Source organism: Paroedura picta, chromosome 1, assembly GCF_049243985.1.
Source record: "Paroedura picta isolate Pp20150507F chromosome 1, Ppicta_v3.0, whole genome shotgun sequence".
Taxonomy (NCBI): Eukaryota; Metazoa; Chordata; class Lepidosauria; order Squamata; family Gekkonidae; genus Paroedura; species Paroedura picta.
The window spans coordinates 100361148-100595153 of NC_135369.1; the positions used below are offsets into that span (position 1 = coordinate 100361148).

Below are 234006 nucleotides of genomic sequence, written 5' to 3' on the forward strand. Positions count from 1 at the left end.
CATGGCACGGCCATGAAGGGGACGGAGGAAATTTTCAAGTTCCACCTTTAGCCGCCAAGTCTAGGGAGGCTACGGGAGGCAACAGTAGCCTTAAGTAGCTGCGGGTCCCACTCGGGCAGTGGTGGAGGCAGCGGTGTGAGCGACTTGGGGAAGGGAGGGAGGAGCTCGCACTGCCCGAAACAGCCCGCGCGCTGCTGCTTCCAGCAGCAGCAGCACCTGCCAGCCGGAGGTTGCAGTTGGAGCTGTGCAAGTGAGCATGGGTCGAGGCCAAGGCGGCGTGGCGTATGGGGGCAGCGAAGCCCTGGGGGAGGTGGCAGTACAATAGCCGAGCCCCCGCCGCTGCCCTCCAGAGCCAGAGTGCACCTGCGCCAGGCTGGAAAAGCTCATCCAGCAGTGCGCCATGCTCTGCGTCAGCTAAAAGGGGAGCATCTTGTACCAGCCCACCCCTGCCCAGCACTCCTGCTGCCACCACTGCCATCACGACACCCCAGTCATCTCAGCGTGCAGTGCCTTGCGCAGAGCCAGCTGTGCCACTGCTGCCCCCCCTGCCTCGTGGGACCGGACAGGAGTGACCGCCGCCTCCTCAAGCCCAGGAGGAGCCCTTCCTCATTAGCCTGAGAGAAATTGTGTGCCTGGTTACTCCAGGCCGAGCATAGGGGCTGCTCCAAGAGGAGAGGCTGGAGAGGACCCGCTTGGGTGGCAGTGGCAGCAATGGCAACAACAACGTTGCCTTGCACAGGGCGGAGAGAGCTCATGGCTCAGAAGGTGTATTTCAAGAAACACCCATTGTGGGGTGATGATGACTATAACCACATGAATCCAAAGTGGAACAGATGGCCATGGTTCTGTGGCCTCAACTGCAACCTTCGATTGTAGTGGTCTTCACACCCATATTTGGTGTCTCCAGATTATCTAGAAGAATGGTGTGTATTCTCGGCACAAGGATATGATGGCATACCACTACCCTCATCAGGTTTCGTATGCCTTCTGTTTTATTTTAGACTAGGGGCAGAGCCAGACATCCTGGAATGTGAAGTCAAATGGGCCTTAGGAAGTCTGAGCAATAATAAAGCTAGTGGTAGTGACAGCATTCCAGTTGAACTATTCAAAATGTTAAAAGACGCAGTAAAAGTGCTACACTCAATATGCCAGCAAATTTGGAAAACGCAACAATGGCCACAGGATTGGAAAAGGTCAGTTTACATTCCAATCCCAAGAAGGGCAATGCCAAAGAATGTTCAAACTACCGCACCATTGCACTCATTTCTCATGCTAGCAAAGTTATGCTCAAAATTCTACAAGCTAGGCTCCAGCAATATGTGGACCAAGAACTCCCAGAAGTACAGGCAGGATTTCAAAGAGGCAGAGGAACTAGAGATCAAATTGCCAACATACGCTGGATCATGGAGAAAGCTAGGGAGTTCCAGAAGAACATCTACTTCTGCTTCATTGACTATGCTAAAGCCTTTGACTGTGTGGAGCACAACAAATTGTGGCAAGTTCTTAAAGAGATGGGAATACCAGAGCATCTTATTTGTCTCTTGAGAAATGTATATGCACGTCAAGAAGCAACAGTGAGAACTGAACATGGAATCACTGATTGATTCAAAATTGAGAAAGGTGTTCAGCAAGGCTGTATACTGTCGCCTTGCCTATTTAACTTGTATGCGGAGCACATCATGAGACAGGCGGGATTAGAGGAGTCACAAATTGGGATCAAGATTGCAGGGGAAAATATCAACAACCTCAGATATGCAGATGATACCACTGTAATGGTAGAAAGTGAAGAGGAACTAAAGAATCATAGAGTTGGAAGGGGCCATACAGGCCATCTAGTCCAACCCCCTGCTCAACGCAGGATCAGCCCTAAGCATCCTAAAGCATCCAAGAAAAGTGTGCATCCAACCTTTGCTTGAAGACTGCCAGTGAGGGGGAGTTCACCACCTCCTTAGGCAGCCTATTCCACTGCTGAACTACTCTGACTGTGAAAAATTTTTTCCTGATATCTAGCCTATATCGTTGTACTTGAAGTTTAAACCCATTACTGTGCGTCCTCTCCTCTGCAGCCAACAGAAACTGCATCCTGCCCTCCTCCAAGTGACAACCTTTCAAATACTTAGAGGGCTATCATGTCCCCTCTCAACCTCCTTTTCTCCAGGCTGAACATTCCCAAGTCCCTCAACCTATCTTCACAGGGCTTGGTCCCTTGGCCCCAGATCATCCTCGTCGCTCTCCTCTGTACCCTTTCAATTTTATCTACGTCCTTCTTGAAGTGAGGCCTCCAGAACTGCACACAGTACTCCAGGTGTGGTCTGACCAGTGCCGTATACAATGGGACTAAGACATCTTGTGATTTTGATGTGATGCCCCAAAATACAGCCCAAAATGGAATTCGCCTTTTTTACCGCTGCATCACACTGCCTGCTCATGTTTAGTTTACAATCCACAAGTACCCCAAGGTCTCGTTCACACACAGTGTTACCTAGAAGCGTATCCCCCATCCAGTAGGCATGCTTTTCATTTTTCTGACCCAGATGCAGAACTTTACACTTATCTTTATTAAATTGCATCTTGTTCTCATTTGCCCATTTTTCCATTGTGTTCAGATCTCGTTGAACTCTGTCTCTATCTTCCGGAGTATTTGCCAGTCCTCCCAATTTGGTGTCATCTGCAAACTTGATGAGTAGTCTCTCCACCCCCTCATTTAGATCATTAATAAATATGTTAAAAAGTACCGGGCCGAGCACCGAGCCCTGAGGTACCCCACTACTCACCTCTCTCCAGTCTGATGAAACACCCTTGACAACAACTCTGAGTGCGGTTCTCTAACCAATTCCATATCCACCTAACTATCTGAAAATCCAGATTGCAGTCCTTCAACTTATCCATCAGAACATCATGGGAACCTTGTCAAAAGCTTTACTAAAATCCAAGTCAATGACATCAACCGAATTACCACGATCCAGCAACCCTGCTACTTGGTCAAAAAAGGAAACCAGGTTGGTCTGGCAGGACCTGTTTGAGACAAATCCATGCTGACTTCCTTGGATCACCAAATTGTCCTCCAGATGTTTGCAGATCGCTCCCTTTAATATCTGCTCCATTATCTTCCCCACAACAGAGGTCAGACTCACTTTTCTGTAGTTTCCCGGGTCATCCTTCCTCCCTTTTTTGAAGATCGGAATAACATTAGCTCTCTTCCAGTCCTCCGGGACATCTCCAGTCCTTAAAGAGGTCCCGAAGATGATGGACAAGGGCTGTGCAAGTTCTCTGGAAAGTTCTTTGAGCACTCTCGGGTGCATTTCATCTGGCCCAGGGGATTTGAACTCATCCAGTGCAGCTAAATGCCTCTCGACAACCTCACTATCCATGTTAACCTGCCACCCAGACACTATCCTTTGGCTACTGCCGTCTCTAGATGTGCCTAAACCCTTTGACCTGTGGGAAAAAACAGACGTAAAATAGGCACTAAGCCTTTCTGCTTTCTCTGCATCTTCCGTTAGAGATTGTCCATCCGCACCCAACAGTGGGCCTATTGCCTCCTTTACTTTACGTTTGCTCCTCACATAACTGAAAAATCTTTTCTTGTTACAATGGGCTTCCCTGGCCAATCTTAGCTCACTCTCAGCTTTGGCCTTTCTGATGATTGATCTACAGTGCCTAGTAACCTGTAGGTACTCTTCTTTAGAGCTCTGTCCTTCCCTACATTTCCTGAACATTTCCCTTTTCTTTCTTAGTTCCTCTTGAAGTTCTCTGTTCATCCAATTAGGCTTCTTAGAGCTCCTGCAGTGTTTTCGTCTTTCTGGGATAGTCATTGATTGAGCATGCAATAGCTCTTGTTTGAGTAGCGCCCACCCTTCACATGCTCCCTTCCCTTCCAGCATTCTCGTCCATGGTATGACACTCATCATGTCTCTGAGTTTATTAAAATTTACGAATATCCAACATCCACGTCTGGCTACAAGCTTCCTTGGCTCCCCCATCTCAAAAGGAATTCTATGAGGACATGGTCACTTCCCCCTAGGTCCCCACCTCCTTCACCTCATCCACCAACTCTTGCCTGTTGGTCAGTATTAAGTCCAGTATGGCTGAACCTCTTGTGGGTTCATCTACTAACTGTAACTTCCTTCACTTTGCCTCAGAACCCTGACAGAGTTGGCAGGAGGCTGGTGAGTGCTCTCCCTCCCCCCTCCCTTCTGGCCTGCTGCAAAGGAGCCTTTAACAGCTCCTGACTGAGGGGAGGGAGGCGTTTCCGAGAGCAACACAGGGAAGTCTGAGGGCATGGGTGTGGGTATTCCTTCGGGGGGGGGGGAGCTTTCCCCTTCTGCCTAACCATTGGCTGACAGGGAGGCCTCAGAAAAGTCCATTCTCACTTATAATACTGCTCACTTAAAATACTGCTCTAGACACAGCCAAGCCATATGTATTTCTTCTTCGTAACTCTCTGCAGATTTGAGGACTACTGCACAGCATTATTCTGCAGACGAAATTGGATTCTGTTGCAGAGTTTCTTTTGTCTCCTGTTTCATCAGCACAACAACTCTGTGCAGTAGGCCTCAAGTCTTTCAATTCAACAACAGCCTGTGTGGGAGGCCTTAAATGTTTCTTCTCCACCACAACCCTGTCCAAAGTAGCCCTTTCTGCCTGGGGAGCAGATCTTTATACCCTGAAGATGAGCTGTAATTCCAGGAGCTCTCCAGGCCCCACCTGGACGTTGGCTACCCCTGGGTTGGAAATATTCCTGGAGGTTTGGAGGTGGGACTTCAAAATCATACAATGCCTCAGAGTCTGGCCTTCAAGGGAACCATTTTTGCCTGCAGAGCTGATCATTATAATCTAGAGATGAGCAGCCATCTAGATACTATGGTAGAGGCTTGTAGACTGCAGTTTGGGGGAGGGGGATGTTGTGTAGGTGTGTCCCTTACCAGCAACTGTTTATATTCTGGGTGGCAGACAGACAGGCCAGCATCAGTCCTGTGAGTATGGAAAATGCAGGCAGATCTAATTAAATATTTACAGCCTGAAACTGTGAATAGTGAACAAGTAAATGGCTGGAGAGTCATGAGAACTGAAGTGACTTTTTTCAAGCTTGGCCTGGCAAATATAAAACAGTATAAAAATCTGCTTTGCAATACTGCTTTGCACACAGAGACCTCTTCTTAGGGTTGCCAGCTTCCATGTGAGGCTCTCTACCCCACCTCCGTCACGGGGAGTCTCTGCGGCCCATTCCCAGTTCTCTCAGACCTCTCACAGCCCCACATCCCTCATTGGTTGCCTGTTGTAAGGAGACGAGGGGGAAAGGTGTTTTTAAACCACTCTGAGACTCCTTTGGGTAGTAAACAACAGAGTACACACACAAAAAAAACAATTCTTCTTCTAAGGAGCAACCATGAAAGAAGCATGTGGGCACATAACATTTTATCAACAGTGAAAAAATGAAGACAGAAGGAGAAGGGTGGACATCTGTGTACTGTGTACTGTGTACATGTGTATTAGGGCAGGAGGACATTTCAGTGTCTGTGGCTTAATTCACACAAGAAGGGAAATTATGCAGAACTGGGAGGAATTGCTTGCCATGTAATCCCCCCCTAAGAAGAGTGTCCAGTCTGATTTTCTCTTCACATATCTGAAGACATGGCTCTGGAAAGCTAATCTGTAACCACTATGCCATAATTCCCAAAGGTCAGTCCTCTCCCACACTCAATGAACATTCCAAACCACAAGTTCTTGACACCCATCTCTCCACACCCCTACAACCTCCCACACAACACACACATTCAACCCCATGTCTTTACAGTCTGGACAACTCCTCCCCTTCCTCTTCCCACCGCCAAGCTCCAGCACCCCCTGTATTCCTGGATGCAATTGGCTTTGCCGCTAGTCTTTAAACGCCCACGGCGCTGCGAGTGCCGCGGACTAAATAAAATCGTAAGGGATGGTGGGGAGGAGTTAGGGCGAAACCTATCCGTGATAAAAACTCGGAGGGGTCCAATCAGGAGCCGCAGAGCAGCTCCTGATTGGGCCCCTCCAAGTGCCACTCAAGGTGCCGGCCACGCCGCCGCCAGAGGCGCGAAGCACCTCTTGACGCGTCAGCCCGCTGACAACACAGCAACTGCGAGCCGCGCTCTGCACGGCTCGCAGTTGCTCCCTTCGCCAGGCCGCAAATCACCGCCAGAAGCCGCCGCCGCCCGAGGCCTGGGAGCCACCCGGCAGCCTCGCTCACTTAGCCAGCCCGGGAATCGCCAACACAAGCCGCCGCCGCTGCCCAAGGCCCAGGAGCCACCCACCAGCCGTGGGGAGAAGCCCAACCAGCGCGCCGCCCAGCAGGAGCTCAAGCTGCGGCAGCACTCCCAGATCTACGCCCTCAGACTACTCATCTCCGAGCTCGAGCAGCAGCAGTTCAACACCAGGCTGACGGTTAGTGAGCTGGGGCCAGCAGCGCTCCGCGCTTCTGCCAGGGGCTCCCTGCGGGGAAAGGCCAGCGTCCATTGTATTTAGACATACAATGGGCTTTGCCTCTAGTCATAGAATAATACAGTTGGAAGGGACTTCCTGGATCATCTAGTCCAGTGGTCCCCAACCTTTTTATCACCCGGGACCATTCAACGCTGGGGACCACTCACCACCTTTTACTGAGGCCCGGTGTGTGGGGGGGTAGTTTACTCCTCTCTCAACCACTGCCCTAGCGCTCTCTGATCGCTATGGTAATGTTTAAACATCCCTTCAAAATAAGATACAGACACGCCACAACAATGAAGTGTGTTGTAAAGGGCTGGGGGGGGGATGAAGTAAAGGGCCAGGGGGGGGGGAAGGCATCCTTCGGGGCCCACCTCCAATTAGTTGAAAGACCACATGTGGTCTGCGGCCCACAGGTTGGGGATCTCTAATCTAGTCCAACCATCTGGGCTATGCTTTCAACTTCATTTCCATTCTTGTGTGAAACAGGCCACAGAAACGTCCCCCTGCCCTAATCAAGATGGGGTAGTCACAGTACAGATGTGTCTGCCCTGCTCCTGTCTCCATTTTTTACTGTTGATAAAATGTTATGTGCCCACATGCTTCTTTCACTGTTGCCCGTTAGAAAAAGAGCTGGATTTTTGTACCCTGCTTTTTATTACCCAAAGGAGTCTCAAGGTGGTTTATAAACCCCTTTTCCCTTTCTCTCCCCACAATAGACATCCTGTGAGGGAAGGGGGGCAGAGAGCTCTGAGAGAACTGGAACTGGGCTACAATCACCCAGAAGGCCTCAGGTGTCTCAAAGCAGTTTACAATCACCTTCCGTTCCTCTCTTCATAACAGACACCCTGTGAGGTAGGTGAGGCTGAGAGAGCTCTGAGAGAAATGGGACTATTTGAAGGTCACCCGGCCAGCTGCCTGTGGGGAATCAAATCTGGCTCTCCAGTTTAGAGGCCACTGTTCTTTAACTGTTGCCCCACAACGGCTCTCAGGGACCAATGCTAGAGTTGCTCTTCTCCCTCCCCCAGCTGTTTCATCCTGCCAAAATAGGTCCAACATTAAAATATTTGGCAAGGAATCTTCAAATCATCCCCAACCGGAGGGATTTATCCTCAGAATTCCCACAGCACACAGAGGGCGGGCCTTAGAGGGCTCTCTCCCCGATTGGCTGACTCTCCTTTCCCCACATTCTCATTGGCTCTGGTCGCCATCTGTTGTAGGGACCCTCACTAGCATCCAGGGTTTTAAAGGGCCCTTCAAGCTTCTTAGGCGCACGTTGAGAATGGACCATTTTTATTCTATTGAGGCCACTTCTTTGGATGGCTCCTTACTGGGCAGTCCTTCTGTGTAGGAGGCATGAAAAAATTAGACCCCAGAAAGTTCAAGGGGACGAGAAGGGCCAGAAGTACAGACGGTGGGGATTATGAAAAGTCCATATTTTATCAGGAAAAGTGCAGAGAATATTTGCTAACGTCTTCACAAAACTTGCTGACATCTTTGTTAGAACACCTTTGGATCCCTAATGACCCCTCAGACCTGGTTTGTGTTTGCAGAACTGAGGCAGGAGAGCCCTGGGTGAGAATAGATTAGACCAGCCCAACTCAAAGGGCCCATATGCAACCCTGGCAGCTCATTCACCAGCACCCGCCAGTTCAGTCAGCAGTCTGAGGCAAGATGAGTGAAGTTGTCAGACGCAATGGTTAGTGGCAGTTAGCGGCGAGCTGGTAGCCAGTTTGCCCCTGGCTGCTTACAGGGACACAGTAATTGGCCTGGGTGTGTGTGGCCTCCTTTCCCCCTTAGACCAGGAAGCCCTCACGCTGCCTGCAGAGCTGGCAGGTGGTTGGTGTGTTCCTCCCCCTCCCTTCAGGCCGGCTGTGAAGGAGCCTCTAACAGCACCTGACTGAGGCAAGGGAGGAGTTTCTGAGAGCAAAACACGGGAGTCTGAGGGCATAGCCGTGCATTCCTTTTGAGGGGGGAAAGCTCACAGGGAGGTCACAGAAAAGCCCTTTCTCACTTAAAATACTGCTCTAGCTGGCCTCACTGCTAAAGGGAAGAGGCAGGGGCTGTTAGGGGCTCCTTCACAGCAGGCCTGAAGGGGGGGGGGGAGAGCACTCAGCAGCCTCCTGCCAGCTCCATCAGCAGTCTGAGGCAAAGTGAGGGAAGTTGCTAGATGTGACAGTTAGGCCTGTGCAGTAGGCCTCAAGTGTTTCAACTCCACAACAAACTGCATGGGAGGCCTTAAATGTTTATTCTTCACAACCCTGTCCAAACTCCAAAGTAGCCCTTTCTGCCTGGGGAGCTGATCTTCATACGCTGCAAATGAACTGTAATTCCAGGAGCTCTCTAGCCCCCACCTAGAGGTTGGCTACCCCTGGGTTGGAAATATTCCTGGAGGTTTGGAGGTGGGACTTCAAAATCGTACAATGCCTCAGAGTCCGGCCTTCAAAGAAGTCATTTTTGTCTGCAGAGTTGATAATTATAATCTAGAGATGAGCAGCGATCTAGAGACAATGATAGAGGGTTGCAGACTGAGGTTGGGGTGGAGTGGTGCAGGTGTGTCCCTCCTGGGCTGTGGGCTATGGCCAGCCCTTACCAGCAACTGTTTGTATTCTGGGGCACAGACAGACAGAAAGACTAGCATCAGTCCTGCGAGTCTGGAAAGTGCAAGATCTGAATAAAGAATATTTTCAGGCTGAAATTGTAAATAGTGAACAAATAAATAGCTGGAGAGACCTGTGGAATTCATATGTATCCAAGATCTGGTAGATAAAGGCAAATGAAAAGCTGGCAAAAATTGCAACAAGGAGGAAAATCAGTGGATTGGCTTGCATATATGCAATGGGCGGCAGTTGTGAAAATTAAGATTTTCATGAAAAGCTAAGAGAACCAACTGAATATGAAAATCTGATTATGCAAGATAAGCCACATCTTTTGAGTAGAATTCATAAACTCCTTATGAAACAGAGACAGAAGAAGTTATAAAATGTCTGGTGAAGTGGATGCAGAATTTTGACAAATCAATTATGATGAATAGGAATATTTATGGTGTAAACATGTGAACAGTGTCAAGCTTTGCATGAAAATTGGTATGTTTTTAGATGGTATCTGACACCTAATGCTAGAAGTAAAATATCTAATCAAACTGATGGTAAATGATGAAAGTGTCATGAGGCATTTGGATCCTTTTTCATATGTGATGGAATTGTAAATTAGTAAAAAAAAATGTATAAAATTTCATGATAAAATACAAACCTTGTTTCAATGTAAATTTGCATTTGAGTAAAAAAATATGTTGTTGACCCAGCAGGTCTCCCTTTTTTAGGAGCAGAGTTCTTCTATGGCATAGAATCTACGCAACAACAGCGGCAAAACTCATCATTGTTTACGGATGGAAACAACCGCAAGAGCCAGATGGACTAATGATATGACAAACTGATGGCTAAGCTAAAAAACATCCTCAGGCCCCTGCACCCAGGGGACACTAAGGTGGGACCTCCAGTGGCAGCTCAGGAAGCTCTTCTTGTGCAAGAAGAGGAAATGGGAGCCCACCCACCCAGTGGGCTGTCCTCCAGCCCTGCAACCATTGCCGCTCAAGGTAATGAAACCCTTGGAGGGTCCCAGCCCTATCAGCAGCTGTGCCAGACAACAAAGGCTGAGTTTGGCAGGAATGGTCTGCAAAGGACAATTGATCAGTGGCCCGCTGGCTCAACCTGTATTCTCACAGGGGAGCTCTAAAGTCCAAGAAACCCTGGAAGGGGTGAGAGCACAGGGAAATTCCCTTGCGGCAAGCAGTCATTGCAATGAGTCTTCCATTTATGCTTTTGAATTCCAACAATATAACAAATAGTGAAATCTTATAATTAGGTTATAAAAGATGTATGTCATGTTGTTGAGAAAAGAGCTGTTTTTTATACCGTGCTTTTCACTACCAAACATAATCAAAGATCATTTGAAGAATTTCAGAGACATTGGGACTAAGTTTTGAAATGTTTGTAAAACTCAATAATTGTTTCTTGTTTCTTTTCTGTAACTTTCTGTTCATTAGGACAATTTTTTAAAAAAAATTGGTAAAAAGAAAAAGCCATAATATTGGGTATGTCATTGCAGGGACAGGAGAGTGAGGCTGCATGAGACTGTGGCTGATGGTGGCTATGATGAAACCTGATGAGGGTAGTGATATATAATCATAGCCCTGTGCTGAGGACAAATGTCAAGGCATTCTGCCAGATAACGGAGACATCAAATATGGGTGTCTCAGAGTGCAGAGTACTTTCAAACCCTTTTTAAAAATAATCTTGAGGATAAGAGCAAAAAGGAAATATTTAAAAACCTTTATTTCCACTGACATATTGTGATAGGCAAATATTGCTTTCCAAACTCAATGCCAAAATCAGCCTCAGTTATGCATTATTGCATAGCACCATAAATCCAGCTACACTTTATAATCTGTCAGAGAAAATTAAAGGAAATTAAGTGTGCATGAGAGCCACCTTGTTGTAGTGGTTAAGAGCAGCAGCTTCTAATCTGGCAAGCCAGGTTTGATTCCCTGCTCCTTCAGCAGCCAGCTATGTGATCTTGGACTAGCCACAGCCCTGATAGTGCTGTTCTCACAGAAAAATCCTGTCAAAGCTCTCTCAGCCTCACCTAACACACAAGGGGGTCTGTTGTGGGGAGAGGAAGGGAAGGTGATTGTAAGCTGCCTTGAGACTCCTCAGGGTAGTGAAAAATTGTTACAAAAATCAACACTTCTTCATCAGCATCATTCTTTCTGGGCAGAAGAAAAAGAGACCCAATTCCAGAGTCACAAACCCCACATTCTCTGAATTTACTCTCTCTGGTCTCATCTGTAGTTGGACTTTAAACACTGTTAGTAACAAGGAAATGTGTCTGGCAACTTAGTAAGCACAAACTATATATGGCATTTGGTCACAGCAAAAAATGTGAGTGTAAAATTCTAAAAAACATTAACATACATATTCTATGTACAGACACAGATGATACTTCTGCTTCACATACAACAAACACACACACTCTCCTATTCTAAATACTTTACAAAAAGCCTTTTCATAATTTATTTTCCTAACATCATTGTTTTTTATAGTTATCATTAAGAACGCTGGAATAAATTAATGCTCGAAAAAGAGATTTAACTGCTCATAAAGGAGAGAAAAGGTGCAGGTAAACCAATGATAGTCCTTTCTCTTCTCCCCGTCCCATGCCCGTAAAAACCAGCCCGCTGATAACACCTCTTGCCGCGTAGTTCTGTGAAATCCCAAACAGGGGTTCAGCTGTGTTTACTTTTTCTCCTAAATATAAACTAGATCACGGTTTTGGGTCTCTTTGCTGGTCCTCTCATCATCTTCATCTGACTGAAATTCCACTTTGTTAGGATTACCATAGTCATATTCAATAGGCTTCGGATAGCTGTAAGGGTAGCCGTTGTCATCAAAAAACCTTCGAAATGTAAACTCATAAAAAGCATGTTCGGGATGTTTACCATTTTTATACCACCCATTAAGTGTGTCATTGACATTCCCTTCCTTGTCCTCACACCACAATTTATCGGGGTCAACCGGATCAAAATTGGACGTGTCTGTGGGATGAGTAATTTTAGGAATGTAACAAGCTGGCTGCTGCCGCAGATCACTTGAAAAATCAATGGACTTAAAAAAAGGATGTGCTTTTATTTCATCCGCCCCATTCTTGCCTAAGCGATCTTCTGGCCCTCGGCAAAGCTTAATGATCAGGTCAGATGCTTCTGGAGTTAGTTTTGCTTGTGGCGGGATGTGCAGCGAAGTTTTCCAATTGATGACCTTTATGCAAAAAAGAGGCACACAACACACACACACATTAGAAGACACGTTTAAGCCATAAGAAGACAACCAACACCGGCTCAATGTCTTTGTTAAATGAGTTCCTCAAGACATATTGGTACCACGCAGCCAAAAGTAAATGCATCCTCTTTGCTCATATTGCTTGACATCGTGTGTGCCTAGAGGTTCTGTGTCTATATTCTGCAGCATTCTTCCTAGCCAACATTCTAGGAAATGTCCAAGACAAATGAATCCATCTGGTCTCCCTTCCCACCCTGGCCAACACATCCGTTCCGTACTGCCAGAAAGTGACTCTCAGCCTGTAGCCAAGGTGAAAGATCACAGCACTATAACTTGTGATTGTATTAATGTTCTTCTCTATCAAGGGGCTTGCGCGGCACATCACCCCCTTGTGAAGAGCGAATCAACTGGGATGAGCCCCAGTCATCTAAAACAATGAGGGGCGGGGTGGGGAAGCCCAGCAACTAGACGAGGCAATTCCAACCTAGTAGCTCATTACGGATCATAACCGGAATGCAAGTAAGCTCTGTTGCAGACAGCATCCTGGAGGGTTTTATCCTATTAAGTGCAACGTAATGCCTGCCGGGTTGGTGCAATTTCATCTGTTTATAGCAGTTATCTTTCAGACTTTTAGTGGAACGTGTCTGAGAGAGGTATGACACCAGGTTACCTTCATCTGTGTTTCCAGCGGCGTGTGAGCCAGGAAGGGAGGCTGTCCCACTAACATTTCAAAGAGAATCACCCCGACACTCCACCAGTCGCACAGCTGCGTGTATCCTAAAGCAAAGCACACTCAAGTAGTCAGCATGCAGCATCATCACTTGTCGCTTTATTCTGTGAAGGCACCAGCTGTTGTGCTCCTCTACATGTAGCATGGCGTATCCTTTCAGCTCTCACCCATCCACCGCTCAAGGCCTCTTCTTCAAATACTAGCCCAAATAACAGGCAACTGCCACTATTCATGAACCCCAATACAAGAGCAGTGCTGCACACTGCACCAATTTCCACGTATCCGTAACACAACACATGGCAAATGATTCAGTTGTGATAAGCCCTTCAGAGATACAAAAACATTAACAGACTAGCTTCAAAGCCTGTTCTTAAGAACGGGCCTTGAAAGGGTACCCTACCCTGGCCCCCAGCCAGGCAGCTTAAGGTGGCTTTGGGCGGGCGGGGGCTGGCCAGCTCGGAACAGAGCTCCTTAGCAGGCAGTCAGCAGGCCAAGATGCCCTCGTTAGCAGGCCCAGCCTAGAAGGCTAAGAGGCCCTCGTTAGCAGGCCCAGCTTAGCAGGCCAAGAGGCCTCGTTAGCAGGCCGTCCATCAAGACCCTTTGCCCAGGGCCCTCTACCCTTACCTGCTGCTGGCTCCAGGCACTGAGGCTCGTCTGAGAGCTAAGTGGCTAGAGTCCAGGGACGGAGGGCGGGAGCTGCAGGGGCAGGGCCAGATGGCTGCACCCGGATTGGCCCTATTCCAACTTGGGCAGCCAGACACATTCCACCCCCCCCCCCAGGATGTTTCACAAATATATAGAGGAACCATGGATAAGGATGTTCAACATGCCCATGTGGCTGAACAGGCTGGTGTGATGGTCCCCCGGCTGAAGTTTATGGATGTTCTTGGATGAGCAAGAGCCAGGATTTTCGTTCCAGGTGGCAGCCCTCTTCTGTTAGAATTCTAGAATAACCCGAATTCTACCCCCCACCCCCCAAGATCGCTTTATTAATACGCATTATTTGGCATGACTGTGCCACATACAGAGATGGCCGTTTCAACACTCCTGCACCTGGTTCATGGACATTAGCAGCGCCTCTGTAGTATTACACATTTGAGAACCTGTGCCCTTCCCTTTTCCTTTGGCCTGTTATTTTCAGAAACTAGCAGCCCAGAACCAGAACAAGTGAAAGTGTTACCTGTTCGTAATAATACTTCGGGTGCAATGTAATTGGGTGTCCCAACAAGCGAGTGTGCCAGACAGCGCTGGTGCTGGCGTGCTGCTCTGCGTTCAAGTGGCTTAAGCCTGTCTCCGCACCTACAGTTTGCTGGATCTCCCCATTCGTTACTGAAATCCATGCTGTCCTGACGCGGGTGGTCACCTATAATGCAGAAGCGCTCATTTGAAGCTGCATTTCTTCCTCCAGTCGATCTGCCCTAACAAGCCCCCTCCCCCACTAAAACTGTCTTCGGATATTCACAACCTCTATCTTACGTTTTAGGGAGAAAGCTCTTGGAAATCAATCCACAGACGTGACAACATCAGCTGCCGTATCTGTAACTGGTCATTTCTCGCAAACTGATTCCCTGTCAGCCTTGCAAAAATGAGTTTCTTAGGACTATGCCTTTGAAAACCAGTTATCTGAACACAACATTTCTTATCTGATCTGATTTCTGAATGAACACACACACACACACAGAGGTACTTGGAAACAAAAAGGGGAGGGGGATTTCTGTAATCACTTTAACTTGCTACAACTTCAAAAGAACATACAGCTGCCTAGGAGCTTTTCATTATTTAAGCTTCTTGACAGATTCTTAACTGGCCAAAGGCAAAATAAAATTTTCCTGACCAAGCTGGCACCTGCTCATAGACAAACCTGTGCATGGTTTTGTAGACGACCTTACACATCTCCCCCTCCCACACCTGAGCCTGAACTCCCTTGAAGACAGGCTGAAACTTGGTTTTTATGCTTAACGTCCTAGCGCAAGAACCGGCATTACAGCAACCCTGCAATAGCCATCCAACTTCATATAAAAGCACTTTCCTCTAAAGGCAGCTGCAGGTTCGCACTGCAGATTCGACCAATTCAAAAATGCTTATTACAGTTTGGCCTAAACTTCTCCTGGCATTTAGCCGCAGGGCACGAAAAAGGTAAGAAAAAAGAAAACAAAAGGAGGCAACTGACAAAGCCAGGGCAAGTTCCAGAGGAAGGCTAAAATGCTCAAAACAGTCTCCTGGGACTACACACCATCAAATAAAATGGCACTTGCTTCTGAGTATGCCTACCTCAGTGGCTCCACGCATCTTTATGTTAATTTATTAGGTCTTGACTGAAAAGGATACAGATTTCTGAGGCGTCTCTACAAAGGGGGTTGCGGGAGACTTCTGGTGCTGGAAGTGCCGGTTTGGCAACTGCCAAGAGAGCAATCGATAGTGAAGGGACCCTGATCAAGGCTGCCTTTGGTAAAACTTTTCTAAAAAGCCAGTCCTGTGCTGTTGTGCACAGCGGGGCACCCTAGGAGGCAAGTTCTAGCCAGCACCGGTGAGCATGTTCCTAAGAATGACAAGACTGCCCTCTGCTTCTCCAGCACGTGTTCTTATTTCAGAATTATGTGATGATGCCCCACAGGCACAGATCCTGGCAATCCCTCTACTCCCCTTCTTTCCAGATGTCCTCCCGTTTGACATAATATTCCTTTGCTCAACTCCACCTCCTTTCCTGGATGTCCCCCATGCCACCCGGAGGGATTACCTGTTCTTCTTTCTGTCACAAGGACTACCCTTGCCCATCCCAGCACTCCGCCTTCATCATGTTGTCAAAATCTCAAATGATAAGCACATCCAACAACCCATTATGCAAACCAGATAACCAAGTGCCATCAATAGTTTTGGAAAGTGTCAGCCCTTCTTTGGTGTTTCTATGCAAGGAACACTGGTTCCTTAAGCCATCTCTAGGGATCTGCCAGGGAAACTTTCATGAATCGGAAGAGACTTCCTTTCCCCTCTTTCAGCCCGTCAGTGTGCCACAATCGTAGGTCTGTGCACAGTTGACTACAAGACTATGCTCCAGTAATGTTTAAGTAACTGCAGTCAACAGGTTTAGAAAGTGAAAAGGTGTCAGCCCTTCGTCTGTGACTGTATGTAAGGAATCAAGCCACACTTTTTTGTGCTGGAGGTGCAGATCAGTCCTAAAAGAGCTGACATTGAAAGTGGGCATACACATGGAAGAGGTTTCTGGATGAATTTGGTTTTTCTTTAAATAAATGCATTTCTTTTGCGAGCTGCGCTACACCAGCTGGGTCTGCTGTTTTTCTTCCAGGAAGATGAAGGCCATCTCCAACGTATCAGTCGCACAAAAATTGACTGCACTGGCTGGAGAAAATCATCCACAAAAAGCAATCTTTACAAGCTTTTGCACTAAATGCCACAATCTTTCTACCTGTTATTTCCAAACAAATCTTGCCGAGCCAAATGTGCAGGAAACATCCTCTTGTTGAAGGTAATGTCAGCAGTCTACTGTAGTTTGGAAACAACAGAACCGCTTTCAGGGGAAAGCACTGTCTTACGGCAAGAGATGGGAGTTCCAAGAAGTCTTGTGGTTTGGACCCATGCATTAAAAAGGGGACCTAATTGCAAAGCCTGTGTTAGGCACCGGCACCGCGGCAACTATGCCACAGAATGTGCCAAGAAAATGCAGCTTTTGGCCAGTACACCCTAAAAGACAAATCATGACACAATTAAAGGATTTAAACAAAAAAACCTAAAGCTGTTTTTGGACAAAAGTCTTCTCTTACCGCTCTGGTAGTATTTGGAGTCATGCGTCCATCGAAAGCCAGTACAAAGGCCAAAGTCAGTTAACTTGATGTGGCCGTCACGGTCAATCAGAATGTTATCAGGTTTTATGTCTCTGTGAATGAAGCCCATCTTGTGCACACTTTCAACAGCACAGGTCAGTTCTGCTATGTAGAACCGGGCCATGTTCTCTGGGAAAACACCCATCCGAATTAACAGGCTCATCATATCTCCCCCCGGAATGTAGTCCATCACGAAGTACAAATTGTCCTTATCTTGGAATGAATAGTATAAACGAACTACCCACTCATTGTCGGCCTCTGCAAGGATATCCCGTTCAGCTTTAACGTGAGCAACCTGGTTCCGAAGAAGCACGTCCTTTTTGCGCAGTGTTTTTGTTGCATATAAGGCATTTGTGTCCACCTTCCTTGCTAAGCAGACTTCTCCAAATGCCCCGATTCCAAGGGTCTTAATCTTAACAAACATTGATTTGTCCATTTTAGCTCTTTTGAGACGGATGTAGTTGGACTCCTTCTGGCACAGCATCTTCCTCATTTGATCCTGGGCTTCTGGGGACAGGCCAACCTGTGTCACAAAGGTGAAATTCAACAAGTGAACAAATTATCTTCTGTTTGAAGCAACATCTAGAGACAGGTTTCAGATCAGTTGGGGCCTTAGGTATTAAATAAGCAACAATGCTGCCAAACCGTTAAAAACAAAACAGCAATGTGTTAGGAGTCAAGGTTAAAAACAAACCTTCAGAACGACAAAACGACAATGACAAGACACAAAGCGTGACGTCCTTAGGCATAGTTAAAGGAGGATTCTTCCAAAAGCATACATTAAGAGCCATGCACCGAGAGACCCAGGACTGATGAAAAACTGTGTCGACAGGGTGGGTGACAGCAGACAATCTGGAGGCAAGGCCTTCCTGCCCCTCCCTTAAGGCCACCCGCATCTGGGGGAAAGGAAGAGCGTAATTGCTCTCCGTTACGGAAACTCTCCCGTAAGGCCAGCAAAACTAGATCTTCTCATCACTCCTAAGGCAATCTGATTTAATGTGCATGTGATAAACTGAACTGAAACTTCCAACAACGCAAGACTTGACATGAAAAGGAATCTGGCCAGAGAAAGGACATGAGCTTTAAATAACTGGACCGCTTTCAGTATGCAGGATTAAGGGGGGCGGCGGGGAGAAAACAGCACAGTGTAAATGTATCAATGAACCCTTATGCATAGCACAAGCCACGAAGTGCTACAAAATAGGGAAAGGAACATGACATTAGTGAATTAGTAATCTGATAACAAAACAATGTCCAAGTACGGTAAAAGAAACCATGCTGAACTTGAAATGCAGAGTAAGCATGCAGAGTCTGTAAGAAGGGGTCCATGCTATTTTTTAAATACAATTACTAGGTCTCCAAAATATTACTTGCCTACTCAGTAACGAAGGCTACAGATGTCAGGAAAGCTTCCAACACCTTAATAGTTTAAATCAGCTGTTAGTGAAAGTGAAAAGGAAAGAGACTAAGCGTGAACATTTCAAAAGAGCAAGAATTCTAACCTGCCAGACAGCACGCTTACAGGTTCATGTAAAGACACAGTTTCACGGGAAGAACTTTTGAGAAGGACAACTAGCGGGGAATACAAAACCACTGAAAAGGGTACACTCAAGGGTTCAGCGAGGGTACACTGCAAGCCAGAAATCCGTGAAGAAGAGCAGTTGGTTTGTATACCCCGCTTTTCACGACCCGTTGAAACCCAGAGCGGCCTACCATCGCCTTCCCTTCCTCTCCCCACAACTGACAACCTGTGAGGTAGGTGGGGCTGCCTTGACAGGACTGCTCTGTGAGAACAGCTCTTTGACTAGCCCAAGGACACCCAGCACGTGAGGAGCGGGGAATCAAACCCGGCTCGCCAGATTAGAGGCTGCCGTCCTTAACCACTACACCACGTGGAGCTGAAATACTTCTGTTGGTGCTGGCACTGGAGAAATTAATCAGTCAATTTCACTACTCTGAAAACTCGTGTCTGGATTTGGACGATGCCTAACTGCTCGTGTCGGAGCATCCAAGTTTTACTCTGACAGCGCCCTACCACAGGACAGCAGAACAAAAAATAAGCCAAACAGCACAGCAAACCCAATTGCCTTTCCACCTCTGATGTACCAGATGGCAGCAGGTTTCTTCCCTGAGCTTTGTCCATTAGAAGCAAGTTCAGACTTGGAGAGACCAGTTCGGGGGAAATTGAGGCTTAACGACCCTGGCAGAGTACTGCGCACTTTGTCTTCACCTCCTTGTGCTTCTGGACACTTGAGTGCTCTTCCATTCAATGGCCCCCTTCCCACCCCCCTGGCCCGCTTTCCTTTTCTGCATCTTTTTAGCCACAGACTCTTTTTCCAAAGTGCAAGAGACACCTCTAGGAAGAATGGCATGAGAACTCCACCCAGGCGCCATCATTAGGGCACTGTTAACCTTGACTGGAAGGTCTGGAGAACAGCTTTACAATTCTCTTACTACTGACAGGGTAGGATTCCTTTCCCTGGCCCCAGTCCCTCCCTTGGATTCCAACTGCATGTCCGCAGGAGCTGTCAAGAATAAAAACAGCCCACAGAGCAGGTCTCATTATGCCTGCCTGTACTTGGAGAGGATCACAGAGTTTATTTCTTAATAATTTGGGGAGACTGAAAACTCCTCCACCTCAACAGAAAAGCTAATATCAGAATGCATGTTCTCCATCAGAAATTTTCTGATGGCATTTTAAAGAAACACACCTCTGTGGCTTGAGGCCCAGGACGTACCAAACACACTGGAAGGAGTGGGAGAAAGAGGAAAAGAAATAAAGCGCACAACAAAAATCTATATGAAGATTTGTGGTTCTGTCTGTCACCTAACAGACATCAACCATCTACAAACGGAAGCAGAGACTGCACGAGCATTGCCTGGATTAACACTGTAAGACAGTAGCTGATCATAGGAAGCAACTACCATGAAGCCTGGACAAATACATGAAACCGTTCTTTCCTACTGAACCAGACCACCGTTCACACAAGTAAGCCACGCACATGGCAGACACACGTTAGCATCCTACCGTAACTAAGGCAAGGTAGATTAAACAAATTTAGTTTAATTTGCCACATACGGATGGAGCCCTCTCGATTTTCCTTCAGATGGGCCGATACAAGCCATGGCACCTTCCATACCAAAGGAACGGAAAGCTTGTACATTCGTTTATTTAAGGCCCGAGGGCTGCAGTGACCTGGACACAGACAGGCCCGACTACCCATGCTCAGACACACAGCTACACCTGGCTAAATCACTGCCTGTCAGTTCAACGCGCCTCGCAGAATTGTTGCAAAAACACACTATGCACACTGTGAAGCACAACAGGAAAAATCACTAAAAGGCGTTACCCGCATCATTTCATTTTCCAGCTGTTTCTTACGATGCAGTCGCTGCTGATGAGACTTCAGTATGTTTTCCACATGCTGCTCCATAAAGAATTTAAAAGCCTGAGGAGAGTAACTTTGAATGCGGGACTCCCTCCTTTCTTCGTCTCTCTTGTGTTTCCTGACAGGGACAGGCGAGGTGGTGATTAGCTTCTTCTCTCTGTCTGTTCCTTCGCTGCTCTCATTCCTTTCGCTCTCTTCATCCTTCGGTAAACTAAGCTGATCCTCTTTGCTAGGTTTTCCCACAGATTCGTGGGGAGCGGCGGACGGACTGGGGTGTAGTAGATGTTTTGGGTACGGTGGGGGTGGCCCCTGATAATTTGGAGCCTCTGCTGCAGGTGACATGACAGTCATACTGGTACACGGCCCCTCAGGAAGGGGGACGGGCTGGGCCGCTTGCATGGGTTGTGCCATCCAAGACGGGTGAGTAGGAGCCAGGGCAGTCTGCAGTTCCGGCTTCAACACACGCATGCTTTTTACCGGCTGTTGGATAGGAGCAGGAGTGACAGCAGTTACTGTGGTGGCTGAGGGCTGCGAGCTGGTAGCATGACTCTGTCTGTTTCCAAGGGGATTATTGAAGGAATTCGATCTCACTGGAATATTGGGTTGCCATGCTGGGATGTCATGTCCGTTGCCAGAGGAGGACTGGGGCCAAGGCGTTGGAATGCCGGGCATATTGATGTTGTACAGCTCCATATTGTGGCTGTTTCTATTTGGTACTATGACAGACTGTGGAATGTTCCCATTAGGATAAACTGAAGGGACCACAGACCCTCCTGCTTGCATTTGCAAGGCTGTAGGGCTCTGCCGGTTAGTCGAGGAAACTGGGTAAGGAGGCGGTGCTTGACGATTTGCACTGCTCCCAGGCACAATGTTCGGATGAACAATATAATCGGCCTGACAGTTGCCGTTTTGTAGTCCAGCCCTGCCAGAGGAAAAACTAAGTTTGCTGCTCACTGAATTCTGCATGATTATTGGCTGCCTGCCAACAGGAACAGAACTTATGCCTCTTTGTCCCTGTGCAGAAGGATTCACAGGTGAAGGGTTCACGGGTGGGGGAGGATAGCCATCTTGCCACGCTCCCGGCGGAACTGGAGAAATGCGAGAGATCATATATTCCATGCTACCAGAATAACGTTTGGTTTGAGAATTTGTTTCCCAGGAAGCAGGGGGAGGAGTTGTTCCTCTGGGGGGAGGTGTCTGCCCCCTAGGGGGGGGAGGAGGAGGGGTAACGCTCCTTACTTGAGGTGGAGGCGGCGGATTCACTCTTTGCCCATTGCCAGGATGAGCCTGGCCAAACGCTGCTATTCCAGAACCCGACACGGGTCTTCCTGCGTCAGCCTGAGGCACCGGATTTTCTGAGTGGAAAGTCAGGCCATCTCCCAGTGCAGGACCGTGCCTCTGGGGCACCAAGGATTCCTTGGAACCTTTCCAGCTCTGTCTGCGGCTAACTGATTGCTGAACACCCCCTGCTTTTTTGAAAGAAAGGAGGAAACAGTCACATTACTATGTCATGTGGTATCGGTCCAGCCATTTAAAATAATTAATGGCCCTCACAGGTGGGACAGAAAAAGAGGCGAACTTCAAAACATGTCAGAATACCTGATGCCAAGGATTAACTCCCAAGTTACAAAACTGTAGTCTGAAAGAACTGTATTTCTCGGGAGGCCACCCATCTACCTATGCCCAGAAGATGACAGCATGCTGGGCTCCCAGGAGTTGGCTCTCTTATGAAAGCAAGCCGCCTTTTTGCCTGCGCTTCGGGACATTCGGTAAGACAAACGTGGTTTGGAAACCCATCGGGATTCCATCAAAGAAATGGCGGGTGGGGAAAGGAGTACGTTTTATGTCCTCTTGCCCTGCTCTAGGCACCCCCCCCAGCTCCCGTCCACTTTTCACTAAATAAAAGATGATGCGTTCTGCTCTCCAGAACTCTGCGTAACATGTATGCTCGACAGAAACAAACAGGACTGAGTTCTGACTATGAATTGGGCTGGAAAAGAGTTCTTTGAACACGTTGAAAAGATCAAATCTTGAGTCCAATGGCACATTTATGGCCAACCAAGCCTTATTCGAGTTGTAAGCTGATGTGCACATAGCACACTTCCTCAGACAATGAAATGCAACACGGCTTCCTGCTTGTATCTAGCTAGAATAGGTGGGCAGCACATACCACTAGACGTCTCCAGTTTCCTCAACATCTCCTTGCCCCTACAAGCTTTTGACTCATACATGTGCAAGCAATACCAAAATTTCTTTTTTCTCTGCTGAGACCAGTCATAGAACAGGCATACCTGGTTGTTTTGAGCCTGCATTAATTGGTCTAGCTGCGGCAGCTGCCATTTGTTCCCGCCGAGGGTCTTGGTAGCTTAGTTTACTGATGAATTCGATTGCTGCTTCTATGCTACGGCTTTTGGTGTGCATTAGAGCTTGTACAACCATATCCTATTTGGGGGGGGAAGCAGAAGACAGGTTTCAGAAGTCAGACAATTCACAACAAAAGAAGAGCCATCAAATCATATTGGGACTGTAAAACCAACAGAAGGAGATCCACAAGCTAACTTTTCTTCAACGTTCAAGCCATACCAGTCACTAAGCTCTTTATGATGATTTTTAAAATATAACTCTGCGAGTACCGTGAAAGGCAGTGCTGATGCGGAGGCTGGAATCTAACATTATTCCTCAAATAGCAGTCAGGTTTTTCTAAATTAGCTTCAGAGGGGCCTGTGGGGGAGGCATTTAAAGACCCCCGCCGGACGGATCAGCTGCTTCCTGGGGTCTTTCTCAGTAAGCCGAATCACAAATCAGCTGAATCAAGCCGGCTGGTTTAAACTGATGGGATATGTGATTCGGCTCGGGTAAGTACTCCGAAAAGTACTCATCAGCCTTGATTTGAGTATTTTCGGGCGTATCCGAGCCGAATCACCCATCCCTAGTCACCGCGTCCACTCCAAACAAAGGGACGTTCCTCGATTACTAAGAGCGGGCCTCTTCCCCACATCACACAGTGAAGAACGGCATCAGGTTCTCACCTCATCGAAGCCAGCAGCCTGTAGATCCTGCAGCATCTGCCGATTAACTTCCGACACTCCTCTTACCGAAGAACTCGTTTCGTTTGCAAAGGGAAGGAGAGAATTTCGGATTTCCTGCAAGGCTTTATGGTAGGTGACAAATTTAGGGGGAGTTCGACCTTGCCGGGCATCTTCACTTGATGTTTTACCCACTCTTTGCTCGGCTTTTGCAGCCTCTGATGGCTTAGGCAAATTCCTAAGGCTCTCTCTTATTTCTTGCAACATTTGCCGGCTGCTGCCAGTATAATTACTGGCAGGAAAAGTTTTCGGCCTCATTTGTCGATATCCTTCTGGCTTCTCACTTCTCTTCATGAAAACACGTAACTGTAGAACCTCTAAGAAACAACCGCCTTCAACACGCCTGTCGGGCGGTTAACCCCACAAATTCACCGTGGATCTCGCTTCTAGCCGTGCAACGCTGATTCCAACCTAAATACAGATTGGGGTGGGAGGGGAGAAACTTTGTTAGGTGATTGGAGCCGGCATGTTCCCTTTTACATTGATCTTTGCTTCCAATATAACCTGAACGGTTTTCTTCGGTACAACCTCACCCTAGGATGAGGGACTGAGGCACAGAGATAAATTCCAAAGCAGTGCTTGCTGACTGATGAAACATATCTGTGCTTCTTTCCCCTGACGTGGAAGGCGCATTCTCGCTGGAAAAAAACCAAGATGATTGTTGCAGATTCCGCAAACAAGCTAGCCCACCAGGCTCTTTTAAGCAAGGGTTCTCGGCCTGTGGATTGAGACCCCCAAATGGGTTGTGGCACTCCCGAAGACCGGCTGTGAGGCCAGAAATGAGACAGGAAGTTTTGGGAAGCTCAGCCGTAAGTTTAGGTCTACCACCGAGTAAGGTTTAAAGTGGTCCTGACACACACGAGAAACCTACTATGTTCAGTGCTGCCTCACTTCCAAACATTTTTACTTTCAAGCATAGTTATTAGTCAACTGCTGTAAGGACTCTCTTGCGGAGACTCAAGCCCGCTGGGGGGCAGTTTTTCATCTCTAGTCCTTTAGGGACGTAGTGAAATGAGAGTGCCAGCAGGCGGCTTGGCGCATGGTTGCACAGACGTAAACCTCAGAGAGCGAAACTGTTCCTGTTTGTTTCCCTGGAAAGTGACACCCTGCGCCCCTCACAGGCAGGGCTTCTGCTAGTGACACCAAGCAGAAAGCGGGAGAATCCCCTTGTGCCCTTCCCAGGCTTAAAGTAACTATTCCCAGGAGCGCTGCCTCCTGTGAAGGGTGGACAGCGCCCCCTCCCCTCCCCTGCCCCGCCTCGGGCTGCTCAGGCGCGGCCTCTGCAAGATGCCCGGACCCCACGGGGGCGGGGGGCGAGGCGGGGGCCCCCGGGAGCGGGGCCGGGGGGACGGAGGCTGCTTTGCCAGCAGCAGCAGCAGCAGCAGCAGCAGCAGCAGCAGGGCGGCCCGTTATCCCGGCCGGAGCCAGGCGTGCCCGGAGCAGGGCCTTGGCCGGGGCGAGCCCCGCGCTTCCTTCCCTCCCTCCCTCCCTCCCTGAGGCGGGGCGGGGGCCCAGCTGTCCGACCCACCTGCCGGAGGGAGGGCGCGGGGAGGGGCGGCAGCGGCGCGGGCACTGCGGCTGGCCCCGGAGAGAACGGCGCAAACGGGCCGGGCGGCGGCGCTCGTTCCTCTCCCCCGCAGACTCTTCCTCCCCCCGTTTAGTTCCGGGCCGCCATTTTGTCCGTGGGCTTGTCGCCCATGATTCCCGGATGTGATCCTGTTTCCCGGCCTCCTGTGCGCTGCCCGCCCGTGGGCTCTCTCCGCGGGCCTCTCTATGGTTCGCTCGCCGGGCGGGGAAGGAGCCCCGGGCGGCCCTTTCCTCTCGGGGCGGGGGCGGGGAAGGAGGGGCGCTTCTGAACGCCTCTGGGGGTCCCGGCCCTGCCAGCCTGAAGCGGCGGCGGCACCCAGTGCGAGCCCAGCGGTTCGTTTCGGACCGACAGAGGGCTGTTCCTCAGGTGCAATGCCAGGGGAGTTAGGCCAATTCACGCGCTAAGCTGGTGGTCTCCGCCTGGTTCTGGAACCGGCGGGACATTTCCATTCGGCTGTGCACACCAGCCCTTGCACCTGGCTGGAACTTACCCGTCTCAAACTTTGCTCTGCTGCTTGCGACCAACACGCCTCCCCTCAGGAGTCGACCTGCGGAATGAAGTGTGAGGCACTTGCCCCGGGCGTGGAAGGATTGTCCCCAGAGCGCAGTGGAGGCTACTGGGACTGGTTTTACTGGAGCGTTAGCTCCCACAAGGGAATGATGGCTCCCGACGTAGACTGGGTGTGCTGGGTCCGGGATGGGGCATTTGAGTGTGAAACGAGTGGCCCAGATCTGGACCGGTGCACCTTGGAGCAAAAGTAGCGTTCTGCATCTGGATTGACCGTTCTTGGGAGTGGAAGAACAGCTCCTTGAGGCAGATGGAGTGCCGTGACTATTCTGGGAGCAGAATTATTTTGTGTATACTTCATTTATATCCTGCTTTTCTCCCCAACGGGGACCCAAATTGAATCACATCATTGTCCCGTCCTCAATGTTATCCTTGCAACAACTCTCTAGGCTAGCGTAGGGTGAGTGTGCGACTGGCCTAAGGTCATCAAGCAAGCTTTCATGGCGGGCTGAGGATTTGAACCTGGGTCTCCCAGGGCCAAGTCTGAACCACTCTATTACCATAAGTGGTCTTGGTCCTTGAGAACAGAACAGTCTGCTGCACTGCCAAGCACCACAGCTTGAGATACAGACCCACAGACAGACTAAAATCTGTTTCCTTCCATTCCAGACCTAGATCCATCAGTGTTGTCCCAGAGGGCTGTTGTTCTAGAACCAGAGTACCGCAGTTAGGATGCCTGACTGTGTCCATGATCTCTTTCCTTGTTTTAGTAGCACTTTGGCAGCATTTCAGTGTGTCTCGTTAGAGCCCAGCCGAGGCACTTGGAATCCCTCCCTCCCAGGGCATCAGAAGGCATATCAGATCCCCATATGCCTTTGGTTTAGTACGTTCCCAAGCTGCAACAAGAGCCTGCACAGCACGAGGCATACCATAAGAGGCAAGTGTCAGGTTTGGCCTTTTCTTCCTTAAAGTTGGGGCCTTTGTGGAGAGCACACCAGGATTCAAGTATTGCAGAAACAGCTATGAGCCACACAGTTCAGTTGACAAATATGAAAAAGCAACACAGTGTGCCTTCACTAGGAAAGCAAAAACACAGAAATTACTGCAAGGAAGATCAGTTGTGTTGGCAGTCTGGTATGCTCCCTCTCACAAATTCTGAAGTAGCTAACATGGGATACCCCTGAAGTACACAGGAAGGAACTAAGGGAATACAGACTTTGTATTTTCTACCTTTCAATTTCTAGGCAAAGCAATTGACAATACTGGGTTAGAATCCTTTGTAGAGGAAGAAATGTTTACTGAAGAAATAGAAACAGGCATCCTAATTGCTTTAGCAGTACACTACAGGGAGTGCAGACTGAGAGGGCAGTCTTATGGCTCTTGGGGTGCGCCCAGTGAGCCCATACAGTATTGTGTTACACAGGCACTGAATCCAAGCTGAACTACTGTTCCAGAAATAGCACTGCTCCACTAGACTAGCAATTGCAGGGACAGCGAGTGGGTAGCATGTAGACCCTTGTGTTTCTGGACACAAGTCTTCAATCACTTGGGCTAATATAATGTATTAAAATAAAATAAACCACTTTAGTTTATTATCAGAATTATATTCTGTCCTTTGAAGGTTCTGGGCTGATCATATCATTTAAAACATACAATTTAATTTGTAAGCATTAGAAATTTTAAAATTTCTAGTTTTCTAAAGAATTAAAATACAGAACTCCATTTTGCAAGGCCTGTGAAACTGCTGAAGGTCCCACAGAGCCCTGATCTCTTTGGGCACTGTGTTCTACCTGACTGGGGCCAAAGCTACAAAAGCCTGCCCTCATTGCGGTCAGTGAAATTTCTACCCACTTGCTGTCCCTGTTTGTGGACCCTTATGTGTCTGCACAAAATTCTTCAAGCACTTGGGCTAATATAATTTAACAAGATAAAACAACTAATTTTTAATGATACTTTAATAAAAACAATTTGTAAAAATCCTGAAACTCACTTTACAAAATATTTTACCTTCGGCAAACTTAAGCATAAAGAAGGTCAAGGAAATGGTGTCTAATGGTGCCAGTGCAAATGGGATCCATCGTACATTAGCAGTCTTATGAAGCTGCTCTTAAATAAATTTCACAATTTGTTCTTAACAAATAATAACTTTAGACAGTAGATTATTGCTCTTCTTCCTAATAATACTTATAATTTTTTTGAATAATATAGGGTATGGTGAAAACAGGCTATATTACTGTATACCAAAAAAATTTTCAGGAAATTTCCAGGCACAGAAATGTGAAAGGTATAAGTTTTCCCACGCTTTCATTTCGTTCTCCAGTGACTGAAGGATTGTTAATGTGGTTGATCGGTTTTGTATTTGTGACCATTATATAAGTTGCTGGAAACACAGCAACCTCTTTTGCACAATAATGAAATTTCTTTATGACAGTTGACATGTGTGCACACTTCAAGATTGAATTGTATTTCATCTCATTCCAAGTCACGTTTCTACAATTAATAATGGCTGTGGCTAAAGTACTGTAGAGCTCAGATCTAAATCACTAACCAAATTCTGTTTAGTGAAATAAAAATCATGCAAAGAGGTTTTTTTTCACATAAATAGATTCTGCATCAGTTCCATATACAAGACATGATCTTAAAACATCTAAACTATTAATAGATAGTGTTGGACTTGAAATTAAGTTGGTAGTTTCTATGCGGTCTTTAGCAGGATCATTGCTTAGCCATGGGGTCATTATTGACTGGTTCACTGGATTGTGAGACAGAAATGTACTGCTTCTCCCTCCTGTAATCAAAGCAAATCAAGGAAAGTCAAGTTTGATCTTTAGAATCAAGAAATTGCATATTGTTCTGCATATTAAATCAGTAAGGTTGCAAAACGTTTGACATCATCATCCCCCACATTATATGCTATACATACAGAAGGTTTTACTTTCTTACCTCGTGGTTCAAAACTAAATGGGCACAGCAGCACTGTGGAGAAAGTTGTCGTGCTTGGGGCACTAAATGTTCTACGTTTAATTCTGGAGAAATGGTCATAAGAACTTGAAGATGGAATTCCCTTTTATTACTGAATTGCTGAATATGATCTGGTCTGTTGCTTTACTGATATAATGAATATATCACAAATTTTGGAGGAGCAGTGGCTGATACATATTATTTATCATATTTTGGCATGAAAAACTCTGACAAGATTTATCCATTGCTTTCTATTAAACTCTGGTGTTTTTCTATGTTATTTTAAAAAACAGAATGAGGATTTTCTTAGATGATGTCTAGAAAGGTGTACAGAAAAAGATGACCGTTTGAAGTGTAATGCCAATGTATCACGTTCTATAATTATTCTTGTTGTTACTATCTAGTATTTCAGAGTTGTTTCTGTGGTGATTTGCCAGAAGGAAGAAAAATATAATTGATAGATAATTAACAATGCAGTGTACATGATTAGAATATTTAAACAACAATTGCTTAATATGAAAAATAAGCTGCTTGGCATTAAGGAGCTGAAATACAGCATGTCTAGTCCTTCAGGATAGTACAAAACTTGAATTTTACCTGTATGCAGCAGAGATTTTTTCCCAGAAACAGTGATTGATGCATCCCAATGCCACAAAGAGCCATCTTCTGAACAAGTGAACAGATGGTCAGGACTGGAAGGATGGAAGTGTACTTCCCACACTGAATGAGCAAACATGAATATTTATTGCACAGAAAATAAGTCTACATATAAGCACATTGTACAGAATGCAAACACAGAACACTATTATAATTGGCTGTTATTAATACAACATGAGGTGGCCAAATATCTTGGCCAAATACTTTGGCCACCTCATGAGAAGGAAGGACTCCCTGGAGAAGAGCCTAATGCTGGGAGCGATTGAGGGCAAAAGAAGAAGGGGACGACAGAGAATGAGGTGGCTGGATGGAGTCACTGAAGCAGTCGGTGCAAACTTAAATGGACTTAGAGGAATGGTAGAGGACAGAAAGGCCTGGAGGATCATTGTCCATGGGGTCGCGATGGGTCGGACACGACTTCACAACTAACAACAATACAACATGCCAGGAGCTGAAGGTAAACCCAAAGAAAGAATAAAAGTTTGATTCTTTAAAAAATGTGATTATAGTTCTACATTATAAAAGGTTTTGTAACTCATGGAATACAGTGGATTTGAAAAAAGTTATTACTCATGGAATACAATGCATGGCAAAAAGTTACTTTATTATTTTGGTAACCATTGACTAATAAAAGATGTCTAATGGATAACCTTGAGAGAGCTTAAGAAGTTTTTTTAAGTGTAATTTCTTCTTCACAGTTGAAATTTTATTTGTTTTTATTCTCCCATTTGCCCAGTAATGTAGCCTGATGTTGGGGGGGGTGGGGGAGTATGGTTGTTGTTTTCTCTCTGCTTGATGAAATCTAGCAAAAAAAGTACCAGGGGGGCGTGGGGAATTCATTCCACTTTTGAACTGCTCTTACCATTCCAAAATGTCTCTTAACAATTGAACTCTACCATCCAACTTGTCTCTAACTTTAATTCATTACAGTCACTCTTGTGCTCTAGAACAGCAGAAAATAATCCTTCAATCTTGTACCACAAAAATGCAAAACACTTCAACAGATATTCAAACCCAATCCAGTTTTCAATGCATAAATGTAATTATTGCACAACAACAAGAAATGAAGAGTACACGGCAAACAAAACTCTTGTAATACAAGTATCACTTGTGGTACTTTGACAAGGGCAAGATTATGCCACATCCCCTTTGTGCTGGAGAGTTAAGGACATATGGCAGCTTGCAGCAAAGGGTGAACACAGCTAATCTGATGGAAAGACACAAGCCTACAGCCTCCTAATTTTTCCATCTATGAACTCTTAAACAAGACTAGCCAGCAGCCTGTACCTTTTTCATACTTGTTGCTTATTCCAATTTGGACTAGGGGAACAGCCAAACTACAAAAGTGGCAACAACACCAACAACTATAATTCTTGAAAACATCAAATATCATTGGCCATCTATTTATGGTGTAGAAGAGCACCAAATAGTATGTACTCCACCACAGAAATGCAGTGAAATTTTATCTTAGCAGTTAACAAAGAATCCACTTTGTAAGGTTTGAAGGTGGCACCTATTCGTGGCAGCAAATTCTACCAATCAGATCTACTTTCTCTCTTTACACAGCTCACTTTAGGCCATCCATCCTTCAACATTGTTTTTGGAAGAAGGCAAGTTAGGAACCATTTAGAAGCTATTTATAGCAGAAAGAAATAAAATATGACAGTGAACAAATATAACTGGGGTGAAGAAATGTTAGCAGACTTAATTAAATTTAGCTGGAGTAACTTCATGTTCCAACACTCAGCATTGGTAACTGGAGAGAAAACAAAAGAAGAGGTGATATGCCAGCCATTAAGTACTTAAATGGATATCATATAGACCAGTGCTCCCCAACCACGGGGCCGTGGAGGTCGTGGTACCGGGCCGCAGCAGGGAGGGAGAGGCCAGTGCGCCAGCAGGCACACCTCCCTACCCCCAGTGGCGCGCGTGGCACTGGGAGCGATTGGCTGCCTCCTGGCGCGAGCGCCGTGCTGTGTGGGGGGAGGAGCGGGTGTCGGCGGACCACAAACGTGCAGGTGCAGCAGGTCCATGCCTGCGCGTTTGCGCCCACCAGCATGCCGGCGCCCGCAAATACACAGGCGCGGATTTGCCGCGGCTGCACATTTGCGCCTCCCCCCTTTGCAACACGCTCCCAGTGCAGTGAGCATTTGGGAGAGGTACTCCTGCCTCAGGGGCCTCACGGGGAGGGACCCAATCTTCCTCAACCCAGGGCCCTCAGCTCTTCTGAGTACTCATTGTACCAGGTTGTAGCCAGGACCATGAAAGCCCTAGCCCTGGTTGAGGCCAGGTGCACCTCCCAGGGACCACCAACAGATTCAAACCTGCAGAATGAAGAGCCCTGTGAGAGGCATAAGTAGACAAGCGGTCCCTCACATATGTGGGGCCCAGGCCACAGATGGCCTTAAAGTACCAAAACCTTGATCCTGTAGACAATTGGTAGCCAATGTGGCTGCCTCAGCACCGGGAACCCAACTGGAACCCAAGCAGCTAATAATATCCTTTCCCCCACCTCCACTTTGTTTTCAACAATGTTGTGAGATTATTAGGCTCAGAGAAAATGCCTTGCAAAGGTCACCCAGTGAGGTCCTATGCCTGATTGGAGATTTGAAACTGAGTCTCCCAGGTACTAGTCCAACATGTTAACCACAACACTAGGTTAGTTCTCATATTTAGTTGTAATCCTAAACCTGATCAAGTTTTCCACTCCTCAATGGGACTGAGTAGACTACAAAGTCTCAATGAATGTACAAAGACACAACCTGACCTCTTATTCCCAAGTGGCCCACCCCCGACAGGTGGATGAGAATGAAGCAGGACTCTGCACATGGGAGAAGACGATGTCCTTAATTAAAAGCATGACAACATTAAAAAAGACTCATGAACTACATTAAAAAAGACTCATGAGCTAGTTTCTGTACTTACATTCTGCTGCATGAGCTTTTAGTAATGAAGTTGGCATGTTTCCTTGCCTTACATCCCAAATACTTAACACTCCATCTTGGCCACCTGTAGCTACAATGTGTTGTTGATTTGGATGCCTGTCAACACAGTGCAGTGGAACTCTTTCTCCGGTCCTGTAAAGGGGGAGAAAAACTTGTTTGAAAAAAACACTCTGTTTCTCTGAATAAGTAAGCATTAACACTAATGGGCACCAAGAACACACAACCTGGAGATTTAACATCAATGCAGTTTAGGCCTACTAAGTTGGAAATCAGTTGATTTTAAGAGTATCTTCCAAAATAAGACTGGGCTGACAATACTTTAAAAACAAACAAAAAAAACAGCATCTTCTAGGCATCAATCACTGCCATCACTTCATAGGTTATGGCTATGGAGTACTTAAGTTTACAGTTTGCAAGAACACTTGAGTTATCTGATACTAGATTTAAAGCCCATTGTATATAGGAATACAATGGGCAAGCATGGGTGCAGCTGGCCCCACCGGCCTTGCAGGCTTCCTGGCAGCCCCCTCCACCGCGCCGGCCCTGCCGCCTCCCACCCAAGGGCACAGTTTCGGCGCGGTGAAAGGAGCAGGCTCTGCTCCTTTCGCTGCGCCAAAGCCTCCCCCCCCCAAGTTCCGGGCTTCGGCGCGGCGAAAGGAGCAGGCCCACTGCTTCAAAGTGGCGCTGGCCCTGCTCCTTTCCCGGTGGCGAAGCCTCTTCCCCCGGCCCCCTCACCTCCCAGTCCGGGACGGGCCAAGGGGCCAATCGGGAGCCGCGCACTACTCCGATTGGCCCCTTGGCCCTGGACTGACACTCGGAGGGGCCAATCAGGAGCTGTGAAGCGGCTCCCGATTGGCCCCTTCGAGTTTTTATCCTGGACTCTCCCTGTCCCTTTCTCCTCCCACAATGCCCTTACTGCATTATTCTTACCACTCCGGCGAAGCAGTTTACAAATGGTGGGGAAGTTCTTTAAAACAGCCAGTAAGTTCACAACAATTACCAATCTATTTCAGCCCTCAATCCTTGCCCAACCAGCCATAAATAAATAAATAAATAAATAAATAAATTGATTATTTTTATTTATTTAGATATCTATACCGCCTATTTCTTTACAGCTCTGGGCAGTTTACATTGAACATTATGCAGCTTACATGAAACATGTAACATCAACAGCTTTCCAATAAGGTATCAAAAATTACTAAACCACATTTATAATATATATATAAATAACAATTAACAGTAACATTCAGTCATGGAGGGGCGTCTGGGGACCCAGTAGGTGTTCTAAGTTGGTCTGCCTCAACCGAATGCCTGGTGGAAGAGCTCCCTCTTGCAGGCCCTGCAGAACTGTGAAAGTTCAGGCAGGGCTCTGATCTCCTCAGAGAGCTCATTTCATCAGGTGGGGGTTAGGACTGAGAAGGCTCTGGCCCTTGTTGAGGTCCAATGTCCTTCTCTGGGGCCAGGGATCCGCAGCCAGTTGGAGGTGGCGGAGTGTAAGATTCTTTTGGGGGTATAGGCAGGGAGGCGGACTCTCAGATACACTGGGCCCAAACCGCATATGGCCTTAAAGGTGATTACCAGAACCTTAAACTTGATCTGGAATTCAACTGGGAGCCAGACAAGTTGTTGGATTACTGGCTGGATGTGGGATCTCCATGATGTCTGGTGCATTCTGCACCAGTTGTGTTTTCTGGATCAAGGATAAGGGTAGGCCTGCATAGAGCGAGTTGCAGAAGTCCAGCTTAGAGGTGACCGTCGTGTGGATCACTGTGGCTAGGTGCTCTGGGTCCAGGTAGGGCGCTAGTAGCTTGGCGGAGGTGTTAGAATGCCAGCGGCGCTACCTTCGTGACCTGGGCCTCCATTGTAAGGGAAGCATCCAGGATCATGCCCAGGTTCCTGGCGGAGTGCGTTGGTGAGAGATGCACACCGTCCAGGTTGGGCAGACGCGCTTCCTCCATGGTCCCTTCCTACTCAACCACCTCCGTCTTTGCAGGGTTGAGCTTCAGGCGACTCTCCTTGATCCATTTTGTCACTGGTCCAGACATCTGGCTAAGGGTTCTGGGGGAGAGTCAGGGCGGTCATCCATCAGGAGGAAGAGCTGGGTGTCATCTGCAAATCTGGAATCCTATGCACTGTTACCACAGATTAAGCCCCAATAAATACAACTGAGCTTACTTCTGAGCAGACATGAACAGAATTGCACTGTGATTCACCCCAAAAAGCATCCAGAATAAAACGTTGAGTGTTTCACACAAAACTACCAGAATTTTGTTATCTATAAAATGAACAGTTGAATGTAAATTTCATCCTAACTGTCTCATTTCAAATGCACCAATGTATAATAAATATTCAAAGAGAAAGCTTCTGGAGGATTGAGAACAAGAAAAGAGGAAATCTGTTACAGCTACAGAATTAAGTTGAGCTAAAGTATTAATTAAATGTCATGCTCCAAAAGTCAATTGCTTACAATGAAAATATTTGTGATGGCTCATTTCCTTGCTGTCTGAAATCCCATATTTTGAGTTGACCAATTGAATTAACTGTCAGGATCTCAGTTGTACGAAGACATGTAACAGCATGGAGAGTACTACTGTCAGCATTGTCTGTAAAAAAATCAAATATATACTGAAATTTATTTTATTTTTCGAAGTTCTGAACAATTCATGCTTGAGAAAATATTAGAATAAAAAGCAGATAAATTTCAAACACAATTTTCTGCAAGTGCCGGCTGTGGGTTGCCACAAACTGATTTACTATTTTTTAAATATATATTCTTGATGTAAACCATAGCTGGTGTCAAGTAGCCACCAGTTCCTGCCATGGTTTGCTTGACCAAAGTCCCAGAACACCCTGCATGGACTTGTCCTGAGGTTGTCTTACTCCTCCCCCTGCCTTTCTGGTCCCATACTCCCGGCCATCTGGCTCCCTATTGTGTACTCAGTTGTTTTGGCTGTTTATTCCCACCTGGAGGTGTCAACTGTAAATGGTACTGCCCTTTAATTATAAGACTGTTCTGTGTGAAACTGAATTGTGTGCAAAGGGGGGGGGGCAGAATTTTGCCTCCACAATTGCTTTAAATTTTTCTTTGGCAACACAGAAGGCTTGTGATGCCATTGGTACTCTCCTGAATAAACGACTACGTTTCTGGCCTGAACTTTGAGTTTGTCTTCTTGTGGGAGATTTGCCATGGAACATGACAGCTGGAAGCCTAAGTACAGATGGTTAAAATGCCCAAATTGATGACAATGAATCTTAGTGCGACTTTAATGAGACTACAAGATCAAAGACTAACAGTTATAACGTTTTAAAGTGGTAGCCCAAAGCATGAGATGATAGCGATGCATGTTGTCTCCACTAAGTGTCAACAATATGACATTAATTAAATTTAAATTTAACACATGACTGTGAAATGGTTGTGCCTATTTAGAGAAAAATAAAAAGGCAAAAAGTTAATGATTTCTTTCCTTATTAGCAGTAAGATTCATATTTCAATACTGAAATGTTCTTCAGATTAACAACACATTTTATAATATCAGAACAAGCATTTTGTATGAGTGCAGAAGTCATCTGCCTACCTAATGTGCGAACAGGATTTACATGTTCAGCTGTGAACAAATTTATTTTGCCATCTTCTCCAACAGTAAAAATTTCTGGGCTGTTACAGACGATCCCAGTGCATGATGCACTACTATACGATGGATTATAGTGATGTGCTTTCTCCCATTTCCGGCTTACAGACAGAGTCTATGAAACAAGTAAAAAAGAATCAAAACAAGGATTTATTTAGAAACATCTAGTTGAGTAATTCTAGGATTTTTAAAGTACAAAGTATTAATTTCTGCAAAACAAACAAACAAAACAACAACAAAATCTTGAACCATTCAGAAATCAGATGAACTGTTACACTCAATCTACACCATCTTAAATACAAGTATTTCTAAGCAAACAGTTTACAGATTTGTCTGTTTGGGTTCTCAAAATGTAGCAACGTTTTAGTACTTTGATTCTGCAGTTTAATCCTATACATTTTTGTTCAGAAGTAGCTCTTGGTCTCGGTCATTCATTTAAGTATAAGTGCATAATTACAAGTTTATCTCAATGTTTCCACACACAGTAGACATGTGTTCTGTAAATCTACTCTCAACTTCAGGGTTTCATTATTTACATAGTCAACTAACAGTATCTAACAGTATCTATCTAAGAGAGCCAGTATGCTGTAGTGGTTAGGAGTGTGGACAACTAATCCGGCATGCCGGGTTCGATTCTGCACTCCCCCACATGCAGCCAGCTGGGTGACCTTGGGCTTGCCATGGCACTGATAAAGCTGTTCTGACCGGGCAGTGATATCAGGGCTCTCTCAGCCTCACTCACCTCCCAGGGTGTCTGTTGTGGGGAGAGGAAAGGGAAGGTGACTGTAAGCCGTTTTGAGCCTCCTTCGGGTAGAGAAAAGCGGCATATAAGAACCAACTCTTCTTCTTCTTCTACCTGTTTTTGCAACTCCTTGAGAAATCAGAAAGCTGTTGGGAAGTAATTTCTAGAGAATATGTATAAAGAAGCCTACAGCACTATCCAAGTAAACAGATGGAAAAGAACTGTTCATTCAAAAATACTTTCTTAGCATTCAAGAGTTTTAAGTTTAACCATTCTAGGAACTACAAAAGCCATACAATTATTGACACAATAGTAATAACACCTGAAAATAAATACTGTTACCTCATTATTTTGATGATGCTTGAATATAGTCACAGTTCCAGTGGATGATGCAGCGACAATTCTCTCTTGATCCAGAAACTAAGGAAACACAGATTTCAGGTTTGTTAAAAAATCTCATCTTATTTTCTTAGTTAACTACTAAGTCAGTGGCCACTGTCCCATGTATTTGGGGGGGGGGGTCCCAAACAACAGAACTAAGGAGCTCTTTTTCAACATGAATAACTGAATTTACTTTGCATCATAGTTCATACTTTTCAGACTTAAAAACCATTGTACAGCATTTTTTACCTGCAAATCCATAACATCACCACTATGTTGGATATCACATAGCAGATGTGGTTCTCCATGATATTCTCCACTCAGGCCCAAGCCTTCAAAGTCACCGACTGACCATATAGAAATATTATTTTCCTATAAGAGGACCAAAAAAGAAAAACCCAAACTTTAGTTGAAGATCACCATCTTCTACAGAAAGCTGTTTATAACTTACCAACAGATACTAACCACATTTTCATTTTAAGAAGTCTTTAAAGGTTTCAATATTGTTTTACAGAGCTTACTTACCATCATATTCACAGGGTTCAAAGAATGAAATATTGTCTAAACATCATATAGCTATCAAAAACAATACAAACACAGAACTTCTACTGGCTTGAGTGAGACCCTAAGAAAAACGACAGAGAGAAATCAGCTGAGAATCCCCTCCCCCAGTGAACAGTTTAAGAAGAAGAGTTGGTTCTCAGATGTTGCTTTTCTCTCCCAGAAGGAGTCTCAAAGCGACTTACATTCACCTTCCCTCTCCCCATAACAGACACACTGTGAGGGAGATGAGGCTGAGAGAGCCCTGATATTACTGCTCAGTCAGAACAGCTTTATCAGTGCTATGGCGAGCCCAAGGTCACCCAGCTGGTTGTATGGGGAGGAGGAACAGGGAATCAAACCTGGCTCACCAGATTAAAAGTCAGCTCTTTAAATTTAATTTAACCCTAGAAAAACTGAGACTGATCATTTAACCCACTGGAATGGGGCATAAAAAAAGAGACAGAAATCTGTGATTCCCATTGTAAAAAAGGAGTAGAAGTTAATTTTTTTTAGCCTGTCCAAAAGAATCACAACACACAAGTCTTCTCTAAAATTGTCTAGCCCCTAAATTTAAGACCTTCCTCAAAAGCTCTTTGCCCCCCTCTGCTGAGAAATTGACACTGACCGGAAGCAATGGCCACCCCTCACCCAGGAAAACTCTTCTACACACTTTCAAGCACCAACCTTCTAATTAAGGGATTAATATTTTACTACTGTTCCTACAGTTTGCCTTAGAACAGGTAGATGAGATTCGTTTTACACTATCGAAGTGGGCGATTTTTAAAAAATCGTTAACTCTTTAACAACTGTATGCCGTTTTACGTTACCTACTTTGTGAGCCGAGATATATCTTTTTAAAACATCTACTTGGCAATTTCGCTATCTCGTCCATTTCCAACATGTTAACAGTAGGACAAATGCACAGAACAAAAATATCTGGCTAAAATTTTAAAATACGCTATTTCATGGTAACCCGAACTGCTAAAGAGCAGCCTAAGGAGGAAACGCGGAGGCCGACTGAAGGACCTCCACGAGAAGTGGACGCCGGCGCTGTGCAACAGCCAACGCAAAGATAGCAGCACCGACTGTGCACAGCACGGAACTGGTGGCAGCCAAGGAAGCGCTCGAGGGAGAGAGGAGCGCAACCAGGCTGCCCGATATACCTCGTTGTCCCACGAGCCGGTGGCGAAGACCTCGGGCGGCTGAAGGGCTGTCGCTGGGACCGGCCGCCAGCGGGTCTTGCTGACTTTCTGGGACACGTACTTAGCAACCACGTCCTCCATGCGCAGGCAGGGCGGCAGGCACAGCGACGCTCCCGCCTTCCCGGCGTTCCCTTTGATTGGCTGGACAGAACCACTGGAGACGGCACTCGAGCGGGGTCAAACATCTAAGAACTACCGCTTTGCTCGAAGGGTGGCGCAGAGGTTTCCTAGATGGGTTACGCCGCGCGGAGTGTTTGCGTCAACGGAAGGCGCCTTGCCCAGGAGGAAGGCACGCGTGCCGGCGAGAGGAAATGGTAGGCGGTATCTCTAAATTTATATTACATTTCCTGAACCACATAATAATAGTTGTGCGCTGTCAACTCGTAGCGGACCAGTGGTAGCCCAAGTGACACGGGGTGTCCAAGGCAAAAGGTGAGCAGAGGTAGCGTCCAGTTGGTTTCCTCTGCATAGGAGACCCAGATTCAAGTGGGTAGTCGCGTTGGTCTGAAGAAACACAACAAAAATTGCACCTTTAAGACCAACAAAGATTTATTCAAGACGTGAGCTTTCGTCTGCAGGCACTCTTCCTTAGACAAAATGGAACAAGGATCATGAGAACACAGATATTTAGAAAAGGTAAACCAGTGGCAAATTAGTAAACTCTTTCATAGTATCCAAATGATGCCGTGTGATAATTCTTTGCTAAAACAGTTAATCAGTCATTTTGAGTTCAGTTGTAGTTCACAAAAACATTGGAGACATAAAACTGTCCACGTTAGTTATTTCACAGTGTCTTTTTCATTTGTTTTAATGGTAACTGAATATTATATATTATATTGAGATGAGATAATCTTTAGCAATGTGTAACACACTGACTGAATTCTCAGCTTTCATTTTTTACAAAGTAAATTTTTTTAAAGGCTGAAATAAAGACAATCTGTTTCACATATGGTTAGAACATTATACTGATACAAGAATACTCTTAATTGAAAATGTAAATTGTCCTGTTGGTGCAGGATGGCTGCTACCAAGGAGTTGGGGAGGGAAACCTGCCATTTGGAAGCTCTGTTGCTTTTATTTTAAAATGGCAGTTGGAAAACAGAAATGCCACATGCCTGTCCATGTGCAGAAACAGCTGTGAGTCTTGTTTTCTATGTACTGATTCATGCAGGCAGTTTGTTATGACTTTTCTAGATGATGTATATAGGGCTGAGTCCTTAAACTACAAACTGGGTGTGTAATTAGACGTCATGATAGATCATGGAGGTGCAGTGAGAGATTTTCCCATGAGCATGCCTCAGTGCATGCTGCCTGATTACCTCTCTGTTCTATACAAAAGCTGCATGGTGTAGCTACACCTATCTATAATCAGTCTGCAATTACTGCTATTCTATAGTCAACTTTCCTCCCACTTCCTGTGGGAATAGCACAGCAAGGAAACCAGTGTACCACACTGGTGTTTGGGCAATGGAAGACCTGGGATGCCAATCCCATCTTAAGAAGAGTTAAACACATCTAAACACATTGAAATCAGTAGTTTTAGGTGTATAGTCAGGTGCATCTAAGTGGGGTAAAATCTATGGTCTTACATGTGTCCGAATCCTGCCTGTTCTATAATTTATGTAACATTTTTACTAAAAAGATTAAAAAGAATCTTGTCATATGTTAAATGGAATAGGGAATATCTTACCAGTAAAAGAGAACTTCCTAATGTATCACATGCTAAAACTACAAATACTCATTTTTAACATAGCAAGTGAACCCACTTGCTTTTCTGTGTCATCAAGTGATTAATTTTAATTCCCAGATCATAGGTTGGTACAATGATAGAATATTATGTTGATGTTTTGCTTCAATATATTGGCACCTTGATTCTTATGGCTTTGGCTTCAACAATAAATTCAATTCATTTGTATATTTTGGCAAGTAGACTTATGTAAAAGTTCAGAATAATTCTTGGGGGGCCCAGTTAAAAAGCCAGGTTCAAGGAACTTTCAATGTGATTTTTAAAACCCTTTTGTGTTTAGAGTCAGTGCAATAATCTGCATTGGAAGCATGGGAACAATTGTACTTTTTTCTACAAAAGAAAACCTTGGCACCTTGAATATTGACAAGACTGGACTTGTATTTTGTTACCCAAATTGCGTGGACAGGCATTCTAGAGTTTGTGGGGAAAATAGTTCAATTATAAGGAGAGGCTGGTAACTAGCGTGAACTCAAGGCAGATGGGAGGTCTCCAAAGGTCCCAGGTTGGAAGGTCCCAGGTTGCTTTAGGATGCTTTGGGCTGATCCTGCATTGAGCAGGGGGTTGGACTATTTGGCCTGTATGGCCCCTTCCAACTCTATGATTCTATGAAGACACTCAGAGTGGCTGTGTGAAGCCACAGTTTTTATGGGTTTTGGGAAGGGGGCTACATGACAAGAACTCAGGTGAGCATGTACTGGAAACGTCCAGGGTACCCGGAGGCTATGACAATGCCTGGCCAGGTGTGGAGATGGCCATAGATGGGTTTGGACAAAGGTTTTAATGGCTCTGAGGAAAAGAGCCATCGGGTCTAGCTAGGAGGATGCTGGGAGGAAAGTGGGGCCAAGTGTGAAAACTGCTGGGGCAGTGGGGCCAAGTGTGAAAACTTTACAAGACAAAAGGGTTTGCCTAGGAGCTCCTGGGCAAACAGAAGGCAGCCGGTCCACTGGATCAAAAATACAATGCGGTGATGGAGGGGGGGGGGGGTTAGGATGTGAGCTTGAGCCCAGAGGCACCTGGGTCATGCAGAGGCTGTCATCTCTAAACCTAAGGCAGAGAGCAGGATTTCTGAGATTGAGTCTGGCCTGGCTTGGCAGACCTTAGCAGTGTCCTGGCTCTGACTTAAGCCTAGACTATTGTGGGGTGCCATTGGTTATAGAAGACAGCGTGCCTGTCTGGGAGGCAGGGGGTCCTGCCACACGTAACAATTTTGCTTAGACAGCCTAATACAGCTAGTCCCTTGCTGTGCAGTGTTGCTGTAGTGGAGACACAGGGGAAGGCTTTTGCTACTAGTTCTAAACATGTATATTTTACAGAACATGTGACTCTGGTGTAGGCTGGCCCAAGTGTTGAAAAAAAAAACCCACAGCATTTATGCGTGAAGATTTTGCCAGCAAGAAAAATTTCAGATGGTTGTATTTGGAGATGTTTGGAGCAAACCAAACTCGAGTGGTGCTAGCTTCTCAGGGATTTACCTTGTCCAGGACTGAGAGACCACGAGGGACATAAGCTATGCCTATTGACTTCTTCCCAGCAGAGTTGACAGAGTCTGGGTTGTTTTGGCAGAAATCTGATCCTGAGAACCAAAGGAAATAGTCCTGTGTGCTGTTGCTGAAACTTGTAGCAGAAATTGTGGACCCCGGTATAAATGCAAACTCCCACATGGGGAAATGTCGCAAATAAATGGGTGTGACTTTAAAAGGGGGTACAACTATGGGGAGACGAGTGTAGTCATTCTGAGGCCAGCCCAGGACAACAGCACCCTTGCTGGGGGGCAGGAGAGAGAGCAAGGGTTTGCGGGGGGGGGGGGAACCAGGAATGCTTCTGTGGTTTTGAGAAGGGACCGCAGCCAAGAATAAAGCCATAATGTCTATCTTTAAGAGTGACAAAATAGCATATTCTGAGGCCAGCCGATGCTTACAGGACAACAGCACCCTTGCTGGGGGACACGAGAGAGAGCAAGGGTTCGCGGGGGGGGGGGGAACCGGGAATGCTTCCTGGGGGATGGGTTGGGAGAAAGTGCTTGGTCTGTTGTCAGTGCTTGGCACCCACTTTTCAGCGTGCAAAAGAGCGAGGGACTCTCCCGCGCGCAGAGCTCCGTCCCGCTTTTCCCTCGGCCAGCCTCTCCTCCTCCGAGTATGACCCCCCCCCCTCGGCCTGTCCCCTTTGTTCGGTGGAGCGCGCCTGCGCACAGCGGCCACGGTTGCCCGGCGGCGGCGGCGGCGGTTGAGAATGTCGAGGGCGCAGGGGGGTGGCCGAGCAGTCCCTCCCTCCGGCGGACGCGCGTCGGCAGCGGCAGCTGCTGCGGGAGGGGGGGAGGAGGAGGCGGCGCCTGTGTCGGCGCTGGAGGTTGTGTCCTTCCTGGGGAAGCTCCTGTGCGCAGTCGCGGCGCTGAAGGCGGCTCTTTACCTGCTCCGCAGAGTCTGTCTAGCGATGGCCTGGAAGTCAGGAGGCGCCAGCCACTCCGAGCTCATCCACAACCTCCGCAGTGAGTGAGGGGAGGGCGGGAGGAAGGGACCAGGCGCGCGCAGCCCATTCACATGCTCCACTCTCCCTCTTTGGCGCGCGAGGCCCCCTGCCTGGGAGGGACCGTTGCCCGTCGCGCGCTGGGCAGCCGCCAACTGTCCCCGGCGGGCGGGCGGGCGGGCGGGCGGGCGGGGTGGGGATTTCTTCCCCGGGGAGGGGGGTGTGCCTCCCCATGCGCGAGCCGGGAACAGGGCGGGCCCCTCCGCCGTCGCTGCTGGAGGAGGCGCGGCCGCGGCACGGCAGGAGTTCCAGCGAGGGGCCCACCTGCCCTCCGGGGCCCCCTCCCTGCCTCCCCTCCCGCCCTCCCTCGGGCGAAGGCGCTGCCCGGCAGACGGGCCGGCGTCCTCCGGGGGCGGAGGCGGGGAGAGCCCTCTCTCGGCCTGGCTGTCCGCGCAGAGGCCCTTCGTCGGGCGGGCCCCGTTCCCGGTGGGCTGGAAAGAGCCGGGGGGGCGGCGGCGGCGGCGGTGCTGAGCATCCTGGAGCTGGTCGCGGCGGGAGGGAAACGCGCAGGGAGCGGGAAGGCCATGGTCGCCCCGGCTCTGCTCCGGATCGCCGCCTCAAAGGGGTGGCCCAGTCAGGCCGGCACCGGGGTGGGAGAGTTCAGTGTGCTGCGGTGCGGCCGATCCCGTGGGAGATGGTGTTGGGAAGACCGCTGTGTTTGCACAGCCTTCTGGAGGCATTTTAAGCACTTTTGTCGCTGAAATTTAGGCACACAGGATAGGAGGAGTGCAATGACATCATCCTTTGAAGTATCTCGAAGGCAGGGACACATATGTATATGGGCGCGCGCGCGCGCGTGTTTGTGAGTATAGATGGATAGATAGCATGTCATTTTACTTGACTTTTTTGATACAGACTTCTATGTCTTAGATTCGGGGATGCTTTAGGCTGATCCTGCATTGAGCAGGGAGTTCATGCCCCCTTCCAACTCTATGATTTTGTTTTGTTTGCTAAGCCTTTAAGAGTTTGATGCTTCCTTTGAAGTATCTTGAAGGCAGGGAGTTCAGGTTCTTAAGTAAAGCAGTCCCACAAAGTGTTTCCAAGCTATCAAGTGACATGTGTTGAATTTTGGTTCTTCTCACTATTAAATCTTTGTACCTGAAAAAAATTTGGATGGTCTTACAAAAATCTTAATGCTGCTTTGATGATTATGAGTGATAGGGTCAGCATGTGAGGAGTAATGCTCACAGCATGTGAGATAAAATGAAATGATGTATACCCAGAAATATGTTGTGGATGTTCATCTCAAGAAACATGATTAGGATAATTAGATTTCTGTTCGTTAAATAGGGCAATGAGAACAAATATCCAAAAAACTAACGAAGGGAGCAGATGGTAATAGCAACATCATAGGTTCCACTATGTTGGGGGTCTGTATATGTGCTTGAAAGAAACACCACAGAAACCTAGCTATGATCAGGTTTTAAGATCCAGTTTCTCTGTGATAAGATTTATTTAATTTATTTATTTATTATATTTATATAGAGCCTCTTGTGGCGCAGAGTGGTAAGGCAGCCGTCTGAAAGCTTTGCCTATGAGGCTGGGAGTTCAATCCCAGCAGCCGGCTCAAGGTTGACTCAGCCTTCCATCCTTCCGAGGTCGGTAAAATGAGTACCCAGCTTGCTGGGGGGTAAACGGTAATGACTGGGGAAGGCACTGGCAAACCACCCCGTATTGAGTCTGCCATGAAAACGCTAGAGGGCGTCACCCCAAGGGTCAGACATGACTCGGTGCTTGCACAGGGGATACCTTTACCTTTTATATTTATATACCACCCTCCCCGGGGGCTCAGGGCGGTTTACATAATAACACAAGAACAATACATGGAACAGTCTTATAAAACATTTGGGTAACGGTGCAATAATAACATAATTGTAAACATATAACATTATAATTGTGTAACCAATAAACAATACAACGTTGCAACATACAAACAGGTCCAGAGTGTATAGGTGGTGTTCTGAGGGGGGCGGGGAGCAGGGGCCCTTTGGTCGCTGTTGGTTATATATATCTAGTCTCAACCGAATGCCTGGCGGAAGAGCTCCTCCTTGCAGGCCCCGCGGAACTGTTTAAGCTCCGTCAGGGCCCTGATCTTCTCCAGGAGCTCGTTCCACCAGGTGGGGGCCAGAACAGAGAATGCTCTGGCCCTGGTTGAGACCAGGCGGACTTCTTTAGGGCCAGGGACCTTTAGCTGGTTGGTAGCAGTGGAGCGCAGGGCTCTTTTGGGGGCGTAGGTAGGGAGGCGGTCCCTCAGGTACATTGGGCCCTGACCGCGTATGGCCTTGAAGGTAATGACCAGAACCTTTAGTCTGATCCGGAATTCAACTGGCAACCACTGCAGTTGATGGAGAATGGACTGGATGTGGGATCTCCATGGTGTTGCAGTGAGGATCCTGGCCGCTGCATTTGAAGAATGCAGATGAGGAAAAGGTTGAGTAAATTGTTGTGTTCACTACTGCTATCACACAGCTTGCACAATTTTTTAATTTTTATTTATTTACAATATTTATAGTCTGCCTTTCTAGCTGGGCTCAAAGCGCATTATATAGAAATTAAGTAGTTCTTGATCCCCCCCCCCCCGAAGATTTAATTTTTTGTTTTGTTTTCAGAAAGCAATTTTACTTTTAGTGTTTCTTTGGAACAGTTGTCTGTGATCAATATTAAGTTTGATAAAATGGAAAAGGTTTATAATGTTAAAAAATGTTATCTCAGTCCTGTTAATTTGAGAAATCCACAGTAAAGTGCTTCACAACTGTGTTAGCCATAGAATAGGTTGTGTAACTGCAGGCTCTCCATGACCTATATCATTACAGTTTGTTATCATGTTAAGGTAAATGTTTTAAAAGGTAGACAATGGAATTAAATTTTTACAGCTAGAAATTCCATTATTTGAAGTAAAACTAGTATTTTAAGTATTATTACAGAATATGGAGAAGAAATTATTATTTCTTGACACAAAGTCATTGCTTCCTAAAGGACTGTGAGTACTTAGAAACAAATGAAATCTTCTTTAAAAATCTTTTTTTTAATTTCACGGCTTACCTTTTTTTCATTGCTTACCTTAACTTTGACACAGTTATGCCCACAGTGTGCTTGCTATCATGTAAAAGAGTATGCCAAGGATACGGCTAGAAATATTGAGGAACAGTTGTTAGACTTAACAAAAAAGATCATAGAAGATGCTGTGGTGCACATAGAACAAACCTGGCCTCCCAGTGGCCAAGAAAGGAGTCTAGAGACACCAAACCACTATAACCTTGAAGGGCAGTAAGAAGATAAGAGTGGCAAGCATGGCAAACAAAGGTTTGCTCTTTTCCCTCTAAGGTGGTGAAGACTATGACTGCCTGGACACAAATGTTTACTTTGGTAGTCTTGTTTCTATTGAACAGTCTGCCAGTTGGAGTAAAGTATGCGTCTGTGCTCACCTAGTTTGGAAATCAGTGTAAGACTGTGTTGCTTAGGTGGGTTTTTCAAATTTGATTTTAATTTCTCAGGTTTCTTGGCAACTTTTGTCTATTTGTTTTATTGTAAAGCATTTTGAACAATGAAGAAAAGCAGTAGCAATACAATAAATAAATAGATTGACTTGGATCAACTGGAGCTTTTTCAAGAGTGGAAGGATTGTCACCTGTGAAGCATAGCTTACTTGACTCCCTTTTCTCTCTGCAGTCTCAATCCCTTCCCCCTGAAATGTTCCTGAATTACCTTTCATTCCCAAGAACAGCATTTTGTGGAAATGTAGTGCTCTACCAGGTGGGAGAAAGTCAGTAATTTTCATCTATTCTTCTGCTACTAAATATCAGGAGGATCAAATCATTGTTCAGGTGGAAGTTATTAGCAAAGCTGTGTGGAACACTTCTTCATAGAGTTTTGTACAGTTGCTTTTAGAGCCTCTTGTGGCGCAGAGTGGTAAGGCAGCAGACATGCAGTCTGAAAGCTCTGCCCATGAGGCTGGGAGTTCAATCCCAGCAGCCGGCTCAAGGTTGACTCAGCCTTCCATCCTTCCGAGGTTGGTAAAATGAGTACCCAGCTTGCTGGGGGGTAAACGGTAATGACTGGGGAAGGCACTGGCAAACCACCCCGTATTGAGTCTGGCAAGAAAACGTTAGAGGGCGTCACCCCAAGGGTCAGACATGACCCGGTGCTTGCACAGGGGATACCTTTACAGTTGCTTTTAATAAAAACCACAATGGTATGGTAAAGTTAGTTAATCACTGGAAATGTATTTTATAGGCCTCAGAAGCTTCCATAAGAATAATAGGATTAGTATAATGTACACAGTAGATAAAATATAGTTCTTAGATTAACAGGCTTTCATATGAAAGTTTAGGGTTGGTAAGTGCAGTTCTCATACTTGATACACCCATTGCTAATTTGATGACTTAGCCAGTTTGAAATTACAAGTTTAGCAAGATGAGAATAATTAAGCAAGTATTGGCAGGTCACAAAGTAGATGTATGTTTTCAGATACCTGTGTTCAAAGCCACTATATCACAATTCTGTGCACTGAGTAAATCTTGATAGAGAGAGGGAACAGCTTGTTATATTGTCACTGTTACTACGGTGTCTGAAAAGATAAGTAAATAATATACCATGCCAACCTAAGCCCACTAAACTGATTTAGAAGGGTCTGATGATTCTGCTTAGGATGGTCCTGCTAAGCTCTGTTAGGGTGCCAAACAAGGAACTGGTGAAGGAGAAAGAACAAAACAAAACATTCCAGCTCAATCACAGATCAGATACTAATCAAACAAATATTCTCGAGCAAATGAGAAATCGCAGTTCACTGATTTTTGTTGACTTCTCTGGTAGTAATTACTTGGAAGTCAATTGCAATTGACTGTGTTCACTAATATTTACTGAACTGAAATAAATTGTGGTGGGTAACCAAAGTTACCTCTTGCAAGTCTTAGAATTGGGCGTGCTCATAAGGGAAGTCAGTACTATGTACAGTGGATTTTATTTGGTATCTGTGAAAGAAGTTAACCTGGATATGGCAGCCAGAAGAGTATAATAGGTTTTCCTGGCTGAGCCTGTGTTGTGTGCTGTTTTCTTCCATCTTTCTTGTCTCTGTCAGCTCTTCTTGTATATATGTTCACATGTTGTAGTGTGTCTTCTCCCTATTCTGTTGATGGATCAACTGTTTTGTCAGAGTATCAAGAAAAACCAAGGGTCCGTTAACCTTTAAATTATGGCTCCTAGCCAGACATTGTAGGAGGCAGCTAGAGCCTGGCTGCCTGCTCCCCCTTTCCCCATGCACTAGTCCCACTGCATCCTATCTATCCTCCCATTAACTTTAGCATGCCTTGGAGCCAAGTGTCAGAGTGGTTTATTGTAAGAATATGAATAGAGGTTGGTAGAGAAAGAGGGATAAAGAAAAGGGAGGGAAATGAAAAGTTGATAAAGCATAGAAAAGAAAAGGAGGGAGTGCCAATAGAATGGAGAACAGGGAGAAGGGATTTTGAAAAAAGGAAAAGGAAGTAATGTAATTATTAAAAATTAGGGCAGCAAGGAGATAAGTTGACATCAGGAAACACTTTGAAAGTCACTGACAGTTATTTTTAGTGTGCTACATGTCTGTATAACTTGCTAGTATATAGTAATCATTACTTGTTGAAACAAATTATGTAGTTTAGGATAGGACTGAAATATCTGAACAAAAAGAAAAGCTTTTTACTAGAACAAAATTCAAGTCCAGTAGCACCTTAAAGATAAACACATTTTTTCCAGGATATAAGCCTTCATGAGTAAAATTTACTTTATCATTTACTTCCACAAATTCCTGAGCATGTTCTTCTGCTACAGACCGACACAACTACCCAGGTGTAAGTTTTCAAAAGAAAAAATAATGAAGAAATAGATGACACAATTTTTAAAATCCTCTCTTTGAAGGGAAAGACAGTAAAATAGGAGTGGGAAAGGAGGAGGTATGTAAATATGTCTCCCATACAATTTGATTCTGTAAAGTCTGTAATTGTATGATTCATTTATTCATTCAGCTTCTAAGCTGCCATACCTGGTCTACCAGTTAATGGCAGCTTACAACATAGAAGTATAATACAGTAATAAAAGTACATAAAAGAACCCCACCAACGTCCCTGCGCCAGTCATCCACCCCCACCTTCCCAACTGCTATATATCCTAGGGGTATTATCATTGAACATATCGGAGGAGGGCCTAAGATCTTTCTGCCACCTAGCTTCAACCAAATGCCTGGAGGAAGAGCTCTATCTTGCAGACCCTTCAAGGTGGAAGTCAGGACCAGGTGCACATCATGCGGGCCAAGGATCTCCAGCCTATTAGCATTTGCAGAACTGAGGACTTTGTGTGGGGCTTAGGGAGTTAGATGGTCCCTCAGGTGCACCGGACCCAGGCCGCAAATGGCCTTAAAAGTTAATACCAGCACCTTGAATTCCACCCAGTATTCCACTGGCAACCAATGCTGATGCCACAGCACCGACTGAATGTGGGCTCTCCGAGGTGTTCTAGTGAGAACTCTAGCAGCTGCATTTTGTGCCAGCTATAATTTCTGGCCACCTCATGTGAAGGAAAGACTCCCTGGAGAAAGAGCCTAATGCTGGGAGCGATTGAGGGCAAAAGAAGAAGGGGACGACAGAGAATGAGGTGGCTGGATGGAGTCACTGAAGCAGTCGGTGCGAGCTTAAATGGACTCTAGGGAATGGTAGAGGACAGGAAGGCCTGGAGAATCATTGTCCATGGGGTCGCGATGGGTCGCACATGACTTTGCCACTAACAACAGTAATTTCTGGATCAATGACAAAGGAAGACCTGCATAGAGCAAGTTACAGAAATCCAGCCTGGAGATGATTGTCGCATGGATCACCATAGCTAGGTGTTCCTGGGCCAAATTGGGTGATAGTAGCCTTGTCTGGCAATGGTGGTAAGATGCCAGCTGGGCTACCTTAGTGATTTGGGTCTCCATAGAGAGGGAGGCATCTAGATTCACACCCAAGTTACTGGCTGTGTTATGATGGCATGTACAGAATACATGTCTTATCTCTTTATTTAGTGTACAGTTTTAACATTTAGCATATAGTTTTCTAGAGGTCAGTTCATTTGAACAGTGTGCTGAAACTATATTGTGTACATGTTTTAATGTTACACTGTCCATAACTGATTCAAGTCCATTACTATAGAGATGAGATTGCAGAATGTTCTTGTTGTGTAGTAATAAATTGTTATATTTTAAATCCTCAGTAATATGAGAGTAGGAACAGTTTAGAAATTAAAACTCTTATCTGTTTTATTTTCCCATTTTATCACTTGTATGTTTATGTTTTGCTTAATTTTTATATCTTGCAATTGCAGCATAGTGTCTTCTTTCCCCCCCCAGCTTATGTTGAGCATGAGTCTTGTCATGATAAGCGAGAATGTCAAGCTAGCCCGTGAATATGCCTTGCTAGGAAACTATGATTCTGCAATGGTCTACTACCAGGGAGTACTTGACCAAATAAACAAATATCTCTCCTCTGTCAAAGATGCATTTCTCCAGCAGAAATGGCAACAGGTGAGCTATGTTATTCCCAATGAATTCATTTAATCTATAGCTCTGCGGTAAACGCTATTCTGATGGTTTTGAGATGTTCATTCTTGCTGTGAGCACTAGATTTCAGAGGCCTGACCTGAAGTGACTGCTTAAAAAGATATATAGGACATGAATAATCATGAAGAATAGTTGCTACAAAGATTTGCTGTTTTGTGATATGGCAAGTTATGCAAACAGACCTTCAAGCTATTACAAAAATCTGAATTTTACAAATATTTGCAGATTTAATTTTATGAGATGAGGTTCAGTTGTAAAATCGTTGCTTGTCCTTAAAGTCTTCAAGACAGTTTACAGCATATAGGGTAGTAGATGAAATACATAAAATAAGATACATTAAAAAAAAACAACCCAAAATTTCAAGTCAGAAGTCAAGACTGCTAATAAACCAAACATGGTCCTAAATAAAACAGTTTCCATCTGACTCCTAAAATTGAAAGTGTGGGGTATATATTTAGATAGTATACTTGGATTAAGAGGTTTGCCTTTTAAGTTAACAAGTTTCTACATGTTGACAGTGTTTATTTATATTTCATGTTTTCAATCAGGTTAGGCAGGAGATAAATGTAGAAGCTAAGCACGTGAAGGATATCATGAAAACACTAGAAAGCTTTAAATTAGACAGTACCCCTTTGAAAGCTGCACAGCAAGAATTACCAGCTCATGATGGAGAAGTCTGGTCATTGCCTGTACCTGCTGAACGTAGGTAAGAAATACTGAGATGAAGTAGATCAGGGGTATACAAATGTTCTGTTAGAAGGATTTGCTAGTTAGATACTATTGGTTTCACAGCTATAAAAGAATCTGCCCTGTCATTCACGAACATTGCTTGGCAACTCCTATGTGAGAGTATTGCAACCTGGTAGTGTGTCTTTGCATCACAAATTAAGTATCTGTGCTGTAAATAATTGGCAGGTTCTTCAACTATATGGAATCACATCACCTCTGTAGAGAGGGAAAAAAATAGAGGAAAATTTTTTGAGGGGCCTGGAATGCACGGGAATGCTTCCTATAAACAAGCAGATATTTAAGGACTTGAAGAAAATGGTTGTGTATTTGATATGCAAGCAACCTGCTTTTAGGTTTGATGGTAAATGTATTCACTTCAGATATTTTCATTTTCATGTTTTCTAACTAATCAGGTCCTCACCAGGACCACGGAAACGCCAATCTGCTCAGTGCAGTGACTGTAGGGGTCATAATAATCGGGCTGGTGCAGCAGCTAGAGTCCCTCATCGTCCCTCCTCCCGCAACACTAATGATAAAGGCAAAATAGTTCGTGGCCGAGAAAAGAAAGATCTTCAAAATAAAGGAAAAGAGGAAAAAGTGAGTGCTGTAAAAACCATAATTTATTTATAAAAGTTAAATTAAGAACAAATGTCAGTTGTTTTCCAGAGAGCCTGGAGGTTCTGGGATTTGTTAGTATCAACTATTTATATTTAAGACTTTAATGGAACTTTTATATTGCACGATTCTGTGTAAAGTTACCTGAATGAGTTTATGGTTCTAAGTGAGTTTATGGTTCTAACATGTGTGATCTTATGGTTCTAATATGAGTTTATGGTTCTGCTGGAATCAACTTCAGTCTTCCAAATCCAAGCTACATGACCTATTCAGGAAGATTTGTAAGCTGCATTTGGATTTTAAATTGAAGTGCTCCATGGAAGCTATTTTAGAAAATGTTCCTAAAGTATAAACCAGAGTGAGAGCTGCAAAGTATTCAGTCAGTTATGTATGTCTATAGGATAGTTATATTTTATTTAACCTTTGAGTGTGCTCTGCTACACATTTTCAGGGACAGACATATAGATAACTTCCATTTATGGAGAAAATTTACAATTCCATTTGTGAGAAAAAGGAAATTCCCCGGGGTTCTCTCTTGCCCCCGCTTTCCCTTTTTATCTTACATAGGCCTCACATAGAGAATCCACTTCTGTCCTGGAAAGGGGGAGTAAGAAGGGTATTGAAAAAAATCAGTATTAAATTGGTTTCCAATTTCATGTAAAATGGAGGAAATGTAATGGCTAATGTTCTGAGGTGTAATAACTAGTTGTTTTAGAGGTACAGAACTAGTGAAGGTAGAGAGGAGAATCTGTGTACTACAAGACACACACATGGATTCCAGTTCCTTAAATGCAGTCATACACTTGCAGGATGAGAAAGGCGTTACATGCTGGGATTTCGCTGGAATGACAGATAAATTTGTTCTCTACTGCAGAAATGCAGCTGGAGAGGGACTCTCTGTTTTGTGAGGGGGAGAAGCAAAACTTGTTGATTGGTCTTGGGATCTGGGTGACTCCAATTTGGATGCTTCTGTATATGCTCCAGAAGTTGAACAGTAATAATAATTAAAGCTCTTCAAGGCTAAATGCCATACAGCAATTTTATTAAAGAACAAACTCTAATGGTTCCAAGCTAAAAATTGTGTGGTATGTAGAGCTTAAATTAAAGAACTGGTGTTGGGATAGCTTGGTGTGCTGTCATTGGAAGTATATTGTGGAGAGAAGGTAGACTGCAAAACTCTCATATAATTTGTGGTATAACCCAGATAAGCTTTATCATAAGATATCACATTTGTATCCCAGCTTTGAAGATGCTTAGAGTGGCATATGTGTTCCTCCCTTACTCATTTTATCCCTTGCTCTCATTTTATGTGAGATTGGTGAGATTGTTCAAGACAGTGACTGATTTTAAGCTTCATGGGGATTTGAACCCATGTCTTCCCTGTCCCAGTCTGGCATTCCTGCAGCTACTGCTGTGATACCTGAGGGATGATTTTATAACAGTACTTTCCAATTAAAAACTTTTAATAGGCCTATTTTATTCCCTTCATTTTGATTTGCTATCCTACAATGTAAGAGTATCTATTTGATAGCAAAGGTGTCAGTTACCTGTTGCTCACCTAATGGTGTATCTTTAGCATGGGTGGCTGCAGACAATTTATTGCATGTCTCTGATTATTACAGACCTGTTTGCAAATATTTGGGCTTCTTTACTGTTTATTACCATGAGGAATGTTTAGGATGCTTCTAATCCAGTGAACCGGGTTTGATTTCCTACTCTTCTCCATGCAGCTAGTTGGGTGACCTTGAGCTAGTTACAGCTAGTTCTCACAAAGCTGTGCTGTCAGAGCTCTCTGGGAGGGGAAGGGGAAGGCAATTGTAAGCCGCTTTGAGACTCCTGGTAGTGAAAAGTGGAGTATAATAACCAACTCTTCTATATAGGAAGCATGTGTTACGCACAAACTTTTTGGAAATTTTATTCTTTTTACATTGCTTGTAATCTGTGTAAAGAGCGTCCAAGTTTACGTAGCTTTACTATAATGCAGTGGTCCCCAACCTTTTTTTCACCGAGGACCACTCAACGCCGGGGACCACTCACCGGGGACCACTCAACGCCTTTTACTGAGGCCCGGGGGGGGGGGTAGTTTACTCCTCTACTCTCAACCACTGCCCTAACGCTCTCTGATCGCTATGGTAATGTTTAAACATCCCTTCAAAATAAGATACAGACACGCCACAACAATGAACATAAGGAACATCTTATTTTCATGGAAATTTTAACTCATGACAATGACAAATCAATGGGAACCTGAGCTTGTTTCTCTGCAACGAGATAGTCCCATCTGGGAGTGATGGGAGACAATGACACCCAAAGTGTGTTGTAAAGGGCCGGGGAGATGAAGTAAAGGGCCGGGGGGGGGGGGAGAAGGCGTCCTTCAGGGCCCACCTCCAATTAGCCGAAGGACCACATGTGGTCCGCGGCCCACAGGTTGGGGATTGCTACTATAATGTACATAGGTTAAACCAGGGAGTGTCATCATTAAATGCGGGCAGTATTAAAATAGTTATGCGTGTCTGATTTGCATTTTGTTTGTAACGCAGAGTAAGTCTTCATCTGACATTTCAGAACCCGAGCCAAAGAAATTTGATAGTACTGGGTATGATAAAGACTTAGTAGAGGCCTTGGAAAGAGATATTATTTCACAGAATCCCAACGTTCGATGGTAAGTATGAGCAAGTTCTTTTTTAGGCTGTGGATATTTAAGCTTAAGAGCACTTTAAGGGGGAAATCCCTCACACTTATGTTTTCATACATTAATTCTGGTAATGAATCGTGAATCTTTTATGGAGTTCTTTTCCTCCAGTCACTTTAGGAGAAGATAATAAGTCAACACAGCTCACACGATCTAGTGCAGTATAAGAGGATACTGGTCCATTGGAACCAGACAACCCTTGCATAGTTTTTGTTAGTTTAATTCATTTATGCTCCACAGAGTCTTACATCATTCTCCTTTTCTCTATTTTATCCTCACAACAATACAGTAAGTTAGGTTAGGCTGAGTGTATGTGACTGGTCCAGGGTCACCCGGCAAACATCCATGGCATTAGTGGGGATTCAAACTTGGGTCTACCAGATACTAATCCAACACTCTCAACCCCTACACCACCCTGGTTTTCAGTGGCCTGAAGTGGGCAGTAGTATGAACAGGTCAAACATCACTACATCACATGAACTGTTTATTAACTCTGCAACAACTAACAGCAATGCAGTGGTACACCACTGTTTAAAAGAGCATAGAACAGGTTTGTGAAGAAGTGCATGATAGTATCAGGCAAAAATCTTCTTAGCTAGCTTGCCTGCCCACATACACATTTGTACACACCCTGGCAAAGTTTGATCACTTTGGTAGTGAGCGTACAGTGTAAGCACATTTGCTGCATTTTGACAACTCATAGCTTTTCCCTTTGGTTAAGCTTTGTAAAACTTGTCCTTCTGGTTTGCAGCAGAAACTGGATTTATGCAATGCTCATTAGCTTGCCCTTGTTTCAATCACAAAGCCATCTGGCTTACCTATATAAAGGATTAAAGCTGACAGTACCAAACAAATGCTTGAGGAACTAGAGCAACAACAAAAGTGCAGACAGCTTGCCTGAAGAATTGGGGGAGGGGGGAATAGAGAAATGATGAATAGAAAAATGGAGATTAGGATTTGAACCAGCAGCAGGTAGAGTTTGAGGAATAAACAGTACAGCAGAAAATAATAAACCCTGATTTAAGGTAGATCTATATGTACATCTTGCTATATTTGGCAAATCAGTGGCCTGAAATTAAACCTTTAAAATGTGATTCCAGTTTACAACATCTTTCCTGTCTGCTTACCTGAAAGTGGTTCTTATTTGCCATATACAACTGTTAACTTTATATGAACCTGGCATATAATAAGCAAGGCTGCCTTAGTCTCCACAAAGAGGATGCTTGTTTCTAGAAGTTAAATTAACCTATGGGCTATCTAATGTATTAATAAGACCTGCCAGTTATTATGTTGAGGCAGTGACCACCAATATGGCAAAACATCTCTTCCTCAATGCAAGGTTAGTCCTGCATTTTATACACCTCAGTGAATCAAGAGATACTCTCCTGGGCTCTTGTTAAGAATCACCTTTGTGTCTTCAGGGAATACCCATTCATAGGCAGCTACCTCTGTCACAGGAGGAAGCTTGGCTTGTGTGTGCCATCACATTGCTTCTGACTTATGGTGATCTGTGAATTACCCTGACCTGCATAGGCCAGGCTAGCCTGATCTAGTCCAATCTCATGAAGCTAGGCAGGGTTGGTCCTGGTTAGATTTTCATTGCAGTTTACTAATGCGGTACTAGACCAGAATTGAAATTACAGTATAAATGCACTTGATGTACAAAGACTAAAATAGTGTTTGATGGGAGATCACGAAGGAAGACCTTCTCTGCTTGATGCAGAGACGGGCAATGACGTCTGAATGTCTCTTGTTTGAAAACTCAATGGGGTCACCATAAGTTGACCTTAGTTCTTTGAGCGCTTGCTGTCCCAAATTTTGTGATTTGTTCCAGCGCCCCATTCAATGATTATGGTAATGCCTACCCTATGATCTCAAAATTTCAGCAGTGCCTATAGGTTTAAAAGATAGGGGACATCATTGTCTGAGGTTTTGCTGTTTGGCTATCCTAAACAAAGAATGTAGCCATCTCCTAACATTTTCTTGGGAATCACTGTTATTAGATCTCAAACTTTTTGAAGTGAGACTCACTCATAAACATTCTATGTTTATGGGACTTGCTTGCATGGTAAGTTCATGCAACTTTGCCCTCCCCTTTCATATCATGTAAGAATCTCACATCAGTTTGCACTGAACAGGTTTCATTTTTAGTATTCATAAGATTATGCAGAGGCAAATTCAGATTCATCAGTGAGGACATGCTTAGCTGGAGATGCAGTCAGTCACATTATGATGAGCATGTAGTCTAATGTTTAACTTACAAATGTGTGATATCAAACCACATTTTTAGTTACTTGCTTTAAAATGTATTGTGTGGAATGGATCCTTCTTGTTTAGCTGAAGAAACAGGATTTTGCAGGAAAGTTGCCCAACTGGAGGAAATGTATATGTCCACCCAGCGGAAAGCCGGAAAGTCATTTAATCTATTTATGCCTTGGCAGTACTGAAGAGAATGCAAGATAGTTGGCCTAGCTTGCTTAGGAACACATGGGCATGACTGATCTTTTATCATATTCATCAGAACAGTATATGTGATTCTTTCATCTTCATTGTATATACCAACTTAGTGAGGTCAGTTGACTGAAAGAGTGCTCTGTACCACCACTGGGACTCAGCATAGAGTCACCCAGTAGCAGTACATACCTGGTGATAACAGACAGGCTATACCGGTTGTCTTCTGCACTTCTGGAAGCCAGAGCAAGTCATTCCTAGGACTTGGCTTGAGATCAGTTGCAGTATGTGTGGGTCTAAGAAATAGGCACAGGCTGTTATGCCTACTCCTCTCCCCCCTACATTACCATCAGGGATTGTCTTATCTAGCAAGCCTGTGCACGGAATATTCAGCAGCTGACAGGTGGGTTCAGTCTTCCTCTGCTGGAGAAAATGAGCCTGGCCATGAGACAGAGAATGGGAGATGGTGCAAGAGAGATGACTTTCCCTAGTTCATCCATGTTTTCCTCATCCTCACCTGCAAAAGAGCCGCAGTTCACTTTTAGGTTCCAACTATAACCATTTCAGAACCTCTGTATAAGAATATGTCAGTAATTTTTGGGAAATACGTTGTTATTAGTTGCGAAGTTGTGTCCGGCCCATCGCAACCACATGGATCTTCCAGGCCTTGGAAAATATACATATATTTAAAAACTGAGAGTCCCACAGTGGTTTTCTGGCTTTATTAGTGCCTATATCCTACAAAACAGTTGTAGAACACCATACAAATGTATCCATTACCGTGTGATAATTTGTATTTAGATGTGAATCTGATAGTGTCCTCTAAATGATCGATGTGGGCCTTCCCTTATCCCTGTACTCAGAAACTGCAGCTGGTTCCGAATGCAGCTGCTCAGGTCCTTGCAAGGACCCTGTGGAGAGCTCATATGTGACCTGCTCATATGTTATCCAGCAGCTGCACTGGTTGCCTATTGAATTCCAGATCAGGTTTAAGGTGCTTGTTTTAAATTTTAAGGCCTTATGCCAACCTTTAACTTTTTTACCATTGAGAAACCCCTGAAACATTCTTCAGGCTTTGGGAAACCCCAGAAATGGTGCAATCGTGCAGAATATGGCTGGGAAGCATAGCTGTATACACACTCATCCGGGGCTCCTCCCGTTCCCACCTCCTCCAGGCCCATCAGCCATTTGGGAGGGCAGGTTGACATGACCATATATGATCATATCACCTGATAAATATTAAACAAAAATTTAAAATTATTAAAATTACTTAACTCTCACCCATTTGTGAAACCTTTCCAGGGCCATCAAAAAAAGTGGGGTTTCCCAAAACGCTGGTTGAGAGAGCCTGCCTTATGTGGCCTGTGACCTGTGTATCCAAGGGACTGCCTCTCCCTATATACCCCCAAGGAGCTCTTCACTCTGCAAATATCAATGTTGGTTGTCCCCAGCCCCAGAGAAGTGTGCCTGGCCTTGACCAGAACTAGGGCGTTTCCAGTCCTGGCTCCATGCTGGGGGAATGAGCTGCTGTCAGAGATCTGTGCCTTTATGAAGCTCCCAAAGGGCCTGCAAGATGGTGCTTTTCCACCAGGCATTTGGTTGAAGCCAAGGCTGTACTCTTATCACTTGAAAGCCCCCCCCCCCCGCCCGCCCCGCTCAGGCTTCTGCCTGAACCATTTCCATGCCCTCAAGGCCAGGCCAATTATTTTAACTTTTACTGATCTCAGCATCTGGCCTGGGAGATTGATGACTCAGTGGGCGATTGTAGTATTTTAATAGAATCTTAAGATTTTAAATTTTTGTTGTAAAATTGTTTTATTATGTTGTAAGCCATCCCAAGGCCTTATTGGAGAGGGGTGGTCTAGAAATATAAACAAATAAATATTTCAGTCATGGAAAATTAACCTGTGTAATTATGAACAAAACCAAAATACCGTACAATCTGTGAAATGGGGTTTTGAACTGAGCAGCAATAATTGTATTTGGTATCATTTCATACTTTTTAACCCTTCTTTTTAAAAAATTATTATTAGGGATGATATAGCTGACCTAGTGGAGGCTAAAAAATTGCTTAAAGAAGCTGTAGTCTTACCCATGTGGATGCCAGAATTCTTTAAGGGGATTAGAAGACCTTGGAAGGTAAAATGTCTTAATAGTTTGGAAGCATTACTGAAATCTTAAAATGTGTCTTAACTGGGTTATGTAAAAAAGATTATTTCATGTTTACATGAAACTTAACAATGGTTAGAACTGTCATATTTTAAAGTATTTTTTTTAATTACCAGAATAAATTATCCCTACTACTTTCTGTAATGGTTAATAAAAACTGGGGCAGTTTTGTAAAAGTAAATGTGAAATGTTAACATTGTTGGATTCAGTAGAAAGCCTTACAGAATTGACAGTGCAGATCGTTACTTTTCTTCTTTCTGCCCAAGAATCCTGTTTCTTGTTTTGAAAACCTTCTAAGAGTTCAGGGGACCCTCATGAGCAGGATTCACTAAAAATTTTGGGGAGGAGTTGGCTGGCTCCAGCAAGAGGGAGGAGCAGATAAAATCACTGCCTCCTCCCAAACTGAGAGCCAGCTAAGTGTAATGGTTAAGAGCAGCAGCCTTATCTGGAGAGCCACATTTGCTTCCCCACTACTCCACATGCAGCCTGCTGGGTGACCTTAGACAGTCCTCATAGAACTGTTCTCACAGATCAGTTCTGTTAGAGTTCTTTCAGCACGACCTACCTCACAAGCAACTTAGTTGTGGAGAGAGGAAGGGAAGGCAGTTGTAAGCTGCTTTGAGAGCCCTCTGGGTAGTGAAAAGTGGGGTATAAAAACCAACTTTTCTTCTATTCTGCTGGTGGGTTGTGCTGATAAAGCAGACTACTTCACTTAATTTTCCTTCCCAACTGCAGTCCCTCTCCGTATTTGGGCTGTATTTTTATGACTTGTCTACCACCCCAAGGATTTTCAGGACAAGCAGCAGGTTGCTGGGAGAATGGAAAAGTGGAACAAGACCTGTGCTTCACATCAGAATATGAGAGTTTCTTGCTGGATCCAACTAGTGTTTTTCTGTAATGAGCTATCTTGGTTTTATTTGTGTGTAACTTTGTTTTAGCCATAGGCCATAATAAAATCAATATATTTGAAGTTTGGGTAAGAAAATAGAAATCATGTAAGAGGTATTGTGTGCATGCTGTATCACTTTTAAGAATCTAACAAATGTTCTCTTCTATGAACTGCTAAAACTGATGAAGCAGAATACTACAATGTGCTGTCTGATATATACTAGATGTTTTAAAAACTAGCTTTCACATTGTTTTTATTCTGAACTCTTTTCTTAATAGGGTGTATTGATGGTTGGTCCTCCTGGTACTGGAAAAACCCTTCTTGCAAAAGCTGTAGCTACTGAATGCAAGACAACTTTTTTCAATATATCCTCTTCAACCCTTACTTCAAAATATAGAGGAGAATCTGAAAAACTTGTTCGCCTACTATTTGAAATGGTGATTTTAGAACTCAGCGATTCATTGAGATCATTTTAGAGGAATAGAAGGTTGTAAGTGGCAAATAGTGAAATACCAGGATGTTCTAGAATTCTTGGTTTTGCATAAGATTTTGATAGTGTACACCCTAAAGAATGGTGTACAGACAAATTATTTATCTTAGTTTGTGGCTGCTTCCAGTCCTGCGCTACATAGTAACCTATGTGATAAAACTTGCTTCTGGTATTCCACAAATCTGCCCCTTTTGTGCCTGCTTTTTAGCCCGTTATCATGATGTGTGGGAATACCTGTTCTGGTTGAAAATAGTCATCATTTTGGTTTCTTGAAAAGTTAGTGGAGTGTGTCTAGCAGTTGCCCACTCCACCAGAAACCTGGGTGTGAGCCTCAATGCCTCCCTCTACATAGAGGCACAGGTCACAAGAGTAGCGCGTCAGGCCTTCTACCATCTACGCCAAGCCAAGCTGTTAGCACCCTACTTGGCACCAGAACACCTAGCCACAGCGATCCATGTAAACAGTCACCTCTAGACTGGACTTTTGCAACTTGCTCTATGCAGACCTACCCTGATCCTTGATCAAGAAACTACAACTGTTTCAGAATGCCACAGCCAGGATCCTTACCAATACATCATGGAGATCACACATCTGGCCTATACTTCAACAATTCAGCTGGCTCCCAGTTGAATTCCAGATGAAGCTTAAGATTTTGGTTCTTACCTTCGAGGCCATATGCGGTCTGTGCCCAGTGTATTTGAGAGACCGTCTCTCTGCATATACCCCCCAAAGAGCATTATGTCAGCTAGCTGCTGATCCCTGCCCCCAAAGAAGCACATCTCAACAAGGGCTAGAGCTTTTTCTGTCCTGGCTCCCACCTGGTAGAATGAGCTCCCTGAAGAGATCAGGGCCCTGCCTGAACTCCCACAATTTCACAGGGCCTGCAAAAGGGAACTCCTCTAGCAGGCATTTGCCCGAGATCGGCCAAATTAATAACATCCACAGGATCCCTCAGACATCCCCTCCATGGCCTGAACCCGTCTGACCTCTGGGGGTTTATCTAAGTTGCTTTTCTTGTTATGTTCTTGTTCATCAAGACCATTGAAATTGTGTTGATTTAAAACCACAGTTGGATTATTGCTGTTGTTACTTTTGACTATGTTGTATGTTTAGGTCGTTCCATGTATCACCCTGTGATGTTATATATAAGCTGCCCTGAGCATCAAGGGTGGGTGGTATAAAAATCTAATAATGAATAAATAAATACAAATATTTGGATGAGAGTACAGGCCAAAAAGTGTTAAGCATGGTCATTGTTGACTGCTGAAGACTGCCAATTTCTTCAGGTCAAAGATCAATTGTTCTTTGTAAAGTATATTCTGCAGTACAGAACAGTGTATATTTCATAAATTAGGTTTAGGATAAACGGATATTCCTTTCTTTTCTCATACCTCCAGGCTCGATTCTATGCACCAACAACAATATTTATTGATGAGATAGACTCTATCTGTAGCCGCAGAGGAACTTCTGAGGAACATGAAGCCAGCCGAAGGGTGAAGGCAGAATTACTTGTCCAAATGGATGGTAAAAGTTTTTGTACACTGCCTTTAAATATTAATGTTCAAAGCTGTTTACTGTTTCAGCCATGTACATTAGATTGTATTGTATTATTGAAACTTTAACCAAATAGCACTTATAAAAGCAGTAGTCCAAAAGTTTAGTGGATATAGACTTTTGTCCGATCATAAAAATAGGTTAGGGACATGGCTAGGCAAAGGCATTCCACAATATAAGGCAACTACTGAAATTGCTCTATTCCTAAAGGTTGCTAACTTAGTATTTGCCAAAGATGATACAGAGAAAAGAGCTTTACTGACAGCTGATAAAGCACAAAGGGCTTCAACATCCCTTTAGGGTTGTAGAGGACAAAACCAGTACACTGTCTTGAATTGGGCCCAGAAACAGATTTGCAACAAAATGGAGAACTTGTCCAGCCAGAAAGAGCCTAGAGCATTTTGACCAAATTGAAGCTTATGGATTATCTTTAAACTCCGTTTCACTGGAGGAAGGCTACCTTGAGGTGGTTGGATCCTGCCAGTTAAAGCTGCGGAGACATCCATGAAAGTTCCACAGTTACATTCCTTGTCTCTCTTCTAGTAAAAATCATCAGTGTGGGAGGACAGTTTTCTATCGCAAAATGGACTTTGAAGCCAGATTTTTATACAAATTAATTGTAAGTGGCAAGCTTTAATTCTCAGGTTTCTCTGAGATACTGGAATTCAAGCTCTGTAGTGAGGCTTATGTGTATTTCCAGATCACTCATCTAAGAGTCATTTATGCCATATTCTTGAATTTTGAAAGCAAATCTCACATCATTTAGGGGGGTGTAACTGTTTTCATTCACATCTTGTGAGAGATTTATTCACCATCCAGAAGTCCCCATGGGTAACTTTGTAAGTTTTTAATTTAAGAGATTTCTGTGCTGCCTGATCAGAGTCCTACTGGACTTATGTATTTACCAACTGCTTATCACTTAAGGTGTGGTTTTGGGAGGAGGAGTTTGCTTTTTTGGGCTATATGTACACATTTCCTAAATAAGCAAACATTCAGTCTCTGAATAATGTTCTGTTCTTGGAATCAGTGAGCAGTCTGAGTTTGCAAACCAGGGATCATATAAGAGTTGCCCTCTTTACAGAACTGTTAGTTCTATCCCTGCTTTTTAAAAGTAACGAAAATGCATTGAGTCCAGGGTGCCTCAGTCACCAAAGGATACTTCATGTAAATACTTCTGTTAGACTGGTGACCAGGTGTGTTACCACTGTGTTTAGAAACCCAATGGCATTTAAGACAGTGCTGAAATAAAGGGTGATGCAGTTCTGTTGCTGGTAGAAATCAGCTTACATTGACATTGTTCTGAATGACTTCCTGTATTATGAAATTAAACCTGTAATCCTCTATGCTGCTTTCAATTTCCATCAATTTAGGTGTTGGAGGGGCTTCTGAAAATGATGACCCTTCAAAAATGGTCATGGTACTGGCTGCAACTAACTTTCCATGGGATATTGATGAGGCTTTAAGACGACGGCTGGAGAAAAGAATTTACATTCCTTTACCATCAGGTATAAAGATTTTATATCAGGAAAACCCAGCATTTTAGCATTCTAATTTATAAGTTGTAGAGCTTAAATTGTAGAGCTCTATCTGGTATGCATGAAGAACACTGTTTGAAAATTAGTATGCTTCATCCAAAACACTTTACTTATTACAGTGTAATTATTAGTGTGTTCCATAGAGCTCATATTCAAAGCCTCAAAACGCAGGTCAGTTTGGATTCATATATCTATCTTAGGATGGCAAAGAGTAATGTTTAGGGAAATATTTTGTAAAAAACTCAGCATTTTAAGTAAAATGAGTAACAGTATATCATCTGACCCTGGAGATCCCTACCAACTCTATGATTCTATCTAGACAGTTCTAGCTGTCTACATATTATATGGGGACCTGACTGACTTAGTATTTTGTTGACATTTTTGTTGTTTTGTTCCATCTAGCTAAAGGAAGAGAAGAACTTTTAAGAATAAACCTACGAGAGTTGGAGCTTGCTGGTGATGTTGACCTTGCAACTATAGCACAGAATATGGAAGGCTATTCTGGTGCTGATATTACCAATGTTTGCAGGTATGTTTAAACTTATGTAAGTCGAAGTCCTGATTAGGGGTGTGCAAAAAAAAGTTTATCCGGTTTGGGTCTATTGGACCTGAAAAAATGGCACTATTTCTGAAAAATCCTGGATTTGAATGCTGGTATGGTATTTGGATCCAGGATTTTTCAGGAATCCCAAAATTGGGGGGGGGGGGTTCCCAAGAGATCTGCGAAGGAAAGATTTTTTTAAGCAAGCTCGCCCAACTCCGGATCTGGCTTAGCTTCTCCTGCACAGCAGGATAAACTGTCCCCAGATTCTGCACGTAGTGGCAGGTCTCTCTCCACTGCAAATAGTCCTGGTTGGAAACTTTGAGCTCCTGCCACCCTGGTCGATCCTGGGATGGCTTCTCTTGCAGGAACCAGGCCCAGCTGAGGCAATGTGGAGCCCTCAGCTCTTGCCACCCCAGCTGATCCTGCCAAGAATCAGGGAAAACTCTCCACAGACTTGAATGGGTAGCCTGGCTTAAACTAGACTGACCAACAGAGCCCGACAAGTGAACTTTGAAGGTATTAAAAGGGCTTGCTGTCTCTTTAAATGCCATTTTAATTTGACTATCTAGCTGTCCTGGATATTTTCAGGATTATCTTGGGACAGCTGTTTAGATAACTGAAATTCAGAACCAATTTATATTTGGCTGAAAGAATAGCCAGAAAATACCATCCTCAATACAATATTTGATAATTTCATTTAAATTTCAGAGTTCCAATACCTTCACTTATAGAAATGTTACACTTGCTATACTAAAGAGTTTACCTGGTGGCTTGAACATATGTGTTTCCATTCTCTGATGCTTTCTGCTCCATCTATATCCTATCTTTCTATTTCTTCTCAGATGATTATTTCTGTTCATTTTCCTTCTACTTCTTTTCCTTGTCTCAATTGTTGTTTCTGTTACCATTCACCCCCTTTCCTAACCACATAATTTCTATCTGGAGGTTAGTTTAGCCTTAGATTTCAGAAGTCTGTTGACTACTGAAAAATATCTGTTTTGTCTGCTGAAATAAATTCACTGTTATTTTAGCCTCAATCACTTTAAACTCACCTGCAGCAAAGAGCAGCACACCTGCTTGATGTACGAATGTCTTGTGCTTAGTACAGAGCTAAGGAGATGGTTCCTTTCAGATTACGTCTGCTTAAAGCTGATCCTGAGGAAGGTTAAACAAATCTAAGGGATATAAATATAACCTACAAGGGTCAAGAATGCTGTTCTGATGGGTCAATAAAATTTGAGTCCAGTAGCACCTTTAAGACCAGCAAAGGTTTATTCTAGGTGTGAGCTTTTGCGTGCATGCACACTTCCTCAGACCCGATGGATAATCATCAGCCATTCTGTTTAGCTAGATCCAGCAAGCTGTAACAGAATGTAATTGTAAATTGCTTCATTAATTTTTTGGTTCCCCCCCCCCCCCCCAACTATCCTTTACCCTAAAGATTCTGATGCACTTACATAATCAGTGTAAGTATTTACAAACTTCCACTGAAAGCTTCCTAAATTGATTCATCTGATCTTGGCTCTATATATTCTCAGTAAAGTTTTACCCTTGTATCTGATCAGGGATGCTTCACTGATGGCTATGAGAAGACGTATTGAAGGCTTGACACCTGAAGAAATCAGAAACCTTTCGAGAGATGAAATGCACATGCCAACAACAATGGAAGATTTTGAAATGGCATTAAAGAAAGTTTCCAAGTCAGTCTCTGCTGCGGACATTGAAAAATATGAGAAATGGATTCTTGAATTTGGATCATGCTAAACCTTCCTATCTTAAGAAATCTGCCTTAAGTCTTCAAACAATTCCAGAAGTAATTAAAAAGTAGTGCTCCAAGGCACTGAGTACTATTTTTTTAAACTTTTTTATAATTACACAAACAACAATACTTAATAAAGTTGGTTTCTTAAACTGGAGCAGTTCTTTCCCCATACCACACCAGTTCCCCTTCCTGTTAATAATGTTTACTGAGTGTGTTCTGCATATACATTTAAACACTGCATAAATTGAGCAGGTTCCACCATTACATAAATGTTTAACTGACAATATGGTATAAGAATGAATAGTTGCCTTGGCTTGACCAAAACAGTATTATGAGTAGAATGTTGTTTTCGATAACTGATTGCAGTTGAACTAGAAAAAATGAATAGAGAGTTGAAGAATATGTGTAAAATCTTGGAGAATGTTTCCTTCCACAGCAAAGCTATATACCCAGCCTCTCAAATGTCTTTTAAGATATCATAAACAATCCAAATGGTCAGACAACTCTAAAGAAAGATTAATTTCTTAACTTCCCTCAACATGTAAAGATTTATTGAAAAGTTGTGATCATACAAATTTGTCTGGAAAACTGCTTTGTAAATCACCATTTTAAAGGCATTTGTGCTCTTTGGAAATTTACGTTGTACTGCAGCTTCAAAAAATGCAGTTTTAAAAGTGCCTATACCTTTTCGGAGGCCTTATTTTTATGGACCAAATAAAGTGCTTGTAATGTCAGGTTGCCTTTTGTACAGTAAAAGCATTACACCAAAGGCCAATTAATAAGAGTGAAACAAAAGCTCCTTCCCAACATTTGTCCCCCAAGGCACGCTTAAAAGCTATCCAGCCTACACTAGCTTTCTGTTACAGTTGTGTACAGTCCTCAAACAATTCCATTGTGCTAATAGGGACTAATAACTTAAACTCATTCCCATTACGATGTAGAGTTTAAAGCTATAATGTTAATATTTATTTGGAAGCAGGTCTTTCTGTAAAAAAAATATTTGCAGATTGAGGTTTTTTTGGATTAGTATGGCAGGTTTACACAGCCACTGTGCTTGGGCTGCTTAAACTGTACATTGAAAATTACTTCATAGAAGTTAGAATTTACTGCAACCATTCAATAAGAAACCCGTTGGGCTTGGTGTTTGCATGTGAGAGAGAAGACAGGGTGGTTGAAGTGAAACAAGATGAACTCCTTCAGGCCTCAGTGTTTGGTGTCCTTAAAAATGCTGATATTCCATAGCCTTTTCTTAGTAGCAATATATTAAGTATCATGCCAAATATTGGGTAAAACTCATACAAATACTTGAAGACAAACATTTTTAAATACATTTTTCCTCTATATTGTCTTTTTTTTCTGGCATGGCTGGAAGCAAGCTGATTGCAACCACAGGTATAACACTGAAATCAAGGTGGAGAATTCCCCTGGAAGAAAGAACAAGTTATCATTAAAACATGGATGTACGTAATTTAAGATTTTTGCAGTTTTTCTACTAAAAGCAACTCGAAAGTGGTGCGTGCGTGTGTTAAATAGACCTAGATGTCAGCTATTTTGGGCTAGGGTTTTTAAATATCAGCCCCAGTTCTCTTTGAAATTGAGTTGAGGAATTTGACACAGGGATACTAGAACAAAAGACTGACTGACATTTTGGACAGATATATTATTCTCAATATAAGATCGTACAAGATCAAGACACTAGAATTGAGGAAATTTGTATTGGTTTCTGTGGTCATTAGTCATACTATTGCCCAGAGAAACCTATAACGTTAGGATACTGATCATTACTAGGTTGGTACAATACATAAAGTTATGCCAGCCAGATGTGAAATAAAAGTACTTTGAAAGTTCAGCACTGTACTATGTGTGTGAAATTCAACCAAATATTATGCAATCATAAGGGAAGGGAGGGAAAAATAATTTAAAAACTTGCTTGCTTTTATAGGCTAAAGTAAAGTGGAACTTACTTGGGCTCACATGGGAAAAGCACTTTTAGAACTTTAATGATTAAAGCTGCTCCTATAACTCCAACCACAATAACCTCCATCAAATTAAAGAATACAGGAAATGACCGAAGCCAGAACTTGCAAAGCTCTTTCCGTAAGTCTTCCACCCACTGGCACATCACCTGCAAATGTAGCAAGGTTGCACATGAACCTTTGACAAGCAATCCAGCGATTTAGATCTTAGAGTTGTGACTGGACTGCATTAATGGAAGAATTTTTACCACACATAACTTGAACACATCCACCTCCCTCAAGACATCTGTAAGGGACAGGGAGCCCTTGGAAGTAGAATGAGAAGGCGGCGGGTATGCGTAGCGGGGCGCGGGGAAGCCATCGGCCCCCCTGGCAAGTGCACGGCTTCCCCGCACCCTGCCAAACACACCAGGGGCCTTGTCAGGGCGGCGGGTGTGCATAGCGGGGCGCGGGGAAACCCTCGCCCAAGTACACCCACCGCCTTGTCAAGTTACAGTTCTCAGAGCTTTCTCAGCCCCACTTACCTCACAGGGACTGTTGTGGGGAGAGGAACGGTAGGCAAATATAAACTACTTTGAGACTCCTTTAGATAGTGAAAAGTGTATAAAAACCAACGCTTCTACTAAATATGGAAAACTGCTTCCTGGTCTTTAGTAGTTAGTTCATAAAAAGATCTGTCTTCCCATCTTACGACTTTGTTGAGGTATCTTGTGAAAAGGAGTCACTAATTAGTAATCTGTTGGTTTCAGAACTTCATACTTCGAATCATAGAATCACAGAATAATAGAGTTGGAAGGGAACTCGTGGGCCATCTAGTCCAACCCCCTGCACTATGCAGGACACACATAACGCTGTTGCTCATCCACTGTACTGCCACCCCCTTAAGCCTTCACAGAATCAGCCTCTCTGTCAGATGACTATCCAGGCTCCGTTTAAAAATTTCCAGAGATGGAGAACCCACTACCTCCCGAAGAAGCCTGTTCTACTGAGAAACTGTTCTGTCAGGAACTTCTTTCAGATGTTGAATCGGAATTTCTTTTGAATTAATTTCCTCCCATTGGTTCTGGTCTGTCCCTCTGGGGCAAGAGAGAACAATTCTGCTCCATCCTCCATATGGCACCCTTTTAAATACTTGGTTATCAAATCCTCTCTCAGCTGTCTCCTCTCCAGGCTAAACAGACCAAGCTCCCCCAACCTTTCTTCATATGTCTTGGTCTCCAAACCCCTCACCATCTTTGTTGCCCTCCTCTGGATATGCTCCAGTTTGTCTACATCCCTCTTCAACTGGGGTGCCCAAAACTGAACACAGTATTCCAAGAGAGGCCGAACCAGAGCAGAGTAAAGCAGTACCATCACCTCCCGTAATCTGGACACGATACTCCGTTTGATACAGCCAAAAATCCCATTTGCCTTTTTAGCCACTAAGTCACACTCTTGACTGATGTTCAATGTATGGTCTACTAAGACTCCTAGATCCTTTTCACACTTGCTACTGCCAAGACAAGTCGCCCCCATCCTATATTGGTGTATTTGGATTTTCCTACCTAAATGCAGAACTTTACATTTGTCCCTATTGAACTTCATTTTATTGAGTTTAGCCCACTTCTCGAGCCTTTCAAGATCATCCTGTATTCTGTTGCTGTCTTCAGTTGTGTTTGCTATCCCTCCCAGTTTAGTATCATCAGCGAATTTAATAAGTATCCCTCCTAACCCTTATCCAAATTATTTATAAATATATATGTTGAACAACACTTGATCATCCGTATTGAACGGAGCTTGTCAGATGTCCTCACCCCAAACAATGACTCCTAATGTCTCTCCCACCTATCTTCCACAATGACAAGTGATATAAAGCAGTGGTCCCCAACCTTTTTCCGGCTAGGGACCGGCGGGGCAACTGCCCCGCCTGCGTAGTGCGCATGCGCGGACACACAGCGCGCATGCGCGGTGCGCGGTTGAAATCGCACATGCGCGGCACTTTCACGCATGCATGAAAGTGCCGCGCATGCGCGATTTCGGCCGCCCATCGCGCATGTGCACAGCGGCCCTGATTCCCTCTCCCCCCCCCCCTCCCGCAGTAAGAAGCTTCCCAGGCCGCAAGCTTGTGGCCCGGGGAAGTTTTTTACTGCGGGGGGGGGGCGGGGAGAGGGAACCACGGCCCGGTGCCCTGGCCTTCGCGGCCCGACACCGGGCCGCAGACCGCAGGTTGGGGACCACTGATATAAAGAATTAAGTTATTTTCTTTGTAGTCAGAGAAAACACACCTTGTAAGAAGATGTAGGATCTGTTCTGAGAGGAGTCTCTGGTAATTTGCCAGGCAGTGTCTCTTCATCTACTGTGGTTTCTGCTTGCCTGAGAAGATAGTGACTAGTTGTTTGCAGTGGACTTTCAACATCTACTTGCACAAAAATATAAGGAACAAATCAGTTTAACAGACTGCTTCTGGTGTTTTGATTACATCACTGCTCCTAGAGAGAAAGAAGGAGACGTGGGACAATATAATACAGAAGTGCTGCATTTGAAAATTACTTCAGTATGACCGATTATGCACGGTCCATAATGCCCAACATGGTGGCGACAAGGCTTCGGGAAAAATCCCATAGTATGACCGATGTCGCCGCCATCCGAGGCGTGGCGCAACCCAGACTGTTAGAAGACCTGCGTTAAAGGAACGCAGGTTCTTCCGTGGGCCGGGAAGCACAGCGGGCGCAGGCAAGGGCTGAGTCAGGCCAGCCCTGTGCATAATTGGAGGAGCTGGGCCTTGATGCCCGGCTTCTCCCCTAACCTATGGCGTCCCTGCAGGGACGCCTCTCACTCCTGCCAGCTCCGTGGCTCTGCAGAGCTGACCGGGGTATCATCCCACCCCCACCATGGTGGGAGAGCAGCATGCTGCTCCCCACCATCATGCAGCAGGGGGATTATGTCCCCGATCCTCCCTCCGCTGCTGGAGCTTCTGTGTGCGCCTGGCGCTTCCGGCTCCGCATTGCCTGCGCGGGGCCATTGCGCTGGGGCAGCCAGCACGCACCCAGGAAGCTCAGCCCGTGTAGAATCAGGTGACGGTAGGGCTTTCGGCCCCGGCGCAATGGCACAGTGGCAGCTCAGTGTACCTGCTGTCATGCATAATCAGTCTATATGTGTTTTATAAGAAAAGTGCTCAATGAAAGCTGAGTAGGATTCTAGCAATATGCCAGTGGACACTTTAACTACACTCGTGCCAATGTTGGAGTGGGGAGAGACCGAGAAGCGGTGGCTCTCCAATAGATACTTGCATACCCCTCTGGTTCTGGAATCATATTATAAATAATTTTTAACAACTTGGGATCCTGGAGATTCATTTCTTTGCTCCACCCAGCTCAGATGAACAGATCGCTACAGTCAAGGCACCTAGCCCAGCAGAGGAGAATATATTAGTTTGGGATCTGAGTGGGACTGTTCTTACAACTTGGAAGCTTCAGCTGGTACAAAATATTGTTCCCCTCCTTTAACAGACACAGAAAGCTGGAAGCAGGCCTAACCAGTGCTACACTGACAGCAATGGCTATCAGCAAGTTTTAAACTGTTATCTCTTTACTATCTTTAAACCGCTCCTGCGGAGCAGAAGGAATAAAGGAGTAAGGGCAAGTGGGGAGGAGTTAGGGTGGGCCCTGTCCGGGATAAAAACTCGGAGGGGTCAAGCAGGAGCCGCTTTGCGGCTCCTGATTCGCCCCTCCGAGTGGCACTCGAAGGCCAAGTGGCCAATAGGGAGCCGTGCAAAGCACGGCTCCCCATTGGCTACTTGGCCCGTCCTCCGAGGAGCACTCCGGGGAGTCCATTGGGAGCCCTCACGGAGGTCCTGCCGCAAGTCTCAGCCGGCCAGGTGGGTGGGGCAGGGCTGTGGGATCTGTGATGCGGCGAGGCTCTTCCTGGGGCCGGGAGAAGCCCGCAAGTCTCGGCCGGGTGGGTGGGTGGGGGGCGGGGCCGTAGGAGTCGCGGGCGCCCTTCTGCCTGGCCCGGGAGCAGCCTCACTGCGCCGAGGCTGCTCCCAAGGCCGGCACAAGCCTCCTGGTAGCTGCTGGGGGGAGGGGGTGCGCTCCAGCCTTCTGCCGGTCCCAGCAGCCACCTCGCCGGGCCGAGGCCGGGGCAGAGGATGGTAGAAGGCTCCAGGACGCTGCCGGGGGGGGGCAGGGGGGTGGGCTCAAGCCTTCTGCCGGCCTCGGGAGCAGCCTCGCTACAACGAGGCCACTCCCGGGGCCGGAAGAAGCCTCTGCGTCACTGCTGGGGGGTGGGGGTGGGCACAAGCCTTCTGCCAGCCCCGGGAGCAGCCTCGCCGGGTCGAGGCCGCTCCTGGGGTCAGCAGGAGCCTCCAGGATGCTGCCAAGGGGGGGGCACCGCAAGCTCCATGCTCACCCCGGGAGCGTACTCGCCGTAACCAGCCTGCTCCCAGGGACAGCAGAAGCCTCTGGATCGCTGCCGGGGTGTGGGGGTGGCTCCCGCCCTTCTGCCGGGGCCAGCAGAAGGCTCTGATATGCTACTGGAGGGTGGGGGCCATCGCCAGTCTTCTGCCGTCCCCAGGAGCAGCCTCGCCACCTCACAGATGTGTCGGCCGCCAAAACGCCCCCTGTCACGGCCTGCGAAGGCTTCCCCGGGGACAGGGGTCTTAGAGCCCATTTTATTCCTTATTAAAATGGACTTTAATTCTAGTTCCTATAATATTGTTTGGAATCCACATAACAGTAATGTTTATTTCAAACATTTACATGCCGGTTATCACCATCAAAGCAGCAGAAACTGCATAGTGAAAGCTCAATGAAAGATAAAATTATAAAACTAAACAGCAAATAGTAATACTTTAAAAGCTAAGGAAACATTATTATTATTCATTTGATTTATTCCCCGCCACTCCCTTGCGGCTCGTGGCGGGTTACAACATCTTAAAACCCCATTAAAATCCATTAAAACAACAACTACAATTCGACATTATTAGTTATCTAACTAGCATGGCAAGATTGGCTAATCAACTTCCCCTCCCACTACTGGCAGGTGGAGAGGGGATAGCAGTCCCAATCCCAATCCCAGATCCCGGGGGGGGGGGCATAGGTGTTAGCCTTGGCCTCAACCGTAGACCCGGCGGAAGAGCTCCGTCTTGCAGGCCCTGCGGAACGATGGAAGATCCCGCAGGACATAAAGTAACACTGGAACATAAAGTAACACTGGAATTACAGAAACATATCCCCCAAAAGGGAAAACCTAAGTGAATATAGAAGAGCTAAACATACCTTTTCCTGCAATATTAGGAAGTGTGAATAAGACATCATTGTCCCTAGGGATGGAATACAGCATGCTTTCCTTCAAAGGAATGGTGTAATTGGAGTGCCTAAGCACTCTTAAATCTCTCACTAGTAGGTCAATTTCAGTCACTTCATCTTGCTGAACCTGCAAAAGGTGAGAGCTAAAGATTATTTAAAGGATTTTCACACCACTTTGTCTTTTAAGTCAGTGGTCCCCAACCTTTTTGGGGCCGGGGACCAGGGTGGGGGGAGAGGGAGGCTTGGGAACCAGGGGGGGGGAAGGAAGGCGCGCCCACTGGTGTGCTGGCGCCTCCCCTCCCTGCAGCATGGCACTCACTGCGCTGGAAGCGATTGGCCGTCAAAGTGGCTGATTGCTCCCGGCGTAGCGAGCGCTGCGCCGTGGAGGGGAGGGAGGCATGCCCGTTGGTGCGGCAGCAGCACCTCCCTCCCCCCTGCTGCGGCCTGGTACCGAGGGCTCCATGGCCCGGTAACGGTCTGCAGCCCAGGGGTTGGGGAACACTGTTTTAAGTGATTCCCATCTGCCACTTAGTTCTGGAGTCTATCTAAGATAAGTAGCTTGCAAACTCATGATGCAATTTACAAAAGCCCAAAGGGCTATAGTAACATAAGTAATCTCTGAGTTGTGCAACCTGGAATGAAGATGATTCAAACCACAAAGTAACACAAAACTTTATCAGGCTAGGTCATGCAAAATAATGTGTCAGGCCATGCTTTTAAGGCTTTTTTTCTCATTGACATCCCTCTGCTGGACTAGAATGAACTAGTAAGAGGCTGTGTACATGTGAATTTATTCACAACATGAGTACATTCTCAACTTTACACTTCATGCACTACCTTAAAATTATCTCCAAAACAGTTAATACAATAACTACCAAGTAATTTGCGGGATCTGTGAAGCTCACATGATATCAGATACACGAAGGAAACTGCTATCCTTTGTAATTTCAATTGCCAGGCACCAACCATCCATTTTTTCTTGCGCACATGGAACAAGATGCACCTCATATATCTGCTTCATAAATTAAATTAGGGACAGGGATGCTACCAAGAGCCTTAAAATCATACCCTGGAATTCCTATTTTTATCTCTACCATACTGCTCTTAAATGTTGCAGCATCCAGCCTAAGCTTGCAAGCTGTGTTGTATCTTGTTGCTTGGTGCTAATAAAAGGTATTACATGGATTGTAGTTTGTTTTTGGACTAGCATACCCACAAACAACTTCCCTATAATTTATACGCACTTTTCTGAATTAAAACGGCATTGTTCACAGGACATTGAACAAATACACTATGATAACAATGGCTTTTAGTATATGCCCCTTCCCATAGTCTGTGTTGCGAAATCCACCTCTGTACTATAGAGGAAATGACAAATGAATCAAGAAAATGAAAAAATAGCAAATACTATCTGATTTCCTAGGTTCAAGTGGGTAGTTGTGTTGGTGTGAAGCAACAAGGTCTGAGTCTAGTGGCACCTTTAGGACAAACAGAGTTCAATTCTGGGTATAAGCTTTTGTGTGCCTACACACTTCTTCAGATACACAAAAGCTTATACCCAGAAGTAAACTTTGTCAGTCTCAAAGGTACCACTGGACTCAGACTTGGTTCCATTTCCTAGATGGAATGGATCTCCTCCCCATCCCCAAGCGCTTCCATTAAATAACTAATTCTACAATCTGCCAAACAATGTTGATATCTCGTGACATGTTCAGAATGCACTGTAGCTTTCCTAAGTATCAGCATGAGAACATCTGCCACACACAGTTGTGCATTTTTCTCACAGCTAAATGTTGTATGGTAATTCTACATGGTGCTATATTTAGTGCCCCCATTATTTCATACAACTGGTTTAGAAATGCAGGGCAGAGAAAGTGCAAGTGGACTCTTAGGAGGCTAGTATTTGTGATGAGCATGAACAGTTTACCTGTTATGGTTTTTTGCTCCCTCATTCCATTCTCCTTCTGGTAAAAACAAATTTGAAGTTTCTTAGTTTGGGGAGACTGGAATCAAGGTTCAGTGTGCCATGGTGACCAAATGAAGGTAGCCCAGGCTGACTGAGTATCTTCCCTATAAAGTGGGATTCTAAACTGGGATCTTGAACCAAAAATCTGCATTCAGACAATATAAGCAGACTTGAATTTGACTTAATGTTTATGTAAACTAAAAAGCTGTCAGTAACATATGGAGAGAACGGGGGAGATGAAAGATGGAGATGGTACATGAGCATGACCATCAAACCATATTCATGCCTGCCATGAACAAGCAGGGTGGTGGTGAGGGGTGGGTGGGTTTGCAACATCTGAATGCAGCCCATGTGTATATAACACTTTACAGCAATTCTGCAGCCTTAGTAAAGGAGGTTCTGGTGTTGAAATATGTGGTGTTATTACAATGTTTTAGTTGACACATTTTTCTTTGTTGAGTTTAGACAATTCCAAAGTATGCAAAACTACAACAACAAAAAACCCCCAGTGTGCTATCTTTTAAGTTCTCCAGAATTTTACATGAACTGGATGTTATTATTTAAAAACAAATAAAGGGGGGGGGGAAATAGAGATGTTTCCAGCCATGATTTTAAAGCCTTTTCTTGCCAGCATCTCTGTATTAAATGCCAGCTCAATGTTGGAAGAGAGTGAATCGGCAATTGCGAATTTACCTATAACAGGTAAAACGACCTTGTTTGAGTAACATATAGATCTGCTGGACTATTATCAAGTATATATTTTTCCCTACTGATGTTGATCCTTCATGGATTATTAAGAATAATTTTGCCAACCAGGCCCTAAATCAAAAATAAGAATATACATTATCCCATCCTGGATCCAAGTCATAGCTAAAAACAGATTTAGCAAATGAATTATTTATAAAAATAGGCAACTCTAAGAACAAAAGGAATATTTTAAAATCTCTCCCCATGAAAATGATGCCATACACAGGAACCATATGCTTCTGAACACATATTTATACTTTCCTTATTGGCATACAGGAAAGTTTGCGATAATTATTGTCAAGTAATGCAACTCTCCAAAAGCAGAACAAATATCAATACAGAACCCACATCTGCTAAACAAAGAGGACAGGTAGGTAGTCTGAGTTGCAGACAGCAGCATGACTGTCGGGGGTATTTTAGTTGAAGTGTGAGCCCAGAGAGACCACCCTCTCCATAAAACTCATCTTGGGCTACGCAATTCTCTCTTACCTCCTTGTCATGAATAAGGGGTGAACCACACATTCCTCCTTTGGGTGCAGAAAAATAGGCACGCAGAATGTTTTGGAGGTACAGGCTGTGCTACAGAGCATAATGAGCATAAATACGCTCACTGAGATTTACAAACATGCCAGCTAATGAAGTCATTCAAAGAAATATTCACCTGCTTTCCATCAATTTCTGTCACTTCTTCCTGAACGACAATCAACTGCAAGTTGGAGCTGGATGCCAATGGCCACTCATGGATCATGATGCGAACACTAACAATTCCTAAGTGCTTCTGATTCAGTAGGCTGTTGGCATTCTCACTCTCCACTATCAACAATAAAATTGCATATCACAAAGCAGAAAAATATAATCTCCAAATACGTTACATATAAAACTGTAACTTATGCCTTGCAGGTAGGATCCTGACCCACTCTACAGAATAGTTTGAGCGCAGCATTATTCATTACCGGGTTCAAGAGACACAAGAAGGGTGCAAATGCAAAAATTTGACATTTCCAAAACTCCAAATGGAAACTCCAGCAGCCTTTCTTATCCCAATGGGGATACAACAATTGGGTTTATCATTGTATACTCATTTCCACCACTGAACACACTGTGGCTTTATGAAGTCATGAAGTGAGCTAATGGATGTCAATGGAGCTCATGGAATGGAACGCATGGGAGTCAACAAAAAGGTAAGGCTGAACCACAAACAAGCAAAAACAAAAAGCTAAACTGCAGAAGGCAACAGCTTGTGCACACAGCTCTCTGGGGGAAATGTTTCTGGGTGGGAGAAAATGTGCCAAAGTACTGGCCATTTTTTTAAAAAACTGGCCATTTTGAAACATCTTTGGCTTTACAGATTCAATGGACATTTTCAACTAGTGGCTCCCAATGGCTGTTACGAGATGGTACAATATGGAAAGGGAGCAATAGCAGCAAGCAATATCCTATTTCTGCCTTTCTCCCCCTCCTATAAGCACTCAGATTTCAGTAGCAGAACTGTCCTTGCCACTACTCTTTCTGCATGCAGATTCAGAATTAATGTCTCAATAGTGCCATCATAAGCACAGTAACAACCTTCTAAGTCCATTGTCTTCTATGGACTTAGAATGTTGTAACCTTGTTACAGTACTGTGAGACTCACAGCTTTCCCTTAGAAAGCAGCTGGCCCTGAAAGCCTGTGAGCAATGCCTTGGAAGCTAAAAGAGGAGATCAACAGGGCTTCCAGGGGACAAAGGGACAGGCGTCAGTGCCCTCAATGGCTTACTGCCCTTCCTCATAATCAGACTAAATTTGTTATTGTTGCTAGGTGTGAAGTCGTGTCTGACCCATCGCGAACCCATAGACAATGATCCTCCAGGCCTTCCTGTCCTCTATCATTCCTCACAAGTCCATTTAAGCTTGCACAGACAAAATCAGGCAAGATAAAAGATATGCACACACATGTCCTTTAATTTGCAAACATTATGTGGGAGGCATTCTATTTCTAGGCATAGAATCTGGGTGACCTTGATGTAGAATTTTTTCACCCCAGGTATGAACAAAAAGGGACACACAATTCTACTCGCAGGTCTGCAGCAACGTGGGCAACATAACAAGAATCCTCCACATTGTTCAGTGAGCTTTCATTCCAGTCGTATGGACATTGTTAGAAACCATCTGTACTCTCATCGCACAGATGACAAAACAAGTCAGGTGGTATTAACTAACATACTGTTAACCACATGCAAGGCAATCACTAATAAAGTCTCTGTTTTCCTAGCTCATGGCCTGTATGACTAGTTTGCAAAATCATCATTAAATATAATAGGGGGGCACACTGGTATCAGCACATCTTCCAAGCCCAGATCTCAAGAATCCTTAGGCAGAAAGGAGCAATAACCTTCTTACCAGAAGGATGAAGGCAGGGGTTAGGATGGAAAGTAGATTCAAATGTATGCAAAGTTTGAGTAATTTCCCTGTCCTTGGTGCAGTGGTTCTAATCTGGCAAGTCGGGTTTGATTCTGCACTCTCCCACATGCAGCCAGATGGGTGACCTTGGGCTCACCACAGCACTGATAAAGCTGCTCTGACCGAGCAGTGTTATCAGGGCTCTCTCAGCCTCACCCACCTCACAGGGTGTCTGTTGTGGGGAGAGGAAAGGGAAGGCAAACGTAACCCGCTTTGAGAATCCTTCGGGTAGAGAAAAGTAGCATATAAGAACAAACTCTTCCTCTTCTTCTTCTTCATGAAGCAAAATCTTCCTGAGATTTCTAGTGTACAGGATTTCACTTGAAGCCAATGTCTCTCCCCTCCTTCCTTAAGCCCAATCCTGGTTGGAAGCAAGACCCAGGCCAACAGCTTCATTCAGGGCAGCCATCCACCCTAGCTGGCTGAGGGATAGCACCTGTGTGCTGTTAGAGACATTCCTTGCTAGCATAAGGGCAGACACACACGTGCAACTCTCAGCTCCTCTCAGTTTTGGGGATGGGAGAAGGGAGGTCATTCCTTTTTTTGTTATTGTTGCTACTGTCGTTGGAAAGGAAGGAAATCTCTACAGATTGCCTTTCCCTCCCAGACTTTCCTCCATTTAGACATGTGGATATCTGCTTGACACATAAAAGGTTTATTTAAGGAATTACATCATGCACACAATCACAAGGCCTCAGAATCTTGTGAAGGAAACTGGAAGCAAAGCCAACAAAATTGAAGAATCAAGCCCTACAATGCTTTACATTTTCTTGTCTCGCCTTTTCTCCAGGCCTACAAATCATAATTTAAAATATACCAAATAAATAAAATCCTAAAATAACCCCTCCAGTAATGCTCCTCCCCCAACATTACATCAATACCATGATCGTATTGATAGTATTCATTGCTCCTGAAGGAAATGCACTTAGATCCTAACCCCCAACATGGATATGCATCCCACAGCGTTCAAAAGAACTTCCTCGAAAATATGGTTAAATCTGTAGCCTTTACAATCTACACTCACACTGAAGTATATTTAATCAAGCCATGTTGATCAACTGCTGGGGTCCCTAAAGGGAATGGTGCTTAAGGTATTAATATATCATGTTTTAGGCTTTCAGAAGCCAATTTTAAAAACACATTAGTATGTCCTTAGCACAAAAGCTGATCATAAAGGATAGATGATCTCAGAAGAGAATCTTGAGACTGGCCATAACCAGTGCATCAAGAGACAGCTCAGTGCAAGAAAAAGAAAAGTTCAATTGCAAGTAATTGCTCTGGCCTTATTAATTATGTAAGACACTGTGTGTATCCTCAAATCACAATGTTTCTCTACACCAGAAAATAGAATGGCTTCTCCCTTATCATAGATGCAATATTTATTTTTCCATTGGTGGACCATAATACCCTTTAAGAAAGACATTCAATCCCAATATAGATAGAATTTAAACAAAGAACATTTCAGGAAAGTAATGTTAAAAAAAGATTATCCAAAAGGGTCTTGCAATTTTATATATGTTCTTTTGCTTCCACGCCCATCCACTTGGATATGTGCCAGGTTAAGAGAAGAGGCGGACAAGCCTTATCAGGGTGGAGTCACATCCTTGAATTTAGACTGCCTGGTCTGTTGCAAAATTCCTTGCATTTAAAAAAACAAACCGAGCGGCTTTCGTGAAGTCAGAATTTAATCTGAGTTTGTTTGTGTGCGCCCCCCTCCCCCTCGGGTTAGATGGTAACTAGCAAGGGCATCTAATTTTGTCTTTTGTTGTGGGATCTTACAGACTAATGAACTTATTGTGGCATCAGCTTTTATGAGATACAGCCTACTCCATCAGAAATATCTAGCACAGTGGACTTTCTTACTAACACTTATGCCACAATGAATCAATTTGTATGTAAAGTTGCATGAGGCTCCTATGCAGAGTTATTTCAGTCGAAACCCACTGAAAACAACAGGCTTAGGCTGAAGTAATTCTGCACAAGAGTATTATTTTGACTGCAGTGCACTGATGTGGATGGCCCTCTGGCATTTAGATGTTCAAGGAGTATAATGCCCCTTATTCATTGCAGCATTTTCATTATTGGTGGATCTCCTGGAAACAAACAGCTCTCATAAAAAATAAGTGATACTCACGTATCCAGGTCTGGCATTTTATCCTGGTAACCCCACTCTTCAGTGGAAAGTCATTTACATACACTTGGCCATCAACATAGGTGATATTAAGTACAACCTAAACAAACAAACCAAGAAAAAAACCAGGAGACATATATACATTAAATACACACATCTGCCAACGCAAGGTGTGGTGGGTGGGCGACTTCCAGGTATAAATTAAAGAAATTAAATTTTTAACCAATTTTTAAAATCTATTTACCACAACAATTAATTCATTTAAAAGGTAAAAATTCATGCCACACTAAATTCAGTGTCTCAACTCCCAGCAGTGTCAATGGTTGTTAATATATCTAAGAATATAACCCATTAAACTTCAAGAGTCTTCTATGAAAATAATCCAGAGAGGTCAAGCAGACAAAGCTCCGAAGGAGCTACACCTCAGTTCAGATTCCAGGCCCAGCATGAACGCTGCAGGTAGCCACGATTTCTCAGCCTCAGTTATTGTCTTTAAGTTGGGAACTGTCAGCTTTCAGGGATATGAAGATAAATACCCTTGAACCTTTGCTGATAGGTTTTCAGCTTGGGGGCAAGTTATTTGTTGGGAGGAAGTGCTTCTGGGATTATTCATGCAATCTTGTAAAATGTTTGATAAATTTACGGTACTCTTAAAATCATGCACACGTACCATTTCTACTGATGGATCACAATTAACAAAGGGGGAAAAAACTTTTCTCTAAATTTTTATCTGACTCTTCTTACAAAGAGCAGGGGGTGGGGAAAGAGAACTATTCCCTCCTCTCTATTTTATCTTCAGGACAATCCTGTGAGAAAGATGAGGCTGGGAAAGTGCAACTGGCCAGAGATCATCCAGTGAGCTTTAAGACTGGGTGGGAATTTGCAATGCTCTGACCATTCTATGGCAAGTATAGCAAGACTAACATACCTGTCCTTCCTGAAGGTCCCCATTGTTCTGCAATATGGTAATATTAATCTTGATTATTTCCTGCAAGATGTTAAAGAAAGGAAAGAACTGTGAGGGAAAGAAAAGTGCCTCAGAATAGAAGTCACTTGGCACATAAGCTAAATTTCTGCTTATTAAGCCTGAAACCAATGAGAGTAGAACAAAAATCCCAAGTCAATCTCTTAACACAGAAGGAGTATAATTCAATGTATAACCATTTTATCATAACAATGATTATAAATCTGTATGTTTTTGTCAGTATTTATGAGTCACCATTTTTTCTTTATACTGGGAAGCAGCACATAACAAAATCAAGGTAAAAGGTAAAGGTAAAGGTATCCCCTGTGCAAGCACCAGGTCATGTCTGACCCTTGGGATGACGCCCTCTAGCATTTTCATGGCAGACTCAATACAGGGTGGCTTTGCCAGTGCCTTCCCCAGTCATTACCGTTTACCACCCAGCTAGCTGGGTACTCATTTTACCAACCTCGGAAGGATGGAAGGCTGAGTCAACCTTGAGCCGGCTGCTGGGATTGAACTCCCAGCCTCATGGGCAGACAGCTTCAGACAGCATTTCTGCTGCCTTACCACTCTGTGCCACAAGAGGCTCATAACAAAATCAAAGTACACTGTTAAAAAAATTTTTTTTAATTAAAAAAAAATTTTTACAGTGTATTTTAACAAAATCAAAGTACACTGTAAAAAAAAAAAAAAACAGCCACTCAGCAGTATCCTTGTATAAGATGACCATGAACACAAATACACAACTTCACAACACTCACGGATAAAAGTGGGAAGGCAGGTTGGTTTTAAAAGATTAAAAGGGGCATGCATAGACGTGCTTCACCCAGTTCCACAGCTTATCCTCGCCAAAGACTTCTGTTAAGGCTGGGATAAAAATCAAGTGTTGTAGGGAGGGAAGCCACAAATGAGAGCAATATTTAGCATTTCCACTAATATGTTCCTTTTCCTCTCAAAATTAGGTTTGACTTTTTAACCCAGCCTTTCTCAACTCTTTCACTGAAACATTCTGCCTTGGCTGCCGGCCTGACGCGTTGGAGGCGCTTTGCGCCTCCTGACGCGTCAGGGTGCCGGCAAGGAAGCAACTGCAGTTGCTTCCTTGTTGGAAGGGCGGGAATCGGCCGATGGTCTGTCCGGAGGAAGGGGCCAATCAGGCCCCTTCCTCATCACGGACAAAGCCCGCCCTAACTCCTCCCCCAAAGCGCTTAGCGCTTTATTTAGTCCGCGGCGCCCGCGCTGCGGGCATGTTAAGGATAGTCCACAGTGCCTGCGCCGCGGGCGTGTTAAGGATTAGTAATTACAGATAGTCCCCAACCAAGGAAGTAGATCATACGATACCAGGACATATGTGAGCATACACACTCTTAGAAAATTTTAGAAAAACTGGCAAAATTTAGACATATGGCTAAAATGAGAGAAGTTGCAAGAATGGCAGGAGAAAACATGCTGGGATCTGGATCAAAGCTCAAAATCTCTTGCCTTAGGCAGCAAGTAGTGTGCTGGATTTCTGTAACACACAGCATTTGGACTGCAGTGACCTTCGTTAACGTTCCCTAGCTTAGCATTTCTTGCTTTAACAAGCATGTCTACTCAATGACTGGAAGGAAGTTTTTCCTGGTAGTTCTGAATCAACCTTCATCTGAAAACTTCTGTGCCTTCTCATCATAATTGCAGCAGATCCCACAGTGTTTCCTTTGTGATGAATTTAAAGAACAACTGACTCAAGTAAACAGGCAAAAAGAGAATGGGGGCGGCTGTGGAGTATTTGAAAGTTCAGGGACATTGCGAAAGGAGGGAAACTCTGCCTTGTGTAACAATTTGGAAAAGACACAGGAACTGAGCAGCAGTGATCATGTACGAGGAATGCATCAGAAGCAAATGACAGCAAACACAACTCCTAGTACCTTTCAAGGGTCTTTGCAGCCCTCGCAGCTTACATTTTATAACAAGATAAACTTCTAAAATAGTTGTGGACAGGAAAATAAAAATAGAGACCTTACAAAGTGGTCTCAAGTCCACAAAAGTTTATGCCAAAACAAAAAGATGGTAGTTTTTCAAGACTGTTTGACACTAATCAGTTAACAGACTTCACTCACTCTTGCTTAAGCAACCCTTTACGGTGCCATAGGGCTCAAAAGTTGGAGACCCTGGCTCTTCTATTGCTTGTCTAGAAGAAAGATAGACATGGAAAACAAGGCACCTGCCACTAAATTGCCAGCAGTCCATCTCAGGAAGTCTAGGTGGAGACTCACCTGCTACACCTTCCAAACAGATTCTTTATGTATGCTAATTGTGAACCTTTCCAGGCCCATAATTGGCCATTTTGGGAGGGGGGGGAGTGCAAGTAAACATGATAATATATTATCATATCACCCAATATTTTAACAAATATAGAAAAATATATTAAAAATTAATTAGCTCCCACCCATTTGACAAACCCTTGTCAAGAAACCCTGGTTGAGAAAGCTTATTCTAAGGATTGTATTCTGTAAAGTCAGGGGAAATATTTCAGCATTTCCCTCTGTTTTTCTTGAAAGCAATTATTTTTTTCTGCAATAAAAATGGGACCAGGTATAGCTGCTTTTTGGCTCCAAGAAGGAAAATTGTTGCTATGTCTTATACAAACAACTTGTGAAACTAAACTCTCAAAAAACAGTATGAAAAACAAAGAATGGAAGAGGCTAATACATGTCCGTTTGAGGAAAACTATATACTGTAAATTTTCCTAAATATACGGCATTCAAAACCAAGGGTCAAATTAATCAAACGTAAAAGCATCCTTTTCAGCTGTTCATGGCAGAGGCTCTGTTTGAGGACTCCCCTAAGCATTAGCTGGGAGACTGGGAGCAGTCCTAAGGGCTTGTAAATTATGGCTCTCCAAACCCGTCACTGCACTTTTAAACTTAAAATTAATACAGATGTGACGTAAAACACTTCAGCATAACATCCACAAATGACATAATGCATCGACAAGCTCTCTATCTGCCGTTCTCTGTTTCCCCTTCGAAGGCTTGTTGGCTGTTATTTGTTACTTTATCAGTAAATTTTTGAATACAGAAATAGGTTTGCGTGTTACTCAACACAGTGGAGATTTGTTATATGAAACAGTCCAACGCTACTGATCAAAATCATTTTATAAATAAATGACAGGAGCGACTATACCCATAGGAAAAGGCAGGCTGTTTTGAAAATATATGTGTACCATCTCCGTTCAGACTCCTGCACAAATCTGTGCATGCAACAACACATTCCTCTTCACTTAGCAGCCACATACCCAAACGGCGCAAGGCCTGACCCTATCCCTCAAGCAATTCGGCTTATAGATCAGTACACGAATCGGATGATGATGAGGCTCAACCCCCCATCGAGACTAGTAGATTCCTTGGCATTTCATACAGAGACGCCATAATGTACCCCGCACACACCACTTGCAGCAAGCACCCCCTTGACACGAAGCACCCTCTGCACGCACCCACACACGGCCGTTGCCAACCATCAGGCTGGCCGCGATGCCCTCTCCCCGGACAAGCCGTCAGTCCCTCCGCCCCCCCCCCCCCGCTCGGGGCTCCTTCCCCTCCCGCCCCCGGCCTCACAGGGGGCCTTGCCTTGCCTTGCCTTGCCTTGCCTACCTGGCTGGCCACCTGGGGCCAGAGGGCTGGAGGCTCCCGAGCGGACAGGCAGGGGGGCGGCAGGAGCAGCAGCAGCAGCAGCCAGCCCGGGAGCGGCCAGAGGGCTTCGCGTGGCCCCAGCGCCGCCTCCATCTTGGGAGCCAGGCATTAAAACAAAGTGAAACATCAACAAAGCCAGGGGCGGCGGTGGGCGGAGCAAGAGCGGCGAGGAGCAGGAGGAGGAAAAAGCCGCCCCCGGGAAAGGCGCGGAAGAAGTTGCGGGCGGGGAAGGCCGGGCAAAAGGGAAGCACGGAGGGGCCGTGGCTCAGGCGCCTTTCCCACGAAGAAACCACGACCTCGGCAAATCAGGCCTTCCCTCGACCCGCAGAAGTGAGACTAAAGCCAGGCGTTGTGCCCCCGAGCATGTTTACGAGGTATAATTGCCTATTCTCCCTACAAGCAGGGGGCATAAGACAGCTGTCGTGGGGGTCGACCCTAGTCATAGCGCTGGTGTTGTGGGAGAGAGGCGGTATAAAATAAGGTGACCAGATTTTAACATTGGTAAAGCGGGACACCATTGACAGAGCGGCGGGGGGGGGGGGTGGTTCTTAATATAAAATTTGGTCTATATGGAGCAACAAAAAGTTTCATAGAACGCAAAAATAGTATTGTAATATATATATATATTTAATTTAAGTACAATTTGCCAGGTGCCCCCAGATGTCCCTCCAAAAGTGGGACAATCTGGTCACAGTATAAAAGGATGATGATAATAATCATCATACCCTGAGATGCAGCAGTTGCCCAGCCTTCTCCCCTGCCACCTGTCAGCATCCTCTCTCTCCTGTCCTCTCTTTATTTACTTCTTAAAATTAAAATATTTTACTGCACATTTCCCATTGGCTCAGGGTGTTTTGCAGTTTGCTTCCCCTGCTCTGCTGCCCTCTCCCAGCTGCCACTAGAGAAACACCTGAGTGGGGCATAGTTCTGGCAGCGGTACTACCTGCTGAATGCCCCGACTGATGTTGCCAGGAAAAGGATGTCCAGGTGGTGCAGGCAACTGAGCTTGGGGAGTGGAGGGAGAGCAGAAGGATATACAGGCAGGTGGAATGTGGAAAGGAAGCCTTGAGGGGGTGGGCAGGCAGAGGCCTTCCAAAACCAGCCCTGCCTATGCCTACTGATAGCAGAGACAGAGCAGGATGCATAACTCTAAAATAAAAAGTTGCTTCATCAGAACTAAAACCACTTTAGTGAACAGGTGAAAAAGGGCCCAATCTATATGCAGCACAGCCCTGTCATAGAGTGAAGACCGAGGCAGATCAATTTGTAGCCCCAGGCTTAGATCATGCAGCTGCCAGAAAAAATTGGTCACCAAAATCCTAGAACTGGAAAGAACAGGACATTAATTTGATTTTTACTGCCTTAAAATAAAATGTTCTTACTCGTTTGGTTTATCAGTCTGTTGAGTCAAAGCTTATTTTGAAAAGCTGTGGAGTTAATGAATCTTTGATGTGACTAATGCTAATGATACCTCTTAAATAATTTTATTCTTTCAGATGACTGCTCAGGAAGCCACTCTGTGACTTCTCCAGCTTCTCCCATTTTCTATAACATAGGCTGTACTTTGCCTACCATTAGAAGCAAAATTCCTTTAAAAGAGAGGGACAGGATCCCCTATGAAACACCCCTGTTTCTTCTGGATCAATTTCTAATATATGGCAGAAGGACTCGTTGAACTACTGGCTACCTACTTTTTGTGCGACTCTTTTACTCAGGCATAGACAAAGTAATAAGTGCATTCTGAGTAATAAGTGCATCAGAAACAGAAGGTGTAGTTTTTCTCCATAAGATACATGAATGGGGAAGTAATCCTATTCTGGTCACTGGCCATGTCCACTTTTAAGTAGAAAGCCATTATTAATAATGCACATGCTCTGCATAACAAAAACACTACTCATTTATATTCCTCCTGGAACATCAGTAGACAAGTACAAAGCATCTTGTAGGAAGCAACTCTGAGCCATAGCAGTTTTGTAATTCCAGCTGTCATATGGAGACACTTTCTACTTTAAGGTAGAAATGTTGTTGTCTTCTTAAGTTCTGCAGTTCTACTCAGTTGTATTTCTAAGCATATGTGCAGGTGGTTACTTCATAAGTCTGCATTATTAACCCTCTACCCTTTTCTTAGCAATTGTATGTTTCTCATTACATTACCAATCAGGACATTATCATCCAGATTTATTGCCAATAAATGCCTATTTCCAAGTAAATAGTCTTAAAATGATAAGAGTCAAGATCCTAAATTCATTTCTCTTATGCTTAAGCAGGTCAATCACGTTACTTAAAAAATCCCATTGCACACAATGAAGCTTACCCCCTGCTAAGTGTAATTGCCTTTAACAAGGAATGTGATACCCAAACTGGACCCAAAGAAAAGGAAACCAACTTTAAAAGTGTTCTAGAAAGATGTATACCAGGGCACATCTTTGTGTATATATATACACATATACAATAAAAGTAAAAATGTAAAAATAAAAATGTAAAGAAGCACCAGAAAACTAATTCCCTAAGTAATCACATACACACACCCACACCCCAACAAAAGGGCACACTTATAAAAGGTAGAAGGGAAGAAACTGGGAAGATTTAGGGAAGAGACATATGATCAAGAATCCTTGGCATGAAGACTGGAAATGTCCAAGGAACAAAGCAGGGTGGGGCGAGGGGGAGCGTGTAACACAGCTGCAGAAATGTTCAGGTAGTAAGCAAATCTGGCACAATTTCCACTTAGTTGAGATGGTCTTTTTAAGGGGAAGGGTTCCATAGCTAGACATTGGAATCCCCTGTCACAGGAACCTGATTGTTCCAAAATGTAAAGTTTGAATATTTTCTTCATAACTTTTATTAATTTTATTTATTTTATAAAAGAAGATATGAATAGATGGAGAAAACTAAATTTATCATCATTAGGAAGAATTTATGCAATTAAATCAAATATTTTAGAATTATATTTATTTTCCAAAATATACCTGTTATAGATTCAGACAAACCACTGAACTGTTGGCAAAAGGATTTAGCGAAATTCATTTTGCAGGGTTGTGCCAGCATCCTACTGAGGCGGCAACAGGGTTTTGCTGGCCTGGGGAGGGAGCTGGTGGGGGGGGGGGTTCCCCTAACCCGTTGGGCTTCCCCTTCCCCGTTAGACCCTTTTCAAAGCCCATTTTTAAAATGGGATTTGATACTAGTATCAAATAAATGATTAAAAGTCATTAAAAGCACACAAGGATCCAATGATCCTAAGTATATACCAGCAATTAGAAGCACATGAGGATCCAATGCTCCTAACTATATACACAAGCAATTTGTTTCTAATGTTCTTAATGTATGACTCCAATCAGCAAAGAGTCCATAACAGTACAGCTCGAGTGAGTATATGGCCTGAGCATGGGTGTGGGAAACCCAAACATAGTACATAATTCACCTGCAGAGCTCAGCAGCTTGCTGATGTGGGCATGGTGTTCTATGGAACGATGTCAGCTTGAAATTAATAGATTGTTGCGCAGGCTGTGTCTGGATGTCGGCCACCCTTTGATGAGCTGGATTGATGGCCTCAATGGAGCTCTCTAGCATGACGTGATTCAAACATCTGGATTGCCTCCATCTTTGCATTCTGGCTTCAGTGGTGATCCAGAAAGCAGCAACAGTCATGGGGGGGGAGACGACGAGAGAGAGGTGCTCGTCATGCATGCATTTTTGTTGTTTGGTTCTAAACAGGGGCAATAGGATACTTATTACTCCATTCACGGTCATGGGGGGTAGGAATGGCATGTTCACGGGGATTGTGTTGGGAGGGATTTTCTGAGAGCTGTAGGAACATCTCAGGGTGCACAGATGCAATGAAGGCCCAGTGCAGCCCAAGATGCGACTTTTATCCAGTCCCTATAACAGGGGTAGTCAAACTGCGGCCCTCCAGATGTCCATGGACTACAATTCCCAGGAGCCCCCTGCCAGCGAATGCTGGCAGGGGGCTCCTGGGAATTGTAGTCCATGGACATCTGGAGGGCCGCAGTTTGACTACCCCTGCCCTATAAAGTGGCCCTGTAGAAAGAGGCCGCCCTTCTGGGGATGAAGACTGAACCAGAACGGAGCCCTTTCTGCCGCCTTGCAACACCCCCCCCCCCCCGGCCCCCAACCAAAGCAGACCCGAAAGGTCTCCGCTTCGGCCTGAAGTCAGACTCCGCATTTTGCAGGCGCTCAGCCAAGCAGCGCCTCCCCGGCCGACGAGCCCGGCGCAGCAGCCCGGCCTGAGACGCGGGAAAGGAAGCGGAAGCAGGGCAGGAGCCGAGCCCGGCGCGGCAGGTCCTTCCGGCGCGAGAGAGGCGCGATGGCCGTCCTGCTGGAGACCACGCTGGGGGACCTGGTGGTGGACCTCTACACCGAGGAGAGGCCGCGAGGTGAGCAGAGGCCCCGGCCGCCCACCGCGGAGGCGGAGGGGAGTAGGGCATGTCCGGCGCGACCTGAGAGCCGCGACGCAAGCGGGGATTGAACAGCAGCTGCGTTTCCATGCTGGGGGAAAGCTGCATCAGTTGGATTTCTTTCTGCCTGCCGCGCAGCAGCTACAAAACGCAGGGCAAGATAGGCCGCAGCCGTCGCCTTTGCACAGCCTGGGAAGTGCTGGTTTTCCCTCCTCGTTCCCTTGCTGTGTGGCAGGCAGGCAGGGCTGATAGGAGTTGCTCGAGTCAGGCCTGACGTAGCGAAGCTCACCGCTTGGGTGTTGGTCTGTTTCATTGGTGCTCTTATATACTGATGCTCCGAGTAAGGTGAGACATTGGCTTCAGGTGACCTTCCAGGGTGTGAATGGAAAACAGGCGTCCACTTATTTACAGGCCCCAACACTAACATGACAGCCAAAGATTAAGCAAGTGGAACTTTCCCCGTCACTTAGTTCCGTGCTAGGAAAAACTTTAAACGCTAAACGTTTTATTTATTGGCCATCTAAAAGCATAGAACAAGAAAAAAATGATAAAGGGATAACTCTGGAGGAATACTTACTGTCATTTTCTAAAATGAAATGCTGAAGTCCAAACCTGCCTAAAATTCCCCTCATTTGACTTTAAAACCCTCCTTCCCTCTGCTTCTAATATAGGGGGACAGAGTGTAGTTATTCATTATTGAAAGAAGAGCACTTTGTATATGCTTAACTGTATAGTTCTGTATTATCATCATGCCATATATCTTAGGACTACCAGCTCATATATTATAAGGAAATAGAACACAATAGTGATGTACCCTGGTGAGTTCTGATTAAATAATTCCTGATTGTTCAGAAAGTAGATAGTAGCATTTCTTCCCATAGGTTCTTCTCCCCTTATTCTACTTTTATTTCATTTGGAGCAATTTCTTTATACAGAAATTTGGTCCAGGCTTGTCACTGTAGCCTGGATGCTGAATCTCCTTGTCTTGTGGTAACTTCTTGTTTCTGATATCCTCTTTCTACAGCGCTTCATATGCTGTAAGATTTGCAGTAAAATATTAAAGAGACATAGTATATGTTTCATTGATTAGACAAAATCTACATTCCATTACAGTTGTCATAAATTTCTTGCAGCCTGTCTGAATTTTCTGAAGCTCTGCAAAATCAAGTACTACAATTACTGTCTTATACACAATGTACAGGTAAGCATGTGTGATTATGTTTATTTTCTTCCCCTGAATTCTTAAATCAGTGAACAGTTTGCAAGCACATGTGGCACTGCAAATAGATAAGTGAGATTGGATCAGCAGGGCCTACATTCAGATTCTTTCATCTTGTTATGCATACATTATATGAACCTCTCAGCCTTAAGCATCATCTATCTATTAAACAGAATAATAACCTGCTTCAAAAATTATTGTGAGTGCAGGTACATTGAACATCTTATGCTAATTTATAGAAGTGTGATAATAGCTGTAGTTAAAGTGTATCTTTTAATTTTAAATATGTCTTGCATTGCTACAGAGAGATTTCATCATACAGACTGGTGATCCACAGGGGACTGGTCGTGGAGGCGAATCCATGTTTTGGTGAGCTTCTTATTGGGTAGCCACAGTCTACTCAAGACAGTAATCTGAAGAACTGGGTTGATTCCTGACTCCTCCACATTCAGCCAGCTGGATGACCCTGAGCCAGTCACAGGTCTCTCAGAGATTTCTCATCCCCACGAACCTCACAGGGTAACTGCTGTGGGGAGAGGAAGGGAAGGTGATTGTTAGCCACTTTGAGACTCCTTCAGGTAGTAAAAAGCAGAGTACAAAAAACAGCTCTTCTTCTTTTGGAATGTCATGCCTTACAACATTGAGGCCAAAGTTTATATTTTGAGTAATCAGATCCTGGGGGGCTGATATGGGGAAAAGAAATTCATTGGGTAGCCTTGGACCAGTCACTTTCTCTCAGCCTAACCCATTTCCTGGGGTTTTTGAGAGGACAAAACAGAAGAAGGGAGAATGATGTAGCAACTTTGGGCTGATCCTGCGTTGAGCAGGAGGTTGGACTAGATGGCCTGTGTGGCCCCTTCCAACTCTATGATTCTATGATTCTATAACTTGGAGAAAGAGCAAGATAAAAATGTATTAAATAAGTTATATATTTGCATATATGTCTGTTTCAGCAAATTATATGGGGATCAAGCTAGATACTTTGAATCAGAAAAAGTGCCAAGAATTAAACACAAGAAAAAGGGAACTGTATCAATGGTGAACAATGGCAGTGATCAGCATGGATCTCAGGTGAGCACATAACTTTGGGAGGGTTTGCTAGAACTGTGGGACTGATAAAATGGAAGTTATTTTGCAAAGGATCCACAGAGAATGATGATAGTGACTTGATGTGCGTACAGCTAATATATGTTTGTAGATTACAGTTAATAAAATGACTTATTTATATCCTGCACCTTCACGCAAGGCAAGTCACAACAATACAGAATAAAATAATATAACATTAAAAACATTTTAAACCTAACCACCCACCCTCCCTCTGAGCCTCACGCCCTAGCAGGAGGGCACCCAGAGGAAACTAGACATCAAAGGCCTGGGTGAAGAGGTATATTTTCATGTGAAAGCACCTGAGGAATCACCAGAGGGAGGCTGTCTCAAAGTCCCAGGGGGGCCACTGCAGGTCTGTAAGGGAGAAGGTGCTCCTTCAAGTAACCAGGACCCAAACCACTTAGGACTTTATAGGTTAACATCTTGACTTGGGCTCAGCAGTGAATAGGGAGCCAATACAGCTCTTTAAATGCTCGTATGATATGTGTCTGGCCAGAGACTCCTGTCAGTAGTCAAGCTGCTGCATTCTACACCAGTTCCTGCTTCTAAACAGTCTCCAAGGGTAGCATTACAGTAGTCCAATGTGGAGGTTACCAGAGCATGGCCCACCATGGCCAAGTTATCCTTATCCAGGAAACACCAAAGCTGGCGAAGCAGTTAGAGATGGAGGAAGGCACTCCTGGCTATCACTGCCACATGAAACTCAAATGACGGCAATGAATCCAGGAGAACTCCCAGATCTCACACACATTCTTTCTGCTGCGAAATGACCCCATCCATAACAAGGTACCCCTTAACTTTCTGGTCTCGGGATCCCTTGACACACAGAATCTCTGTCGTCTGGATTCAGCCTCAATTTATTAATTCTTATCCAGCCCCTTACTGCCTCCAGGTAGTGATCATTTATCTCAGCCATTCACCTGACTCAGAAGGAATGGAGAGAGAGAGATTAAAATTACTGAAATTTGTCAAGACTTGCCTCAAGGTTTAAAAATCACAACTAATCCCTGCATTATTTGACACAGTACATAGATAAAAGGGCATTAAATAAAAGCTCATTATGCCATAAAAGGCTACTTTATTCTGAATGAGAACATAAGCCCATTGTGCTGTATATTGGCTACTCTGATTGGTAGCCACTTTCCAGGGTCTGACACAGAACAAGGTCTTTCCCAACAACTTCTCGCTGATGTTATCCCCGACTCTAGGTATCCGTCTGTTCATCTGTTGTGGGGTAGGATCCATGCCAGGCCAGATAATTCTTTAAAGACATCATGTTAATGGTTGCAACCAATATAAGCCAATTAACAGAAGATGACACCAGGGATACCCAGATTTAGCGTAAAGAACTACTTCTGACATGGGGTTTTATGCAGTTAGAATGACACAGCCCAGATAGGTCATTATCTACTCAGCCACTCCTGTGCATTCACTGATAAGCATTGTTCAGTCACATCAAGGCAGATTATGTTTCAGAACATTCTCATATTTTGTCCTGGCCCCCTCAGGGGAAGGAAATCAGCAATGGCCGTGATATTTAGCTTTTAAATTAGATGGGGTGGGGTGGGGTTGATGCCCTTCTCTTGTCTCATGTCCCCCCTCTTATGCACATGCTGCTGTCTCTGTCTGTATAAAGCTATGGAAGGCTGCCAAGACTTAAAGCAGACACCAGCGGGCGTCTTACTCTGTCCAAAGGTCAGCCTGAAAAAAACTCCATTTCTCTAATGGCAGGACACTTGACAGAGGGAGACCAAAATGGTCACTCCATCACTGAGAGCTAATCCTAGAGTTGGATGGGGCCTACAACTTTGCCCATGTAGTTGAACCCCCTGCTCAGTGCAGGATCAGCCTAAAGGATCCCAAATGTTTGTCCACCGCTGCTTGAAGACTCTCTGTGAAGGGGAGCTCAGCACCATACTTTTTCTTTAACTGATGATGTACCTGAAACCTGCACATCCTTTACTACTGAGATGTGACCCATCTCATGCCCCAGGGTTAGTTGTGATTTTGAATCATGCTGCACTTTTGTGACTTTTTAATATGTTTAGGTACTGATGCATTATATTTTCTTTGGTTCACCATGTGAGCAGGATGTATTTTGTTGTTTTTGGGAGCAAATGCCACCCACAGAGTTGTCATCAATATTGAAGTTGACATTTGAATTTCTTTTTCTTAGAGCTATCCTCCTAAATATTACGTTGCTCTAAAGCTGTTTTTAGTTCAAGCAAATAAACTGATAGGCACTTCTTTCTAACATTAGTCGTAGAAAATTGCTGGCATTTCCTCTGAAAGTGGTAATGGGATGAGGGGAGAATAGGCAGTTTCCAGTTAGAGCTTGCAGCATGGCTTCAGTGGTGTACTCTGTCTGTACAGTGTTAAGAAGGCATTGTTTAAAATTATTTAAATGGGTCATGATAAAAAAAGACTACCAGCTTTGATGTAACTAGGTGTGCATGTGATGCCTTGAAAGCTCTCCTTTTAAAAAGGAGATGCATTTTTAAGGGCCTTCTGAATGTTGAAAAATTAATCTAAGTCACATCTAGGCAGCTGTTCCTTACGGCAAGTGGAAATATTCTAAAATAACCAGAAAAGGCATTTTGTAAGTAAGTAATTTTTCTGCCTTATTTTTCTGTAGTTTCTTATTACTACAGGTGAAAACTTGGATTACCTGGATGGTGTGCATACCGTGTTTGGCGAAGTTACAGAAGGCATGGATGTACTGATGAAAATTAATGAGACCTTTGTTGACAAAGATTTTGTTCCGTATCAAGATATCAGGTTTAACTATCTCATTTCCATATTTTTCCAAAGTTATTTCTGGATAGGCCTTATAGTGTGACAGTTGTACAAAGTGAGCAAAAGGGATCTGGTGCCCAGGACCCTTCCTTCCTCCAGCAGAAACCAGTTTGTGTGCTTCCAGAGAGCAGGGAAACAGCCTGTGTAATATTTATTTATTTATTTACATTTATATACCGCCCTCCCTGAAGGCTCAGGGCAGTTTACATGGAACTGAGAACTATACAAAGAACCATACATATAAATAACTGCAACATTAATAATACTAACTGACAATAACAGGCTAACAGCAACATTATTAAACAATAATAATTCAAACAGGTCCAGGGGCAGAATGCCTTGATAGATTTTTTGGGGTGGGGAGAGGGAGGGGGCAGGGGCCCTGTAGATGTTGTTGGTTGTGCCTGGTCTCAACCAAATGCCTGGTGGAGGAGCTCCCTTTTGCAGGCCCTGCAGAACTGTTTTAGCTCCCTCAGGGCCCTGATCTCCTCCGGGAGCTCATTCCACCAGGTGGGGGCCAGGACAGAGAAGGCTTTGGCCCTGGTTGTGGCCAGGCAGGCATCTTTAGGGCCAGGGATCATTAGCTGGTTGGTGGTGGCGGAGCGTAGTGCTCTTTGAGGGGCATAGGCAGGGAGGCAGTCCCTGAGCTTCTTAGTCTTTGCCTCCCCTGCTGGCTTATGGTTGGGAAGATATACTTGCTTGTCTTGACCTGAAGATATTGAGTATGCTGCAGTGAAATGTATTTATTGTGACAGCATGCTGTTGTGGCAGAAAAGAAATTATTGTTATAAAACAATAAATTAACTTTTCCTGTCTTTCTTATTAGGGTAAACCATACAGTGATCTTAGATGATCCATTTGATGACCCACCTGGTTTGGCAATACCAGATCGTTCGCCAGAGCCTACAAAGGAACAGCTGGATGTGAGTATTGCTATTAACTTATAGTACTTTTGGGAGGAAGCAGGAGTGGACGGGAAAGAGTTACAGGTTAATATGGGTACTTCCAAAAATGGAGTCATTCTCTGGTTTCAGCAAGTTTGGATTCTATAGAGGAGGCTGTCTAAGATAGAATTTGAGATTCTTTCTTTTCCTTTCCACCTTAATGAGTAATGAGACAAAACATACTCCTGATACTTGACATCAATTAAGGATTATTTGCTGTCTATCATATGTTGGGATGTGGAACAAGTAATATTCTTAAGAATATAATCAGGCAAATACAAAAAAGTATGTTAGCATTTTTTCAGGTCCTACATCAATGTATGCAGACACCATATAGGAAGTACTGTGCAAATGAGTAGTCAGGACTGGAGAGACAGAGCCAGCAGCAATGGGCCCTGCTGGATGCCCTAGGCCCCCAGCAATAAACTGCCACATAATTAGGGCATGCTGGCACAGGACTTAAATGCATCCCCAAAGTAGCATGGTAAGCACCCTTAGATTTCTTTATCTTGGAACAGGAGGGATATGAATCTATGCCTTGGGCTTTCAGTATGAGGAAAATAGGAAAACAATTGTCATATTATTTATGTAGACCAGGCTTTCTCAACCAGGGTTTTTTGAAACCCTAGATTTTCTGGACGATCCTGGAAGACTATCCTGAATTAATTTTTTTAAATTGTTAAACATGTATTGTGATATATGGTCATGTTGACCTGCCCTCCCCTCCCAAAATGGTCAGTGATGGGCCTGGAGGGGGTGGGAAGGGGAGGGGTCCTGGGTGGGCACGTACTCAGCTATGCTTCTCAACCATATTCTGCACAAGCACGCCACTTCTGGGATTTCTTGAAGCATGATGTAGACCATGTGAAAGAAATAGAATTTATTTTACATCCCTGTCCATTTCTAGTTGTTTCCAATGTACATTATTTCTGGGGAAATCCAAGTTGGTGATCATCACTGATGATCTCTTGATAATAGAATGTTCAGAGGGAGTGCAACTTATTTAAATAAAATACAGCTTCCTGATTCCTGTAGATTGTTATATACTTACAGTATTTATAGTTCTCCTTTTCCCACTGAGACTTAAAGCAGATTACACAATGATGATTCCCAAGGGCATCTGTGTGTAGTAACTAGAATGGATAATCGAATGTAACTAACTTTATCCAGAGCCCTTTTCTCATGTCACAGGTGAATTGAAGATATGAGATCATCATCAGTACATTCACTGACTTAATAGCATTAACTGTCATTTTTTTTAAATGTAAGACAGAGTGGGAGGATAGGAGCTGATGAGGAAATTGATGACTTCAAGGGAAGGTCTGTTGATGAGGTGGAGGAAATTCTGGCAGAGAAAGAGGCGAAAACTAAGGCTATCCTTCTGGAAATGGTAAATATATTTGATTTGTTTGAATATCTTTGTTTTGTATTGTACATGTTGTGTTAGTATGAATAAAGTGAGTGTTGTGTTATCTGGATGTGGATTCAATTCCTAGCTCACAAGGTAACCTTTGGCAGATCTTTCTCTTTACGTTATCTGGTAGTGGTATATAAAGATTAGGGTGATAAGGATTGTCATATGCATGCATTCCATTGCTCAAATTCAGTGCATAACACAGACATTCAAGGGATCAAAATCCTAACATTTCCGTGAGAGAACTGAGAAGATATTAAATTAATTGAAATATTTTACATTCAGATACTTATGGTTTTCTTTCCTATCTTACTATCTCCAGCCTAATTTTAGTAGTAGCTCAGCTGCTGTTTTGGGATCCTACTGGAAAAGTAGCAAAAATACAGACTCCAGGTGGCACAGCTAAAGCTTGGTCACCTTTATTGCTGCTTAAGAAAAATCACAAGAAGTACTGCCAACTAATGACTGGATACTGAGCATTTGGAAAGCGACATAGATACCTAAAATATAAACGTGTTGGTAATGTACAGCTGGATAAATTTATTGAGAAACGGTTAGTGTTTCTAATAGTATGCACTGATAAAAGTAAAGAGGATTAGACCGTGTGCGCGCGAGTGTGTATTTTGTGCTCTGCAAAGAGGGGAAAAAATAAATATTGGGACAAATCTTCATTTGCTCTTAAACTACAAATACAGTATCATGGCTTGCAGTGGGAGGAGGGAATCCCGGGGCTGATTGATCGATCTATGACATCTGACTGCCTGTTTTTCCATCATATGCTGTTAATGGCATGATACGGGTAGCGGGATGGGAACTGAGGAGTTGTTTGGTTATTCATGGGGTTTGATTGCTATGTTTTAATTGGGGGGGGGAAGGTTGTTTTTAGTGTTTTTATTGTATTTATTATTGTAAAGGCTGTTTGCCTTATTTGTAAGCCGCTCCGAGCCAACTTGTCGAGAGGGGCAGGGTATAAGTTTAATAATAAATAAATAAAATTAATTCGTTTATAACATGGTGTTCGTGCACCTTTTTAGATTTCACATGGGATCTGAGAGAGGAACACCTGGATAAAGGCAGGGCAAACCAAAATGAAGAGCTTTGTCTTTTGGGGGAAGGGATATTTGAGAGTTCATAATTAGTAATTATGTCCATATTTCTATAATATCTTTTTTTTTTGTTTAAAACTTGGTACCTGTGACACAAGCATGAGACTCCATTCTCTTCTGTTTTTACCTTCGTACTTCAGGTAGGAGACTTGCCTGATGCAGACATCAAGCCACCTGAAAACGTGCTTTTTGTCTGCAAACTTAATCCTGTGACAACAGATGAAGACCTTGAGATCATATTTTCTCGTTTTGGGCAAATCAAAAGGTAATAATAGAAAATCTGCAGAAGTGGCAATACACTAGTACAAATCTCTTTAGAACCTTTATTTCCTGCCATGCGTGCCTTCTAACTCAGCCAAAAATAACTGTCATGTTGCTGTCTTTTGTGTTAAAAACTTTAAAAGCTGGAACAGAAGAGATTGAAGCCTTGTGGGTAGGAACCAAGACCTTGCCATGGAAGTACACGGGCACTTTCTCATGCCTTGCTCTTCATACCTTGGGGGAGGGGGCAGTTGCCGTATCTATGACAGTTCAGGGACAACTGTATGAAATTGTCCTTCCCTTCCTGTCTATTGACTCTCTTCTGCTTGATCTTTTTAAAAACCTTTTTTCCTCCCTCCCTCCCTCCCTTTCCCTCTTAGCATTTGCTTTTACAGTTTACCCAAATTAGAGACGACTTCATTGAATATTAAGGACCAGTATGGCTTCAGACAAGAGTGCAGCGTCTGCCTCGTGGCCATAAGCCATTTGATAACATTCAGTTCTAGGATTGACAGCCTTTTGTGAGATCCCACTCTTTGGCAGACATTTCTCTCTTTTATGTTGGAACAAAGCATTGAGTCATATACATTCTTCCCTCTTTTGTAGAAAGTGCTTCTCAGCATTATTTGCAACTGAAAAGTCAGAGGATCTAAAAGAAGCAGAAAGCAGAATAATACATTGTTGTAGAAATACTAATTTTGAAAAATCTGAGGCTTATTATACTTCAGTATTTCCTGCTTAAACTAATGTACCTAATTCTGTTCAGTTCTGAGTGTTGTAAGTTTCCTAACGGAGTGTCGCCATAATTAGTCTTGTTTCTGAAATCGCTGCACACCAGTACAGATTATTCAGAACGAATATCGTAGTTACTATCTGGAGATTTTCTTAAATCTAATTAAGTGAGTAGTTTCCTTGTTAGCATTTTCTGAGGTTCAAAACATTTATGGGAGAATCCCAGTATCCACGATTTGTGCTGGAGGGGAGAAGTCTCCTCATTCAGATTTTAGCCCTCATGAAGATCACTCTTATTAAAATGGTCCACATGAACAGATGAAGGACTGCTTCTTTTGAGTGTTGTATGATGCCCAAGAAGCCTCCCTGTAAACCATGCCAGCCAGACAATAGTTGCTGTTCTACAATTCCCTGAATGACATGTGTTTTGCTGTGAATTTTCAGCTGCGAGGTGATTCGAGATTGGAAGACGGGTGAATCGCTGTGCTATGCTTTCATTGAGTTTGAAAAGGTCTGTGTTGATCAGTTTATATTATTTAATGATGATACACAATGTTAGAAATGTTTGGTATAACATTTAAGGGTATATGTTTTCAAAAATCAAAGCTTCTCTTCCATTGTGTCTGATGAAGGGACTCTAATGGGTCTCTAAGGTGCTACTGGAATTCCTTGTGTGTATGGACAGAAGGTGGTCATTGTGGAATATATAATAATATATTTTCACTGTGCAAAGAAACCTGAATGAGTCTTTTAAGTAATGGACACTTTTGTACTGAATACATTGGTAGATGGTCTAATACCAGTGTGAAACTCATATTTGTCTTCCTAAGCATGAATTTGGTGGAGCAAGATGTTTTTAGGCAAATAAAAACAGTAATTTGATAATGAGCCTCTTGCAGAGTGGTAAGGCAGCAGACATACAGTCTGAAAACTCTGCCCATGAGGCTGGGAGTTCAATCCCAGCAGCTGGCTCAAGGTTGCCTCAGCCTTCCATCCTTCCGAGTTCGGTAAAATGAGTACCCAGCTTGCTGCTGGGGGGGTAAATGGTAATGACTGGGGAAGGGACTGGCAAACCACCCTGTATTGAGTCTGCCATGAAAACGCTAGAGGGTGTCACCCCAAGGGTCAGACATGACCTAGTGCTTGCACAGGGGATACCTTTACCTTTTTACCTTTAATTTGATAATGAAAATTCCTTTTCTGGTTCATAAACTGGCCTCACAGGGTTCTAATTTTAACTTTTTTGTTTCATGGAAATACGGCTACCAGGAAGAAGATTGTGAGAAAGCTTACTTTAAGATGGATAACGTGCTAATAGATGACAGGCGGATACATGTGGATTTTAGCCAATCTGTTGCAAAGATAAAATGGAAAGGAAAAGGTAACTTTCATTTTTATGCTCTTAGTAAGAAGGAGATAGAAGCAGATTCAGGCATAGTGTCAAAGTTGCTTTGGCATGCAGCAACTCTGACATTTAATGCAGAAATTAGCCACTTCTACATTCTTCAGCTATTAAATCTCTAGAGTCTAATTGGTACCTTGCTTCTCAAAGGGGCTTGTGGTAGCGGGGAGTATTAAACTAGCCAGCTGAATGCCTGGTGGCATGGTGAACGTACAGGACAAGTTCATAGGGCCTGCTTCACTCACCATGGCAGTGCTTACAGTAGAGTTTGGAGGAAAGGGGAATGAGGTGGTCATTTTCGGTAGGCCATCACCAATTTCAGCTCAAGCTGACTGATTCTCAAATGTTTGAACTGGTTGGAGCGGAATATAAAGAGTTTCCTTATGTAGTATGACATACCCAACGGTCAGCTGATTGATTAAGCAGGTGAGCATGCCAGTGTACAACTACTTACGCCCTGCTGCTGTGCATGAGAATCCAGACAGACATTCCTGGTTTGTTTGCTTTGTTTTTGGTTGGGTACTGCTACTGCAGCTTGACATTAGGGAACAGTTACTCCTCCAGTTCGGAAGCTCAGTGGCTGCGAATACTTGCCTGTATGCCCTGAAGTGCCAGTTAGTACCATAAGATGGCAGCACGAACTAGAAGATGCTGACTCCAGCTTCCAAGCAATAGTTTTGTGCGATTGTTGTTAAATGTTATTAAAATATGTTAATCTCTGCAAACAAAACTAGAAACCATAACATGGTCTCGATGCCAAACATAAAGTAGAAGAAGAAGAGTTGGTTCTTATATGCCGCTTTTCTCTACCCGAAGGACTGTATGATAGAGCCGGTCTAGGCTTGCCAGGTATTTTGGTCAAACTCATGACAGAACAAATTAGTACTAACAAATAGAACAGGTGTGTATCCTTGTTCGAATCCTGTTCACCCAAGCAGTACTATCTGGGTGACTTTGGGCCAGTCACTTACCCTATCAGCGTAAGGTACTTCACAGGATTTGGGGGAGGGTAATGGAGGTGGTTACCCTGTGGTTATCCTATGGTTAGTGCATACATAGTTACACTGCTAAATTCATGTGGATGGTGCTGTTCCTGGAACCTGGCATCAGGTCGCTAAGTTAAATGGCTCAATTTGTATGGAAATATAGCATTTCCTTAATTTTTTTGATGCAGTAACAGTGTATTTGCGTTAGCCATTCAGATTTGTGAGACATATCTATGGCAACTATTGCTGGCAGACTATTGCCATGGTTGCAAAGGAAAACTGATGTAGAGTTTACTCTAGAATGGTTGCTGACTTTGTATCTTCTTTGTGGTTATGTTGAATGCCAGCTCATTTCTCTCTATATCAGGTGGGAAGTATACCAAGGAAGATTTCAAAGATTATGAAAAAGGTCATGACAAAACATCTAAGTTAGGATTGAAGGAGAAGGCAAAGCCAAAGCAAGAGTATCCTTAATAATTGCATGTTGTTAAATTATAAGAAAAAAATTAAAACTTATAAAAGAAAACTGTTATATAAATCTCTCTTACAGCTGGGGATATGCATGACGTGTTTCAGATTATTTGGAATCACTTACTTGTTTATTGGAGCCTTTAACAGCCTGTCAAATATTAACATGAATTTTCACCTTTATATTGAATTGGTGGGGAGTTTGGCATTTGAAAAAGTGTAGCATGTTCTGTTTCAATAGCTTCCAGCCATGGTACTACTAGTTCAGCATATAAAACTTACTTGTTATAACTTACAGTATGTCTTGGTATGAGCTCAGTTGATTTTACAAGATATGGAGATCACATTGTGAGAAGTCAGGTTTTTCACACACCATCCTTATTCCCTGACTTACCCATCTGAGCTCCAGATTTTTTTTCTCAAACTGTAGATGCGGGTTGGTGTAGCTTCATTGAAAAAAAATGGGTCCATGTGATTGACCCCATTCAACAGTGCTCATAATTCACTTCCCATGTAAACTAAACAGGTCATGTAGTAATTTTCTGAGTCAGTGCTGCAACTCTCTGGGGCTGATCAGTGTGCACGTGTGTACTTAGCCTTCCCAAATGATATAGCTGGAAAATCAGTAGCTTTCTTTGTGAGATAGAATGGCAGCACTCTGCAGAAGCTGTTATGCTATGCTTACACCATTTGAATCATGTTTTAAAAGAGCTAATTGTATGGTACTACTTATTGCCTTTCGGCTGGAGGAACACAAAGCAGATTACAAAAGCAATTAAAATTGTAACAGTAGAAAAAATCCTCAATAAATACCACTACAAATCAGTAACACTGAAACAAAAAAATAGGATATGACTCCAGAATGCTTATTGTTGAAGCCCAGTTCAGAGGAGGCTCCTCTTCTGGCATCCCTAATGACTACATCCACAGCTTCCCTTAACCAACTGACACAGCACTAGATATGACCTTGTATTGGTGGATGAAGAAGAAGGAGCCAAGACAAGCCACAGGTACTCTGAGAAGAAGAAGAAGAAGAAACACTACCATGATGATGATGATGATGATGAAAAGAGGAGCAAGCATCCTAAGGTACTGAGCTTTGTTCCTTTTAGCTGATCAGCATGTTTTATTGTAGTGGTGTTGCCACTGAAGCAGGACGTCAAATTTAAGTGAGTATTTTTACTAGTCTGTAGTAAATGGACTCTGGGGAATGGTAGAGGACAGGAAGGCCTGGCGGATCATTGTCCATGGGGTCGCGATGGGTCGGACACGACTTGTTACCTAACAACAACAACAAAAGCCCACTGAACATGCTGTGAAAGAATATGAAGCTGCCTTACTTGAATTTTTACTTCAATAACAGATTTTGTAGGGAAAGGAGTTTTATCCTGTGAATAGGGGCTGTCAAAGATTATGTTTGCTGCTTTTGTTGGTTTGTTTACTGATATAAACACAATGTGGAAAGGCCATTTCCTTTCCTCTCCTTCCTTGATTTCTTTTTTCAATAACAACTGAAGACCTCTATCTGTTCCTGAAGGTAATAAGTCACAAGATGACTCAAATAATGTAGTGATGCACAAGAGAAGAATACACATGTCACAAATGATAACAAAGATAGAGACATCATGATAAGGGGAAACTCATGACTGAAAGGAAGGATGACTGTAATATTGTGAGTTTTGGAAGATGAATTTAATTGTTTTCTCTCTGCTGCATAGATAATTCAGCTATTCAAGACTAAACAAATATGTATATATAAACCAATTCAAACAGATATTTATGTAGTTCTTATGAGATTTTAAAAGTCATAGCTATGGATGCTTGTAGCAAATCATACTTCTCCCATCAACAGAGTACCTCACAGAACTTTCAGCCCAAAGAGCAAGTTTTTCAGTAGCTCTGAGGAAGGTGTGTCATGGGCTACCTCAGCTGGTTTCCCTGAGGCTCCTGATCATTCCCTCCTTCAGCTACTGGCTTGGCCTGAACTTGTAAAAATGGGAATGGATGAACCCAAGTGTCTCCTCTTCATCTTTGTAGCACTACTGGAATACTAGAGCCCTCTCATTTTGGTAGCCAGAATTTAATGGAATAGTCTTCCTACTTCTTTTACATTTTGAACCATAGGAACGACAGAATTTTCCTGGAGATTTCTGGCTTTAACTTAGATCAGTCTGAAGAAAGACTCTTATTTTTCAGGAAAGAATCAGCCCTTTCCCTACATTTGAGGTCAACATCATTCTTCAACAGAATTACCTACAAAACAAAGGGAAGAAAATAAAAGGACCACACCAGTCACGGGTCAAAAAAAACAAAACAAAAAAAACAAGGCCAAGGCCAGTGGTGCTAAACTGATATAATTATATTTTATTACTCAGTTTAGAATTCCCAAAATATTCCCTGCATGTTTTGTCATCAGCCTTCATCAGGAGAATCTATTATATACAATTATACCACTGAGTTTACATAAATACTGGTATAGTTAAAATTATATAACACCATAGTAAAAACCAAAGTCCAGGTTTAAATCTCATTCACATACAAAATTGTCAGTGCTCATCCTGTCCTTGAGATTGCGAAAGGAAGAGGTTTTGGCTCAAAATTAAAATAATCTTTTAAATATATGATTTATTACAGATTTCCCCTGACAAAGCATGTTGGTAAAACATGTAGGGATTTGTGGGGGAGGGGGGGAGGGATTAAGAGGAGTAATAAAATATAATCTTATCTGATTTTGCACCATTGGCCTTGGCCTTATTTTATCTTACAAAAAAGTACTTTGTTAATTGAACTATGTCTGTTGATTTGATAGGATGAACATAGAAGCAACCATTTGTATGAAAAACTAAACAGCATTTTCTCCTCCTATTGTTGCCTTTTCCTCCCACTTCTACCCCCCATCCAAGCCTTTGTGACTGGCTACATATTTCCCTATCTTCCCTAACAGGACCCTGAGCGAAGGCAGAAAGATGACTCAAGCAGAGAGAAAAGAAAAAGTGACAAGCGAGAGCGCCACAGGAGCCAAAGTCGCAGCCGTTCACGGGACAGAGATGACTATTCCCGAAAGTATAAAGACCAGCACTATGAGGAAACCCAGGAAAGGGGGCGTGAAGACAAGAGGAGAGCCAGAAGCCCTAAGAAGTCCAAAGATAAAGAGAAGTCCAAGTACAGATGAAAGAGGGTGACAAGAATATTAAAACAAAAACTTATCTGGTGTTTCTCTACCACAGAAAGAACAGATGCCATATGCCCTGGATAAAAGAGATTTCAGGCCCAGTCCTCACTTTTAATCTTGGGAAGACACCACAGGAGAACACCTTAGAGTGTAGAGCCCTGTAAATATTGTGAGATTTCTGAAGCTGTTGGTTACATTTGTGAGTTTGACTGAGGAACAAAGAGCAACAAAATGATGAGGTATTTACTGTATCTAAATGCAGTAATTAATTCCCTCCGCTCCAAGAATCCCATTGAATTCCAGTCTTTACCTGTAGATGGCACACGCTTATTCTTTAACCTACTTCATGTGTAACAAACTTCCTGTTCCAATATTGCTTCTAGCCCGTTGTATCCTGCCAGGTGGTATTTCTTGCTGTATGTCCACCTCTTTAAATAGCTGTTTGTGTTTCCCATGTGTGACGTATGGCTTGTTACAGTCATTAACAATCTGTTACTCAGAAGTAACATCCAAGTAGGGAATTTCTCATGTGGCTGTAAATTCCTCTGCTCTTGTCAAACCTTTATAATACACAATTCATACCTTACAAGTGTGTGTGTGATTTTTCATGGCACCCTGACAGCACTGTTTACTCCTCAGCATAGCTGTCTTGTAGATATGGAAACAGCAACATGCATCACCATTAGGCGATCTTCCCAGTTTGTATCTAACATATTTACTTGCCTTACAATAGCACTAGCAAACCTGAGTTGAGAACTGGAGTTTTGGTGGCACCTTCTACTGAGTTGTCTTCTGCCTATGGAAGGGAATGGGGGGGGGGGGTTTGTCACTGATTTCCCTTGTGGACCTTCCTATCATATTTCTACACTTTCATGAAGATTGCACATAACCCAATTGTACAATTCTCAACTGTGGAAGGCACAGCGATGAAAACCTTAGACAAATCAGATGCTTCTGCTACTTAACCAATTTAAAATTCTGCTCAAAATCTATCCACGTCACATAGCTGTAAATTTTTAATAATAAACTCAAATGTTTTACCATGGATATTTCCACTAGCTCAGAAATTTTTAACTTACTATAGCCTTCAAAAATCTTAACTACATCTGGAATGGGGTGTATTTGATGCTCATTTAGTATGTAATGCTCCAGCATTTGCTGTTTTCAACTGTCATGTACTGGGTATTTATAAAAGAAGTGTAATAACCTACATGTTTTATGCTTCTGTAATTCAGCTTTTTAGGAGACAGCATCTGTAGAGCTTAGTAGGTATGTCTACTGAGCAGGAAAATGTATTGGGAGGAGAAAAATACCACAAGATCTCCCAAGATTTAGTGATGAAAGAACATGGGAGAGGCATAGTTCATTGGTTTGATATGTACTTTGCATAACAAAGGTATCAAACAAAATCTCCTGCATCTCCGTTAAAAGGATCAGCTAGTAGTGATGCAAATGCCTCCCTGAGACCATGTAGGGCCATTGTGAGTCATGATAGAGCAACAGAGATTTGGGCTAGGTTGTCACCAACAGGCATATCCTATTAAACTCTATGATGCCTCTGGTGGAGGCTGTAGAAACTGAACCGGTGCTTGGAGGCAGTTTTGGAATAGATGAGGGCTAACAAGCAGAAACTAATCTAGACAAAACGGAGGTGCTTCTGCTAGGAGGAAGGATTGATTCAGGAAGCAAAATGTCCCTCTTCTAATACAGGAGGTCTACTCACCTTGTTTGGTGTTTATCATAAGTATGTCTGCTAGCGGACACTGGATAACTTTTTCAAAGATGACAAATTAAGTCTAATCCGTTTGATCTCAGTACAGGCCACTTCCAAGTCAGGCTCATTTGGCATAAAGAGGTGCAAAATGGAAAATAAGGCTTCTGATGTAGGCCTGGTTCAACTTCTGTAGGCACATACAAGCTTTTCAGTTAAGCAGAATGTTTAATTAGCGTGAGGAACAACTTTATGTGAGTATGAGGAAGAAGAAGAGTTGGTTCTTATATGCCGCTTTTCTCTACCCAAAGGAGTCTCAAAGCGGCTTACAGTCGCTTTCCCTTTCCTCTCCCCACAGCAGACACACTGTGGGGTGGGTGAGGCTGAGAAAGCCCTGATATCACTGCCCGGTCAGAACAGCTTTATCAGTGCTGTGGTGAGCCCAAGGTCAACCAGCTGGCTGCATGTCGGGGAGTGAAGAATTGAACCCAGCTCACCAGATTAGAAGTCCGCACTCCTAACCACTACACCAAACTGGCAACTTCTGGTTTCTCCCCAAATCACGTCCATCACTATTTTAATCTCAAATCCGTCTTGTGTGGAGCCCCTGTTCACATTAAAATGTGGTTTCTATGAACCGGCAGTCCTGGCTTATGTTGGTGAACAGAGCTAGTTGACCAGTGGCATAGATAGGATACAGGGGTGTGTGGCGGGTTCCTCAGGTAGGCTTCTGGCATTTTTTATTCATGGAAGTTGTATGAAATGGAAAATTTTGAAATACAACAGGTGTGTGTTGCTTTTCCTCCCATGTCTTTTTCTGGACCTTAGCTGGCTCCAAGGACACATATGGACACCACCTGGTTGCCTGTTCAGTAGAATTAACAACTTCTCAGGCTCAAGCAGCTGAGATTGGGAAAACAGTACAGAGAGAAAAAATATATATATTGGTTTTGATTAAATGAAGCTGCAATCATGATCCAAAGCGAATGTCTCTGTGACAGCTACTTACCATGTAAAAATAACTGCAGGAGCTCACACAAAGTTTCATCAAGCCACAACTGTCTTACGGCAAGGCCAGCAAGGAGCTTCCAAATGAGAAGCAGAGGTGGCTTGCCATTGCTGTCCTCTGCGGAGCCTTCCTTGGTGGCCTACTCATTCAAGCAAGCTTGGCTTCCAAAATCTCACAAGATCTGCCTATAACCTACCATTCCATATCCCCAAAGTTTCATTAGTCTTTCTAAATCTTTGAATTACAGCTTTCCAGAAAGCAATACATTGAGAGAAGTTGCCACAGTCATTGATTAAACTGAATGATAGATCACAAACAGTGAATACTTTTATGTAATATGAAGTCCATACGGACCTTTAAAATAATACCTGTGCTTAGCACTAGAGGGCTGTGACCTTCTTCCCACTGTTCTTTCCCGCCCCCTTTTGCAAAAACCAAAGTCTAATGAGTTAAACGATATATGCTACTCAATTAAGGAAGTAAAATGTTCCTATGAAATGACCTGTAACTTGCACATTGCACCTTAAGCTAACAAACAACACGGTACCATGAAAAATAGGCTGTACTTCCTCATGGGAATAAATATTACACTGGCACTGGGTAACCTACTGTGTGAGCAGGTGGATAACTGTGGTCGTTCAGACAACCTAGCAATTCTCTGAATACTGCCCTTTCTGTGAGTAGAAACAGTTTTTAATCTTTTCAGTAAATGCATTTAAGGGATTGGGTGAAGAGTGGGCAGGGTTTGACTTGAGCTGAGCCTCAAACCAGGTCCCCAAGTTACTGTGTTATTTATTTACCTGACTTGCATCTTTATCTTCCTCCAAGACGAATATCCACTGAGGAGATGCAGAGTCCTCTTCATCACTGTGTAACCTCTGCTAGGTCCCACCTATCTGGATTTGTATGTGTGTAGCCCTTGATTTTCCTACTTCTCATTAAATGCAATGTCCTTCATCTATCAGAATTTCTTAACTGTAGAAAATGGAGTAAAACCACCTCTCTGGTCTTGAAGGAAAAGGTACAAGTCATAATATACAAAGGTAGCTTTGTATATTATGACTTGTAAGAAAAACAAGTGGCTCTACTAATAAATTGTAACAAGCAAAATGACTCCTTCCAGAAGGAGAAGCCAGAAAAATTTAAGGAGGAGAGTTTCCTCTCCAAGTTCCAGGATGATGTGGTTGATTTATGGAGATCCAGCAACCTACATGGCTCTCACAAAGTAACATAGGGAAAGCAAGGTGGATCTACTCTGCCCCAAGGATCAAATAAAATTTTAAAGGTAGAAAAGACCATAGAAACAAGGGAAGGATAACAGTCCAGTTAGGACCTTTATTACTCGGTTGCAACCAGAGGAAACCCCCAGCTAAGACTGGATGGGTCACAGTACAGGAGAAGTAGGGGGTTAAGTCTTTTTGTTCTCTGATTCTCTCCTGACTATTTGCTTCAGGCAAGGAGACAATGCAAACTGACAAGGAGAGGCTGGAGCATCTTTCTTTTTTATAGATCTGAAAAGCACATTTTCTTCTCACCGTCAACAGTAACCAGGGCAGCTTTCAACAAATTTACAACATGCATATCAATGAAATACATGTTACTGGTACATAAAGTGTTCAAACTGGTACATATGTGTCAATCAAAATAAATGAAGTGCTAAAGGCTGCAAGAGGAACAGACTGTTCAAAGGCTAAGCGCCTTTCATAAATTAAGGAAGGGTGAGCTACTTCCTGAAAATGTGGGTTTTCAGTGTGGGTTTAACTCTGCAGTCCTTAAAGCTTCAACGGAAGAATATCTGGAGAAGGGGTCAAGCAAAGCTACTTACTTGATAACATTTAACCAGTGCTGATTCAGGTTCAGGCACAGGTGGTTTATCTTAGAGCTTTTTCAAGCAAGGACCCTACCGTGCACAAATAGAAGTCACCCAGTTCCTCCCAATTTTCCCTTTCTCCCAGAAACCCCTGCATGTCCTGGAAAACACCTGCTTTGGGTCCATGTGTTAGTGGCTGCAGTAAGGAGGGGGAACTGGTATAAATACTCATAATCTCTCTTGCACTCTGAAAAAGTTAGCCCATACATTTCCTCTTCTTACCCATGACAGCAAGTGAGATTTTGTCCAGAGCCCCATTCTTGATGTAACCCCCACACCCCCTGCCACATGGTATTTTGACACCCCCCAACACTCAGCATAGGCTTTGGGCTGTTAGTGGCTGAAGAATGCTTCTTAAACTATTAAGAACTGCTTCATAAGAAGCACTATATTTTGACTTGGTATTGAAAACGGAAGCAGACCAGAAGGAAACCACAGAGTACAGCTATCAAGCACAAGCCTGCTTGCAAAAAACAAATAAACTCACTCAACCATCTGAACAGATAGTTGCTTCCGTCATTTCTGAAGCGTTATTGAAGCTCCTGCCCTAACTCTGATATTGTCCTCTGTCAGAATCTGCTACTTGCCTTAAAAAGACTGCACCAGCAGTGCTGAAGGGATTCAGGGATAGCTTAACAGCTCTCCAAATTGTTTTCTATAAACAACAGGCTGCTGTGGCAGAAGATCCCCCACACTGGTTTTTGGTGCCCCCAGTGGCTCATGCTATCAGGCTGCCATATCATGTACCAGAGATAAGAAGGCCCTGGTTATTGTAGTCCCTCTCCCCATTTTAAGGGCCCTCATAGCAACTTAAAAGTAAATAAACAAGGGGAGTAGTAGTTGCTCTCAATGGTGTTAGTTGGCTACAAGTGCTATGAAAACAGAGTAGAGTCGAAGCCTAGGGATGCCAGCCTCCAGGCAGAACCTGGGGATCTCCCAGAATTACAGATCCCCCAAACTACAGAGACCAGATCCCCTGGAGAAAATGAGTGCTTTGGAGGGCAGACTCTATGACATTGTTCCCTACTAAGGTCCCTGTTCTCCCCATGCTCCACCCTGAAATCTCCAGGAGTTTCCCCACCTGGGACTGGTAGCCCTACCATTCCATCCTCTGCCATTGACCCAGGGAACCTGGCAACCCTACTCAAACCCCTTCCAAAGGGTTTCCAATCTAGACAGGCAGCCCCATTCCCTAGAGGCCACCAGCTAGGCCTTTTGCTGCCTGAGGCTTTTCTCTGTGGGTGTTGAAAAGGGCTTGCTAGATGGTGCTGGGTGTACACCCGCAATTTCCTGTTCTAGGACAAGATGGTGCCATCTTAGAACAATTGTTTCAGAAAACCTACACATAACACAGCTGCTGGATTTCACTGTGAAGGTGTTTCCATTTTGCAGTCCTGGAACACTTGAGCTGACAGAGTTAGTTCCCTTTGGGGGCACCTCAAAGGGTCTCCAGATTTGCTTCTAAAAGGCAGGGCCATCATTCTGCTGCATGATGTGACCAGTCTAGGGAGGGGGGAGAGATGCTGCCCAAATCAACAATACTCATGAAAAGGCTCCAGCATCCTGTTCTGCTATATATATATATATTTAAATTATGAACGTACAAGTTGCTTCCACAAGTTGCCAATAACGCATTTCCCTAGCATCAACTGGCCAGGTTACCATGTTTACTTGTTGCTAAGCACTTGTGGTATCTGAGATTCGCAGAAAGTCAGGGAGATGCTATCTGCATTTTACTAACCGCATTGCACAGTGCTATCCCTTCATTACGTTCTTTTAAGATGTTTTTCTTGACAGATAAGCCTGGAGTGCCTGTGCATAAATACGCGTGCATACGTCACTCTTGCACACCCATCTTAGGCACATACCTGATCTTCTGACGAATATTGGTTGCCCTAAGGGTATATATTTAATAAGAAAGGAGCTTAGTTGTGCTTAGAACCTCTGGTGAAAGGCTGCAGTCCTCTGGTAAGTCAGAAAGTAACTTTTGGGGTCTGAGATTTGTACAGGAAGGATTTTCAAACAATATCCCAAGTGGCCCTGAAATCAAGAGAAAACAAAACTTCTCTGAGATTTCCTAATTGTGAATAAAGTTTAGGTATAGAGGAAAACACTGAGGTGTCAAGGTTGTCTCCCCTCAAGGGGTAAAAAAAAGCTGTCTTCTGACTTCTGGAAGCAAAATAATTACAGCCCCCCAGTTCTTCAGCCTTGGAAAGCCCACACAAAATGGGAGCCTTCTTTCTCTTGTCTCTTTATTTAGTGGATGCTGAAGTTTGATGGTGTCTTACCATTTTATGTAAACATGCAAGTATATCTGGCTAATTTATTAGACTGATATCTTTATATTATAATTTTATAATATAATAAATGTATAATAATACCACTAACTTTTTCTTTAAAGAGGTAGCATATAAAAGTGAATAGAGTGAGCCAGGCCAGCTCTCCAAATGCTACAGTAACTATGTGTTCCCCCTTCAAGAGACATGTAGTGGAGACCCCAAATGTTTTTACTGTGAGCAGCATGAGTATTTCCTCAGTGTGTGATTATTAACCCGTTCTTTTCCTTTGTTTCTCCATAAAGTGGATGCCTTTAAAAAGTAGTAGCTGCAGCAGGTCAATTCTGTCAAGTGGAAATATCCCCCCAAAGACAAGGCTGTAACTGCATGTGCTGTGAGGCATTCTTGTTATTGTCCAGAAATGGATACACAACAGAGCAAGTTGGAGTTTTTCTGCAAGCTGGGCTACAGCAAGGAGCAAGTGGGCAGAGTACTGGAGAAGCTAGGCCAGGAGGCCTCTGAAAATGATTTACTGCAAGAGCTGATCCAGGTAGGCAGCAGCAGGACTCAGGAACCTGAGAAGTGGATGCAGCAATTTCCCTCCAGGCCTGGTGCTCCAGCATCATGCAAGGCCCTGGCTATTTCCCTACCATCTGCTGAGGAAGCCAGTCATCCTGACGCAGACTTGAGATCCATTGTGATTGATGGCAGCAATGTCGCCATGAGGCAAGCATTTTTCTGTTTTGTTACCCTAAGTAATTTCTCCATTTCTTTAGCTTTTGTAGAGCCATGAAATTATATTCACCTGGAACACTAGAATTTTGAAGAATATACCTTCTGTGTTTGGACAGATCAAGGCCACTTCTGGTGTTCTGCCGGAAGGAAATCAGCCCCTGAGAGGGATTGAATCTTGAGTTATATGGAGAATCCAACATCCCCCCCCCCCAAGGTTATTCAAAGCATTCAATTCTTAGAAAAGGACTTAAATGTAGGAAGTAAGGCTGCCAGCCTCCAGGTGGGGCCTGGAGATGTGTAATTACAATTTATTTTTAGATTGAAGAAATCAGTTCCCCTGCAGAAAATGGATGCTTTGGAGTGTGGAGTCAGTGGTATTATATGACACTGAAGTTTCTCTTCCTAAACCCTGTCCTCCACCCACCCCTACCCCCAAATATTCAGGAGTTTCTCATTCCAAAGATGGCAACTGTAAGCTAGGAGCTGAAGTTCATGGAACTGGTTCACCACAACAATTAGACTTTATGTCAGGTTCACCCTCCTGAGCCCTAATATTAAGGTTATGTAACCATATCCTCCTTTTTGAACCTACCTGTAAAGTCATCTTTGGAAGCCTTGCTTTGCTTGCCCCCACCATATGAAGCTAAATGGGTGGCAACCCAAGAAAGGGCCTTCACTGTTGTAGCCCCAAAACTTTAGGAGTCCCTTCCCCAGGGAAAGCTAACCGTCTCCCTCTGTTGGTGTCATTCATCAGCAAGTAATTTTTTTTGTTTAACATGTGCCCAATAATGGATACTGGCACTCTGTCTATTGTTGTTTGTTTATGTCTTTTAATTGGATTATTTTATGGTTCTAAATATTTTTAATTGTTTCCGTGTTTAATTTTTATAAATATTCACTGTCTTGTGGACCCTCATTGGGTAGAATGGCAGGATAAACATGTTTTAAATAAATAAATATCTCTTGCTTAGCATTTGAAAATGTGCAAATCTCAGAAATTTATCTTATTGAGGTTATCTATAGTCTTTTTCCATCAAGATTCAAGGCAGATTACCCACTGTATATCAATCCAATCTGATAAACATGAAATAGGACTACACAGATTCTTTGAACAGTATTGTACTTCAAGTGATGTGGGATGATACCAAAGCTCTTATTCAAGACATTTGATTTACGATGGCATTGTAAATCAAGTGAGTCATCTAGGCCAGTGGTCCGCAACCTTCCGGTTGCCATGGACCGCTGCTCCGGAGTGGCGGGAGAGGGAGGCCCGGGGCCCCGCGCACGCGCGGCAGCCCCAGCACAAACACACGTGCGCGGACTGCCGTGCACGGGTGTTAACACCCAGCAGGGGCGCAAACGCGCATGCGCAGCAGTCCACGCACGTGTGTTTGTGCCACTGCCATGCCGGCGGCCGCGGCTCCCTCTCCCGGCCCCTCCGGGCCGCCAGCAAATCGGCCGCCAAAGCGGCCCATTAGCTTGCGGCTCAGCAAGCTTCTCTTCCCCCCCTCCCGAAACAAGAAGCTTGCTGGGCCGCGAGCTAATCGGCCACTTTGGCGGCCGATTTGTTCGCGGCCTGGCGAGCTTCTCGCTTCGGGGGGGGCGGGAAGAGGGAGCTGCGGCCCGGCGCCCTTTGCGGCCCGCGGGTTGGGGACCACTGATCTAGGCAGTCATGCTACTGTGGTCATGAAGCGAGAGATGAAGTCTGAACTGGCCCTTAAAGTAGCCTCTGTGCATACAGAGACTGAGCAGATCACCTGGGAAATTATGTTGCCAAGATAACTTGTCTGAAATGTTTACTATTGTCACCTCCACTTTATAAGTATTTGCCTGGTTTTCCTAAACTGATTTACATTTGGATCTCCACAAGGAAGAAAAGCAGGGTATAAATATCAAAACAACATTAAATGGTTCCCATTTAGCTAAAAATATGTCGTACAGGTCTGCTCTACTATATCAGAAACTGCTTTGATGCCAAATTACATAATGTGATGCATATACAATAGCTTCTGCCCATTAGTTTCTGCCCATTTTCAAACTGCTTCTGTATTTCTTTTTATTACCTGGTTGCTGATTGCTGATGGATTTTTTCCTGCCATTACACACAGATCTGTTTTAGTCTTCTCTGTGTATAAAACAAGCTTCTTGATGATCTAGCCAGAAGCTGATAGCTGGCACTCAGAGGAGCTTCAAAATCATAGTCTTGTGCTTAAAAGAAATATAAAACACAAGCAAGGGGGGGGGCTCTTCTCCCTATCAGGCATAAGCACAACAAAATACAATACGCATTTAGTGATCTGGGGTAAGAGTTCCCATCTGGGAAATCTGAAGGGGTCCATGTGGTTATGACACATTTAAATTGGTTTAATAGTATTTTTATCAAGAAATTCTGTGGGAATCTTAGTTCTGTAAAATTGGCTAGGGGATCCCTAATATAGGACCCTTATCACCCTCTCCATCCCATAGTTCTCAGCATTCTTTAGGAGACTGCAATGGGAGTTAATCTGGTATAAAAATGAGCAGAAGTTTATAGTGCACATTTACTTCTACAGAGACACAACAAAGCAGTGGTAGTTAAGTTGTTATACTGCATTGCCAGCACTTGGAATGGTCTGACAGCCATCTAGAAGCCATCTGGCCAATTAGCCTCCTCTCCATCTTCACTGTGTCTGCTGTTTGCAGTCTCTCCTATCTCTTGCCTGGGCTCCAGGATTATGCGTTGAGAATGGCCGTCTATTTCTGCTGGCCACAATCTATTACAACCAGATATACAAACTCTATTATTTATTCCACACTATATGACTTGTGGAGATGACAAGCTATCCCTTGTGTTGTTTTCCCCTCATTCACTGATTGCATCTCCTTCTCTGTCTCTCATCCATTTCATTGTGTTCTTTAAAGCTGCAGCTCTTCTAGTAAAAAGCTAAATCCACCCATGACATTTTCCTATATTGCTTTTATTTTCTTCATTGTCATTTGGATTCCACCTGCTGACTCCTGTTACATGGAAATTATCCTGCATAAGCCCTAAATTCACTCAAAACTCTTTGCTTACATATTCCAGGAATTGGACTGAAAATGAAACACCACCAGCAAGGTTAAGGGCTAATGACTCAACCCTGTAAAAGCAGTACAAGTGTGCACTCAGGCCTCAGCCATATAGAACAACCACCTGGCTTTAGATTTAAGAGACTGAGATTAAAAAAGAAATTTGCTGTGCACTTTGAAGTCTGTATGACACAGAGTGGAAGCAATAATCAGGAGATTGAGAGAGCAAAGGGCCATGAGAATAGCACAGTTCAGGTACTTCAGAACTTGGAATAAGTTTTAATATAGGTATTGCTATACACAAATTCTCGCTAAAACCAAATAATTACTTTCCTCAGCCTAATCTCATTTTGAGATTTAAAAAGGTAACCACTACCACCAACAAAAATCTTTCAATACACAAATCTCATTGATTAAGAAATAATACATTTCATTTTTATTTTCTGAAGCTCTACGCTGTTTAAAATAGAGTTATTTGCTTACCTGCATGTCTCGGTCTCCCAGAAACAATGCTGTTTCATGCTTATGAAAGGCCATTGAACTGATGTCCCAGGACAAGTCAGAGTTGCTGGTCTGCAAAAGCGTCTTAGCACTATTCCTGACAAGCTAATGAAGGCTGCATCTCCCCGAGAGTGCAAAACTGTGTGCCTGTTGGCTATCCTACCCCTCCAACATTCACCCCTGTGCAGAAACCTGGATGAGATGGCTCGGGCTCCCCCTCAGCGTGGCACTGCGCAGCACCCCTCAGTGGGCGGTGGGAAGTCAGGGGCGCTGGCAGGAAAGCAAGTGGAGCAGAGGCTCAGGTGGTGGCGATGTCCCTTGGCAAAAGACTACCCGGGCCTCAGTAAAATTGTCAAGTGTTGACCGGTCCCCGGTGATAAAAAGGTTGGGGACCACTGCTCTAAATGATCACCAGGATATTGAGGTGGGTGGGGGTGGAATGGTGTTAGATACTATAGACCCTTCCCCCCCCCCATTTCAAAGAAGAATGCCTCTGGTGCTTTAAGACTTCATAAACTGAATAGATATAAATAGAAAAACTAAGAGAAGGCAGCAGACATTTCTGACCTGGAAGCATATTTTCTTTCTTTTCTCTTGCAGTCATGGAAATAAGGAAGTGTTTTCCTGCATGGGAATTCAGCTGGTGGTGGACTGGTTCAAGAACAGAGGTCACAAATACGTCAAAGTCTTTGTTCCTTCTTGGAGAAAGGAATCAACAAGATATGATAATCCTATTACAGGTAGGGATGCTTCCTGGAGCAAATTTAAAATATTAAGTCTTGTGAAAGATTTGGTCCTGGTTACACATGCCTCAGGTGTCACTTCTGATCTTCTGGGCAGCTAAAGTCCAGATAATATACAGCCCAATTTACATTCCAGTTAAACTGAAGTCAGTGGGATTTAAATGAATTTAAATCCAAATGCTAGAATGTAAAATAGGATGTGCTGTTTCTGGATAAGTAGAGGGCTTCAAACACTTCGATGAGACTGTCTGATTTTTAAGGCTGTTTACATCCTTGAAGGCACCTGGCATCTCCTAGCATTTTTTTAAATGTAACATCTTTATTTGATCTTTCAGATCAGCATATCCTTGAGACCCTTGCAAAACAAGCGATTCTTATATATACACCATCCCGCAAAATGAAGGGCAAGAGGATGGTGTGCTATGACGATCGATACATAGTTAAGCTGGCATACGAGCAAGATGGGGTCATAGTTTCCAATGACAATTTTCGGGACCTGCAGAATGAAAATCTGGAGTGGAAGTGGTTCATTGAGCAGCGACTGCTCATGTATTCCTTCGTCAATGACATGTAAGAGTCTACCTAGAATATTTGTTGCTGCTTCTTTTTTTTAAGGCATTATTTAAGAACTTTTCTCTGTATTCTTTAAAAAAATAGTACTTAAAAACAATGACATAACTCATGGACGCAGTAATCCCCCCCATCTCTGGCCTAGCTAGCTGAGTATCAGCTGAATAGTTTTATGTTTCACTCATGTGCACTCATGTGCCATCAAGCCACAGCTGACTTATGGCAACCCTATAGAGTTTTCAAGGCCAGAGACATTTGGAAGTGGTTTGTCATACTCTCTTCCATGTCATAACCCTGATATTCCTAGCCAGGGCAGAGTCTGCACTTACTTTGTTTATTCCACTGCCTATCCTGTTGAATTCAGATCTCTTTGAACTCAGGTCTTCCTCTCCCCCCTCCTCCCCATTGAAACAGGAAAGTCTTCTGCACGTGGTTAGGGAGGCTCAGAAGGTGGGGGGAGGGGGAGCCAAGCCTCTTTCTTTCTTTTATTGAAGGGGGGGGGAGAGGAGCCAGGCAGGGAGCCTCTTTCTTTTCTTGGAGGGGAGGGGGAGAGGATCGAAAAAGGCAGAGGAGGGAGGAAAAATCCAGGACTGACAGAAGTTGAGAGAAATTAGGGGCTTCTCCTTTAAGGCAAGCGTGTCACATGACCAGGTGTAGCCTATCAGAGGTTCTCTACCACAGAGCTTTCTTTCCCAATCTGGATATTGAGGATTAACAGCACTCTGAGATATCGCTCTGAGATATCACTCTGAGATATCGCACAATAAAGGTAGGGTCACTCTGGATCAATCCTTCTTGCTGCGGAAGGAAATTTTAAATTGCCCCAAATTGAAACAGAAATCGCATTCTGTGTAGAGGGTAAGGACTGAATCGATCGGGGGTTGGAATAAAAACTCCGTGCAGTTTACACCCATGGCCCAACCTGTGCATACATACACAAGATGGAGCAAGTGAGACAGCATTTTCTTTATCTGGGTAGTTTTCAGATTTTCTACATTCAACAGTTCCTTCAACACAGTCTTCCTTACTGACAAAAGCCATTCAGAAAATTTTGGAGCATGTGCAAGGGTGCACAGTCAGTTCATATGCAGAACTGGCCAAGGCGTTATCATTGTGGTGCACAAATCAAAGAGTATGACCTAGATTCTAGAACATACTCAATGCTTTCCTGTAGTTGAACACTTAAAAGGAAGATGGGTAATAATGAACAAGTCATTGAGGAAAGCATTTCTGACATTATTGACCTTTTCACAGAGCAAATCTACATCATCTTCTCAGAAATTTAGCAACTCAAAATTAATTAGATTACAAAATAGTCTGCTTTTGTGCAGACAAACCTGGGCAGAGTCTGCACTTACTTTCTTCATTCCATTGTCAATCCTGTTGAATTCAGATCGCTTTGAACTCGGGTCTTCCTCTCCCCCCCCCCTTCCCCATTGAAAAAGGAAAGTCTTCTGCACGTGGTTAGGGAGGCTCAGAAGGTGGGGGGGAGCCAAGCCTCTTTCTTTCTTTTCTTGAAGGGGGGGGGAGAGGAGCCAGGCAGGGAGCCTCTTTCTTTTCTTGGAGGGGAGGGGGAGAGGATCGAAAAAGGCAGAGGAGGGAGGAAAAATCCAGGACCGACCGAGGTTGAGAGAAATTCTCCTTTAAGGCAAGCGTGTCACATGACCAGGTGTAGCCTATCAGAGGTTCTCTACCATGGAGCTTTCTTTCCCAATCTGGATATTGAGGATTAACAGCACTCTGAGATATCGCACAATAAAGGTAGGGTCACTCCGAATCAATCCTTCTTGCTGCAGAAGGAAAATTAAAATCGCCCCAAATCCAAACGGAAATTGCATTCTGTGTAGAGGGCAGGGACTGAATCGATCTGGGGTTGGAATAAAAGCTCCGTGCAGTTTACACCCTGGTTGAATGAACCTTCAGAGCTGAAGCAATTCTGAAGCAAAAGCAGAATCCAATAGAAGGCTCTAGCTTCCTAGAGTGATTAACATGTTCGATTATGACCATGGAGACCCAGATTCAAATCCTCACTCTGCCAAGAAAGTTCACTGGTTTACCTTGACCAAGTCACTTTCTTTCAATCCAAACCTGTCCTATCTCACAGGGCTGTTGTGGGGGTAAAATGGAGGAGGGAAACCAACATGTGTCACCCTGAGTGCCTTAGAAGAAAGGCAGGATAAAAATATACTAAATAAATATATTTATTTAAAAAGTGAGACTGTAAGATATTTCACATTCATCATTATTGGTGAACATTACAACACACACATGGACAGAAAACAGATAAGGCAGAGCAGCATTATGTCAATGACGTCAGGAAGCTATTATGAACATACGCTAGGCATCAGCTTTAGACCTAACAAGCTTAAGAAAATATCAGTTTCTACACAATGGAGATGACACATTGTTAAATACCACTTCTTTCAACTGGAGTATTAAGCAGTATTTGGAACATACACCATATCGTTACACTTAGCTGCATGTATTGTCTCTAGTTAGTGCTATATTAAGTTCACTGATACATCAGCTGCTTCTGTGGCCAAATATATTATTATTATTATTATTATTATTATTATTATTATTATTATTATTATTATTATTATTATTATTATTATTATTATTATTATTATTATTATTATTATTTAATTTTTATATGCTGCACTGTTAATCGGGGGAAGCACTGGGATTGGCCAGAGTATTATAATATAAATATAGTATATTATCATAACTAAGTATAGTATAGCTCTGATGTGCTTTTTTCCATCAATTGTTTTCTGTAACAATTGTAACCATTTTTGTTTTATGATTTTCCAAAGCACAAATTGACAGGTTTGTAGAGTATTATTTTTGCTCTTTCCCCATCCCCTGCCAGTTATGGTTGGTGTGCTTGATTATATAATCTGGCCGGTCCATCTCTTGTGCGCACAGCGGGGATCTGTTTGATGTATGGCCTGAACAATGTATTAACATTTCCCCAAGAAACTTTATGATGAATTTACATATATTTCAGAAAACAGTAAGATGACTTGTTAACTCTGATAATTTTATTTTAGATTTATGCCTCCAGATGACCCCTTGGGCCGACACGGACCTTCTCTTGCCAATTTTCTGAGCAAAAAACCACTGCTGCCTGAACCAAGATGGCAGCTCTGCCCTTACGGTAGGTTTGCATGGCCTTGCACAGTTGATCATCTATCTCAGTGGTCCCCAACCTTTTTATCACCGGGGACCACTCAATGCCAGGGACCATTCACCGGGGACCACATAACGCCTTTTACTGAGGCCCGGTGGGGGGGGGTAGTTTACTCCTCTACTCTCAACCACTGCCCTAACGCTCTCTGATCGCTATGGTAATGTTTAAACATCCCTTCAAAATAAGATACAGACACGCCACAACAATGAACATAAGGAACATTTTATTTTCATAGAAATTTTAACTCATGACAATGACAAATCAATGGGAACCCTGAGCTTGTTTCTCTGGAATGAGATAGTCCCATCTGGGAGTGATGGGAGACAATGACACCCAAAGTGTGTTGTAAAGGGCCGGGGGGGGGGAGAAGGCGTCCTTCGTGGCCCACCTCCAATTAGTCGATGGACCACATGTGGTCCGCGGCCCACAGGTTGGGGATCACTAATCTATCTAACTTGTGAAATCTGGAATAGAAGGAGCTTCCAGAAAGATGTGCAAATCATGATTTACACAGTGGCTATTTATGCTTCCCATAAAGTGGAAATGGGTAGCTTGTCTTCTCCCCTGTGAGGATGTGTATAAGTTTCCCTGGCGTCTGAAACTTGCACATATTACCATCTGGAAATATCAGAGATTTTCAGACACTACAATATAATTGCAATATATATATATATATATATATATATATATATATATATATATATATATATATATATATATATATATATATATATATATATATATATATATATATTTATGTTATGTGATCTAGTCTGCCTTTTTCACTGAGACTAAAGGTGGATTTTACACAACATAAAACTCTTGTTTGTTTTTCGCATCTTCATTAACTTGCTTCTCTTGGTAAGCTCCATATTAAACCAGGAGTAGGCATGTAAGCCATCATTTTAAATTGCTAATATTCATGGTATATGCTGAGTTCCACTTAGCAAAGAGTCTGATCGTTTGAAGCAGCTTTACATTTACAGTGAGAACTGTAAATGTAGCTGTTAGTTTTTTGCTCCATATTGTGATGCTTCGGACACAGAGAGGGAACCTAAGTGAGATATGCTCTAAATAATACTTCTGTATATCTTGCTAGTGAAACTATTACACACTTTGTGAGTTGAGTCTCTACATAGAGGCTATCTCCAGACAGCATCAAAATGACAGATGCTGCATCCTGAGCAAGCCTACGAAGTGGCACTCAATTACTACAGTTACAGCTAGGAAATGGTGGCACTTACTCCTGGCTGGTCAGAGTCTTTATTTGGTGTTCTATCAGCAGGAATATAACCTGGGAGAGGTCAACCAGGCCTATGGTTGAGGCCAGCCCCCCCTCCTTTCCTCTCCTTTCCTATTCATGAAGAATAACTCTTTCAATAGCTACTAGCCATGGTGACTGAGGGAACCTCCACTTCCAGAGGCACTAAACCCCTGAATCCAAGAGCCAGGAGGCAACACCTGCAGAAGGCCACATCCTCTATGCCCTGGTGTTGGCTGTCCAGAGGTGTGAGACAGGATGCTGGAGTAGATGGATTATTGGACTGGTCCAACTTGGCTCTCCTTACCATGATTTTGAAGGACTTTGTTAGATGTGCTGTGGATTTTATTAACGGAAAGGCAGGACATAAATTTTTGAATAAATAGCAAAACAGTGGAGACAGCAAGTGAGTTGTGTGGCTCATACTTCCTTCTCCAGTATAATGGCAAAACAATGGCCCCACTGAATCCAGAGACTGAATCTGAGCTTGTGATATATGCGACTCTTTCCCTTCACATTCAATACTCTATCTGTTTATAAAATCAAAATTTCAGAGGTGTTTCTGCTTTATTTGCCAAGCAGAAATGTCATTGATGTGGAACACATCCTATGCCACGCTCAGAGAAATGGAAATAGTCACAGACGTGACATCTGTGCATTCCCCCCCCCCCCGAGTACAGCATAAGAGGCAGGGAGGCGGCCAACAGCCGTGAAGGCCACGGTGGAGGCTGCGGAGGTGGTAGAAGCCATGGCAGAGGCCTGGCTGTGGCAGCCCTGGTGATGGCAGCAGAGGTGGATTGAATGGGGCTCACTGCTGGGCCTAGCCAGCTGCCACCCCATCTGTCCCTTGTCTACCCACACTCCTGATGGGTGGCATTGGCGGAGGGAGTGGGGCTCAGCGCCAGGCCTCACCAGCTGCCTCCCCACCCATCCCTGAAGTTGCCCCTGGTGTGGTGGCTGCCAGTAAGGGCCAGACTCTTGAAGAATCTGATTCTTGGGGAAAACGTTTTACAGGGATGATGATCTTATCCTGGACCTACAACATTTCCATAAAGCAGCTATGTATTCTGAATAATGTAATCGGTCCACATTAGCTAATCATCCACCATTTTTTTCTTTCCAGGCAAAAAGTGTACGTATGGCAACAAATGTAAATTTTATCACCCAGAAAGAGTTAATTGTGATCAAATCTCGGTAGCTGATGAACTTCGAGCAAAGACAAAATCCTATGTACTTACTCAGAGGTCAGAGGAAGAATGGATGAGGACAACCCCCACAAAAATCCCCTCATCCCGTCCAGTGGGACTTAGAGGGAACAGCACTATTGTCAGGAAAATCAGTTCAGCACATGGCTTGGAGGAACTTCACACTAATCCTTCACAGTGGGAAGATGGCAGCATCAGGAATTCAGCAAATGACTGGCAGAGTGTGCATCAAGGCAGCTGGCAACCTGAAGCCACTGCACTACACAAAGGTCTTGAGAGGCATACAGGAACCCTGCTGAAGCAACTCTCTGCATTGTCTCTTAGCTTCCAGAACTGTTCTCAATATACACTTGTGAGACCTGGTAAATATGAGGACATGGTGGATGATCGACATAAGGTTCAGCATCCCAAACACAGTGCACCTCTGCCTCATCGTAGCCAGTGTTTGGACTGCCCATGTTTACAAAGATATAATTTCCAAGGACTAGGTGTCTGCCAAGATGAGAAAGAATCAGGGCTGAGGCCTCCTGCACAAGTTTGCAGGATGCAAACACCAGCAGTGCAACCCACCCAGATATCTGGCTTTGTAAAACAGGGTTTGAAGGTCCAACCTGAAGTACAATACAGTTCAATCAGTTCTTCATCCAGCGTGTTTTCACATAGTAAACATGGCAATAGGCAACATCTTGGAAATGTTCAGGTCAAGTCTTATGACCAGTCACACTGGTTGGATTTCAGCCCATCTGGAACAAAAGCATTTTATTCCTATCTTTCTGACACAGAGTCTGAACAGAACATGTCTGTAAACTCACTTTGTGGAGAACGAGCTCAAACTCAACAAGCACCCTGCTCTTCCTGCCCATATCAACTATGTCCTCCTTACACACTAATGTTTTAGAAATGAAAGCTGGATGCTATTACTTCAGGATCATGGGAGTCTCTGTAGCATATCCCCTACCAGAAAAATAAAAGCAGTTCTGTTATTGTGAGGCCCCAGAGTACACTCCTACTTCCAGCTTGTACAAGTGACTTATTTGGAAGAACAGAAGTATTTATACGAAAAAAGACTTTAAATTGCATTATTATCCTTCTGTCCATCATTTGCCCTTCTGTCCTCTGGGATAATGTCTGCTCTTCAATCCTGTCATTGTCTCTAGCTTTGCCTTTAAATCCATACCTGCTTTTACTGTAGAGATTTCCTGCATTGTCATAACTTCCTTTAACCTTCCTCCACAAACATGTCCCAAAATCCTTCCTTCAGTGTTTTGTTGTCTTTGTTTGATATAACTATTTTATTACTATGGTTATGTTGCATGGCTTTGGTAGTCGCGTAAGACATGAATGACAAATGTGCATCCCTAAAACAGCTGGGACATGTGTTGAGGAGCCTTGGTATGTCAAGCCCATAGCCAGAAAGTTTTTGTTAGAGGGGCAAGAGGGCAGTAAGGGAACTAAGAACCATCTGAGGTTGCCAACCTCCAGGTAAGGGCTAGAAAGTGCCTTTGTTAGGGTGGAGTCAAAGCAAAGAATAACTTGCTGTCTCAATCAGCCATAGTAGCCCTTTTAAAGGGTGAGTTGGAGGCCAGGCCATGAGGAGGAGGCCAAGAAGAAGAAGAGTTGGTTCTTATACGCCACTTTTCTCTACCCAAGAGAGTCTCAAAGCGGCTTCCAATCGCCTTCCCTTTCCTCTCCCCACAACAGTTGCCCTGTGAGGTAGATGAGGCTGAGAGAGCCCTGATATTATTGCTCAGTCAGCACAGCTCTATCAGGGCTGTGACTGGCCCCAAGTCACCCAGCTGGCCGCATGCGGAGGAGTGCGGAATCGAACCTGGCTCACCAGATTAGAAGTCCGCATTCCTAACCACACAGAAGAGAAACTCCCAAAGGCGGTTGGGGCAGGCAGGTTGCCTGCATAGGTTTGCAGGGCTCAGGCCTGCCGTGCACTCCCCTGTCTGCTGCTGCCTAGCAGGCCTAGCACCTTCCCTGTGTGCCCAGTGGGCACTGCTGAGGTAGCCATTGCTGGCCAATGAGGGAGCAGTAGCAGGGACTAGGCAGAAAGGGGTGGAGGGAGGGAAGGGAATAGTGTGATTTGCTGTAGGTCCCCTTATTGGTGCACAATCCTGTGCTTTGACAGCTTCACTGCACGGAACATGCGTCTGGCTCTGCTATCTCATCCCATGCACCAGGATGCAGGTGGTGCTGGTGGGAGCAGGACACCCTCCCTCCATCCCTCCCTCTCTTTAGCAGCCTCCAGCAGGCTCTGCTTTGTAGAGCTGCACTTACGCAGCACAGCCACGAGCCTCCTTCTTTCCCAGGGCTTCTACCCCGCCACCTTCCTTTAGCTTCCCCACCAAGTTGCTCTTGGCAGGAGGTGGGATCCTGGAAGGCAGGCAGGACAAACTGAAGGATGGGCACTGCCCCGCTGTGCCCACCATGGCTATGGCCCTGTAGCTCAAGTTTATAGCTTGTGGGTGTAGTTTAGATCCAGCTCTTCTTATTAGTGCTTAAGGGGTATTGCTGGCGTGAAACATCTTTCAATGCAGGCTTTGGAGGGGGCATCAATTTCTCCTATTATCCATGTTCTAGTGACTGTCAGATTAAATTGTGTATTGTGTATGTGGCTGCTTCTGAAAAGTCCTCTGTCTGCCCCTAGCTTACAATATGCTAATCTGATAGTTAACTGGGACCTGCCTAATTGGCTATAACTGCCAGTGTCCAATGGTGTGATCCTGGTCACATGCCATTTAGTTCTTTATTAGAGTATTAGCAGGATTCTTCATGAGCCTGCCAATTAGGTGAAGTCTTCAGTTGAGATCCTGCAAGGCCTTTTCTGTGGTTGTGTCCCAATGAAGCACATCAATCTCTACTCTGGCATCTTGTTTTCTCAACCTTTTAATGCGATATAAAATAAGGTGCTTTGTTACTTTTAGTTGTTGCTTGTTTTGCATTTTGTCCCTTGATGGCTTTCTTTGGAACTTTGTCCTGTTTTAAAATTATATCCTTGCATTGTTTTAATATTCACATGTAAACTGTCTTGAAGAAGGCAATGGAGAACATAAAGTGTGCAACTAAATGATGTTTATATATTTATAAGCAACTCATTTGTCAGAAGAGTTCTTCTATATTCAAACAGGGGAAAATAGCAGAATGGCTAAGTACAGCAATACTTTATGGACTTCAATATTACCATGATAATTTCTCAAAATGAAGATTTATTAGAAAATGTCTCAAAAATAAATATGTGTCTAAATAACATGCAATGTCTAGCTCTGTTTCAGAAACACAAAATCACCTTGAACAATGCTGTTTTATCTCTAATAGCTGCAAGCTATAGTCTGTTAGCTTCAGAACATGGTCCAGCACTTTCATACCTAACGACCTCAAATCTTCAACTAGCTGAAGGAAAGCATATTCCCATATTCAAAGGTGCTGATAACTTTTTAATAAAGAAGGAAGGAAGTTGTTGAACAGGGTTGATCAATTAAAATTCCAAAGAAGTTTGTACATTCATAACTGCCATAGTAAACGATAGTTCACTAAAATTGTAAATCTTTTTTAGTTCTTCAGTTTTAAACAAAGGAAGCACTCTGCTATTGACAGTGTTCAGTTTTTGTTAAAGCATCATTGGCATGTCATGAAGTGTTTTGCAAAATAAACCCTAAGATAACAGTTACAAGCTTTATTTATTTATTTATTTATTTAGATTTATTTATTTAGATTTATTAGTTAACATCTGGGATTTAAACAGGCAACTCTTAATGTTGTGCTGTTTCACTAACACAAAGAAAGCAGAATTTCCTAGACCAATGAAAACATCAAAAACTAGAAAGCAAGCTTTCAAGTTTATTAAAACACTTTTTGAGGCTTGATGTTAAGCAAAATATATGGGAATCGCATGGGAGTGTTGTGGGTTTGATCACATACTTCTAACAGTTTTCAAGTTCAACGAATGAAGTCTTTAATCCAACAGCCCTTGAGATAAAGGTGGACTGAGAAAGAAATACAAGAAGTGCACTGGAGCACCCTTGGAAAAGTGCCTCCTGATCTATATTGTGGCATAACATTTATTTTATTAGAATATTTATACCCTATCTTTCTGTCCGGCTTTCAATGCTTGCATTACAAATTTCAATTTAAAACACACATGATAAAATTAATCCCAAATACCCCCTACTCATGACAAAAATGACTTTTCTCTACACCCCAAAAAAAGATTACCTCGCAGAGCCTCCTAAATATTTCTAAGGATGGGACCCCATTCCATACAGGCGAGCTACAATAGAAGAAGCAGCGGCTCTAGCAGTTGATGCAAGGTGAATAAATTTAAGCAGGGGAACAGCACTAGGTGGCGACAATATAACTACTTGCCCGGTATAAATATCTGTCTAAAGTGCAACTGGGATTAGTTCAATATGCCTGAATACTTCACATTCCTATTTCAGGAAAAGGAAGATTATATAGGAAAATGAGAATAAGACAAAAAAAAATCTGGAATAAATTTTTTTTTTAGAAGGTGGTTTCCCTCAGCTCTTACATCTGCTGATCCGCAAAATCCAGTGCTTCAGAGAAAATGAGGATTATTCTGCTAATATATGGAAACTCAATATCAAAGGAAGTTATTACCACACAAGTGGTGGCAGAGAAATTGCAGTGGGGAAGGGTTGTGATTTGATACTGCCAAAATAAACAAAATTGTTAGCACCAGAAATTACATCAGATGAGAAGTTTGTGCTTCCCACAACAGGTCATCTAAGGATGAGATACTACCACTTGAAAACAGAAATGTAGGAATAAGTAAACACACTGCTTCTGTGCACTCATACCTTTGATAAGAACCTGGAAGCACAAAAATCCCTTACTAAGGAATTACAGCTGCATGTTATATGCAGAACTGGGAGTCTTGGACCTGTGACAGAATAACGTCAGATTGTGAACACATAACATTTTCAAATGTGGACAAAGAATAACAGGAGCAATGGAAGACAGAGAACTGGATCATACCGGAAGCCTAATAGCCTGTTATTTGGAGGCAAGATCCAATACTAGCCATCCTCCTTCATGGCCACTATAAAAAAACTTACACTTGTCCAAGGCCTGGAATCCTACAACTGTGCTGAAGCAGTGTCTCAGGGGATACGAGAAACCTTCAAGGCACATCAGTGATTGGATGGAAAGGATGCTATTTAGATGCTAGGTTTTCATTCTAAGATATTCCAGGTAGCATTACAGCTATTTTTGAGTCTCCGGATGCAAATGATGGCACTTCCTCCCATGATTATGAACTGATACAAAACACTTTTGAGAAATAGCACATTCAGATGATAAATAGCTTTCCCAAAAGACATATTTGAGCTGCAACAATTGTAGGAAACAAACTGTTGGTTAGTTATCCATTTTGTGCACTTGCCCCTAAAACGTTAGTACTTAGCGTAAGAAGTGTGCATTTGTGCTCAAACAAACAAAAGTGCAGTACACGTAATTAACCACACAGTGTCAGTGCGGGAGTGGAAGGTTTACATTTGTGAACTGGTTTGTTTTTACATTTAGTTTTACTTGAAGACATGGCATGATATGAGGCTGTCTTATACAGAACCTGAATCTTTGCCTGTTCTCTACTCAGCCTGGCAGCAGCTCACCAGAGTCTTGGGTGATCCTGGGATCTTCTGCATACCAAGCAGACGCATGACCCCCTCAGCCACAGCCCCTCCCCAACCCTTGGCCATGTTGTTACTGGGAGGATAACGGGGAACCTCCCCAAACCAGATAAAACACACTTTTAATTATTATTCGACAACTTGGTTCACAATAGGTCTAGACACTGAGACAAAATAGGCTTGCACTTACTTGGCTTCGCTCAACTGCCAACACAAGGAACAGAGAGTATACCTGGGGATAGACAGTTCATGCCGCTGGAGATCTATGTTGTACCTGAATACACAGAAGCCAGTTTTGGAGGTCTCTTATGTCTAGCCTGTCATTGTGAACCATGGAGGTGGTGAAGACCATTATATCTAGAAATGTTTGAAATTTTTTTGTTCCAGAACCAATAGGCTGAAATTAAATCAAAATAATTTGCCCCTGAACATTAGGAAGAATTTCCCAACAGTTGGAGCAGTTCCTCAGTGGATCAGGCTTCCTCAGCAGGTGGTGGGCTGTCCTTCTTTGGAGGTTTCTAAAGCAGAGTCTAGATAGCCATTTGACGTGCTGCTGACTGTGTGATCATGAGGAGGGGCCAGTGCTCTGCTCTTGCAGCCCTTTCTTATGTGCCTGGGGGCAAAGTAGATCACTACTGTGGGGTCAGAAAGGAGTTTTCATCCAGGCCAGATTGGCCAGGGATTTCGGAGGGTTATTTTGCTTTCACTGGGGAGAGGATTGGACTAGATGACCTTTGGGGTCCCTTCAAGCTCTCTTTTCTAACATTTCATTCAGGTTCCTTAAATCCAAAATCATTCTGCCTTCTTTCTTTTTAATGAGCAAGTACCTTGACTAAAATCCCCAACTGCAGTCTGTGGTGAGTGCCTGATGGCCCCTTTGTGTGAGAGAGCTGACCTCATGAATACATGAAGTTGTCTTAAACTTAATCAGGTCCTTTGTCCATCAAGGTCAGTACTGTCTACTCAGACTGACAGCAGCTCTCCAGAGTCTCAGGCAGAGGACTTTCCCATCCCCTACTGCCTGGCCCCCTTAACTGGAGATGCCAGGAGTGGCAGGCAAAGCAGAGGCTCTTCCACTGAGCCACAGCCCCTCTCTCATCCCTCAATAGAGAAGGTGACCCAGGAGGAAACACTGCAGGCAGTTTAAAGCCAGGAGTGGAAACTAATTCTACCCTCTACCCACTACGGACAAGACTCTACTGTCCTTGTGATGGAAGATCAACTGTGTAAAAGTAACTTAACCTAACAGCAAAACAGGGTGTGTAGCTAGTCAATGGAAGGACTTCCTTCTGCTGAGTTGCTCCTAAGTGGGGCTAGGTTGCTATTTCCCCTGCTGCTGCTTCCTGCTTTGATACTGTTGGGGTAGGAGGGGCAAGAGGACTGCTGTTGCAGATGGGTTGGCTGGTAGTGATAGGGTCTGGAATACTGGTATGAGTGCTGAGTACTATCAGCCCTACCTATTGTGCATTCGTTCTAAGATGCTGTTTGTGCCCTGAATGGCTCTTTGCCTTCAAAGGGCCTATCTTCTACCTTGGGACTGGTTGGTATAATTGGGGAGGGCTGATGATCAGAGCTATGAATGCCTACGAAGTACTATGGATCTGGCACAGCAATCACATGTATGGCAGGAGGTGTTTCGTTGCTGTTGGCTGAGTTTCACACCTTCCGCATAGATGATCTTGGCCAAATAATTTTCATTGTCAGGGAGGAGGTTAATGTATTGTGCCATCTGCTCCAAGAGGAACATCTTGTACCTCCCCATTATAAGCATAAAGTTAGGGACCCTGAGATCCATTAGTAGACCTTGCTCCCCCGTCTAAGATGTCCCTTATTATTCAGGGATGAGGCATGAGAGTCCACCCCCTACTTGGAGGGAAGTTCCTTTGCCATCTGAGCTGGCCAGGGGATACTGAAATAAAAATCTGCATCCCTCTTCCTTTAGCCTATGTAAGTTTTCTTGTATTTTTTGCAGAGGTGGGAATTGAGACTTGCTTTGACCAGATTCCATTAGCAATATCAATGAGCCCTGGAGCAATGGGAAAACCACAGGGCCTCTATTGTCATTATATAAAACTTTCAGGATTGGATCCATTGACCCTGAGTCCAAGGACACAATGTCCATCTTAAAGGATTTAGCTATTCTTATGAGCTGCTCAGACTGCATTCTGAGATCCTTCAGGAGATATGACCCATGGTCTTATCCGGGGATGGAACCAATGAAGTGTGGGACTCAAGGTCAGATCTATGGTTGATGCTCTTGTTGAAGTTAAGAGTTGTATGGTTCCAAAGGAGACCGGATGAGGCTAGCCCATTGATATGGACAGAACCATACGTTTATTGGGACAAAAGGCTTTGGAGGACATCTCCCATTGCTGCAGCTGTGGCCAGGAAATTTGCTGGGCCTATGGTATCCACTGAGGTAAGAACAGGGGGTGGGGTTAAGGGAACCAAGGGGCCTGCAAGGGGCCACACTGATAAGGCTGGAATGATGCTAGATCCAGATGATGGAGCTTTTGACCTAGGTGGAACCAAGGCCTGTGGTCAAAGACTTTGCCACCAGAAGAAGCTGGTGACTCTGGGGCCTGCAATGATGGTGAGGACATATTAGGACAGGGTCCTTGGAGTTAGGGATGAGCACTGAGAGAAGGTCAACACTTGGCGCCAAGGAGAAGTATGCTTTTCCATCATCTTGGATTTCTTCAAAGCAGTTGCAATGTAACTTTCAGAGCCAACATTGCTCTTGGACCCCGTTGTCAGTCAGATCCTAGGTGGCTGCATCTTTTCTGGCTGAATTGGGAGGACACCAGTACTTTCACCCAGAGGGTTGCCTTCAAGTTGGCTATCTTTTTGTGTCTGGCTTCAGGCATGAAGTGATAACAGATCTCACAAGCCGCAGACCTGTGTGACTCCCTGGGCAAAACAGATGGGATATATTCTCATCAGGCTACCATTTTTGTCCCCCAGTCTACACTTTTTGAAAACAAGTGTCTTCCCCTTAAGAACTTCAAAGATGATTGAAGAAATTTGAAGAAAAACTCATATTGAATGCTGATGAAAGAACCCCTCCTCATGGAGGCAAAGAGAAAACTGTGGGAGAAGTACCCTCTCCTATCATGTGCCAATTTGGGCAGGAAATGCCTGTTCCAGATAGGAGGGGAAGAAGTGCTCCATCACCTTGGATATATCTAGAAAGCTGAAGAACTCCTCTCTGGGGTTGGCCTCTACACGCACAATTCCAAACGGGACTGCACAGAAGCTAAGATGATGAACCAAATATACATATAAATATTTACATGGACATTCATTATGCATATATATCTACTTACTGTTTTCTTTAGTACAATAACATCAGAGTCCAGTAGCACCTTTAAGACCAACAAAGTTTTAATCAAGGCGTGAGCTTTCGAGTGCAAGCACTCTTTATCAGACTATGGTCTTCTTACATGACAGGGAATATATAGCAAAAATCAGTTCTGTTATATCTGTGTCACAACCAGATACAGCCAATGATAATCCTTTGTCAAAACAGCCAATGAATCCCCTAGAATTCAAAGTGTTGCTGGTAGAGAGATCAAAGGCTATTGTAGTCCATGGACATCTGGAGGGCCGCAGTTTGACCACCCCTGGTCTATACAATAGCAGCACAGCAGAAAGCTAAAATAGCATTGGCCAAAGTCAGCTTTCCACAGAGCTACTAGCAATGCTGTCACCTTCCACTAATCACTTCATTGGCACCAATGCTCACATTAGCTGACCTGGGAATACACTAATATCCTCTTCCTCATGGAAGCATTCTGTGAGGCAAAGTCCAAAACCTCTCCCCAGTTTAAGGAGGGATCAGGAAGACAGTAATTAATGCCTGCAGTCTCCAATGTAGCAGTTCCCATAGATAAGTGCTCAATTACCTTGGCAACACAAACGTATAAATCCTCCAGTCACAGAGAAAGAAGCAATAGATCCATAAGCAATAAAGTAGGAAGCATCTAAAAGAAACTAGATTTCTCAGGAATGCCGCTGGAGGAACAATGCCTATCTGAGCAAAACTCTTTGTAAGGCAAACAGAAGGGAGATAATATATCAAGGAAGAATGGAGGCTGGAACAGCAAGCACACAGCTGACAAGTATAGATTCAGGTGTGTAGCTGTGTTGGTCTGAAGCATCAGAACAAAGTTAGAATCCAGTGGCTACTGAGCTCAAACTTTGTCCAAGTTCCCTTCACTGCAGCGAGCCATATCTACCTGCTGTTCTCTGCAGCGGAGTCAGTAGCTTCTAGTTATTACCAGAGAGCCAGCTTAGTGTAATGGTTAAGAGCAGAAGCCTCTAATCCAGAGAGCCAGGTTTGATTCCCTGCTCCTCCACATGCAGCCAGCTGGGTGACCCTGGGCTAGTCATAGTTCTCTTAGAGCTGTTCTCACCAAACAATTCTGTCAGAGCTTTCTCAGCCCCACCTTCCTCACAGGGTGTCCGTGGTGGGGAGAGGAAAGGAAGGCAGTTGTAAGCTGTTTTGAGACTCCTTCAGGTAGAAGAAGAGTTGGTTCTTATGTGCTACTTTTCTCTACCCGAAGGAGTCTCAAAGCAGCTTACAGTTGCCTTCCCCTTCCTCTCCTCACAACAGACACCTTGTGAGGGAGGTGAGGCTGAAAGAGCCCTGATATCACTGCTCAGTTAGAACAGTTTTATCAGTGCCGTGGCGAGCCCAAGGTCACCCAGCTGGCTGCATGTGGGGGAGTTCAGAATCAAACCCGGCATTGCAGATTAGAAGTCCACACTCCTAACCACTACACCAAGCTGGCTCTCAGGTCTTAGAAAGCAGCGTATAAAAACCAACTCTTCTTCAAACTTCATTTCCAGCTTTCCCTCTACTTCATGTGGCCCAGCTGAATAGGTATCTCAGCAGTATTACTCAGTGAACTCTTGCAAGTCATCTCCCCTACAGTTATATGCACACTGATTCCTAACATGACTGCATAGACAAGAAAAGGTTATTTTCATTGTCAGCATAAGAAGAAATGTCTCACTCCTATGAACACACTGAAACTCATCTAGCTACTATACTCTAGCCATAGCGAACTGTATCGCTAGCTACTTTAAAGCAAATGTGATTCCTGGTTCAAAAAATTAAACTGCCAAAACTATTGTGTTCAGGCTTTACCTCCAAAATATGATTACTCTTCAAACTAAAATGAGTGGAACCTGCAAGCTGAAACCAATCCCATTTCAGAATGAATGGCACTTTTAACTAATGATGTAGAGAAACTGGGGACGTGAGGGCTCATCACATGCCCTATGCTGCTTCTGAGTACACTATGCTATCCCTAAAAGAGTTTATTGCTTTCACACTATCAGAAATGCAAAACGACAAGGTCAGCTAGTATACGTTCAACTGTGATTTGAGCCACTGTATATAGCTGTGTGACAAAGTTGAAAAACACACACCACAAACCAAAGTATTACAATATATTTTTTTAATTTTTATAAATAACTTATCTGTTACAAAGACAGATTACCCAGCTAAATCACAAAACCATCAACTCAAGATATCCAAATTAGGTTTTATTAATACAACAGGTAAAAATTGATTTGTCAATCTTCACATAGAACTGCAGATGAAGCTGAAAAGGCCTCTTTTTAAAAAACAAAATGCACTGAATGCATTATGCTTTGGATCTACTAATTATTGAGGATTCACGTTTATTCCCCACATTAAAAAACACACAAAGCCTTTAAAACGAAGGCCTTTGCATATTCACTTGGATCACTTGTAGAATTCCTATTAAGATGTCCACTGGCGACTATTTACAGTGGGTGACAGTCTACTTTGTCTCTTGCTACATTTAAGTGTTCCCTCCTGCCTCATTCTAAAATACACGACATCATTTTTGTAGTAGGCAAGAGAGCATATAAAAATATAAAACTATGTCCTTTATTTCAGCTGTGTGTGTTCCTGATCACCTGAATGCTTTCCTTCAAAGAACAAAGGATTGTGAAAACAAAGAGATGCTTGGTATTGCTTCAGTGTTCAAGTCTGCTTGATTTTTCTGTCTTAATCTGTATTTCAGATTGTTTTAATTATTGCTATTCTCCAGAAAGTCAGGTTAGGAAGCTGGCTGCCCAGATATTCGCAGCATCAATATTTTATTTTAATGCTGCCACTTTGTATACTGCATGTACTTCCTCCCAAAAACCCTCATGAAGAGTCTGCAAGATGAAGCCAAGCTTATTCAGCTGCTGCTCTTGGGTGGGTTGAGCAAAGTTTGACTTTGATTCCCTTGTGCCAGACAAAACCTGACATTATGTCACCCACCGTAAAACAGTGTACAGAGTGAACTATATGCACAAACTCTTCAACTTTCCCTGCATTTTCACCATGCTGCATCTGCAGGTCTTCACAGATCATCAGCAATTACACGAGAGCAACATACAGACCAGGAGGCAATGAAAAGATTGTTTAGGCATCATTTATCATGAATGCTCTTAATTTTAAGGCACTGCTTCTCTCAGATCAAAAGCTTCAACAAAAAAAGGGTCATGATCACTTGTAATCATTTAAAGGGAAAAAGAAAGTTAACAAAGACTATTACGCTATACATTGAGAAGTACAAGAAATAATAAAAGGCGAAGAAAAGGAAGTAATTTAAAGCAGGCTCTAGAGCTATGTACAGTAGGAAAAGCTTTGGGGGTATTTCACTGGGTGCACTGTACAGACAACGCATGCAGTTTTAATCCTCAGACACGATTGTAATGATTGGAGTCTTCACAGAGCAGAGCCATTTTCTGAGAAGACAAGGCGAAGAGTACCACTGACTTGTGGAATTCTTCCACAATCCATAGGCCCTATGCGGCAGCAAACAGTTTAACACACTTTCAACATGTACATTTCCATTTCCTCGGTGAATGTAGTGTTACACTGAAAGCTTTACAAACAACAAAAAGGCTATTCATCTAATTCCCTTCCCCTGTCAAAATTCAGTAGTGACGTGCGGAGAAAGGTGGTTGGGGAACACCCGAGCATTGAACATGGTGAGTTTCTCTTACTGGGGTTTTGGTAATACTGTACATGATTCAGGCAGCTGGCAACCAAGTCTTTCCGGAGATTACCTTCCAGCTGATGAATTTCAGCTGCCTGCAGCACAACACTGAGGTATTAATCTCTGTAGCATGACATTTAACATTAGTAATAAACCATCTTCTCACACGCTCAATTTTACAGAACCCTATGCATAAATGATTATTTATCCCAAGGAAATGACACAATAGTCAAAGGTTGGATTTACAGAAGACGTGAGCCTCTCTGGCTCAGAAATGCCTGGGCATTTCACACTGTTCACAACGGTTTAAGGCTGGGTGATTTAAAAAAGTACAAGCAGTACAATTCCACTGAGCTCCCTCATCTTCCTCGGTGTCAGGTATAGCCTTTGGTGTTTTGACAATGGACCTTTGATCTGCTGAAGTGAAAGAGAAGAAACTGTTATTAAATGAGAACTGCAGAAAAAGCAGACATCCTGTGAAGCTTTTATTATTATTTATTATGTAGATTTTGTTTATGCCATCTCTCTAGGAAGAGTAGCAAAAATGGATTACATTTGCTGGAACTGCTTGATTACATTCCTTTCCCCCACTGCTCTGCATTTAAAGTAGATACATTTATTTATTTATTTATTTATTTTTATTTATTTTTATTTATATTTTGATTTATCCCCACAACTCCCAAAACCAGTCTGGATAATTGGGGTTTACTGTGAAAGAATAAAATACAATATGACATAATAAAAACACAATATGTCCCCTCAACAATAACAATAACCAAGATGGCAGGGAAACAATAATAGAATTTTTCAGTTCAGGGAAATAATAATAGAGTTGGAAGGTACCTCCAGGGTAATCTAGTTCAACTTCCTGCAGAATGGCAACTATCTGCCCACCCACAGTGACCCCAATTCCATGGCCAAAAGATGCCCCTCCCCCCAAAAAAAACCCAGAATCCCTGGTCAGTTTGGTTTGGAGGAACTTTGCCTTCTGAACCCAATGAGATGACTGGCATTTCCCTGGGCATGCAAGAAAGAGCTGCAAGAGCCATGTATGGACACAATCCCTTCTGCCCAGTCACTTACAACCTGCTTAAATTCACAGAATCAACATTTCTGTGAAGTGGCTATCTAGCCTCTGCTTAAAACTTCCAAGGAAGGATAACCCATCACTTCCCAAGGAATCCTGTTCCACTGAGGAACCGCTCTGACAGGAACTTCTTCCAGATGTTTAGCTGATAATTCTTTTGAATTAATTGCATCACATGTGTTCTGGTCCTACCCACTGGGGCAATAGAAAACAACCCTGTTCCTTCCTCTATCTGACAGCCTTTCAAGCACTTTAAGATGGTTATCATATCAACTCTTAGTTGTCTTCTTTCCAGGCTAAACAGACCAAGCTCTCTCAACCTTTCCTCTTATGTCTTGGTCTCCAAACCCCTCACCATTTTTGTTGCCCCCCTCGGGATGCACTCCAGTTTATCTACATCCTTCTTCAATTGTGGTGCCCAAAATTGAACACAGTATTCTAAGTGAGGTCTAACCAGAGCAAAGACCCCTAGATCCTTTTCATACATACAACAGCCAAGATGGGTATCCCCCATCCTATAATCATGGATTTGATTTTTCCTACATTAATGCAGAACTTTACATTTATCACTGTTGAAATTCCTTTTAGCCCAGTTTTCCAGCCTGTCAAGGTCATCCTATATCATGATTCTGTCTTCTGCTGCGTTTGCTACCCCTCCCAGTTTAGTGTCATCTGCAAATTTAAGCAGCACCCCCTCTATTCCTGTATCCAAATAATTTATATATATGTTGAACAACACAGGGCCCAGGACAGATCCCTAAGGCCCTCCACTCATCACTCCTCTCCAAGATGATGACGAACTATTAACAAGCACTCTTTGGATGTGATCTATCAAGCACTTATTGATCCACCTAGGATCCATACCACATTTTACTAACAGGTCAACAAGAATATAATGTGGAACCTTATCAAAATCTTTACTGAAATTGAGATAAAGTATATCCACAGCATTCCCCTGATCTCCTTCAGGAACTTCAATTGTAAAAAGTCTATGAACTCTTCTTTTTGTTTCAGACTGAACAATTCTTCAGTTAACAATCTCCCTATTCTATAAATGAGAACTACTATGATTCATCAAGTGGAAACGATGCAACACACACATATGGGAGAGTATGTATATATATCACAATCAAGTATATATATTGCAGTTTTGTTACATATATCCTAACTGACTACAGCTCACATGTGATACTGGAAAAAAATGGCAATATGTGTTAACTATCTGTATATATCATACCTTTGGGCTTTGGTGGCACAGGACCTAGAAATCCAATATTGTCATAAAAATTATGAATGGCACTGGGATTAAAATGTGGTCCTGGAGAGAAGAAAAAGAAAGAAATTTATTGTATTAATTAAATAAAAAGTTTGTACAAAAGGGGAGATACAATGGAAGCACTGGGAAATACATATTACAATGCTAGTGGCCAGATGTCCACAAAAACAACTCTTGTAATTTGTATGACAGAAAAAGGGACAATAAAGAGACCAGAGGTTTACCTAGTGAAAATTAACCATTTTGTACAGCCATTTCATGAACTCAGCTCCAAAATAATATTTTCTATTATAAAATACAAGGAGGAAAAGTATTAAATAGAAAGAGAAATATGTCAGGTGGCAACAACCTTTAGGCTTGACACTAAATTTCAGTTGGGATGTCAGGATAAAGCATTTTTTGCATCACCTAATCTTAATACAGATAAAAGTTGAATCAACTGAAAGATATCTGTGTTCTTGTAAAGTAGTGTAGTGTAGTTTTTAAGAAAAACATAGAAAGCTCAGAAGCACCACAAGAGATACAGAATACAGGCACAGCAGGTAAAAGCCTTAGAATAAACACCTATGTAATTTAAATAGGAAACATATGCTTTTTATTTTTTTCCAAAATAAGTTTTATCTAGTGAGAGGTGAGAAACACTCTCAAGATTTTCTGTATGTAGCATCATCACTGTGTTTCCACCAAAAAGCTTCACAATAGGCCATGCTGTTTGATTATATGTAACTTTTAATTGGGGTTTTTATGGGGATTTTATTGTGTTTTAACTATTTATGTTGTAAACCGCCCTGAGACCTATTGGGAGAAGGGCGGTCTAAAAATTAAATAATCATCATCATCATCATCATCATAAAATGTATTCCCTCCACAGTGCACTAGAGCTGATGAAATGGAACTAGTGTTTTTGGTTAATATTGTAATTTGATTTCTTTCTTACTTGCAGAAACACAGACCTGACTGTTCATGAACAAAGAACTTTCAGCCAACAGGAAAACTTTAAACTCCTCAAAACAGAGAGAAAGTTTTGGGCATTTCTGTTTTCATTTTATTAAGAATTTTCATAACAAAATAAAATAATTAGCCATCAAAGAATGTGTTCATTACTTCTGTAAGTGCACTGAAGATCTCCAGCCCTCCAAGGTGATCTGATGAAAGGGCAGAGATAATTATTTATACTGACAGTACCTCTTGCTTGGAAAAGATCAATCTCTTTGGTTAGGCAATCTATGTCTATTTGAAGCTGTCTGTTACAACTTCTTAACTGTTGCATTTCTTCAAGCTGAAAAACAGAACAATGAGATTACAATTTCACGTGTTGGGTACAAACTTATTTTTAGGATAAAAATGGTGACAGTTATGATAATTATGTTTCTAATGCTTTCAGGTCACTGCTAAGCTTGTTTACTTAAGAATTCTGAATGTTTGTTTTCAAATCCCACTTTTTATACCTGGCCAAGAAGAAGATATAACGTTTCCTTCTTCCTCAGTCACTTGTCAGACCTTGAAATACCTAGGTCCAACAATTGCATGAGTCCAGCAAGTTCATAGAAGCAATTTTTACCGGATTCTCTTGTCCCCTTGCACTCCAAATGAGGTTCAGGCGACCCTTCAGGACAGTACTAGTGCAAGGAAGGCTGCAGTAAGAAAGGGCACTTGGAAGAAATTGCCCTCCTTCATTCTTGTGAAGGTGGAAAGTGAGTTTGTGAAATTTGCTCCAACATGAACTAAAGAAAAGGGCAGTGCTTTTTTTTTTTACGATGCTCTCTTTTTATGGCAGCTCCCCCAATGCTACATGACACGTTATACTGGAGGGTCCCTTGACCCACAGTAGTGACTTTTCAGGCAATGATGGAGCTTTTGGGGGAAGGAAGTCAGTAAGAACCGTTTAATAAACTTACTCCATTCACAAAACGTTGGAGTCAACACAAACTCGTTCCAAAGTGTTATTTGCTTTCAAAATAGAGAATCCTAGGTGCCATACTTAGAAACAGACAAAGAAAGACCAAAACTTATGGCAGTGCCAGGGATGGCTCTTGTCTTTGATAACTTCAATACAGAGTCTACAAGAATGAATACACATTTAAGCATGGCAAGCACCCATTTAATTTGTGGGAAGCAAAGCGTATTATACTTTCCTTCAGATTCTAAGAATTGAATTCTAACATTGAAATAAAACCCAAATATTTTGTCTTTAGACTTATGATGAGTTTTTACACCCTCCAGAGTTTAGGACTTACTGAAGGAATTTGGGAAGCAGAATTTGATCTTTTCAGGCGCCTTCGTGTTAGATTATTCTCCATTTCATTTACTTCTGTTTTTAGTTTATCCAGCTTTTTCTTTTGGATCTCAAGTTCTCGTTGAAGTCGTTCCATCCTAGCCTTCTGGTGTACTAGTAAAGCTGAAGAACATTAAGATACCACTTTAGCAACATCTGATATAGTACAGTGCCCCCCTGGGACAAACAATTCCATTAGAAGATGTGTCAATTGGTCCAATATGACAATTTGACCCACAAAGAGATTAAGTATCTCTCATAGTTGCTTGGAAACACATTTATGATAACTTATGACAACTATATCCACATTATAAATTGTGAAGACAAGAGTTTGATAAAAGCTGAACAAAACCCTGCTATAGCCCAAAATTTAAGTGCCAGGAGAAATTTAGCACATTGACTACTTTAATTTACCTCCTGAGTCACTGTCTTTACTCATCTCCTGTACTATTTTGCCTCTTCCTGATCAAGCAGCACACAGATTATCTAATGCCAAGTTTCTGACTGAGATTTGCTTCCCTACATCTCCTGTTCTCTGCATCATTTTCTCAGTACTCTGCATCTTCTACCCACAACCACTCTTGCCCCTAAGCCATCTGCATTGCTTCATCTTTCAAGATGGCTTCTGAAATTCCAATAGAGAAACAATTTTCAGTATTATATATCTTTCCTGTTCAGTAGTCATGATGTTTGTGACACTTAAGGGAAGGTGGGAGACTTGCAAGCTTTTAGCTTAACCTAGATAGAAAGTTTTCCTTGTGTCATTTTTGTGGTAAAATGGTTACTAAGTTATGAAACAATTCTTGAACTCATCTTAGATTGTCTTTGATGTAAAACAAAAACACACTGTTTAAAGAACTAATTTTGGCTTCAACCAAAAACACAACTTTATAATGAACTACATGTAACTCCAAGGACAATATACATTTATGTGCTAGCCCCCAAATGCTTGACAGAAAGGCTTCTGAATTTATGCTTTTAGCAAACACCTTCAAACCAGCACCCCATATCTAGGCAGCTTAAACTGCAACTTCTAAAAAGTTGCCCTGAGCCTCAGGGGAGGGCGGTATATAAATATAATAAAATAAATAAATAAAAATGCAAAAGGATGACAAAGAGAACACTAATTTTAAAACTCCAAAATTATTTTTTCAGTTCACTGGCTTTTGTTTTCTTAAACTAGATCAAACAAGGTGTTTTACTGAATGCCTGCAGTCTCAAAATGGATAATATAATTATAACTGGAATGCACCAGCACTTTTAAGCTTGGACATAAACATTTATGTTGAACATTCAATTATATGTATGCAACTTGGTTACTATATGTAACTACTATACAAATAACTGTAGTGTTTGGTATATTTTCCAGTGATGCCATAGCAGTGAACTAGTTGACTAGTAGCGATTACCATTGCTTCATATGACATGATTTAGTGTGGTCTAGCAAGTAAACTCAGGCAAAATTATCAAACTGTAACTTGTACTAAAAAGCCAAAGATCTGAAGGTTGCTATATACACAATACAGACTACTGCATAAACAAGAAAGCACAAGAGTACAGTTAGATCTGTGAATTCTTAGTGGCACACGACAGCATCCGTCCTCAACAAGAGAATCATTCAAATTCTTGATAAAATTTCTCCCCCTCAACTTTAATTTCAAGGTTTTACTCTTACAGGAGTAAGAAAGCATTCTGTTCTAAAAGACCTAAAAGATATCTGTCGGAAAAGATTTCAAAGTCCATTTAATGATTATTGATACAATGCTATATTGTTCTCAACCCTAGGTTACAGTCATCTGCATTCTTATTAATCCAAGACTCAGCAGCTGGAATAGCTGCTTGCCAGCCACTCCCCCATCCTTGCCAGTGGAATGCAGCTGGTCTGGAAATAGGTTTAAAATAACTGGAACTCTGCTATATGGATTTGGGTGTTATGTACATGAGCACATTTTCATGGCAGCAGAATCTGAAATCCCATAATCTGGGCACACTCCAGAAAAATTATATAAATATTTAGCTTCCCAACAGCAGATTACAAACATCACATTGAAAAATTGTATCATGTCCTTTAGAGTAGCGGTCCGCAACCTTTTTTGAGTTGCAGACCGGTGGTGGGGATGGTGATCCGGGCCCCATGCATGCGCCGGTGGGGCTGCAAACGCACACACGCGGCAGTTTCACGCACGTGCGGACCTGCTGCGCATGCGCGTTTGCGCTCCTGGTGGGGCCGCAAACACGCACGTGCTGCAGGTCCATGCATGCATGCATGCGTGAAATTGCTGTGCACGCGCATTTGCGGGCCTGCACATGCACTTTTGCACCGCTGGCGTGCCGACGGCCGCGCTTCCCTCTCCTCCCCTTCCACAGAAAGAAACTTGCCAGGCCACAAGCTAATCGGCCGCTTTGCTCACGGACTGGGGAGTTTCTTGCTGCAGGGGGGGGGGGGGGCGGGCAGAGGGAGCCTGGTGGTTGGGGACCACTGCTTTAGAGCTGTAGTTTCCATGCTATGTTTAAAGAGGTTTTAGACTCCTTAATGAAAGCCCCCCTAATGAGATGACTGATAATTGCAGAAACGTTTCCTTGCCAGTTATTACTAATCCTCACTTGCAATATGCATTTAGATCTACCTGAGCCAATAATATGACGGAAAAAACCCTAATCAGTATTTTGGGGTATATTTTGGCTTCCCAGGGGAAAAAAATAATCCTGGATATATTCATAAATTACCAGTACATTAAAAAACAGTGGATAGACAGGAGCTGATCGCTCTCCATCTCTCAGCTGTTTATTGCGTTTCTACTGTTATACTAAATCGGGTGGGACTCAAACTGATTGAATATTGGCTGGCATATAATTGTTTTAAATGTTCTCAATTTCCTGGACCAAATGAGTGTCCTTGATTGCAGTCTATGCTCTTTTAATTTTTTTATATCAGTTTACTCTCTGATAATTGAATCACATACTGAAAGTGATCATATACCTCTCCAACTCTCATTCCAAGGTCATCATACCATACCAGAACTCCAGAAGCCCTTCCACTGTGGCCCCCCAAGCAACAAGAATAAGACCGTCACTACCTCAGTCATAAGAACAAAAAAGGTGCCATATTGGTTCAGGCCAATGGCCCATCCATTCCACTAATCTGTGTTACACAGCAGCCAAAGCTTGAAGGCCATCAAGAACCCTTGCACCGCACAGGGAAGGCCATGTTAATTAAAAGTCCTCAAAATCCCTGTGCCAGAAACCAGCCAATGGGAAAGGGCTTCTAGAGTTCTGGCCCTGCTGGAGGGCTTCCTGATATTCCCTGGGATTTGGCCAGCCCCACCCCCTCCGGGTAGCATCTCTCACAATGTGTGAAAGTCAAATGTAGGTGGGAGTGGGGTGGGTCTAATAGATATATCAACTCTGAAGACACAAAAAGAGGCCTGGTAACACCACTTCCCGTGATATGGGAGTGGCCTGTTGATGTCACACCCAATGGGAGTGTCTCGGTGATATCACTTCTGGAGGCACATGACTTCTGGGGGTGTGGCCAGCTAACATCACTTCCAGGGGGGCCCCTCAAATCCTGAAGAATACTTCAGGGGGTCCTCCGTGGTTGAAAGTTTGAAAAACACTGGTCTAAATATCCCATATGTTACAAAAAACGATCTTATGAATCCTTAAACTGTAACATAAATAAGGCTTGACTGGGGTGGTGGGAGAAGTTGGGACTCATCGCCTACCTGACTGGCTGTCCGTCCAATGAACAGCTATTCTGCCCTGGCCACATTCCTCTTCAACCTCTTCCACATGGAAGTGCCAGCCTGCAGTAAGCCAGGCAGTGAGTGGGAACTAAAAGGGAGGGGGAAGGGCTTGGGACTGCAGGCCTGGGGGGGGGGAGGGAGGTTGGCAGCCCCCACCAGCCCTCCCCCAATCCCAAGCAGATCTTCCAGAAACCCTCAAATGGACCCCCCTCCACACACACACATTGGACAATTTACCAATTCCTCTTCTATATGCTGACAACACCATCTTGCTTTTTAATATCAGAATTGGTTTGAATATATATCCGAACACTTTCTACAAATATTGTCTACTTAACAACCTCTCAGTTATGGAGAACAGCAGGATGCTGTTCCCATTGGCTGCAGAGGAAAAGACACGCAATAATGGGTTTAAACTACAAGTACAACGATATAGACTAGATATCAGGAAAAATATTTTCACAGTCAGAGTAGTTCAGCAGTGGAATAGGCTGCCTAAGGAGGTGGTGAGCTCCCCCTCACTGGCAGTCTTCAAGCAAAGGTTGGATACACACTTTTCTTGGATGCTTCAGGATGCTTAGGGCTGATCCTGCGTTCAGCAGGGGGTTGGACTAGATAGCCTGTATGGCCCCTTCCAACTGATTCTATGATTCTATGATGGTTTTTGCACAGAAATGTATTGGTGGCCATCAAATTGAAAAGGTTAAATGGTTCAAATATTTGGGAATTATCTTCTTCTTTATGCTCTATTAGACCAAGCACAAAGATATGATAATCTCCCAAACTGAATGTTCTACTACCCTCTTAAAAAAAATTCTTTTTCCTTAAACGTAATCAGTTTACTCCAGCAGCCTGCTATGTTTTTGATTCTAAGGTTCTTCCCAAGACTTGTTATAGTATCCCTCTGTGGATCTTGGTCTTCAATAATAGTTTGGAAAGGCTACAAACCACATTTTTCCGGCAGGTCCTGGAACTCCAAACTATGTTTTTTATTTTTCCCTATGTCTTGAAATAGTCCATAACCTTCTAGAAGCCAAGACCTAGCTTTCCACCTTTAAATACTGGTTAAAATTGCATTTCAGGGCTCATTCAGACAGTCTACTGGCTTTTTTACTGAGGGATATAAGTTTAAATTATTCTCTGCCATCCTGACTACAATCAAACAAATTAGCTATCTTTAAACCGCTCGAGGAGCAGTATAAATAATTGGTTAAGGGCTAAGTAGGCGGAGAGTGGTCGGGGCTGATCCAGGTGAGGACCCAATCGGAAGGCGCTTTGCGCCTTCTGATTGGGTCCTCACCAGGTCAGACAAAAGTTCTAGCCAATCGGGTGAGGGCCCAATCAGAAAGCGCTTTGCGCCTTCCAACTGGGCCCTCACCAGGACAGGCCAGAATTCTAGCCAAGCTCAACAGCATGAGTACAGATGGAGGCCTTCCCCTTGGGCCCAGAAGTACACCCGAGGCCTCAAAGAGGCCCCGAGTATGCTTCTAGGCCTGGTGGGAAGACTGTACCGCTGCCGGGGGGGGAGACGGAGGAATGAGGCCTTCCCACCAGACCCAGCAGCATACCCGGGTGTGCTTCTAGGCCCGGCAGGAAGGCCGCACTGAGGCCGGGGGGAGAAGGCCTTTCCCCCGGTCCCAGAAGCACACCCGGGGGGGGGAGGGGGAGAGAGGTCTTCCACCTGGGCCCCAAAGCGGTGTGTTTCTAGGCCTGGCGGGAAGCCCGCTTTGCCACCGGGGGGGAGGGTAGAGGCCTTCCAACCAGGCCCAGAAGCACACCCAGTGGGACGGCCGGTCCACGGCCGGGGGGGAGGAGGCCTTCCCACAAGGCCCAAAAGCACACCCGGGGCCTCAAATTGGCCCCGGGTGTGCTTCTAGGCCCGGCGAAAAGGCCGCACCGCCACTGGGGGGGAGGAGGGGAAGGACACCTTCCCACCGGACCTCCAACCCATCCTCTTTGTCATATGGAAATGCACTACCTTTTCTGCACAACAAACAACTTAATCCCTTCTTCACAAACCACCACTGCACATTCCCCCCTACTATCTCTATACTTTCCTAAGCCTCTCCCATCCTTTCTGCCTAAAAACCTATAATACCCCTGCTACAAATGTACTACCAGGCAAGACACTCTCCCATCCACCCTTTCTAGCGCCCGTTGTATTTACAAGTACAATGGGCTTTAAATCTAGTGACTACATATTATCACTGGATGAGACTTCCATTAGGCATTTAATTAAACAAAGCCTTTTTTTTACCATTCTAAGTATTCTAAAACATCCAATTGTTCTGGTGATTTGCTCTCCTCACACTCTTGGGGTAATGCCGGCTTATTTCTTTAATTTGGTGAATCCGCCCCCTACTGCAGAGCATTTCTGCTCGTGTGGCTCAATACTTTCCCATCAAACATGGTACAATGGAATTTGCTAAAATACCTTTCGAAATCAGATCATGTCTCTGTGAACTGTCACTGACACTATTCAACACATTATACTTGATTACCCTTTCTCTATGGCCCAGTGAAGGAATGCCATGCCCCTTATAACTAAATGAAGATCTCATTTTAAAAGCTTGATTTGTCAATTTCTACTGAGTGATAAGGAAGTCAATGTCTCTTTTCTTATGGCTGATTTTTTTGTATACAGTTCTTAAATTAAAAATTATTAGCACATTATGTTTATATTATCTCAGTTTCCCTCATTCTTAACCTGCTTTTATGTCAATAAAGGTACTGTGTGTGTGATAGTAGCATAAGTTTGTTCACAACAAGCATTTGAAAAATTATTCCCTTAATTTGTTACTTTGTTGTTGTTAGTTGCGAAGTCATGTCCGACCCATCGCGACCCCATGGACAATTGACCCAGGGACAATTTGTTACTTTATATGTGTTAATTTCATTATTGTTCCCTACACAGATTTGCATGGTATATTTAGCAATGAGAATTTAACAGGCAGTTTTTAAGAAGAAGAAGAAGAAGAAGAGTTGGTTCTTATATGCCGCTTTTCCCTACCCGAAGGAGGCTCAAAGCGGCTTACAGTCGCCTTCACATTCCTCTCCCCACAACAGACACCCTGTGGGGTGGGTGAGGCTGAGAGAGCCCTGATATCACTGCTCGGTCAGAACAATTTTATCAGTGCCGTGGCGAGCCCAAGGTCACCCAGCTGGATGCATGTGGGGGAGCGCAGAATCGAACCCGGCATGCCAGATTAGAAGTCCGCACTCCTAACCACTACACCAAACTGGCTCTTAAAAAGGTGTTGCTACTGAACAGAAGATACCCTGAAAGATGTTGGGCTGCATCACTTACTCCACTCAGCCAGTAAGTGTGCAGCTCTTTGCTTGGGGAAAAGCATCCCCTGCGGGATGCAGGCTCTGCACTTAGTGGAGTTGAACAGTACGATTTGTTTAATCCATTAACTACAACTGGCATTTGCCCTTTAAGTTGAGCTCAAGTATTCAGCTAATACAAGGTTTTATATACCCCTTATCTCTTACTCTGGGCTTTCATTCTACTCTTTTGGTACTGCCCTCTGTTTTTAAATTCTATTTTTACAAGCTTCCACTTCTTTTGCATATGATCTAAGTGCTGAATTTTTGCCAGTACGTGAGATCTGGATGCTCAATGCCTTCACTTCCTAATTTCTTCCTGCCCTCTTATTTCAATCCTGTTTTACTGGGTAGGGGAATCATACACAATGATTTTCTAACTCCCTCTAGTGAATTGTCTTAAAGGCAATGTTTGAAGTTTTAAAACCAGTTTTAAAACCAGAATATACTATATTCTTTAAATCGAAAAATATAAGCCATGTGGCACAAAACAATGTGCAACATTCAAGTTCTTTAGAAATGTCCATCACTGCCAGCAACAGTATCTTTTGTTAAATAAAAGCAGAGATTGTTAGGATGCCAGATTCTTTGCCAGACTTTCATTAAAGTCCTTTATATTATCTTCTTCTAACCAACAGAATAATTCCAAAAGTACTGTGTGAAAGAAAGTCTTTGATCATCTGTCTTACATGCCATGTCGCAGAGTTTCTGCATGTCCCTTATATGAGCCCAAGCAGTTAATCCAGGGATTCTCAACCAGGAGTCCATGGACACCTGGAGGTCCATGGGAGCACTGTAGGGGCTTCTGTCTTAATATACCCAGCCACAAGCTAGGGAACCCTGCTCCCCCCTTTCCTAAGTATCAGTGAGTTCTCTCATGGTTTTTGTGCCTGGGAGGAGGCTCAGCCTGCATACCTACTCCTGCCTTAAACCACTTCCTGCCTCCTCCCCCACCCTGACCTTCTCAAGCCTGTCTGTTAATATATGTAGTGATGTCACTCCTGGGGATGTGGCTGGGAGGCATGGCCAGCTGACATTGCTTCCGGGGTTCCTCAAAGCCTGAAAAATTATTTAGGGGCTCCCCCACAATCAAAAGGTTGAAAAAGGCTGGCCTAATCATTTGTAGCCTGAATTTTATATTTTACTTATGGTCAGTGGAATAAACACAGCATTTGGAGGAGGCTGCCTTTTTTTGAACACGTCGTGTACATTAAATAATTGTCAGGGGTCCACAAATGAACCCACTAGATCATCACTAAAGGCAACGGTATCATTTACCTAAGCTAATGGTTTATCCCATAAGCAAGAGTCTTACTCCTTGACTGTTTACAAGTTCAGTGCAATTTTTCAGTTTTAGAAGAAACATGAAGGCTTATTATCCTAGCTTTGCTATATTCTGGAGGTACCTGGAAGCAGCACTTTCACTTATTTCCAGAATTCAACATGTCAACAGAAGTAAGGGATTGTTGCCTGAACACTAAGTACCCCAGTAAATGCTCCATAATCTGGCAATTTACAGACTCTATTTGGGAGAAGAACTGTAGCTCAGTGATAGAGAACATGTTTCTATTTTATAACATTTATATTTTATTAAGAGCCTCTTGTGGTGCAGAGTGGTAAGGCAGCAGACATGCAGTCTGAAAGCTCTGCCCGTGAGGCTGGGAGTTCAATCCTAGCAACGGGCTCAAGGTTGACTCAGCCTTCCATCCTTCCGAGGTCGCTAAAATGAGTATCCAGCTTGCTGGGGGGAAAACGGTAATGACTGGGGAAGGCACTGGCAAACCACCCTGTATTGAGTCTGCCATGAAAACGCTAGAGGGCGTCACCCCAAGGATCAGACATGACCCGGTGCTTGCACAGGGGATACCTTTACCTTTACCTTTATATTTGATTAAACTTACATTTCCTTCCCTTGTGGAATTAAAGGCAGTTCAAACTTTATTACAGTTGTTCAGACCAAGTTATACATAAAAGACCAAAGGAATATGGTCATTTAAAATAATACAATTTAAAACAGATCATAAAATAGAACTTAAAATTATGCTACTTTAGAGCATCAGATTTTTATGGCAGCGGCACAAAACTTAGCCAGCTGAGTTGTCACCTGGGGGGACTCATCACTTAGCAGCCTCTTTGCTCAATCTACATCATGATGTTCTGGCAACTTTTTAAGGAGTGGTTCAAACAAGTTGCTACGAATGTCTTCATAAGCAGGGCAGTGGAACAATATATGCTCTCTTGTATCAATTTGGCCACTCCCACAAAAACATTGTCTCAGTGTAAGTGAAATGTTCTTATAGCGACCCTCTACAACAGCTAAAGGTAAGACAGAGCATCTTGCAAGGGTAAATGCCCTTCTTTGTTTACTTATTACCAGCTGAGACAGATAAGTGGCAGGGGCCAGAACATATCTTGTTTTAACTGGGGCCAAAAAAGTTGGAGCTTTACTCAGGTCCAGTTGATGTCGATTGTCTCATATCTGCTGCTTAACTAATGATGCAGCTTGATCATGAGCTAATTTGGATAATAATGAAATCAAAGGCAATTTTCATGGGGTTTCAGGGAAGTATCCCAACCAGGCATGAATCCAGATTGTTTAGCAGCAGCAACACTGCTGGATCATATGCCCTCCTGCCAAGCCCTTTAATCCTGGGTTCATACAAATAGTTCTTGATTGCTGGTAAAAAAGACCCTTTCTGCTCAAGGCCCTGGAAAGCTGTTGCCAGCCTGCATAGACAATACTGAGCTAGGCAGACTAAAAACCTGTCTTGTATCATAGGAACATTTCTGTTTCCTGATCTGAGAAGATAGATAATGGAGAGTCCAGCAGACACAAAGGTAAAAGGTAAAGGTATCCCCTGTGCGAGCACCGGGTCATGTCTGACCCTTGGGGTGACGCCCTCCAGCGTTTTCATGGCAGACTCAATACGGGGTGGTTTGCCAATGCCTTCCCCAGTCATTACCGTTTACCCCCCAGCTAGCTGGGTACTCATTTTACCGACCTCGGAAGGATGGAAGGCTGAGTCAACCTTGAGCCGGTTGCTGGGATTGAACTCCCAGCCTCACGGGCAGAGCTTTCAGACTGCATGTCTGCTGCCCTACCACTCTGCACCACAAGGGGCTTTAGCAGACACAAAAGGACCCATTAAATCATCTCAGCTATAGCTTTCTTTAAGATAATGTGCAAAGAGAGTGATTCAGAAAAACACAGAAGTGGGATTCCAATGCCAGTGCAGCAAATTATTTGTGCCACACACTATTTACAAAATAATCATTAGATACTCATATACTATGATTAAACACCAATTCTCAGAGGCTTATTTTACTCAATATTAAATATAAGAACTGAACTTGGGGATGAGTTTTATATCTTCTTCTCCTTACTTGTAATCAATAATCTAAAAACCTCTTTTAAAGCAATTTGAAGAGGGAAGATATCACCATCCCACAATTCTGAACAAAATATAATATCTCAAGATCAGTTAACTAAATGCAATGTTTTCAGGTATTCTGCAAGTAATCTGTTACATATGTTCTGCCACAGTGATTCAGTTTAGGTTTCTCCAAGCACCATGTTAACCTGTATGCTTTAAATTCCATTCCCATAAAACAACAAGGCTGGAATCTCTATAATGTAGATAAAAATATTACCTTGCGTATAGGCAGCATCATCGGATCCCATACTCAATTTCCGTGCCTCACTAATCCTATCGACGTGTGCTAAAACAGGGTCAGGAAGGTGTTGGATACCCTCCGTATCTGCAAAGTGATCAGGAAGGTTTAGAAGATTTGTAGGTTCAAAAGTTGGGGACACCACCCCTGGTGAAACTGCAGGGGGTTTATTTGGTGAAACAGTAATTTTAAAAGTATATTTTGTGTTTGGTTGTGTAACCACCACTCGGGGAGAAGTGGCAGTGGCATTACTGCCTGCTGCTCTGCTCTTAGGAGGCTGATGGTGAATAAATGCAGGTCCCATGCTTACTTGACCAGACATATTCCTAGATGTTGCTGTAACTCCTGGATTTGTTGATATGAAGAGTGTGGGCTGATTCCGTACAAGCTGTTCATCTCCTGTAGAGGCATTGGCTGAAATGTAGACCTTCGGCTGACTTCGTGCGATAATTTCATCAGTATTTGGTGGACTGGCAGCTATGTAAACAGTGGGTTGACTTCTGCTTAAAGTCTGGCTGTTTAGGGAAGATGAATTTGAGGATGATCGAGGCCCAGTTGAACGCAGTTTTGATGAATTATTTCTTTGTGGAGGTTCAAGTTTGATTTCAATTTGGTTTTTTCGAGGTCCTGTTGAAATATTTTGAATATTGTATTGACTCTGGGTGGAAGAACACTGAGAGCTACCAGATGAGTGAATTGTAGGTGCTTGTGGAGTAGTAGGAGAACTTATGGGCATATAAACATGGGAGGTCTGATGGCCTTGCTGATTTGGCTGCGTTGACTGCTGTGATGAGGTATGTGGCAGGATGCTGGCTGTAGGAATAGTTGTCCAGGGACTTGTTTGTGAAGGATGGTAGTTCTGCTGAGAATGCATGGGAGTAAACTGAGACGTCCAGCCTGGATTTTGATGAGTCTGGCGAGTTGTACCACTAGGCGGTGTGAAGTAAGGCCTAATATAGATAGAATTACCTTGTGGACTGTTTACTGAAGGTGGAGGTACGCCATGTATGTGCAAAGATGTAGGAGTATTACGTCCAGGTTGAATATTTGGGGCTAAAGTTACCATAATAGGATTGAACCTAGGAGTTTGCTGAGCCAAATTAGATGTTCCTTTGCTGCCCAAGTGAAATCCAAAATGCTGCCCAGGATTAGAAGTGTTAGATATGCCAAAGAATCCCTGCGGAACTTGTACTGGAGCTGTGTGGGGTTCCTGCTGAAATAGTTCATTGTTAGACTGGCTGGTTTGAAGGTGTCCATCACTAATGCTATGAGATAAAGTCCTACTTCCATTCATTCTACTCCCTTCTCTTCCATGGAGAACCACATTTTGTGATTGCAAATCCAAATTAAGGGATGTCATGTGATTTCGCAGACCAGGAATCCCAGAATCATCTGGAAAACCAATGTCTCCTTCACCGTAGAGATACTTTGTGCTCTCCTTAGACAAAACTGCACAACAAGCATCCAAATTATTATTATTCTATAAGAAAGCACAAAAAGCATGTGTTAATAGAAATAGTAAGGCTCTATAGTGTAAGTGATCAAAACAACACCAATCTTCAATTGATAACTAATGATCAACAGCATGGAACTTTTAAGAGACAGAAGCAAAAAGAGGGGACCCCCACAAAGATATACCCAAATTGGGACCCAAATTGCAGATTTTTGTCCATGGCAAACTAAAATGGTTGAGTACTAAAAACTCATTAGATAATATAACTGCTGAAATGATTAACTGATTTGAAAGCAAGATCAGCAGAGGTACAGTACAAGTGGTGGCAGCATTTGATAAACCACAAATATTAACACACAACTAGTTATAAGAGTGTCAGAGGATGAGCAGGAATGGACTTTGTAGGCAGGCAGAATGTGGATACCTGTCATCAAAGATAAATACTCCTGGATCCTTTCAACTGCAATCTGGCAGGCCCCTCAATTGCTGATAGAAACTTTTTGGTGGAGGATGCTCAGCTCAATTGACACTTGAAATTGGGCATGTATTTTCCAAGGCCAATTCTCTTTCCCCCTAACCAATGAAAGGTTTCTAGCAAGATGGAAACTGGTGTTACTATGTTCTTCTCCTGCAATACACTGAACCCCTCCCCTGTAAATATTATTTAGAATTAACTATTATTGCAGTGTTATATCAATGATAATGTTTTCAGAGTTTCTGAAAATTCAGGAGATTTACTTGAAAATAAATTCCATTTTGTTTGTCCAAATAAGCGAGAATAGGATTGTAGCCTTAGACTTCCAAGTTAGTGGACTTGTTGAATATCTTTTTTCTTTTTTTTTTAGAGTCATAACTAGGGAAGAAATGTTGCCTTGACTAAAAGAGGGCAAGCTTGGTTTAAAAACCAAGTCATAAGTTAATATTACAATGGTGCATTTGTGCATAGGGAACACTAAAAATTTAGGAAGTCGTAAATTTTTAACAGCTTTTTTGTTATACTTGCTTATCATTGGCAAAATCCAAGGAATTTAAATTGAATTCATACAAGCAGCCCCTAAGGATGGCTCTGTAGCCTTCCTGCAGCAGGTACTACAATCATATTACAGAGTAGTACAACATATTAGGGGTCCTGTAAGAAATGTGTGTGTCTGAGAATGAGCATGAGAGAGAAACAAACCAGGATCCCCTTACAGCTTGACACCAGAGCTAGATGAGCAAGTTCCCACTCACTCAGTACTGAACTTTGGTTGTCTAGCACTATGATCTGACTGCTAAGATTTGGAGTGAGGTGGTCAGGTTCATCATCGAAAACGGTGATAAAGTCCCCAAAACTTCTATCCCATCCCGGATAGCCTAGGCTAGCACAATCTCATCAGATTTCAGAAGCTAAGCAGGTTAGTATTTGGAAGTAAACACCAAGGAATAACACCAAGGAATAACACCAAGGAATACTAGGGTTGCTCTGCGGAGTAAGGCAATGGCAAATTACCTCTGAATGTCTTTTGCCTTGAAAACCATATGGGGTCAGGAATGCCATGATTGGATTGGATCTGAGCTGTCAGGCAGCTGGAGAGTTTACCCCTTTTCAATTCCACGTGAACTGTGATACTCCATTGTAATAAAAGAACAGACCAATGGCTTCAAAGCAGGGGAAAAAACCTCCCCCTACCCTTATTCATGTTATGGTTAAAGCACTAGATCTCTAGCAAAGGGAGACTGATGTCCCACTCTTTCATTTAAGTGCAGTTGCTATCATGACTTGTAATGCCAAACACACCCAAGTCCCAGTTATGGGTACCAACTCATGGGGCTGCCACACTCACTGCAGAGCCTATCTGGACATTCTGGAAGCTATGGTAAGGATATATATAAATATAAATACAGAACGACGAGATTCCTAGATTGACACCAGATTTTCTTATAAAAAGAACTGTACTGATTGTTTTTAAAATAGAGGGCACAGCAGTTTTAGAAGGTTAGATTCCAAAATTGTAAGTAACATGACAAGAGAAAAGTTGTAACTTCTAAAAGCATGTTTATGCAATAATCATAAATAAATCAGGGTGAGAAATAAGCTGAGGCCAACATCTGTGTGGCAAGTTAGTTTTAAGAGCCTTTGTAAGTATTTTTAAACATCTATAATGGATTACAGTGCCTCCATAAACAGAATAGCATAGCACTAACCTGTAACATGCATCTGGACACAACAACTTCAGGTACCTCAGGAAATTTTTGACGCAGGTCATGTAAAACCTGAAAATCAATTTGCTGGCTTCCTTGGGCCATTCGTAAGTTGCCTGGTCAGGACTTTGTTCAATGGGCAGTTCCACGCCTTAATGTCAGTGAACAATCATCTCTTCTGTGCCAGCATCTTCTGTAAGAAAGAATAAGAAATGTTCATTGTAAAACAAATAAACAAAACTACCACCAAGTTTCTAAGCATAGTTTTGTCAACACAAGGCTTTGGGGTTGAGCGGCAAAATCCATACAGATGATGAACTGTGAAGCAGCCCTGACCCAATCCTCCCATTTCATCCTCACTGCGGTATGATCCAAATGACTGATTCTATGAGCAGCCCTGATTACTATGAATAATTGTAATATCACACAATATGTGGCAGGGCTGTGCTTCATGGCATAAACTAGTAATGATGAGAAGTTGCAGACATGCTACAGACCTTGGATCTCATTTTCACATGAACATGTCCGAATCCGATTACGGTAATTATACTTAAAACATAGGTTAAGGGTTCCTCTACCTTGTTGAACATACTTAGTGGGGTGTCAAAGAATTAGTATTAATACTGATATCCAATATATCACCAAATCCAACTTGCCATGGCATCCAACTCTGACATCATCAGGTGTCTCCCAATATGTCTAAAAGTTTGAGAGGTAGACTCTGGCAAGCCTCTCATACACATGCAGCAAACTCATGTTCCCTCACGATAAATGTTTTAGCTACAGGTATGCTTAGAAGCTATTTTATTGTCCCCAGCAGTTGCTGTATATTTTTCCAGAGTCCTTGGCCTAGGAAGACTGTACAGCTTATCAGGGAATGTAGAATTCTGAGCAGCACAAACTTCAGGCTGTAGCCACTTCATGTTTTGGAAAGGGAGAACTTGATGGAGCAGCTGAAAGAACTTCAGCTTCTCAGTTACATTTTTAATGTACCTGACAATTACATAGTCAGGACTGTGGCCTACCATTTATGACAAACAACAATGAAAACTAATACCAACACAGAAGTCAGGCAGGGACTGAAAATACACTGTTTTCCTCATCAGTAAACTTGACTGTTTAACTCTAAAAATATAAGTGTCAGCTTTTTCCTTTAAGAAAGAATAATGCCTTAGGCTAGACACTCTCAGAGTGTAAACAAATGCCGGGGACGGTTTATCATATGTGGTGGACTTGCTGTAAAGCTAAAAAATGTTGGTCTCAGATTCACATGTATATTCAGAAGATTTTGAAGATTAATGATCAAACAAAACTGGAGATATTTTTACTTGAACTAATGAACAGAAATCCAAAAGAAAAATTAGGGACATTATTTCTATACATGATAATAGTTGCAAAAATATTATGGGCGCAGAACTAGAAAAATGAGAAGATACCTACAATTGAGGAGTAGATATTAAAAATAAGTGAACTTGCTGAAATGGCAAAACAGCACTGATTAGAAAAAAAATCAATGTCTTCTTTTAAAATAGAATGGAAACTTCTTATAAGCTTCTTATATCATCATGACAAAAATGATTTGCTAACTGAAAAATGTAATGATTAAATGGGGGAGGGGGTATTCAATAACGTAGAGATTTATTTACATAGACATGTTGGAATAATTTGATTATTAAGAATTGTTTTTTATACCCCGCTTTTCACTGCCCAAAGGAGTATCAAAGCATCTTACAATTGCCTTCCCTTCCTCTTCTCATAACAGATACCCTGTGAGGGAGGTGAGGCTGAGAGAGCTCTAACAGGACTGCTTGGTCAGAACAGAACTATCGGACTGTGAGGAGGCCATGGTCACCAAGTTAGCTGCATATGGAGGAGCAGGAATCAAACCCAGCTCACTAGATTAGAAGCCATTGCCTATTACTGTTGAACTCTGACACCCTCAATGACAAACGTCCAAAATCGCCATTGAGAGATCTGGGACTTCCATCAGCTTTGAAGAGAAATTCTCCTAGTTTGTCCCTAGCTCCATTTTGCAGACTGTTCACCAAATCCTCTATGTCATGGTCCGGAACTAGACATAGCTATTGCCAAGTTCTGAAAATCTACCTAGTAAGCTCCAATCCTTGCCTGTTCACCTTTCTTCCAGCTTTCATAAATCTAGGGAGGCAACTTTGCAGGCTGAACTTTCCTGTAAACTTCATCAAGACACGCTTATAAAATAAATAATTTTAATCTGCTTTCACTTGGTTAATTACAGGACTATTCAGATGAACCTGTAACTTCAAAGTTATATTTGGTTGCCAATGAATTCTTGCACACTAACAAATACAGATCACAAAACCCACAATCTAGTGCCCAACTGAGCTGATCTCTACTTACTCCTACATTGTCCATCCAAAGCAATGGACAAGGATACATGTGTATACATACTTGTACAAATGTGCACAGACAGATTTCTGAGTCAGGCAACATCTGCTTTCTTACACTGGAAGTTCTTTTGATCATTGTAGCGATGACCTCATTTTTTGTTATTATATCACATTAAAAATTGCCCTGTAGGCCTTCCGTTCACATAGTGAACCTACAAGGCAATCCCCAATCTACTTGCATTTTCACAATACACGTGTGGACAAGCCAATCATATCTCTTACTATAAACTGCAAAAGCTGGTGGTACCACTATTTGTTCTATCTAGCATTCAATTTTACTAGGGTGTCAGCTGCCACACTGGCAAGATGCCTATTTGAAGAGCAGTTTGTGTGTGTCTACACAGTGACTTTCCATAATCAATGAACAACTGTTAAGTTCATGTACCCAAGCACAAAAAGAAAACAATAGGATTGCCTATCATACATAAAATATTTATTTATTTATTTAGATTTCTATACCGCCCATTTCTTTGCAGCTCTGGGTGGTTTACATTGAACTTTATATAACTTACATGGAACAATATATAGACAGTAACATCAACAACTTTCAAATAAGGCATCAAAAAATTACTAAAATCACATTTATACTATATATAAATAACAATTAACAGTAATATTGGAAGGTTAATTATTTCAGTCATGGAGGGGGCTGCTGGGGGCCCAGCAGGTGTTCTAAGTCGGTTGGCCTCAAGCGAATGCCTGGTGGAAGAGCTCCCTCTTGCAGGCCCTGCGGAAGTTAGGGCAGGGCTCTGATCTCCTCAGGGAGCTTGTTCCACCAGGTGGGGGCCAGGACCTAGAAGGCACTGGCCCTTTTTGAGGTCTGACGTGCTTCTATGGGGCCAGGGATCCGCAGCCAGTTGGAGGTGGTGGAACTTTTGAGGGTATAGGCAGGGAGGCGGTCTCTCAAATACACTGGCCCCAAACTGCGTATGGCCTTAAACGTGATTACCAGAACCTTAAGCTTGATCCGGAATTCAACTGGGAGCCAGCCAAGTTGTTGGGAGTACCGGCCGGATGTGGGATATCCATGATGTTTTAGTGAGAATCCTGGCCGCAGCATTCTGCACCAGTTGTAGTTTGCGGATCAAGGATAAGGATAGGCCTGCGTAGAACGAGTTGCAGAGGTGACTGTTGCATGGATCACTGTGGCTAGGTGCTCCGGGTCCAGATAGGGTGCTACTAGCGTGGCTTGGCGGAGGTGGTAGAATGCCAGCCGCACTACCTTTGTGACCTGGGCCTCCATTGTAAGGGAAGTGTCCAGGATCACGCCCAAGTTCCTGGCGGAGTGCGTGGGTGAGAGCTGCACACCTTCCTGGTTGGGCAGATGCTCTACCTCCCATGGTCCCTTCCTACCCAACTATAGGACCTTTGTAGGGTTGAGCTTCAGGTGACTCTCCTTGATCCATTTTGTCACTGCTTCCAGACATCTGGCTAAAGGTTCTGGGGGAGAGTCAGGGCAGTCATCCATCAGGAGGAAGAGCTGGGTGTCATCCACATATTGGTGGCAGCTCAGCCCAAACCTCTGCACCAGCTGAGCCAGAGGGCGCATAAAGACATGATACCAGTGAAACTTTTCTAATATAGGTGTATCTGTTCTCATGTGAATGTATGAATATATGAAGTGATGATACTACTGTTGCACTGCTGAGACTGTTTATGCACTAGAGGTTTCATGAAGGGCTGCGGGCTGAACATTTAGTTGTGACAGGTCGCCCCAACTCTTCCTGCACCCACACGCAGAGCATTTGGCCTGGTGCACCTCATCTGTCCCCAAATATGTGCACCTGCATGGGAGCTGGGGCAGTGAAGTTCCCAGTGCATAAATGGTCTGAGTGCTGCAACTGTAACGTGGCTTGTAATAGAAAAATGCCATGCTATTGTATTCTCATGGGTTCCTGTATAGGAAATCTCCTTCTGCCTACATCTCTTGAGAATGTGTGGACCAACAGGCAACAGTTGGTGGATGAGGTGAAGGAGGTGGGGACCCTAGGGGGAAGTGACCATGTCCTCATAGAATTCCTTTTGAGATAGGGAGGCAAGGAAGCTTGTAGCCAGATGCAGATGTTGGATTTTCGTAGGGCAAACTTTAATAAACTCAGAGACATGATGAATGTCATACCATGGACGAGAATGCTGGAAGGGAAAGGAGCATGTGAAGGGTGGGCGCTACTCAAACAAGAGCTGTTGCATGCTCAATCAATGACTATCTCAGAAAGACGAAAACACTGCAGGAGCTCTAAGAAACCTATTTGGATGAACAGAGAACTTCAAGAGGAACTAAGAAAGAAAAGGAAAATGTTCAGGAAATGGAGGGAAGGACAGAGCTCTAAAGAAGAGTACCTACAGGTTACTAGGCACTGTAGATCAATCATCAGAAAGGCCAAAGCTGAGAGTGAGCTAAGATTGGCCAGGGAAGCCCACTGTAACAAGAAAAGATTTTTCAGTTATGTGAGGAGCAAACATAAAGTAAAGGAGGCAATAGGCCCACTGTTGGGTGCAGATGGGCAAACTCTAATGGAAGATGCAGAGAAAGCAGAAAGGCTTAGTGCCTATTTTACATCTGTTTTTTCCCACAGGTCAAAGGGTTTAGGCACATCTAGAGATGGCATTAGCCAAAGGATAGTGTCTGGGTAGCAGGTTGACATAGATAGAAAGGTTGTCGAGAAGCATTTAGCTGCACTGGATGAGTTCAAATCCCCTGGGCCGGATGAAATGCACCCGAGAGTGCTCAAAGAACTTTCCGGAGAACTTGCAGAACTCTTGTCCATCATCTTCGGGACCTCTTTAAGGACTGGAGATGTCCCGGAGGACTGGAAGAGAGCCAAAGTTATTCCAATCTTCAAAGAAGGGAGGAAGGATGACCCAGGAAACTACAGACCAGTGAGTCTGACCTCTGTTGTGGGGAAGATAATGGATCTTTAATAGTAAAGATAATATTCAAGTGAGCGATCTGCAAACATCTGGAGGACAATTTGGTGACCAAGTAACAGGTTTGCTGGATCATGGAAATTCGGTTGATGCCGTTTACTTGGATTTTAGTAAAGATTTTGATAAGGTTCCCCATGATGTTCTGATGGATAAATTGAAGGACTGCAATCTGGATTTTCAGATAGTTAGGTGGATAGGGAATTGGTTATAGAACCACACTCAAAGAGTTGTTGTCAATGGTGTTTCATCAGACTGGAGGGAGGTGAGTGGTGGGGTACCTCAGGGCTCGGTGCTCGGCCCGGTACTTTTTAACATATTTATTAATGATCTAGATGAGGGGGATGAGCCTCTTGTGGCGCAGAGTGGTAAGGCAGCGATATGCAGTCTGAAAGCTCTGCCCATGAGGCTGGGAGTTCGATCCCAGCAGCCGGCTCATGGTTGACTCAGCCTTCCATCCTTCCGAGGTCGGTAAAATGAGTACCCAGCTTGCTGGGGGGTAAACGGTAATGACTGGGGAAGGCACTGGCAAACCACCCCGTATTGAGTCTGCCATGAAAACGCTAGAGGGCGTCACCCCAAGGGTCAGACATGACTCTGTGCTTGCACAGGGGATACCTTTACCTTTACCTTTAGATGAGGGGGTGGAGGGACTACTCATCAAGTTTGCAGATGACACCAAACTGGGAGGACTGGCAAATACTCCAGAAGATAGAGACGTCTGAACACAATGGAACGAGATCTGAACACAATGGAAAAATGGGCAAATGAGAACAAGATGCAATTTAATAAAGATAAGTGTAAAGTTCTGCATCTGGGTCAGAAAAATGAAAAGCATGCCTACTGGATGGGGGATACACTTCTAAGTAACACTGTGTGTGAACGAGACCTTGGGGTACTTGTGGATTGTAAACTAAACATGAGCAGGCAGTGTGATGCAGCGGTAAAAAAGGCGAATGCCATTTTGGACTGTATCAACAGGGGCATCACATCAAAATCACAAGATGTCATAGTCCCATTGTATACGGCACTAGTCAGACCACACCTGGAATACTGTGTGCAGTTCTGGAGGCCTCACTTCAAGAAGGATGTAGACAAAATTGAAACGGTACAGAGGAGAGCGATGAAGATGATCTGGGGCCAAGGGACCAAGCCCTATGAAGATAGGTTGAGGGACTTGGGAATGTTCAGCCTGGAGAAAAGGAGGTTGAGAGGGGACATGATAGCCCTCTTTAAGTATTTGAAAGGCTGTCACTTGGAGGAGGGCAGGATGCTGTTGCCGTTGGCTGCAGAGGAGAGGACACATAGTAATGGGTTTAAACTACAAGTATAACGATATAGGCTAGATATCAGGAAAAACATTTTCACAGTCAGAGTAGTTCAGCAGTGGAATAGGCTGTCTAAGGAGCTCCCCCCCTCACTGGCAGTCTTCAAGCAAAGGTTGGATACACACTTTTCTTGGATGCTTTAGGATGCTTAGGGTTGATCCTGTGTAGAGCAGGGGGTTGGACTAGATGGCCTCTATGGCCCCTTCGAACTCTATGATTCTATGATATTTTTCCTGGCCCAGAGAACCTGGAGAACAGCTCTCTTGTCTGTCTAGAGATATATGATTTTATGCCTTGTGCCCTTCCTGATGCATATGGGGCTGCTGCCTAGAGAATCAGTGGGATCCTTGATGTGGCTGACCCTTTCTGAGACCAAATCAAGTGAGTGCTCTAAATATAAATGTCATTTCATAGCACAGTTATGCAACATTAATTTTTCTAAAAAGTAGTCATGTACTTTCATAGGGAACCTTATTGAAACCAGGGACAGTTCTCTGCACAGGCTACAAAAGTATCACTTGGGCACAAGAGAAGCACTGCCTGAAGCAAGCTGAAATTTCCCTTCTCTTACTGAGAACTACTCATCTGGCCACTTCGGATTTTTCTATGCTCATCCTCCAACTCCCTCAAGGAAACCAATTTTCACAAAAATTATCTTTCCCCATATTGTGTAATGCCCTTTAAACCAGTGGTCCCCAACCTGCGGGCCGCGGCTCCCTCTCCCCGCCCCCCCCCCGCAGTAAAAAACTTCCCAGGCCGCAAGCTTGCGGCCTGGGAAGCTTCTTACTGCGGGAAGGCGGGGAGAGGGAATCAGGGCCGGGCCACGCATCGCGCACTGTAAACTAAACATGAATCAGGATTCGCCCCTCCAAGTTTTTATCACGGACAGAGCCCGCCCTAACTCCTCCCTAATAGCCCTTAGGGCTTTATTTAACTGCAGGACTGGTTAAAGATTACGACCATATTTAAAAACCAAACTTTATAATGCTAATATTAAACTTTTAAATAAAGTATTATCAAACATATTTTAATGTATTAATTACTACCTGTCATGCAGTCCCATACTACACACCATGGATTCAGGTAAAAAGCGAACCAAACTCCTAGGAGCTCTCAGGCTCAACTCTTGTTTTCCGTTTTTCCTCCCTTCTTCCTCTTAGCACACATGTATACATTGTAATCTGTTCCCAGAAGGCAGATAACATTTGAAGGACACTATCTCTTATTCTGCATGTTAGGGCTCTAGCAAGTAGTTCTGGCCACCTTTTGGCCACTCCATGGAAAAATGTAGATTTCTCTTTGTTCTGATAGTCCTTTGAAGATAAAAGCCCTTCTGTCATAGGAATAGCAAATGGCAGGAAAGTGATGCATTGGTGGGCCAGGGGGGTGTCTATATGAATCCTAAGACTGGTCAAGCCAGTTGTTCCTAGCAATAGACTTTCTATCATGATGATTTCAGATGTACCTAGAATGTGCTCCCTCTTTATGTCCAGCCCATCAAATGCCAAACACAACCATGGATTTCAGATGAATGTATAGATCTCGTAGAAAAACGTAAACGAGCCAAACATGTTGACTCTAAGCAGTACTGAAGACTGAACAAATATGTTGGGCAAAAGATGAAAGAGGAGTGAGAAGTCTACAGGAACAATTTTGCACCAGACCTGGAAAAAGCTGCATCCAGGCATGAATATAGAACCCTATATCAGACCCTCAAATGACTACATGGTAAAAATAAGCCAGCAAATGATAATATTAAGAAAGAATATGGTACTGCAACAATGGAAAGAATTCTTTAACCAGCTCTACAACCATGATGTAGGGACCACAACCAAAGCCACCACTTATTGACTTACCAGAAAATATCTTCATTAGCAGTGAGCCAACTCTCATTGAACTAAAAAGCACAATCAAATCTTTGAAGAATGGAAAGGCACCTGGAAGCTGAGAGAGGCATTCTGCCATAACAGCTCCACACTCTCTTAACATTCATATGATGCTCAGAATGCATTCCATCAACATGGAAGAAAGCCATCATAGTGCCAATCCTGAAGAGAGGTGACAACCAAGAATGTAAGTATTACCGTGGCAGCAGTCTCTTGTCAGTTATTAGCAAAGTGTTCATGAAGATCATACAATCAAGGCTACGGGAATATCATGAATAGTAGAGAAGAGCAAGCAGGATTTAGGCCACATCGGGGCTGTATTGATCAAATGTTCATCATCCGTCAACTAGCAGAGGAAATAATTATGTGCGGAAAGAAACTTTCATCGTCTTTATTGACTTCAAACAAATCCGCTTTCTTTATGGAAGGTACTGGAAACCGAAAATGTACCCCCCCAAAAAAAATAATCACACTCCTCCAAAGAGCATTGGATGGTTCAAGTAGCCAAGTGTGAATTCAAAATGAGCTATCAGAGGAGTTCACCATCGAGACTGGAGTGCACCAAGTAGATGTGGCTTCTCCCCTAATTTTTAACATCGTAGTTGATGCTATTATGAGGAAAATATTAAAGAATAGGTGTGGAGTTCAATAAGGTCAAAACAACTTTGTGACAGATCTAACATTTGCAGCGACATATTTGCTGATACAAATGCAGAGGCTGCTAACATCCTCTATGACATTGCCTGCATAAGTCAATCGTCAGCTTAAAAATAAATATGGAAAAAACAAAAGTCATAACCACAGATGGATAACTGACAAATGTATACCTCAGTGGAGCCCAAGTTGAGCAAGTCAAAGAATTTAAGGCTCATTGGTACAAGAAAAGAAAGTGTCATCAACCACTGAAGTCCACAATAGGATTGGCCAAGCAATATCAGCATTTGCCACACTCAAATGGTGCCTCTGGAAGAAGACAGACATCTCTCTCAAGACCAAAGTTTGTCTCTTCCAGACACTAATCCTGCCAATCCTCCTATATGGATGAGAAACATGGACTTTACTAAAACCTGACATAAACAAACTCTAGACCTTACAAATTCTATGCCTACAGCAGATTCTGGGTCTCTCTCTATGCAGTCATAATCAAAAGGAGACAATTCAGACAAAATATGATAATAAGCCACAAATTGAATAACAAATCCACAAGGGAAGATTGGCCATGTCTACAGAATGAACACCAGCAGACTGCCTCATAAACTCCTCTGGCGAGAACAACCGAGTGGAAGATCTAACAACTGGTGACAAAGAAAACATGGCTTAAGCACACCGGCGAAGACCTTAGAAACCAGCGATTAACTATCCATGTGGCCAAAACCACTGCCACCAATCACCAAGAGTGGAAGCATATTATAAACAAGGCAAGAAATCCAGTAGGACCTACAGCAGTGTATTCGCTGAGAGGACAGCTTGCTCCACCAATTGCCAGCTAAAGGATAAAAAGAAAAAAAAGAAGGGTTTTATTTGTTAAAATGGGTTTTCTCAATCAGTGTTTCGTGAAATCCTGGGGTTTCTTAACAGTCTTGGAAGGGTTTCCCAAATGGGTGGGAGTTAATTAATTTTAAATATATTTTTTTTAATTTGTTAAACATTTATCAGATTATATATGACTAGAAATAAAGCCCATTTTATATCTAAATAAAATGGGCGCTAGGCCCCCGTCCCCAGGGCGAAGGCTTCCCGGGGGGGGACGGGACGACGCGGGTAGTGGTTGGTGACCTGGGGTGTCCTGGCACTGTCCCGGGCATTCTCCTGTCCCTGGGAGCAGCCTCGTTGGGGTGAGGCTGGTTCTGGAGGCGGGAGATGGGCTGCGGCCGGACACCCACCCACCCTGAAGGCTTTTGAAGCCTTCTCTGCGCCATGGGAACAGGCTCTCCGCGGCGAGCCTGCTCCCGGGGCACAGAGAAGGCTTCAAAAGTAGCAGCTTCCTAATTTATCTAACTGCCTGGTATGCAGCCTCCATGTGTGTCTGGGGGCTCACTGATTATATCCCATGCCTGCTGGGCTTGAGAGGGGAAGATGCTGTGTTCAGTGCAGTCATAGAGAGGCGCCCTGAGTGAGTGTGTACACAGCTATACTTCCTAACCATATTCTGCAAAATAGTGTCAATTTCTAGAAGCCTGAAGAATTTTCCAGGGGTTTCTCTTAATGCTAAAAAAGTTGAGAAAGTTTGTAGTTGTATTTTTTTTCCCAATTGAAATCAGGTGATATGCTCCAGCCCTCTTTCCTGCGTTGAAGGGATGCAGGCAATGGAGCAGCGTAGGCCTGTCCCAGTCTTGTTTCTGCAGGCTTCCACTGCAGGCTTCCTTTGGTGAAGAAAAGCAAACTGGTAGACAGTCCAGAATGCAGGTATGGTTCTATTAACAAATCATCTGAAAACATTTCTGTGCTGTCACTTCCTGTGCAGTGGGTAATGTTATATCCAGCGGGAATGTCTAGGTTATGTCACCAGTTTGGTGTAGGGGTTAGGATTGCAGACTTCTAATCTGGCGAGCCGGATTCTGCACTCCCCCATATGCAGCCATCTGGGCAACCTTGGGCTCGCCATGGCACTGATAAAGCTGTTCTGACCGAGCAGTGATATCAGGGCTCTCTCAGCCTCACCCACCTCACAGGGTGTCTGTTGTGGGGAGAGGAAAGGGAAGGCAACTGTAAGCCGCTTTGAGACTCCTTCGGGTAGAGAAAAGCGGCACATAAGAACCACCACCACCACCACCACCACCACCACCACCACCACCACCACCACCAACAACAACAACAACAACTCCTCCTCGTGACAAGTCACTTCCAGGGGCATGGTCCAATTGCTTCTTGTCCTCAAGGTTTTTGGGGCCGGGGCCGTATGGATATGCTTCTAACCTCCGTCCTATCCCCAGAAACGTTGTAGGGGAGGCCAACACTGATGCTGTGCAATGCCAGGTCAATTAACAACAAATCCTCAATTCTGGATGAGCATTTTGCAGAGCATGAACTAGATCTGGTGTGCATGACTGAGACCTGGGCAACAAAGTGTGAAACTGTCACCCTAAAAGATCTTGTACCACCTGGGTTCCTGGTCCTTCATCAGTCTCAGAACTCAGGTGGGGGAGGCTGGCAATACCGGTCCAGGATAAATATCCCTACAGGGCTCTCCCACCGCCTTCAATCTCAGGGGTGGAATGTGTTGGCCTTGGGTGGGAATTTTTATTGTTTTAATGTACTATGTTTGGTTAATTTTATTTCTGTATTTTAGATATGATGTTAACTGCCACAAGCCAGCTGGTCAGGAGCAGCAGCCTACAAATATGATGAACAAATGGTCAATGAAAACACACCCTCCATGCCCTTACCACTGCTAAAAGATACTTATTACAACACTGAAAAAATAAACGTCCAGCTCTGGTAAATCAATGGATTGAGAACTTCAGAACTAGGGTTGGGCGCTTTGGCACCTGAAGCGGCCAGTCGCTCCCGACACAGCCAGCGCCGCACTGTGTGTGTGTGTGTGGGGGGGGGGGGCGTTGGCACCTGCCAGTGCTCTGATGCCTGCACCGCTTCGGGTGCCGAAGCACCCAACCCTATTCAGAACTTTATCAATATTTGAATGCATGGCGTATAGGTTATGGTTGCATATGGACTTATTTTTCGAAACTTGAAAACTTTTTATACTAACGTGTATCTATCATGACTATTACATATTTTGCTCTCCATTTTCTGTATACTTTTAATTTTAAAAACTCTATTGAGTTGATGGGTTTTGAGCTTCCCTTGTTCATTTTTTCCCTTAAATCTTTTATGTATCTTTCTTTTAAAAAGTAAACTCTTATACTGAATCAGCCATTGCTCTCTCAATGTAAGTACAGTCTTAGGTAGAGATTGTTTCACATCTGGTACTTTTAACTGGAGATGCCAGGGATTGAAATTGAGATCTCCTGCATGCAAAGAAGAGGCTCTTCTACTGAGCCACAGCCCCTCCCAGTGCAGGCTCAAATGCCCACCTCAATTGCTGTTCCCAGAGGATGGGGAGTACCACAGGAACATCAAAAGGAGGAAGGGATTGACAAAAATCACCTCCACAGTCATCAGCAGAAATATTCTGCAGCATTCAATCCATAGGTTTTTACATTTTTTAAATTTATTTATTCAATTTTTATATCACTCTCCCAGTGATATATTGCAGACAATATACACAGGAATCAACTAATGCTATAGTTCATCTTACCTAAATATCCTGATACTACATACTTCTCAAAAACCATTGTGTAATTTTTTTTACAAAGATATCACTCATTCCATAAAATACCTTTTGTATAGATTCCAGTTTTCCCACTGGAAAAAAACCTTAGGGTTAAAAATGAGGGAGCTTCTTCACCCCCACCCCCATGTTTTCTAGGATCTTTCTCTCTCTACTATTAATATGATCTCTTGGTTAGGATTCAGAAGAAGAGAAGGAGGTGACCTCAAACCAGCGTTCAGAACAAGTCTGGGCCAGAGAAACATGTCTCCCTCATGCGCATAGAAACAACGTATTTCATCCCACACCAGCCCTTTCTCCTAAACAGTTTAGAATACTAGGCATTCTTTATTAAGCACAAATTCTTCATTTTTTCTATCAGCTATTAATCAACCCTAAGAAGGAAATGGCATTAATTTACAAGATACCGCTACTTTAAAAGGCTAGCTTATCATGTGGGTGGTTTAAAATGGAACAATTCCCTCTGCTCTGATAGCACATAGGCAACGAGATGTCTCCTCCTACAGATCCAAGTAGATCTTATAAAATTTTGAGGAACAGAGAAGTAATATTCAGGACAAATACAGGACAATCCTCATCTGGTTTGGTTGAGGTTCACTGAAACTAACATTTTCTACTGGGCCTCTGAGTCTCCCTCCCATGAATTTCAAACAACCTGAACCAACCAATTATGCTGCCATTATGAATTTACTGTTCTCACTGTTTATTACTGGTCTATTGCTATTAAAGGTTACCAACTTTCTCTGTATTGTTCCTATTCCTCAATGTTTCATGTAAACCGCCCTGAGCCTCAGGGGAGGGTGGTGTATATATATGTGTGTGTATGTATGTTTGTGTATAAATCTCTCCCTCTCTCTGATGCGATATATATGTACGGACCAAGACCAAGTCACAGAAATATCCTACATCTTAGCCAGGTGTGCCTGAGTCCCTTCAAGCCTGGATGCAGGCTGTCATTTGTATACATGCTACAATGGCTGATAGTATGAGGGAGCCCTTATATTACCTCTCCTCACTGACTTACTACTTTCCTCACTTTCTACATCAAGACACAGGCCAAAGTGGATGCTAGCACTACCACAACAACATAATCTGAAGCTACTTAGATCCTAAACACACATGATGGAGGATACACATGGGGGGGGGGGTAAGCCTACAACAGTAACAGTAACTGAGTAATTGCACATCCTATGTGTAGTGGTAAGCATAAGAGATTCGTAAAAAAAAGTTCACCCTATGCTACACCAAGCATTGTACTATTAGAACTGCCATCTGAACAGGTTCTAACAATAGCAGCTGTTCTTTTTAAACCTTTGGTGTTCTAGTGAAGCACATCACCATAATTCTAAGCCTCTTAGAGAAAAGTGAGATAAAGATGTTCTAAGTATTCATAAGGGAAGAAAATAACATGAAAGGGAATACTGCCGAGCTAGTACCATTAAAATATTTTACTGAGGAGCCATTTATGTCCTTTAAAATGGCAATTCCACATTTACACTCTTATTAATTATTATTGCACATGCTTTATACTGCCTAATAGGTTACTAAATGAAAGCAAGCAGTGGACTGGAGATTTTAACGCCTCTCACAAATTATGCTCCACAGACTATTTATCAAAGAGTCATTTTCTTGATTGAAGCAATAGCAAGTAACCAACAAGTAATTTCACACAGCAAACAGAACATTATAATATAGATAATTAATTCTACCCAATAATTTAAAGAGAAAAAAATTAAGGGATATAAAGACCTAAATATTTGGCAGCCAACTTTTTCCTTAAGAGCAGAACATAATGAACCCACAAAACTAGTATTTACCTAACGTGGCTCAAAGATCAAGTTACATTTTTTTGGCTTTCAAACAAGTGGAGAATAGGAAATGCACATGTTCTAAGAATACCAAAATGTTTTCAACAGCTTTAAAGAGGAAAGAAAATCATAACCTTTCTTTACTCACAAGTTGATGAAATAAAATCCTTTAAAAATCTCACTAGGTTTTTTTTTAAATTTTTACAGAAAGTTCATGTGTTATTTTTTGGAAATGCAGGACTCGGAATTCCACAAAAACACCTTTCCAATTTGTCGTATGAACTTGGCAGAGAGACAAAAAAAGTCAAAAGCATACCCATGGATTATCTTGGAGACTGGAAGGGGGGTGAACTCCTAGTACCTGAGCTATTTAGTATATTTTAGTATAAAATTAGCATCTTAACTGTGCTCCAAAGTTTAACAGGAACCACAGGAAAATCTAGATAACTTTTTCGACATAATTCCAACCTCTGTCAGTGGAAAGCAGTCTACACTAATATAAGCATCAACACAAGTCAACCGACAGTATTCTACAGATCACGCAAGGGTAGTCCAACCTCAAGAGTGGAGGCAGAAGCACAGGCTGCTAGTTCTGAATTGGTGGGCAGTGATGGGCAGGATACAGTGACATATGGTACCAACAGCTGAGGTGGTAAGCATGTATCCCAGTTTAGACTTCAGGAGAGGGGGACTTGTTGGCTGACCGTGACTCTCAAATGAGAATGATGTCCTGGAGGCATTCCAGGATTGGCTCCCATTCCAGTATCCCTACAGAAGGGGCTGGAATTGGAGAAATTCAGGCTTGTGAAGGAAGGCTATCTGCAAGAATTGATGGAGATTACACTTGCAATGGCCCTGTGCTTCTTTGGTTTCATTAGAGAGAGTAGTCAAGTTCCACTCTCTCTTCTTCAGTTCCACTCTCTCATGGAAGGCCAATGGCAGGTCAGCTCTGCCCCTGGCCTCCTCCTTCTCCTCATTTTTCCTGCTGGAAGAAGAGCCAGACTCATCTGCTGACCCACTTCCCAAAGGTAAACTGAGTGGGGTGGTTGGGACAGAGGAAGAGGCTTCGACTGCTGTCCAGCCCCAGGTCACTGAGCATAGCTTCTGTGCTCACTTGAGATCCTGGGGGTGAGTGGTGGATGGGAGAAGGTATCCAACCCTCCATAAGAACCCATGGGACCAAACATAGCCCTTGTGCTCTCTCAAGTCGGGGGGGGGATTACATTAAATTAGGCAGTATAGTTAATTCCTTGTGCTGAAAGAAATTATTCAAAACATCTGAAATACTGTGCTTTTCTTTGCCTTCCGTAGCTGCAAGTTGACTGGTTCATCTTCAAGGAAAATAGCAAATCAATACAAGCTTAAAAGTCTACGTACAAAATGTCTCTAACTTCCACAAGACCATGTCTTAGCCAAAACACAAAATCCATCCAGAACTCTCTCTACATGCCATCATGTCACTAACATGATTTAGTCTAGTTGTTGTCATGAACCCCGATTCATGCCCCCTCCCCTGACTGTTTTCTCCTGGACTCCTCCAGGCTGGGTGTAATAAAAGCATAAATCCTGGGGTTGGTTGCATACCAAAGCTGCCCTCAGCGGGGCATCCTTATCAATTCCGCTCAATTCCTTGCTTGTCTTGCTAGAGTCTCAACAGGCTATTAGTTTAGATCAAACGCTGGGCGATGTGGCTTGCCTGGGAATTTCTGTAAGTTTTCCAAATGTACCTTTCCCGCCATTTCTGGTCCTCATCCTCCTCCCCTGCTTGGTTCCCCCTATAAGTACACCCCAATGAGTCTTGGCTCATGTTAGCTGTTGTAGTATTTCTGCTCAATAAAGACTTTGGATCCTTACTTTGCCTGGACCTTGGAAGCTTCTTTAGCACAGACTCTACTTGCTAACTCTGCCTGATTCCTGACAGTAGTCCCTTGTAAATAAATGACCACTATCCAATTAAACACTCTGTAAACTGACATTCCAAAGGACTATAATGTTAACATTTTAAACATTTAACTAATCAAAAGTAGTCAATAAGATTAGAAATATAGCCATTAATATATTCACCAGCAACAAAACATCTACAACTCTCATCCTAAAAAAGAAAAAAACCCAAATACACAGGAAAACAATTAAAATCAAATTAAAAGGAAAAAACAATTACACCAAGGGACAGCTATAAATACACAAAGTAAAACACTGACAAATCAACTAAAACACTGGAAAAATAGAAGCCTTCCTGTTTCATAAAGCTAGGTAGGCTCGGAGCAAAACAACCTTCCATGGAGATCTCTCATTGAAATACCATGACAGAACATACCCTGCTCATCCTCCTAATTATGAAGGCTATACCAAAAGCAGCACAGTCTCTGAATCTAATCTTAATGGCTGCTCAGGTTTATATGGAAGAAAGCAGTTGTGCTCAGAAATAAACCACGGCAGATCTCTGAATCTCGCAATGCATGTGTTTTAGCTAAGAACACTGTAGGATGTAGGATGAGTCCTTCTGCTATAATCACACCAGTATGTATCTGTAGTATTAAAAATAAACTGCTCTCTCTTCTGTTACTTGTCAGGAACCAAGTGGTTGGGACCCAGCAGATTCACACAACAGACATCACTCTCGGGCTTCAGGATGAAGCTTTAAGTAAGTCTTTATTTGGAGAATCAGGACAAAGATCAGCACATCACATAAGCTCTAAGACAGGAATCTTGATACTGAGGAAGGAGGTTGCAAAGTATATATATATTGATTCACACAGAAAGAGCAATACAGTTTCCTCTGATCTAGAAAGTGCTAAAACAACCCAACCAGCCATCTGGTATTTAGACACCCTGTGAAGTAGGTGAAGCTGAGAGCCCTGATATTACTGCTCAGTCAGAACAGCTTTATCAGTGCTGTGGTGAGCCCAAGGTCATGCAGCTGGTTGCATGTGGGAGAGCGCAGAATCAAACCTGGCTGCACTCCTAACCCCTACACCAAGCTCTATTACCTATTCAGAAAAGTTCATCTTACCATCCAGGGTGCTCATATCTAGTAAACTGGGAAAACGTTTAGGAATATGGATGGGAAATCTTGGTACTATGTCATCAAAAATACATTTTTTCCACGTGTGGTGGGAATGTCGTTATGCTAGTGAATACTGGCAAATGGTTTTAGGAATCTCAGCTGGTGTACTTACTTGTATGCCAGAAATGTGTTTACTTAATTATCTAGTAAATACTTTCACAGTATTAGTTCCAAACATGTTATGCAATTTTTGTTTTAAATGCAATCACACTGGTCCACTTTATGCATACTCAGGTGGTAGCCATCTTGGTCTGAAACAGCAAAACAAAATTTGAATACAGTGGCATATTTAAGGTCAACAAAGTTATGTTCTGGGTTAAAGTTCCACATAGAATCATAGAGTTGGAAGGGGCCATACAGGCCATCTAGTCCAACCCCCTGCTCAACGCAGGATCAGCCCTAAGCATCCTAAAGCATCCAAGAAAATGCTTTTGTGTGCCCACACACTTCTTCACATGCATGCATCTGAAGAAGTGTGTGGGCACACAAAAGCTTATACCCAAAATAAAATATCTCTGGTTTTAAAGGTGCCACTGGACTCAAATTTCATTAGTCTATGTGTGTCATTGGAAGGAAACATCCAAGCCAAGAAAAAGGAATAGATGCTCACATCCTTTTGCAAGTCCTCCTCAAGTCCATATTTATAGCAGAGAGAAAGAGTGTGTGTGTATATATATAGAGAGAGTCTACTCCCAGTCATGATTTCCCAACATGAGTCAAAGCCTCATATTAAGGATCAATAGATATGCCTGCTGTTCCACCTGCATAGGTAAACCCATCATGCATTAAAAGGCTCTATACAATCAAATACAGTAGCGACACAGATTTTAGTGAGTAAAAATATATGCATAGAGACTGCCAACAAAATTTTTGGTCAAGATTCTATCAACATAAAGCACTTCTCAAAGTCAATTTTCAGAAGATAAGCAGTTGAAAATGTATAACTATTATTCTTAACCTTATATTTGAGTCCAAAACTTGCCCATTGCAATTTTTTAATGCTTTCCCAGCAAAAATGCTAAATTGTGGGTTTTAATAGGACTAACTTAAAAATGCAGATGTGGGTTTTTCCACAGAAATTGGCAAAAATAAGCCAGCTTGCTATAACTTTATCCTACAGTTTTCTATGGTATAAAAATATGAATACATTTTTTTAAATGATAAACAATTTATCTATCAACAAGCCTCTGTAAATCCACTCAGGAGACACACTCCTTGCCCAGGCAACATGTCCAGCAATGTAGAGATCCCCTTCCCCAAGGTTCTGCAATGAACCACAGAGAATTCACAGTGAAGGCTCTTTGGAGAAAGCAAAAGCATTCATGAGATCTCCTCTGTTCAGCAAAAGCAAAGGACAGGAGGCAGCTCTTTCAATTGCACTGCACTTTGGAGCAAGCACAAGAAGCAGAACAGATTGATATTACTCCTGACTGCTCCAAATCCTGAGTTTATGAGTTTTCCCATTTTTCATGACTTCTGGCAAGGGGGGTGGGGGTCATGCAATGGGTGGAGCATGGTTGTTTCTGTTCCTCTGTTTCTTATTCAAATATAAACATGAACCGAAGACTTGCCTTGGAGAATTTGCAATGGCAATTATTAATAATGTCTGAAATTATAAGCTAAACCAAAATATGTCAGCTCAATTTTATCGGAAAGTCTTATATGGGCTAAAGGCATATAGTGTTATTCTAGTCCAACCCCCTACTCAATAGAGTCCGTTTAGCAAAAGCTAGAGCATCACATGCTTGTCAGCTTAAAAAAAGCAAAGGCCTAGTCAGTAAAGCTCTAAATTAGGAAAACCAGTATCAATGGCTCCCCTGAGATTGTAAAACATTAACACCAACACTAGTTTTGGGTTGCCAGAGACAAAATTTAGTCTTTGAATTACAAAATCAGATGAACCCAGGGTGTTTTCTAATTTGTATGAAAAGCAGTATTTAAAATAATTATTTCAAATTATGTTTATTTTTGTGCCAAAGTTATATATGACCCAACGACAATATTTACAAAAGTGACTGAAAATGACAAATATTTGAATTTGTAAAACAATGCAGAAATGCATTCATTTATTTCAACAACCTTTTCTCATACAAGTAACTGAGGGACCACAGTTCCACTGCCAATCTATAATATTCTTTTATGAGAAAGAATGGTCTCAACAGAGAATACACGGGTACAATTATTGCTCTTTTCTTTTCCATTTTTGAGAGTGGCACCAGCAGAAGACCCGGAACTGATTAAAGCTGTCGTAGTAGAATACAGGATAAGAGAGGCAGAAGTCTAAGGCCATGCAAGCCTTTGAATGTCACAGCCAGTGTGTTGAACTGAAACCAATAGCTGATGGGCAGCTGATAGAATGACAGCAGAAAAGTGTAATAAACAGGCTCCACCTAACTCCTGACAATAACCAAGTAGATGCATTCTGTATCACCTGGAGACCCCATGTCAACTGAAAGGGCAGACGCACAGAGTACGTTACAAGAGTCCATTCTCAATGTTACATTACTGGTTCTCCAGAAAGCATGAGATTGAGAGCTAAAGCAAATTTATCAGTGCAAAATATTTGTTACTCTATTCCTCATTTTTGTCTTGACTGAGATAAAAGTCTTTCAGTTACATTCACTGTGTTATGCAAGCACTTCCAACTTTCCCAGCTCAATAAAAGAAATCAGAAATTACTCTGCTGAAAATGAAATATTAATCACAGTTTCAGTTCTGTTTTCAATTATCCACAAATAAGAAATCAGATTTTCAGTTGTGGTTTTGACTTGACTTACACAGTCAACTTGATGGATTCAGAACCTGTTTTAATTAGGAAAATTGTGCACATGTGATTTTATTCCTCCTGTTTACAAATAAACATACATACACTTTCTAACACAGCCTCTCTCAACTGTTTTACCTTTGAGAACCCCCTGAAACATTCTTCAGGCTTCAAGAAACCCCAGAAGTGGCCCGATTCTGCAGAATATGGATGAAAAAGAGCCTCTTGTGGCGCAGAGTGGTAAGTAGCAGAAATGTTGTCTGAAGCTATGAGGCTGGGAGTTCAATCCCAGCAGCCAGCTCAAGGTTGACTCAGCCTTCCATCCTTCCGAGGTCGGTAAAATGAGTACCCAGCTTGCTGGGGGGTAAAACGGTAATGACTGGGGAAGGTACTGGCAAACCACTCCGTACTGAGTCTGCCATGAAAACACTGGAGGGTGTCAGCCCAAAGGTCAGACATGACTCGGTGCTTGCACAGGGGATACCTTTACCTTTATGGATGGAAAGCATAGCTGTATACATGGCTATTCAGGGCCCCTCTACTTCCTACCCCCTCCAGGCCAATCATTGGCTATTTTGAGAGAGTATGGATGACCATATTAACAAATAAACATTTAACTAATTAAAAAATATAAAAAATTATTAATTCTAGCACAACCCCTAGAAATAATCTTCTTAAGAACTTTAATGAGGATTCTGAAATGGGAAAAAATGCCTAATAATGTGTTGGCAAGGGCACCGTCATTAATTTTGTGAAACAAGAAGTCTTCAGGAAATTGAATATAAATGAGAAGATTTTTCAGTGTTGAATTTCCTTTTAATAATTTTTCATTCAAAACAAAAGCAACACAAACATTTCAATACATAAGAGCGTCTTATAGGAGGACAGATTATAGGTCCCTCAAGTACTATACTATCTCCTCTGACAAGCAGTAGCTCTTAAATGTTTTCAGAAGAGCTCTTTGCAATTTTTTTGTTTGAAATCCTTTTTTGTTTTTTTGTTTGAAATCCTCTTCATTGGATACTGAATCTGAAACTTTCTGTACATAAAGAACAGCTTTATTGCTGAACTATGGTTGTCCATTAAAACAGTTCCCTTCAGTATCAGTGTCAAATATATGACCCAGGGGCCAGAATTGGCCCCTCCAAGGCTCATATCCAGACTGTGAGCAACTGATGTGAGGAAGAGAAGTTAGGAGGCTGGGGGTGGGTGGGAAGCAGGTGCAAGTGGTGAGGTGTGTGTTGTTGAAGCTGTCAAGAAACAGGAAATGGCTGGGAGATGGGACTAAGGGGCTGAGATAAAACAATGTGGCAGGACTGACAGCAAAGACAGGGTACTCCCCCCCCCTCCTGCCTCTTCTGACTGCAGCTCAGTCACTACATGGGGTGGGGAAATGGATAGAGCTGAGTAGCCGGCATTGCCACTGCTGCCCCAACCAGTTTCTTTATTTTCAAATGGTAACTCTGAGGGGGCTGCCAAAAGCAAGCACACGAAACAGTGGTTTGCCAACAAAGTGATGAAACCAGCAGGGGACAGAAGAGGAAGAGGGCCAGCATGTGGAGTGGGAGGAAACCAGGGTGTCTTGTGTGTACCACTCTAAGAGCAAAGAAGAATGACAACTAAGGGTAAGGGGATCTGGGAGAGCCAGGTTCAGGCCCCCCTCCTCCTGAGTAAAGGCCCTGACATCCATGTCACCAGGGGCTGGTTGTTCATCCAGCCCATCCCACAGGGCTGTTGGTGATGAGGATGGAACAGTTGAGGGGGATGTCCAATGTACCCCCTCTAGAACCTCTGAGATAGGAGCGTGGAAACAAAGAGTGAGAGATGGATCATAGCCATGCTAATCTGCTGAGGCAGGGTATTTAGGAGGATGCTGAAAAACTACTTTATTTACTTACAAAGTAATGACTCATCTCCTAAAAGTGCAATATTTGAGACTTAATTTGTATGGAAACATGATACCCCCCATTATGGCATCCCTTGGGAAAAAATCTAGCCTTGCATATAATTAAATACGTTTATTGAGGCTTTTGAAAGTTCCAGAGTAAATCAACTACTTTCACTGTTAGGCCTAAATTGGTTGTGTTTGTATTTTGAGTAACAAATCATTAGTTCAATTTCCCTGTGACCATTATAAACTTTATGTCTCCTGTAACTGGCATTACATTTAATGACACACATGGTTTGGCCCAACAAAGTCATATTTATGTCAGATCCAGCCCTCATAACAAATTAGTTTGATATCTCCAGTCTATTTTGTAGGTGGGCAAGAATAGCTTGCTGGGATTTTGAAAGCTTGTTTCCAAGCTTAATTAATTCTAGTTAATATGCACTTAAATACATTTACTAACTTATTTGTTTTGAGTCAATATGAAACTAAACTTTGGATGTCATTTCCAATATGATTGGGTTGCATTCCCTTAATGGAACAGGTTTGAAGTTTGGAAGCACTGCTAGACTTGGGCCTACTGCCAGATAAACAAGTGGTAGAAATGGGCAGGGGTATCGTTCACCAAATTCAGCCCTTTCGACTTGTGAATAATCTAAGATCTAGTTTTATTTACTACAATATACTGTACATAGGGCTGCATGTGAGGACTATCTAGAAACTATGGTTTGTACAGAATGCTGTGACCAGAATGTTGACTGGAATGGGCTTTAGGGACCATATCATTCCAGTCTTGTTCCATTTACAGTGGTTCCAAATTTACTTATGGGATTAATTCAGGGTGCTGGTATTGACCCTTAATGTTCTATATGACTTGTGACTCACATACGCTAAAGACAACCTAATCCCATAGAAACCTACATATCCACTCATTTTTGGAGGCTTGCTTCACCTGTCCCCACCATCTGAGGCTAGATAAGTGGGAACCTAAGAATAGGTATTCTTAATCTTGACACTGAAACCTAAGAATTTTTTTTCTCAGGAGATACATCTGCTTCCCTCTATCATCATCTTCCACCAGCAGGTAAAGACTTTTTTTATTTGGCATTTCCACATTAACTGTTATTGTTCCTCTTTGATTAAATTGTGTTTTATCAAGTTGTTTAAATATTCTATATACATGTTATTTTAAATTATGTTTTAATATAGAAATATTTTGATGTTATTATGTTCACTGCCTTGGGGAATTTATTTGGGTATAAAGGCAATACTGAGATATATATATATATATATATATATATATATATATATATATATATATATATATATATATATATATATATATATATATATATATATATATATATATATATATATATATATATATATATATATATATATATATATATATATATATATATATATATATATATATATAATCACCACTACAGCTTTAAAAATGTGGAGAACAATGACTAATATATAAATCAGAATTATGTATTCTATAATTATAAGCAAGAGCCAGAAAAATTGTTTGCTATTAAAAAGTGCTACTATTAAAATAAGAGATCAAGAGGTCTAAAAGAACTCTTTAAAAAAATCAACACTGTAATTTAAATCTTAATCCTAACTGGCATGTTATTCAATTGAAAGCACAGTGGAATGTTGAAAAGAATGGCATTGTGTATTATTTTGCTATAGTATCCTGTTAGCAAGACTAGGAGTTAATGCTGTTTGCCCTCTAGCCCTGCAGTAGGTTGAGGCAGACATAAGAACAAAGCAAGGCTTCTCAAGTCAAGTCAGATTTTATTGCATATAGCCATAGGCCATTACAATACAAAAGGAAAATATAAAAGGATTTAAAACATTTCAAATTAGTAATAAAAAAGTAAATAAGAGAATGTGCAATCTCAGATAATAATTACTTATCATAAGAACATTTCCAAATTACATACGTCCACCTATCCTATAACTATACTAGCTATTTGTTCTCTGCAGGGCCACTTTGGCCCTTATTTTCTTTGCTGCAAGGGCAAAATAATGACATTGTATTAGAAACAAATTAATTAGTATCTGCTAAAAAAAGCACAAGTTTTTCCTGGTCAGATTTATCATTTAGCGCATATAGTAGGCCAGCAAGAAATTTGTCCCTAGGATCTGTATACAATGGGCAAGTGAGAATGTAATGTGGGAGATCCTCCAGAACTAAGGCTCCACAAATACAGAAACATTGATCTTTTGGTGTTTTATGGTATCGCCCACTCAGTACAGCTGTTGGCATTGTTTGAAATCGCATGGTAAAAGCTACTCTGAGACTAAGAGTTGAAAGATCTCAAGTGATTTGTTTTGATTAGTTTGTACCAGGGTAATATTTAGATTGCAGGATTAATGATTTATCAATCAAGGCATCTGAGATAAATACCCAGTCTCTGAGTTGGTTATTATCTACTGAAGAGTTTAACAGGTCGTCTGGGATTGAATAACGTGACAAAATGTTGTTTAAAAATCTGGAGCGAGAAGGATCTTTAGCCATCAAAAGCTTAAAAGATTGTTCACTAAGTGAATTTTAACTTCGTGTTCCATGCTTCCATTTCTTCCATCCTTTTACAATGGCCAAATGTATGTGAGCCCTAGTTGAGGGCAGACCAGTTTCTGCTCTCATAAGAACTGCTGATGTCCCCTTTGTAAGGACTAAGATATGCTTGAGAGAAAGATTTTGAATAGTTTCTAGGCTGGTGATAATATCTTCCTTCCAACCCCAGATTTCAGCAGCGTACAAGAGGTGAGGGACGACCTTGCTAGTAAATAGTTTCAGGGCTGGGCCTATAAGAAGTCCTCCCTTTGTGTAGTAGAGTCTCAGAATAGACTCAACTAGCCTCAGTGCAGAGGACTTGATGGTTTCTAGGTGTGCATTCCAATTCAGGGTCTCTTTAAATGTGACTCCCAGATATTTGAAAGAGCTACATTGTACGATAGGGTGCCCATGTATACTCCAGGGTGATTTTTTTTTGTCTTTTTCTAAATACAATTACTTTTGTCTTCTCATAATTAATGTTGAGTGACTCCTCCTTGCAGTATGCACCTAGTTCTTGCAGCAGCCTTCGTAGTCCTATTTTAATAAAAGAAATTAGGGCCATGTCATCAGCATACAATAAAATGGAGATTTTTTGTTGGCCAAGAGATGGTGGGAAAAAATGGGGACTGGAAAGCTTCTCAACTATGTTGTTTATATACAAACTGGATAGGAGGGGAGCCAATACACAACCCTGTTTGACTCCTTTATTTGTTGGAATTCTGTTAAAGATTCTGATGTTCCTACCCTAATTTGAGCATGAGTATCTATATGTAACTCATATATTAAAGAGAATAACCGTCTGTCGATGTTTGTTCCTGCTAAGTGGTTTCTGTCAATGGAGTCAAAAGCTGCCGCCAGGTCAACGAATGCTACATATAATGATTTTGTTGGGCCATTTATACCAGAAAAGAGTAGTTGATATAAGGTTTGGCAGTGAAGCAAGGCTTCTCCTATTGGCTACCTGTTATCATTGCAGAATATGGAACTAGAAGAATTGGCCTGCATCCAATGCCATACAAATGCTTTTAAAAAATCTACTTTAAAAATGTTTGCCATTGCTTTATTTTTATTTTGAAACTGCAGGCTAGTCTTAGTGATCTAAGACAGAAACAAAACACAGGTGCTCACTGAATTGTTAACTGATGCAACCCTGCCTAACATAAAAGTTACAATACTTATGTTTTAAAACCAAATGGTAACATTTCAGTTTTCATAAGAGAGGTTAACTAAGTTGTCTGTCATTATCAAGAGTATCAAATCTACTTATTCTGCAAGAATCTTTCTTCTTGTTTCAATAAAACAATGCCTGACCAATATATGGTTCATCAACTGACAAAATCTCTTTGGATGTTTTTAATCTGAGTGCATTTTAAAATCTTGCTTTTAATTTGTATTGACTTTTAATTTTGGGTTTGATTTTGTCTTTACCTTATATGTTTGTTTTTATCTCAGTAAATAACATGCTTTTGTGCTCTTGCAACCTGTTGCTACATTGTTACCCAACCTGAGACTAGAGAGAGAAGCCAGGATATAAATAAACACTTTAAATAAAACTGGGTAGATTGACAACCTTAGACAACTTATCACCAACCCTCTTATTTAGTGTTTAGTACAAGGTAATAATTAATTTCAAGAAATTCAGTTATTTTGTGAAAACCACAGTTACCCTGTGAAATATTTTGGGCTAGTCAATATTCCTTAGCATAAATAAAGCCATTCAGCGAATTTAAGAGTCAAGCAGAGAATTTATTTTAGATATCCCATATCAGGATATTTGTTAATTTTCTTGACCCACAGCCCCAAAATATAGAAGCCAGTCTCATTTTCTGGCCTTCATTGTTTTGTATTCATTTGACCATGTTTTCTGATTGTTTCTATCACAAAATCGAATCCTAAATTCTTCACAGCTTCTCACAATTGTATAAGAACTATGACAACACTGTAGTATATTAATAAATATAACTTAATAAATATAACTTAACGACAGCATCTAGTTCTAAGCTAGTCTAATTTAATATCAGAACAAGTCAAGAAAGTAACTGCATGGGTAAAGTTAACATATAAACAAGCAATGACAAGAACTTCATGCAAATGTATTTCTTCATGCAAAACATATCCTAAAGTGAAATGCTATGTTCTTTTCCTGAGGAAGATGGTTCACTTCAATTTCTAGAACCCATGATGACCTGGTGTCTGTGATTTGTCAAACCCTGCTCCACATCTATGCCTAACACTCAAGCATTCCACAACAAAGAGTACTATAACTTGTACCATGTGTCAACCGTATCCTAAGATAGAACTGGTGGCAGCAGCATCTCTACTTCTGAATTTCTAATATCTAAAAGTAAAGAACAGACACTGGGATCTTCTAATTAGTACATACACAAGACTAGATGATAACTAAGTATTCCCACTGCAGCTCTATTATATATATATATGTGTGTGTGTGTGTGTGTGTGTGAGAAAGTGTCTTGTGTACAAAAAACAAAAGTCTGAAGATACATGTATTATACAGGTAGATATTTCACATAGTCCACAGTTGTCTCTCACTCATCAGTCTCTGCATGCATTTTGAAATATAAATTTGCTACCAAATAAGCAGTATCAATATTCAAAGACAACATTTTGGAACAAAGCTTCTTACTCCAAATCCTTTAGATATAACAGTTTCTGGCCATAAAAGCTTTAAAGGTCCTAACAAGCATCTTGAATTGGACTTGGAAATAAATAGCCAGCCAGTGCAGCTGTTTTAAGATGGCCAAGATATGTTCCCATCAGCTAGCCCATACAAATAACCATGATGCCACATGATGAACCAGCCACAATTTCCAAGTTGTTTTTAAATCCAACTCAATGTACAGAGTGTTGTAGTGATTTAACTGCAGGGGTTCATAAGCACACAGTATGGCCAGTTTGGCTGAGTAAGAAATAAGAGAGTTGGGCAAGGCAGATGCAGATGATAAGGCACTCTTGGCTCATACACCAACCTGCTTTTCAAATAGCGGCAGCTAAAAGCTCTTGGCTTGCTCTGCAAAAGCCAATTCCACTCGATTCAGGACAAGTGGATCTTTAAAAACTAAATTCATTTACCTGATCAGTATATTGGATCTCTGTTGGATTTCACTAGCTGCACACTAGTGGCTGAAATTAACAACTGATATTCCATAGGTTAGTCATTACAAAGAAAGCAAGGATCAATGGGGAGTGTTCCGGAGTCCATAATTTTCTTTCTTCCTATTCACATATTTCTCCCAAGAATACATTTTTCTAAATGCAGACAAGAAAGTACGTGAATATGAATATACCCATGTTCTTTCATATCATGCAGAACAGTCACCTGCAACACTAAACCAGCATATACTGTAGACTCCAAAAATTAAGTTAGACATGTGATGGATTGGACAATATTTTCCCCTTTTGACTCCCCCAGAGGAAATTTGGGGGAGTACTGAAAACAACTCACCTAAAATATTTTCTGTTTCATTATCAGTGAAATGCTTTTTCAGACATTCAGAGGGGTCCTGAAGAAAGGCTAATGAGGGCCAATAAACTGAAGCTCAGTCCAAACAAGGCTGAAGTAATATTGGTCAATGACAAAGCAGCTCAAGTTCTGTGGAGTCAATCTATCTTGGTGGGGCTTGTACACCCCCTTCTCTGAAATATCAGATTTGTAACTTGCTACTCCTGTTGGATTCTGGTCTATGATTGGAGGATCAATTCTCATCAAAGGCATGTAGTATCTGCTATCAGCTTTGGCTACAACCACTGCTCAGAGAGTGCTCTGATCACATCAGATTACTTAGATCAGGGGTAGTCAAACTGCGGCCCTCATTCGCTGGCAGGGGCTCATGGGAATTGTAGTCCATGGACATCTGGAGGGCCACAGTTTGACTACCCCTGACTTAGATTATTGTAGTGCACTCTATTTGAGCTGCCTTTGAAAACTATCCAGAAACTGAAACTGGAACAAAGTGTAGCAAGCCAGGCTGTTGTCAGTGGTGGAACTCATGGTCATTCCTGTGCTGAAAGATCTGCACTGGCTGACCACCTGTTTGCTTAGGTGTAAAAATGTTGATGCTAGACAAGCTACAGCATTAGAAAAACATTTGATTAAATGTGATTAATCTGGACAACAAATTATTATATTATAAATTATGCATTTATGTTACAGCAGTAAAATAAATTTGGATATACATTAAAATTAGATAAAATAAGGAAGTATTGAATTTTTTCTTATTTTTCACTATTTTTTCTGGGGAAAAGATTTTCCATGGTTTTAAAATTTACATTTCTATTCAAAATTTGTAGGGTAACAGTTATTGTAATTTAGCAAACTTAAATCCCCATTTTGATGATAAATTTCAGAGACCTTCTAATCTACCCTTTCTGACATGACAAATCAAATGCTGGACAACTCTTTTTCAAAGCACAGCAGTCCATGTATGCCCAGAAGGTTTCCATCAGCCATGTTCCCAAAACAGAAGAGTAAGACCCCCATCAGCTATAATGAAGGAAAATGTTTTTACTGTCTTTCTATGGCTGGCCTGCAATGTTAGGTCTCAGAGGATAGTGGATTCTACAGGACTACAACTCAAAGCTCCCTTACCCACATTCTAATCAACCTTATCCTGGATTGGATGACAATTTATGTCACAAACAGCAAAAACCTAACTTATTAGTTAATAGTGCCCTGCTCGAAGACAGCTGAACTGGGGTGGGAAAGGGCCTGTAAAAAATTTCAGAGCAAGCTTATTCAACTGAAAACCACTTATTACTGTTTAAGGATGCAGAGTGGCTTCTCTTTATTCTCTATGCTGATATCTCAGCATACGACACTAGACTGAAAAGCAGTTTAGTTTTATACCCTAACAATTAAACTATGATAACTGCATTAAGATTATACCTCCACAGCATCACTCAGTCCATAAGAGATCCTAGGATAGCAACTCCAGCATCTAACATGTATGTTTTCTGGAGAAGATTCTTAAAGCTGGCCTCCAAAAAGTACTACCCTAAAGCAGCAAACCTAAGTACACTTAATTGGAAATCCCAATTAATTTAATGGATTTTCCATCTGTACAACATAGCACTTTGTCTCTAAACATTCTGATCAGTCAGGTTTGCACAAAGTTGGAAAACAATGGGATCAACAAGAAACAAAAGAATATTTACTAAAATAATTTTGCAATGCGATTGTGATTAATATGGTATTATTATACTCTTATTAGGAATGCAATCCTAAACAGTTATGTATGTCTAAATCTACTGACTGTAACTGTTTAGGACTGTACAGTAAGGTTAAAGTCCTACATTGTATGCACATACAACCTTGGTTTCTATTGGGCACACCTTAATGTATTATACACAAAATTGTACTTTTATTAATCAAATTAAAAGAAATAAATTCAAATACCTTTTGCTATTTAGATTGAGCTGCATAAGCACTTTTCAGTAAAAAGTTCTTGAAGATATGGATAACTGAATTTGATAAATGCTAACTACATATTAGAAGTTCACATAAAAGTAAAAAGCTGAATAATGTCTTTTATCACGGAGATGTTATGTAAGGATGCCATGCCCTGAAGCTCCAAAACAAAAAAATTATTCTTCTTAACTGCTACGCACAACAGAAGAACTGTTCTGAAACATTTATTTTCTTGCAGTAAAAGTAGACTGAATTCCACACAAGCTACTAGCAGGATTTTAGTGAGCAGTTTAAAACTTATCACCAAGTGAAATTTGATATGCAAATGTGCTCAAAATAGAATGGGTATAATTTTCCATACTGCTATTAAATTAAGCATGCATAACATTAGCTGATTTTATTCCGAAGACCAAGTGATTTCCCTTGGATCTGACTCAGACTTGTTTGAAATTTCTAGAATAGTAAAGCCCTGTCTACTAAGACCTTATCCTACAAGTAAGCCAGATACCTTAGATCTTCTATATATTTTCTTATAGACGAACATTTATAGCAACAAAATAACCTGTAGGACTATATTTCACTAATTATTATATATTCAGTGCATCTTCACTATCAGCTATGGATGCATTAGATTAGAATAACACTGTCAATCAATTTCATGGAAAATGTTGTTCCCCACATGTGTCATCTACCTAGAGTTATCAGGGCTATTGTGTTGCAAATAAATCTTGTTAAATTGTCTAAATGTGGGATATGAAGCACAGACAAGCCCCAGTGCTTGTTTAGTATATCTGCCTTCTTCTGCTAATACTATTAAAATATATTAAATTGATTTAAATTTGAACGGAAATTTTTCAGAAAATCTTCCAATTCAAATGGATAATCTCACATTTCTGCTGTCAAGTCCCTGATACTTGGTACATTTTATTTTCTAAACAGTTTCTGTAAGTTGCCAGCTGCAGCCTGGATAAAGTTCAAGGTTTTGGTCTTAACCTTCAAGGCCCATCATGTGGGACCACCTATCACCTTATAGGTCCTTGTGCTCTGCAGGTACTAACCTCTTGGTGATCTTCAGCCCACAGGAGGTTTGCCTGGCCTCGACCAGGGCTTTTTGGGCCTGGCCCCAACCTGGTAGAATGAGCAACTGGAAGAGCTGAAGGTCCTGCAGGAGCTTTCACAGTTCTGCAGGTCTTTGGTTGAGGCCAAGCCGTGGAAGATCAAAGGGGCCCCTCCACAACACCACAATTAAACAGTGTTATAACTAACAATCAAGAACTATAGAAAATGTTAAGACCAACCGGCACCTGAGAATGGGAGCCTTGAAGAGTTTGAGGAAGGGTTTTTTACCTCTTGTCACCAGAGTATGTGGTTAACTGTGTTTCATGGTTTTAATGTTGTACTGGGGATTTTTACTTGTAACTCTCCGTGAGACAATTCTCAAGGTAAAAAATCTTATAAATAAAAAATAAATTAAAATAAGTAAAAAATAAACAAAGTTTGAGTCCACTAGCACCTTTAAGATTAACCAAGTTGTATTCAGTGTATAAGCTTGTGTGCAGGCACACTTCAGATATTCAAGCTCTAACTTCAACAGTAACTGGAAATACAATGGGATACAAAACAAGTGAATAATTTTAGAATTTATTCATTTAAAATTTCATTTCTAATGGCATTCTACCCGTTTTTAAAATGTTATATGCTTATTATAAATACAAACTTTGCTATGTGAATTATTAGAAGGCAGACATTAAAAGTTAATATTTAACAATTTATTTATGGTTTGTTTATTTGGCTCTTAAAATAACATAAAATCAAAGTTTCATTTTATGAAATTGCTGCCAAGAACTGGTATTTCTCCAAAAAAAGAAAATTAAGCTGGCAAAAATTACTTCTTCCTTTACCTCATAAGATCTTTGGTGACTTTAATTCTTTATTGTCATCAATATCTTTACACCAGAGACAGTGCAAGCACTTCAATTAATATATGCCATACTTGAGTGAAGAAATTATAATTTAAATATGGCCCAAGATAGCACAATCTCATCAGATCTCAAAAGCATGGTTGGCCGTGGTTAGTACTTCAATGGGAGATCATCAACAAAAGCCCAGTGTTGGTACACAGAAGCAGGCAATGGCAAACCACTAATGAATATCTCTTGCCTTGAAAATCCTACAAAGTTGCCGTAAATTGGCTGTGACTTGACAGCACTTTCCACCACCATCACTTTTGAGTACTACTGAAAGAACGTAACAACTTCTGAATCAGTGGGATTTTTTGGGGTGTCATTTCCTGTAAAAACACCAACAGCAACACAACACTGAATATAGTAAAAAGAGGCAGTGTGGTCACCCAATCCTGGCTGAAACAAGGTCAAAAACTTTTTGTATTTTGCAAGTGTATTTCATACCTGACCACAGTTCATCAGGTCAGACATTTTATGAATTCATCTAGCCAAGACTTTTCACTAAAACCCTCTCCATTTGACAAAAACCTTTACTATAATAATACAAGTTAAAAATCAGAGGAGAGAGAAAAATCTGCTCAACAGACAACTATTTAAATCAGATAGTATAAAACAGATACTAGCAATGATAGGAAGCCCCACAGTTTCTAAGGAAATGCTCTAATGAACACACCTATCCTTACAAGATACTGAAAAGAAGGAATGTGGTGAAATTCCTAGCAAGGGACTATCTCTGAGCCCTAATCAGTTATTCCATCTTTTGGATCACCTAGTGCTAGGTATGACAAATCCAAAGTTATGTGGGGGGAAAGGAAGACTTCTCGAAACACTCTAAGTAATTCCTCTGATGACACTCTAAATCAGAAGAAAAATTTCAAAACAATGTTAGACATCCACATTCAGAGGAAACAAATTCCAGTCATCATCAAAATGTGAGTTTTTACAATACAGTTTCTACTATCATCATAATATGGGCATTATTTTTTTTTCTCCTCCCTAATTGGTATTTCTCATCAGCTCCATGTAGAAAAAAATGCACGCTGGCTTATCCATTTACACATGGCAAAAGAAATTATCAGTCCTCTATGTCAGGTGTAGTCAACCTGTGGTCCTCCAGATGTCCACGGACTACAATTCCTGGAAATTGTAGTCCATGAACATCTGGAGGACCACAGATTGACTACCCCTGCTCTATGTGACTGTATAAATGTCCCATCCATGTAGAAAAAATGTCACATATAAATCATCCTTTGCTTGCAGGCTAGCAAAATATTCCAAGGACCAATGTGAGACTCAGTCAGTGTATGTGTTTGAAGTCGAGGTTATTTTTTATAAACAGGATACATTTCATGGTTACAAAGCACATTTGGAAATCTGTTAATTTAAACGCTAAAGGACTGCAAACAAACGGCAAATCCAATACATCTATAAGCTACTCAAAGTATATATCAGACCAAGATCTATCATTTGTCTACAATATGCCAGTCACCATATTCAGAAACACAACTATTATTTATTATTATTATTATTATTATTATTATTATTATTATTATTATTATTATTATTATTATTATTATTCAAACTAAATACTACTCAAGCCTGCCAAAAAGTCACAGATACTGAATTAAGAACTCATCACTCTCTACCAACAACTTCCTAGATGTTATAGAGACTGGCTTGTCCAGGGCTAAGAAAAAATGCTATGTCAAACCTTAACAAGTCCCAGGCACCAGATTGCTAGTTTTTCTGCAAAAACTTTATTGTGATATCTCAGCAATCCTCAGAAGAAGTAAAAAGCATATTCATCATCTCATAATATTTTAATATATAATGCAAGTGCATGAGGGTCTTGTTTAAAAGTTAACTTTACACGATGAAAAACTGTTAACTATAAGTCACTTTCATTTGGCATTAGTTGTCCTCTACATCTGTGGAAAAAGTGATGTTAGCTCAAACTTTGCATCCTGAAGGTACAAGCAGCAACAAAAACAATTATTCATACGCTTATGACAATACTACTTACCCACAAAAAAAGAAATCTGAAATTATTTGAATTTGGCGGTATTTCAGTGAAACATATTTTATAAAAATTGACACCATATCTCCCATATTCTAAATTTACATTGCAAGGAAGGTATTTCCATAGACAATCAAAATAGTTTTAGTAACCCCTATTAACTGATAAGACTACTATGGAAGAAATATGTTAATATTTATGATGGTATCTACATCACATGTTTGTTCTAATCTCCAAAGGCCTAGAATTACAGCAGCAGCAGGAAGTGTACTTGAGAAAGAGTACTCCACTATTGTTGCTAAAGCCGGAGCAAATGCAGACTCTGTACATTGTATGCTCATCACTCCATACTCATGATCTCCACTACTTGGTACACACCAGACCAAAGTTTAAATAGTGCTCTATGATGCAAATGGACATCTGTTCTGGTGCTGTCTACTAAACAATCCCAAAAAAATTACTTCTAAACACATGCATACATTTAAAAAGGAAAGCCAATATTCACACTTCACCAATAGTATTGTGAACACTTTAGCTGCAGAGTATTAAACTTAAGTAGGACCACCTTTACTAAATTTTGCCAAATTTAATTGTTGAGAAGTTTACTTATATGGCTTTAAACAACTGCTGAACACCTTCATAAAATACTCTTGATCTGAAAGCATGGTAGGAAGGCTGTTCCTATAAATAGAAATCTGGGGTGGAATGGTCATTGATTGTAGGAAAAGTCCTAATGGCCTGCTGCCCCAAAGGGCTGCCTGTTCCAAAACCCCTGCATGGGGATGAGAAGAACAGGCATGGCAACATCAGGCATGGTGCAACCAGCAAAAAGCACAAGCAAGATGGCAGCTGGGGAGGAACAGTGGTGCCAACAGCACTATGTCTGGCCTAACAGAGGCTGAAGCCAGGCATTGCCATGTGCTCCACTGTGCCAGGAAGGAGAATGGCAGTAGCACCTTCTGTCTTTCCGGCCCGTACTTTGGCCTCCATCAGGTGGGAAGGAATATCAATAGCAGAGGTCAGGACCCTTTTACAGGGTCATTTGGGTCAAGTCCTTGCCTGTAACTAATTAAAATGAGAAAGAATAAGCACAACATACACACACACCCCTCATCAGATTTCTTTATTCACAACAATACCAAACTTCATAGACTCCAAATGAAGGACATCTCACATCTATGCAAAAAGTTATCCAAAGTTCCTTATCATTTTGGTGTTTGTTTGGAAGGGCTGAATAAAGTTTTTTTTAGTGTTTCTGGTTCCCAACTTCAGTTCACGTTTCACATTACTTTTGATAACAACAAACATGGAGTAGGTCCTAGCCTGTCTACTTAGATCCATCATTTTCTCAACTTAACAAATGGAATTACCTCAGAGATGAGAAGTAAATCAAAGCATCACAAGCAATCCCTAGTTCAAGACAAGCTTCAGTGAGTTCATGAGGAACTGTATACTTAATATCTCTGTGAGATCTTCCTAGACACTGTTTTAGGGCCATACCTTTTCCTCTACAGCAAAAAGGTCCAGTACTCCATCCCAACAGGGCCAGCTCACCATTCTAAAGGACACAAAAAAGCAAACCATAAAAGCACAGCAGCCTGAGAGGTAGCAACAGGTGCACACTGTGCCCATCATTGCTTCTCAATCCTATGCTGCTGCCATGCAGTCTAGGATGGGCTTCAGAGGCATATGCTGCCTCTGCAACCCATCCTGGACTTTGCCTGCTTGAGACACCTCAAGGGGTCATTTTGTCATCCTGTGCACCATCTGGGTCCAGGACAGCCCACAGAGGCAAGAACGGCCACCTCTCTTGAACCTTCTCATATCAGCAAAGAGATACAGTCCCTCAATCCTGTGCAGCCACTTGATCAATGATAGGATGCCGGGATACGCACTGCCTCTACAGTCCAGCCTGGATATATCAGCCAGCACTGGGCTAGGGGGCTGGAAGCGGCGCTGGGGTCGAGGGCAGGCTGCAACGTCAGCACTGCCTCTGAAGCCCATCCTGGACTTCACGGGGAGGGGCAGCGTATGGAGGCAGAACCGGGCCAGGTCGGCCACCCTGCAGGTCGCGCTGCAGAGGCAGATGCTGCTTCTCGGAAGCCGCAGGGGCTGCCCAGGGGGCGGTTCAGGCGTTCGCGCCAGCCCTACCTCCGAAGAGTTCCAGATCCGAACCTGGCTTCCAATCCCAACTCCTCCACGGACGCATCGCACGACCTCAGCAAAGCCGTCTTTAAAGAGAAGCCAGCCGCCCTTTCCCGGGGCTCGACACGGCTTTGCGGGAGCCCCGTCGGAAAAGGGGGCCAGTCCCGCCCCTGCTCTGGGGTTTCCCTCCCCGCTGGGAGAAGGTGGCCGGGCGTGGGCCCAGCCAGGGGACCGGGATTCTCTGCCTCTCACGGGCCTCCAGGTTGGGCGTCTGCCGCCGCCAGGCCCACCGCGGCTGGGAAGCCTTACCCCTCTCCGCCGCCGCCGGCTGCTGCTTCTCCGCCTCCCACTGCCGCCGCCACTGCCGCCTCCGCCGCGTCTTCCAACCCGCTCCCCCGAGCCACTCCGCCGCCGCCGCCGCCGCCTCCTCCCGCCGCCGCCGCCGCCGCCACCGGGGGAGGGAGGGAGGGAGGGAGGAAGGGGGGTTCCGTGCTGCTGCTGCTGCTGTGGTGGCGGGCGGAGGAGGGCGGGAAGGGCCGGGGCGGGTGTTTTGTGGGCGCCGCTCCCGACTTCGCTTGGAACCGTTCCGGCTTCCCAGTCGCTCCCGTCCCTCCCCCCACCGCCTCCCTCCTCCTCCTCCTCCTCCTCCCGCTGCGTCTCTCAGCCAGCCGAGGCCAAATCAAAATACTGTCACACAATATGGCGGCCACACCACTTGGCAAGCATCGCGAGATCTTGCCCCGAGTGCTAACGGGAGAGCCGTGGAAGAGGAGGAGATGCCGAGAGGAAGGGGAGGGGATCGCCTCTGTCGCCCTGGCAACGGTTACTAATGCTGAACGGAGCAGGGGTCAAGTTTGACAGCAGAATGGACTCTTTTGCAGCTCCCCCTGGGGATGGCTGCGAGAGAAATCCCCTCCTGGCCGCAGTCTGCTTCTATCGCTCAAGGAGCGGTATATAAAGTGCCGCTGGTAATATATATTTTTAAAAGGTGGTGGTGGGGAAATAGTGCGAAGGGCACAGTTTTCGTTTAGGTCTCTCAACCTCTTTGACATCCTTTTGTCCCAGCTCCTTCTGGTTGAATTTCTTATTTGTCTTTTAAATACTTTAATTATATAGTACAGGATGAAAAAGGTATTTTACCCTATGGTAAAAATAAAGGGGGGACGAAATGTTTATACTATACATATTGTCCACTAAGAACTTCATTTTACATGATGTAACCCTGGGATTCCTGATTATGATATATAGCTAAATTAACTATGAGGTCAGGTGGTTTCATAACGTTCTTCTAAACAATTTTGATACTTTTAAAATGTTTGATCCTACTACCCTGAATGCATGTTCAATGTTCTAAAACTCACCATCTACTAGTAAGTCTTAGATTCAGTTATTGAGTGCCTGAGACATTTTGGTGCCTCTTAAAATTAGCAACAATCAGGCGTTAAAGTGGTACATAGTCAGCATTTTCTGGTACCCCAGCAACCTGTCATACAGAGAAACAGAAGAAACAGAATACGCAAAACTGCCTTACTGTGAATCAGACTATTAGTCCATCAAGGTCAATATTGTCTATTCAGACTGGCAGTGGCTCTCTAGGATTTCAGGCAGAAGCAGATAATAGAAACCTGTCTGTCTTTCTAGTATCTTTCTATCAGTCTTCAGTAGTTGGATGTAAATATATGATTCTTCTGGCATAATAATACACTGGCTGAGGAGGGAAGATTGAGTATCACCAGTTCTTCTCCACCCTTATCCTCCAGGAGCAGCATTCAGCTAAGAGGTTTAACAGGGAGGGAGAGGAAGAAAGCTGTTTTTGGCTGCGTCACTCCCTTGGTAGTACTTTGAATCCAAACCAATAGGTCTAATATCTCCAAGGCTCTAATACCTACTATTCAAAGCATCCATTTTATACAGTCTGGAAATGAGCTACCATTCCAGGAGATTCCCAGGTCCCACCTGGAGGCTAGCAACCAAAATGTGGCCACATAGTAAATGAGTTAAACAAAAAAAGAGTCCATGCGATGCAAAAAATGTAAATAAGAGATTTTACTAGTATAATCACATAGCTTCTGTTTCAAAATAAGCAAAACATATTGTTTAGGGAATGAATCCTCAAGTTTTAGTTCTCAAACAATTTCCGGTAAGCACCTTGTTATTGTTAAACTTCACCTGGAAAACTAAAGAAGAAGAAGAGTTGGTTCTTATATTCCGTTTTTCTCTACCAAAAGGAGTCTCAAAGCAGCTTACAATCTCCTTCCCTTTTCTCTCTCCACAACCCTGTGAGGTAGGTGAGGCTGAGAGAGCCCTGATATTACTGCTTGGTCAGAAAAGCTTTATCCGTGCTATGGTGAGCCAAAGGTCACCCAGCTGGTTGCAGGTGGGGGAGTGCGGAATCAAACCCAGATTAGAAGACCGCACTCTTAACCACTGACTAAACCACTATCTCATCCATGAGCTGCAAGGAGGCAAATGCCTTAATGCTCTCTAAAGGACGTTATTCTCTCTAGGATGTTCAAATATGAAACAAGTGCGAAAATTATAGCCCGTTTCACAGGTGCTGGGAGTTAATCAACATTGCAAAGGGTGTAAGAGGTGAAACTGCATAGAAAAAAATTGTTTCACAATCATCCAGAAAGGCATTAAATCAGTAGAGATAGCATGACCAGTCCAGCTCATTATTAAGACTCATATCAGAATGAAATCTGAACATTATTTCAGATTCTTTTCTTAGAAGTAATCTATTGATGCCCGTCCTTTTGAAACTATTTTCAGTAAACAGAAAAGCAAATTTAAATTTACTCTATAGGCATCAATAACTTTATTCTGAATGTTTGATTTATGTTCCCCAATACACAATTTTATGGGTCTAGTGCTTTTGCCAATGTAATATTTCCCACATATACATTTTAGAATGTATTTGTTGTTGTTATGTGCGAAGTCGTGTCCGACCCATCGCGACCCCATGGACAATGATCCAACAGGCCTTCCTGTCCTCTACCATTCCCCGGAGTCCATTTAAGTTTGCAATAATGTCTAGAATGTATACACAGGGCCATTCTGCACCTGTAAAGTAAAGTGCAGACACCATATTTTTCAGACACCATATTTTTGGTGTTTTGCATGACATCACAAACATCCAACATCCAGCATCCCAGCAGCAAACCAGCAGCTACATCCTCCATTTTAAAGTGAAAGTTGGGTAATCCCAAAAAGTAGATTCCCCCAACTATGTGGCACGAGTGAGAGGAGAGCACCCAGCAAGCCACACACCAAGGAAATGTGTGGAGCCAAAGTAGCACTATCTCCCCTCCAGTGCCCGCCCTCACATCCGCCTCCCTCTCCCTTCAACTGGAGACAGGGATTTTCTTTTTTTTTTTAAGCAAACTGCCTAGAGCAACAAATATATGTTACATCACCCAGGCAAAGCTAAAAAATAAAAATTTCCCCCACCATTTAACACACAAAGCATGCCTTTCTAAAGTCCCCCCCCCCTAAAATTGGGAACAAGATTGCTTCAAGACTAATGATTCCAAAAGGGGAGGCATTAAGAAAAGCACAATGCATCTATGATGAGATGCATAGGTGTCTCAACGGAGAAGTTTAACTTTAAGAAAAAGATTGGCTTGCATCACAGGCCCTTTAAAACAGGGAGAAAGGTGATTGGCTGCCTGGCTTGATTGACAGGCAGAGGAGAGTTGCGAGTATAGTGTGTTCCTCTCCTCTGCCATTTCAAGCAGGTGTGCAGAGCACGAAAAGGCAGCAGAGGGAATGGAGAGAGTCAGGATGTGAGGAACAGCTGGAGGTGCGTTATTTAATAGTGTTATGCCATGGTTCTGGTGTAATGCTATTTTTTTCAATCTGCAGAAATGCCCACAGTTTTTAGTATTACAGTTGGTATGTTCTGATAAGGAGCAATGAAAATTTGTTTCAGGAATATTTCTCTTTTTTGTGACCCAAACTTGATTGCACACATTACATCCCTGACACTTTGTATGTCCACCTGGTCTGTATGAAGTGTGCATAAGCCAGTTTTCCAAAGATCTGGTCCTCCTTAAGCCTTTGTGCTGAACATTCTGGCACTCTAGAATCTCTCTGAGTAAACCTCAATGTGTATACACTGACTTTTAAATATCTATAGTTAAAGGTGTAAAGTCCAAGGACCAATGACTGGAATGTTCTTTTGTTACCCTTTTAGAGATCACTTCTGGCGATGGCATTAGCCTTCTGATATGTTTTAGCCATAACTGGTGGTAGATAATCTCATTGTTATAGTTGTTGAGAAAGTTCTTTGACAGAGTTCTTAATGTTAAGAGGACTTGTGGAATTTCTTTTTGATCTAAGAAACAGACCACAGGGTATGTTAGTCTTAAGATTCCTTGGATGCAACAACCTATAACTTAAATAGGTGTTCCTATCTGTGAGTTTTTAAAATATAATTTAACTGCTACTGTTTGGCATTTCAAGACAAAAAGAAAAAGATCCAAAAAAGGAATCCCTTGTTTGTCTGTCTGGTGTGAGAAATCAATACAGGGGTGTTTGGATCCAGTCCGTTTTACAAAGGCTTCCACTGGAGGCTGGCATCTCTAGGCTGGGACATTGCAGTGGGAAAAAACAATGCACAGCTCCACAAATGGTATGCATGTGTTCCATGTTTTCACTTAATCAAACCCGGCTTGCCAGATTACATATATGCACAATTAAACAATTAAATGTTTATCCAGTGATAGGACCATATATGCTTATGTCTACCTGCCCCCCCCCCCAAATGCCCAATGATGGAGGGGTGGAAAGGGGAAAGTCCCCAACCATAAAAATCCTTGCTGACCATATGGTAGCGATTGGAGTCCAGAAAGGTAAGTACTCTCATTTTAACTTAACTGAGTTTATTTGTTTGTTTGTTTGTTTGTTTGTTTGTTTGTTTGTTTGTTTATTTATTTATTTATTTATTTATTTATTTATTTATTTATTTATTTATTTATTTATATACTGCCCTCCTTGAAGGCTCAGTGCGGTTCACATAAAACAGAAACACTACAGATAACTTAAATTAGCAATAATAATGTGGTAACAAGCGACATAGAACAGTGGTGGATGTTTGCCCTAGCCCTGTTGCTGGCCCAGCAGAAGCCCTACCTAAACAAGTAGAGCGGGTTCAATTAACACACCACATTATCTCTATAGTGAAGCAACATAGCATCTCAGTAGAGCCAGCTGGAAAGAGTTCCTGGCTGGGTAGCTGACCTCAGTCACCTGAATGGTTTAGCAGTGTCTGACAAATGGTTACCTGTTAGTTAGCCATAGAAGCGGGATCTCAGCCAGTATAAGGGAATGTGGGGTGTACTGTACTCTTGATTCTGGAAACACATTACCCAGTCAGGAAAATAGACTTCAGCTCTTTCAGCAGTCTTGGCTGCCCAAGCAAATCAGTGTTTGAACTAGCATCAATTTCTTCTCTTTAAAGCAGACCTATCGGTTACCAGCTCTCTCCAGCAAAACTAGGAATTTTTTTCTAGACCAGTGTTGTAATAAAAGTGCACTTTGTCAGTTAGTTTCACCTCTTTCAGGGCACCAACTCAATAACACTTGCAACAGAAGAACATTCAGGTCTTCCTCCCTCCCTTTTGAATAGGTCTTCAAGGCTTCATTTGGCTCAGATATTCATCTTAAGCAGGGTGGGATCCACACTGTTTCCCAAACCATTACTGAATATAACATTAAGACATTTGTGCTATGTATGGAACAAAATAACTTAAACACAAACATGCAGATTAGTTCCCATAAGCCTGGCTGGGTTCCGCTTCTCAAAAAGCCACAGGTGATAACATAAAGCATCAAATGTCTAGCGAGATGTTCAAGTACAGAAGTTCCAGCAAAGAAGCACGCTTCATTTGGGGAAGTGAGATTTTATTTCTCCTCCAACCAAAAACTACCCCATGTCCTAACTTAAGAAGTTTCAACAGCCAGCCAAGAGACTATCAGAGAGAGAGTACCAAGCAGCCAATAACCTCATCATCATCATGCTTTGATCTAACTCCAGCTGACAGTCCTTGTGTCCAGCTTCCAGCTGCCATTGTTGGGGGCAGAGGGACTGGGGCCACCTTCTGGATCCAGCTCCATCCAGAATATTTATTGAATTGTTTAATTCATACTAGATTTGTTGATTCATGTGAGAGTTCTTTTTTTTCAGAGTCCGTTTTTGATTAAAAAGTAGGATATATTAGTAACATTATTAATAACAGCTTGAGCTATATCCATATAACAGCATTCTCCTTCCATGAAATGCAAATCTCACCAGATAAAAGAAAAATTTCCAGTGGCAAAATGGAAAGAGATGTGATTACATTCACATTACTGTTGCTTTAAGTAGAATGGAATTTTGGAGCAGACTGTGTGACAGTTGCTGAGTTTGACAGTTGGATGTAGACTCAGACTCAACAATTATATCTTAACGCTCATTCAGTAAAGTTTCTTTGTTGTTACTTCAATAACATGGTTGGAGTTCTTGTTACAGAAATACAAAGCTAAAAAAGAAATGATATATTGTGGTTTAAGTAGGGATGGGCACAAACTGAAATATGAAGCAAAATTTGTGATCAGGAAGTGAAATCCGTAACAGGTCACAAAATACCATAAACTTTTAAGGCAGTTTTGGGGTTCCTGGCCTGAGCAGAAAGCAGGGATTTAAACGGACTGGGAAAGTTGCAAAAACAGCTGAGTGACTAGAAAGGCTCCCCACTGCTCTGCTATATTATGCTTTCTTATGCAAAGCTGGACTTAGCAGGAAACAGGCTGGCCATGGGGGACACCATACCCATGTGGTCCCAGGCCAGAATGGCCACTTTTCCTGATGGCTGCTGTATTGCCATCATGGCTATGGCCCTGCTGCCATGTGTGGTTTGCCATGGCTGTCTTCACCAACTGCCTCAGCTGGCTAGTCTTTTTCCACTGCTGGTGTCCTCCTCCTCCACCAGCCTCATGGGTGAGGAGTGGGGAATCAAACTTGGCACTCTAGATTTGAGGCCGCCACATTTGAGGAGCAAACGTAAAGTAAAGGAGGCAATAGGCCCACTGCTGGGTGCAGATGGACAAACTCTAACGGAGGATGCTGAGAAAGCAGAAAGGCTCAGCGCCTATTCTACATCTGTTTTTTCCCACAGGTCAAAGGGTTTAGGCACATCTAGAGATGGCAGTTGCCAAGGGATAGTGTCTGGGTGGCAGATTAACATGGACAGAGAGGTTGTTGAGAGGCATTTAGCTGTACTGGATGAGTTCAAATCCCCTGGGCCGGATGAAATGCACCCGAGAAAGGCTCAGTGCCTAATTTACATCTGTTTTTTCCCACAGGTCAAAGGGTTTAGGCACATCTAGAGATGGCAGTAGCCAAGGGATAGTGTCTGGGTGGCAGGTTGACATGGACAGAGAGATTGTCGAGAGGCATTTAGCTGCACTGGATGAGTTCAAATCCCGGATAAAATGGGCCGGATAAAATGCACCCGAGAGCGCTCAAAGAACTTTCCGGAAAATTTGCACAACCCTTGTCCATCATCTTTGGGATCTCTTTAAGGACTGGAGATGTCCCAGAGGACTGGAAGAGAGCAAACGTTATTCCGATCTTCAAAAAAGGGAGGAAGGATGACCTGGGAAACTACAGACCGCTGAGTCTGACCTCTGTTGTGGCGAAGATAATGGAGCAGATATTAAAGGGAGCGATCTGGAGGACAATCTGGTGATCTAAGGAAGTCGGCATGGATTTGTCTCCAACAGGTCCAGTCAGACCAACCTGGTTTCCTTTTTTTGACCAAGTAACAGGTTTGCTGGATCGTGGAAATTCGGTTGATGTCGTTTACTTGGATTTTAGTAAAGCTTTTGATAAGGTTCCCTGTGATGTTTTGATGGATAAATTGAAGGACTGCAATCTGGATTTTCAGATAGGTGGATACGGAATTGGTTAGAGAACCGCACTCAAAGAGTTGTTGTCATTGGTGTTTCATCAGACTGGAGGGAGGTGAGTAGCGGGGTACCTCAGGGCTCGGTGCTCAGTCCGGTACTTTTTAACATATTTATTAATGATCTAGATGAGAGGGTGGAGGGACTACTCATCACGTTTGCAGATGACACCAAATTGGGATGACTGGCAAATACTCCAGAAGATAGAGACAGAGTTCAATGAGATCTGAACACAATGGAAAAATGGGCAAATGAGAAGATGCAATTTAATAAAGATAAGTGTAAAGTTCTGCATCTGGGTCAGAAAAATGAACAGCATGCCTACTGGATGGGGGATACGCTTCTAGGTAACACTGTGTGTGAATGAGACCTTGGGGTACTTGTGGATTGTAAACTAAACATGAGCAGGCAGCGGTAAAAAAAAAAGGCAAATGCCTTTTTTTGGTGCCTTTTTTTTGGCACCAAAACAGGGCCATCACATCAAAAATCACAAGATGTCATAGTCCCATTGTATACAGCACTGGTCAGACCACACCTGGAGTACTGTGTGCAGTTCTGGAGGCCTCACTTCCAGAAGGACGTAGATAAAATTGAAAGGGTACAGAGGAGAGCGACGAGGATGATCTGGGGCCAAGGGACCAAGCCCTATGAAGATGGGTTGAGGGACTTGGGAATGTTCAGCCTGGAGAAAAGGAGGCTGAGAGGGGACATGATAGCCCTCTTTAAGTATTTGAAAGGTTGTCACTTGGAGGCAGGCAGGATGCTGTTCCCGTTGGCTGCAGAGGAAAGGTCGCACAGTAATGGGTTTAAACTACAAGTACAACGCTATAGGCTAGATATCAGGAAAAAGTTTTTCACAGAGTTTCTCGCTGGGGGGGCGGGGAGACGGAGCCGCCGCCCGGTGCTGAGGCCTTTGCAGCCTGGCACTGGGCCATAGCCCGGTGGTTGGGGAACACTGGACTAAATAGCCTGCATGGTCCCTTCCAACTCTATGATTCTGTGTTTTAACCTCTACAACATGCTGACTCATATGCATTTTTCATGCATTGGACCTGGGTAGTGGTTAGGAGTGCAGACTTCTAATCTGGCAAGCTGGGTTTGATTTCGTGCTCCTCCACATGGGACCAGCTGGGTGACCTTGGGCTCACCACAACACTGATAAAGCTGTTCTGACCAAACAGTAATATCAGGGCTCTCTCAGCCTCACCTACCTCACAGGGTGTCTTTTGTGGGGAGACGAAAGGAAAGGAGATTGTAAGCCACTTTGAGACTTCTTCGGGTAGAGAAAAGCAGCATGTAAGAACTTGCAGTGCAAAATGTGCTTGACGAGCACCAAAATCTGCATTCTGAAGAAATGCTTTGGAAGTCTCCATGTACAGGCAGGCAAGGGAATTCGAGTCAGCTCTGCATGGGAATATGCTATGTCATCTATGTGGTTGGCATGCCCACTACGTTCCTAATTCTATCCCTATATCACCAAACAAGGTACATACAATCAAGCTTGGTTATTACTATTTGCAATGGATAATGGTAAAACCATCTGTCTGGCAAAATTGCTGGTGGATGGAATAGTCAGAACAAGCTAAACCAAAACTCATTTAGCTTCTTCATCTAGCCATTTTTAATTATATACATTATGTTAAATTTCTCATCCATCATTATATTATTTCATCAACAACATTAATTGGTGTCAAAATTGTCTGAGGAATTTAAAAAATGCATACTTAACTAGGGATGCTTGAGTACTCAGCAGTTTGGCAGATGTCTTGCTTTCCTGTTGTTAGAAGGGAACCAAATTTTTCAGTAGGCAGTTCATATTTGTCAGCACCATGAGTCTGTTCACAGGGTTACTTTCTACATACATAGAGCACATTAAATCGCTTCCAACATGCTGTGCTGCACTACTGATTGTTTAAATGAAGAAAGAGCAAAAGCAGGCAGTCTTATAATTTAATTTTACAAGGAATTTTACATTTAGTGTTTTTGTCTGTCAGATGACCATTAATGGCTGTCAGTATGTCTGGATCTGCAGCAGTCTGCACATGCATATTTTCTTATGTCCCCACAGGAATCATACTTCTCCATTCCCCCAGGGTAATTTAATTACCTGATCCAGCCATCCCATGACTCTGGAAGAAAACTGCTTTCAATTAGTACATAGATGTAAAAGGCAGAAAAAAACTCCTGCATAACTGCAAGCCTGTCAGGTACACTGCTTGAGCCAGACTGTTGTGACATGAAGAGTTTTGAGGATCACCTCATGCATGATTATAGCTGTTGAAAATGGAATATTTGCCTGCCAAACAGGTTACCAATAAAGTTCTCAGAATCCTTATACATCTGATACAGTTTTCTTTAGTTTGCTGGAGCTCTCTATACCTAAAACAATAAAACTATATTATTTGAATTAGCTGCTGCAATGTAACAGATATATTCAGGGTAAATCTTTCCACAAGCAAAATCTCTACAAATATTTATGACATTATGATCTAATATTACTCTGTAACATGGTGACCAGTTGTAATTCCAGGAGATCTCTAGCCACCACCCTAACTACCCTAGCTACCCTAACCCCAGATGTGATGGGTAGGAGATTTGTTTTTCTGTAAGATGCTTTATAAGATTTTATTTTTTTTAATTTTTTTATAATAATTTTATTGTTTATTGTTATATAAAGCATTTACAGAGAAGTTGTAAAGAAAAAACGACCAGTTGATATGGTTTGCCATCTCTTTTAACATAGATATTTAGTTCCCATCACATATTATTCCTAATCTAGAAGTTTTTACCATTTTTCTTAGCCAAGTGATTGTTAATACATATGAGAGTATGATCTGTTATAGGAATACATTCTGTTATTATCTTAAATGATATTAGGTCAGTCTCCTTCATAAATTGGCCCTGACCCAAGAATTACTACTGTCGTCTTGTTAATGCCTATAAAATATGGTTTGTCATCCTCTTTTAGCATACATATTAACATACATATTCAATTCCCATCGCATATTAATCCTGATCTAGGAGTTATTACCATCTTTCTTAACAAAGTAGTTGTTGATACATAGGAGGGTATAATCTATTATAAGGATATATTCTATTATTGTCTTAAATGATATAAAGTCAGTTCCCTTCATATATTGGACCTGTCCTAAAGGTTACTGCTGCTATTTTTCCCACAGAAAGCCAGGAGAATACTCCATTGTTCAGCTCATCTTTCAGGTGGTCGCAGAAGATGAAATTGTGTTTTTTTCCATAGTAGAGTATTTCTGATTGTCCTTCTGTCAGGGCCAAAGAAATCTCTTACTTGATTCTTGCTTGTAATCGCCTTTGAGGGGGCTCTGAATCCTTTGTCAATCTGGATCTCTTCCTCTGGTCGCACAGAAATATCTCCTGATAGCTTCCTAGTTGCTGTCGCTTTTGAATAGACTCTTTTTATTTTGCTGATCCAAGTCATTTCCTGCTCTGAATAGACTTCCAGGTTTTCGGTACTTTCCTTCCTTGAATCTGTTTTCCCAGGTTCTTTAAAGGTACTTTGGGTTTTTACATCTCTGGCACTCTCTCCCTCCAGTTGATTAACTTCCAGACATTGAAGTTTCACTTGATTTACTGTTAGCTGAGCTACGTCATCAGCTGGTCTCTCCGGACCTTGGGCTCCATCCAAAAGTTCCCCCTTAGTCCCACGAATTTCCTTTTCCAGCTTATTGACTGCTTTCAGTATCTCTGAGTTTCCTTTGCATAACAAATGGAAAAGCTGTGCCTTAGTTAATTCTTCCATAGTTCTAGGCAGTCACAAACTATAAACAGAAAGTCTCGTGAGGTCTCGCGGGAGCACGAGCGATCCCAAATTATCAGTTTGTCGATCTCCGTATCAAGTCAAATTCCCCCACTGAACTTTCACCAATAAATCTTCAAAGCACTCTCTTTGTTTGGTTAATGGGTATAATTAGCTGGGAGTCTCTCACTCGGCGAAAGAAGGAATTCGCTTGTGAATTGGTTGAGGGGGGGGGAGGGAAGAGCTTGTGGGAGAAGAGAGAGAAAAGCCAGAAAGCTTTCAATTCTTACTGTTGCAGATTCCAGCTTCTGTCAGCTTCTGCTCCTGTCGATCTGGTAAATGATGGTCTGGGAAGAATGTAAGGTCAGCTGGTCGTTTCAAGCTTGTAAAGTTGTTTGCGACAAAGACGCCATCGTGACCTTGAGCACACGCCGCTATTAATCCAGGGAGGTCGGTCTTCCTATCTCCCCACGGATCTGTAGGACCCTCAGGATGCCGTTCCCGGTTCCTGGGGCGACCGGTGAGCAGATTTGCGTATCTGCTCAGGTCAGCCAGGTGCAGAAGCTCCTGACCCTCGGCATGGCTTAAGAGCTGAACAGAAGTCCAGCTTTTTTTATGGCGCCATCTTCAGTTCTTCCGCTTTATAAGATTTTATGAAGAAAATCTCACCTAGGTAAAGCTGGGATGTCTTGGAAGCTGTATCGGAAAGAAGGTGGAGTTGCTGTTTGTCTCTTAGGTTTGATAGAATCTGTCTGTCTGTCTGTCTGTCTATCATTGGAGTCCCTGATATAGGGGACAATAAATAACAAGTGAAAAAGAGCATTAACATATTCAGGGAAGAGAGGGATCACAACAGAAAGTATAATATTTTAATATAGCCCCTTCCTGCCCATATTCAGACTGATTTCCCTCAGTTGCTCACAGATGAGATCATAGAATCATAGAGTTGGAAGGGGCCATACAGGCCATCTAGTCCAACCCCCTGCTCAATGCAGGACCAGCCCAAAGCATACTAAAGCATCCAAGAAAAGTGTGGGCAATTCCGCACAACGGGCCATTTCGCTAAGTCTGAGCGCTGTTGAAAAGCGCTGGAAGCAAAAGCGGCAGGTCTCGGTGACGCACACAGCCAGTTCAATCGAAAAAAGGCTCTCCCACTGGCGCTGCTATCGTAACGCACAAGTTTCTGGTCTTGCCGAAATTGCAACAAAGAAGGCGATATTTTTCCGTGTTTCCTCCCTCCCCTGGCCGTCAATCAAAGAGAGCAGCCAATTAACTGTTGTATTCGTGTTTCCCTTTAAAAACGTTTTTTAAAAACACAAAAAGACCAGTAGCAATGCCTATTACTTCATTTGATGTATCAGAAAGTCCTTTTTTTGCTGGCTTAGGAGCTGGCGTTTATTTGTTTACATGTTCTGAAATTTAAAAACAAATCCCCCCCTAGTGCTATTTCTGGCCGAAATTAGTGCAATGTCGAACAGTGGGCTGTATTGTGCTCAGAAACTTTATGGACAATTGCTTGTGGAGGGATTTCAGCCATAGAAGCATCGCTGATTCATTGCTTTGACCGGTTTAAGGGGGAAAAAATGGCGATCAGGACGCCGAACGTTTGGGTGCGAGAGATTAGGGAGGGACATGCTTGCTGAGAATGCACATGTCTTTTTCGGATGTGTTGCAGGTTGTTCTCAAGAGTCAAGCGATTTTTCTTAGGGGGAATCCACTTGTATGGATTCCCCAAAAATCGCAATTGGTCCCTTGCTGCCGGACTGACGAATCGGGAGGCGCTTTGAGCCTTCCGATCCGCCCCCTCCCAGTTCGCCAGCATGCGGCCGCCCGCTGCCATTACCTCGCTTCCCCTGCACAGGCCAGGTCGCCGCCTGCCCGCATGCCCAAATCAAAATAAAAGCCATAAACTAACATCAAAGCAGCCTAAAATGTTTTCTGTAAACAGCCATCAGTCTGGATGCAGATCATGAAAATAACTTTTAAAAGATGGAACACTTCAATTAAAAACCTGGGTAAAGAGATGTTTGGCCAAGTGCCAAAAGGGAAGTATTCAAAGTACTAGTTCATGTTTAAGGCCCTAAGCAGCCTCCTCCCCTGTTGTTGCATTTGCCAGGCAGTGTGAGCTAAGAGAGAAGACATTTCAAATGCAAGGTGCCACCAATGAAAAAGTCCTGTCTTGAGTCTTCTATAGCAGTGGTCCGCAACCTTCTTGAGGCCGCAGACCGGCGGTGGTGGGGAGGGCGATTGCCCGGCCACGCATGTCGCATATGTGCGGCCGCACATGTGCGGCCCTGCTTCCCTCTCCCCCCCCCCACAAAAAGAAGCTTGCCAGGCCCCAAACTAATTGGCTGCTTTTGCGGCCGATTTGCTTGCGGCCTAGGAAGTTTCTTACTGGGGGGGGGGGTGGCGGGGAGAGGAAGCTGCGTCCCAGTGCCAGGGCCTTCACGGCCCGGCACCGGGCCACGGCCCGGTGGTTGGGGACCACCATTCTACAGGTTTTCTACAGTCTTCTACACACCTCATTTCTGGGGCAAAGAAATTAGAGCTTAGGATCTTACTTTGTGCTTCAGAATCATGGAGTTGTAAGGCACCATACAGCAACAAATGGGCAGACACAGTAAATGTTTCAGTGCAGGAGTTGCATGATCCCTGTATCCAGTCCTCTAACAATGACTTGGCTCAGTTTTGGACCAACTCAGTTTTGGACCAAATGTTTCAGTTTTGGACCAACTGAAATCTCTGAACAATCTTCAAAAGTAACCCAGGTAAAGTATGTTATAGTAAGCTAAATTTGATGTGATCACACTTTCCAGACCATGTTTTTTGAGGAATTGCTTTAGCCGGGACATCAGGCAAATTGACAAAAAGTTCTGCGTGCCATGGATGCAACCTGATTCTTCAACGATGGCCTTGAGCCAGCTGTAACCACAAACTAAAAGTGTGCTCCTTCAGGGTAAATGCAACCCTTTTCCAGGACAAGCTGATTCTTCAGTCTTCAAACAGTATTTTCATTGACCAATAACATTTCAGTCCCGTGTGGACTGAGATACAGTTCAATGGTTGTCATCCATTTCATTACCATCTATAGACACCAGGGCAGAGTCTGCACTTATTTTGTTTATTCCATTGTCAATCCTGTTGAATTCAGATTGATTTGGGTCTTTCTCCCCCCCCCATTGAAACAGGAAAGTATTCTGCACGTGGTTAGGGTAATTCAGAAGGGGGGAGGGGAGCCAAGCCTCTTTCTTTCTTTTCTTGAAGGGGGGGGAAGAGGAACCAAGAAGGGAGTCTCTTTCTTTTCTTGGAGGGGGGGGGAGGATCGAAAAAGTCAGAGAAGGGAGAAAAATCCAGGACCGACAGAAATTGAGAGAAATTAGGGGCTTCTCCTTTAAGGCAAACTTGTCACATGACCAGGTGTGGCCTATCAGAGGTTCTCTACCACAGAGCTTGCTTTCCCAATCCGGATTTGAAAAATATTGAGCATTAAAAGCACTCTAAGATATTATACAAGAGCCTCTTGTGGCGCAGAGTGGTAAGACAGCAGAAATGCTATCTGATGCTGTCTGCCCAAGAGGCTGGGAGTTCAATCCCAGCAGCCAGCTCAAGGTTGACTCAGCCTTCTATCCTTCTGAGGTCGGTAAAATGAGTACCCAGCTTGCTGGGGGGTAAATGTTAATGACTGGGGAAGGCATTGGCAAACCACCCCGTATGGAGTCTGCCATGAAAACGCTAGAGGGCGTCACCCCAAGGTCAGACATGACCCGGTGCTTGCACAGGGGATACCTTTACCTTTAAGATATTGCACAATAAAGGTAGGGTCACTCCGGATCAATCCTTCTTGCTGCAGAAGGAAAATTTTAATCGCCCAAAATCCAAACAGAAATCGCATTCTGTGTAGAGGGCAGGGACTGAATCGACCTGATATTGGAATAAAAGCTCCATGCAGTTTACACTCAGGACCTTCACGAATCCACCTGATTCAGCTGTTAAAATGAAATACATTAGGGTGTAAAGTGAATATTGGTGGCATGGTGCCTCACTCCACATTCTCAGATGCTTTCTTTCAGTGGTTTCATGTAGATATTAAACAGCATGAGGGGAAAGATAGATGTACATGTCATAGGGCCAAGCAGCAGTCTCCTAACACCACTATCTGGACCTGGCCAACCAAGTCAGAGTGGAACCACTGAGACATGATGCCCTCCATGGAAGAAATTCAGAAGAGCAAATTCCATTGCTGGAGTAGATTGAAGTGCTTAGAGTATATGTAGTACCTTTCTCTATGGGAATATAATGTAGGGTAGCAGATTAGCTGCACTGTAAGCATGCCTATGAGTTTCTGTCTATGTTTAGGAATGGGCATGAAATTCCTCACAAATTAGAGTTTGTAATGAATGTTAACCAGTTCATGGTTGGCAAACTGAAGTTAATGGCAGTTATATGAATTTTCAAGCAGTCTAAGGCAGTTTGTGAAGGTTTGTGAATAGATACATCTCTAGACAGACTGTCTCTGCTCAATCAAAATGTTTACCAAAATTCAAATCAATAGGGGGGCAGAATTCTCTATCCTTGAAACACCAGTAGGGCCTCTCCAAGGCTCAACAGGTACTGCTGACTGCCAATATCAGAGTTCTTATTCTGCTCCATAGAATCAGGATGCTATATGTATCAGCTCTGTACCCACTCCTCTTTTGGGTATTGGCAGTTAGACAAAGAGGCAGAAAACTTGTTAAAAGCAGAGCACATGCATTTAGCCAGCCTGTTGTAGTGGTTAAGATTGGTGGCTTCTAATCTGGCAAGCTGGGTTTGATTCCCGCTCCTCCACATGCCAGGTAACCTTGGGCTTATCACAGCCCTGATAGTGCTGTTCGGATGGAGCAGTCCTGTCAGGCCCAACTACCTCAAAGGTGCCTATTGTGGAGAGAAAAAGGGAAGACAATTGTAAGTCACTTTGAGACTCCTTCTGGTAGAGAAAAGCAAAGTATAAAAACCTCCTCCTCCTCCTCCTACTACTACTACTACCACTACCACTACTACTACTACTACTACTACTAGAGGCTAAGCCCATTGCACTCAGGAATACAATGGGCACTAGGACATACACCTGCACTGTGACCTTCCTGGATTCTGGCCCTTCCCCCCCCCCCTATGTTGTCACCACTAGAAAGAGTGAAGACCAGCACGATGGAGCAGACACCCACTCCCTCTCAGCAAGGAAAAGTGAAGGGAAAGCAGGAGGCCCCTAAAAGAAAGCTTCCTTGCACTTGGGGTGCATTGGATGGGACATCAAAGCAGGCTACCAAGGGAGGCCATTATTCCCTTGGGAAGGCTGACGGTGCCATCCAAAAGGGCTATCCAGAGGGCCCAGGAAGCAATCACTTACCTCGTCAGTGAGATTTGCTGTGGATGGCCAACGCTTCTCCCTCATGGAGGACATAGCCTTTTGCTAGCTGCTGTAACATTTGGCTTCCTGGTACTCCATCCCATCACAGAGGACCATGAGCTGATGAGTCTTGCCTGCCATGCACCACTCTGCAACAGCAATGGTCAAAGTTCAGCTTTCCTGAGCACAAGGCAGAACCATGTACTTCACAACAGACCTCTGAAGCTTCTTCTTCCTCACTGCCCATTGGTGACAACCAGAGTACATCTCTGACTGGACTGTTGGGACATGGCCCAGGCTTCAGGAGGGAACAGTCCTGCCAGTGGTCTCAAAGTCTTCTCCATTTGCAGGCGATGGATGCAGACAACATGGCACAAAACTTTGCCACCATAATAGAGTAGCCTGAGGGATTGGATGAGCAGCAGCAACATTGTCCGTGGCTATATAATCACCAATGCCAGTGCCAATCTGCGGGCAGCAGTAAAGACTGTGTGCCTCTGTGAAGTTCAATAAAACTCTGAAAGTGGGGAGCACTGTCAAGGCCACCTAGGATGCTGCCACCCTTGAGATGTGGTCATTGCTCAAGACCTGACAGTGCCTGTCTGCCCACTTCTTGCACAGCATCAAGTGTGCCTGTCAGCTGTGTGAGTGGCAGGAGGAAGGAGAAGAGTCTGAACACTAGCTCATACTGGACTTACCCACTCACTGGAATTCCTTCTTTGCCATGATTGTGCATTTGATGGAACAGAAGTGTGTTGTGCAGGATATCATCTCTAGGAACATCATGTATGGGAAAGAGGAGCTGCTGGGCTGCCAGGCATGCAATGGCAGAGGAATCAGCAGAGGTGATGGTGAGGATGAACCTCGGGTTCCTCCAGTCTCCAAATGAAAGTAGCTGCCAGTTCTCTTGCTGTAGCAGGGCTGCCATGCCTTTGAAAGCTCCATTGACAGACAGCAGAATCATAAGAAGAGCTATTTCTCTCAGTGTGTGACTACGATGTAACAGGGATGATCATATAACTCTCTGCTAAGCAACTTGCAATACTGCAAGAGCCAGGCTAGAACAAGTAAGATGACGAACCCATGGCACATTAGTCATGCAGTTAGTGGTGGTATAGCATGCTCAGCAGGAGACTGGCACTGTGCTGTGATGAGGTCCATCCTTATCTTTGTTGGAGACCTGCCTGGAAAGAATTAAGAGACAGAATAGCAGTAGTAAGTAAAGTTACACAGCAGCAAAAAGTGGTAAATGGATTTGAGCACAAGGCACATGTTATATAGCGGGGTGGGCAAAGTGTGGCCCCCCAGATGTCCATGGGCTACAGTTCCCATGAGCCCCTGCCAGCGAATGCAGGCAGGGGCTCATGGGAATTGTCGTCCATAGACATCTGGAAGGCCACACTTTGCCTACCCCTGTTATATAGGATAGTTTTGAGAGAAAACCACCAGTTTGCATACTTCCTTGCTTTTTTCTGTGGATTTCTCAGGCTACAGGGATCACATGTTGGGGGAAGTAGTGATATTATTGAGCCAATATTTAACCATCTTTTATAGAGTTTCCCCTTTCCTCTGCTTGTCTGTCAGCTTACATCAGTGTGTCATTATGGCAATATTCTGTCAGGGTGTATCACCAAGGTAGCCCCCTTTTCTGCATTGAGGTTATATTATTCTGTATTGAGCAACCATAGAAGGAAGAAGGAGTGTTATTTTCTGGCAATATGCACATCTACAACTAATGAGGGAGAATCCTGTGGGTAATTTCTAGAGAGAAGAGAGATTTACTCAAAAACAAAATGCTTGAGTATATTTTTCAAACATATTGTATGCTACCATGTTTCCCCAAAAGAACTGGTATAAAAGAAGATTAAAATATGCAGTACAATGGCAAAATATAATAAGATTCAAGTTTACTGACATACAGCTAAATCAAGTTTACTGACATACAGCTAAATTGGAAAAGAGATGGAACAATTTAGGATAATTTTGGAATCTATCAGGTTACATGGTATTTTTAGATTTTAATACAGTCTGTTTTGACCCAAATGCAGTTAAAACTCCTCTCTTAACTTGGATGGGCTGTGCAAAGTGCCATTAAGACTAGACGCTATAAATTAAGATTGGTGTAGAATTACAGGGGAAAGAAACTAAGGAAGAGAGAATAATTTTGATTGTTGTGAGATTAGCAAAGTGCTAAAAATACCACAAATAATTTCAAATGGAACCAAACAGTTTTCAAAAATATTCCTTACTTCTTCATGCTTCATAGTTATGTGGAAATCCATCTACAAAAAAGCAGACCTATCAGGAATTAGAATATATTCACCTTTTTATGTGGTATTATTTTTTATTTAACTTTTGTACCACAGAGATAACCCATGCTCTATTTCTCTGCTTCTTCCCCATGTATTCGGTGGTGGGATATTCTGGAGAGGGAAGGATTTTATGTACTTGTTCTGGCCTCAACCATAAGCTTGGTGGAATAGTGCCGTTTTACAGGCCGTGTGGAATGTAAGTAGTTCCGTCAGGGCCTGGATCATGGCTGGCAATGGATTCCACCATGTTGGAGGCAAGGCCAAGAAGGCCCTAGCTCTGGTTGAGGCGAGACACAATTCTATCAGGCCAAGGACCACCAGCATGTTGGTATTTGAAGATCGTAGTGTTCTTCTGGGAAAGGTGGTCCCTCTCATGTGTGAGACAGAAAGACAGTTCTAAATGAGTTTACACTGGATGTCTGAATCAGTTGATGGCCGTGCAAGAAGACTGATTTACAATCTCATTTTTCTGTTCATGTTCTTTATAGTACATGTATCATTTTTGGTCATAGTGGTAGACTTGCCACCTGCCCTTTATTTATCTATTGATTTATTTCAGACATGCTCTGGGAAAGAAGTTCTACAAAACTTCTAGCAAGGTACCCCAGGGCTCAGTGCTCGGTCCGGTACTTTTTAACATATTTATTAATGATCTAGATGAGGGGGGAGAGGGACTACTCATCACGTTTGCAGATGACACCAAATTGGGAGGACTAGCAAATACTCCAGAAGATAGACACAGTGTTCAACAAGACCTGAACACAATGGAAAAATGGGCAAATGAGAACAAGATGCAATTTAACAGGGATAAGTGTAAAGTTCTGCATCTGGGTCAGAAAAATGAAAAGCATGCCTACTGGATGGGGGATACGCTTCTAGGTAACACTGTGTGTGAACGAGACCTTGGGGTACTTGTGGATTGTAAGTTAAACATGAGCAGGCAGTGTGATGCAGCGGTAAAAAAGGCAAATGCCATTTGGGGCTGTATCAACAGAGGCATCACATCAAAATCACAAGATGTCATGGTCCTATTGTATACGGCACTGGTCAGACCACACCTGGAGTACTGTGTGCAGTTCTGGAGGCCTCACTTCAAGAAGGACGTAGATAAAATTGAAAGGGTACAGAGGAGAGCGACGAGGATGATCTGGGGCCAAGGGACCAAGCCCTATGAAGATAGGTTGTGGGACTTGGGAATGTTCAGCCTGGAGAAAAGGAGGTTGAGAGGGGACATGATACCCTCTTTAAGTATTTGAAAGGTTGTCACTTGGAGGAGGGCAGGATACTGTTTCTGTTGGCTGCAGAGGAGAGGACACGCAGTAATGGGTTTAAACTTCAAGTACAACGATATAGGCTAGATATCAGGAAAAAAATTTCACAGTCAGAGTAGTTCAGCAGTGGAATAGGCTGCCTAAGGAGGTGGTGAGCTCCCCCTCACTGGCAGTCTTCAAGCAAAGGTTGGATACACACTTTTCTTGGATGCTTTAGGATGCTTAGGGCTGATCCTGCGTTGAGCAGGGGGTTGGACTAGATGGCCTGTATGGCCCCTTCCAACTCTATGATTCTATGATTCTATTCTATGAAAAACATTTCAACTTCAATGTAATACTTTCTTAGAACAAGCAGTCCTTGTAATGTGTTTTTGATGTTCTGGCACACAGAAAACATCATATACATGGGCTCACAATGTATTGATGATAAAAGGTAGGAGAGAAAGTATAACCTCTGCTGTGGGTTCTGTGGGGCAGATTTGGAATAAAACTCACAAGTTTTAAGAAACTAATATTTTTTTTCTTAAGTCACAATTTTGTAGAAACCAAACAGTATGATGAACAATGTTCTCTTAAAGCCTAATGAACAGACTTTCCTCCCTCACAGCCCACAAGTTCCAGAGTCCATATCTTTCTCTTTGTGTGAGTAGGTCAAGGAAAACTTCAGCTGGACATGCTAGTCTCTAATCAAGCCTTTTTCCATGGAAGAACATCTTTTGACCATGGAGGAACATCTGATATAAGTTTTCAGGCTTCAAGGAGCCCTGGAAGTGATGTCATCTAGCCATGCCCCCCAGTCTTGCCCTCCAGAAGTACCATGACACCAGAAATGACATCACCCCCCCCCCACACACACATTAACAGGCAGGATCAAGGAGGACTGGGGGGGAGGGGGGAGACGAGGCAGTTTAAGGCATAAGTAGGTGTGTGGGTGCTGTCCCCTCTCAGGGGCAGAAACCGCAAGAGAACTCACTCATGCTTGGGAAGGGAAGCAATGGAAGTGGCTGATTCCATTAAGGCAGGAGGGGAAAGGCTGTGGACCCCTGGTAGGGAGTCCCTTCTCTAGTCTTTCTTATGAATGTACCCGAAGAACACTTTCATCACGAAGCTTAGCTATCAACTTGGCCCTGTAAGGAATAAATCCTAAACATTCAAAATTCTGACTACATGTCTTCTTTCCCCCCCTAGGACCATTATACTCACATTGGATAGTGAATGTTCAATGTGCTTTTGCAGTTGGACTTTCCTGTGTGGAACAGGAAAATCTACTTCTAAAGTGCATTGAAAGTGTATTATCCTTACTATGAACACTATTTTTTCCCCTCCCTGAATTGGCCATGCTGATTCAGTTCACATTTTTTGCTGGTACATGAGTGAATACTTTAATTACAGCCTTTATTTATTTGTCTGTCTGTCTGTCTGTCTCTCTCTCTCTCTATATATATATATATTTAAGGTTTTATTAACCACCAGTCCCGGGCCCTGCCAGCTCGTGGCAGATTATTATTATTATTTTCATTTATTTCCCACCTCTCCCAGCAAGCCGGCTTGTGGCAGATTACAAAGTCAATCCCATAGACAATAACCCCCGCCTAATAAAATCCTATTAAAAACATTCATACAAAGGACAAAATTACAAAATGGCAGTAACAGCATCAACTCTCCCCATCAAATATAACTATCAGCAGGGACAGTGAGAGGGTACCATAATTAATTGACACCATGATGTCCAATGGTGGTCGTATCTACTTCCTAAGGTACGGGGGCCCTCTACTGATCTTCTCTCTGCACTGGCTTCATCCATAGACCTGACAGGATATCCATAGACCTGACAGGATATCACTGTCTTGGAATGACAGTGGAGGTGACTGTATCATGGATCACCATGGCCAGGTGTTCAGAAGACAGATAGGGCACTAGTAGCCATACCTGATGAAGATGGAAAATACTTGGCAGGATACTTTCTTGATCTGTCCCTCCATGGTCAGCAAGGCATCCATGATCATCCCAAATTCCTGGCCTGGGGCATGGTGGTAAGTTGCATCCCAGCCAGGACAGGTAAAATCCATGAAACAAAATCACAACAATAATGACAGCACAGTCCAATAACCTCCCCCCACGCCCTCCATGCCTAATAGTGATAATCTACCACCACCCTTGGGAGGGGTAGTCCCTGTCTAGATGTCTGGCACATGGGGCTTCTGAAGGGAGGGACCAGATCTTCTTTGGCCTGGCCTCAACCAAAAGACTGATAGAAGAGCTCCATCTTACAGGTCCTACAGAACTGTGACAGCTCCATCAGGGCCCTCAGCTCTTCCAGGAGCTCATTCAACCTGACAGGTGCATCTTCCAGGAACAACTAGCAGATTCAAACCTGCAGAGCGAAGAGCCCTGTGGTGGTGGGACGGAGGCATAAGGAAATAAGGGGTTCCTCAGATATGCAGAAGCCAGGCCATGGATGGCCTTAAAGGTAAGAACCAAAACCTTGTACCTGATCCAGAAGCTAATTCGTAGCCAATGCAGCTGCCTCACCACATTCTCCAAGATGACTTTTAGAGGACTCTAGCAGCGTTCCAAACACATGAACTGAATCAGCATAATCTATTCAGTGAGGAAAAAACCTAGTGTTGCTAGTAAAGTTTGGGAGGTCAGAGCTTTCTCAATTGTATGATGTGTGAGAAGCATGTTGGGGGGAATGAAGGAGTCTCAAAGCAGGAGGAGAAAGGTTCACAGTAGATGGTCCCTGTTCAATGTGTGTGGTGCAGGAGTAGGGGTCTGATGGGATCAGCTTAGCAACCAACGAGCTGTACACTAAACATACTTTCTAATTTTTATAAATAAATAACAGATTTACCAGCACTGTACATGAGTGCGGGAGGAGGAAGGTTCATAGTGGCAGTCCTTGATCAATGTGAGTGGCATAGGAATGGGAGAGGAGCCTTCATCCGGGGGTGGAAGATAGTGTGTGTGTGTGTGTGGGGGGAATAGTCAGAACATTTCTGCTTTGTAAAAACTATGGCTTTAGGGTGAACAAAATTTTTAAATTGCAGCAATAGCATTTTTGAAAAACCTAATGAAACAGACTGTATGCTGAACCCCGGAGGGAGGGAGGTTGGATTACATGACCTGTATGACCTCTTCCAACTCTATGATTCTAGGTTCAAACACAGTGGCAAGCCAATGGTCTTACAAGGTAATACAATAATACATCTAGTTTCTCTTTTCCCATCGAAAATGCTTACCCATATTACACAAATATATCTCACTCATTGTCTCACCCTTTTAATTCTTGACTCGTTAGGATCACCCTGCTTGATTCACTTGCAGTGATTACAATACGTACTAAGTTCATTTAAAGCCCAGTGATCACACATGTAATGTTTTAAAAAGATCCTATTTATTGCCCCCTCCCGTTTTTTGGTGAAGGCTGGGCTTCTGCCAAAAGGCACTTATACATATCTGACTGCAAATAGATGACTTGGAGCCAACCAATGTGGAGCCTTAACTAATTTCAGCATTCACTTAAGCTAAATTATTTATGACACTCCCTGTGTAGACTTATACTGTTAAAATATATCTGTGTTCAACCTAGTATTCAAACAAAAATAAAAGCCTAATTTTGCATCCACTCTCAGCTACTGCAGTAGTGAAACATATGGTTATGTAGGCTGAAGCCAAGTGTGGTATATTCAGAAAGGCCAGAGTGGGGAATTCTGCCGTTTTCTAGACCAGTAAATCAAATTCACTAATGATGAGAGAGTTTAACATTTTTAAAAAATACGCAGCTGAAATAACATCAGGAACATTTTCTAAAAATACAGTCGGCCATTCATATCAGAAACTCAGACACCTCAACTATAACAACGTTCTGCAGATTTCAAAACAGGGAAAATTCCTCTGTTCTGGGAAGCCAGATTTGGCACTATACATTGCTAGTGTTTGTTCGTAGTGGATTGAGACTGAGTTTAGCAAAAGCGAACATACCAAGACGTTAAAATGATAGAGACTTAGATTGTTTTGGAGCACTCACATGAAACAAAATGAAGAGCAACACTAGCTTGTTCCTAGAAATGGCAGAATGAAAGGTGTGGTTACCTCCACTAATCAAAATAAACAGTAGTAGAACAAGGAGCTCCAGTCTGCTGTGCACATTGAGCACACAGACCATCAAATGTCACCTAAAACCGCGGTTCCCAAACTTTGTCAACCTGCAAGCATATTGGGAATTTTAACAGAGTGCGAAGGGTACTATGACAAAATGGCTTCCACAGGATGCAGAGTAACTACAATATTTTAGTAAGTGCAATTGTGCATAACACTGATAATTGGGGGTGAAGGGCTGCTGAGAGCTTATTGCACATGTTCTGTGTACAGTGAGAGAGAAATTGCAGGGTGTTTGCCTACTTTCAAGTGTGCTGTCAACTAAATGCAGGGAATATGTTGTGCCTATCATGCATGCAAGTATTGGCTAGCATAGTACAATACTAGCACATTTGTGTTACACATATCCTGATGTTGAATTTGGAGCACCAACAAATCATTGCACCTCTACCCAGGGCAGGGTGGGCAGTTGGAACACACAAATAATGTGTAGAATACCCTGCATGTTTATGAAATTTAGGATGGTGGCAACATTTTCTAGGAATTGCTCTGTTCATTAATTAAATAGTTCTCAGGCTCCTCCACATGCTGCAAGGTACACCAAGGCCAAGCATTTACTTGCCAAGTTCTTACACAGTAACACTTCATGACCCTCCCAGGGAAGATGCCAAAAGCTGACGGAATGTACAGAAGTTCCTATTTCAGCCTGTCCAAATTTTTCAAATAGTTGTAACTGCAAATTTAGATTGCCAACATTCATTTATGTATATCATGCAATGCACACCACGAACCCAATTAGAATGTTCAGACTTTACTGCCCTTGGAGAGAAGCTTTAGTATAAAATGTAAAATTATATCAACCTCCCCGGCTCTAATATTTTTTAGAACTATGAAATCACAAGCATAGCAGAAAAGAACTAGGTCCAGTTCTGCTGGAATGCCAAAAAGTGAGGATGAGTTCTTTAAAGAGACTGTGCTGTGCTAAGACATTCGAGCTGCATCAAGAAAATACTCAGCACTTTTATTGGCTGTTTCAACAATGGTTAAAATTATGCTCAGCCTACGTTTGCATCCTGCCTCACTGTGTTATTAGTGTCATCTCTATATACAGATCCTTCTCATAAAGAAATTAGGTGATGACCCTATATATATTATTATAATAATTAGGCAATATTCCAACCGATTCCTCATGAGGAATCTGCCCCTGGACAGCCTCCATATGTTGGTGGCTTTTAGAGCCCCCTCCACATGACGTCATCTGCATCCCAAGGTTGTCCAGGAGCTGCCTCAAGTTTTGGGCAGATTTAATTCATCCAAAACTTGATTCACCACCCTCAAAAGCCAGGTCCCCCTCCACCCTTTCTGTAAAAATGTAATGGGATGTGGTGGTGGTATTCTGCCCTCATAACTGGGGCTAAAAAGTGTCAGGTGGTTACACCAGGGCTGATTCTGCACTTACTTTGATTATTCCATTGTGGATTCTGCAGAATTCAGATCGATTTGTACTCGAGTCTTCTTCTATCTGCCCCCCTCCCCACTGAAACAGAAAAGTGTTCTGCACGTGATTAGGGAAGCTCAGAAGGGGGGGGGAGCCAAGTGCAGCAGGAGTCTCTTTTCTTGAACGGGGGTGGGGAGGATTGGAGAGAGCAGAGGAAGGGGGAATAAATTCAAGAGGCAAATCTCTGGCAAGAGAAGTTAGGGCTTCTGGAGCATCTGCTAAGAGAAGTTAGGGCTTCCCCTTTAAGGGCAGCCTTGCAACATCGGAACAAGGAAGCCTTTGAACTGATGCCCTGGCCAGTGAAGGCTTTTCTACAGCATTGGAGGCTCAAGGCAGCAAATTAGTTTGGGAGAAGCAGAGAGTTGTACCTTTACTCATGCCAATTTTTCAAATATCGATGGTTATATCTACTCCAGGGAAAAGGTAAGGTCACTCTGGATCAGTCATGCTTGTTGCAGAGGGAATATTTAAATCGGCCAAAATAAAAATGGCAGGGATTGAATTGACCTGGGATTGGAATAAACACTCCATGCAGATTCAGCCCAGAAGATTTCCCTGCTGTGCTGCCTGTGAGTTTCCTAGTGGTTGTGTGGGGAAGGTTTTCTTTTTGAGAATATAGGTGCATGAGGCACTTCTGGTTAAAGTTCACACATTTTTATTTTCAAAACAGTAGAACAATAACAAGTATGCAAACAATGAACCACAACCCACCCTTTCCAAACCCCCCAACATTAAACACTTTATTGTCCTGCATCCCCCTTCCCTACCATCCCCTGTTGAGTAGCCAGATGCTCTAGTATGGCTTTTAGCTCCCTGAGTTGTCTGTTTTGGATGTGGAACATTTTCCCTGCTCTCCTCCTCCACTGCTCCAGGGCATCAACATGCCCATGCAAGGCACAATCTGTGGGATAGGGGATAAACAGGAAATAATTAGTTAGATAGGGTAGCCTATGGTGGCACAGGAGATTTCCCCAGCGACAGATGACACTTATGGGCAGACATGGTCCTCTCCTGCAGGCCATCTATTCCTTGCACGATCTCCCCCACTGTGTGGCCAACCAGATGTCTCGTGTGAGGCCCCTGTTCCTCATGAGGTAGAGAGTGTTGTCCTGAATTTTGGGGTAAAATTTGTAAATTGGGACCACAGATGGCATTGACCTGCTTGTTGTGGCACTAGCCACCAACCACCTCTTGCCAGGTGATAGAACCCTGCAGGCACATATTTGGGTTTGCTGAGTGCTTGCAGGAGCATCCTCCTCGACATCGATGTCGAAGGCCCCCTCTGCCTCTTCTTGGGGAGGAAGATGTCATCTCCTCCTGTTGCTCTCCCTCTGTTGCAGGGGGTGGTGGTGGAGGGCTCAGCAACTCTCCTGAGTGCCATGGTAGCTGAAGAGGCTGGGAGAAAGAGGCAGTTGGGGGGGGGGCAGGGTTTCATCTCCTGTTAGTTGCAGTGACATATGTGCCCTGTGGTTCCAAGAAAGCTGGGGATTATTGCAAGAAACTAGGATCTAGTTTGTAATGGTGGAATGTAATGGTGGATGGATATGAACTGTTCAGAAAAAACAGAATAGATCGAAGAGGTGGAGGAGTGGCACTGTATGTGAGGAAAGGGCTTACCTGTCAGGAAATTCTAGTGAAGGAGAGCATATCTACAGTGGAAAGCATCTGGGTGAAAATAAGCGAGGGGAAAACAAACAGTGTGGTGGTTGGTGTCTGCTACCGACCGCCTGACCAATGAGAGGATGTGGATGCTGCACTTTGTGAGCAGCTTGAGAAAATATCCAAGCGGCAGGACCTTGTCATCATGGGTGACTTCAATTTCCCAGATGTGTGCTGGGAAACAAACTCTGCGAAGCATCCTCAGTCCTGCAACTTTCTGACCTGCCTGGCTGACAATTTCATTTATCAAATGGTAAATGAACACACAAGAGGTTCAGCCATACTGGACTTAATACTGACCAACAGGCAAGAGTTGGTGGATGGGGTGAAGGAGCTGGGGACCCTAGGGGGAAGTGACCATGTCCTCACAGAATTCCTTTTGAGATGGGGAGCCAAGGAAGCTTGTAGCCAGATGCGGATGTTGGATTTTCGTAGGGCAAACTTTAATAAACTCAGAGACATGATGAGTGTCATACCATGGACGAGAATGCTGGAAGGGAAGGGAGCATGTGAAGGGTGGGCGCTACTCAAACAAGAGCTATTGCATGCTCAATCAATGACAATCCCAGAAAGACGAAAACACTGCAGGAGCTCTAAGAAGCCTATTTGGATGAACAGAGAACTTCAAGAGGAACTAAGAAAGAAAAGGAAAATGTTCAGGAAATGGAGGGAAGGACAGAGCTCTAAAGAAGAGTACCTACAGATTACTAGGCACTGTAGATCAATCATCAGAAAGGCCAAAGCTGAGAGTGAGCTAAGATTGGCCAGGGAAGCCCATTGTAACAAGAAAAGATTTTTCAGTTATGTGAGGAGCAAACGTAAAGTAAAGGAGGCAATAGGCCCACTGTTGGGTGCGGATGGACAAACTCTAACGGAAGATGCAGAGAAAGCAGAAAGGCTTAGTGCCTATTTTACATCTGTTTTTTCCCCACAGGTCAAAGTGTTTAGGCACATCTAGAGATGGCTGTAGCCAAAGGATAGTGTCTGGGTGGCAGGTTAACATGGATAGAGAGGTTGTCGAGAGGCATTTAGCTGCACTGGATGAGTTCAAATCCCCTGGTCCGGATGAAATGCACCCGAGAGTACTCAAAGAACTTTCCAGAGAACTTGCACAGCCCTTGTCCATCATCTTCGGAACCTCTTTAAGGACTGGAGATGTCCCAGAGGACTGGAAGAGGGCAAACGTTATTCCGATCTTCAAAAAAGGGAGGAAGGATGACCCGGGAAACTACAGACCAGTGAGTCTGACCTCTGTTGTGGGGAAGATAATGGAGCAGATATTAAAGGGAGCGATCTGCAAACATCTGGAGGACAATTTGGTGATCCAAGGAAGTCAGCATGGATTTGTCTCCAACAGGTCCTGCCAGACCAACCTAGTTTCCTTTTTTGACCAAGTAATAGGTTTGCTGGATCGGGGAAATTCGGTTGATGTCATTTACTTGGATTTTAGTAAAACTTTTGACAAGGTTCCCCATGAGGTTCTGATGGATAAGCTGAAGGGCTGCAATCTGGATTTTCAGATAGTTAGGTGGATAGGGAATTGGTTAGAGAACCGCACTCAAAGAGTTGTTGTCAATGGTGTTTCATCAGACTGGAGAGAAGTGAGTAGCGGGGTACCTCAGGGCTTGGTGCTCGGCCCAGTACTTTTTAACATATCTTTAAACAGCCCCGTGGCGTGGAGCGCCACGGTCTGAATAAAGCAGTAAGGGCACTGTGGGAGGAGTTAGGGCGGGCCCTGTCCGGGATAAAAACTCGGAGGGGCCAATCAGGAGCCGCAAAGCGGCTCCTGATTGGCCCCTCCGAGTGTCCATCCCGGGAGAAGGGAGAAGGCTGCAGAGAGCCTTGGGTGGGGGGGTGGGCTGGCCTGCCTTCTCCCGTCTGGTGGAGCACCCTCGCTGCGTCTCTGACTCAGCGAGGGCGCTCTGCCGGCCGGGAGAAGGCTGCAGAGAGCCTCGGGTGGGGGGGTGGGCCGGCCTGCCTTCTCCCGGCCGCCGGAGCACCCTCGCCGCGTCTCTGACGCGGTGAGGGTGCTCCGCCGGCCGGGAGAAGGCTGCAGAGACCCTCGGGTGGGGGGGTGGGCCCCTCCAAGTGTCCATCCCGGGAGAAGGGAGAAGGCCCCTCCGAGTGTCCATCCCGGGAGAAGGGAGAAGGCCCCTCCGAGTGTCCATCCCGGGAGAAGGGAGAAGGTTGCAGAGAGCCTTGGGTGGGGGGGGGCCCGGCCTGCCTTCTCCCGGCCGGCGGAGTACCCTTGCCGCGTCTCTGACGCGGCGAGGGCGCTCTGCCGGCCGGGAGAAGGCTGCAGAGAGCCTCGGGTGGGGGGGTAGCCCGGCCTGCCTTCTCCCGGCCGCCGGAGCGCCCTCGCCGCGTCTCTGACGCAGCGAGGGCGCTCCGCCGGCTGGGAGAAGGCTGCAGAGAGCCTCGGGTGGGGGGGGGGTGGGCCGGCCTGCCTTCTCCCGGCCAGCGGAGCGCCCTCGCCGCGTCTCTGACACGGCGAGCACACTCCGGAGGCCAGCAGAAGGCTGCAGAGAGCCTCGGGTGGAGCGGTGGCCCGGCCTGCCTTCTCCCGGCCGGCGGAGCGGCATCTCCGCGTCTCTGACGCGGCGAGGGTGCTCCGGAGGCCAGGAGAAGGCTGCAGAGAGCCTCGGCTGGGGGGGCTGGGCCGGCCTGCCTTCTCCCGGCCGCCGGAGCGCCCTCGCTGCGTCTCTGACGCGGCGAGGGCGCTCCGCCGGCTGGGAGAAGGCTGCAGAGAGCCTCGGGTGGGGGGGTGGGCCGGCCTGCCTTCTCCCGGCCGGCGGAGCGCCCTCGCCGCGTCTCTGACACGGCGAGGGCACTCCGGAGACTGGCAGAAGGCTGCAGAGAGCCTCGGGTGGAGGGGTGGCCCGGCCTGCCTTCTCCCGGCCGGCGGAGCGCCCTCTCCGCGTCCCTGACGCGGCGAGGGCGCTCCGGAGGCCGGGAGAAGGCTGCAGAGAGCCTCGGCTGGGGGGGCTGGGCCGGCCTGCCTTCTCCTGGCCACCGGAGCACCCTCACCGCGTCTCTGACGCGGCGAGGGTGCTCCGTCGGCCGGGAGAAGGCTGCAGAGATCCTCGGGTGTGTGTGGGGGGGTGGGGCGGCCTGCCTTCTCCCGGCCACCGGAGCGCCCTTGGCAACCCGCTCCAGGCCCCAACATGGCGCCCGATGACTACTTGCTGCCGCCGGCCCTCTCCGCACACACGCTGACGCTTCGCTGCCTGAGATCCTCTTCTCGCCACCGCCGTAAGTTGCCGCCAAGCCCAGCCACCGACCGGTAGCCGACAGCCGCCCCAGCGAGGCACGCGCCACCATTCACCTGCAGCCTCCATCTCCCGAGCTCCCACCCGCTCTCTCCCCTCCATCCAAGAACCCAGGGAAACCTTCCGCCTCTCAGGCCTTCCCTCTAATGTCGCCCCTAGCGCCCATTTTATTAAAAAATAAAATCGGCTTGATTACTAGTTTATTAATGATCTAGATGAGGGGGTGGAGGGACTACTCATCAAGTTTGCAGATGACACCAAATTGGGAGGACTGGCAAATACTCCGGAAGATAGAGACAGAGTTCAGCAAGATCTGATCACAATGGAAAAATGGGCAAATGAGAACAAGATGCAATTTAATAAAGATAAGTGTAAAGTTCTGCATCTGGGTCAGAAAAATGAAAAGCATGCCTACTGGATGGGGGATACGCTTCTAGGTAACACTGTGTGTGAACGAGACCTTGGGGTACTTGTGGATTGTAAACTAAACATGAGCAGGCAGTGTGATGCAGCGGTAAAAAAGGCAAATGCCATTTTAGGCTGTATCAACAGAGGCATCACATCAAAATCACAAGATGTCATAGTCCCATCGTATACGGCACTGGTCAGACCACACCTGGAGTACTGTGTGCAGGATGTAGATAAAATTGAAAGGGTACAGAGGAGAGCGACGAAGATGATTTGGGGCCAAGGGACCAAGCCCTATGAAGATAGGTTGAGGGACTTGGAAATGTTCAGCCTGGAGAAAAGGAGGTTGAGAGGGGACATGATAGCCCTCTTTAAGTATTTGAAAGGTTGTCAGTTGGAGGAGGGCAGGATACTGTTTCTGTTGGCTGTATGGCCCCTTCCAACTCTATGATTCTATGATTCTATGATTCTATGATCTGCCATGGGATGACCTGCAATTAAGGGGCTCACATCTGTAAAAGGCAACATGGCTGGCAGCCAATAGCTCACCTTAAAGTCCTTCATCAGCTGTTATATGGCACTGGCATCTTTGGTGGTAGTCTCTCTCCCACCAAGTCTGCGTACTCAGAAAGGGGATGTCCCTTGGGGATGCAGCTTCTGGGGTAGAATGGGGGCACCTGTTGCCTAGAGGCACCCTCCACAAGGGCAAAGTGAGCCGACTCTCAAGGTGGCAATTCAACCCCCCCTTGAAGTTTTAAATCTACCCCCTGGTAATTTATGCGGAGCTGTGTTCCTCCACACCAACGTAAGTCTGCCTGTCCACAGGCACAGTGGCAGTCTCCTTTAACTGAACGGCTGCTTTAAACTGTAGGATAGTGGGTGCTAGGGGGGAATTTAAACATTTCTCAAACTAGGGAAAGTGGCACATGGGGGGAACTCACATAGGTGTCCCTGATCCTCCCAAGAAGGGTGTCCCATGGTTTCCCAGAATTCCATCATTTTGTTGTGGAAGAGTGTCCTCTCACTCTCCCTGGGGATGCCCTGCCATGCCTCCAGGCGGTTGAGGAAATTTGGCTCAGCTGCTTAATTTTGGTGCCATATGGTTCCCACATCCTATGGAAGCCCCTGTCTGCAAGCTTCTGTGTCACCACCACATGCACTCGTGTGGTCTGCATGAGGGTGCTGGCCATGAGACATGGCAGGCTCCCGTAGTGTAGGACCATGTTCAGAAGAGCATTAGAAGGCTCTTCTGTGTTGCCCTGGCATAATTACAAATGGCAATTTTCTGGAGAGCACTGCATAAACACCCCTTCTAAGATTTTTAAAAAATGTATCCACTTGCTGAGCCAATGCCTGCCAGCCATGAAGGCCCTCCAGGGGGTGAAAAGGAACACTGGCAGTGACTGTGCCCACCCCTTACAGACTGCAATCCCCCTTCCCTTCTCATCCAGACAACTTATGTAAAAACCAGAGAATCACAAACATAACAAAAGCAATTTTTTGTTTTACATAAGAAATATGGAGGAGCTCCGATCTCCCCTGAAACTGCCTATACAGGAATGTGGCAATGGAATCTCTGACTCTCTATCCCTCCCTATCAATCCTCTTTTTTGTCTGGTCAGTTATTGGTTCCTCCTCATCTACAACCATAGTGTCCCTTTCCTCATTCTGCACAGGAATTTCATGCCCCCTTTCCTCCCAAATGTTGTGGAGAATAACACATGCTATGACCACACAAGTTACATTGTCCAGGTGAATATGAAGCCTAGCAAGAAGGCACCTCCAGTGTCCCTTGAGTCTCCCAAAGCCATGCTCTACTACATTCCTTGTCTGGAAATGCCTCAAGTTGTAGTAACTCTACTGCTGGTGCAAGAACCCTTGCAGGGGGTCATGAGGCCACTTCCTCAGGGAGTAATCTCCATCAGCCAAGATCAGGGCTGGTACCTGAATTCCCTCTATTCCAACTGAGCAGTAATATCAGGGCTCTCTCAGCCTCACCTACTTCACAAAGTGTCTGTTGTGGGGAAAGGAAAGGGAAGGTGATTGTAAGCTGCTTTGAGATTCCTGACAGAGAAAAATTGCATATAAAAACCAACTCTTCTTCTTTCTGGCCTATGTGAGGCAGATCTGCTGTAGTAGTAGTAAAGTTAGGAGAGGGAGCAAAAGGAGGGCAAAGGGTGCAGGTGGTAAGGCCACTTTCAGTGAGGTCATTTCCAGGGAGAAAGGTTTGACAAAGAGGTGTGACCAGCTGACATCACTTCCAGGATCCTCAAAGCTTGAACGTTTATTTCCGGGACACCACCACAGTCAAAAGGTTGAAAAAGACTGGGTTAGACTGAAAGAAAGTGATTAGCTCATGATCAGTTGCAATGAAATTTCAAATGAAATATTAAAATTTAGTGTTTTCTAGCATTCAGAGTATTTTTCTTATGATACCATATTTTAGCTTTCCGTATTGTGAAAGTACCCTCCTTCCCTGAGCAAGCAAATGAATTAGTGAAACACAAGACCATTTCCTCATGAGGAATCTGCCCCTGGACAGCCTTCAAATGTTGGCAGCTTTTAGAGGCCTCTCCACACAACATCACCTGCATACTGAGGCTGTCAAGGAGCAGGATTGAGTTTTGGCCATTTTTAACTTGTGATGAGGGAAATCACCAAAACTAGATTTACCACCCTCAGTCATGCATCCCATCGGTGAGCAACCAGTGAGCAACCAAGGGCAAGAGAGGGAAAGGCACGATAGTCTCTGCAGCATTGTCCTGCCCTCACATCTGCCCTCCTCTCACCATTTTCTGCTCTGAGTAATTTTTTAAAAATGGAGCGGTCCATGTTGCAGCACAACTGCAAACCGACATTGTCAAAGGTTAAATAAAATCATCTTCACAGTCTTTTTTGAATCAGGCAGGCAAAACACAGTCCAATTTGTGTTTTCTGGAGGTGGGAAATAAACTGAGAAAGAGTGCATGGGGCAGATGATCAAGCATCTTTCTCCCAATCATACAGGGGTCTGAGAACTATGTTTTTAAGCCAACCATTTACACAAAATGACTTTGGGCTTCAGGGACCATGTTCAGCATCTCAGAAATCCACCCAGACAGAAATAAAGTCCAAAAGAATGTAAATCCCAAAGGGGGGCCACTGTATTGATCTTGTGTTTCTGCATAGCAATGCAGACATGCCTTTAAAAACAAACAAACATTAATTTAGGAGCTTGGGGGGGGGAGAAAGTTTCAGTCCACGAGAACAACTGTGCTGTGATTGGTGGCTTGCTGTGATTGCCAAGCCAAGGAACAGAGGGGGAAGTTCGTTTTGCTTTCCATTGCAGCCTCATCAGGAGGCAAAAAGCCATGATGGGGCAGAGGGAAAATGTGGGAGCGGTCTCCGATGAGGAGAGCTGCAAATGCAAGATTTACCATCCTGTGTTTGCAAGCAGGAAATCACTCGTGTTTTATCCCTCCATGTGGAAATAGTCCCAGTTTTCAGAAATTTCTGTTAATGTACAATACTTCAATTAGATTTTTTAAAAGTATATTAATATATTTGGTACATTCCATATTGGCTTATGAATTAGATTATTTACTGAAAACCAGGGACTAATTCAACAGTCCACAATATATATCTGCTCAGTTTCTCTCTCTCTCTGTTGTACTAGGAAAAAATGGCTTTTGCTACTTTGTCAAACTAAATGCTGTTTAGAGTCATAAAAGGCCCTTATACAATAAGGGTTTGTGATTGAGGCCAAGTGAAAAGAGCCTATATTCTAAAAAGGAAACCTCGATCACTACGAAAACACAGAAAGGGCTTTTATATTTAGGTTTGTTTTCTTTAATTTTTGTGAGAGAGGCAGACGACTGTGGCAGCATTACCCATGTGTAAAATGAACTAAAAATAAATACTATGGGGAATATTTTGTGTCAGAAAAATAATCTCCCCAGTCATTTGTGTGTGAAGACTTTGGCAAGAATCCTCATTATCATTGAGATTCCATCTGTGTACTAGCTTATATAGCTTATATGCATTAAAATAATCAAATTAAAGGGGTTTAGCTTGCTTGCACTAGCACCTCATTTAGCAGCCTCAAGAAAAGAATGAAAAATATTACCAGCTATGCTGTAACCAAATAAACAATCCTTGCCTTACTTCCCTTCCTCATTTGGAGTTCAGTCTCTTGCTGCCTTATTTTCCACATTTCTTACTTTATGTCCTGATGTAATAAAATTTAAATTAATGGGAATATTCAGATGCATTTAGTAAGGTATTTGCCCTAGCATTAGCTGGTTTGCATGAAATATCTCCTCAGGAATGCCAACATCTGAGGGCATGAACACACAAGTCAGACCACTACTCTGTGACTGGCATCTGATGAAGTGAGTTCTGTCTCACAAAATCTCATGCTATAATTAAAAAACGTAAGCTTTAAGGGGCCATTAAGCTCACACGTTGTTTCATTGTAACTATGAATGGGCACGAATCGAACCACAAAGCAAAATTCATCAGAAATGTTGCCCTGCTCATTTGTGAACAGAACTTTCAAACAGAAGTTCATGACGGGTCGACTATCACAAACTTCTAATTTGTGTGGTTCATGGTGGTTTATAGATGGAAAAGAAAGCCATAAATACAGCTGAGTGGCAGGGAGGTGCTCCCCACTGCTCAGCTATTGCGAGCTGTCTTTTGCAGTTTCTTTAACCTTTAAAGGGACTGCAGAAGACAGTCTGAAATACAGCTTTGTGGCGGGGAGGCTGTTTTAGGCTGTCTTGTGCAGTTCCTTTCTAGTTTAAAGGCACTGTGTAGAAGACAGCCTGAAACAGCTAAGGGGTGGGGCCCACTTTCCTGCTACACAGCTGTTTTTGAGGCTGCTTTCTGATGTCCCTTTAAAGTTTACAGGGACAAGACAGCCCAAAACTGCCTACTTATGAGCACTATACATACAGGAACTGTTATATCTGGGTTCATGTTAGAGGAACAATGCTACTGAGGAAATTGTGTGCATTGAAAACAAGTGTCACTGCACATCTCATTCTAGTTACACTCCATTCTGAATATGGTATTTGAGATGATCACTTGGTTATGAAGAAGTTTATTATACAGCTGTTTGTTGTTCCTCTTTTTTGTTTGCTTTGAGACCATTGGACTGTCTGGACAGATGTCTAGAGGTTGTGGTGGACTGGCTCAAATGGAGTCAACGGAAGTGAATCCAGCCAAGATGGAGGTCCTCTGGCTGAGTCAACATGCAGAGAGACAGTTGGCACAGCTCCTGACCATCAACAAAGCCCTCTCTGGTGCCTTCTGTCAGGAGTCCAGGCATCATTGTGGACAGCTCCCTTTCAATGGAGATCTGGATGATGAATACTGCCCACCTGGCATTTTCCCATCTGTGCCAGGCACAACAACTATCTCTCAGCACCAGACCTAGCCAGAGGGATCCATACAATAGTCACCTCTAAAGAAGACTCCTGATTTAACACTGGGATTGTTGATAATTATTTATGTGCTGACTGTTTTTAAAAAATCTTATCTGCTGGCTGACTGTTTACATGATGATGGTTTTTATAATGCTATTTTATATTTGTTTTAATCTGTATTTGATTGTAATTGATATGTTTAAATGATGTACACCTCCCTTAGCTGGCTTCCTGGGAGATTGTACAGAAATTCATAAATAAATACAAAACAGGGCTTCCCTTGAGACTGCTCTGGAACCTCCAACTGGTGCAAAAGTAGCAGCTTGGGTCCTTATGGGGACTCAGTGGAAAGTGTTTATGACACCAATGTTCTTCTAGCTGCATGGGCTCCAAATTGAGGACCTAATCTAGTTCAAGGGTTTCATATTAACCTTCGAATTTCTGTGGATTATTGAACAGTATTTTTAAATGTATTGTATCTAAGTTTGGCCCACAAGATTACAAAGAGAAAACACCTGTGAGGTGTATCAAACCAAAGAAAGAGGTCATGCTGCAAACATACTCCAGGATGAGGACAGAATGCTACAGGAACTTATTCAATATGAACAACAGATTAAAACAAATCTTCCTCCTTCAACAGATCTATATCTCCTTTCTACAGCACAATATTTTAGCATCACAAATTCCTTATTATTGTGTCACATGAAGTGAAGAAAGTCAACCCCCAAGGCAAAAATAACCATGGAGATCTAACCAAGGCAGGAAGAACTGGAATTTGACAGTTTAGCCAAACAAAACTCCGAATGTTGACTTGCATATCCTGTTCTGCAACATGCTTATATTGCCGGTCAGCATGAGTCTAATGCCAACTGGTCCATTCATACAATTCTGGAACTTGGGAGATAAGCAATTAAGATCTCTCCCATTTTATTAAACTACAGAGTAGTATGAGGGAGAAAGATTTTAGTTGGATCAATATCGTGGCACCGGGGAAGAGTTTCTCTGATGCTGTTGTCCTAGTCTAAATATTCCTGCTTTAAAGCTGCTATTTGCCCTACAGGGCTAAGCATAGATGTATTGCACAGGGACTCATTCCCAGCCCTAGAGGAATTAGAAGTTTAAAAAGAAACGGTGAGCGATTCTGGTCAGGAACTTGCTTTGGCAAGGTTCGGCTAATGCAGCACACCTTTATGGAAAGTGCCATTAGATCCATGTTGTTTCAATCACATTCTGTCGCCCCACTTTTTTCCTTGCACTTTGAGTGGCATTCCACCTGCCCCCCTTGCTTTAAAGAGAAGACCAAAAGAAAGAGAGGAGGATCTCAGTGAGGGCTACTAGTTGATTCAATGTTTCAGAATGTTTCAAAATGTGCAATTCTACACCAAAGTCACAGACAAGGTAGGAAGCAAAAGTTCAAGTCCATCTTTTTCACTGCATTTTTTTCTTTAAGGGGATTTTACATAATTGAGTTATGGCTCAACTGTTATGTTAGCAAATCTGATTAAATCTGCATGAAGGGAAATCCACACAATCCACTTTCCCCCCCCCTAAGAAAGCATCGTTCTGTCTTAATATTATCATATATCTGATTTTGTACCAAGGTAGTGGTGGTGGTAGTGGTGGGAAGGATTAGATGTTGCTAAAATAAAAATCCTACTTCTGATACATCTCTTACCTTCTTCTGGATTCAGATATTAATCTAAATCTCAGTTGGATGCAGTATTGTTTAGCACATGTGTACTCCATTACAAATTATAAGCAAATCTCAATGACCATCCCTCACACAAGTTCAGCAAGAAAGGGGGACAATAAGTGAAGTGAAGAAAATAACTCCAAGAGGAGATTTCTGGAGCAGAAAGAGTTTAATCCTTTCCTGGTACATTACTTATCTTATTCAAAGCAGTGGAAAACAATACCTTAGAAATATTTCAGACTTATCAAGACTATGACTTCCCATTCTTTGAAGAGTATTAAAATATAATTAACTCCCATCACAATTCCATTACTCATTACTATGAATATTCCTTCACTCTCAATGTATCATGTGAATAAACTATGGACAGAATTTCTACATGCAGTTGTGGTCTTTTCTTCAGCAGTGGTGCTCTTCACTGAATGAGCTACATGTCACTTCTACGTATGTAGAGGTGTGTTACCAAAAGAAGGAAATATTATATTGAAACTATAAATATATATATTTATATTATTATATTTACTAGAAATAAAGCCCATTTGAGGCAGGCATAAAATGGGCGCTAGGCCCCTGGTCCCCGGGGAAGCCCTCACAGGGTAAAGGCTTCCCAGGGGCTGGGATGCCGTGGCTGTAAGGAAGGGGCGAGAAGGGGTGTTGTGTCGGCAGCGGGAACAGGCTGGCCGCGTCACAGAGGCGTCCAGGCTGCTCCCAGGGCGGGAGAACGGCAGCGAGCACTCACCGACCATGGAAGGATGCGGGGCCTTCTCCCTGGGGTCGGAGCAGGCTGGGTGCGGCGGCGAGACTTTGACCATGTGCGGGAGAAGGGTGGTGGCAAGGTGGGGAGGCAGCCAGGCATGGGCGAGCGGGCGAGTTGGCACGGCACAGACCGGCCAGCAGCTGCGGGCGGCAGCGGCGAAGGGCGATCTTCAGGCGGCATTGGGAACGGGCGGCTTAGGGCGGTGGCTGCAGGCGAGCTCCGGGTGGCGGTGGCAACGGGCGGCGAAGGGCGCTGGCGCTGGGGGATCTGTGGGTGGCCGCAGTAGCAGCTGGCGAACAGGGGCGGCGGCGGCGACGGCGAGGGGCGGCGAAGGGTGGCTGCGAAGGGCGGCGGTGGATCATGATGGCAGTTTGTGGGAGGGTAGTTGGGGGGGCGGAAAGGAACAGGGACGCCGCGGCGTCCCTGCTCCTTTCCCAATGGGGAGGAGAGTTCTGCGAGCGGACTCACCGGCTCAGAGATCTTGTAAGACTGAGCTGCGACTCCACTGGTGGCTGATGCGAGGCCAAGTGACACTCGGAAGGGTGAATCAGGAGCCGCTTGGCGGCTCCTGATTCACCCTTCCGAGTTTTTATCCCAGACAGGGCCCGCCCTAACTCCTCCCCACCACCCCTTATCGCTTTATTTAATCTGCTCCACAGGAGCGGTTAAAGATTATTATATTTATATTATATTATATTATATTATATTATATTATATTATATTATATTATATTATATTATATTATATTATATTATATTATATTATATTATATTATATTATATTATATTATATTATATTATATTATATTATATTATATTGAAACTATAAATATTGAAACTATAAATATAAATAACTTTCAGTCAACATTTGCAGATGTTACAACCACATGGAGATCCTTCTAACTCATGGGATTGTGCTTTTCAATCTCTACTGAAAGCTGATGATACCCAACTCTACATATCCTTATACAAATCACCTAGTGCTGTGGTAGAGGTCCAAAATAACTTAATTTAAGGTGTAGGATAGCACATACAAAGCTTTTAATGCCTTTGGTCCCTCTTTTCTGCAATACTGCCTATCTCCTGTGGTCCACCACATCAGCTTTGCTCACATCAGCTGGGCTTCCTGCAGGTGCCAGTCTTCAATTGGGCAAAATCAACAACTACCCATACACACTTTTCCTCTAGCATAGGTTCAAATGAGTTAGCCGTGTTGGTCTGAAGTAGCACAATAAAATAAAATCATAGTCCCGTAGCACCTTTAAGACCAACAAAGATTTATTCAAGGTGTGAGCTTTCGAGTGCAAGCACTCTTCGAAAGCTCACGCCTAAAATAAATCTTTGTTTGGCTTAAAGGTGCTGCTGGACTATGATTTTATTTTATTATGCTTTCCCTCTGTGTGGCTTCCTTATGGAAAAGAAATCAGGAAGGGATTTCTCCTGGATTCCTGGATTTCTGCAAACTATGCAAAACTTAATTATTCAAAAGGTCTTCCTAGACAGGTAACAGGGCTGGTACTGTACAAAATAGTTCACAAATTTATTTGGATAAATTATTAGGGCTTTTAGGCTACACTACTATGTATTTCTCATTATAAGTAGGATGCTATTATGTAATTTTCATACTATTTCATATGTATGTTTAAACTTCAGCTATGTTTTAGTTCTTTCTACAATCCTAATGCATTGTTTATTGAATGTCCATTTTTCTTGACTGTATTGACTCTCAGCCCCTGTGAGAAAGGTGGAATATAAAAAGCATAAATAAATGAACAAACGTTCTCACCAAATGCTCTGAATGGGGGGGGGGGAAATATTATGAATGTTTGTATAACTTCTGCATACAAAAAGCAATCAGTGTTATATGCTTCATGTGTACTAAAGCTGTATACACATGAAAAATGTTCATGTTCCCAAGTTCAAACAACTTGGCAAGCTTGTGTATCAGAAACATAACGGATAATGTACACTCCTCATATGTGCAGGGTCTGATCTTCCTTTATGGAAGTCATGTCTGAGACACCATAGGGATTTTGCTTCAAATTGCATGTATGAATTCACTCACTACTCCTCATAGCATGTTTATTCAGTTAATTGACCCATATAAATGATGCATCCGCCAAAAGCTATAATAATGAATAGTAAAAGTAAATAATTATGGTGTCATGAAAAAACACAAGAATATTGCGAATTCACTCAAGTTAATCATGGTTTGCAAATCTCTGAAAAACGGGAAGGCATAGTTTTGACACGGCTGAAATATTTCTAAACTATTACTTTCCAGTACTTTGCAACACTGTCAAGTGTTACAGAATTCACATGTTAAAAAATACCCCTTTCCTTTTAGGGCAAGGGGCATGCTTAAGAGATCTGAACTTCCTTTTAGCAACTTAAAATCAAGGTGGGAGGGGGAAGAGACCTGGCTCAATGTAACACAAGCTAATAGAAAACCATGTCCAGCATGCCAATCAGATTACCGCAATACCTTTCATGTTAAGGAATAGCAGGGCTCTGAACTCTGAGGAAGGCAGATAACAGCAGATAAAATCAGAAAGTTCTGGCACATAGTCAAAACAGCCAAGAGGGAGAGCTGAGCTAAAGAACGTATTCTGCCTAGGAAGTCAGTCTGCAAGCTAAATAGTCAAATGTTCTTTGCTGAGCACTAGCTTCTTGGGTGGTACAGCTTGCCAGTGTGCTGTATATATGTGTGCTTGCTCCTCACAATCTGTTTTCTTTTTCTCCCATCAAAGCCACTGTGGGAGGGGTTTCACTTAAACCGATTATGCATGGGGCAGGTAGTCCCAGGTGGCGGCAACAGGGCTTATCCCCGATTATGCATGACGCTGCTGCCATCTCGGCCCTAGCCCAGCCCAGCACCCCGGATGGCCCATGGTATGTAAATGCAGGAACTCCAGCATTCCCCTCGATACTGTGGGTGTCATCCATGGCCTTCTGGCACCAGCCCCATGCATAATCCACCCCAACCTACAGTGTCCCTGCAGGGACACCACACGCCCCTGTCAGTTCCGCAGAGCTGTGGAGCTGGATGGGGGGGGGGGTTCCCCCACTCCCACCTTGGCAGGAGAGTGGCATCCTGCTCACCTGCCATTGTTCAGTGGGAGGCTCTGCCTCCCACTGCTGCTGCCACTGCACAGCACACCAGACTCTTCCAGCCATGACATTGTGTGCGCTTGCACACTACGCTCGGGCACTCCGCATTCACCGTGGATTCCCTCCCC

General features: G+C 43.3%; 7 protein-coding genes and 1 long non-coding RNA gene across 20 annotated transcripts; 4 read left to right on the plus strand and 4 right to left on the minus strand.

Moving 5' to 3' along the window:
• Positions 1-11355: 11355 nt before the first annotated feature.
• LOC143843659 (serine/threonine-protein kinase LATS1-like) lies at positions 11356-25055 on the minus strand. Of its 3 annotated transcripts, none has more exons than XM_077350120.1 (8): positions 24863-25055; positions 23278-23745; positions 22540-22690; positions 20210-21714; positions 16800-17382; positions 14201-14383; positions 12961-13067; positions 11356-12269 (listed from the first exon to the last, which is right to left on the minus strand). In XM_077350120.1, exons 2-8 carry the CDS (start codon positions 23626-23628, stop codon positions 11763-11765), a joined length of 3387 nt encoding a protein of 1128 aa, XP_077206235.1. In that variant the 5' UTR covers positions 23629-23745; positions 24863-25055; the 3' UTR covers positions 11356-11762. The 3 variants fall into 3 exon arrangements, with proteins under 3 accessions (XP_077206235.1, XP_077206225.1, XP_077206240.1); XM_077350110.1 differs by having other exon boundaries at positions 20210-21717; XM_077350125.1 differs by having other exon boundaries at positions 21488-21717; positions 24863-25052.
• A 2311-nt stretch (positions 25056-27366) lies between these two features.
• NUP43 (nucleoporin 43) lies at positions 27367-38605 on the minus strand. 2 transcript variants are annotated; one of them, XM_077350200.1, is made up of 8 exons: positions 38451-38605; positions 36994-37116; positions 36706-36783; positions 35568-35736; positions 34460-34595; positions 31973-32124; positions 28988-29110; positions 27367-28217 (listed from the first exon to the last, which is right to left on the minus strand). In XM_077350200.1, exons 1-8 carry the CDS (start codon positions 38568-38570, stop codon positions 28003-28005), a joined length of 1116 nt encoding a protein of 371 aa, XP_077206315.1. In that variant the 5' UTR covers positions 38571-38605; the 3' UTR covers positions 27367-28002. The 2 variants fall into 2 exon arrangements, with proteins under 2 accessions (XP_077206315.1, XP_077206324.1); XM_077350209.1 differs by lacking the exons at positions 27367-28217; positions 28988-29110 and adding an exon at positions 29117-30803.
• A 94-nt stretch (positions 38606-38699) lies between these two features.
• On the plus strand, positions 38700-65902 carry KATNA1 (katanin catalytic subunit A1). Of its 6 annotated transcripts, none has more exons than XM_077350142.1 (11): positions 38700-38803; positions 50114-50287; positions 50872-51029; positions 51466-51649; positions 54208-54329; positions 58844-58949; positions 60147-60305; positions 61756-61882; positions 63283-63417; positions 63850-63976; positions 65557-65902. In XM_077350142.1, exons 1-11 carry the CDS (start codon positions 38801-38803, stop codon positions 65753-65755), a joined length of 1494 nt encoding a protein of 497 aa, XP_077206257.1. In that variant the 5' UTR covers positions 38700-38800; the 3' UTR covers positions 65756-65902. The 6 variants fall into 6 exon arrangements, with proteins under 6 accessions (XP_077206257.1, XP_077206278.1, XP_077206252.1 ...); XM_077350163.1 differs by lacking the exon at positions 38700-38803 and adding an exon at positions 38915-39125; XM_077350153.1 differs by lacking the exon at positions 38700-38803 and adding an exon at positions 42559-42721.
• A 380-nt stretch (positions 65903-66282) lies between these two features.
• On the minus strand, positions 66283-85124 carry GINM1 (glycosylated integral membrane protein 1). Its single transcript, XM_077350224.1, has 8 exons — positions 84894-85124; positions 81226-81285; positions 80301-80397; positions 76389-76540; positions 72985-73141; positions 69994-70124; positions 67718-67878; positions 66283-67177 (listed from the first exon to the last, which is right to left on the minus strand). The coding sequence occupies exons 1-8, from the start codon at positions 85023-85025 to the stop codon at positions 67075-67077; spliced, it is 993 nt and encodes a 330-aa protein (XP_077206339.1). The 5' UTR covers positions 85026-85124; the 3' UTR covers positions 66283-67074.
• A 24-nt stretch (positions 85125-85148) lies between these two features.
• PPIL4 (peptidylprolyl isomerase like 4) lies at positions 85149-105543 on the plus strand. The gene is made up of 14 exons (XM_077350189.1): positions 85149-85306; positions 89123-89326; positions 90481-90548; positions 90871-90935; positions 91520-91637; positions 94309-94451; positions 95296-95392; positions 96687-96803; positions 98074-98198; positions 99371-99437; positions 100196-100307; positions 101682-101778; positions 102736-102871; positions 104727-105543. The coding sequence occupies exons 2-14, from the start codon at positions 89257-89259 to the stop codon at positions 104952-104954; spliced, it is 1443 nt and encodes a 480-aa protein (XP_077206304.1). The 5' UTR covers positions 85149-85306; positions 89123-89256; the 3' UTR covers positions 104955-105543.
• A 2666-nt stretch (positions 105544-108209) lies between these two features.
• On the plus strand, positions 108210-126173 carry ZC3H12D (zinc finger CCCH-type containing 12D). 2 transcript variants are annotated; one of them, XM_077350246.1, is made up of 7 exons: positions 108210-108350; positions 111342-111512; positions 112126-112546; positions 116705-116844; positions 117183-117417; positions 120471-120577; positions 122995-126173. In XM_077350246.1, exons 3-7 carry the CDS (start codon positions 112242-112244, stop codon positions 123972-123974), a joined length of 1767 nt encoding a protein of 588 aa, XP_077206361.1. In that variant the 5' UTR covers positions 108210-108350; positions 111342-111512; positions 112126-112241; the 3' UTR covers positions 123975-126173. The 2 variants fall into 2 exon arrangements, with proteins under 2 accessions (XP_077206361.1, XP_077206351.1); XM_077350236.1 differs by lacking the exon at positions 111342-111512.
• An 8004-nt stretch (positions 126174-134177) lies between these two features.
• TAB2 (TGF-beta activated kinase 1 (MAP3K7) binding protein 2) lies at positions 134178-191748 on the minus strand. 4 transcript variants are annotated; one of them, XM_077350270.1, is made up of 8 exons: positions 191597-191730; positions 160760-160871; positions 154779-154968; positions 151121-152621; positions 140359-140519; positions 139307-139400; positions 138083-138163; positions 134178-136175 (listed from the first exon to the last, which is right to left on the minus strand). In XM_077350270.1, the coding sequence occupies exons 3-8, from the start codon at positions 154878-154880 to the stop codon at positions 136027-136029; spliced, it is 2088 nt and encodes a 695-aa protein (XP_077206385.1). In that variant the 5' UTR covers positions 154881-154968; positions 160760-160871; positions 191597-191730; the 3' UTR covers positions 134178-136026. The 4 variants fall into 4 exon arrangements, with proteins under 4 accessions (XP_077206385.1, XP_077206392.1, XP_077206400.1 ...); XM_077350277.1 differs by lacking the exon at positions 160760-160871 and adding an exon at positions 190643-190700 and having other exon boundaries at positions 191597-191613; XM_077350285.1 differs by lacking the exon at positions 160760-160871 and having other exon boundaries at positions 134178-136172; positions 191597-191748.
• A 265-nt stretch (positions 191749-192013) lies between these two features.
• On the plus strand, positions 192014-204020 carry LOC143843736 (uncharacterized). The gene is made up of 3 exons (XR_013233671.1): positions 192014-192255; positions 198632-199292; positions 201303-204020. It is a non-coding gene; the product is annotated as an uncharacterized LOC143843736 (long non-coding RNA).
• Positions 204021-234006: the final 29986 nt, after the last annotated feature.

Bases quoted from the DNA above. Each gene is read 5' to 3' on its own strand.
- LOC143843659 (XM_077350110.1), bottom strand. From the start codon at position 23,628: ATGAAGAGAAGTGAGAAGCCAGAAGGATATCGACAAATGAGGCCGAAA. The intron at 22,691-23,277 runs GTGAGAACCTGA...CCCCCCAAATAG, and splicing joins AGGCTGCTGGCTTCGATGAG to GATATGGTTGTACAAGCTCT. The intron at 21,718-22,539 runs GTATGCCTGTTC...CTTTCAAAAAAG, and splicing joins TGCAGGCTCAAAACAACCAG to CAGGGGGTGTTCAGCAATCA.
- NUP43 (XM_077350200.1), bottom strand. From the start codon at position 38,570: ATGGAGGACGTGGTTGCTAAGTACGTGTCCCAGAAAGTCAGCAAGACC. The intron at 36,784-36,993 runs GTAAAAAATGCT...GTGTTTCCTTAG, and splicing joins GTGATGTTATGGATTTGCAG to TTTCTGGATCAAGAGAGAAT. The intron at 35,737-36,705 runs GTAACAGTATTT...CTTGTTTCATAG, and splicing joins AGCATCATCAAAATAATGAG to ACTCTGTCTGTAAGCCGGAA.
- KATNA1 (XM_077350137.1), top strand. From the start codon at position 42,372: ATGACCCCCCCCCCTCGGCCTGTCCCCTTTGTTCGGTGGAGCGCGCCT. The intron at 42,722-51,465 runs GTGAGTGAGGGG...CTAACTAATCAG, and splicing joins GCTCATCCACAACCTCCGCA to GTCCTCACCAGGACCACGGA. The intron at 60,306-61,755 runs GTGATTTTAGAA...TCATACCTCCAG, and splicing joins TTCGCCTACTATTTGAAATG to GCTCGATTCTATGCACCAAC.
- GINM1 (XM_077350224.1), bottom strand. From the start codon at position 85,025: ATGGAGGCGGCGCTGGGGCCACGCGAAGCCCTCTGGCCGCTCCCGGGC. The intron at 70,125-72,984 runs GTATGTTTAGCT...TTGTGCAAGTAG, and splicing joins TCCTAATATTGCAGGAAAAG to ATGTTGAAAGTCCACTGCAA. The intron at 67,879-69,993 runs GTGTGTTTTCTC...CTACATTTGCAG, and splicing joins ATCCTACATCTTCTTACAAG to GTGATGTGCCAGTGGGTGGA.
- PPIL4 (XM_077350189.1), top strand. From the start codon at position 89,257: ATGGCCGTCCTGCTGGAGACCACGCTGGGGGACCTGGTGGTGGACCTC. The intron at 91,638-94,308 runs GTGAGCACATAA...ATTTTTCTGTAG, and splicing joins GTGATCAGCATGGATCTCAG to TTTCTTATTACTACAGGTGA. The intron at 98,199-99,370 runs GTAATAATAGAA...GTGAATTTTCAG, and splicing joins CGTTTTGGGCAAATCAAAAG to CTGCGAGGTGATTCGAGATT.
- ZC3H12D (XM_077350246.1), top strand. From the start codon at position 112,242: ATGGATACACAACAGAGCAAGTTGGAGTTTTTCTGCAAGCTGGGCTAC. The intron at 112,547-116,704 runs GCAAGCATTTTT...TTTCTCTTGCAG, and splicing joins GGCAGCAATGTCGCCATGAG to TCATGGAAATAAGGAAGTGT. The intron at 120,578-122,994 runs GTAGGTTTGCAT...TTTTCTTTCCAG, and splicing joins ATGGCAGCTCTGCCCTTACG to GCAAAAAGTGTACGTATGGC.
- TAB2 (XM_077350261.1), bottom strand. From the start codon at position 154,880: ATGGCCCAAGGAAGCCAGCAAATTGATTTTCAGGTTTTACATGACCTG. The intron at 152,622-154,778 runs GTTAGTGCTATG...GCTTTCTTATAG, and splicing joins TGTCCAGATGCATGTTACAG to AATAATAATAATTTGGATGC. The intron at 138,164-139,306 runs GTACTGTCAGTA...TCTTCTCTCCAG, and splicing joins TGATCTTTTCCAAGCAAGAG to GACCACATTTTAATCCCAGT.